General features: G+C 43.9%; 20 protein-coding genes and 3 non-coding genes across 30 annotated transcripts in view; 7 read left to right on the forward strand and 16 right to left on the reverse strand.

Annotated features, from left to right (window-relative positions):
- The first annotated feature begins 7,587 nt into the window (after positions 1-7,587).
- cart2 (cocaine- and amphetamine-regulated transcript 2) lies at positions 7,588-11,231 on the forward strand. Its single transcript, XM_070831095.1, has 3 exons — positions 7,588-7,710; positions 9,447-9,530; positions 11,099-11,231. Exons 1-3 carry the CDS (start codon positions 7,588-7,590, stop codon positions 11,204-11,206), a joined length of 315 nt encoding a protein of 104 aa, XP_070687196.1. The 3' UTR covers positions 11,207-11,231.
- An 814-nt stretch (positions 11,232-12,045) lies between these two features.
- On the reverse strand, positions 12,046-176,463 carry LOC139200906 (small ribosomal subunit protein eS17). 2 transcript variants are annotated; one of them, XM_070830080.1, is made up of 5 exons: positions 176,459-176,463; positions 17,086-17,237; positions 16,235-16,340; positions 13,543-13,608; positions 12,046-12,172 (listed from the first exon to the last, which is right to left on the reverse strand). In XM_070830080.1, the coding sequence occupies exons 1-5, from the start codon at positions 176,459-176,461 to the stop codon at positions 12,095-12,097; spliced, it is 405 nt and encodes a 134-aa protein (XP_070686181.1). In that variant the 5' UTR covers positions 176,462-176,463; the 3' UTR covers positions 12,046-12,094. The 2 variants fall into 2 exon arrangements, with proteins under 2 accessions (XP_070686181.1, XP_070686180.1); XM_070830079.1 differs by lacking the exon at positions 176,459-176,463 and adding an exon at positions 18,124-18,172.
- On the reverse strand, positions 12,254-12,380 carry LOC139202072 (small nucleolar RNA SNORA71). Its single transcript, XR_011584338.1, has one exon. It is a non-coding gene; the product is annotated as a small nucleolar RNA SNORA71 (small nucleolar RNA).
- LOC139202073 (small nucleolar RNA SNORA71) lies at positions 14,011-14,137 on the reverse strand. The gene has a single exon (XR_011584339.1). It is a non-coding gene; the product is annotated as a small nucleolar RNA SNORA71 (small nucleolar RNA).
- Positions 16,925-17,051, reverse strand: LOC139202075 (small nucleolar RNA SNORA71). The gene has a single exon (XR_011584340.1). It is a non-coding gene; the product is annotated as a small nucleolar RNA SNORA71 (small nucleolar RNA).
- Positions 20,942-26,537, reverse strand: sh3gl3b (SH3-domain GRB2-like 3b). Its single transcript, XM_070830705.1, has 10 exons — positions 26,464-26,537; positions 25,265-25,333; positions 25,075-25,147; positions 24,498-24,641; positions 23,720-23,853; positions 23,358-23,516; positions 22,726-22,829; positions 22,000-22,124; positions 21,866-21,919; positions 20,942-21,153 (listed from the first exon to the last, which is right to left on the reverse strand). The coding sequence occupies exons 1-10, from the start codon at positions 26,506-26,508 to the stop codon at positions 20,942-20,944; spliced, it is 1,119 nt and encodes a 372-aa protein (XP_070686806.1). The 5' UTR covers positions 26,509-26,537.
- Positions 26,929-30,007, forward strand: commd9 (COMM domain containing 9). Its single transcript, XM_070830078.1, is given in 7 exon segments — positions 26,929-26,958; positions 26,961-27,044; positions 27,389-27,505; positions 27,645-27,784; positions 28,310-28,344; positions 28,841-28,944; positions 29,336-30,007. Coding segments are annotated over 7 exon segments (648 nt in total). The 3' UTR covers positions 29,474-30,007.
- On the reverse strand, positions 30,021-43,271 carry LOC139200899 (L-fucose kinase). Its single transcript, XM_070830069.1, has 23 exons — positions 42,864-43,271; positions 42,340-42,491; positions 42,142-42,192; positions 40,835-40,960; positions 40,620-40,692; positions 39,688-39,785; positions 39,531-39,611; positions 39,150-39,269; positions 38,801-38,972; positions 37,841-37,947; positions 37,644-37,745; positions 37,390-37,563; positions 36,821-36,894; positions 36,327-36,682; positions 35,702-35,936; positions 35,445-35,611; positions 34,400-34,627; positions 34,181-34,324; positions 33,954-34,073; positions 33,351-33,538; positions 33,026-33,125; positions 32,002-32,225; positions 30,021-31,111 (listed from the first exon to the last, which is right to left on the reverse strand). Exons 1-23 carry the CDS (start codon positions 42,934-42,936, stop codon positions 31,040-31,042), a joined length of 3,237 nt encoding a protein of 1,078 aa, XP_070686170.1. The 5' UTR covers positions 42,937-43,271; the 3' UTR covers positions 30,021-31,039.
- On the reverse strand, positions 44,619-47,679 carry pclaf (PCNA clamp associated factor). Its single transcript, XM_070830081.1, has 4 exons — positions 47,540-47,679; positions 46,503-46,586; positions 46,237-46,417; positions 44,619-44,782 (listed from the first exon to the last, which is right to left on the reverse strand). The coding sequence occupies exons 1-4, from the start codon at positions 47,583-47,585 to the stop codon at positions 44,740-44,742; spliced, it is 354 nt and encodes a 117-aa protein (XP_070686182.1). The 5' UTR covers positions 47,586-47,679; the 3' UTR covers positions 44,619-44,739.
- On the forward strand, positions 48,399-57,308 carry nedd1 (NEDD1 gamma-tubulin ring complex targeting factor). 4 transcript variants are annotated; one of them, XM_070830074.1, is made up of 16 exons: positions 48,399-48,477; positions 50,100-50,243; positions 50,834-50,928; positions 51,418-51,534; positions 52,209-52,349; positions 52,750-52,979; positions 53,129-53,330; positions 53,518-53,623; positions 53,844-53,975; positions 54,405-54,455; positions 54,540-54,629; positions 55,008-55,174; positions 55,258-55,453; positions 56,094-56,235; positions 56,335-56,401; positions 56,832-57,308. In XM_070830074.1, exons 2-16 carry the CDS (start codon positions 50,108-50,110, stop codon positions 56,934-56,936), a joined length of 1,977 nt encoding a protein of 658 aa, XP_070686175.1. In that variant the 5' UTR covers positions 48,399-48,477; positions 50,100-50,107; the 3' UTR covers positions 56,937-57,308. The 4 variants fall into 4 exon arrangements, with proteins under 4 accessions (XP_070686175.1, XP_070686177.1, XP_070686178.1 ...); XM_070830076.1 differs by having other exon boundaries at positions 53,847-53,975; XM_070830075.1 differs by lacking the exon at positions 48,399-48,477 and having other exon boundaries at positions 50,089-50,243.
- lyrm5b (LYR motif containing 5b) lies at positions 57,874-60,109 on the forward strand. Of its 2 annotated transcripts, XM_070830742.1 has the most exons (5): positions 57,874-58,087; positions 58,208-58,270; positions 58,394-58,546; positions 58,936-58,992; positions 59,724-60,109. In XM_070830742.1, the coding sequence occupies exons 4-5, from the start codon at positions 58,948-58,950 to the stop codon at positions 59,928-59,930; spliced, it is 252 nt and encodes an 83-aa protein (XP_070686843.1). In that variant the 5' UTR covers positions 57,874-58,087; positions 58,208-58,270; positions 58,394-58,546; positions 58,936-58,947; the 3' UTR covers positions 59,931-60,109. The 2 variants fall into 2 exon arrangements, with proteins under 2 accessions (XP_070686843.1, XP_070686842.1); XM_070830741.1 differs by lacking the exon at positions 58,208-58,270.
- Positions 60,029-67,535, reverse strand: LOC139201429 (uncharacterized). The gene is made up of 11 exons (XM_070830740.1): positions 67,478-67,535; positions 66,876-67,101; positions 66,010-66,067; positions 65,450-65,924; positions 64,786-64,877; positions 64,582-64,680; positions 62,135-62,204; positions 61,557-61,648; positions 61,358-61,476; positions 61,172-61,271; positions 60,029-60,317 (listed from the first exon to the last, which is right to left on the reverse strand). Exons 2-11 carry the CDS (start codon positions 67,007-67,009, stop codon positions 60,255-60,257), a joined length of 1,302 nt encoding a protein of 433 aa, XP_070686841.1. The 5' UTR covers positions 67,010-67,101; positions 67,478-67,535; the 3' UTR covers positions 60,029-60,254.
- On the reverse strand, positions 68,714-72,384 carry sycp3 (synaptonemal complex protein 3). The gene is made up of 8 exons (XM_070831292.1): positions 72,240-72,384; positions 72,069-72,150; positions 71,938-71,972; positions 71,463-71,580; positions 70,845-70,944; positions 69,808-69,906; positions 69,325-69,429; positions 68,714-68,767 (listed from the first exon to the last, which is right to left on the reverse strand). Exons 1-8 carry the CDS (start codon positions 72,364-72,366, stop codon positions 68,714-68,716), a joined length of 720 nt encoding a protein of 239 aa, XP_070687393.1. The 5' UTR covers positions 72,367-72,384.
- Positions 73,334-80,035, reverse strand: actr6 (actin related protein 6). The gene is made up of 11 exons (XM_070830945.1): positions 79,693-80,035; positions 78,748-78,865; positions 78,578-78,646; positions 78,343-78,466; positions 77,378-77,513; positions 77,229-77,285; positions 76,961-77,059; positions 75,924-76,002; positions 75,674-75,845; positions 74,623-74,761; positions 73,334-73,697 (listed from the first exon to the last, which is right to left on the reverse strand). Exons 1-11 carry the CDS (start codon positions 79,758-79,760, stop codon positions 73,568-73,570), a joined length of 1,191 nt encoding a protein of 396 aa, XP_070687046.1. The 5' UTR covers positions 79,761-80,035; the 3' UTR covers positions 73,334-73,567.
- Positions 82,250-88,489, reverse strand: LOC139201853 (protein FAM3C-like). Its single transcript, XM_070831283.1, has 10 exons — positions 88,431-88,489; positions 87,074-87,112; positions 86,548-86,631; positions 85,473-85,547; positions 85,291-85,393; positions 84,683-84,741; positions 84,550-84,600; positions 84,373-84,457; positions 83,037-83,163; positions 82,250-82,552 (listed from the first exon to the last, which is right to left on the reverse strand). The coding sequence occupies exons 2-10, from the start codon at positions 87,099-87,101 to the stop codon at positions 82,463-82,465; spliced, it is 702 nt and encodes a 233-aa protein (XP_070687384.1). The 5' UTR covers positions 87,102-87,112; positions 88,431-88,489; the 3' UTR covers positions 82,250-82,462.
- LOC139200902 (uncharacterized) lies at positions 91,081-103,074 on the reverse strand. Of its 2 annotated transcripts, XR_011584305.1 has the most exons (14): positions 102,577-103,074; positions 102,383-102,476; positions 102,220-102,307; positions 101,133-101,478; positions 100,358-100,451; positions 99,108-99,195; positions 98,388-98,694; positions 97,681-97,774; positions 96,404-96,491; positions 95,724-96,042; positions 94,856-94,949; positions 94,621-94,708; positions 93,344-94,128; positions 91,081-92,052 (listed from the first exon to the last, which is right to left on the reverse strand). XR_011584305.1 is itself a non-coding variant. In XM_070830071.1 (13 exons), the coding sequence occupies exons 1-13, from the start codon at positions 102,749-102,751 to the stop codon at positions 93,580-93,582; spliced, it is 2,424 nt and encodes an 807-aa protein (XP_070686172.1). In that variant the 5' UTR covers positions 102,752-103,074; the 3' UTR covers positions 91,081-93,579. The 2 variants fall into 2 exon arrangements, 1 of the variants encoding a protein (XP_070686172.1); XM_070830071.1 differs by having other exon boundaries at positions 91,081-94,128.
- On the forward strand, positions 106,328-109,769 carry kcnj11l (potassium inwardly rectifying channel subfamily J member 11, like). The gene is made up of 5 exons (XM_070830938.1): positions 106,328-106,486; positions 107,474-107,713; positions 107,793-108,062; positions 108,494-108,701; positions 109,339-109,769. Exons 1-5 carry the CDS (start codon positions 106,328-106,330, stop codon positions 109,767-109,769), a joined length of 1,308 nt encoding a protein of 435 aa, XP_070687039.1.
- On the reverse strand, positions 112,609-120,077 carry cd59b (CD59 molecule (CD59 blood group) b). Of its 2 annotated transcripts, none has more exons than XM_070831039.1 (4): positions 119,916-120,077; positions 115,439-115,502; positions 113,570-113,671; positions 112,609-112,998 (listed from the first exon to the last, which is right to left on the reverse strand). In XM_070831039.1, the coding sequence occupies exons 2-4, from the start codon at positions 115,491-115,493 to the stop codon at positions 112,799-112,801; spliced, it is 357 nt and encodes a 118-aa protein (XP_070687140.1). In that variant the 5' UTR covers positions 115,494-115,502; positions 119,916-120,077; the 3' UTR covers positions 112,609-112,798. The 2 variants fall into 2 exon arrangements, with proteins under 2 accessions (XP_070687140.1, XP_070687141.1); XM_070831040.1 differs by lacking the exon at positions 119,916-120,077 and adding an exon at positions 118,859-118,927.
- Positions 124,955-133,668, reverse strand: prdm11 (PR domain containing 11). Its single transcript, XM_070830994.1, has 6 exons — positions 133,641-133,668; positions 132,500-132,759; positions 132,341-132,408; positions 129,823-130,010; positions 128,218-128,739; positions 124,955-127,400 (listed from the first exon to the last, which is right to left on the reverse strand). The coding sequence occupies exons 1-6, from the start codon at positions 133,666-133,668 to the stop codon at positions 125,239-125,241; spliced, it is 3,228 nt and encodes a 1,075-aa protein (XP_070687095.1). The 3' UTR covers positions 124,955-125,238.
- LOC139201115 (uncharacterized) lies at positions 139,026-142,657 on the forward strand. Its single transcript, XM_070830352.1, has 5 exons — positions 139,026-139,275; positions 139,829-140,008; positions 140,481-140,605; positions 140,868-141,231; positions 141,961-142,657. The coding sequence occupies exons 1-5, from the start codon at positions 139,029-139,031 to the stop codon at positions 142,329-142,331; spliced, it is 1,287 nt and encodes a 428-aa protein (XP_070686453.1). The 5' UTR covers positions 139,026-139,028; the 3' UTR covers positions 142,332-142,657.
- On the reverse strand, positions 145,040-151,988 carry LOC139201116 (NLR family CARD domain-containing protein 3-like). Its single transcript, XM_070830353.1, has 6 exons — positions 151,797-151,988; positions 148,018-149,816; positions 147,749-147,922; positions 146,424-146,597; positions 146,146-146,192; positions 145,040-145,647 (listed from the first exon to the last, which is right to left on the reverse strand). Exons 1-6 carry the CDS (start codon positions 151,986-151,988, stop codon positions 145,040-145,042), a joined length of 2,994 nt encoding a protein of 997 aa, XP_070686454.1.
- Positions 159,713-187,524, reverse strand: phf21ab (PHD finger protein 21Ab). Its single transcript, XM_070830070.1, has 19 exons — positions 187,457-187,524; positions 186,079-186,118; positions 185,286-185,337; positions 184,272-184,361; positions 181,554-181,586; positions 181,301-181,366; positions 174,453-174,605; positions 173,090-173,326; positions 171,292-171,390; positions 168,473-168,814; positions 167,084-167,224; positions 166,947-166,998; positions 166,768-166,847; positions 166,129-166,189; positions 162,875-162,981; positions 162,299-162,454; positions 161,862-161,937; positions 161,664-161,767; positions 159,713-160,522 (listed from the first exon to the last, which is right to left on the reverse strand). The coding sequence occupies exons 3-19, from the start codon at positions 185,325-185,327 to the stop codon at positions 159,713-159,715; spliced, it is 2,649 nt and encodes an 882-aa protein (XP_070686171.1). The 5' UTR covers positions 185,328-185,337; positions 186,079-186,118; positions 187,457-187,524.
- Positions 187,525-203,643: 16,119 nt separating this feature from the next.
- dgkzb (diacylglycerol kinase, zeta b) overlaps positions 203,644-214,184 on the forward strand; it is a 61,762-nt gene continuing 51,221 nt past the window's right edge. Inside the window, exon 1 of the mRNA XM_070830483.1 lies at positions 203,644-204,029. Within this exon, the coding sequence (XP_070686584.1) occupies positions 203,791-204,029 (239 nt within the window). The 5' untranslated portion in view covers positions 203,644-203,790. The remainder of the gene's footprint in view (positions 204,030-214,184) is intronic.

Below are 214,184 nucleotides of genomic sequence, written 5' to 3' on the forward strand. Positions count from 1 at the left end.
TGTTTGAGTCTCTTCGTAGTCTGGTTCTGTCTCTCTGAGGTCATTTTGTCTCTCTGAGGTCATTTTTTTGTGTCTTTCTGGACACTTTGCGTCTCTTTGACTGACTTTCCTGCAGGACATAATCAAATCACCTCTGGGGCCCTTGGACCTGTACGTGATGTTAGATGTTTGTATTAATATATATGAAGATGGAACATTATCCAACAAGTTGAGTGAGTTTCATCAGCAGGATAAAGATGAACTGCGGTTCAGTCAGGAGCTCCAATTAAAAGATACTCGGTGGTAATTAACCGTCCACACCGATGTGATAAGAGGAAGCGTTTTGCTTTCCTGTGTGTCAGCGGAGGAGGTTATTTGGCTGGATTTGAGCTTGATTGAGCTGGATTGCTGGTTCCTTGAGAGGATTACGGGGAAAACGGAGGAAACTGAAGGATGAAAGTGCAAATCTCATTTCTGTGCGCAGCTGAAAACGTTTCTGTTCAGCTCTGCCTCATTTATCGCTCATCATTTCAGTCCAGACAGCTCTCGTAGCCTTGATATCAGTAAACGTGAGTGATTCACACCACCAGATGCTAATAAAATATGCAGATCCATCCCTCTATAGACAGAGACATTAATAGAAAGAGACAGTTCTCAGTGCTGCAGCTGCTTCAATCAATGAACTAACGTGTTGTTTGGATCAGAAGTGACTGTTTTAAGCACCAAATAACACAAACACAAGCAAACTAAGAGATTTTAGCAGCAGTAGATCAGCAACTCACTTTTTCTGTGAGATAAAATTGCTGTTTTTGTCAATGGAGTCTGGTAGAGAGTGAAAGGCTTCAGTTCCTCATCAAACTGCCGTCTGAGTCGAGTTAAAGAGGTGAAAATATTCTGAATAAGCACTTGAATAGATGTTTTTGAGAATATTTCTAACACTGTTATATCCATCTCTCCTCTCCTCAAAGCCACCAGACTCCATTGACAAAAACAGTCATTTTACCTGCTGCTGTTCTGCCTCAGTCAGTTTGTTCGTGTCATAGTGTGTTTTTTTTTTAAGGGTTAATTCAGATCTGAACACCAAAGTCTCAGCAACTAGACCAGCGACTCCCATTTTCTGTGAGGTAAAATTGCTGTTTTTGTCAATGGAGTCTGGTGGCTTTGAGGTCTACTGCAGGTGGAGAAGGAGCTCAGACTTTTCCTGTTACGTGCAGCACTCGAGTTACTTTCCATCACTGCAGGACATCACTGTAGTTCATCTCAGGCGACTTTACTGCCCAAATAATCCTCCCCTGGAAACACGGCTGCTTATTTACGTAACTTATTGTTGAAAAGAAAAGTGAAGTTAACAGAAGAGGAGTCAGAGGAAGAATGGTTCAGAGCCTGACGGGGGATCAAACACCCACAGCTGATGAGAAGATGCAGAGCTGCATCCTGCTGCAGATTCTCTTCGCTCTGCACTGAATACCAACAGCTTTCATCCTCACTCTCTCAACAAAGAGTCAGCAGGATGTTTTGGGGGGGACATTTCTTTACACTGATCCCATAAAGAGACAATCAGAGACCAAATCATGCCCTGCAGCCGGGCAGAACAAGACAACTGCTTTAAAACCTCTTACTTAACTTCTCTCTTTATAGTCGATCTCCCCTCGATCGCCCTCCGGGAGCTGACATAACATGCTGCTTTAATGCTGAGGCCATTTTCCTTGTTTACTATCTATTCTGTGTCTGCACCGGCGTCACGTCAGCGCTGCGCCCTCATTCTCACACTAATGCCTCGCTGACAACAGGAGGATTTGGATGCTGCAGCTCTGACTCTGCAGGCCGGATGTTTGCCGGCAACAATCCGCTCAGTTTGGGCCATAAATAAGAAGTGTGGGGTCGTCATGAAGAAAAAGAAGCATCTGATGTCAACAAAAAATAACAACGACCAAAGCATCTGGTTTCCATTCAAAGAACTCACTCTCACAGTTTTCAAACCTGGGCCAGATTTCTACATATTTTGGTGTCTAAATGACTAAAAGGTACAAAAAGTTTTGGCCTCACAGAACACATGACTAAGGTCTGAATAAACCACAAACTAACTAACTGATGAGACCATGTGCTGTTCTCTAAAATCCCTGTTTTAGTGAATGTAGTCTGGTGTGTGTGCTGTTTGTGGTTAAACCAAAAGGATCTTCCAGGTCTCTCTCTGTAGGGATCCTTTCCATGATGCTGTCACACACTTAGAATAACACTCTGAGCCTGTCAGTGGATCAAACAAGCTCTTCTAGTGGACCTACTGTGATCAGGTGCAGTTGTCCCAAAGGATCACGTTGCAGCCATTGCAGCCCGTTTGGTGTCTGCTGGCTGAGGTGATCTACTGGACCAGTTCCAACACTTTTAGTACTGACCTGGTCACTGACAGGCTCAGATTGTGTGTGACAGCATCATGGAAAGGATCCCTACAGAGAGAGACCTGGAAGATCCTTTTGGTTTAACCACAAACAGCCGTTATATCACTCTCTGCACACACACCAGACTCCATTCATTAAAACAGGGATTTTACAGAACATGGGACTTTGTGACACTTTGAAGGCGTTATGCTCACAAACTTACTGATGCAGGCAGCACCAGACCAGCAGCTCCTGTGTTCTGTGAAGTAAAATTACTGTTTTTGTCAATGGAGTCTGGTGTGCGATATAACAGCTGTTCAACATTTTGTAGCTTTACACATACTTTGCTCCATCTCATCCAAATGAGGTCCAACATTTCGTTCTGTGGATGGATCTCACAGCCTGTTTACTCAAACCTTTAAAGCTGCAGTAAAGTTTTTTATTTTGAAAACTGAGGGACGGCCCTAATGTCTGTCTGGGTTGCAGGTTTGACCTCCTGCGTGGAAATAAAAAGGTATTTTTATCGTTCAGTCGGTCTCAACAGGAGGACGTGTTTGTTTCATCAGAGGGACTGAAGGTTTTAGGATGCAGCTCCTCTGTGTGTGTGTGTGTGTGTGTGTGTGTGTGTGTCAGCAGGGTTTAAGTTGGGTTTATATGAAGGTTGGGGACATTAATACCTTCATCCCTCCGCACTAATATGAAGTGTAAATAGAAGCACTGCAGGGGAGGAAATATATCAAGTTCTTTAAAGTTAAATATGAAAAGGAAATTGGAAAAGGCTTCGTCTGACACGTCCCCCCCCAACGCAGCTTTACACACAGTCATTCTGGCAATCTGTCTGAAATATTGAGATTGTTTTCAGCCAGGAGGGACATTTATCAAAGCAAATCACTTCATCAATAAGCAATCTGCTCATTTCTTCTGCAGATCAATGTGAAGACAAACAGGAAGACAGAGAGCGTTCACTGGTAAACTCTGCATGTCTGCTGCTTGTTTTTACGCAGGAACGGTTCCCCTGTGACTGTTGTACACAAACCACCACAAAGAGACTCAAACGACCACAAAGAGACAGAAAACGACCACAAAGAGACAGAAAATGACCACAAAGAGAAAACAAACCACCACAAAGAGACTCAAACCACCACAAAGAGACAGAAAATGACCACAAAGAGACACAAACCACCACAAAGAGACAGAAAATGACCACAAAGAGACACAAACGACCACAAAGAGACAGAAAACCACCACAAAGAGACACAAACCACCACAAAGAGACACAAACCACCACAAAGAGACAGAAAACGACCACAAAGAGACACAAACCACCACAAAGAGACTCAAACCACCACAAAGAGACACAAACCACCACAAAGAGACAGAAAACGACCACAAAGAGACACAAACCACCACAAAGAGACTCAAACCACCACAAAGAGACTCAAACCACCACAAAGAGACAGAAAATGACCACAAAGAGACACAAACCACCACAAAGAGACAGAAAATGACCACAAAGAGACACAAACGACCACAAAGAGACAGAAAACCACCACAAAGAGACACAAACGACCACAAAGAGACAGAAAACGACCACAAAGAGACTCAAACCACCACAAAGAGACACAAACCACCACAAAGAGACTCAAACCACCACAAAGAGACAGAAAACGACCAAAGAGACACAAACCACCACAAAGAGACAGAAAACGACCACAAAGAGACACAAACGACCACAAAGAGACTCAAACCACCACAAAGAGACTCAAACCACCACAAAGAGACAGAAAACGACCACAAAGAGACACAAACCACCACAAAGAGACTCAAACCACCACAAAGAGACAGAAAACGACCACAAAGAGACACAAACCACCACAAAGAGACAGAAAACGACCACAAAGAGACACAAACCACCACAAAGAGACTCAAACCACCACAAAGAGACACAAACCACCACAAAGAGACAGAAAACGACCACAAAGAGACACAAACGACCACAAAGAGACACAAACGACCACAAAGAGACACAAACCACCACAAAGAGACTCAAACCACCACAAAGAGACACAAACCACCACAAAGAGACAGAAAACGACCACAAAGAGACACAAACCACCACAAAGAGACTCAAACCACCACAAAGAGACAGAAAACGACCACAAAGAGACACAAACCACCACAAAGAGACAGAAAACGACCACAAAGAGACACAAAACGACCACAAAGAGACAGAAAACGACCACAAAGAGACACAAACCACCACAAAGAGACACAAACCACCACAAAGAGACTCAAACCACCACAAAGAGACTCAAACCACCACAAAGAGACAGAAAATGACCACAAAGAGACACAAACCACCACAAAGAGACAGAAAATGACCACAAAGAGACACAAACGACCACAAAGAGACAGAAAACCACCACAAAGAGACACAAACGACCACAAAGAGACAGAAAACGACCACAAAGAGACTCAAACCACCATAAAGAGACACAAACCACCACAAAGAGACTCAAACCACCGCAAAGAGACAGAAAACGACCAAAGAGACACAAACCACCACAAAGAGACAGAAAACGACCACAAAGAGACACAAACGACCACAAAGAGACTCAAACCACCACAAAGAGACTCAAACCACCACAAAGAGACAGAAAACGACCAAAGAGACACAAACCACCACAAAGAGACAGAAAACCACCACAAAGAGACACAAACGACCACAAAGAGACTCAAACCACCACAAAGAGACTCAAACCACCACAAAGAGACTCAAACCACCACAAAGAGACTCAAACCACCACAAAGAGACAGAAAACGACCACAAAGAGACACAAACCACCACAAAGAGACTCAAACCACCACAAAGAGACACAAACCACCACAAAGAGACAGAAAACGACCACAAAGAGACACAAACGACCACAAAGAGACACAAACGACCACAAAGAGACACAAACCACCACAAAGAGACTCAAACCACCACAAAGAGACACAAACCACCACAAAGAGACAGAAAACGACCACAAAGAGACACAAACCACCACAAAGAGACTCAAACCACCACAAAGAGACACAAAACGACCACAAAGAGACACAAAACGACCACAAAGAGACAGAAAACGACCACAAAGAGACAGTCTGGTCTGTAAAAACGGTGAAAATAGTGATAAATGTCGTCACAATGAGCCAGAACACATTCAGTTAGTTCAGATCAACCAAAGGAAAAGTTTCTACCTGGAAAACGACTCGAGCATCGTCAGCATGGTTCACCTTCATCTTCATCAGTCCGCTCAGCTGGATTCTGCAGAAACTCTTCTTTTGTGTTTGGGGTGAATCAGACGGAGGAGGACGCTGTGAGGGACCACAGTCTGACAAACTGGGTCTTATTTCAATAAGGAGGCGAAGAACAAATCCCACTTTGAAGACTCTGAACTCTGCAGGCCGGCGTGCTGTGTGAGGCTCTGTGTCGTGTCTGTACTCGATTATTTGTGTCCTTGTATTCTCATATTGTCTCTTCTGTTCTTACAGGTGTAAATTAGCCTTCCTGCTAACTCATCTCGTATTCTTATATTGATCCTTATTGACCTGCTTGGTTTCTAGCAAATAAACAAATAAATGAACAGAAACCTGCAGGTGTAAAGTGTATTTTGTACATGTGAATTATACTAAAGGGTTTTTTAAGCATATTTGTGCCAACATGGATCATTATAACACGTCTTAAAGGTGAATCTGTGTTTGTCTTAATGTCTGAAGAAGGACTGATGCACTAAATCTCCCTGGGAGCCTCATCTACTCTTACAGTTCTGGATTTATTGTGTTTCAATGCGCACAAACTTTCACAGACTTTGTTGCATCCCACATCTGGTCCATCATGGGATTAAAAGACATTTTACTAAACACACATCTTCCACCAATGCATACGCACAAAAGAAAAGTATAAAGTCTGTCGATACTCTTTGAAGTGAAATCTGAAATGACGCCTGTCAGTTTATCCAGATAAGAAGCTTCCTCCAGGTAAACGGCTGATCCAAGACGTCCAGCTGACGGACGGACAGAAATCTTATCTGCTGAGTCTCTGCGTGACGTTTGTAGGATTTAAAAGGAGAGTTTTCCAGCGGCTGTAATCTCTCTGCAGGCTGACGCCACCTCAGCCTGTTTACATGGAGGGAAGAGAAACTCTTTCAGTCTTTGTTGAGCAGATCTGTTCGCCCAGAGAGGAGGAAGACGCTGATGATGCTTCTGATGTGATCTCACACCTCCATCAGTGACTCACCCTGCAGTGATTCTGATGTTTCAACAGAACAGCTGCAGTAGACACAAACTGCACTTCACCTGTCTCTTAAACAAAACTTTACAGAAGTCAGTTTGACTTATTGAGTAATTATTGAACATGAAAATCAGCCCAGACTAATTAGCTTGTTATATGTATATATATGTGTGTGTGTGTGTGTGTGTACATACAGTATATGTATATGTGTGTGTGTATATATATACATATACATATACATACACACACACACACACACATATATATATATATATATATATATAAAGTTTTGATTTATTGTTATGGATCATCCAGTTGTTATTTTTATTTCATTTCATTTTATTTTGCATTTATTTGTATTTTAATTTAATTTAATTTTTTTATGGATCATCCAATTGCTATTTCTCTTACATGTTCAATTTACTTGTATTTTTATTTTATGTTCAATTTATTTTGATTTTATTTTATTTATCTATTTTTTTGGATCATTGATTCACCAATTGTTTATCTTATTTTTAGTATTTTGTTTTATTTTTATTTTCTTTTTGATTCATTTTAACTTTATTACTTAATTTAATTTAACTTGACGTTATTTTTATTACTTTATTTCATTCTATTTTATTTTCTCTTATTTCATTTTATTCAATTTGAACTTTATTCTATTTTATATTTTATTTCATTTTAAATTTATTTTATATTCTATTTTATTTTATTACATGTTATTTTATTCTACTTTAACTTTATTTTCTATTTTATTTTATTTTATTTTATTTCTATGGACTCTGGGCTAATCAGAGATCACGCGGACCCGGGCTGCGTCGTACCCATGACGTCACCAGGGGGGCTGGAGTGGGCGGGGCTCTCCGTCCAAAAATCCCGCGCGGGCTGCGGGCGGCGCGTGACAACCACCGGGAGGAGAGTCCCGCCGCTGCACGCGCTCTGTTCTCCGGTCTGTGCATCATGTGGGCGCGAGCTGTGCTGTGCGCGGCGCTGCTGTCCGCGTTCTGCCCGGAAGGAAGGACGACGGAAGCCGAGAGGGATCAGCGGGAGGTCCAGGACCCGCGGTACAACTCCAACAGGCTGGTGGGTGGCTGCGCTTTATCGATTCTGTTTATTATCATATCGATTATGTTTCTAAGGCATCAGGTTCATCAGCGTTAGTCTGTTTTAGTTTACTGTATTTTACTTTATTTTGATTTGATTTTTATTTTGTTTTGTTTTGATTTGATTTTGTTTTGATTCGTTTTATTTAAATTACAGTAAAGCAAGAATCCAGAAATAACAGATTATAGAAATGATAAAGATGATTATTAAAATAGTTACACTGCAAAGTGTTTTTTTTTTTTTTAATATTTCTTTTTATTGATCGTTGTTGTTCCTGCTGAGCTGCTCTGACAGGTGAGCTCCACCTGAGAGGGATCTGTTATGATATTTAAACATTTATGTCTGTGGATAGTCTAACATGGTGATCAGTCTGATCAATGAAAATAAAGAGAACAAAAAATATAACTTCAAATAAAGTAAGAAATAATATAAATAAAATAAAAATAGAAAAATAAATATGTTGATAATCATCTTTAAGCTTTTTATTATTAAAAATCACCAAATATTTCCTTCAATGTTTTACTTCAGGACGTGTATTTCTATAATATATAGATATAATCACAATTATATTATATAAAAATAATTAATATATTAGATTTATTTGTAGTATAAATGCTCACAGTACCAATTAACTCTTTAGTTTTATTTATATGATCACTTTTCACACATTTAATGGACAATAAAACTATCAAATGTTTAAAAAAATCAATAAATCAGAGTCAATAACATGAAATAAACTGTGAGTCATTTGGAAAAATGAAGCATGTCGACTGTTTGTAGAGCAGCAATGATTAGTAGATCAATCAATTCAAGGAAATGAATCAGCAACTGATAAAATAATTGATTAATACATCAAACAGTTCTTTTGGGGTTTCAGAAAAAAAGGAAATAATCAGCAGATTAATCAATAAAAATCATCGTATCCTGTAATTAGTCAGTCAATTAGTCAAACAACAGAAAATGTGAATATTTACAGTTTTTATGACTGATAATCAATCAATCAGATCAATAATGACTGATATATTACTGTGCCATTAATTTACAGTTTACTGTTTTTATCCAGACAAAACTTTATTTAAATTAGTTAAATTATTAGACCACAGAGGTTTCTTCAAAATAAAAGTCTTCAGTGACAGTAATCAATGAAACGCTGCTGCAGCTTCGTCTCCACTTATTAAATATCAAAGTGATCAATATTATTTATCAGAAACAGTAAATTAACTGTAGTCTGTGTTTTAAAATGGAGCCACAGGATATAAATACATAAATATAAAAAGAGATATCTATAAGAGCGAATATATTAAATAATATAATATAAAAATGTTGAGTGTAAATAAGAGGTGCTGTACGATCAATAGTCTGATCAGTGTGTCTGTTACAAGTAAAAGTACAAAGAGTATAAAAATGTAAATGATGCAGATTAACATAAATGATATGAATGGATTCTGATTATTGATCATTCATGTGTTCACCTCTTTAATCCACTAGTCTAAATCACTTTATGTACTTTAATCTGTAGTATTTGTTCAGTACTCGATTCTGATTGGTCCGTTACAGACCGTTGCCATGGACACAGGTCTGATAGCAGTAAAATCACTTTTGAATCAATACATTTGTTTTTAAACAGTATTTAGTGTTGTTATGACATCATCCCTCAGATAACACACCATCATTGATTATTGATTGGATCTTGTTGTAACGATCTGAATCTGCAGCTCGGCGCTCTGCACGAGGTGCTGGAGCGGCTGCAGACGAAGAGGATCAATCCCTGGGAGAAGAAATATGGACAGGTCCCCTCAGTGAGTCTCACACACACACACACACACACACACACACACACACACACTCTTTATATTCCAACAGTTTCACATTAATGTAAACAAGAATTAATATTAAACAAATTATTTAATATTTTTACTTTCCAGACAAATTTTTTAAAATTGTATATTTTTAGGACACATTAAAGTGTGAAAACAGTAAAAACAGTGAATATTTTAACTTTTGTTTAACTCTTTCATGCATGAATTATGATCACCTCAGTGTTTTTTCAACCCAAATTTTATAAAGATATATTTACATGTCCAGTAGTTGAAACACAGCCACTGATGCAGGATGAACACTTCAGTGGACATGTGATTAATCACAATTTCCTCCCAATATAAAATCAATACTCCTTAGATGTTACTTGATGTCCCCAAGTTTCTTTTTCTAGAAGGTTTGAACAGGAAAAAATGAGCACCTTGGTGTTTCTGGCTGTCTGTCGGCCATCTTGGCTTCACTCTGAGTGGATGAGATGATGCAGCAGCTTCACTGTAGCAGCTGATGTGAAACTACGCCATTAAAACTCATGCATGTACAAGAAAACAGCTTTTGAAGAGCTGCACACTGTAGTGACCTCTGTGCATGAAAGGGTTAAGTGATTAGTTACTGTTACCTTTGGTGTTTTACTTAAAGGGCCAGTTCGTAGGATTTAGTGGCCTCTAATGAGCACAGACTGTATACAGGAAGTAACAGTGACGTTTTGAAGCGGACTCAGTGGATCTTTGAGCACTGATTCATTTATTAGAATAAAAAGTTCTGAGAGACGTTCGAGTGACGGATTTAAAAACGCCTCTGAAAACACTTCCTGTGTGGACGGTCTGTGAGGAAAGCTGAAGAGTCTCAGGTGATTAAACACTGAATGATTATTATTAGATTAGATCTTAGCCAATAGATCCCACTAAATCCTACAGACTGCATCTTTAAAGATCGGAGTACTTCTCTGACAGGTACAGGTGTAATCCTTCAAAGGTTACAGATTTTTATACAGAAGATGAAAAATCTTCTTGTTTTAAACAGTTTATAATAATAATAATGTTATTTATATTATTATTATTAATAATAATAATAATAAATCATCTGCAGTAACGTCAGGTTGGCACCAGGTGGCGCCACACCAACAAAGTTCAACTGACATATCTATAATAATACATTTAGTCTAAATAAACTACATATCGTACATTTTATCAATAACATGAACTGTACTTTAAAAATTACTGTAGAAAAATTACACATTTTTAAAAACCTTATGACTCAGTGAAGCAGCAACATTTACAGCTGCACCTGTATTATATTTTATATAATATAAACTTTATTTTAACTAAACGTTAGAGGAAACATAATGCAAAATACAATAAAGAAATCATTTTAAAAAGAGGAGCATCAGTAGAAATATTGATCCTTCACACTAATAATTAAAACAATGTGGTTTCACTGAGTGTTTTTATCTGCTGTGTTTAAATAAATATAAAAATAATCTTTAATACTCACCACCATGATGATAAATCCAGTAATCAGGTGTGTAAACGTGTCACTTCCTGTTTCCCAGTGTGACCTCGGCGAGCACTGCGCCGTCAGGAAAGGATCTCGCATCGGGAAGATGTGTGACTGCCCCCGAGGAGCTTTCTGCAACTTCTTCCTGCTGAAGTGCTTATGAGCCGACCAGACAACACAGCAAGAGTCTATTTTAACATGTATATTTTCCAAATCTATAAATATAAATGTGGTGTAAAGTAGCTTTTAGAGCGGAGGAACTCCTCCGTCAACCCTTTTGTCTAGTCGTGTTGCATTAAAGGTGTTTTCTCTTCCTTTTTCCAGCGACTCCTCTTTGTCTTACTCATTTTTAAACATTCAAGGAAAACTCCAGTGTTTTTAAACCTATTTAATAAAAGTGTTTTTGTCTAAATGACAAATAGAAAAAGGTTTGGAATGGGTCCATCACATCCCCACAGACGGCAGGAAGTGAAACAGATAAATCAAAGCCACCAGACTCCATTGACAAAAACAGTAATTTTACAGTGCAGGACTACAGCCAAAGATCCTCTATACCTACAGATGTGTCACTACAGGCTGCTGTTCAGTGTTTAACATCAGTCAGACTGGAGCTACAAACAGCTGTTAGCCTGTTAGCTTCCATGCTAACTAGCTCTGTCCATCAGAAGCAGCTTCAGAGTCTCTGAAGACGTCAGTTTGCTCTTCAAACACTCAAAGCTTCTATTTATTCAGCAGCCTCCCGCCGGAGACGCTCCACAGACCAGATCTAAGGACGGACCACCTGAGACAGGTGCAGGAAGAGACTCTTTAGCGGAGCGCCGAGACGATTCGGCATCAACAGTCGGTGCTTCTGAGCCAATAACTGACAGGACCATCAACTTTTCTCCACTTTTATTCATACATGCTCCCCCTTCTTCCTCTAAATCTACATTATGTATAAAGAAAAAGATAATTTAACACCAGCTAACAGACGTACATAAATCATCAGTCCTGCACAGCAGCTTTTTTTTTGTCCCAAAGGGTTTTATTAGGAAGATAACTTTACAGACGTCTAGACTCCTCGGGGCTGCTTGAAGTTCATGCCGACGGTGGGCTGGGTGACCTGCAGGTTGGACAGATTGCCGAAGTCCTGCAGAACAGAGAGGAGGAAACAGACTGAGTACTCAGCACCAGACATCCATTTGAAAACAGCAGGTTTTAGGGGGAAAGCTGTCTGAGAGCATCAGGGTCTGAGAGGAACTGATCGGCCTCCAAACACGGGAAAGGCTCTCAGGTTGATCTTCCTGTACTATCAATGACCTGGCGACGGGGACGCCATGACCACTTTCGATACAGGACGGAGGAAAACTACACCTCAAACACACAGCTGACTGCTTTAAACGTGATTTATTCAACAGGTTTGATTCATACTAAGCACATTTAAGGAGAACTGGTATTTTTAGAGTGTGTTTTAAGTGTGTGACAGCATCATGGAAAGGATCCCTACAGAGAGAGACCTGGAAGATCCTTTTGGTTTAACCACAAACAGCACACACACCAGACTACATTCACTAAAACAGGGATTTTAGAACACAGGACACAGGAGCTGCTGCTCTGCTGCTGCCTCCATCAGTCAGTTTGTGTTTGTGTGACTTTAGTGTTTTAACATATTAACAAACAAACACTTTAAAAAAGACAAAGTAACACATTTACACACAAACTAGCTGGTCGAGGCAGAGCAGCAGCTCCTGTGCTAAAATCCCTGTTTTTGTGAATGTAGTCTGGTGTGTTTGAAGAGAGATATAACAGCTGTTAGTGGTTTTAAAAAAAAGGATGTTACAGGTTTAGTTTAATGAGCCGATTTAAAGCCGGCTGATATTAAAAGCTCTGAGCTTTAATGGTAAACAGAGGACAGATTCAGGCCCATTAAAGCGTCTCACATTTTAATTGTTACAGTGTGAACGCTGAGTCTCATGCTGCCTTCAATAACTGAACATTTCAAGGTGGGACGGACAGAATGATTAGAAACTACAGTTATTATGTGCCAATAAAAACACATTCTGCTGACTAAAGGTTCTCTGAAGTTCCCAAACTGATCACCAGTGACCGGCGCCTTTTTAAAAAGAGCCTGTGACGTCCGTCTGTTCAGAACTGATCCTCAAGAGCTTCAGGCTCCTTAAGAAGCTTCCAGGTCGTCAGCGAGTCCAATTCAACCACTTGTTTCTGTTTTCTGTTTATCTTTCACATTATTTTCAATTTAAAATAATATATTGCAGCATTTAAATATTGTGGCCGTCTGAGTTTAGACTTACTGACATTATTTATCTAAAAAGTGATTTATTATATTCAGGCAATTTGAATTTCAAGCACTTTTCAAACCTAAAAAACGTCACGTTAAAAATCAGCATTTAAGGAGTTCCAGCACCGCGACGACCAGGAGCTTTAACTACTTCACCTGCAGAGGAACTACTGACCTCATTCACCTCCATCATTAATAAACAGACATGAACAGAGACTCACCAGCAGCTTCAGCATCTCCTTGGTGTCGGGATCAACTTCAATCAGCTCCTGGTCCAGAGCGGATACCTGCACAGGTGAACAACAAGAGGGGGATTAAAACTCAAAAGGTTCTGATGGAAAAAAAAAGTACAAATAACAGCAGCAATTAAATGCACCACAATGTAGTGACGATTTTAGATTTTCAGAATATTTCCTGTTAATTGATGAACTGGTTTCAGCTCTAGTAACTAAGATTTGTGCAAATTAGGCAATAAGTACCTATTATACATCTTCCTGTTAAAATAAAATAAAAACACGGTTGCAAAGTAAAGTGAAACCTCTGATCTTCATGACAGTTACAAAACTTTCTGTGAAATAATTTTCAAACTGTTGATTCCTGTTCTTTGTGGCGCGGTGCCTTCACTGACCCATTTATCCATACATCATTAATTAAACATGGAGGCTGTCAGGGAAGCTTCTCGTACCGCCTGTCTGAGAGCATCAGGGTCTAAGAGGAACTGATGGTCCTCCAAACACGGGAAAGGCTCTCAGGTTGATCTTCCTGTACTATCAATGACCTGGCGACGGGGACGCCATGACCACTTTCGATACAGGGGACGCTGACAGCACTGAACAGGTCAGACATGCACACTGACACACGTCCTACAGAAATGTCCTCTTAGCCAATCATATAATAAAAAGGCCAAGGTGGGGACAAACGTCAGACTGATGAATATGAACATTTATCCAGCAGTAGATGGAGTTAACACAGCAGCACTAGTTTTACATGTTTAGTTGGAGAGTTCCTGGTCTGCTGCTGCCTCCATTGGTTTGGTTTCAAACTTCTGTGAGTTAAAATCACTGTTTTTATCAATGGAGTCTGGTGGCTTTGAGGACAGCACTGTATCAACAGGCTCAGAGTGTTATTCTAAGTGTGTGACAGCATCATGGAAAGGATCCCTACAGAGAGAGACCTGGAAGATCCTTTTGGTTTAACCACAAACAGCACACACACCAGACTACATTCACTAAAACAGGGATTTAACCTCGCAGAACACAGGAGCTGCTGCCTCCATCAGTTAGTCTGTTTGTGTTATTGTGTGACTTTGGTGTTTTAAAGGGTTTGTTCAGATCCAATGAAATATTTGTGTAACATATAATGACACCAGCAAACTAACCAATCAAGGCAACTGTAGACCAGCAACTCCTGTTCTACAAGGTAAAATTAATGCTTAATGCTTATTAAGTCTGGTGGCTTAGAGGAGAGTGATACAACAGCTTTTTCTGGTTTTAATATTTAGATTTTTATACATAATTAAAGTAACTGGGATGTAAGACATACTCAAAAAAAAATATATACATTTACGACATGGCCCTAATTACTGATTCTTAAACCTGAGCAGGTGCATCAGCTCTCAGCCCGGAGACATACTGGACCCATGGGGACCAGCAGGCAGCCGCTTCCTGCTTTCTAACTTCCAGGACCCTCTTACACCTGAGACAAACCAATCAGGAGCTGGCACACAGCCGCCACAACCACCATTTTCCAGCACTTAAACAGGGGACTGTTGCTACTGATGCGGCGGCGGCAGTCAGCAAAGACGGTGAACGGTGGAGATGGAAACACGTGTTAGAGCGCCGAGTTCAGAGGTGAGGAGCTCCTACTTTAAATAGAATGAAGCTCTGATGGATCTGCATCATATTTATCATTTATAAAGTGACAATATATCCAATAACAGCCGATCAATAACACTTATTTACATATTAAAGTCAAATTCAACCATTTTCAGGCTTCTCAAGCACCTTAAGTTAAATATGATCAATCAAATATATCAATCAGTCCCACTTAGTCTTATTCTACTCAGTCAGAGTCATTTATTATATTAATGCAATTAGAAATTCAAGCACATTTAAAGTTAAGAATTTCCAGCACCAATATGAACCGACACAAAACAATGGCGATTATGTGGCACATCAATCACCATAAATCACCGATGGAGAAAACTGAACCTACTGGGGGAAGTAGGCCGAGTTAGAAAACACTCGAGCAGCTTAAGCGACTATTGTCTTGTTGTAAAAACCTATTTTCCCTTGTTTTCAGCAGCTCCTGGTAGTTCAGGAGCAGCAGATTGATACGAGGCGCTGAGATGAAGCCAAATCTAAAGACGTGGGCACCAATCAGAGCAACAAATAATTAGACTGAGTCCCATTTGGCCAGCAAATGTCTTGACGTCCGCTTTAATCCAGTCGCTTCATTCCAACGTGTCATTCTGCCACAAGTTATTAATGTTTCAGGAAAAAAAAAGGCCAAAAAACGGTAAATAACCGACTACAAAACAATCCTATAGAGAAGTCAGAGAGTATTTATGCTTGAGAAGCACATTTCTACTAGCGACAGGTCTGTGATACCATCTGATGTGGTGTATCTAACGGGCTGCTCGTCACGATCACTGACCTCCAGTGTTTTAACTGTGGGGTTATTCCTCCAGATCTATAACGTCACCACAAACTAAAATAAAAACCGCACTGCATCGTCGTCTGACTCAACAATCACAACTTTCCCAGCTGCAGCTGTAAAAACACTAACGCCTCCATCAGCTCCAGCTCGGCACCAGTTTAACCCACGTCTGCGTTCACCGATGAAACCGTCCGACGACCTTTTGGACGGAGGCAGAAAAACCGTGTAGATGAGAGTGGCGGTGCGTTCACTGACCTCTGGTACGTAGTTGTCCCTCCTCTCTCGCTCCTCCTCCTGCAGCTTGATGGAGATTCCTCTGACGGGACCCCTCTGGATCCTCTTCATCAGATGTGTCACATACCTGCAGCAGCAAACAATCGGCATCAAAACACCGAAGGAGAAGAAGAAACGACTCCGAGCTCGACAACCGCAGCTGCTCGGTTACCGTCGACGTACAGACACATGACGGAGGCAGCGTGTCGTGTATCACGGAGACTTAAATAACTCTCATAATCAACTAACTGATTCAAAGAAGAGAACAAAGTGAAACACGACTTCTCAGCAGAAGGAGACGTCTTCAGTTTGCTCCTTTTGTCCAACAAACAAACCAAAAACAAATTCACGTCACTCTCATGACAAACAAACGAACAGCAAAGACACTTAAATAAGTCATTTCAACGACTTATCACTTGTTCAAACAGCTGCAGATTCATTTATTCACCGTTCAATGCAGCACGATGTTTCACAACTCGTTCTTTATTAATAACGAGACAGTTTAGACCTAAAGAACCTGCAGCGCTGAGGAGAAGAAGGTGTTGGAACAGTATAACACTAACAGAAAATGTTGAGGAGTTGAAGTTGAGGACACAACAGGGGAAATATAGAAATGTACATTCAAGCTAACAGACCTGTAAAAACTATTTTCTGCTGTAAATGTTACTGTGGTGTCTGAGAGCGCCAGGGTCTGAGAGGAACAAGACATCCTTCAAACACGGGAAAGGCTCGCAGCTTCATCTTCCTGCATTATCAATGACCTGGCCACGAGGACGCCATGATCACTTTCGATACAGGACGGCGGCCGTACAGACGCTCGGCGGTGAACTCACCCAGCGATCTTGTTGCGGAGCTTCTTGCTGGGGATGATGGCGATCTCCTCACACACCCTCTTGTTGGTGTGGAAGTCGTTCCCCAGGCGGGTGTAGTATTTCTCGATGATGACCCTGGCGGCCTTCTTCACCGTCTTGGTCCTGACTCGTCCCTGCAAGCCGAGCAGAAATCACACGTTAGCCAGTCCTGACGTATCTTACGTAGAAAGTCAGAATCAGATTTATCACCATTTTCATACAATCAACCAAGGACAAAAACTGTGACCTGACATTTAGCAAAGAAAGAGCTTTTACTTTCCTTTAGTTTAGAGTCACTTTCTTATTGTGCAGCACCAAATCTGATATATCAGAGCTTTCAATCATAGTTAAACATCATCTACAAGCCAGAAACTGTTTTAATTGAACCTGGCAAACACTAAAACCTTAAATTTAACATTTTTAACATAGAAGTCTGGTGAGGCAGAAGCTGCAGTGCCGAGTTACAGTAAAATGATCCACTGAATCTATGGTGTGAGATTAAACATAGTCTGAATGAGTGAGCTGCATCTTCTTCCTCCCACAGGATCTATATTCTTACACCTTGCACCTGTCCGACAGGTGATGCGCCTGATGTCTGCTGCTGTGCTCCCGTTAGCTGCGCTCCCTGCAGGGAAGCTAAAGCTAAAGCTAGCTCCTCCTTTAGCTTCCACTGCTAACTAACGGTGAGTGGTGAAGGTAGCGGTTCAACCACTTATCGGCCCGTAGTTTAACGTGAATTACCGCCGATTTATCCCGCTGCTGTCGGACGTTTTAACGGATAAAAATCTAAATATGTCCCTCGTCTCATTCAGCTCCGGACTCATTCACTCCGCCTCCTCCGTTAGCCGCCATTAAAACACTACAAATAAAACACTCATCCAGAGCCATCGGACATCAATACCGGGACCACCGGGGTTATTAAACACTCCGGTGTCCGCACACTGATTAACTGGGGGAAATAAGCCGTTAAACGCCAGGATTACTCCGGATGGCTCCGGCAGACATGAAGAAAATACCCACCATGATGGATCCGCCTGGTAAAAGAGGACGAGCTCACTTCCGGTGGAAGTTTAAAGCCGCAGGCGGAAGTGACGGGACAATCTGCTGCTGCTGCGACCCCTGTGGACAGGAGGACGACACTACAACAACACCACTAGTACTACAGGTACTAATACTACAGGTACTAATACTACTAGTACTACTACTACAGGTACTAATACTACTAGTACTACTACTATTACTAATACTACTAGTACTACCCCATGTAACTCATAAACCCTGAATATGAAAACAACTCATTGAAATGGGTTAAGAAATGTAAATGTTCCGGTCAATGTGGAGTCTATTAACACTGTTGCCCATAAAGTTGGAATAATTGTTCAATACCTCCAATGTTGTTAAAGCCTGAATACACAGTTTGCAGGTTAATTGTGGTTTAAGTTTCACTGTGGTCTGTTTGGAAGAGTTTGATCAATAAAGTTGAGAAGATATAAACTTTATCTATCAAGAATAAATCACACTGTCACAATCATTTCATGAGAAGAAGTAAAAAAGATTTTATTCCAGCTTTATGGGCGACAGTGTATGTAGGCCTGTGCTTATTGTCGGAGCCTTGGGGTCAATGGAACCACCACTGGGTCCACTAGAACCCCATCAAGGACTACAAGCACCACCAAAAAGACCATTAGAACCTCCTAAGGACCTTTCAGTCATCCTTATCAACTACCAGAGCCTCTTACAGAACCCTTGGAACCACCACAGGACCACTAAAACTTCCTCAGTGATCAGAAACACTGCTTCCGATCAAAGTTCACTCTTACAGCACACTGGAGCTGCATAAAGGGACCTCTAGAACCTTCTAAATGACCACACACAGGACGCCTACAACTTCCTGAAGTACCACTAGAGCCATAATGACCCATAAAACCCCCTCAGCCTAAAATCATCAAAAGAATTATCATTATCATTACGGCCCGTCCAAACACACTGACGTCCTGTCAGAGCACCGAGGGGCACAGCAGAACGCCACAGGACGAACATGTGCAATATCATCATGTGCAATAGTTGTTTTTCAAAGGTTTACTGTTTACCCTCAATTTCACTTTGTTATTTATCTGCTCTTGTTTACATTCTGGACTTATTTATTTTATTTGTTAGGCACTATTTCTCTGTTTTTCACTTCAGACACTTTGGACTTTGTATTTAACGTTTGTGTTGTTGCATCACCTTTGTACTGTACTCTGTACTCTGTACTGCAAAGCAATTTCCTTCAGGATCAATAAAGTTGATCTTGTCTTATCTTATCTTTCCTGCTGTGTGTGGCAGGTCAACGCAAAACTCTTAAAGAACCTCGTGAAGAAAAAAATAAACCTACAGTAACTTGTTTTAATATCTCAGGGCAGCAGCACAATATAATGTGAGTATTTCTTTATTGTGTATTCGTTCGTTTAACAAATAAACATTCAGCATTTCCTGGCCTGAGTCTCATGAACAGTCAGATAAAGTGCTGACGAGTTACAATACCTTTGCTTTAAATACATGCACAGCTTACAAAGTGAACAACACTAACGACTGCTGCCTTCAGCCCACAATGCACAACACAACCCATCACACTGTTGGCTTTATATGTAAATGAAACTTACTTAATAGCACTTCTTCTTATTTAAATCATGACATTGTGCATTACAGTGGACGTGCCCAGATAGTGCTCTATTCAAAACAGTCTGCAAACTATCCTACTCAGAAATGCAGAGAGTATCAGAGTGATGTGGCTGCATTTCTAAAGTCTGTTTAAGTGCTGAAGTAGAAATGTGCAGTAATGTGAAAGGCAAGAGGAGCTTTGTGCAGGAAATTAAAAGAGAACTCCGGTATTTTTAAAACTGGGACCTATTTTTACATATTTTAATGTTTAAATAACAAGTAGGCACAAACACTAAACCACTAAAAGAGCTTGTTTGATCCACTGACAGGCTCAGAGTGTTATTCTAAGTGTGTGACAGCATCATGGAAAGGATCCCTACAGAGAGAGACCTGGAAGATCCTTTTGGTTTAACCACAAACAGTACACACACCAGACTACATTCACTAAAACAGGGATTTTAGAGAACAGAACACAGGAGCTGCTGCTCTGCTGCTGCCTCCATCAGGTAGTTTGTTTGTGTTATTGTATGACTTTGGTGTTTTAAAAGATTAGTTCAGATGTGAACTTCAGATATGAACTAACCCTTTAACACACCAAAGTCATACAAAGTCCCATATTCTACAAGGTAAAATCCCTGTTTTAGTGAATGTAGTCTGGTGTGTGTGCTGTTTGTGGTTAAACCAAAAGGATCTTCCAGGTCTCTCTCTGTAGGGATCCTTTCCATGATGCTGTCACACACTTAGAATAACACTCTGAGCCTGTCAGTGGATCAAACAAGCTCTTTTAGTGGATCTACTGTGATCAGGTGCAGCCATTGCAGCCCGTTTGGTGGCTGCTGGCTGAGGTGATCTACTGGACCAGTTCCAACACAAGTTGGACTTAGGTTTAAAAATACTAAAGTTATCCTTTCAGCTAAAACTCCTAAAGGGAAACACACACTTTAGTCGTACTTACTGCCTGAGCCTCTGTTTAGCGGCTGGTATTTTAAAGTATAACATGAGCTCAGAAACTAAAGTGCTCTACAGTAGGAACTATGGCCATCCTTTCCTGGAACAGACGTGTCATCTGCTGATTCGCTTGTGAAAAAGTGCAAATAAGAAGCAGAGAACTTTGCATATCATCGACAAAACACTCCTGAAATCAGATCGGCGTGTGCGACCTGATTCGGCCTGGAGTCTGAGGGTGTTTGGTATGTTGTCATGGTAACGGCAGAGGCACCAGCACGTCCACGTAGCTGACGGGGAACAGTCCCGACTGGCTGCCCAGCGTGCCCTCGAACCAGTTGCCGTCAACCTGATTGGTGAGGATGATGACGTCGCCCTCGTTAAAGTCCAGCTCGCTCTCGCTGCTCGAGTGGAAGGAGTACATCGCCCGGCAACAGGGCTGATCCAAGACCAGCTTACTGTCAGCTGGGCGAGAGACACCGAGACAGACAGAGAGAGAGAGAGAGAGAGGAGAGAGAGAGAGAGAGAGAGAGAGAGAGAGAGAGAGAGAGAGAGACAGAGAGAGAGAGAGAGAGAAAGCATTATGAGGAAAGTAGCAAAAGTTCAGGAGGCAGCTATGTTAAAGAGTAACATATGTATTTTTAAACCAGACTCCATTGACAAAAACAGTAATTTTACATTGTAGATGCTGATCTACTGCTGTCGCAATTAGATAGTTTGTTCATGTTATTGTTAGACTTTGATGTTTTAAAGGGTTAGTTCAGATCCAACACAATACTTGTGGAACACACAACAACACAAACAAACTAACTGATGGAGGCAGCAGCAGAGCAGCAGCTTCTGTGTCCTGTGAGTTAAAATCCCTGTTTTAGTGAATGGAGTCTGGTGTGTGTGCAGAGAGCGATATAACGGCTGTTTGTGGTTAAACCAAAAGGATCTTCCAGGTCTCTCTCTGTAGGGATCCTTTCCATGATGCTGTCACACACTTAGAATAACACTCTGAGCCTGTCAGTGGATCAAACAAGCTCTTTTAGTGGACCTACTGTGATCAGGTGCAGTTAGTCTTAGTCCTTGTAGTCTTTTCTCATGTAGACATGAATAATAATGTTTTTAATGTTTCTATCTCACATTTGTGTCGCTTGTTGCAGTTTCTTTGTGGATGTCAGTATTTTCTTACCGTAACAGGAGATGGGACTGCCTGGTCTGGACGGTAACACTGTGAACTGGCCCCCTGTCACAGGAAAACACAACACACACACTCAGATCTTTTATTCCAGAGAACCAAGAATGTGAGCTAATGTTTTAAACCACCTGAGGAAGCTGCAGACGTGACGGACGGCTGGTGGTACGACACGAAGCTGCCGTTGTGTTCACTTCTGATTCGGATCTTTTTGGGCCTGAACCGTCGCTCTGGTTTGTTACTGGCAGCAGTCAGTCTGTTCCCAACACACAACATTTAAAACGTTGTTTGAGCTACATGCTAACAACAGCACCTTTAGTGTAGCCTGTTAGCATGCTAACTTTAGCTAATTAACCATCTTTAGTTTGGTCATAAACCAAAGTACTGGACACATTAACATGCTGGCCTGATGGTGGCGCTACAGGGAAAGTCAGAGGATCAATGCAGTTATTAAAGTTCATCCTCAGGGGAGCATGAACGCCTGAATAACTTTTCATCACAGTCCAATTTAAACGTTTTTTTAATTATTTCAGTTTGGACCATTAACATCCACAGATCCGCGCTGCTGACGTGGCTAACAAAATCCTTAACGAAGCATTTAGACCCTCAAATGATTTTCTTTATGTTTTTCCACAAATATAAAAGCAAAATAACAAAATTAACCCAAACTTCACTGGATTTTTATGTTTAAGACTCAAACATACAAACAAAAAAAAAAACTAATTATGTCAAATTGTACAAAGAACTCCTTAAAGAAGAATGATGTGTATTTTTTCTGGGTTTTTTTTAATGATTTGGTTTTTTTGCTCATGGTCACCAGGTGTGGAAACTCGACAGGATCGAACACGGGGGCTCACCTCGCCTGCAGGTTGCCGTGGAAACCCAGCAGGATGCGGTGGGCGTTGCGGTGAAAGTCCAGCAGCGCAGCGACCAGAGCGGCCAGACGACCGAGCTGATCGACCTGCAGCAGGAAACAGTCAGACCTGAAAACATGTTTTTCTGCTGGTGCGAAGGAGATGAACCATTTCATTCACTCATTCATTCAGTTTCACTTTGTTCATAAATACAGATCCTGTGTGTTTGGCTGCTCAATTCCAACATTTTCAAAAACATGCATTAATCAGTCCGTCAATATTTCAGTAACACAATAATAAAACGACCTAACTGATTGCAGCAGACCAGCAGCTCGTGTGAATTTGGTGTTTTAAAAGATTAGTTCAGATCCAAAACAATAATTTTGAAACACAATAACACAAATGAACTAACCCATTTAGGCACAGTTAAACCAACAACTCCTGTGTAGAATCCCTGTTTTAGTGAATGTAGTCTGGTGTGTGTGCTGTTTGTGGTTAAACCAAAAGGATCTTCCAGGTCTCTCTCTGTAGGGATCCTTTCCATGATGCTGTCACACACTTAGAATAACACTCTGAGCCTGTCAGTGGATCAAACAAGCTCTTTTAGTGGACCTACAAGTAAGTTTCAGACTCACGTCGTTCTGCAGCAGGATGAACATGCTCTGCTCTACCAGCTCTTTGGAAGTGATGAACTTGTCCCAGGCCTGTCGGACCTCCTCCGCTGGGACCTTCCCTCTTCGCCTCCTCTTGTAGTCCAAGTCCAGCCGGCGACCATTCATCTTCTTCAGCTGGTACTGAGGAACCAATCAGAACAAAGGTCAGAAACACAGACGTGGTCACTGAATATTTGGGGGGAAAAAAAATCATTAAATTCTGAGAAATTTCTGTTTCTTTATCCAATTATATTCAGCGATCAATGAGTCAGATAACAAGAATTTAACTGCCAATAAAGCACTTTAAACTTGGTGATGAGCCTCCTCCTCCTCCTCCTCCTCACCCTGATCTCCTTCAGCTCTGTGTTGTGGAGGTCCTGCAGAGGGTCGATGAAGGTGCGTTTGACGTTGACATCCAGAGCGTCCCTGGCCTGAGCAACCTGCTGCAGAGCTTCACCTACACCAGTCAGAGCACCGCCTGGATGACCAGACGACCAATCAGAGAAGCAACCAGACGACCAATCGGACCATCAACCAGAGGATCAAGGAGAGGACGAGAGTGGGATGAACAAGCAAAGAAGAAAACAGGAAAAGCTGCAAGAGATTTTTTTTTGCTTTGACCAGAAACAGCCGTTATAAGCTCTCTTAAAACAACCAGACTCCATTGAGAAAAACAGTAATTTTACCTCTTAAAACACAGGACTTTGTTTGGCTTTGGTTTTTTTAAAGGGTTAGTTTGGATCATTGTGGAAGTTGATGAGCCACCACAATATGTGTGTAACACACAATAACACAAACAAACTAACTGATTGAGGCAGCAGTAGACCAGCAGCTCCTGTGTCCTGTGAAGTAAAATTTGTGTTTTTGTAAATGGAGTCTGGTGGATTTGGAGAGACACATAACAGCATATCTCAAAGGTCTATCTCTGTAGGAATCCTTTCCACAATGTTGTCAGACACTTAAGTTTAGGTTTCCACATTTTTGCCTGAATTTCTTACTTCAGGCTGACAGATATCCAACCAAACATTACATTAAATGTTTATGGTCACGTTTTCCTCCATTTTTTCTTATCGTCACCGTGGAAACGAGGCTCGAATCAAGCGCTGGAAAGTGACTTCGTACCAAATTCAGAAGCGGCTCCGAGCTCCCGGCCGTACTGCAGCATGCAGTCTCCCAGCATGCCCTCTGTCTGCGGGTAGCCCGTGGACTTCCCCTGTCCTCGGATGCGGGACACGGTGTTGAGCATGCTCAGTTTGGCTCGGTACGCTGTGAGGTCACAAACACACACTGAGCATCACGTCGAGTTCAAGTCCCTCAGATAAAGAAGAAGTTTATTATATTAAATAAATTAAGAAGGTTTTGATTTAAATTATTCTCGTAGTTTCACACTCAGAAGTTAAGATTTTCTAAACGTCATCATTTTTCTGCTTGAATTCAATTTGTACATAAATTAAAAACAAAGTAACGTGACGCACACTGCTGCATTTTAAAGAATTGAAGATTGATCCTCTATTACATGGTGCTGATTTACATATTTCTACTATAATCAATGATTCATAGTTTAGTTGTTTCACCATGTTAGGATGAATAACTGATAACTGATTAATGATTATTTTATTTTATTATTTAGTTTCTATAATGATCTCTAATGATGTCACACAGTCGTGTTGCGTTTGTGGACGGTCGTTTTTCTCAGTACCTGGGTTTGGCTGAAGGAACTCTGTTGTTTTGGAGAGAAGGTCGACCAGCAGAGAGTGGATCACTGCAACGCTCTGAGAGACAGACAGGCAGAGGGAGACAGACACACAGGCAGGAAGAGAGAGTGAGAGACAGAGAGAGACAGACAGGCAGAGAGACAGACAGACAGACAGGCAGACAGAGAGTTTTACCTTTTCCATCTTCAGGAAGTCGTCGTCCATCTTTGTTCCCTCGGCGCCCATCAGCCTCTCGTTCAGCAGCTGCAGCAGCAAACACCAGAGAGCAGAGGGTGGCTGTCTGTTACTGTCTGTTACTGTTACTGTCTGTCTGTGTCTGTTACTGTCTGTTACTGTTACTGTCTGTCTGTGTCTGTTACTGTCTGTGACTGTTACTGTCTGTGACTGTTACTGTCTGTTACTGTCTGTGTCTGTCTGTGTCTGTCTGTTACTGTCTGTGTCTGTCTGTGACTGTTACTGTCTGTTACTGTTACTGTCTGTTACTGTCTGTGTCTGTCTGTGACTGTTACTGTCTGTTACTGTCTGTGTCTGTCTGTGACTGTTACTGTCTGTTACTGTCTGTGTCTGTCAGTGTCTGTTTGTGTCTGTTAATGTCTGTTTGTGTCTGTCTGTCAGTGTCTGTCAGTGCCAGTCAGTGTCTGTTACTGTCTGTTAGTGTTTAAACAGGATCTTACAGCATTGTTTCCATAATGCTAAACCTCAAACACACCAGACTCCATTCACAAAAACACTAATTTTACCTCACATGAGTTGCTGGTGTACTGCTGCCTCGATCGGTTAGCTTGTCTGTGTTATTGTCCAGTGCTTTGTGAGGTAAAATTACTACTTTTGTCAATGGAGTCTGGTGTCTTTGAAGAAAGAGATATAACTTAAAGGATTTTTTCTCTTTAACAAAAACAATATGGCTCCCAGCTGGGATGATCTACTGGACTAGTTCGAAAACTACCAGTAATTTAGACACAAGTATGTAAATGTAGGGCCCAGGTTTAACCAGAGGTGTTTCTAGAGGAAATAATGAATGCAGTAGTAGAAGTGGTGTCTGTTGGTGCTGCCAGCAGGAATCAGGTCTCTGTAGCAGTAATAGTAGAACTAAAGCACTAAACAACAGAGTCAGGTAAATATTAACAGGTACATTTCAGGTTTGCAGGTGTAAACGTGTTAAATAGTCATCTATCGGACCGGTATTGATCTAGTGGACTGGTAATGATGTGATGATCGATACTGATGTGCACCAGCAGGCCCTGTGTCGCAGTAAAACCTCAGACCGGACGGATCGAGCGGATTAATCCCCCAGAAATTACCCCCAGCCACCCCCTCTCCGGAACACTCAATAAAAACATCCAGTCCGGCTCGGCCCGGCTCGGCCCGGTTACCTGGCTGGCTTTGTGGAGCTGCTTCTTCATCCCGGAGACGGACATCTTCCCCGGCGGACCGGACACACACACCGGCCGGCCGGAGATCAGCGGAGGTGCCGCCGGACGCCGACAGAATCCATCCCGTCTGAGACCCTCCGTCCCCCGCAGAGACTCACTGCAGCGAGCCGCTGTCCGCTCCGCCCCACCGGAGCCACCGGGACCGGCTCCGTTTATCTCCTCCGGTACCCTGTAATCAGATTTATTATGTTTATTATGTGAAGGAATGTAGGTCTGTCACTATTAAATATATATTTATATATTCTTATTTCTTTAAATGTTTTATTATTATTTATTTGTCTGTAATTTTATACACATTCTGTATATTTTTACTCAGTATGGTTAAAATATTCTAATTTAATTGGCGTTGAATTGAATAATTGTATTAAATCACTATTGATGTTTCTTCAGTGTACTTCATTTCCCATGAGCAGTAGCGCCATCCGTCTAACTTGTCACATGACTATCATCTTACGTCACATGTCAACATGGCTGCCGCCGTCTCCAGCGAACATTTCAACAACTTGCAGCTTCTCCTGAAGGTATTTATCCACAATGTCGACACGTTTTAAGCTCTCGGCCTTTAGACAGAAACTGTGTCTGTTTCTTTTCTCAGTCTGGTCAGTTTTAAAGGTGCTAAACGCCACAAAACAGTTAAAATTAGCCTGCTAGCGTCACAAAACTGTTTGAATTAAGAGTTTAGCTCAACCCGCTGCATTAGGAGAGGATTTATGGAGCACAAATACTCAAATACTGACAATGTTAAGCAGAGTTTTTTATAGTAGCTGACTGTTGTTGTTGTTGTTGCTGACTGTTGTTGTTGTTGTTGTTGTTACTGACTGTTGTTGTTGTTGCTGACTGTTGTTGCTGACTGTTGACTCCTGAGGCTCCCTCCAAAGACGCAGTGAGGGAAGTTTGTGTTCAGAGTCACAGAGGTCCGAGTCGCCGACTGGCTGAGACCACAGCAGCTACACTCAGCATCCCTGCAGCCCAGGCTGCACAGGTAACACACACACACACACACACACTATATACACACATCTAACCTCACACAGCTGATGATGATGATGATGATGATGATGATGATGCTGATGATGATGTTGGACAGTAAACACATCTGATCTCTGTGTGTTTCCCTCCAGCTGGTCCAGTCTCTCCATGTTCTGTCCCATCACGTCCTCTTCTACAACCTCAGCTCTCCGGAGCAGATCCTCGCGCTCTTCCCCGAATCGTTCCACTCCAGTCTGAAGAACCTGATCACCAAGATCCTGCTGGAGAACAGGTCCGTGTTCAGTCGGTTGTTGCTTGTTCCTGTGTGGCTTTGGTGTTTTAAAGGGTTAGTTCCCCTTTAATGACTCCTCCAGGTGTCAGTATAATTAATAACTAATAACAAAACCATTCAGAGTAAATTATTGAAGGTCTTTTCAGCTTAAATATGTCTAGAGACCCTCAGACTCTCTTCTCCCCGAGAAGTGAAAACACACTGTTTAGATTTGATTCCCTTTGTGATGTCATAAGGGATCTATTGATCAACTCGATCACTATCACCAGCTGCTGGCAGCATGAAGGAGGCTGAAACAGCTGCAGCAGGAAAATAACGTCCTGTTTTCTGAACATTTCACCTTGTAAAGCTGCTCTAGTCAGACAGACACAGACACAGACAGGAACTTTAACATGAGCAGAATGTGATAAATGACAGGTGTGTAGATTAAAGCATCACTGACTCCTCCTCTTCCTATTGGTCGGCTGATTATGATGTCACTGCAGGATGTAATGACATCACTCGTCTCCCTCTGATGTTTTTCAGTCCAACGTGGAGATCAGAAGTTCTCAGTGACCACAGTGAGTCCAGCACACACTCAGAGAGAGAGTGTGTGTGTGTGTGTGTCTCTGTCTGTGTGTGTGTGTGGGGCTCTAAACTGTGTGTCTGTGTGAGAGTGTGTGTGTGTGTGAGAGAGTGTGTGTGTGTGTGTGTGTGTGTGTGTGTGTGTGTGTGTGTGTGTGTGTGTGTGTGTGTGTGTGTGTGTGTGTGTGTGTGTGTGTGTGTGGGGCTCTAAACTGTGTGTGTGGGGCTCTAAACTGTGTGTGTGTGTGTGTGTGTGTGTGTGTGTGTGTGTGTGTGTGTGTGTGTGTGTGTGTGTGTGTGCGTGCGTGCGTGCGTGCGTGCGTGCGTGCGTGCGTGCGTGCGTGCGTGCGGCTCTAAACTGTGTGTGGGTGCGTGTGTGTGTGTGTGTGGCTCTAAACTGTGTGTGTGTGTGTGTGTGTGGCTCTAAACTGTGTGTGTGTGTGTGTGTGTGTGTGTGTGTGTGTGTGTGTGTGTGTGTGTGTGTGTGTGTAGTCTCCCTCCCCCAGCTGAAGGAGCTGGACTGGAGAGTCGACATGGTGACCGGCTCAGACTCCGTCAGTCGTATGGCCGTCCCCACCTGCCTGGTTCAGCTCAAGGTGAGCACCAACCTGAACCATGACCTCTGGGTGCAGAGGTCACGTGACCTGTAGTACTCAGGTCACGTGACCTCCAGGGAGGAAATTGGCAAATAGACAATAAAACAGGACAAAGTCAACATAAGGAGCTCTAAAGAAATAGATAAAAAGAATAATAGACATATTTATGCACAATAACGGCGTCGTATGCTGGTTAATCTTCTCTGTAGCCAAATTAAAAAGAAAACAGTACATTTTAACAGGCACTGGAACAAATCGTTGAATTATTTGATGTCATTTGTAATAATGATAAAATCTTTCCCACCATGTGAGGGCACATTAAAAATAACAGACTGGTCATATAACCAGTCTGTCACTGGTTTATCATCCTGTGTGCTTGGCGTGTTTTCAGATGGACGATCCGTGTCTGTCGGCGGGCGGCGAGTCGGTTTCCACGGTGACGGTGGAGCTGAGCAGGGAGTCTCTGGACACCATACTGGACGGACTGGGACGCATCCGAGACCAGCTGTCTGTGGTCGCTGGGAAATAAGATAAAGACTCAAACCACCCCCCCACCCGACCCCTCCCCCTCCCCACTCCGAGACACCTGATTGGCTCGCGGGGATCATGACATCACAGCTCTGTCAGTGGACTCTTTATGTTTTTACAGGCCGACACTGAAGACATTAAACCTTCACGTTTGAGTGATTTCATGCCTCAGAATTTCAAGTTTTTTTCCTTGAAGTTGCTCTTTAACTTTTTGTTAACCATCTAATGAACTAATGAGTGAATAAATCAGATCTGCACTGATTATCTTCATCCTGAGAACTGATTTATCTTCTCAGACCGTAAAAACTCAACATATCTGGTGGTTAAAAAAGCAAACTACTTCTACTTTACATTTCTTTGTGTCGTTATTTACTTTTTCTATCAGTCAGTGATGGACGTTTGTCTTTATTCTGACATTTTGTTTATTCAATATTTAGCCAAAAGAATAATTACTGGTTAAAACACGAATGTCACAATAACTACGGTGTCGTAGATACCACGTGTTTTCTTCCATCCGCTAATAAGAAAATAAACTTTTCTGAGAACTCTTCTGTGCATCAAACGTGTTTATTCACCAAACAAACGTTTTTGTTTCTTCTGTCATTTCTTTCTTGGTGGTTTCCAGTTTCATGTCTGTTCTGCTCCTCAGTGTCAGCGACAGGACAGAGTTCATGTCAGGAGCTTCGATTACACAACGAGAATTAAAAGGGCGAGACGACAGCCGCGCTGAGAGCAGACAGGAAGTCACTTCTTCCTCTTAACGGGGAGTTTTTCTTGCTCGTGTGGGAATTCTTGAGTCCTTCATTTTGATTTCTTCACTCATTGGGTCTCTTCTAGTTAAAGAGTTTGGTCTTTTATAGAAAGTGTCTTGAGATAATGTTTGTTATGAAGTGATAAATGATCTAAAGTGGGTTTATAACGAGGTGTCCTGTTACATTTAGAGGTCATGGAAGAGTCTTAGAGCGGGAAGTGTAATGTTTGATATGTCGGATTATTTCTACTTACATCTGTGATTCATTAATTAATTAATTAATAGTGAAATAATCATTAATCATCAGCTCAGAAGAAACAAAAGTAAAAAGGTTTTCTCCAAAGACAGAAAACACAAAATCAGGGATAACTGAACCTCTTTAAACAGACAGGAAGTCCGACACTTTGAACGAAGTTAAAACAGGATGCGGTGGCGTCTCCATGGTGACCACAGAGTTTATTCCATCAGTTTATAAAGTTAATACAGTTCAATACTGTCGATCAAATACTGAACAGAATCTCACAGCTTCGTTATCAAAATACTCCATCTGTTAACTAACATCTATGGGTTCTTCACAGAAACACTGTTGTCATAATCACTGGTTATTGATCAGCATCACTGATGGAACCTTTTTCTCACCACAACATCTTGTTTGTCTCTTCGTTTACAAGACAAACCTGAAACTCAACATGTCAGCGTTTAGAGGATGTTTCTACATTTTACTTCTTCATTTCAGGATTAGAATTAAATCTGGGTTAAGGTCAGGTTGTGTGTGTGTGTGTGTGTGTGTGTGTGTGTGTGTGTGTGTGTGTGTCCTCAGGATGGTGGCAGGACCTGAATCCCGTCCATGTCCAGCTCCACTGAGTGAACACTGAAGTCTCCCAGGCCCTAAAAAAAACCAGTTATCACCACGGTAACAGGTTAATGCGAATTATCACCATAGTAACAGATCAACAGCTCCTACACCTGAATTGTACTTAATACAAAAGTGACGTCATGTTTGTCTCTAATGTGATCAGATAACGTATGGATCAGGTTTATGTCTCTCACCATATTAGACTGAGATTATGTGTGTTTTATTGTACTTTTACATAAAGGGTTATTCTGGAGTTTCTACCCATGATCCTCTGTGTCCACATCCTGGTGTGTGAGTGACTGGTAGGTAGTAAAAGTGTTGGAACTGGTCCAGTAGATCACCTCAGCCAGCAGACACCAAACGGGCTGCAATGGCTGCAACGTGATCCTTTGGGACAACTGCACCTGATCACAGTAGGTCCACTAAAAGAGCTTGTTTGATCCACTGACAGGCTCAGAGTGTTATTCTAAGTGTGTGACAGCATCATGGAAAGGATCCCTACAGAGAGAGACCTGGAAGATCCTTTTGGTTTAACCACAAACAGCACACACACCAGACTACATTCACTAAAACAGGGATTTTAGAGAACAGAGTGCCTGGTTACTGCTTCCTCGATCACGTTTGTGTTGTTGTGCGACACAATCTTTGTGTAACACACGATAACACAAACAGACTGACTGATGGAGGCAGCAGCTGATCAGCAGCTGATCAGCTCCTGTGTTCTTCAAGGTAAAATTATTGTTTTTCTCAATGGAGTCTGGTTGCTTTGAAGAGAGCGATATCACTGGACCAATTCTAACTGTTTGTACCAACTAATCATTAGAACCCAAAATCTGTTAAAGCAAAAAATAGCTCCCAGGTTTAAAACAAAATAACCCTTTAATACAGACAACAGTGAAGTAGAGATCCCTCTCACTCTTACCAGTGTGTTGTTGAGAACCTGCAGCACCGCCTGTCGCTGCAGAGGCTCCCGGGTCAGCAGGTAGAGGAAGCCCCCCCCTCCGGCCCCGGCCATGCTCTGACCCAGGACCAGCGGCCTCAGCGCCTCCATCATCACCCTCACGGAGGCCGGCTCACAGCCCGGCGTCATCACCTTCTTCTGCTGCCACGAGCGGTCCAGACACAGACCCAGTCTGGACAGAGACCCTGCAGGGGAGCACAGATCTCTCAGCACCTTTGATTTAAAACTGCATGTTCATGGTCACTGTTGGGGGTTTGGCAAAAGGCATTCTGGGAAATGCAGGATATGACCGAATCAAGTGTGAGGAGATCAAGGCTGAATGTTTCCTTTAATCTGATTGAGGTGTATTAAGCATGTTCTCTTAAATCTGAAGTGTTCAGATTCTTTACTTAAAGGTTAATCCCAATATTTCTAAACCAGGGCCCACCTTTGTGTCTAAATGACAGGTAGATGCAGAGAGTGTTGGAATTGGTCCACCGTAATGTTTTTGTTAAAGAGTAAGATCCTTTTGGTTTAACCACAAACAGCACACACACCAGACTACATTCACTAAAACAGGGATTGTACCTCGTAGAATACGGGACTTTATATGACTTTGGTGTGTTAAAGGGTTAGTTCATATCTGAAGTTTGCATCTGAATTAACCTTTTAAAACACCAAAGTCACACAATAACACAAACACACTGACTGATGGAGGCAGCAGCAGAGCAGCAGCTCCTGTGTCCTGTTCTCTAAAATCCCTGTTTTAGTGAATGTAGTCTGGTGTGTGTGCTGTTTGTGGTTAAACCAAAAGGATCTTCCAGGTCTCTCTCTGTAGGGATCCTTTCCATGATGCTGTCACACACTTAGAATAACACTCTGAGCCTGTCAGTGGATCAAACAAGCTCTTTTAGTGGACCTACTGTGATCAGGTGCAGTTGTCCCAAAGGATCACCATATGTTTGTAGTTCCTCTAGTTAAACCCCACCATGGTGAACGGACTCACCGTCCAAGCACGATCTGGCACATTCCTCTGAGTTGGCCACCAGCTGCTCGGCGTTCTGGACCATCGAGGGCAGACGGCTGTACCAGTTACGAACCACATCCTGCAGACAAAACCAGAAATGGGTCCAACGTGAAACCGCAGCATCGAGCGCTCATATAGAAACAGAACTTTGCTGTTCAGTGCCGAGGACAAATAATCTGAACATATAATGTCTTTTGACTGGAACATAGTTTTCCTATAGTTGATGAGTTTACATGAAAACTTTTATTGGTTAATGGTAAAATAAAAAAGTCAGACAGACAGGCAGGCAGACAGGCAGACAGACCTGCAGCAGGTTGCGAGCCAGGCGAGTCTTGCCGGTGTACACCAGCAGGAGATGCTGCTCCAGAGAAGCCATGAAGTCCTCTGACAGTCTGAGGCTCTCCACCTCCACCTGCAGGGGCAGACACGCTCTGGAGCGACCCACCTTGACTCCGCCCACCAGGCCTCCGACCTGATCCTGCCAGCCTCCACCTGCAGGAGGAGAAGGAGGAAGAGAAGAACAGGTTCAGTCCAATCCAATCAATCCTACTTTTCTGATACTTTTTGACTCCAAACAGAAAGAAACATAAAAAGGAGAACTCCCTGCACACACACCAGACTCCATTCACTAAAACAGGGATTTTAGCTCACAGAACACAGGAGCTGCTGCTCTGCTGCTGCCTCCATCAGGTAGTTTGTTTGTGTTATTGTGTGACTTTGGTGTTTTAAAGGGCTCCATCAGATCCAATACAATATTTCTGTGACACACAATAACACAAACAAACTGACTGAGACAGCAGTAGACCAGAAAACTGTAAGGTTAAAATGTCTGTTTTTGTCAATGGAGTCTGGTGGCTTTGAAGAAACTATGAGTGAAAATGACAACAACTCCACAGAGCAGACGTACCTGTGGTGAGAAGCTGCTCCAGGTGGAGCACAGCGTGGATGAGGGAGTCAGTGTCATAGGTTCGACCAGTACACCTGTAGACTGCAGCCAACAGCGCCCCCGCCAGGATACTGCTGGTACCTGCAGGATGAGAGCTGTTCAGCCTCTGACCATCGTGACACATGAAGCTTCTCTGGTAGATTTTTGTATTTTTCCCGCAGTATTTCTTCCTGGTGTTGGTTTCTCACCCAGCCCAGATCCGGTGGGCAGCACCGACCAGCTGTGGAGCTCCACCCCTCCCCCCCACTGCTGCATCAGCTGATCCCCCAGAGGATGCTGGGACGAGAGAGACACCAGGCCGCTGCACAGACACACGGCCTTCAGCAGGGCTCCTGTAACACCACACAGTCCTGTCACTGGTCCTGTTCATGGAAATAATAACAATGATGATGATGATAAGCTCCTACCAGGTGCCTGAGGCTGATAGTAGTCCCTCAGGTCATCCAGGTTGTCACACGCCGTCTCCATGGAAACCCCACCGTCCCGCCCTCCGGGGTGGCTGACCAGCAGGAGGCGGGGCTCTCTGATGCGACGGGCTCGGGCACCGATGGGGCGTTTCCCGTCGACCTTCACTGCGACGTTGGTCACGGAGCCGCCGTGCTCGAAGGCGATGGGCGGCGTGTCGCTCCAGCCGCCTGAAACACAGAGACGCTGCTGTTTACTGAGTTTGTAGCAGATGTAGGAAATGTTTAACTGCACATCAGCTGAAAGGCTCCGTCACATTCAAGGACCATAAAATCCACTTTAACCAAAGTAATAAAGAGGATTTACAGCTGAGGAGCTGCTGGAACAGGAAAGGGAAGAGGAAGCAGAGAATTAGAGTTCTTAAATTCTCCTCTTTTCCTCGATATTTTATAGGAAAATGTCAAATATTGAAACTAGGATGCTTGAAAGCTTGAGACTAACAGACAGGTTTTACTGCAGCGACCAGTTTACACAGAAACTGCTGCTTTTCAAATATGATCAGCAGGGTTTGGACCTTCTCGTTCAGGGGTTCTTCTTTCTAAAACATCCTGATTTAACAAAATAAAACTAGAAAAGACGAATAAGAATGAAAGGAAATGACAAACGCACATAGGGAGTCAAAACACTTGGAAGAATAAAACTAAGATAAATAGGAACAGAATGAATAAAAACATCTTTCGTATAAGAATCCTCTTTATATCACATCTGTACAAAGTTAATATGTTAAATAAATCAAATTTAAATGATGACAAAGAGAGAGACAGATATCTGATTAGAGAGGCACATTTATTATTTTATTATGTTATTAAGTAACTAATGGAACGAAGAGACAATATTTGCCTGTAAAATGTTTTGTTTAAAGTAGCATGAAATGGAAAAAAGTACAAAAGAAAGAAGAAGAAGAAGAAAAAGTACAAGAACCTCAAAACTGTACTGCAGTAAAAGTACTTGGTTACTTTCCACCTTCTTGATTGGCCGCAGACTCACCTGCCAGGTCCAGTCTGGCCGGACACTCCACTTCCTGCCACTCCTCAAGGGGCGGGACCTCACCCTGACCAATGGAGATGAACCTCTGCAGTGACATCATAGCTCGTCGTAGGAGCACCTGTCCGGCGCCCTCGTAGTGGCGCGCCGCCCGCACCAGCAGGTCCGGCCTGCAGGGGGCAGAAACAGAGTCAGACAGATCGTTCTCCCTCAGGCGGCTCCAAAATACTGACAGGAAACCAGAGAGTTCACCTGCTCACCTGCTGAGCCAATGAGCTCTCTGCGCAGCCAGGGCGCTGACTCCGCCCCTCAGGTTACCCTCCTCTAACAGGAGGTAGGCGGAGCTCCAGGCCTCGTTAGCGGCCGGCCCGCTCCTCAGACCTCCCCTGCCCCCCGCCATGCACACCAACAGGTCGGCGATACAGGAGAGACAGCGAGCGGCCACGCCCAGCTCCGCCTCTGACTCCGCCCCCTGCTCGCTGCTTCCTGCTGCGACTGAAAAGGACGAGAAACAGGAAGTTAGAAGTTTACATCATTTGGTGTCTAAGGAAAGGAAAGAGACCTGGAAGATCCTTCTGGTTTGCTGTCTGCAAACACACCAGACTCCATTGACAAAAATTGTGTAAATTAGCATCCCAATTTATATCACTATTAAAGTAAATAACAGATGCACTTTGCTAACGATGCTAGCTAGCTAAATAGCTAGCCCCACCCTCTTGTCCAAATATGGTCACCTCTGGCTCCAAAAAACCAAGATGGCGACGGCCAAAATGCCAAAATCAAGGCCTCAAGAATGAACCTTTGATCTTAAATGTAATCTCCACTGATCAATCAGATTAATCTATTAGTTTGTTAGTTCTTCGTCATGATGATGTTGTGACTCACTGCTGTCGAGTGCTTCCAGCAGCGCCCCCTGTTGGCCCCCCAGCACCGCCGCCCTGAAGCAAGGCAGCAGGCAGACGTCTGAGCGACTCCTCAGGGCCTCCGTCACCCTCCTCCTCCCCGCCAGGAACAGCAACTCCTCCCTCCACTGCAGCTCCGCCTCCTGCTGGGTGAGGGACATCACCTCCTTCAGAGAGAGCCTCCACGCCTGCCTCCACCCCCGCAGACAGCCGCCCCCCCCCAGCAGCCAGCCGACTCCCCCCTCCAGACCCACAGCGCCTCCTCTGGGGTGGAGGACCGGGAAGAGGCGAGCCTCCAGGAGGGAGCGCTGCTCCCCTCTGAACCACAAATCCTCTGGTCTGAGAGGAGGAGGAGAGGAGAAGAGGAGGAGAGGAGGAGAGGACAGGAGGGAGGAGAAGAGGAGAGGGGAGGAAGTGAGGAAATGAACCACCAGTAAAAATCACAGTAAGTTCAAAGCTCAGGTTTTTGAGTCTTACTGAATTCCTGTTCTGCTGTAGAAGAGGCTCCATCTCTGATTGAGGAAGGAGGCGCTGTCTTCATCAGAGGAGACCTGAGGAGCAGGAGGAGGAGGAGGAGCAGGAGGAGGAGCAGGAGAAGGAGGAGGAGGAGCAGGAGGAGGAGGAGGAGGAGGACAGATTCACTGTGTCGCAGTTCTCTGGTTTCTTACTTCAGGAGGAGATCATTCAGATTCTGGTGATTTTTACGTGTTAAATTACAAACATTCAATAATTTGTAACTTCTGTTTTTTTTAAATAAAGTTTGCTCAATTAAAGCGTTGGGGGAGAAAAAGCAGTTAAATCAAATAAAAGTTAAATAAATTATATAATAATATAATTAAATACTCATTAAATAACCCAAACATGAATGAAATAAGAGCATCAGAGTTCATTCTTGGCGCTGAACACAGGAGCTTAATGGGAAAATTTTAACTAAAGGTCCACTTACTTGCTTGTTCCAGAGCTTTCAGCAGCAGCTCAGTCTTCCTCATCAGGAGGAGACGGTGAGCGTTCGAGGGTTTCAGTGAAATACATTGTTTTTTTCTCACCTCCAGGTCGTCCTGAGCTCCGATCGCCGTGTAGACGTTCAGCTTCAGCTCCCCGAGCTCGATGCGATGTCCCTGGATGATGATGTCATCAGCCAGCTCCAGCTGCCTGAGACGCTGTGATGTCATCAAGTCAAGACCCGACAGCAAACAACCTGACGGGACCTCCAGAGGACCCTGGCGTGAGAGGTCAGAGGTCACATCACGAACACCTGCCCTTGAATGAATGGAGTTCGGCAGGTGTGTGACCTCCTCACCTGCAGGTGGCAGTGTTGCACCACGGCGCCGGTCGCCACGGCAACATCTCCATCCAGGACGCTGTTGATGACTCGAGCTCCTTCGTCCACGCCGCTCGCTCTCTGAGGGGAAACAGGAAGCCGGGCGGAGTTACTGAGGACCTGATTGGGGACGTTTGAACGCAGACGAAGCGTGCTGCAGGAACAGGAAGTGTCACCTGGATGTGAGACAGAGTGTTTCTGTCCGGCCAATCACAGCTCAGGCGCTCCAGGTGCTGCTTCCCGGACAGAGTCAGGTAGTCATAGCGACCGCCGGGGACGTACGCTGTCAGGACGACAGCAAAGCACAGGTGAGGGTCTCCTACAGGAAGTCTAAGACCTGGGTGCACCTGCAGGATTTATGACATCACAACTGGTCTGGAGCCAATCAGGGTCCAGTATGAGACACGAGTGTGATATGGAAAGGTGAGGGTTCAAAAAGAGACAGACAGGTGTGGACAGACAGACAGACAGGTTTAAAGAGAAAAGACAGGTGTACAGTCAGACAGGTGTGGACAGACAGACAGGTGTGTACAGACAGACAGGTTTAAAGAGAAAAGACAGGTGTACAGTCAGACAGGTGTGGACAGACAGACAGGTGTGTACAGACAGACAGACAGACAGGTTTAAAGAGAGAAAGACAGGTGTACAGTCAGACAGGTGTAGACAGGCAGACAGACGTGTACAGACAGACAGACAGGTGTGGACAGACAGACAGACAGGTGTGTACAGACAGATAGACAGACAGGTGTGTACAGACAGACAGACAGACAGGTTTAAAGAGAAAAGACAGGTGTACAGTCAGACAGGTGTGGACAAACAGACAGACGTGTACAGACAGACAGGTGTGTACAGACAGATAGACAGACAGGTGTGTACAGACAGACAGGTGTACAGACAGATAGGTGTGTACAGACAGATAGACAGACAGGTGTGTACAGACAAACAGACAGGTGTGTACAGACAGACAGGTATGTAGAGACAGACAGACAGACAGACAGACAGACAGGTATGTAGAGACAGACAGGTGTGTACAGACAGACAGGTATGTAGAGACAGACAGACAGACAGGTGTGTACAGACAGACAGACAGGTGTGTACAGACAGACAGACAGGTGTGTACAGACAGACAGACCCACCCAGCCTGAGCTCCGCCCCCCTCAGGATCCTCCACAGCTCCGCCCTGCTGCTCCTCACCGTCGCCCCCTGAGGCCCCACAGAGGAACTGCAGCCTCCTCTGACCTCAGACACAAAGTGCTGCAGAGTCTCAGCTGAACAGAGACACTTCAACACATCCAGGAAGAGAGACACCTGAGGAGGGGGAGGAGGAGGGGAGGAGGAAGAGGAGGGGAGGGGGAGGAGCAGGAGGAGGAGGGAGAGCAGGACAAAGACAAAGGAGACATTGTTATTTCAGATCAGCTGTCCAACAGGACATGACCACCATGTTTCTACATGATCAGACAGACAGACAGACAGACAGACAGGTACCTGGAGGGGCGGGGCTCCAGAGTCCAGGCCCAGGTAGGTGCAGCCGTCCAGAGGAGGAGTGACGTGAGTCTGAAGCAACTTCTCAGAGACACACCTGCTGAAAAAGACCGGGCCAGACACCTGCACTGACAGACAGACAGGTGGAGAGAGAGACAGGCAGGTAGAGACAGACAGGTGGGGAGAGACAGGCAGGTAGAGAGAGAGGCAGGTAGAGACAGATAGATTGGGAGTGAGACAGGTGGAGAGTGAACACTGTATCAGGTGAAGAAGGTGAGACTAGAATATTGATCAAATGAAAACAGAAGAACAACACTGATAGATTACAGTTCTATTATTTGTCCAGGTGGTGTTTTACTGCTCAGGTGAGACAGGTGCACCCACCAGTGGCACGTTCCCATCAGGCATCACGGCCTGCTCGATCTGCTCCCTGCTCCCCCTGTAGATGATGTCCCTGACTCGACCCTGGGGGGCAAAACAAACGCACCCTCAGCCTCAGACTGGTTCTTCATCAGAGAGCGACACCGAGCCTGAAACTCACCTGCTCGTCCGACAGGTAGACGCCGTGATTGGCTGCGTAGGAGACGTCACCTGGCAACGCCAAGACCCGAACACCAGAGAAACCCTCCCAGGACAAAACTAACACACACACACACACACACACACACACACACACACACAGTTGTGAGTACTTTCAATTAAGCTACTTAAAGGGAAACTCCAGTGTTTTTTAACCCGACATGGTGACATCCTGGTGTCTGAATGACACCTGATCACAGTAGGTCCACTAAAAGAGCTTGTTTGATCCACTGACAGGCTCAGAGTGTTATTCTAAGTGTGTGACAGCATCATGGAAAGGATCCCTACAGAGAGAGACCTGGAAGATCCTTTTGGTTTAACCACAAACACACACACACCAGACTACATTCACTAAAACAGGGATTTTACCGTGCAGAGCTGCTGCTCCATCAGTCAGTGTGTTTGTGCAACTTTGGTGTTTTAAAGGGTCATTTCAGATCCAACACAATGTTTGTAACACACAATAACACAAACACACTAACTGATGGAGGCAGCAGCTCTGCACGGTAAAATCCCTGTTTTAGTGAATGTAGTCTGGTGTGTGTGCTGTTTGTGGTTAAACCAAAAGGATCTTCCAGGTCTCTCTCTGTAGGGATCCTTTCCATGATGCTGTCACACACTTAGAATAACACTCTGAGCCTGTCAGTGGATCAAACAAGCTCTTTTAGTGGACCTACTGTGATCAGGTGCAGTTGTCCCAAAGGATCACGTTGCAGCCATTGCAGCCCGTTTGGTGTCTGCTGGCTGAGGTGATCTACTGGACCAGTTCCAACACTTTTACTACCTACCAGTCACTCAGACACCAGGATGTGGACAGAGAGGATCATGGGTAAAAACACCAGGGTCACCCTCTCAGGAACGTCCTCCTCCACTCTCACTAAGTGACGCACTAACCAAAGTCTGGAGGGATGCTGAGGATCATGTCGGTGCTGCAGACCCAAACACCGGGAGGAGAACCGGGACAAATCTGAGTCACCATGAGACAGAAACCAGTTTGTTTAATTCCACATATAATCACACCAAAATGTAACCAGACTGGTGCTATATACCATCGGTACTAAAAGAAACAGCCGTCAGTCTCACGCAGGTTAACCTGAGCCTGAACACACCTGGTTGGTGAGGAGGTCCAGCAGCAGGTCCAGGCAGCAGAGCGGAGCCTCCACCGTCTGACCGGGTCTCTCCTCCGGCAGCCAGCAGAAGGCTCTGCTGCAGGAGCTCCAGGGGAAGTCACGGCCCTGCACCACAAGAACACTGTCAGAGAACACACCAGAACACTGTCAGAGAACACACCAGAACACTGTCAGAGAACACACCAGAACACACCAGAACACTGTCAGAGAACACACCAGGACACACCAGAACACTGTCAGAGAACACACCAGAACACTGTCAGAGAACACACCAGAACACTGTCAGAGAACACACCAGAACACACCAGAACACTGTCAGAGAACACACCAGAACACACCAGAACACTGTCAGAGAACACACCAGAACACACCAGAACACACCAGAACACACCAGAACACTGTCAGAGAACACACCAGAACACTGTCAGAGAACACACCAGAACACACCAGAACACTGTCAGAGAACACACCAGGACACACCAGAACACTGTCAGAGAACACACCAGAACACTGTCAGAGAACACACCAGAACACACCAGAACACTGTCAGAGAACACACCAGAACACTGTCAGAGAACACACCAGAACACACCAGAACACTGTCAGAGAACACACCAGAACACACCAGAACACTGTCAGAGAACACACCAGAACACTGTCAGAGAACACACCAGAACACACCAGAACACTGTCAGAGAACACACCAGAACACACCAGAACACTGTCAGAGAACACACCAGAACACACCAGAACACACCAGAACACTGTCAGAGAACACACCAGAACACACCAGAACACACCAGAACACACCAGAACACTGTCAGAGAACACACCAGAACACACCAGAACACTGTCAGAGAACACACCAGAACACACCAGAACACAGTCAGAGAACACACCAGAACACACCAGAACACACCAGAACACTGTCAGAGAACACACCAGAACACACCAGAACACACCAGAACACACCAGAACACTGTCAGAGAACACACCAGAACACACCAGAACACTGTCAGAGAACACACCAGAACACACCAGAACACTGTCAGAGAACACACCAGAACACACCAGAACACAGTCAGAGAACACACCAGAACACTGTCAGAGAACACACCAGAACACACCAGAACACACCAGAACACTGTCAGAGAACACACCAGAACACACCAGAACACACCAGAACACTGTCAGAGAACACACCAGAACACACCAGAACACTGTCAGAGAACACACCAGAACACACCAGAACACACCAGAACACACAGAGAAACTGGAGGACTCACTGTGTGCAGGATGAGGATGTGAGCTTCATCCAGGACGTCAGCTGTCACCACCTAGAGACAGACAGGTAGAGAGAGAGACAGGTGGAGAGACAGACAGGTAGAGAGACAGACAGGGAGAGACAGAGACAGACAGGTAAAGTAAAATAGTCTCTCATAACAAAGACACCTGACCCTCCCAGGAGCTCCTCAGGGACTCACCGCGTGCCCCGCCCTGCTGCTCAGGTGTTCGGCAGCGACCAGCAGGGCGTTCAGTGTGGCCCCGCCGCTGCCCAGAGGCTCCTGGCGATCCCGCACTGTCAAAACCAACGCACCTGGAGAGAGAGAGCCCCGCTGCTGCCGCAGCTCCAGCTCTGGAACACACACACAGGTAGACAGGTAGACAGATAGACAGGTACACAGATAGACAGGTAGACACAGGTAGACACAGGTAGACATTATGAAACCACCTTCTTTCTTTTTTTGTTTTACATCTTTAGGTGAAATAAACATCACGATTTAAATATAATTGTTATAATAATTTAAATTTATCACCTCTAACATTTTCATTCCCTCTAAAACTGAAGTTTCAGGTAATTTTACTTAAACTTAAATTAATTTAAATATGATTATAAACGTCCTTCCTGTGCAGCAGCGCCGCTCTCAGGCCGATCAGTGTAACTGCACCGAGCGCTCAAAGATCGTCTCCAGCTGAGATGATCGTCACCAGGTGAGATGATCCTCACCTCTCTGGAAGGAGTACACGCTGTCTTTGTGCTGGCAGGTGAGCACCACCACCGTCCACCTGAAGCCCGACATCTTCTGACGGATCACAGCCGATTACAGCGTCCTGGAAAACCCTCCGCAGCTCATCGGGTTAGCTAACGCTGTTAGCCACACTCCGAGGCTAACGAGGAGAGCCACAGCAGACAGCCGGGCGGAGTTAGCAGCAGGAAAGTAAAAACTAATGGACCCTGACGCTTTAAGCTGCGGTGGACGATAAATCAGGAGCTTTTAAAGATGCTGGAAGGGCTAAAGTCTGACATGTTGACTGTTTTCTGACTGTTTCCTCGAGCCGATAGCTTAGATTTGACCGTGCGGGCTTCCGTAGGCTACAAACAGTCACGTCTGATTTTAACCTTTGGACCTCCCTGAGGGGCGGGAAGCTGATGTTGCGGTACTGCGCATGTGCAGCTGATTGAAACAGTTTGTTTTTATTTTCAGGAACTGATTTTACTCATAAATTAATTTTGTTGGTTATATTTCGGTGAAATACAGATTAATTCTCCTCAGAGTTCAAATCAGCTCCGTTTTTATTCTATACAGCTCAAAAATTAACAACAGGAGCCTGTTTGAGACCCAAGTTTATCAATAATTATATTGTATATAATAATATATCCAGTGATGTGTGACACTAAAGAGACAGTCAGGAGACGTTCATGGAAAGAAATAATGAAACTTGTGTGTTCTCAGCATCAATCATTCATTTCTGTGAAGACAACTGAATTAAATTATTTAAAGACATAAACTGAAGATCTGAACTCAGGGATGTAAATGTGGAGATGACGAAGATGACAAACCCCAAAAATACATCAAATGGTCATTTTACTGTTTCTAGAACTGTTTTCTGATGCTTTGGCAACATTATTAGTATTATTAAACCTTTAATACCTTTAATTATTAATTAATTAGAGGAGATAAATGTGGGATAAACTGTTTGCTATAGTGATTTAAACACCGTCTCTCTTTTCTTTAGAGCTTGAAAACAGGAGATAAAAATGGTGGATCCTCCGTGTGGAGACGTTTCTCCTGAACCTGAACACACACACAGCTTTTAGGAGACCAGTGATGCGTTTTCCTTTTTATTTGATAGCAGGAAGTCCTGACGTGTCAGGGAATATATTCTAGATTATTAACATGAGTATTTCATTATATGAGTTGATATGAATTCATTTAATTATATTATTATGTTTGTATGCTGAAGATGCAGGTTTTTATATTTTGAAGCACGACTTTCTGCTGTTTCTCCCCTCGTGATAGTTTTTATGATGGTTTAGATGTTTTGTTTTTTAGTCTCTTGGTGTTTAAGATGCTTGAACACACTGGATGCACTCGCCACCGTCAGCTCACTGCTGTGCAGACGTTACCTCAGCGGTACTTTAGTCGGCCCTGAACCTGAAGGTGAAAAGAACAAAGTCTAAAAACATCAGGAAACTCATCCGATGTGAAAATAATCAGAATTCATCCAAAATGACTCATTTTACACAAACGTACTGCAGTTAGAGTTCAGTCTTCATTTACTTTTATTACACTGAATTATAATAGGAATTAATTATAAGATATGACATGTAGTCTGAGGAGAACTGTGTGTGAGGACAGGGGATTTTTTTCCTCCATTTTTAAAATCATTTATAAATTCACATTTAGCCAAAAAACCTGAAATTATTTTCTGAACCCGCAACAAAAAAAAAAAAGGTTGTAAAGCAACGAGATGCTCTGGATTAAAAACAACACAAACAGTTTAATGAACTATACAAAGTGAATTCATCAGAAAAAATATATACAGATGTACATTAAAATGCCACGAAATTCATTCATCCATCATCATCATCATCATCATCTTCATTCGTCATCCTCCTCGTCCTCAGCAGGCAGCGGTCTGGACCTGCAGGCGGACAAATTACATCAGATTAAAACAAATATGAGCTCAAACTTCTTTTAAAAAGCTTATTTTCCTGATTTTAAAAGATTTCATTCATCCTGGGAAACATTGAGGCTCGACAAGTTTGACGCTGATCAATCGACTGAAAATCAAACCGAACACATGACGTCAGCTGTGGGACCAGCATGTTGTGTTAAGGGGAACTCTGGTGTTTTTAAACACATCGTGGTGTCTAAGAGACTCGTAAGTTAAAGATTACATTTTTTGTTTAATCAGATACAGCATGGATATTCAAACACACCAGACTCCATTGACAAAAGCAGCTATTTTAGCTCACAGAACACAGGAGCTGCTGGTCTACTGCTGCCTCAGTTTGTTCGTGTTATTGTGTGTTACAGCTATTGTGTTGAATCCAAACTAACCTTTTAAAGTTTTAAAATAACACAAAAACACAAACGCCCTCACGGATCGAGGCAGCAAGTCAACCAGAAACCCCAGCGTTCTGCGAGGTAAAATTACTGGTTTTGTCAATGGAGTCTGGCGTACAAACGCATAAATAGGGCCCAGGTAAAAATCGGGTTTGATTTTCAGTAACACAAAACTAACTTTACCACTAACTCAGTCATTCACCTCCTTCGTTCTCAGGTGATGCACAGTTTTGATATTCACTCACTCTACCTGCAGAGAGAGAGAGACTCCACTGGGGGCTGCTGGGAAAGTGTTTTGGGATTTGTGTGAAGCGACCGTAGATCAATAATGAAATCCAATGTTGACTAGAGCCGATAAAAAAACCTGAAGACAAACTGAATCTATTCCACGTCGGACTAAAAGACAATCTATGACTCTTTAGATTTAATAATCATTAGTTTTCAAGCAAAATTAGAAAATTTTCCTGATTTTAGCTTCTCAGATGTGAAGATTTGCAGTAAACTGAGTGTTTTTATATTTTGGATGCTGACTGGATGAAATTTTAACTATTAATCAACATTTTATAGATCAATTAATCAAGAAAACATAATGAAAACAGTAACGGTCTGTTCCATCTCTAGTTTTATTCTCCAGTTGACTCAGCTTCTTCATTTTCCTCTTGAAATTAAATATTAACAAAAAAATAAACAGCTTTTAGTGACACTGACTTGATGTCAGATGTTCACACAAACAGTACTTTAACCAAAAAAAGCTTTTTGTGTGAATAATTACTGCTGTTCTTCTTCTGTTGTTACTGAATATCTCTATAAAGCACTTTGAGCTTCATTTTTTGTACAACAGCAGCTAAATAAAAGATTTTTGTGCCATTTTCTGATGTTTCACAGGCCAAATAATTAACCAGGACAGAAACTATCTGATTAATCACCAACAATAATTAGTCTGCTTGACAATCTGTCCCCTGAAACCCTGAAGCATCTCATTTAATTCTAAATTAAAAGAGATGAAACTCATGCAGCAGGCAGACATACTTCCTGCTGGGCTTGGACATCCCGCTGCCTCCGGCCTCTTCACCATCCTCTACCTCCTGGGGCCTCTGGTTCTCCTTCTCCGGCTTCCTCGGGGGGCCACCGAAGAAGTCTCCGATGCCCTTCTGCCAGGTCGGCGTGGGACGGGGACACACTGGGTTACCGCCGGCATATTTGCCCTTTGCTGTGAAGTTAAAAACAAACGTCAGTATGAACCCCATCATATCACATACTGTGTGTGGGGACAGGTGGGGGCCGCACTGACTGACCAGGTGTGGAGCATTGGCTGCTGGAGGAGGCGGAATTGGCCGAACTGGAGCCCAGAGACTTTCGGGGAGCAGAAGCGGCAACAGCTGCAAAAACAGTCAGAAAAGTGGATGTAAAACAGCCACATGTCATAAACAGTAGTAACATGACAGCTAGTTTCACCCTGTGGGGGGGGAAGAGGGAAAATCTGAGTGATGTTTGGATATGTTACAAAAAGCAAGCAGTGAGTTAATAAACTTTTAAGACAGCATGTTTGAAATAACAGGAAGAGGCAACAGCTTGAAAGTGTGCACCAGACTCTGCATGTCTGCGCTGTTGAAATTAGTGGGCATTTAAAACGCGCCTTTACACGCAATGACACCCGATACGAGTTTTAAAAGTTACATTTTTAATAACTGGAGTGCTGAACCGCTGGTTAATTGTATGCCGAATTCACCAAAAGACACCATGAATTAAGAAAATGTTGTCCTCTGTGTCCTACCACACATGTGCCTTGGTCGATTAACAAGAACAATTAATTATGTCACTTTTTATAAAGGGGTTTGGTGAGACGTCCGCACAAAGCTGCAGTGCGGCGCCCAAAACTGGCGCCAGTTTGCGCAGAGCAAGACACCAACCTTTGGAAAAGACGAAGTAAATGGTCATGCCAGCACATGGATCAGAATACTAAGCAAGAACTAATATTTTTTATGATTATACGGCTTCAATTTGTTGACTAAATCACGTCGGCTGTTCAGGAGGAGCCAAGAACTGAGCCTCCGTGTTGGCGGGAGGCTGTTGTTGGACAGACTTGTCCTGGATTTAACCTGGATTGACATTTGTCTTTCACCCTGACAGGTCAATATGTATTTATTATCACAAAATAAAAATCGTTTATGTCAAAGAATTGCTCTGGGAAAATAATAATGTTATGCTGCGAGCTTTGTTTGGCTCATACGCTCCCGTCCCGCCAGACTGCGTTAAAAAACTGCACCACCCAATCATAAAACACCTATTTTAGGCTTAATTCGCGATAAACGTCTGCGCCGTGTTACTGTACCTTTTCTGTAGGTTCCGGGAACACTGTCGGCTTTAGTCCTCACCATATTGGTCGCGACTTATAGAGTCAAATGATGTTTCAACACCAACTACACGGTCTGAAGTGGTCGAGGTGAAGCGTCCCGCCTTGGTTTAAAAAGCACAGCGGATGGGGCGGGAGATTTCTTCTTCTGTTTCTCTGATTCTGGTAGACTAGACACAGCAGTAGCATGATTGCCGCCATCTTCCGGTGGATTGTTGTAACTACAGCTGCCAACACATTACAATAATTCCATAATACATTTATTAATAATAATAATAATAATAACAATAATAATAATGATATAATAATAATAATAATAATACAGCTTTTTACATTTCTAAGTCTTATAGATTATCAGTTTTCTTCTTGATTTTCATGTTGAGAGTTGGAGGCCGGGAGCCTCTCATTTCACATTATCTGCAGCATTATGATGTCAAATCAAAGCTTTAACGAGGAACAAAAACAACCAGACCATCATATAACATATTCCTTTTTATTAAATTAGTCTAACAAGGAGCTGAAATGTCATAAAACTAAGCAGGCCTTGATTATTTACTAATACTGTATTTGTACTTGTAGTATAATCTTTTTTATATAGTTTGTGCAGTCATAATCCTGCACTATTTTATTATTATTGAGCAGCTTAAATCACGTACAGGTGATATTGACTCAGCTGTTGGAGCTGTCCAAGATATTCCTGAATTAAAGTTAATGCTGTGGCTTAACATTTGCGCTCTTTGTGTATAATATGTAATTCATATTTAATGGTAAAGCAAATATTTATCATCAAATAAAAAAGTAAAAATCGCCATCCTTTTTGTCCCTCCTGGCTTCCGTAGTGGCGGTTTACTGGCTGCAGGCTGAACACAAAACTAAACAGTTTGAACAACTTGTCGGTTATTAATTCATCTTTAACGGTAAGAACGACACGTTTCACACAAAAGCTTTAAACATTTGAGTTTTTGCCGACAACTTATTGTTTGTTCCTTGCTTGTTTAACCCGTTTTCACGTTTGTTCGCCAACTTTTATACCCGCTAATATTGTCTTCTGTTGTAGCTAGCTAGCTTTGTTGACTGTTAGCTAGCTTTAACTAACTTTGTGTGCCGTTTGTTTGGTCACTGCTAAGCTAATTAATACCAAATCAACCTAACATCGGTTCACCAAGTGACACCGCTGGTTTGAAGTGAAACAACCACATGTTTGATAGTTGTTAATATCTTAAAAGTTTGTCCAACTTCACCAAAAGCACCCGAGAGTCAGCTGTTGACTGTTAGCTGTTAGCTAGCTGCAGCTGACCTGTCAGTTAACTCTTCTCTATTATTAGTTAACCTTTAGTTTACCTGTCGGTTATTATCTGTTTAGTCTGTGCGGACAAAACAAACCCAAAGTGACCTTTTGAAACTATCACCTGTTGCTTTCACTGCCCACTTCTGTCAGTCTGTTAGAGAGAAATAGTAGATTCAGACCAGTAAAGACCCAAAGCTGCTGCACAGGAGGCCTGTGATAAACTAATCTCATCAGCTGGATGGAGGAGACACACCTGTGGACCACAAAGTCTCAGGGAGGCCAAACCACAGCATACATCTCTAAAATATCTTAAAACTCGTGTGTTTTGTTTGGCCTAGTCATCCTTATATTTAGATCTCACTAGTCACAACAGGTCCTCTGGTCCTCTGGTCCTCTGGTCCTCTGTCCTCTGGTCCTCTGGTCCTCCAGTTGTATCAGGGTGAAAATATGAGACACCCAAGAGAGAGGTAGAGCGGCAGCAGAGAGTCTCCCACAGTCCAAAGATATGCAGGTTAGGTTAAGTGGTGATTCTAAATCACACACCCGTAGGTGTGAATGTGACGGACGGATAAGATAATGGATGGATGGACCCTTTAGAAAGAGCAGCAGAGGAGGGATCCCTCTCCCAGGACAGACAGACAGACAGACAGACAGACAGGAAATAGATGTGGCACGTACAGAACAGACCAACAAAATGACACTATGAACAAATGACAACGACAGCATTCCTGATAAACCGTATGTGAAGAATGTGGACTCAGGAGGACGTCGAACAGGCCTGATGGAGACCTGGAAGAGAACATATTGTGATCTCTGTCTCTTCCTCCGTTCCTCTGCGTGTTTGTAACGTCAGACTTCTCAAAACAGAAGTTAGAGTCGCTCCTTTGTTCTGCTTTGAAACGTCAGCTCTTTAACCCTCTGAGGATTCGGACGGATGACAAACGATTATTTTGTTGATGTGATGTGTTGATTATTTTTTTACAATGAATCATCCAATCGTTGAGTCTAGAAATGACCAGAGAACTGTGGATTAAGTCCGTCCCAACTTCCCAGAGCTCAAGGTGGAAGTTTCCTGATCGGGAAACATCAGAATAAACTCCAGCAACAGAGAAAAACAGAAAATCTTAAACTTAAACAAGCAAATATGTGTCACTTTGTTTACAGGTGAAAAGACGAGCTGATGAACAGTTTTGCGTGAATCAAACATCTGTGAAATATTACCGCACATTGAATTGGTGTGTTTGTCTGCAGGCGTTGCCATGGAGGAGGTGACCCGCCTCGTGTCGACGGGAGACTGCGTGAAGATCTGGGATGCGGTTTCCATGGCGCCGCTGGAGCAGTTTAACTCCCATAGCACCAGCCACCCTGTTGCACAGGCCTGCTGGAGCTCCAACAGTATCCTGATGATCGATGTGTTCATGTGCTTTTATCAGCTCAGTGATAAAACCATGATGCTAAAATACTGAGAATTAATCAATAGGCTGATTAGTTAGTATGTGAATCATGTGTCCACCATTATTGATAATCTGCTGATTATCTTGATTAATCATATATAACATGTTGGAAAATGCCGTTTACAGTTTTCTTAAAGCACAAAGATTTTTGTTTTGTCTGACCAAGATATTCAGTTTATTATTATTTTTATTTTTACGTAGGAAAAGAAAAACATTTGAAAAGCTGGAACTTGGGAAAGTTTAGCCTGTTAGATTAAAAAGCGCCTCAGAATAATCATTCACTTAATAAATAATAATAATAATAAGCTGCTGATTGTTTTCTTCACATGCTGAAGACGCTGGTGTTCATCCCTGACTCAAAACTGCTTAATCCAGCTGTGAATCCACATAAATTTACCCTGAATCAGTCTAAATATTGTCATTTAATCTTGTCTAACGTAAAAAAGACTTTATTAAGCCGGTGTAAACTAACGTCGGTTGACCAGGACATTTTAGAGTGAAAGATGAACCGGCCTTGACCAGTTCTCTCAGACCAGTACCTGGTCACTGCCAGCAGCAGCGGAGACAAAGTGGTGGTTTCCAGCCTCAAATCCACTCCTGTTCCAGTGGTGGAGCTGGCTGAGGGGGTGAGTGCACGGCTTCGGTTTTCTATTTTCATTGATTTATTTGTTTTTATTGCTGTGTAACGTGTTCTCAGACTGAACACACCCCAAAAGGTTGTGATATCAGAGCTTCAAAGATTTCTAAACCAGTAAATGTAAAGCAGCAGTGAGCTCAAACACCTCGATCGAACTCTAACGATCTAATTCTGACTTAATCGTCCACTTTGGACTAACCACTGAGAGACGAGTCATCTCTCAGCCAACCAATCAGAGGCGGCGAAAAAACTCACATGTCACCTCTGACTCTAAAATCAAGATTTTGAAAACGCTAAACTTCAAAACGGTGGTCCACAAACCAAGCGGTGACGTCACCGTGGCAACATCTTTCTCTCAACATACAGCCTGTGTCCGTCACACAGCAGCGTAGCTCTAAAAAGGTGACGGCGTCCACCTTTACCTGCAGTCGGCGCTCAGACCCTCACTAACAACTGCTCTTCATTATCATCCGCCCAGAAAAAGCAAACCCGTGTGTGTCTGAGTTCGTCGTCCAAGTTTCTGCTCAGCGGAGGTCTGGATCACTGCGTTCACATCTGGGACCTGAAGACCAAGAGACTTCACCGCTCCCTCAAGGTAAAGCAGGAGCAGCACACGTGGGGAAACCACAGTGAACGCTACGAAACCAAGATGTTTTCTGTTGCTCGCCGAGTTGCCGGGACTGTTGAGGATCACCTGTTATGTTGTGAATATGTTCTGGGGAGGAAGCTTGTCTGCAACTGACTCAACACGTGAAATAATACACAAAACACAGATGATAGAAGATTAGAGAGAGACAAAGCTTGTTCATAAGGAACCTGAAGTCAGAGGAAAAGCATTAAACATCTTTTCTAGCCTCCAAACAAACTAAGGGCCTGTTTGAGAAAAGACTCTTCGTAGATCATAGATAATCACAAGACGTGTCTCCACACAGTTACCTGATACATACAGCAACATGTGACCAAGACATCCAGAGGTCGAAGCACACTGAGCTCAATAAGTGATGGTTTCCACTCTGATTTACTGATTTTACATGTATATAATCCAGTGTTTCATCTACAGTCGCTCATGTTAACAAGTCTTAAATCAAATGATAAATGTTTGTTGATGTTGTCATGATGAAAATAAATAGCTGGTAACAGAAACACAGTGACATTGTGATGATAAAGGCTTTCTGTGAAAGTGCTAGAAGTTTACTGTTCGTACAGCTTTTACTGTACGAACCCCGTTTAAAGGTTAGAGGTCTCCCTCTGTGTCCCTCTGTGTCTCAGGACCATAAGGAGGAGGTCACCTGTGTGTCCTTCAACGCCAACGACAGCTACGTCGCCTCCGGGTCCACCAGCGGAGATCTGGTCCTCCACAGTCTGACCACCAACCTGTCCAGCAAGGCCTTCGGACACGGCAGCAACCAGGTGAGACTGTTGGGTAGAGAAAGATTCACTGTCACAACACTGTTTATCCTTCACATTAACGTCTCCACAGACAGAGAACTGAAACTGTTTTACCAGAGCAGATAGTCTGCAGCTTTAAGACGACTTTACTCCAACTGGTACGAGCAGGTTATGTCCAAGTCACCTGTGAAGGTCACCTGTAACCTCACAGGGCTCATCTGCATCTCATTCCAGATGTGTGAGTGTTTCTCCACATCCACGATGAACATCTGGTCGACAAGACATTAGTGTAACTTGAAGAGTTCACACCACATTAAGCCTAAACACTTTGTTCTCAGGACTTGGGGATACTTTAAGGGAAGATTTCTTCATGTAAACACCGGCTGGTGTTTTAGTAACAGAGCGTCTGTCTCCTCTCCAGCCCATCCACGACCTGCGGCTGTCCTCGCTGAAGCGCTCCCTGCTGGGCAGCGTTTCTGACAGCGGCACCGTGGTCCTGTGGGACTCCAACACCCAGAAGGAGCTCCACGTGTTCGACGGCGCCCACAAGGCCCCGGGCTCCGGCCTGGCCTTCTCCCCCGCCAGTGAGCTGCTGGTGGTCAGCGTCGGTCTGGACAAGAAGATCGTCTGCTACGACACGGCCAGCAAGATGTGAGGCTGACGTGGTTTCTTCAGTGTTTCAGACACATTCTACCTTCTTAGTATTCTGTTTTTATTAAGGTGTGTCCGTGTGTGTGTCCGTGTGTGTGTCCGTGTGTGTGTCCGTGTGTGTGTCCGTGTGTGTGTGTGTGTGTGTCCAGTTTGCTGAGGTCCATCCGTGTGGACAGTCCGCTGACCTCGGTGGACTTCACTCTGGACGGCACCGGTCTGGTGGTGGGATCCACTCAGGGGAAGATCTACCAGTACGACCTGAGGAACTCCAGCGCCCCCACCAGGGTCACCGTGGCACATAAAACCTCCGTCACCTGCCTGCGTTTCCAGAGCAACGCCAGCAGACTCAAGGTGCCAACAGATCTTCCAGGTCTCTCTCTGTAGGGATCCTTTCCATGATGCTGTCACACACTTAGAATAACACTCTGAGCCTGTCAGTGGATCAAACAAGCTCTTTTAGTGGACCTACTGTGATCAGGTGCAGTTGTCCCAAAGGATCACGTTGCAGCCGTTGCATTCTGTCTTTCTTTTACTCCAGTCCGGTAAACTGGGCTCCACCAAGATTGCCAGCACAAAGAGATCCTCAACCAAGCTGTCAAACAGCCAGACAGACCCCGCCCCCCTCAGACAGGTGACCAGTGCAGGTCGGTTCCTCCCGTTTGTCCCTGCAAACATGTCACAGTATCTTCGCTAACTCTTGAATTGCATTAGAGCAGAAACAGTTTGATTAGTCGTCAAACCAGATAATAGATTCATTATCAGTTTTTTAAGCAAAAACTGAAAACAAATGGCATTTCTCACTTCTGTGACAGACCAAACAATAAATCCTTAAAATCGAGCTTTAAGAGCAGTGTTGTTGTCCAGCAGGAGGCGCCGGTGCAGAGGTGATGTACCGGGAGGCTGAAGGCCAGCAGGGGACGGAGCAGCTTCCTGTTCTGGAGAAGTTCAGCAGCGTCGGACGAAACAGTCTGGACGTCTTCTCTCCTGCTCGGGAAGGTCAGACCTTCCACACCAGAGCTTGACTTGTTAAAGTGCGTTTTTATAAAGTGGAACCTTTAAAAGTCCTGCAGTTTGTCCAAATTAGTAATCTGAGTAAAGGTCCATAAACCTGCTCAGCTAACAGAACAAGAAGATCCTTATAACTGCAGAACTTGCCTGAATTTTGATCGATTCATTATTTTATGTTGTGTTATTTGTTGTCTGTTGTCTGAAATAGTTTAGAATCTTATCCAGAACACGTCACAGTCATAAGTCTCAGAAACTCAGATTATCGGTGAGCTGATTTCCATTTTACATCTCAGAGTGATGACGTGTTTGAGCTGCATGTATTTAGTGGAAGTACCAAAAGATGTCGGGTCCTTTTGAAGGTTAACACTCAACCACAGCGCCGCCGTCAGCTCTCCGTTCTGTCCTCGTTCTGTGCAGACTCCAGGACTCTGGGGACGACCAGCGACACGCCGTTTGGGAGAACACACGGTACGACAGGAAGTGTCTGACTGAAGTTTTGTCTGATCGATGCTGCCGGTGGCGTGGACTCACTCTGATGCTGTGTTTCCATAGTAACCAGCCTGGAGATGCTGTCCAGAGACGGGGAGGGTCAGCAGGTCGTCGGTCGGGCCAGCCTGGACGTCTTCTCCCCCGTCAGAGAAGGTCAGAACCTCCTTCACTCTGCTCGTGTCAGTCGTTAAAGTGCCTGAAAACATGGCTTCAGATCTTAAAAGGTGGACTTCACGTCAGTGTGTGGCTCTGGGAAGCACTCAAGTTGCATTGTGGGTAATGTAGGCGCAGGCTTTTGTCATGTTAGATGAATGTGTGGGATATTTCTGGTTCTGCTACATCGATTTTGATCCTTTGTTTTTAGTAGTAACATTTTCTAGAGTTTTATGGTTCTTCTGTGCAGTAAAGTGACAAACAGACCAACAGCTTTTCTTCACACAGATTTACTAAAGATGGAGCAGGAACAGAGAGAGGGCGGCCTTTACTCACTGTACTCACTTCAGACTTAAGATGGGACTTGTTGTGTTACAGACCTTCATTCAGGTGGCAGCTCACACCGGAAGACCCCCCTGGGAACCCCCCTGGCCGCCTCTGCAGGGCGATGCTACAGCCCGCTGTCCGCCTTCCAGACCCCTCCGCCAATCAGAGAGGAGGAGCCCGCTCCGGCTGCAGCGGCTGAACCATGTGACTCCAGAAAGGTGCTGACCTCTGACCTCAGTCTGTTTATGAATGAATCTCAAAGTGACCGTTAGCACAGAGTAATGAACGTGTTGATTGACAGTCCGACAAGGCCAGCAGCTCCAGTCAGGAGGGGGACGGTCAGACCACGCCCACATCATCCCAGCAGACCAATCACAGTCAGCCGGCCCCGCCCTTCTTCACGCCAGAACCCAGCCTCAGGAGAGCCAATGGTATTCAGGCTCAGCTGAGCTACGACTCACCTGTCCAACCTCCACCCACCACCACCACCTCAGCAGGTAGGTGGCAGCACTGCCATGTACCGACATCACTGTTCTCAGTGTAACCTGATAAAACAAACTTTACATGGTGGGAGTGTTTCAGAGCTCTGGTATTTTAAAACCTGGGTCCTCTCTGTCCACATCCTGGTGTCTGAGTGAGTGGTAGGTAGTAAAAGTGTTGGAACTGGTCCAGTAGATCACCTACGTGGTCCTTTGGGACAACTGCACCAGATCAACAGTTCAAACCCACCAGACTCCATTGATAAAAACAGTAGTTTAACATGGGAGTTACTGGTTTAGCACTGCCTCAACCGGTTAGTGTGTTTGTGTTAGTGTGTGTTACACAGTTGTTGTGTTGTACCAAAATTAACCCTTTAAAACACCAAAGTCACACAATAACACAAATAAACTAACTGATGGAGGCAGCAGTGGATCAGCAGCTCCTGTGTTCTGCAGTGTAAAATCACTGTTTTTGTGAATGTAGTCTGGTGTGTGTGCAGAGAGCGATATAATAGAGCGATATGGGCCCAGGTTTAAAAATACCAGAATGACCCTTTAACTGTTAGAGCATGTTACTGTCACATAGTCTTCAGGGGCTAAAGACTGAGTGAAACAGCCAAACTGCTGGATAAACAAACGGTACCGTCTGCTGCTCCAGGTCCAGCTCTGTCGGCGGCAGTCTCCTCCTCTCTCTCCCAGAACATCGCAGAGGTGGTTGGACAGGCAGGAGCTGCTCCTCTCACCTCCCTGCAGATCCACTTCATCCAGAACATGATCCATGAAACTCTGGAGGACTTCAGGTCTGCCCCTGACCTTTGACCCCTGCCTTTTTAAACAAACCCCACATGGAGGCATGTAGGAGCCTCACGGTGTCTGTGTTTTTCCTCCCCCCTCCTCAGGGACGCCTGCCACAGAGACATCGTCAACCTGCAGGTGGAGATGGTCCGACAGTTTTACATCCAGCTGGTACGAATCATCACACTCTGTCTCTCACGTCTTCCTCCGGCAGCCTGGTTACAGTCCAGTCCCCTCTCTCCATCTGTTTTTTGTCCTGTTTCTGAATCAGTAAAACTTTATTTAAAAGGGAGACAAAACGTGAGCATTAGCATTAGCTCCAGGAGAATCTGGCTGCTCTCTCCGACCTCCAGTTACAGTAAGACATGAGTTTAGAAACAGACCTGGTCACTAAACTCAAGTGATTTTACACCTTAAAGTCTCTTTCCAGATGTTTTAAGATGTTGTATAAACAGTTCACTGTCTGCAGAATGTCCTCAGATATGACGGCGTGTTCAGTCTGTAATCTTCTCTGAGTTGAGGCGTGTTGATAAACCTGTGACTCCTCTGATCACATGTAAACACACATGTAGTTATTGTGCCGTTTCCTCTGATGTTTCAGAACGAGATCCACGGCCTGATTGAGAAATACTCGGTGAACGAGTCTCTGGTGGAGGAGGTAGAGAGGCTGAGAGAGGAGAACCGCAAGCTGAAGACCAACTACTGACCTGCAGGGAGTTTATCCTCCTTCGGACGGTTTGATGTGCAGGTGAGAGACGGTTACAGGGCGCTGCCCCCCCGCCGCCCCTGAAGGGGACAAACTGTCGTCCATCGCTGCCTCTCTTCAGTCGGACTGTGTGAACAGCAGCGACACAGAAGTGAGATGAAGAGCAAACAGATGGTGTGTGTGTGATCAAACATACAAAGATCTCTTTTGGTGTTTTTATTTTTAAAAAAAAGGGTTAAACTTCGGTCATTTACACTCAGACGGACGTTTTCTTACCTTCTCAGCAGCCGGTCGCTTCACGTGTGTCTGTATCATGTTTTTATTAATGAGAAACTCTTTGTGTAAAGAATAAAACAAGAAATCAGATTGGAAATAAAACAAGACTCCTTTTTGTGTCACTGAAATCTGGATTTAAAATAAAACCTAAATATTCAGGCATCAGCTGAAGAGCTCGAACCCTTTTTCTTATTTCACATCTTGTTCTTTGATTTAACTCAGCTTAACCTCACGTCTTTCTCCTTAAACTGAAGCCTGAGGAGGTCGGCCGTCTGCTTTTCAGCCTGGACCTGATCTGTGAGATCTCTGAGGTCTTTGTTGGTGGTGTTGGACCCTCCAGGGGCTCGGCTGTGAGCGTCACCACCTCCTCGTCTAGTCTAGTTTGAACCTCGAGCTCCGCTGCTCCACCGTTCATCTTCACTCTCTCACAGTGAAGGTGAATTGGCCTAAAACACGTTTGTTAGAATCAAATATTAGACTTTAAAGCAAAATGTCCACGAAACAAAGAGTAAAAGCAGCAAGAATTCAATCCGCAGGCTGCTCGTCAGGCAGTGCGATACCCTGCACATGCGCAGACCCGCGGACCCGTTTGTTGTCAGTCTCGGTGGATCACTATCTCAGCGCGTGTTGCTCTTTGGTTGTCAGGTGGAGCTCGTTACAAAAGTTTTACCGTCAAATAAAAAAAAATCATTTTAACGTTAAATAAAAACAAGAGTTTTAAACAAACCGCGGCCTGAAACTCACGGACTCAGCAGCGTTAGAGCTTTTATCAGATTTACACTCACTAACGAGGGTTCAGCAAACTCTGCGGGAGTTTGTGCACTTTGTGCCGGAGAAAGTTCAAGCAGCTGCGGAGCGCAGAGGTCACCTGGCAGGTAAGAAGATGACTTTACTCCGTCAGCAGCGGCCTCAACGCTGCTGTTATTCTCTCAGGTCCTGCGGCTGAAGTCAGAGTTTCTGCTGCAAAGTTGTTTATTTAAAGTTATTTGCTTCAGGTGACGTTAAAGTCCGGCTAGCTGTGAGCTAACAGGCTGCTAGCTTGTCTCCTGCTAGCACAGGTGAGAGAGTTCCTCTTGTTTAAGCCCAGAGAGGCTTTAATCTGTTTGAATTAAACCAGGAGAAACTGCAGATTAAGGCTGTTTGAGTGTCTTTGCCTCCTCACTGGTTCTCCCGTGTGTCAGAGAGGCGGTGAAGTCAGGTGGAGGTCGGATCTTCCAGCGGCGTCCTCTTCCTCAGTCACCCCGGCGTCGGCAGCAGGAGGCCGGTCAGCTCTGCTCCAGAACCTCGGCTGAACCGCTGGAGGCCGACAGAGGAACCACTGTTTGACTGAAGAGGTGAGTCCAGTCTGTTCAGTGTGGTACTGATCTGCTGTCACTGCCTCCCATCATATAGAAGCTATAAGGCTTTATTTATTACCACACTGTTTCTGTTTACAGTTAATGGAGGTTAATGATGCGTTCACAGGTAAACAGCTTTAATGCTGCAGCTGGTAAAGATGGAGGGGTCTTTGGACACTTTCTGTCTCAGTCTTTACTGATACAGCTGGTTGATATTTTATACTGATATGATCTCAAAGGTCACTAAAACTAAATGTTCCTCTGAATTGTAGTTAAGTGTAAAGAACAGAAATGGAATTACTCAAGTAGAAGTTCTGTGATCTGTATAATAAATCTCCCAAAGGACCAAAATACATCTGACTGTCTTTGGTCTCTTTGTCTTCCAGCTCTGACGGACGATGGCGAATCCTCTGAGGGCTGAAGTGGTCCGACTCTATAAAAATGTGAGTCTTTTTTTTTTTTTAGTGATGCAGAAGCAGCTGGTTTGAATGTTTTTATTTCTCAGGGTAACTTATGCTTAAAGAATATCTGTACTCTACCCATGATCCTCTGTGTCCTCATCCTGGTGTCTGAGTGACTGGTAGGTAGTAAAAGTGTTGGAACTGGTCCAGTAGATCACCAGTAGATCACCTCAGCCACCAAACGGGCTGCAATGGCTGCAATGTGAACACCAAAGTCACACAGTAACATAAAATCCCTGTTTTAGTGAATGTAGTCTGGTGTGTGTCCTGTTCTCTTAAATCCCTGTTTTAGTGAATGTAGTCTGGTGTGTGTGCTGTTTGTGGTTAAACCAAAAGGATCTTCCAGGTCTCTCTCTGTAGGGATCCTTTCCATGATGCTGTCACACACTTAGAATAACACTCTGAGCCTGTCAGTGGATCAAACAAGCTCTTTTAGTGGGCCTACTGTGATCAGGTGCAGTTGTCCCAAAGGATCGCGTTTGGTGGCTGCTGGCTGAGGTGATCTACTGGACCAGTAGTGATCTACCTACCAGTCACTCAGACACCAGGATGTGGACATCAGGGGGAGAAACAGTGAAATTATTCTTTAAGCATAAGTTACCCTGAGAAATAAAAACATTGAAACCAGCTGCTTCTGTAAACATTTTCTCTGCATCTCCAAAACGTACAAATATCCACGAGCATCACTGGATCTAATGGCTCTCCTCTCACAGCTCCTCTACCTCGGACGAGATTATCCTAAAGGAGGCGACTACTTCCGGGACCGTCTGAGAGCTGCGTTCTCTAAAAACAAGTCTGTGCAGGACCCGGAGCAGATCAAGGAGATGATCGCTCGGGGGGAGTACGTGGCCCGAGAGCTGGAGGCGCTCTACTACCTGAGGAAATACAGAGCCATGAAGAAACGCTACTACGAGGAATAAACGCTTCTGCAGAGACTCTGACGGACTGAAGAACTCAGGAAAGTCACCATCTGTCCTAAAGTCTCCGTCCTGTTAAAGAAATGAGACAAATGTAACAGGAAAAATTTATTTAACAGCAGACTGGATGCCGTCCTTAAGACGAAACAACAACACAGCAGATTCATCGCTGAGGGAGAACGATTAAATAAAAGTTTAAAAAAAAAAACAAGGTGTGAAGTGATGAGTCGTCCTCCGTCAAACACGAAATGCTGAAATACTGTCAGGATGAGAGCACAAGCCCGTCGGCTCCCGGTAAAAAAACAGTAGAGAGGAGGAGGTCAGAGGTCAGAGGTGGGGGGAGGCGCCCTCGGCCAGGTTGGCTCTGCAGATGGGACAGGTGGTGTTATCCTGTCAGGACGGAGAACAGTGAGACCTGAGCTGAAGGTGTTCATCAGTTATCTTATCTAGAAAACACTAGAAACAGTCTTTAAAGGAGAACTCCAGTATTTAGAAACCTTTATTCTTACTTGGTGTCTAAACACTAGGTCCACTAAAAGAGCTTGTTTGATCCACTGACAGGCTCAGAGTGTTATTCTAAGTGTGTGACAGCATCATGGAAAGGATCCCTACAGAGAGAGACCTGGAAGATCCTTTTGGTTTAACCACAAACAGCACACACACCAGACTACATTCACTAAAACAGGGATTTTAGAGAACAGGACACAGGAGCTGTTGCTCTGCTGCTGCCTCCATCAGTCAGTGTGTTTGTGTTATTGTGTGACTTTGGTGTTTTAAAAAGTTATTTCAGATCTGAACTATAACATATTAAAACACAAAACTTACAGCAACTACACAAGGAACTCCTGTATTGTAAAATGTAAAATCCCTGTTTTAGTGAATGTAGTCTGGTGTGTGTGCTGTTTGTGGTTAAACCAAAAGGATCTTCCAGGTCTCTCTCTGTAGGGATCCTTTCCATGATGCTGTCACACACTTAGAATAACACTCTGAGCCTGTCAGTGGATCAAACAAGCTCTTTTAGTGGACCTACTGTGATCAGGTGCAGCCTGTTTGGTGGCTGCTGGCTGAGGAGATCTAATTCTAAAAACAGTGAGAAGCCAGTTAGCTTAGCTTAGCATAAACATCTTTCTGAGTACAAACTCAAAGACTAAATATTAACTGTTCCAGAGTATCTGAATCCTGTTTTCCTTTTTAAATCCCTGAAGGAAAACATAATGTGTGTGTGTGTGTGTGTGAGCTGTCACCTTTAACCATCGGTCAATACACTGGACGTGGTAGTCATGGAAACAGGGCAGCATCCTCAGCTTCTCCCCGTCAGTGTAGTCGCAGAAACAGATCTGACACCTGTGGATCGACCAGAAGAACAGATTTAACGGGTTAAATCCTCACACCGTGAGCAGTACAGGCTCCGGTCCGGCTGCTGGACTCACTGCGTGTTCCCGGCGCCGCCGGCTGACTGGAACGTTTTGGTGGGAAACCTCTGGATTTCCCTCCGGCTCAGCTTCTTGGACACGACGCTGCCTTGACGCTCCTCGAACTCCAGAAGAGCCTGAAAGACGAGTCACACGTTCAGTCCACAGGTTTGGTTAGAGGCTGAGTGAAGGGCCTCCTCTTCCTCCTCTTCCTCACCTCATAGTCGTTTCCCTGACGGTCTCCTGAAAACTCAGGCAGGACGTCCCTCCGCCTGCCCCGCCCACGTCTTCTGCGTTGGCCAATCAGATCTGCAGAAACACAGTAGATGAAGTGAACACCAGACCCACTGGTGGAGGAAGTAAAAACACTAACAAGTCCTGCTCTGAAGTAAAACTACACACTCTTATATTCTATACGTACATGGTGACATAACGTCACATAAACAAAAACACAGAGAAAGAAACGAGTAAATAAAGATAAAATGGTGGAGCAGATTTAAGCTTCATGTCGACTCTTTAAATCATTTTCTGCTTCCTGATTTCTGGTTTGAAACAATTAGATTTTCCAGAAGAAACTGTCTTCTCTGGTTATTTCAGCAGATTCAGGCTCAGTTTTCATCTTCAACATAATGTTGATGTCAGATGAAGGTTTGGTTTGTAAAATAAGTCCCAACGAGGCCAAAGTGGCTCCTTCACACTGACTGTTGGTCAAAAGGGTGAGAAGCTGCAACCAGGAAACGTTTTTACAGGAAACACAAAAACAAAGACGTGAAATGAAACGGTCGATGATCTCACCGTCCTCAAAGCCGACCAGAGGAGAGACAGCAGCCAGCAGATGAGGCATCCAGCTGTGCTCCATGTAGAACTGCAGAGAGCAGCACAGCTTCACGTTACGACGACCTGACGGATGTTTCCTCACTCAGAGACTCCAAACCAACACATCAGAAAAACATCCACTGGACAGGAAACTAACCAGGTGGACCAAACCATGACAGCTAGTCAGCTAGGCAGCTAACAGGAGGAGCAGCTAACAGGAGGAGCAGCTAACTGCAGGAGCTAAAGGGTGTAGCTAACAGGGGGAGCAGCTAACAGGAGGAGCAGCTAACAGGGGGGAGCAGCTAACTGCAGGAGCTAAAGGGTGTAGCTAACAGGGGGAGCAGCTAACAGGAGGAGCAGCTAACAGGGGGGAGCAGCTAACTGCAGGAGCTAAAGGGTGTAGCTAACAGGAGGAGCAGCTAACAGGAGGAGCAGCTAACAGGGGGGAGCAGCTAACAGGAGGAGCAGCTAACAGGAGGGGAGCAGCTAACAGGAGGAGCAGCTAACAGGAGGAGCAGTTAACAGGAGGGGAGCAGCTAACAGGAGGAGCAGCTAACAGGAGGGAGCAGCTAACGAGGGGAGCAGCTAACGAGGGGAGCAGCTAACAGGGGGGAGCAGCTAACGGGAGGAGCAGCTAACAGGAGGGGAGCAGCTAACAGGGGGAGCAGCTAAGAGGGGGGAGCAGCTAACAGGAGGGGAGCAGCTAACAGGAGGGGAGCAGCTAACAGGAGGAGCAGCTAACAGGAGGGGAGCAGCTAACAGGAGGGGAGCAGCTAACAGGAGGGGAGCAGCTAACAGGAGGAGCAGCTAACAGGGGGGAGCAGCTAACAGGAGGGGAGCAGCTAACAGGGGGGAGCAGCTAACAGGAGGAGCAGCTAACAGGAGGAGCAGCTAACAGGGGGGAGCAGCTAACAGGAGGGGAGCAGCTAACAGGAGGGGAGCAGCTAACAGGAGGGGAGCAGCTAACAGGAGGAGCAGCTAACAGGGGGGAGCAGCTAACAGGAGGGGAGCAGCTAACAGGGGGGAGAGCTAACAGGAGGAGCAGCTAACAGGAGGAGCAGCTAACAGGGGGGAGCAGCTAACGAGGGGAGCAGCTAACAGGGGGGAGCAGCTAACGGGAGGAGCAGCTAACGGGAGGAGCAGCTAACAGGAGGAGCAGCTAACAAGGGGAGCAGCTAACAGGGGGGAGCAGCTAACGAGGGGAGCAGCTAACTGCAGGAGCTAAAGGGTGTAGCTAACAGGGGGAGCAGCTAACAGGAGGAGCAGCTAACGAGGGGAGCAGCCAACAGGAGGAGCAGCTAACAGGGGGAGCAGCTAACAGGGGGAGCAGCTAACAGGGGGGAGCAGCTAACAGGAGGAGCAGCTAACAGGGGGGAGCAGCTAACAGGGGGGAGCAGCTAACAGGAGGGGAGCAGCTAACAGGAGGAGCAGCTAACAGGGGGGAGCAGCTAACAGGAGGGGAGCAGCTAACAGGGGGGAGAGCTAACAGGAGGAGCAGCTAACAGGAGGAGCAGCTAACAGGGGGGAGCAGCTAACGAGGGGAGCAGCTAACAGGGGGGAGCAGCTAACGGGAGGAGCAGCTAACGGGAGGAGCAGCTAACAGGAGGAGCAGCTAACAAGGGGAGCAGCTAACAGGGGGGAGCAGCTAACGAGGGGAGCAGCTAACTGCAGGAGCTAAAGGGTGTAGCTAACAGGGGGAGCAGCTAACAGGAGGAGCAGCTAACGAGGGGAGCAGCTAACAGGAGGAGCAGCTAACAGGGGGAGCAGCTAACAGGGGGAGCAGCTAACAGGGGGGAGCAGCTAACAGGAGGAGCAGCTAACAGGGGGGAGCAGCTAACAGGGGGGAGCAGCTAACAGGGGGGAGCAGCTAACAGGAGGAGCAGCTAACAGGGGGGAGCAGCTAACAGGGGGGAGCAGCTAACAGGAGGAGCAGCTAACAGGGGGGAGCAGCTAACAGGAGGAGCAGCTAACAGGAGGAGCAGCTAACAGGGGGGAGCAGCTAACAGGAGGAGCAGCTAACAGGGGGGAGCAGCTAATAGGGGGAGCAGCTAACAGGGGGAGCAGCTAACAGGAGGAGCAGCTAACTGCAGGAGCTAAAGGGTGTAGCTAACAGGGGGAGCAGCTAACAGGAAGAGCAGCTAACGGGGGAGCAGCTAACAGGGGGAGCAGCTAACAGGAGGAGCAGCTAACAGGGGGAGCAGCTAACAGGGGGAGCAGCTAACAGGGGGGAGCAGCTAACAGGAGGAGCAGCTAACAGGAGGAGCAGCTAACAGGGGGAGCAGCTAACAGGAGGAGCAGCACTGACATGAGGGGTGTTTGTTTCGCTGATGAGCTCAAATATTAACATCCTTTCTCCAGAATTGCTGACTGCACCTTTAATTCAGTCAGAGTGGAGGCACTGTTGGGACAAGAAGAAACCCACTCACCCTGTGGTGGCTCTGCTGATGAAGATGATGATGCTGCTGGTGAAGATGGTGGTGGTGGTGGTGGTGTCTGCCGTGAGTCTCCTCCTGGTCAAACTGGGCCTGAGCGAGACAAAAACAGCACCGTGATCGTTGTGGGGCTCTGCACAGGTGAGTCAGGTGAGTCAGGTGAGTCGTCTGTGTCGGCCAGCGGGTGAGGGATCCTACCTGCAGTCTTCGAGCCATCGCCTCGTCTTCCTCCTCCTGCGCCGAGCGAACCGCAGCCTCCTCATCGTCGCTGATGACGATCTGCTCCGGAGCTGCAGCAGAAGAAATAACTGATGATGATGAAGCAGACAAGATGTTTTCCTCATCAGGACCAGAACTGATTCATTATCAGCACAGAACAAGAATTCTTCATGATACAGTTAAATAAACAACCCAGATAAGCAGCAGACGTTGGACACATGGATCAACCAACTAGAAATAGTTCATCCATTCTGAGCGGAGCAGCTTCCTTCCTGCTGTCAGTGTTTGTGTCAGATCACTTGTTTACATCTTGTCAAACCGGCTCCGTTAAAAGTGAGCTGAATTATTTATTAGCAGCTCGTGTCTGCAGTGAACCCACAGACGAACAGACAACCGTCACTGAATCACTGCCAAACTGGAGAAAACTTAAAAACAGCAAGATTCTCAGGCAGGTTCTGCAGTTATGAGACCACTGCAGGAGGAACCCCGATGAGTCTGTCTGCTCTCCAAACTACGTTAAGTTTCCCGCCGGGGATCAATAAAGTATTTCTATCTATCTATCAGACTGGAGGTCAGGAGAGGACGTGTGGACGCTTTTCAGAAACCAAGAGGAGAAAAGTAAATCTCCACACAGCCTCCTCACCTGCTGAGGCGTCTCCCTGCTCTCCGTTCAGCCACCTCCTCTCCTCTTCGGTCAGGAAGGACAGGGAGTCCGAGGTGGTGGGGGGAGGAGAGGGGGAGGCTCGTCTCCCCCTCGGGCTGAAATAGGCGGGACTGGCTTCTACTGTGGTGCCCGCCACAGTCGACGGCACTTCCCCCTCCGATACTGGTGTGAGGTAGGAGGAGGAGGAAGATGAGGACGAAGATGAGGAGGAAGATGAGGAGGAGGAGGAGGAGGAGGAAGAGGAAGAGGAAGATGAGGAGGAGCAGGATGGAGTGGACAGCGGGGCCTCCAGCCAGCTGCCCAGAGGAAAATTCCTCAGAGTTGAAGCTGGAACGAAGTCGACGCTCTGCTCTCCCATCGCTGCAGCCAGACGCCGCCGTTTGGATTTACGGGAAAAACCTTGTTTGCCGTCGGCAGAGAGTTCTGGTCGTCCCGGAGAGCCGCTGACCGCCGCCTGCAGACAGACAAACGGCCGTCAGCCTCCACACACACAGACGTACGGCGTAAGGCTTTGACCAAAATGTGCAGCAGTGACTTACAGGACTGAAATGATCCTCTGGGATGCGAACGCGTCGCCTCCATTTGCCGAGCTGAGGGCTGAAACAAACACATTTCATCAACTGTCAGTCAAGCAGAAAGTATTTGGGATTTCTGAGTCCCAGTGTTAACAGAGGTTATGATGAAGCTACAGACTGAGAACCTATTTACAGGATAACTGATGAGCTCAGATGTTCCTTTATTGGTCCCACTGTGGGAAAGGAACTGATTATACTACATGCAAACCCTCTACAGACCCTCAGACTCTGAGGAAAGACCGTCCTCTCTCTCTTTCTTGTGCTCAATCTTTCAGTACAAGTGTGTATAAACGCTTTGTGATGTCACAGCAGAGATCTGTTGATCACATGACCAACGTTAGCATGTTGCTATGCTAGGTACAAGTACAATTTCTATCAACAGAGGCCAGTTGCTTTGAAGAGAGCAGCTGTTTCTACACTAAACTGAACATAAAGCATCAAAAAGGTTAAAACAGATCCATTGAGCCATTGAAGCCCATTTAAACCAAATACCCATCAGTCATTTAGAGTCCAGACTGTGTACATAGTAATATAATAGAATATAATAATGGTGTTCTCCTTTAGAGACACTGACAACACATCATTTCTCTGCTAACGTTCACGGAAAAACCCGAAATTCTCTGAACTGTCACTTTCACTTTGTGAGTGGATCAGATGAGCTCAGCCTGATCGATAGTTAGTATCTAGGGTGTGATCTGATGGGGCAATAAATGCTGCATACACTGTTACACTGCCTGAAAACCTGTGCTGATAAATACTTTTACATAAAAACACATCTATATCTGGACAGGTGTGGCACATGTGTGGGAGACAGGGGGCCGTCATGTCACCTGGGAGTCTCTGGGACGATGATGGACAGGTCATGGTAGAGGACATCAGCCGGCTCCAGGAGGCAGCCTCGGTTCAGACCCCCAGGACTGTCCGGGTCGGAGGAGCAGGGGCTGCCTGCTACCGGATCCTCCATGGCCTCCTTCAGCACTGTCAGACACCTGCTTCCACACTCTTTAATCACACCGGACCCGGACTCATATCACCTGGATACAGGTGATACTTCACCTGAGAGATAATCAATAAGAGGGGGGGGGGGGTTAGACACACAGACCACGCCGAATAATCAGTCAAGTCATATCTATCACAAATCTTGTGTTATTTGACCAAGACTAACAGAGGTTGTACTAATAAAACGAACCTGGAGTTAAAAGACTTAAAACATTAGAGAGACGAGCTAAAATCAGCTGTGTTATTACCAAACCTCCTTCAGGAACTCAGTAGAAACAAACTCCATAGCGTCCATTTGTTAGCTGCTAGCTTAGAGAGTTAGCAGAAGTGGCTACGGATACACGAACACGACGACACATCAGCGGAAAAATCAATTAAACTTTACTGCTACAAGCAACAACAACATTATAAAAGTGATATCTGTCCACTTTACCGAGGTGTTGTGGTCCTTTGTCGGCCTTTTTACAGGCGGTCCGCTGTGGAGATGCCGCCGGAACCACAACAGGAAGTGCCCTTCAAAACAAAAGCGGGGACTTCCGGTGTCACACCGAAAAGTACCGAAAATTCATCTAGAGGGCACCGAGTTTCATTTTTAGTTTTATTTTTATTGTGAGAGAAAATTTTAATAAAGGTGGATCAGAGAATAGGACCGAATAAAGTATATGAAACCAAACAAAATGAATTCCTCTTATAACCTGATGCCCTTATTTACTATTTCAGTTTTTAATCATGAATAAATGGTGAATATTAACCAAACTAAATTTAGCACAAACACAAAATGAACACAGCCACCAGGGTCTGGGTGAAGTTGTCTACTCAGTCTAGTTAGTCATTTAACCTTATATACTTTGTATATTCAATTTATGTAAAATAATGTTCATGCTATTTAATATAAAACCTTTTTTCTGCCCAGTTTTGGTTGTGAAATGGTTGTAAGCAGTCCTGGTCACACATACATGCTTACATACATTTAGTTCTAAATTAATTAGTTCTGTTCTCTAAAATCCCTGTTTTAGTGAATGTAGTCTGGTGTGTGTGCAGAGAGCGATATAATGGCTGTTTGTGGTTAAACCAAAAGGTCATTTCTTTGTACAGACACTATCTCTCACTGCGATGTGTGACTAGAACTACTGAAAAGGTTTTAAAATGCAGCAACCCTCCAAAACTCCCCTGTACTGGACCAACACACTTCATATTCATTATCATCATCTAACTGAATTCTTCACTCTCTGATTGGAGGCTGTAAAATCAAAGAACGTGCGACAAACTGGCCAAAACAAAAACAACCATTTATTTATTCTTTGCTCTCTCACAGTGGGTCAAAATGATTTCACAGTTTTAGATTTCAATATTATAATAATAAAATAAATATCTTGGTTTCTAATTTAACTCGTATTCTGTTTTCTCTCCCGCTGACAGACGTGGAACTGAAACGTCTCTTCGCAGGATGAACCGAAGCCTCATTCATACTTTTATTAAACAAGTAAAACAAAAACCAAAGTAGCTGAAACTGTTAAAGTAACAGAACAGAGAACACGGTAGCGCTGTAAATACCTGTAACCATGGCAACGCCACCAGATCACATCTGGAGTAACCATGGTGACAACCACCAACCAACACTGCGTCCTCTCAAGTGGGGAGCTAGTGCCGTCGCCGCGGTAACGGCGGGCTAGAACAGCATGGACTGCAGCGATTTACGGACCGTGGCCATCTCCTGCTGTTGCTGTGGAAACAAATGGCAACGTGAGCTTGGAGCCAAAGAGGATATGACATCATAAACACCTGACATCACGTCCTGTTCGACACGACACACAGAGTTTTTAACTTTAATTCATTTCTGTGTATTTTTTCACTTTTACTGTCTCATTTTGTTGTTTATCCAAACTCTCCTGATTAGTTTTAGTTATATTATTAGATTCACTCACTCTATGTGTGTTTTGCTCTATTCTATCTATGATGGAGAAATTCTGCGAGAATCCCTGAAAAAGCAGTTTGCACTCGAACATTTGTCTCCACAGGGAACGACGACTTCATGTCAGATGCATTTAAATAAAAATGTTTGAGAACTGCCCTTTATTCATTCAGCTATATTGGCCACATTAACTCAAACATTTAACAGATATGTCGACGCAGCGTTACTTTACACTTTCACACGACCAGATTCTATTTTGAACACAGACATTAGAGAGAATGCAGCTTTGAGGCTCTTCAGTAGCGGCTTCACGGTTCAGACCACGAACCTGCGTCCACTTCTTTATACAGACTGAGATCTGCACTCACTGTGTCCATGAGGATCTTCTTCTGCAGGGTGGCCATCTCCTTCCTCAGCTCCTGTTGCGCCCCCTGCAGGAAAGTGTCATGGCTCTTCTCCGTCTCCTCCATGTTCTGCTGACACACAGGTGACGGACTTAAACCAAAATGACAAACTCATTATGCATCAGGGATCTCAGACTCTTTTGCATTTCTTATCTACTTGTCCTTGTGCTCAGTCTGTGACCAAACTCCTAAAATTGTTGCTGACTTTGTCTCAGTTTTTCCATCAATTTGACAGCTAGAAGATCTCCAACCTTAGAGCCAAAGCCGAGGAGGAGAAACCGGAAACAACCCAAAGAAGAGAATTAAGAATTGGTTTGGATCACCAACTGATCTTTAAAAAAACCCACTCTGACTTGGTTTAGAGGGATTATTATCCACAGACCTCCATCTTCAGTCTGCAAGCAGAACATAACAGGAGGAATGAAAACATCCTTCACACGTCGTCACCTTCACAAACTGCTCGTACAGCTCTCTGACGGTCTTCAGCTTCTGGTTCTGCACCACTCTGGCCTGCTGCAGGACTTTCTGCTGCTGTCTGAACAGATTCTACAGAGAGCACAACCACAGTCCATAAAGTCACGGCTGTTTTCAGCACAAGTTGTATTTAATGCATCAATGTCTTATGCGGGATTTGATTGCACTCTGATCGATTGAAGCAAGATTCATATTATGTTAATATTGATACATGTGCAAACCCCTCAGGTGCTTCATATGTCCTCCTACTATACCTCACTGTAAATCTACTCAGTCACATGTGCTGTATTGAAAACATTACTTAAGTAAAAGTGTGTAACTATAATCTAAAATGTACTCAAAAGTATTAACAGTAAAAGCGTCCCCTTGGACTGCTGTACTATCTTGTATCATTAGATTACTCCTGCTTCAATGCAAAACCAGGGACTGTGCGGTAAAAGGAGACAAACCACCCTCACACACTTTAGGAGACTATAAAAGTGTAGATTTTTGCCCTGTTTAACAGTTTGTGTGAGTTTTAAGTCAGACGTTGGTATGGAAACCTTAGATAACAGCAGCATCTTTAACAACTGGAGTGCTGCTGCACTGACAGCCTATTTTTCTGGACTGAGGTTGCCTTTGATAATGGCCATCAAATAACAGCCTTGCCAACAAATGAAGGGAACTTGTCCACAAAAACGCTTCGGGGCTTTAAATTTTAAACCAATACAGGAAGTGACAAGTTAAAACATGTTTGTATCATATTCTACAGGTAGACATTAAAACTCCAGTGAAAGGTGTATAATGTTGCTGATATTATGTCAATCTGTCTGTCACAGATCATTTTTATTGTCTATTTTTGCTGTGAACTGCGTGTAACAGAAAAAATAGGTGAAACTCCGACTCTCAGGGTGAGCAGCAGCCAACTGCACGGCTCAGGTGTGGCTAATGAAGGCTGTGTGGCTGCTCTAACCTGCTGACACGGACAACAGGTGGACAATCGGACCAATAAAGAAAAGAAGTGAACGAACGTTGAACTTCTCCTCCTGCTCCTCAGCTCGCTGGGCTTCAGCCTCCCACTGCTGCAGCGCAGAGGACACCTGCTGGGAATACTGCTGAGTCATCTTCTGCCTGCAAACACACACACACACACACACACACACACACACACACACATTTCCCCCAAGGAGCTATGACGACTTATCTCCACTTATAACAATATATCATCATTTATTTGTTCTGTATTCTGTATTAATGATCCGCAAAGTACTGCAAAGTAACTAAAGCTGCCAAATAAATGTGGTGAGGTAAAAAGTATAGTTCCATCTGACTTGAAAAGAAAATATTCAAGTTAAATACCTCAAAACTGTTCTTAAGTACAGCACTTAGGTAAATGTACTTTAAGCCATCCTAATGCTGAGTTGTGAAGGCCATCTGTAAGACTTTTTATCTTAAGATAATCATGAATTTTAGTCGTGTGCTCGTTTAATTTCACACTGCTGTAACTTCTATCCTTCTGATTCATTTCCCACTTAACATATTCTGTCATTGTTATTATCAATTGCACATCTTTTTAACCTGCAGCAGTGACTCAGTTCCCTCCAGATATAAACAGTTTCAGCAGGTCACAGGGAGACGTTAAGTCAAACCTCTGGGAGTGATAGTTGTTCCACAGCTGCTCCAGCTTGTGTTGGCTTCCCTTCATGTAGTTCTTCGTCAGACACTCCAGACGTTTCTTCTTGGCCTGCATCACCTTACTGATATCAGCTGGAAGCAAATAAACACCATTCTGCCACATTAAGGAACACAGCTGGATACACTCACACGTCTTACACATACATTATATATAATATGCATGTGTTGGTGTTTATATTTTCTTAACACCATCTGAAATTTCACATTTTTGAATATTCTACATTTTATTATGTCAAGCACAGAAGCAGAGGGGACCATGTAGAGACACTGTATGTTGTGTACGAGACAAATAAAACCTTAAAGCTTCAGTGTAAAACCTTATGTTACTTTTCAGCATGTGCTATTAACATTATGGGGACTTTTTGGTCTGTAACAAACATGTTCAAGCCTCAGCCAGGATATAAAACACAAAAACATTAACCCACTTACATCCGAACTTCTCCAACATGGACTGGACCTCATTTCTGGATGGACAGAAACATATAAGTTAAATGCATCAACTACTACACATTTACTACAGCCACACTACACCGTAATAAAACAGTATTAATGTGTGATACCCCACAGCACAGGCTGGTCCCTCCTCTTCAAAGTCAGCTGCAGGTCTCTTCTTGGCCACCTTGTCCACTATCGGAGTTTCATCTTGTCAGGACAACAATAATCAGAATTCTCCTTCCATCAGCTACATCAGTGTGCTAAGCTAACGTCAGCTAAAGCTAAAGTTAGCTTACCTTCTCTAGCATCCTCCTCTGAGCCGCTCAGCTCTTTCTTCTGGTCCTCTTGAATAAAATCAAACACTTTTTTATCTGCTTTTTCCTCTGACTGTTTCTTCTTCATCTGTTTTCTCGCTGTCGCCATTCTCCCGGCCTGGTCTTTTGGCACAGATTTAGTTAGCGTCAGTTACTTTAGCTTCACAAGCTAGCAGACGGCACTATTTTGGAATATGCTAGTGGCGGCTAATGCTATCCAGCTAACTAGCTGCTAATGTTAGCTTAGAATTTTGCCGCTAATATATCTCTCTTAAATGAGTTTGACTAATGTCATTAAAAAGACAACACAACTTAATTTGAGCTAATTCTTCAAACCAAACGGACCTCGGTTGTGGCTTCTAGTTTTCGAGTGAAGACAAACTCAACTAGTTCGAAGACAAACTAAACCGAGCTTAGCTAACCAGGCTAAGCTAACAGCGTTGCGTCATCGAATGGCGGCCCGATTCCCGCCACAACCAGAACGAGGCTGACCTTTAAAGGACCATACCGGTGTTTTTATCAGCGGCCTTTAACGGCAAGCAAAGGTGCTAATAACACTGTAAAATTAATTCTATTATGTCATTTAAGTCACAGTAAGAACTAATAATCTGGAAAATGTATTTAAAGTATTAAAAGTAAAAATTCCCTGTGTTACCTTTATCCTATTATATAACCTTACACGATTATTCATGCGTTAATGTCAAAAATAAGGAGGCGTATGACAAAATTAACATTTATCTTGATATGATTCAAATGTGAAATACTGGGGGAGAAGAACTACATGCAATATGAAATAATCCACTACAGATCATTAAAAAAAAATGTTTCAACATGATATATCTCTATCTATCTATCTATAATATATATATAATATAAGCAAAAAGAAAAAGATTGTGTTGCTTTTGACCAAACTACTAAAGGTTTCTTGTAGATTTCTGCAAATGAAATTAAAGTACTTTGAATATTCTTTTAACAAAAAGGCAGGAAAAATGGTATCTGGCCAACAAATGAAACACAAACAAAGGAGAGACACAGAGGAAGCTCTTATTTAAATGTTAAATGACAGTTGAAATATTTTTAATACTTCTTAAATCATACTCATGAATTACTAACAGTCCCAACAAGGCTTCACCACCCTTTGACAGTTCAGCACATACACATTAAAAAAATATAAACACACTGAAATAAAATATAACTGCTGTAGAAAATGTTCCTCATTTTACTTCCTGTTTTTCCTGGAAGTGAATCAGAACTGAGATATAAACAGGTGGCAGGTTTTCAGAACGCCGTCCATGAGCGCTTCCTCTCAGTCAAATATCAAACTTTTCTTCACATATATAATGTCCGTTCTCTTCGTAGTCCTCTCGTGTCACCACGATCTCATCATAGTCTGGATTGTGGGCCAGAAGCTTCCCTCCTTCCCATGAATAACAGATTGGACTGCGGGACAAGACAGTAAGATACCATTAAATATATTATTCCAGAGACACAGGAGACATTATCTTGAATTCTTTCCACAGAAAAAGCAGTACAAAGTTAAGAAGTAAGCCTGCATGTCTGCAGCAGGCAACACTCTTCCTGTCAAACTGAGGCTCAAGTCAGATTTATAGTTGATACAAGAGGTTAAAGGAGAACTCCAGTATTTATAAACTTGTTCCCTATTTTATGGAAGGGATCCCTACAGAGATACACCTGCAAGATATTTATGGTTTAACCATTTACAGCCATTATACCACTCTTTTCAAAGCCACCAGACTCCATTGGCAAAAACAGTAATTTTACCTCACAGAACACAGGAGTTACTGGACTGCTGCTGCTTCAACTGGTTAGTTTGTCGTGTTATTGTGTGTTACACAGATATTTAATTGGATCCAAACTAACCCTTTAAAAAAAAAAAAAAAAAGTCACAAACAAAGTTATGGAGGCTACAGTAAACCAGCAACTCCTGTTTTCTGCAATGTAAAATTCCTGTTTTTGTGAATGAAGTCTGGTGTGTTTTCAGAGAGTGATATAACGGCTGTTTGTGGTTAAACCAAAAGGATCTTACAGGCCTACTGGACCAATTCCAACACTTTTAGTACCGACCTGTCATTTAGACACCAGCATATGGACAGATAGGACCCAGGGTTAAAAATACTGGAGTTCTTATTTAAGTAAATAAACTATAAAAGTGGTCTCGATAAAAGCCAGTGTTGCTTTGTACTGTTTTTTTCTTTTTACTTCTTGTTTTCTTCTTCTTTGTTTTCATAGCGTTTTAAAATCCGTATGAATTGGGCCCAGGTTTAAAAACACTGGAGTTACCCTTTGATTTGCCCCAAAGTGCTGAAGATCTACATCATAAAACTATACATCGAACTGAACTTACTTCGCAGGTTGCAGGACTGACACGGGGAGGTGGGCGGGGGTGAGTGACCGCAGCTCGGCCTCCAGTCGCTCTCTGTAGCCGGGAAACAAAGTGTTTCCTCCAGTCAGGACGATGTTCTGGTAGCAGTGTGGCTGCATGTCTGATGATAGAGGACAGTCAGAAGAGTGTTAGTGGCTTCTCACACTCTCACTGTAAACGGGAACTAAACGTGGACAAACGGTAAAATACAGTCGCTTTAGCTTTCAGCATCTAGTTTTACAGTTCTATGTTTTACTATACATCACACATACAGGCTGCGTACATACAGAAACACTCCGGACTCACCTGATTATTATTATTATTATAATTATTATTATTATATAATACAGCTCCTCACTCTGAGTGTACATGTTGTTATATATTATTATTAGTAGTACAGTAGTCCCTCGCTGTTTCGCGGATTTTTTTTGTGCAATTTTGCATGCTTTTTTTTTTTTACAGTGCATGAACGCACATTGTGTTCTGCGTCCTGATTGGCTAAGGGACTGTAGACCAAGGTCAACCAATCTCCTCCGTGCCGTGTCTCTGTACAGTACAGAAGGCGTTCGGCTTGCCAAATTTACATAAATGTTCAATCGCTAGCAGTGTGACTTTTAAGTGCCTTTAAGTCAAACAAGAGATAAATGTGAGAAAATGTTAATGCCTGTCTGAGAAAAGTGTCTAAACTGTATGGTGAGGAGTTTTACAGCCTTAAAATATATAGAATAATTGTAAAAAATAAAGCTGACTACTTTGCGGATTTCACCTATTGCAGGTTAGTTTTAGAACGTAACCCCGCAATAAACGAGGGACCACTGTAGTGGTATTATTTGTATCATTATTATTCAATCACTTTTGTGTTTGAAGTTTATTCTTCTTGTTTTGGAGCTGTGTGTAACAAAAAGCAATTTCCCCCTGGGGATTATTAAAGGAGTTCTGATTCTGATACACACATTATAATCTAATCATTGTGTTTCAAGACCCAGCTGTTAAACTTGGTCAGTAAAGCAGGAAATGCAGGACGTGGTCTGACCCTCCGGCAGGGACTGGATGGAGTCCACGATGGCCTCTGGGATGCCCATCTCCTGGATGCCGATGTCCGACGGGTGGAAGAGCATCTCAGGGACAGCAAAGCGCTCGTTGGCCAACCTCAAAATCTGCTCCCCCGTCTTGTACTTTCCACTGAAGACCATCTCCTCTTGTGGCTGGTGGGCAGAAAGACATCATGTCTCTCTGTCATCAGAAGAGCTCACAGTACAAAATATTGGAAAATGTTTTCTCACCTTGCAGAAGCCTTTTTTTATGGAGCTGAAATCTGGAAGAACATAATCCCTCATCACTGTGTTCTCCTCCCCCTTCATCCTGACGACACACAGAGCAACTGTCATTCAGTGTTTCACTTATTTATCAAGTCAATAATAAGCTGAGAATATTTTGTACTTTGATCATCTGGAACACAAATAACTTAAAGCATAACTGATATTTTAAATCAGGACCCTGTTTTTACTTGTTTTGTGGTAGGTAGTAAAAGTGTTGGTATTGGTCCAGATCGTCTCAGTCAGCTGCCACCAAACGGGCTGCAACTTGATACTTTGAGGCAACTGAAATCAAACTAGGTCCACTAAAAGAGCTTGTTTGATCCACTGACAGGCTCAGAGTGTTATTCTCAGTGTGTGACAGCATCATGGAAAGGATCCCTACAGAGAGAGACCTGGAAGATCCTTTTGGTTTAACCACAAACAGCACACACACCAGACTACATTCAGTAAAACAGGGATTTTAGAGAACAGGACACAGGAGCTGCTGGTCTGCTGCTGCCTCCATCAGTTAGTTTGTTTGTGTGACTTTGGTGTGTTTTAAAGGGTCAGTTTGGATCCAGCACAATATTTGTGTCACACACAATAACACAAACAAACTAACTGAGGCACCAGCAGCTCCTGAGTTCTGCTAGGTAAAATCACTGATTTTGTCAATGGAGTCTGGCGGCTTTAAAGTAATGATGATATAACGGCTGTTTGTGGTTAAACCAAAAGGATCTTCCAGGTCTCTCTCTGTAGGGATCCTTTCCATGATGCTGTCACACACTTAGAATAACACTCTGAGCCTGTCAGTGGATCAAACAAGCTCTTTTAGTGGACCTACTGTGATCAGGTGCAGTTGTCCCAAAGGATCACGTTGCAGCCATTGCAGCCCGTTTGGTGGCTGCTGGCTGAGGTGATCTACTTAAACTTTTAGTCTGGTTCCCCCTCCTTTAGTAGACAGAACGATCTAACTTGTGTGTTTTAAGCTTGGAGGCTGTCGGTGTTTTCTGTGGGCTTACTGTGCGACCTCCATGTCCTTGTAAAACTGCTGGGAGACGTAGCAGACGTCTTCTTTCACCTGGTTGATCACATGAGTTTCATCCATGACGTGTAACTGACTGGAAGGAGGAGACAGATTCTTTTGTCTTTATTTGAAAAGCAGCAGCGACCTCTGTCCAATCATTTAAAGTGGAAATAATCTTATTTCTACTATCAACCAAAAGAAAGAATCAGTGTTCGACCATCTCACACTAAAGAAGACAGCAGAGCGAGGTGAGGTGAACGTACCGATATGAGATGATCTCCTTCAGGTGATTGGTCAGTAACTTCCCTCCTACGTTGACCCTGGAGGGCAAAACAAACCGAGCAGGTGATTCACACTTTGTCATCATGACACACAGTCACACTGCTGCAGGTTGAACGATCGGCCCTCTGACCTGCGGATGCCCTCCTTCATTTTCCTGCTGCGGCAGTAAGGGGCGATGTGGGTGAAGGAGAATCCGGTGTCGACCACCACACAGCAGAGCTCAGACGGTTTGGTGTGGAAGAAGTGATGAGCGCTGAGGGAGCCCGCTGGGGAACACAGCAAAATTAAAGACCTTTAAATCCTTTGTTTCATTACATTTAAGGCCAAATCTGCATCAGGAATAACCATCAAATGTGAAAATATAGTCGCACAAACACACATGGGGTCAGTTCCAAAGTATAAGTAGTAACATATTTGTCCTTAATGATATTAATCACTACAACTGTCGTATCAATCAGTCTTTATTCATAAAGCGCTAATTCATAACAGCGTTATCTCAAGATAAGACCAAAAGGAAGTCAGACAGACAAAAGGCAAAGACTTTCAGCTCAGTTTTCAAAATAAAAGCCCCCCTGCAGACTGTCAGTGGTATATTCCAGCAGCACATCAGTATTATTCTCTAATGGGGGGGGGCACCAGGCCAGACGTCAGCCGCTCAGAGGGTTTTTAACACCATGACGACCAGAGGTTCATCTGGGATGGAGAAACACTCTGACTGTGACTTTAGCTGCTGTCTGTAGCTGCAGCACAACAAAGCAGGAAGTACATCCAAGAAACACATTTAAAGCAGCAGAAGAAGAAACGAGGCCTGTTTGATCCTGTTAGAGACACATTTAAAGCAGCAGAAGAAGAAACGCAGCCTGTTTGATCCTGTTAGAAACACATTTAAAGCAGCAGAAGAAGAAGAAACGCAGCCTGTTTGATCCTGTTAGAAGCTCCAACATCAGTTTAAGGACCAAACCAGCTAAATCTGAGCAGGAACACTGATCAGCAGGAGAAACTCTCTGAAACGCTCCACGAGGCCACATGGAGGACAGAGCCAAAGCGGACTGGAACCAGAACGAGAAGAAGAGCCGAGCATCCAGTTTGACTCACCATTTATTCTGAGAGCCGACTGGAACTGGTACTCCTCAAACAGGATCTCATTCATCGACTCCTGGATGGAGGAAAAGTTGAAGTACGGCTCGGTGATGATGACGCTGGTGTCTGCGAAATCCACCTGGACCCAGAACACACAGACCAGATTAGATTGGTACACAGAGCCATGAAGTAAAAACATTCCTTATACGTCCAGAAGGAGACAAAGACAAAAGGGAAGCAGACTTCAAACCTTAAACATCTCCTTTCCAAACAGATGGTCCCACACTTTCCTCTGGACGTCCCAGTTGACCAGATAACCCTGAAGAGAGCAAACAGCAGATGAGACAGAAACACTGACACCATTTTAAAAAAGAAAACCTTGTAAAGCTGCAGCCTCCACGTGCCGTCGTTCTCTCTCACCTTCTGGAAGGGGAGGATGTAAAAGAGACCCGACGGATCTTTGATCTCATCGAGCTGATTGGCTGTGAAGGTTTTTAATCTGGACGTCTTGGAGCGAAACTGGCAGTTTGGGATGACGCTGAGGGAAAACGAAGGAGACAACGCCTTTGAGATCTACTGGAACTACTGGGTGTTAAACTATGGCAATAAAAACACATCCGGTGGGTTTGTTTTGCTGCTTTATGCTGCTCTTAACATCTACAAGCAAATATATTTTAAATATACGTGTCAGTGACTGCAAAAGGATTCTCTGAGGAATCAGTCTATGAGGAGAAACATCATGAAGGTGTAGGTTTTACCAGCAGTGGGTTCATTGGCCTGTTAATCAATATCAGTGGCCTAAACAGTCATTTAGTCAGCTGCTGAGATAAATCACTGCCTATACAGTTGTGTTTGGAACACATGGTGCCACAGACTGTGCAGAGGGAAAACACACAGGAGGCACAACACCAGCTTCACACCAGCATCTGTGTTTACAGAGGCAGGACATCATGATGAATACAAGCTGTTTCCAATGTCAGATGAACTACCTTCCTCAAACTATTGGACATTATACTATTAGATATTATTGGTACAGGTGTATTCAGGCTAAGCCGAATTATAGTCTGAGGTCTGAAGCTTCATATTTTTTATTAACTGATGTTTTCCACGATAGTTTTCTTTGTCAAAACCAATCGAAAACATCAAAAAGGCTGTTTTTTTTAATCGAGCCTGGTGTTCCGTTTATTGTAATCTCAGAGGGCCTTAACCTTAACGTTATAAATATCCTTTATATTACAAAGGATAATTCACCGTTAGAGGGGGTCTTGTTTAAAATATATTATCATGTCCCACGGTTTATTATTATTATTATTAGCAGTAGCTTTAAAGTTAGCTAGCTTGCTAATAGAATAGTTCATTACTTACCTGACTTTCTCCTGACTGTATCCTATCTTCGCTGTATAGGCTCCGTTATCGAGAACTAACGTGGCCATTTTAGAGCCTCTACGGACCACATGAAATAGAAAAAGTAGAATTTATTCCACAAATAATGAATCCGAACACATTACCACACTTGCGGTAACACAAGACTCCGCCATTAACAGTAAATTCACTGGCTCCGCCAATCAGCGTCTTCTTCTCTCCTGTCTCCGGCAGACGTGACGCTCTGAGTCAGCCAATCAGGTCTTCACTTCTACTTTCCTTTATGTTCATTGGTGGTTGACATAGCCAATCAGATACGAAGTTCGGGGTCCTTTTTGAAAAACGTCCGGGTGGAAACACGCGTCCTGTTCTATATTTCCGCCACTGAGCTGAAAATGAGTGAATATTTAGGAACACTGTTAACTATTATTCTATTAATTTATTTATATAAATTTCATAAAAAACAAATATCTAATATATATTAATATATCATATTTTTACAAAATGTTTGATTATGATTATTAACCACCTACAAACCTGTTTTACAGGTTTCTTGTGAGTCTTAGATAGAAATGAGGACGTTGTCACATCGATTGTTTCATATCGACATGATGAAACAGCTTGTTCTAGTTTGGCTGGAATAAGAACCAACCCGTGACACAACCCATCCAGTTCTCCCCTGCCTGTTAAACTTTTGTACAGTGTTTAACACACACAGGATAATTTTTTATTGATCTTAAGGGACATTTCAGGTGTTGCAGCGACACAAAGACATAAATAAGAGCAGATAAATACAGAAAGTATTAATTCAAGGTTATAAAATAAAAATATACAAGAACAACCCCCACGTTAAACCATAAAGTCTGTAAATTATTGAAGCCGATTTCTGCCAATGTGATGAAAAAGAAAGATCCTGTGAGTCATTATAATGATAAACTGTCAAAACAATTACTTAGCATCTTTTATTTTGAGAAACTTTATCATTATTTAAAATGTTTATCACTAATCTAAGAAAGTTTCGCATTAGTGAGTTTTTTTCCTTAATTTTAAGAAAGTTTATCATCTGTAGTTGTTATTTTGAGAGTTTCTTAAAGGCTTAATGTCTCAACACTTTCTCAAAATTTGACAACGTTTCTCATTATTTTGGCTTTAAGGATCTTTTTTCATCACAATGTGCTTCCAGAGGAGGAAACATGATGTTGTGTTTCCCTCTATGAACAGGAACGTTACCAGGTCAGTTTGTTCAGCCGAAGGTCTGGACATGTTTTAATAATCCCACAGTTACAGGTGAGTGGACAACCAGGTAAATACAGCTGTTTAACTAGTTAAACGAGCATGTCGTATATTGTTACTGGTATTTGTAAAAGATGTTTGAGGACGACTCCTGTGATCAGATTACAGAACAAAGAGCACCTTCTTCTTTTCATATCATTTACAGCAACATGAGATGAAGTACTCAGATCTAATATTCAAATAAAAGTACAAAATACCAGAATATAGAAATACTCTGTAAAAGCACAAAATACTTGAAGTGTAATTATCATAAGTTTAACAACTATAATAACAATAAAATCAAGCATTAGATCCAACGTGGGGTTGACAGATAATCAATATTAAATGACAGGGTTGGTAAGTAACTGATTACATGTTCACAGCTGGAGTCACACCTGGAGTCACACCTGGAGTCACACCTGGAGTCACAGCTGGAGTCACAGCTGGAGTCACACCTGGAGTCACAGCTGGAGTCACACCTGGACTCACACCTGGAGTCACACCTGGAGTCACAGCTGGAGTCACAGCTGGAGTCACACCTGGAGTCACACCTGGAGTCACACCTGGAGTCACAGCTGGAGTCACACCTGGAGTCACAGCTGGAGTCACACCTGGACTCACACCTGGAGTCACAGCTGGAGTCACAGCTGGAGTCACACCTGGACTCACACCTGGAGTCACACCTGGAGTCACAGCTAGAGTCACACCTGGAGTCACAGCTGGAGTCACAGCTGGAGTCACACCTGGACTCACACCTGGAGTCATTTTATTTTAACTGTAAATGCTGAATACATAAAAAAAAAAAAATTTTTTTTCATTTAAAAATATGTGGAACTTTTTTGAGGCTGCATCCATTTATTTTAGTTTAAGGTGGAACTTTTTCAGTGTTTAATTTTGAAGTAATCTAAAAGTATTCAGATTAGATCCAACAGATTACGTTACTAATTACAAATATTCCCATGTAACTGACTACACTCCTGACGGACAACAGCCCCTGGCCTTGTGCCCCAGTAAAACATATCTGGGACATCACCTGTGACTGTATAAGGAGACAAAGAACAGCTGAATGCACCTTTAGTTTTAGTTTAAAGTCCTGTGGATTCAACTCTTCTTCACTGGATGTGTAAAATCCAGCAGGACATGCAGAACTCCAACACCACTAACAACAGACGACAGTGCCTGAGATCATCTGTAATGACGGTTATAAAGCAATAAAAGTAAAAGAACCCTGAACAGACGTTCACAGTAACTCAGACAGTAACAGGAAAGTCTGTCAATCAGCGTCCAGGCTGCCTGTCAGACTCTCCAGAGGAGGAAGCAGCGTCGGGAGCAGGTTCACTTCTCTGTATTTACCTCTAACGATGCAGGAACTGGCTCAGGTTACACACCAGGCCCTTCTGTCTTACAGTACAAATATCAACCGTCCCCGACCCGGTCCCGTCCCGTTTCCCCTGCTTTTGGCTTTAAAAGCTGGAATAGTCCTTTAAGGTGAAGCAGCGGGTCACTCCAGGTATTTGGGGATGCACCCCTCCAGCTCGATGAGCTCGGGCCATTTTTCATATTTATTCTTTGTGTTGTCGTTCTTCAGGTGCTGGAACGAACAAACACAGAAAACATTTCACAGACCAAAGAATTAGTTCATTTATCAAGAACATAATTGGTTCATTATTTCAGCCCCGTTACCCTTAAAGCAACAGTCAGCAGCTGGTTAGCTTAGCTTAGCATAAAGACTGGAAAGAAGGGGAAACAGCTAGCATGGCTCTGTGCAAGGGGAACAAAATCCACCTTCCAGCACTTCTAAAGCTCACTGAGTAGATTTAACCCATGATCCTCTGTGTCCTCATCCTGGTGTGTGAGTGACTGGTAGGTAGTAAAAGTGTTGGAACTGGTCCAGTAGATCACCTCAGCCAGCAGACACCAAACGGGCTGCAACTGTTCTGGTTATTAATCCTAAATATCTTTGTGTTTTCTTATTAATTTGGTTGCACTACATGACTTTCAGTGATGGACCAGGTGAAGGGTTTAACAGGTTCAGATAAATCAATATAAAAAGCAGATGAGCTGCTAGTTGTTACCTTCTCAAAGGCGCTCTTCACTTCGGCTCCTTTCCCACCAACAAACACCCAGTTATCTCTGAATTTCAGTGACTGGACAGCAGAGCTTCCCAGTTCAGCGATCAGCTTCCTCGCGTCTTCATTTAACCTGTTAACAGACACAAATGCACAGCGTGGAATCGTCCTTTAAGGCAAGCACCGAGCTCACAGAGCAGTAAAATGTTTTCCTGTCAAATCTGACGTTTTTTGGATTAAATTTCCTGCTGCAGATGTTTAAAACTGCTAATTTTAACGCCTTTACATCTTATTGGGTAGTTTAATCTACGGCAATGCATCATGGGATGTAATCACGCTACCAAAGTAGATGTAATGTAAAGTACGTTGTTTCCCTCTGACATGTAGAGGAGGACATTATAAATTTGTATAGAAGTACGAGAAGTTTCAGGACTCGTTCCTGCGGCGCTTCCTTTACATTTATAATTAGGTGGCGACCGCTAGTGGCCATTAGGAAACATCACGGGAGCAAAGGAGGAAGTCATGTGACAAACAAAAGTCCTCATAGGAGGAAGTTGGGATGTTTGGACAAATCAAACACAGGAAGTTCAGCCAGGAGACTTCGTATGACACCAAAAGTCAACAATCACTAATCGAAACGTGTATAAAAACTAACTGATTCATTTGAACCCAAACCGTTTTGGTGCCTAAACCTAACCAACCGTTTCTCAAGGTTAATAACATGGTTATTATCGTTACTGTGACGACAAAAGTCCAGTACGCCAGTCGCTGGTCCTCTGCAGTCACTTGGGCAGAGACCTAGTTTGTCGATTCGGTAAGAGGTCGCCTTGAATTTATCAATACTTTATCACTTTTGTCGCTTATTTCCGCAGGACTTGTGCCCTCTGATTGATCTGTATCGAGCTCAACACTGACTCCTGGTGGCGGAAAGTTTAAAGATTTAAAGAGGAAACAGCAACAGCAGGAAGGAGGAGTCTGACTGGTTGGTGAAATTATTGACCAAACTGTCTGTCTTGAAGTGCGAAGACCAACTTTCTGGCTCAACTTTGACCTTAGAGCACCTCCCATAACTCCCTGTTCAATAAGAGATTAATGGCAACAAGTTCAGGTGTGTTCACCTTCAAATAAAGTGGTTTAGGACATCTGGATAAACTGGTAATAAAACATCCATCCACGCTTTGACTCTTTTCTGTTAGCTAAAGACCTGCACACACATCCTCCACTGATTTCGTTACACCGCTTAGTTCCTCAACTCAAAATTTGGGTTTTGAGATTCCTGAACATTAGCTGACGGCATCAGTTTCTCTGCTGACAGTAAAAGGTAAAAAAAGGAGACATTTACTTTGTCGAAGGGTCGTCGTAGGACGCCATCAGCACAGCAGAGCCTGCGGCAATGTTCTTGAGGAGCGCGATGAGAGGCTTCACATCTGCAACACAAAAACAACGGCCATCGTTAAAATCTTTCACCAATATGTCCTGAAATCACCCGAACACAGAGGAGCACATGGTAGTTACGTACCGCCACCATACATGTTGAAGTGTTCGGTCTTTATGACTTCTCCTGTTTTACCTATTAAAGACAGAGACTTTATACTATGAAGGATGATTGATGAAGTAGAAGTGGTGCAGTGTTTTATTAGTTCAACACTCACCGTTTAGTATAACAATGTTTATTCCCGGCCCGGCGTTGTTCAGCACCGATCCAAGAACCCTGAGAAAAGTTTGATCTGCCGTCATCAACATTGAAGAAAATTGGAAAAACAACCTCAACAACTGCCGGCGGATCAGAGGACAGCAGACAGACGTAAGACGAGGTGGAACAAACTGACATGGAAGTCTTTGCTCCACTGTGGATAGACGTTCCAAATGTTATTGAACCGACTGGATCAACTTCTGTTCTGAGTCGTTTCACAGAAGTTGTGAAGCTCAAATAAATGTATCTGCTGATGTTTAGACGTCTGCTAGACAAAGTCAGTCTGTGGAGAAAAGTCTTCTTGGGCCGAACGGCGTCACACGACAGAAACCGTTAATGTGTAATTACACGGTTTGGCCACTTTGCCGAAGTAGCCTCAAAGCCCAGTGCACTTCCTGCAAAGTCATTAAAGTCATTACCATTTATTCTGACTGTTTGTCCAAACTTTCATCACAATCCAATAGTTGTTGAGAGGTTTCAAACTGATGGAACGATAAACCAAATCAGCTGACTTATAAGAGCAGGAAGAGTTTGAGGAGACGAAGAAGTCAGACAGGAAACACCTACAGCTTGTTTTGGACGCAGATCTTTGGAGCCAAGACGTTGGCGGCTCCGCTGCGGATGAAGAAGCTGAACTGATCCTTTGGACAGTCTGTCACTGTATCACAAGCTGGAGAGGAACCACAGAACATTTATTAAGCCCCCGTCAGATGAACGTCAGCAACTCATTGATTGAATCGATCACTAACCTGACAGTTTAGAGGGTGGCTTGGTGCTCTGACGGGACACGTCTGAGGCTTCGGATAAAGCACGACGCACATCAGCTGGAACAGCAAGAGTCACAGAGGAGTTAAGCATCAAAACTTCCACAGAAACCAGTAAATCAAAATTAAACTAAATTTTATTAGTAAGAAATGTCCTATTCTCTGCGTGTGCGGTTGTAAAATCCGTCTTTACGCAGATGATACTGTTTTATTCTGTGTCGTCTGTCCATCAGATGAGGAGGTCATGTGACACGAGTCCTCCTGGATCCATACGTTGCTCTGTTTTGTGCACACGGGATTTACTTCCTGTCTGTCCGCCCTGAAAAGGGATCCCTCCTCCTGAGCTTTCTTCCTTTTCTTCCCAGTTAACATTAACAATTTATTTTTTCTTTACCAAAATGGAGGTGGTAAGAACTGTGACACCATATTGGGGTCGTTGAAGTTAATGAATGAATGAATGAATAATTAAATAAATGAATAGGCCAGAGAGGGGGGTCATATTCTGAGCAGTCGAGATTTAAGAGGTAAATTTGAGAGATAAAACTCTCAAAAATTAGTAACTAGTATTAGTATTTTCTTCCTCCCAAATCAATTTGCAAAATATAATCTGATGAGGTCGTCCACTACAGGAATAATACTCTGCGAATCACAGCATCTCCTTCTCAAACCTTCCAAACTTTTCTCTCCCTAATTTGTGACTTTAATCTCTGATAATTTCTTACTGTGTAAATTTATTATTGTATAATTTTCAGAGAATATTATTGTAATATTATTGTTTATTCTCATAAATTCACCACTTTAATCTCAGAGAATATCAGTCTTTTACTCAGAATATCACCCCCACAGCCCGGCTCAATAATCTATTACTTTTTTTATGTACAATACGTTGTCATAAAGAAGAGCGGCTGTTGTAAAATCCCTTTAGGATCATTTGTCATTGTGATATTGGGATGTAAAGATAAGATGTACCTTACCCGGTCTCATTTTTCTACAAACGAAAACCACTTATGAGGAAACAGAACTCAGTGTGTGATAAAAGAGGTTTTAAATGCTCCTTTACCTTTGAATGGGTCGCTGTATTTCTGCAGGATTAAGGTGATAAAGATGGCCGCCGGCACCAACACCAGCATGCACTGCAAAACCCCTGCAGGAGACAACAAATCAGAGGGCAGACTGTGTTTACTGTGTCACCAGCTACACCAGTCAGACTCGATCCCAACAAAGTCAGAGAGACGTCCGTCCGTCCAGTTTGTTTTCTAAGTAAAGAAAGCAGCGGCTCCCAAACTGGACGAACAGTTAGAGTGTGTTCCACCTTCATCACTTTATCATCTCATCACCTTCATCACCCTATGAACATTTTTTCCTTGTAAATTTACAACTTTAATCTCAGAAATCTGACTTCTTTCTTGGAATATTCCGGCCCCGCCCCTCTGGCTCAGCGTGATCTGCTGACGTGAATGAAGGTGGAAACTTATCGGAGCATCTGAAGCAGAGAAACCAGTGACGTCATCTATAATCTGAGTGGGTCAATAATCAATAAGGAAGTGACGACAGTAATAAAACACACACACAGAGCGAAGACTTACTTCCTTTGAAGCTTGTCCGTCTTGCCATTTTTATTTTCCCTGTTAAAGAAGAGAAAACTGATGAACTGATTTATACAGGTGACGATAACTGACGATACAGGTGTTCACTTTCCTCCACAGGTGCATCAGAAGATCATTTCCATCGTTAATTAATCGGCCAGTTTTGGTCACATGTTGAAACTTGAATCATCTAAAGACTCAAACTAAATTCATTTACTCACCTTTTATTTGACTTTTTCTATTTTCTGTTGTGTTGTTTGTCATTTTGTTTCATTGTTTCAGCCGTTAGTTAAACTGATCAGACCAATTAATCACCAATATTAATCATTTTGTCTTTGAAAAACATTGTAAAACAAAACCAACTTACAGTTTTCCAGAGGGGAAAGTAACAGATTACTGATCTACTTCTATATAAATGCAGCTAATTGTCACATTTGAGGTTTTGGAAGAAGAAGAATTTTACTTAAACAAAACAAATTATTAGAATCGTCGCTAATTAAATGTGTTAATTTCTTTAGTTTTGTTTCTTTCACTCCTGGTTGCAGCTTGTTTATCATCACTTGTACGTAGTAGAAGAAGAAGAAGAAGAATAAGGAGAAGAAGAGACCGAACGCTGTCATTGGTCGGCTGTTATTGAAGTGAAGGTGTGGCAGCAGTGGCTAACGTTAGCTTAGCTTAGCTTAGCTTAGCTTAGCTTACCTAAGCTAACTCGCTGCTACATGAGTCTCTCAGTTCTCTGCCTGACAACCTTTTTATATATTTATTAAAAACACTAAAGCTGACACACAGATAATAAACTACAGACATCAGTTTAGAGACACAGTGAAAAGATTTACAGATTAAATCCCTCTGCATTTATTTGTGCATCAGATTTTATGAGAATACTGATGAACCTGATCGATTAATCAACAGATCCCACAGAGACACCATGAAGAAAAATACTCCACTTTAAGAGCATGACCTCCTTTTTAACTCAACAATTAATAATAATAATAATCTGAATGACACAAAATATTATAAAGCTCCAAATTATTGAGTTTCTTGTCACATAAGATCCAGAAAAACAAAAATCCTCAGACTGGACAGACTTTTATACGGACTCCTAAATGATCAGCTCTGAGTGGCAACAAGCAAACAGAGAAATCTGAAGTAAATAAATAATAAAAATAAAAATCTCTTGTGTTTAGATTCATGTTTCTAACTAACTTATTTAAAACCAGGGAAGAAGGTGATGATTAAAACAGAAAAAAGAGGAAGAAAACAGCTCCTGCAGCAGGAATAAGTGCAGGAACAGATCAACAAGTGGCTCAGACCTGGACTTGATCCTGTAGGGGATCTACTTCCTGTCTCCACACACCTGTGCAGGTGCACCCACACAATCTCAGCTGCTCTCTCCGGACCAAACCTGCCGCTGTGGCCCTGTGGATCCCACGGATCCTACGCAGAGCTGCTGCAGGAGAGAAAAGAGGCGGAAAGGTGGAATAACAAAGAGCACTGACCCACTCGGACGGTGAGCATGACTCCCACGGTCGGCCTCGCTGACTCGGACTCCCGGGACACAAACAGGTCGGTCCTGTTCTCCGCCTCCCTCGGCCTGACAACCAGGTTACAGCCAATCAGCTGCACCCAGGGGTGGGGGGGGGGGGGGGCAGAGTCCACCATACCTGGCCAGGTGATAAAGTTATAAAGTGAACGAGGGACTGTTTATAGATATGAAGTTACCTTCTGCTTTCATTCATCAAACACGTTCATTTATATCAGAGTACACAGTGGTGCGTTCACTGACTGGTGCACTTCATTTAGCAGTGTGAGCAGTGGTGCATTTGCACAGTGATGCGTTCACGTACTGTTATATGTGATTTACTACATTTAAGCAGTGGTGCGTTCACTTACTGCTGCATGTACTGTAGTGCATTTGAACAGTGGTGCATTCACTTATTCTTGTACATACTGTAGTGCATTTGATCCGTTACATCATGCCTCCAGGCTGATGGTGTCATCAGGTATTTTTGCTCCTGCTCTAATGCAACAGGGACGATCGTGTCTGAAACTGGTCCGACAACATCAGTGTGGGAACGCAGTGACGGCCAAATTTGAATTCCTCCCTGAGGGTGTGCCAGTTTTGGCCCTTTGTGCCATTTATAGACAGGAAAAAGGAAAAACACTTCTGTCCTCCTACTTCAGTCATTTAATCTGGAAATTATAGGAAAAAATAGAAACTTTCTACAACTGCAGAAGCCTCCAGAGAATTTCCCCGTCGTGGGACTGATCGAGGAATATCTTATTTTAGGAATATCTTATTTTAGGAATATCTCGTCTTTGTGTTTTCCATGTTTTCTTCCGTGTCACATTACTCCAGTGTTGCACTGCAGACGGGAGCTGCTCATAGATAATTAAACAGACTTTTAATTACGCTAATTTATGAAAACGTAAAAAAAAAACAACTAGTTTGACCTTTTATGACCCCAAAAAATGACCCAAAATGCACCAAATTTTGACATATTATGCAAAATACTGGACGTCCTGTGCGTTTGACATTATGGGTCCCAGAGGCTTTTCTTTAGGTCTGGATGTGACACACGTGCTCACCAAATGTCATCTTTCTAGGGCAAAGCGAAAGGAGGGGGCTTCGACTTTGAAAACTGTGAGGGGGCGCTAGCGAGTCTGTACAAACACACCCATAAAATATCACAATTTTTTTTGTTTCCAAGTATCCCATGCACCAAAACAAGTAAAGTAAATAAGGTGTAGCTCAAAGCATAACTCATTAAAGTATTAAAGCCCTGGCAACGTGTCGGGTGGTGGGGGAGTAACGGTCTGTAACCTGATTCCAGCTTTCGTTAGTTAGCTGAAACACGAGCTGCTGTTAGCACAAGCGTTAGCGTCTTTTACTGGAGTGAGCAACACAGATAAACAAAGATGATCTGCTCGAGACGAACATTCACTCCGTGTCCGTTTCTCCGGCTTCCAGTAAATGTGTGAAAACACTCCGTTCAGATTTGGCTCCCCATGTGATGTCATAAGGGGATCTGCTGGTCATGTGACCTCCTGAATCCACCGCAGATTGTTTCTGTTCCTCTGAAACGAGGCGTTCGGAGGAAAAACATTAAACCATATAAACTTATTCTAGCAGGACATCAGCTGACCAACGTGTTGATCCTTCAGGTTTTTAAGGGAGAGAGAAGTAATCTGGTATCATTCTGAGGTACTTGTACTTTACTTGAGTATTTTCTGCTACTTTCTTCTTCTGTTCCTCCTCAGATGTAAATATTTACGTCATATTTACTGCGTTAACTTCATCTGACAGCTTTATTTACTCTGCACATTCAGATAATTGATACAAATGATGAATTAACTAATAAATGAAGTATTTTTGTGGGTTAATCCACAGCTGTGTGAAAGCTCTTTAGAATGATCAACACAGGATCAATAATTATCATCACATTATTATTCTGTACAAATACTTCAAGTTATTTTAATCCTCAAAGATTGCTCACTAACTTAATGCAGCACTGTAACCAGTAATAGAGTATTTTTACTCTGCTACTACTTTGATTAGAGTACTTCTTCCCCCTGATTGATGAGATCAATATATTGGGGAAAAAACAAAACAACGTATTGATCAGTATCGGCAGCCATCGCTCCCACATCTTCAGATAAACATTCTTCTTTTCCTCCAGCGTGAACGAGTGAAGAGTTGATGCAGATAAAACACTCGGTCGTCGGCCTCGTCACCCGGCGCCCATCAGACGGTTGCCATGGTAACCAGAGGCAGCATCATCATCATCATCATCATCATCATCATCATCATCATCATCATCATCATGTTTCCGGTCCGTTTCTTGGAGGCTACAGCATGAACAAGTCAGGAGCAGGACAGTCGACCGCCAGACGGGGTTCATGTTTTAAGCTGCGTGCGTCACATTTCCTTTAAATAAATGCACCTGAACGCCTCGTTTGACTGAATGTAGGAATCTACAGAAAAATCTGATTTATTCATCTTGGTTTTATTTTGTCTCTGAGGACAAAAACATAAAGTTCTTAGTTTAAAATCCATCAGAACAGAAAATATATCAACAACCTTAAAACTGCTGCTTTTCTTTCTCTGGCACTGAAATAACCTGAAGACTTTTGGACTCAGAGGCTGAAACTGGGGGTTTTCTTGCTTGAAACTCGACTCAGACAGTTAATCGACTAAGTCGTTGCAGGTTGTTGACTAAAGAATTTTGAGCTCCAGTTATAAAACTTGAGGTGACGAGAAATAATATCACAAAGGAAAAAAAAAAAACAGTCCAAAGAGGCCACTTTTATAGTTTATTTACTTAAATAAGAACTCTGATATCTTTACCCCCGGGTCCTATCTGTCCACATCCTGGTGTCTGAGTGACTGGTAGGTGCTAAAAGTGTTGGAACTGGTCCAATAGATCACCTAAGAGTGTTATTCTAAGTGTGTGACAGCATCATGGAAAGGATCCCTACAGAGAGAGACCTGGAAGATCCTTTTGGTTTACCCACAAACAGCACACACACCAGACTACATTCACTAAAACAGGGATTTTAGCTCACAGAATAAGGGAGCTGCTGGTCTGCTGCTGCCTCTGTTGGTTAGTTTGTTTGTGTTATTGTGTTTCACAAACATTGTTTCTGATCAGTACTAAGTCTTTAGAGCACAATAACACAAACAAACTAATAGATCAATGCAGCAGTAAACCAGCAATTCCACAAGGTAAAACAGCTGTTTTTGTGAATGTAGTCTGGTGTGTCAGACTACAAGAGAGTGATATAACCATTTAATACATAAAACCTTAAACTGCTGAAACATTTTGTAACTTGTAGTTATTGAGACATCAAAACATGGAAGATTTGGGCTCTGGTTTAAAAATACAACAGTTCTCCTTTAAATATAATTTCCTTCATGTTGGCAGGAAGGACGTCTGAAGCATGAAGAAGCGTCAGCGGCGTGCCGTCCTGCTCCCGATCTGTGATTTGTATGAAAATATACAATAAACATAAAACAACGTTATTCTGTCTGCTGCAACATAAACGAGCCTTTTAATACTTTTCAGTGTTGGAAGAGTCTTTTCTGGAAAAACCTTCATGCCGTGACTTGAGCGTAATGTTACATGTGATGAACATACACGGTTTTAAATATGGATTTTAAATTAAAAAAATACAAAAAAAATAGTTTTGTAAATAAAAATAAAAGTGGGACGATTCTGTTCGGGTGAGACGCCCAAAGAAATCCCGTCTGTGGAAACACTGAACGCACGTTAGAGTATTTTAATGTGGCTTCACGTCAAACCTCCAGCGATGAGACGGCTCCAGCACGGGTCAGTCTACGTACTGAGGCGGTCTACTGGGAGCACTGGTCACCACCAGCCGTCTGAGCAGGAGGAGCTGCACAATTACCATAAAGTTAAAGTAAAACCTTTAAAAAATGGGATCATTCATGGTTTTCTTAGAGGTTAAACTGACAAAGTGATATTTCCAGGTTGTCAAACGTGAGGATGGACTGTTTTCCTTCCTACGTTACAGTAAATAGAATATTTTTGGGTTTATAAATGTTGGTTGGACCAAATGAAACAAGTCTCTTTGAGCTCCGGGTTACTGTAACAGGGTTTTCTACTGTTTGGTTTAAAAAGGTCGTTTCAAATGTACAAATATGATTTTTTAAAGCTGACAGAAACTAAACTAAACTTCTTTTGATCGAGACACCTCACATACTCCATGTTTCTTACTTTTCTTACATTTGATGCACATGTGATCGACAAGAACAGGCAGATTAATTAACTATGAAACGCTCCTGATGTTAAAGCTACGCAGAAAAATCACCTCCAACTATTTGGAAATTCAGAGGTCGGAAGAGATTACAGCAGACATCAGAGAGCACCGAGTAAAAATGTTTAAAAAACTGTAAAAATGTCGAACAACACGAACAACAATTATTTAAAAGAACACTTTAGTTCAGTGGACGACAGAGGGGAAACAACTCTCAGGGTTTAGAGGAAGAAGTATTACGAGAATAAAGTTGGAATATTGAGATTTTAATCTCATAAAAGAAGGAAGTTATTAAATAACTTCCTTCCCTCTGAAGGAGCCGCTCTTCTGATATTTCCCCTTTAAAATGACAAATTCATTCAAAACTACAACAGTTTTCCTCCATCGTGTCAAAACTTTGTTCTGAAAATCTTTTTCCCTCGACGTGGCGCCGACACATCATCAAACCTTCACTGGATTATTAAACTGATAATTGTGCAGCTCTCCTGTTACCTGGTCTACATGCCCACGTGGTGGACACCTCCAGGACCAGGACCAGGACCGGGACCGGGACCGGGACCGGGACCAGACACCCAGCGTCAGTTCTCCGTCCTTCTCTGTGGGAGACCAGCAGCCACCACGTCTCCTTCCACGGAGGAGCTCCAGGTCTGCGCCTCCTCTGAGGTCTGCGATTGTTCCAGACCTCCACGTCTCTGCGGGGACGGTCTACGTCCCCCGAGCGTGGCGGTCTACATGAGGGCGTTGAGGTGTCCGGAGTGTCCCACAGAGTTCAGCATCAGCGCTCTCTGGTCCAGCGTGGCTCTCTCCTGCTCCACCATGGCTCTGTCCCGCTCCACCGCCGCCCGCTCCCTCTCCAGCCACAGCCGCTCCGCCTGCACCGCCGCCCGCTCTCTCTCCACCGCCGCCCGATCTCTCTCCACCATCTCCCTCTCTCGCTCCAGCGCCGCCCTCTCCCGCTCCACCATCTCCCACTCCCTCTCCAGCCCCCCCAGCGGCCCGTCGCACGCCTCCGAGCTCCGCTGGTTCTGCTCGCCGCCGTCGCCGAACGCCTCCTGCCCGTAGTCCGAGGAGGAGGAGGGGGGAGCGGGGGGAGCCGGGCGGGACCGGTGTCTGGGGGCGGGGTCGGGGTGCTGGTCGTCGTCCTGAGTGACGGGGGTGAGGAGGGGGGCGCTGCTCGCCAGGCGGCCCTCCATCGCTTCGTTCATCAGGTGGAACCACGGCCAGGAGGAGGAGCCGTCCGCCACGCTCTCCATCCCCACGGGAGGATACTTCAGATCCTAGAGAGGGGGAGGAGAGGGAGGAGGGGGAGGAGGAGAGAAAGAGACAGGAGGGAAGGAGAAGAGGGGGAGGTGAGGAGGAGGGGTGGGGACAAGAATAGGAGAGAAAAAGTGTAGAGGAGACAAGGAGAGGAAAAGAGGAAGAGAGGGGGAGATGAGAGAGAGAGAAGGGAGAGAGAGGAAGAGAAGAGGATGAGGTGAGACGAGAAGGAGATAAAAACAGAGAAGAAGAGGAGCAAATCCCAAATGTGGATTAATCCGCCGCAGAAAATAGTCCCCACCCAAAGCAGCTGTTTGAGCCTTTTTAGACTCGAATCAACACGTCTGTTTTTAAAGCTCTTAAAGGTTCACGTCTTCAGGAGGAGCCGGTGCAGACAGACGGGCTGACAGACAGACGGGCCGACAGACAGACGGGCCGACAGACAGACGGGCCGACAGACAGGCGGACTAACCTCTGGGCTCCGGTCTGAGGTGTGTCTGCTAGCAGAATACCTTGTATCTCCTCTTCAGGTTGTCCCACTTCTTTGCCATCTGGTAGGTTGAGACTTTTCCCTGCAGGCCGAGCTCCTTGAGGATGGCCCTGAGCGAGAGTGAGGACAGACACCGTGAACACACACTCACACACTCACACTCTCACACTCTCACTCTCACACACTCTCTCACACTCTCACTCTCACACACTCTCTCTCTCTGTCTCTGTCACACTCTCTCACACACAGTCTCTTACTTCCAGGCAGCTTTGGCAGCGTTTCTCCTGCCGGTGAATAACGCCTCGTTAGCAGCTCGGAGTTTAATCATCCTCCTGGTGTCCTGGTCCGTCACTGTGGCAGACACACGGCAGCACAGTCAGACGTGTGTGTGTGTGTGTGTGTGTGTGTGTGTGTGTACGGACAATAAATAGCTGCTGAATGTGGATGATGAAGAAGCTTTACATCTGGACATGTGACCTATTTTTACATGTTCTGGGTTCAAAGGGACGAAGAGGTGCGAAAGGTTTTGGAATTATTAAAGAGAATAAAATACCAGAACAACACCTGGTTACACCTGCAGGCTTCTGCTACTAGTACTACTAGTACAGACTACTACTAGTACTACAGACTACTACTACTAGTACTACTACAGACTACTACTACTAGTACTACAGACTACTACTACTACTACAGACTACTACTACTAGTACTACTACAGACTACTACTACTAGTACTACAGACTACTACTACTACTACAGACTACTACTAGTAGTACTACAGACTACTACTAGTACTACAGACTACTACTACTACTACTACAGACTACTACTACTAGTACTACTACAGACTACTAGTACTATAGACTACTACTACTACAGACTACTACTACTAGTACTACAGACTACTATGAAGCTGGTAAACTAATCAACACAACAGAATCCAAAGCCGATTGATCAAACGGTGATTAAACAGGTTAGAATAAGAGACGCTGTAGATAAATGGATAACATCCTCCTCCATTATCTCAACAGCCTTTTATAGTTTAGTGTCTAATATTCTAGAAACGACAGAAACACATTAAAACTATATTCCACAGAACTGAAGCGGTGACTGAACCTGTCGTACTTTTGTAGGAGAGGTCTGACGGCGTCGAACACTCCTCTCCGCTGGCGTCGATGTACGTCACGTTCCCATCGGCCTCGGCGTTGTCCCCCCCCACCATGCTCTCCAGCTCCGACACGCTGCTCCTCTCCGCCATCGAACAGTCTCTGTCGCGGGGCGGCGACGAGCCGAAGACGCCGTCCTCCTCGCTGCTCCACACGGGCGTCACTCGGGGGGCTTTTCCCGCCAGCCGGCCCTCCAGAGCGTCGCACATCAGCTGGAACCAGGGCCAGGAGGCCGGGTTCGTCTGGCCCTCCATCCCCCGAGGAGGAAACTTCAGGTCCTGCACACACACCGGCAAATGTTCAACAAGGAACTGATCAATCACATCTATAACTGGCTGCAGATCAGTGAAGGGCTTTAGAGTCACAGCGTCACTTCACAGGAAGATAAAAATATTCATTAAAACAACATCAGAGTTGTGTGTTTGTGTAAATATTAGTATTTCTGGTAAACGGTCACATTACATGGCAGCTATTGGAAAAATGTTTGATCCTGACCTGCTCTGGTGTGAAACGTGTCCTGACATGGTGAGTTATCAATAAAGACTCACTGATTGATCAACAACTTCAGTTCATCAGTGCCAATCAAGATGCTGCACCGTGCACACAGCGTACTGTACAGGTGAGGCTGCCGCTCATCACCTTGAATTTAGTCTTCAGGTTGTCCCACTTCTTGGCCACCTGGTCAGGTGTGATCTTCCCCGTCAGACCCATCTCCTTCACAATCCCCCTGTGGACAGAACGCAGCTAGTTAGTCAGTGTGTCAGTGTGTAGTGGAGGTCTATAGTGAGTGTGTGTTAGTTAGTCAGTGTGTCAGTGTGTAGTGGAGGTCTATAGTGAGTGTGTGTTAGTTAGTCAGTGTGTCAGTGTGTAGTGGAGGTCTATAGTGTGTGTGTGTGTTAGTTAGTCAGTGTGTCAGTGTGTAGTGGAGGTCTATAGTGTGTGTGTGTGCTAGTTAGTCAGTGTGTCAGTGTGTAGTGGAGGTCTATAGTGTGTGTGTGTTAGTTAGTCAGTGTGTCAGTGTGTAGTGGAGGTCTATAGTGTGTGTGTGTTAGTTAGTCAGTGTGTCAGTGTGTAGTGGAGGTCTATAGTGTGTGTGTGTTAGTTAGTCAGTGTGTCAGTGTGTAGTGGAGGTCTATAGTGTGTGTGTGTGTTAGTTAGTCAGTGTGTCAGTGTGTAGTGGAGGTCTATAGTGTGTGTGTGCTAGTTAGTCAGTGTGTTAGTGTGTAGTGGAGGTCTATAGTGTGTGTGTGTGTGCTAGTTAGTCAGTGTGTCAGTGTGTAGTGGAGGTCTATAGTGTGTGTGTGCTAGTTAGTCAGTGTGTCAGTGTGTAGTGGAGGTCTATAGTGTGTGTGTGTGTTAGTTAGTCAGTGTGTCAGTGTGTAGTGGAGGTCTATAGTGTGTGTGTGCTAGTTAGTCAGTGTGTCAGTGTGTAGTGGAGGTCTATAGTGTGTGTGTGTTAGTTAGTCAGTGTGTTAGTGTGTAGTGGAGGTCTATAGTGTGTGTGTGTGCTAGTTAGTCAGTGTGTCAGTGTGTAGTGGAGGTCTATAGTGTGTGTGTGTGTTAGTTAGTCAGTGTGTCAGTGTGTAGTGGAGGTCTATAGTGTGTGTGTGTGCTAGTTAGTCAGTGTGTCAGTGTGTAGTGGAGGTCTATAGTGTTCCTGTTGTTCTGGATCAACATGTTCTCTGTCTTTCTTTAGTCTCCTCTGATGAACAACATGTCTGAAGTCTTTTCTCACTCATTCTGCTTCACTGACTTCTGGAACCTTCTAGCTGAGGTTGGACACATTTTAGGGACATGAAGAAGAAGAAGGTCCTCCAAGAGACGACGTCACCAGAAGAAGAAGCAGCAGCGTTCAGAGAGCAGAGAGTCAATATTTCAGTCCAGTGAACATCACTGCAGATCTTTCATACATTTACCTCCAGGCCGGCTTGGCTGTGTTCCTCCTCCCGGTAAACAGAGACTCGTTAGCAGCTCGTAACTCGATTAGTCTCCGTGTGTCTTCCTCAGTCACTGTGATGAAAGTCAGAGACGGTCCATTTATTACTAGTTATCAGGTACTTTACTTCACTTTATTACCCCACATTCATGTGGAACATCAAAGATCAAACAGTGTGAAAAGTATTAAAACTGGCTCCACAGCAAAACATTAAAATGCTGCTTAAATGTTAAGACATCAGTGATATATAATATAATCTAATAATAACAATAATAAAAGCACTGACTCTTCTGCAGCATTAATACTTTTACTTGAATTCATCATTTGAAAGGAAATAAAACAATCAGTTGATTATTTTTCATTTTTTTGAGCAAAAACAAACGTTTTGATGATTCAGGGTTTTTAAATGAAAGAATTTGATGCTTTTCTTCGTCTCAAATGACAATAAATAAAATAAATAATCTAAGTAAAGAACCGGAGCACTTCCTCCTCACTGGTACAGCTCACATCATGTTTGTGCTGTTAGAATTATTGTTATTTGTCTTAAATACGTCAAGTCAGTCAAAGAAGAAAACGCAGCAGAAGCAGAGATGTCATGTTTTATATTCCCCATATTCTTCTTCCTGGTCCTGACCCCTACATTACCCATGATGCAATGCACACACACAGTTTCCCAGCCTCTCTTACGTTTGTAGGTGAACTCGGCCATGCGGTGCAGCTCTCCCAGAGCCGTGGATCCGTTCTTGTCCTCGTTATCCACCAGCAGGTCCATCTCCGACTCCGTCAGGAACTCGGCCATCCCCCCTCGGCTCCGGCGGGCTCGTTTCTTGGGCGTCGGCGACAGCGGCTCGCAGTCCTCGTCTTCGTCCTCCACGATGGGCGTGAGGATGGGCGCCGCCCCGGCGAAGCGTCCCTCCATGGCGTCGTTCATTCGGTAGAACCACGGCCAGGAGCTGGGGTTGGTCTCCACGCCTCGGGCAGGAAACTTGAGCTCCTGGTAGAGACAGAAGACTCTACAGATCGTCCACAGAGGGACTTTATCCTCCTGCCCACTCGGCCCCCACCTCGTTACCCACGACTCACAGGGACGTCACTGCGGCCCGACACCATCGTTTCTCCACACAACATCAGGCCTCATGGAGGAAAACACTTCCTGTTCTTAGGGATGGGTCATCAGAGCCAAGACTAAAGGGGGGCTAAAGGCAAAGCGTCCTGAGGGGGTTTGTTTTAACTGGCCAATCAGAATCGAGCATTCATTCAACAAAGCCGTGTAATAATTCAATTTGATTCAGATGAATCAATTATAAGAAGTCAGTCGGGTGTTTTTTGGAGCAGACGTCACCCTAACAGAGACGTCACTGTGAGTCGTGGTCGGTTGTCTCTGGCGTCGGAGGCGGTGGGACTTACCTTGTATCTCCTCTTCAGGTTGTCCCACTTCTTTGCCAGCTGGTCCGTGGTCAGCTTCCCCTGCAGACCCAGCTCGTACAGGATGGCTCTGAAAGAAACGACACTCAGGGTGAAACCTGTGAGACTCTTCAGCATCGTCTGAGCGTGGGACTGGGGGGGCACGAAAAATGGGAATTATATCAAAAAGAGAAACGAGAAACAATTAAAAGTTTTAGTCATTTCTTTAAGCAAAGATTTGATGGTTCCAGCTTCTCAGACTATGTTGATTTTTATTGTCTTAAATTATCATAAATTAAACATCTTTCGGTTTTGGACTAAAACAAGACGTGACGACATCCTTGTTGAATTAATTAGTGAGACTATTTTTGTTTTAATATTTTTGACCCGTGCATTATCCACATGCAGTTTTCTTCTTCTCTGCCTGTGTTGATACGTTTCTTTACGTGTATGTACCACACACACCTGGATCTGCTAAACTCCTTCTTTAGGTAGTAAAAGTATTGGAACTGGTCCAGTAGATCACCTCAGCCAGCAGCCACCAAACGGGCTGCAATGGCTGCAACGTGATCCTTTGGGACAACTGCACCTGATCACAGTAGGTCCACTAAAAGAGCTTGTTTGATCCACTGACAGGCTCAGAGTGTTATTCTAAGTGTGTGACAGCATCATGGAAAGGATCCCTACAGAGAGAGACCTGGAAGATCCTTTTGGTTTAACCACAAACAGCACACACACCAGACTACATTCACTAAAACAGGGATTTTAGAGAACAGGACACAGGAGCTGCTGCTCTGCTGCTGCCTCCATCAGTCAGTGTGTTTGTGTTATTGTGTGTTCCACAAATATTGTGTTGAATCTGAACTCACCCTTTAAAACACCAAAGTCACACAATAACACAAACAAACTAACTGACTGAGGCAGCAACTCTCATCATTCTGTGAGGTAAAATTACTGTTTTATTCAATGGAGTCTGGTGGCTTTGAAGAGAGACGATCTACTGGAGCAATTCCAACACTTTTAGCACCTACCAGTCATTTAGACACCAGAATATGTACAAATAGGACCCAGGTTTAAAAATGCCAGAGTTTTCCCTTAAAACAGAGCTCTTACACACATATTAAACCAGCTCTAAAGGAAGAGTTGGGAGTCTGTACGTTGAGCTTCAGCCTTTCTCTCACTGACTGCTCTGGACCTGGTGCAGGAAGTGAAGAGAGCGTTTGAGAAGGAAATAAAAGTGAAACTTGACCCACCTCCAGGCCGGTTTGGCTGAATGTTTCCTGCCGGTGAAGAGAGCTTCGTTCGCTGCTCGAAGTTTGATCATTCTCTCCGTTTCTGGTTCAGTCACTGTGAACCAGACGGACACAGACAGTTAAGACACTTCAGGTGGATTTAGACACACTAAACCGCTTGGAAGAGGACGAATGATTCAAATGCAGAGATGACAACAGAATGTGTGGGATTTTAAAACAGAAAGCTAAAAACTCCAAGAATAAATCCATGAATTTTTCAGCACAGCAACTCGGAAACTTAATTTTAATATATCATAACCTGTCAAAAACAGCCACAAAAATTCAAAATTCCACATAAGTTTTGAAGATATTTTTATCCCTGGGTCCCTCTCCGTCCATATCCTGGTGTCTCTGCACACACACCAGACTCCATTCACAAAACCAGGAATTTTACCTCTCGGAACACAGGAGTTTCTGGTCTTGTTGCTGTGACTTTGGTGTTTTTAAAGGGTTAGTTTGGATCCAAACTAACCCTTTAAAAACACCAAAGTCACACAATAACACAAACAAACTAACTGATCGAGGCAGCAGTAGACCAGCAACTCCCATATTCTGAGAGGTAAAATTACTGTTTTTATCAACAGAGTCTGGTGTGTGTGAAGAGCTTGATTTAACGTCTGTCTGTGGTTTTATCACGTTGCAGCCGTGACAGCCTGTTTTGCCACAGCTGGCTGAGGTGATCTACTGGACCAATACCAGAAAGTTTTGTACCATTTAAACACCAAAATCTGCCTACTTTTATAGGAGCACTCAGTCATCCTCCTCCAGCCCATTGGGACTCCCTCAGCAGGAGGGGCCTCCGTGTGAACCGTCCCATCCTCCTCAGTAGTTTCTGCTGCCACCGTGTCCTCCATCTCTGTTTTAATAAGGAACTCCAGGATGTCGGTGTTCTCCTGGTTCTGGTTTTGCTGGTTTTGCTGGCTGTTGCAGCGGTGAGCGGCATTGTTGGCGGTCTCCGGGCTCAGAACCAGGTTGCTGTTGTAGAGGCGACCCTGCATGGCTTCGTCCATGATGTGGAACCAAGGCCACGACTCTACGACCCCCCCGATGTTGTCCTGGCCCTGGTAGGGCTGCTTCAGGTCCTGGAAAACACAACAACATTCATACCTGGGCCTTGTTCTTCACATGTGGCTCAACTAATCCAGACTAACAAATTGTTATATTTAATCCCGAGCTCTTGTTTTGTTTGATCCACTGACAGGCTCAGAGTGTTATTCTAAGCGTGTGACAGCATCATGGAAAGGATCCCTACAGAGAGAGACCTGGAAGATCCTTTTGGTTTAACCACAAACAGCCGTTATATCGCTCTCTGCACACACACCAGACTACATTCACAAAAACAGTGATTTTATCTTGGAAAACACACAAGTTGCTGGTCTTCTGCTGCCTTGATTGGTTAGTTAGTTAGTGCTATTTTTGGACTTTCATGTTTTAAAGGGTTAGTTTGGATCCAACACAGTACATGTTTAAACTCATAATAGCAGAAACAAATTAACCGATTGAGGCGGCCGTAGACCAGCAACTCCTGTGCTCTGTGAGGTAAAATGACTGTTTTTGTGAATGGAGTCTGGTGTGTATGAAGAGAGCAAAAAACCCGCTGCTTCAGGTTAAGCAAAAACAATCTTACCCTTTAACTAAAAGTCCAGTGACTTCTTCTAAGACTCCACTGACAAAAACAGTTATTTTAACCTGCAGAACTTGGGACCAGTTCCAAAACTTTTGTACCTACTAGTCATTTCTAACTCAAGTGAAGTTAAAAACTGGTCCTGGTAGAGCTTTATAATGTCAGTTATCCTCCAAAGTCCCCGTGCATCACACGTTACCTTGTACTTTGTCCGCAGGTTGTCCCATTTCTTGGCGATCTGGTCGGCTGTGAGCTTCCCCTCCAGCCCCAGGCCCCTCAGGATGGTGCTGCGGACACACAGCAGCAGCGTCAGCCCACAGGAAACAACAGAGTGGCTTCACAAGCCAAAGCCTGGTTCATACCTCCACGCTATCTTGGCTGAGTTTCTCTTCCCTGTGAACAGAGCCTCGTTGGACGCCCTGAACTCAATCAGCCTCTTCACGTCCTCCTCAGTCACTGGAGATGGAGGGGTCAGAGGTCAGGGGTCAGAGGTCAGAGGTCAGGGCTCTGGCAGGTTAAAAGGCTCATTAGCACACTAAATATCAGCATTACTTACTTTTATAGGAGTTTTCTGGGAACTGGGGCAGCGGGTTGAGGACTGACTCCATTGTGATCATGGAAGAGGAGAGGGTCTGTGCTCGGGGGGCAGCTGGGGAGGAAGGAAGGAGGGAAGGGAGGAAGGAAGGAGGGGAGGAAGTGTGCTGGTGCTCGGGCCTGATGCTAACTAACATCCGCTAGCGCATCCTGCGGGTCTCCCGGCGCAGCGCCTCCTACAGCAGCGTGTCTCCGTCCATCCTGTGAGGCGGCCCCGGTACAGATTCACCGCAGCTCCGGCCGTCTCCTCCGGGGCTAACTCCCCATGAACCGTTAGCACAGGCGGGCTGCTAAGCTAGCTTCGGTAGCTAACCTCAACAACAAACCGACACGGAGGCGGGCTTCCCGCCACACACCGGCCCCGGTTTCCGTTAGCTCGGGCTGATTCTGCCTCCCGGTGTCTGACGGTATTTTATGCCATCTTCACCGGAGAGAGTAAACGGGTGAACAGAGCCGTTACCGTTACCGGAGCTAGCAGCATCCCGTTCCCTCTGCTGTGAGAGGAGGGTGCGTTAGATAACCCCACCCCGGCCTGCCCTCCGTCACGTGACTGCAGCTCGCGAGGGCGGAGACGGAAATAAAAGTGAACAGTTTTTATATGTAAATAAATAAATATAGTAATTAGTGTTTTTACATTTTCTTCACTTTATAAAACGTTTGATATTTGTATGATATATATGATTAAATACTTTATCATGGTTTGTTTTTGTATTACTCTCTATATATATTAGATATAGCTTTTATATACACATTTATATGAATTTATATTTATATATATTTACATTGTGCGTAGATCTTGAATGTTTTAAAGTTAAATGTGTGTTTACTTTGTTCAGCTCTGTCTCCCTTTTTGTCTGTTTATGTCTGTATTAAATTCTTTGTTTGTTCCACTTCACAGTGTGTAATACTTCCTAATATCTCCCCCTTCTTTTTTTATATTATATTGTTTCTATTTTCATACCTCCTCTGTCTTAACTGTACATTTTTGATATAAATCTCCAGCTGTGACGTTGTAAATTTCCCCTTCGTGGGACTAATAAAAGAATATCTTATCTTATTTTGCCCTTTTGCCCTCAGCGACATTACTTGATAAATATCAACAGTACTGAATATTTATCTCTACTGAACAAAGCTCATCTGTTTCCTTCTGAGCTGTTAACATTGACAAAAACAGTAATGTAAGACTCATATTAAGAATAAGTAGATGCATTCAGTGATTTAGTAGCATAAATGTTGAAATTCTCCTTTAGTTGTACCACAAATGAGGTTTTAGAGAGAGTTTTTGAGAACTTTGTTTTGTTCTGAATGAGAGGACTCATCCTGTATCATGATAATAATAATAATAATAATAATAATAATAATAATAATAATAATAATAATAATAATAATAATAATAATAATAATAATAGTGATGATAAGATAAAATCAATACAAGATTACATCAGGGAGGGGAGTTTATTAACAATCAATACCACCTTAAACAACCCCTTAATATTTACTTACTTTCTTATACATATGAACAATTCTATTCATTTTTAATAATATTTTACAATTTATATTTTTACTTAAAATAAAAGTTTTTGTTCTTCTGTATTCTAATGTGCTTGTTTTTTAACTTTCTATTCACATCAAGTATTAATAGATATAATAACTTAGAATAATATACTCATATTTTCTTATATTGTCTTAATGTGCTTTGTATTTTATCCAGTTTTTGTTTCACTACAGTGAACAAATAATAATAAATACACTGATTTATTGATTATGTAGAGAATATTTTAAGGAACTTCTTTTTTTTGTGTTAATAATAAAACAAATGTGTAATTTAATGGACCTCAGTCACATTTATTGTGTCTTTCTCGTGAATAATCTTGTGATCCATAAACAAAATGTTTTAAAACCCTTTAAAACAAGAAAGAATCAGATTTGGTGAATAATTAACCGGATGATTTATTGATATTTGACAGGAAGGAAGCGGCTCTGCAGGGAACCTGTTCAGCATCACAGCATCATCCTGCTGCAGCTGTCAACAGCACCACTTCCGGGTTACTCAGCACCGGAACCGAGTGAAACATTTCAAAATAAGAGTCTTCAACTAACATTCTTTAAAAACTGGAGTGTCTGAATCAGGAGGAAATTATATCAAAATGTCCTGTAATGTCCCTGCAAGTCTTTGTGATTCATTCCCGCTTTTTATACTTTTGCTTTAGTCGACTGGTCACATGACAGAAAATGAATCCTCACCTGATTTGATTGTTGATCAAACATTTCACCTCCTGTAAAGTTTTTTTTTCTATGATGTTGGAAACTGACCAGTTCAGACAAAAGAAGCTGTTTGGAGGCGTCACCTTGGACTTTATCGACAAACCAGTTCATCAGTTAATTGAGAAAAAAATTATTTGATAATAAAAACAATTATCAGTCCTACTGAATATTCTGGTATTCAATTACTTTTTATTTATTTAAGCAGTAATGTGCAGCTGTTGCATTCATTTTGTTGATACAGATATTATATATATATATATATATAATATCTGTATCAACTGTATATATATTTGACATAAAATATAAATAAGTAAAAGTATACAAGTATTACATTATATATATATATATATATATATATATATATTTACAAACTGTAGAAATAAACTTTAAAATGAATGGGTACAGTGGACAGTGTTATTACACAGAGATTGTTTCTGACATATTCACGAGTCAAAACTTTTTTTTCTTGTGTTGACCATGACAAAGGATGTAGTTTAATGGTACATTTATTGGGTATTTCTCATTAATAACCTTGTAGTCCACGAATAAAATGTTTTTAAAATCCCGTAATAACAAGAATGCCACTGATTAAATGTTTCTATTTTTAATAAACCTTGAAGAGCCCTTTGCAAGAAATACCACCATGTATTTTTTAAATACTATTTTTCCAAATTTGATCTATTTATTATTATTTTAAACCTTAAAAATGGGGCGTATTGGTCTTTTATTTTGAAGGTGATGACCGGAAGCGTCTCTTCTTCTCTGCCTCACCTTGACGCAGGTCCTGGGTGGATGAAGGGTGTGATGGGTGAACGATGGAGGCCGCTTCAGGAGCTTCAGGTCGCCGTGAATAAAACCCTCGGAGGCTCCAGACTTCAGATCTGAACCGTCGCTGCTTCCTGAACAGGTGAGTCGTCATCACCTGACTGTGACATCACAGCCCAGAGTCAACAACACGGATGTGACCGTGCTGCCTGCGTGTTTACTGTGTTTACTGGGATTTAATGCTCATATTTCTGCTCCTCCGTCTGCGTGTGCAGAGTAAAATGATTTATTCGTGTTTTTTAAACATAAATCACATTTATTTGTGACATTAAATCAATAAAACAGCAGAAAATAAGCTAAAAACCAACTAAACTAAAACCAACCTGTGTTATGATGTTATGGTTTTATTATTTATACAGATTTTATCCATTTTAATCATTTATTTTATTCTATTTTGTTTTTTTAATCATCTTCTTACTGTTGATCACATTTATTTATATTGTGTATGATCAGTAGTAATAGTACTATTGGTGGTAGTACTACTATTAGTACTAGTATTAGTATCAGTAGTAGTTACTGTTGGAGCTGCTCTACATTCACAGAAGAAGAAACACACACTGACTGTGTGTGTGTGTGTGTGTGTGTGTGTGTGTGTGTGTGTCTGTGTGTGTGTGTGCAGCACCATGTTGGCCAGGAAGGGCCTCCTGCCGGACGGCTTCCTGCTGACCCGCCTGGCGGAGGACCAGAACCAATGGAACCGCAGCCGCTCCAGATCCCAGAGAGCCCGCTTCATCACCAAGACGGGATCCTGCAACGTGGCCCACAAGAACATCAGGGAACAGGTACACCACGGCGCCAAGACCGCTGTCTGAGGATTTAAAGGGACAGTTCACAGTTTTTGAGGTGTGGTTGTCTGAGCTCCTTCCCCACAGTCAGTGTGTCACCTGCAGCATATGGAGGTCGGCACCCCCCCAGTTTGGAGAAGCAGGCAGGAGTCCTAAAAAAGGCCCATCTGAAAAAATCAACATCGGTTTAAGTGTTCGATATGATTAGAATATTTCAGATGGGAAACTGAAGCTGCTCTGCAAAGCCACCAGACTCCATTGACAAAATTAGTAATTTTACCTCACAGAAAACGTGAGTCGGCTGTGTTTACTGCTTTCTCGATCAATGAAACAAACATTAGTTTGGATCTGAACTAATCCTTTAAAACAACACAGTTACACAATAACACAAGCAAACTAACAGACTGAGGCAACGGTAGACCAGCAACTCCCGTGTGTTGGAACGTAAAATTACTGTTTTTGTGAATGGAGTCTGGTGGGTTTGAAGTGACGGAAGAGAAAGAGAACGGCTTCAGTTCCCCATCAAAGCTGAAGATATCAGTTTAAGTGTATGCTATATTAAGAACTGCTTTACATCACTGTCAGACAGACCTTGCTGACATTGAACTGAAGCAAATATATTCATCTTTGCTCTCTTCAAAGCCACCAAACTCCATTGACAAAAACAGTAATTTTACCTCACAGAACACAGGAGCTGCTGGTCTACCACTGCTGCCTTGATCGATGAAATAACACCTTAATTTAGATCTAAACAAACCATTCAAAACACCAAAGTCACACAATGACACAAATAAACTAACTGATTGAAGCAGCAGTAGATTCTCAACTCCTATGTTCTTTGAGGTAAAATTACTGTTTTTGTCAATGGCGTCTGGTGAGTGTGAAGAAAAAGAGAGAGAGAGAGAGCTGTTTCTGTTCCCTGTCATAAGGGGCTCCCTCTTCCTGTTCTGTTTTACTTCCCTTTGTCCTCTTGCCGTGTTTCAGGGTCGCTTCCTGCAGGATGTTTTCACCACCATGGTGGACCTGAAGTGGCAGCACTCCCTCCTCATCTTCACCTCGGCCTTTCTCTGCTCCTGGATGCTCTTCGCTATGATCTGGTGGCTCCTGGCCTTCGCTCACGGGGACCTGGAGCCCAGAGACCCCAACGCCGGCCCGGGTCCTGTCCCCTGCGTCACCGCCATCCACTCCTTCACCTCCGCCTTCCTCTTCTCCATCGAGGTCCAGGTGAGAGCCGTCGTGCTCGTTGGCTGATCCTGGCGCAGTCGTTTGTGGTTTTGTTTGACGTCCTGTCGGTCTGCTGCAGGTGACCATCGGTTTCGGAGGCAGGATGGTGACGGAGGAGTGTCCTCTGGCGATCACCGTGTTGATCATCCAGAACATTCTGGGGCTGATCATCAACGCCGTGATGCTCGGCTGCGTGTTCATGAAGACGGCGCAGGCCAACCGCCGAGCTGAGACGCTCATCTTCTCCAGAAATGCCGTCATTGCTCCTCGAAACGGTCGGCCGACCTTCATGTTCAGAGTCGGAGACCTGAGGAAGAGTATGATCATCTCTGCCACCGTCCAACTGCAGGTGACGTCTGACGCAGCTGACTTGGAAACAATAGCTTAGAACAGGATTTAGCTTTATATCGTGCAGAGGACAGTCAGTATGGATCGACGGTAGCAGGATGCTACATTCAAAACAACAAAATAAAGATGGAAAATGGGTACAGAGAGACACACAACAACCATTAAAGGCACAAAACAACCAAAAAGAGACATAAATGATCACTGAAAGATGCTAAATGACCAAAAAAAGGTTGAAAATGACCAGAAAGAGACATAAATTACCAGAGAAAGACATAAATGACGATGAGTAATGGCCATGAAGAAACACAAAACAACAAAAAAGAACATAAATTACCCCAAAAAGACACAAAATGGCCACAAAAAGATGCTAAATTATCAAAGAAAATTACCAGCTGGTTAAAGACACTAACGTTGCTGACGTTTTCCCTGCAGGTGATCCGGCGGACGGTGACGGCGGAGGGCGAGGTGATCCCAGTGTCCCAGCTGGACATCCAGGTGGAGAACCCTCTGAGGAGTAACGGCATCTTCCTGGTTTCCCCTCTGATCATCAGCCACACCATGGAGAGAGGGAGTCCTCTGTACGAGCTCTCCGCCCCGTCGCTGGCCTCCGAGGATCTGGAGATCATCGTCATCCTGGAAGGTCAGGAACCCTTTTTTCATATCCTGGTGTCTGAATGAGTGGTAGGTACCAGACTACATTCACAAAAACAGGGATTTTAGCTCACAGGACACAGGAGCTGCTGGTCTGCTGCTGCCTCCATCAGTTAGTTTGTTTGTGTTATTGTGTGTTTCACAAACATTGTTTCTGATCAGAAGTCTTTAAAACACTAAAATCACACAATAACACAAACAAACTAATAGATCGATGCTGCAGTAAACCAGCAATTCCACAAGGTAAAATCCCTGTTTTAGTGAATGTAGTCTGGTGTGTGTGCTGTTTGTGGTTAAACCAAAAGGATCTTCCAGGTCTCTCTCTGTAGGGATCCTTTCCATGATGCTGTCACACACTTAGAATAACACTCTGAGCCTGTCAGTGGATCAAACAAGCTCTTTTAGTGGACCTACTGTGATCAGGTGCAGTTGTCCCAAAGGATCACGTTGCAGCCATTGCAGCCCGTTTGGTGGCTGCTGGCTGAGGTGATCTACTGGACCAGTTCCAACACTTTTACTACCTACCAGTCACTCAGACACCAGGATGTGGACACAGAGGACCCAGGCCAAAGAACAGCTGTTGTTTCAATTATAGCACATTTGGCTCTGACTCTCTGTTTCTGTAGGTGTGGTAGAAACAACAGGGATCACCATGCAGGCCCGGACCTCCTACACTCCTGAGGAGATCCTGTGGGGGAGGCGCTTCGTGTCCATCATGACGGAGGAGGACGGCCGATATTGCGTCGACTACTCCAAGTTCGGCAACACGGTTCCCATCAAGATGTCGTCTCTCAGCGCCAAGGAGCTGGACCAGACCAGGGGCGTCCAGGAGGGCGGCTCCGAAGCCAACCTGCAGGGCTGGGGGCTGGTCCGAGCCGGCAGGGGAGGCTTCCGCAGAGGGGGCCGGACCTGCGATAGCTCCGCCCCTCAGCCCTGGTACGCCCAATCAGAGAAGCCAGAGAGAGAGGTGGAGCAGAAAGGGCAGAAGAAGAAGGTGCAGCTGGAGGTGATCGGACGGCGGATCGAAGAGGACGGACTGGGGGAGGCGAGCGAGTGACGACCAGGAAGCTGTTCACACTAAATAATTCTAACAGTAAACTTTACGTACACAGCACTTTTCTTTACAAGCTTACACAGTGACAGCAGCTCTTCAGGGCGCCGTCCTGACTGTTTATGGCTACGTTTGGTACAGTCTGGGTGATTTCCACTAACATTCAACTACATTCCAGTAAACTCTCACATGAGCAGCATGACATGGACCCTAAATATTCCAGTAATAACGGGAACAGCAGCCCAGTCAGGATGGAAATGGCTCCTGTAACCACCGACAATGTTGTCACGACGCCCAGTCAGGAGCAGGCGTGAAGTCCAGCACGGAAAATGAGGCATCTTAGAGAGTTAGTGGCCTGTTACGGCGCCTTTCCACTAGTACCCACTCAGCTCTACTCGGCTCGGCACGGTTTGGTTGCGCTTCCATTACAGAAGCGTACCACCTCAAAGTGGGGGGGTCGTCGTAGCAAGGCGGGCCGAAACTCCATCCATCCATCCATCCATTTTCTATACTGCTTATCCGTCAGGGTCGCAGGGGGAGCTGGAGCCTATCCCAGCTGACTTCGGGCGAGAGGCGGGGTCACCCTGGACTGGTCGCCAGCCAATCACAGGGCCACATACAGACAGACAGACAGACAGACAACCTTTCACTCTTACACTCACACCTACGGGCAATTTAGAGTTACCAATTAACCTGATGTGCATGTCTTTGGATTTTGGGAGGAAGCCGGAGTACCTGGAGAGAAGGGCCGAAACTCCGGTGGCGTAGTTTGTATACGGCACAAACAAACACAACTAAGGACCTGGAGCGTTTGGTCTGCGTGGATCCCTTTACCTCGTTCACAGAAACAATAAAACGGAGGGTTTGAGTCGCTCTTGTGACTCATCAAGTGACGCCGCTCCCTGATTGGCCAATCAGTGGCCTGCAGTCTGGTGACGTCACATTCACAGCTCGACTCCCCGGGAAACCCTGGCAGAGGAGGGACTAAAATAGTATCTGGTACCAGCGCTAGTGGAAACGCAACCAAACCGAGTCGAGTCGAGTCGATTTGAGCCGAGTAGGCACTAGTGGAAACGTGCCGTTAGTTCAAGTTCAAGTTTCTTTATTGTCATCATGCAAGATAACGAAATTTTGCAGACTCCCGGCAAGGCACATACATACAATAAGGCAGAATAATTAGAACAGACAACAAACAAAATGTATGTGCAAAATAACATCAGTGACGAGGAGCTGATGGAGACGTTTAGATTCTGCAGCAGAGATCTGGTTCAGTTTGAGGAGATCTGGTTCAGTTTGAGGAGATCTGGTTCAGTTTGAGGAGAGCATCATGGGCCTGATATTAGATCTGATGCTCGCTCATGTGGAGCTTTATAAGTAAAGATTGATAGATTTATTGACGGGCTGAAGGAGTGAAGAAATGAGCCCGTTCAGGACTTTACTCAGCTGTTTCAGTTTCCTCTAAATCGTCGTGTTCGGGGTTTTCTCCTGTGTCGTAACCCTAAACCTAACCCATCGATAAGTTAACACAGGGCTTAAGTCTGGGCTCAGTCTAAGAGTTTTCTTAACAAAGACCAGGACTAGTAAAGTCCAGCTGGATCTCAAGGGTACAACGGGGAAGGGAAAAGGTGGACGCCGACAAAATAACAAAGAGACGACAAGAGGTTTTTCCAAGAATGTAATAGATCTTTTCTGTTTCGCCATTATTTTACATTAATGTCTTCATTAGAACAGCGTTCGTTTCAGGATATCAGTAAAATCTGAACACACCTCAGTGTCACTGTTACTGCCGTGCTTCTTTTACCGTTTTTATATCCCAGTCACATAAAATCCAGTGTTCATAAAGTTTATTATATTGTATTTAAGTCATATAAAGCCTGGTGTTATATGTGACAGTATTTAAACCCTGTAGTTTGTGATATTCACTGTGCTGTTGTTTTTCTTAGTTTTAGATTCATTCAGATGTAAACGTTAGTATGTATGATGTGTAATAAATCTATTTTTTGTATGTTTGCTGTCACGGCGTGTTGTGTTCAGGGAACGTTGGAGATGTTCAGACTGTTAAAACGGCAGCAGGAGAATCTGAATCATTTCCAGGAAGAGGAACAACTAAATGATAATAATAAGTCAGATATAAGTATAATAAATATCAGAGTTCTTTCCTGGTGTATCTTCCTCTAAATGGACCATAACTGACTACATGAATTGAAGAAGATAGTAAACTAGAGACTGAGAGCAGAAACTGTTCACTTAGCTGATAAATCAGTTCCTCATTGACTTCCATCCAATCAGACTTCTGTTTGGAGCCAGTGGAGTCGCCCCCTGCTGGACACTAGAGAGGACACCGACACTCTTTATAGACTGATACCGACCAATCAGAGGACACTTCTTTATAGACTGATACCGACCAATCAGAGGACGCTTCTTTATACAGACTGTGATACCAACAATATCAACAGACACGTCAATAGCCCTCGTCTATGTACCAAAGAGAAACCACTTGTCGATATTTAAGTTGTAGAAATGTTCACTTTGTTGGCCCTGCAGTAGTTAGAAGTTAAAAGTGGTTTTATCAAATAAAATTGAAAGACCGGAGCCACCAAACCTTTTGATGGCACCAATTTTCAGCAGAATAAAGAAAGATAATGAAATGCTGAACAGATCAGAGTCTGATCTGGAACATGGTTTATGTCACTCTTTGTCTCCCCATCTGAAATAAATAATTTAATCTAATGTTTGATGGTTTTATTTGTTGAGTTTTAAGTCAATAAAAAAGAGCTGAGCTGTTACCAGAAAAGAAACCAGACTGGAAATTTAATGCAAAAACAAAACGCAGTATTTTCTTTTTTTCCCGGATTTATTGTTAAATGAAATATAAAGTACAAATTGCAAAATTAGCCAATAAGGTGACAAAAGTCATTCTGTATTGACGTGAGAACCTGAAGGAACCACAGGCCCCTAAAACAAACAACACTCAGTTTAGTTCATGTTAACTTAATTCCTGAAACACTGAAGCACAGTTAACCTGCAGTTATCATTCAGATCCAACACCACCAGACGCTCAGCAGGGACCCCGCCAGGGCCAGGACGGGCGTCGCCGTGGTAACGGCGTTGCCAGAGTTGCACAGGTTGCTGCTGCAGCAGCGGTAGGTGAAGCCGGAGATCGCCGGGAACATCTGGGTGAGACGAGAGTTGTCGCAGTCTGTGTACCTGATACACTGACGGATGGTCTTCCCACCTGGAGAGAGAAACACACACACACACACACACACACACACACACACACACACACACACCGTTAGTTTGTTTGTGTTATTGTATGACTTGGTGTCGTAAAGGGTTGGTTCAGATCCAACACAATCTTTGTGTAACACACAACTTAAACAAACTGAGGCAGCAGTAGACCAGCAACTCCTGTGTCCTCTATGATTAAATTACTGATTTTGTGAATGTAGTCTGGTGTGTTAGCAGCAGTATGACGTCTGTTTGCAGGGGTGCATTGTAACCGAGGGCACTGACAAAATAATGTTGTCACATTTCACTGCACATTATACTGTGTATAACTGTGTATGTGACAAATAAAGGTCTTGAATCCTGCCATAGAGGGTCATCTGATCATAAAACACTTATTTGTGCTGTTTTGCAAACTAATAAAATCCATATAATTTGTCTTTAAAGCAGTGAAAACAGGCTGCGGTGTCCTGGGGAACAAGTCACGACCACGAGAGGTCATCTACTTGGTATTTCAGTTCACCTGTGAAATACAAATATACAGAAGGATGATTATAAAGTGCCGCCTGATAACCGACCTCTTTCACTCAGAGATATGCACGAGTCTTCATACGTGCACTCCTGCACATTCTGACAGCGTCCGGTGTAATCAGAGCACTTATAGCAGCGAAGACCAGCACCTGAGGAGGAAGAAGAGGAAACGGCTTTTATTATAACTCTATTATGTATTATCACTTTATTCAGCTGCAGGCCAAGTCAGCAATGAACACACCAGGTGTGGTGAAGCCTGAACAGGTGAACAGACAGCTGGAGAGAATGTCATGTGACTGTTTCCTGTTTTTATGATTACAACATAATACAGTAAAAATGCTTTTAATCAGTAGAGGATGAAGTACTCAGATCCTCACCCTGCTGTTGTTTTTTCTGTAATTATTGTTTATATAATTGTTTCTTTTGTGTATATAGGTTTTTCCTCTGTATATATTATATTATTGCTATTTAATTTTCTATTTCTTTAACTGTGTGCTTTTGTCTGTGCCCTTGAGCTGCTGTAACAGCAAACTTTCCCCACTGAGGGATCAATAAACAATATCTAATCTAATCTAATCAAAAAAGGATCACTACAACTATGTAAACATACTCCATTACATGTAAAAGTCTTCCATTCATAAGCTGATTTAAATAAAAGCACAAAAGTATTATCAGCTTCATGTAGATAAAGTATCATTATCTTACTTTTGATTATTTACAGCAGCAGCTAGCTAGTTGATTCAGATTAGCTTCAGCTTTGTTGTTGCTCTGGCTAACAGGAGCTAACAAGCTAAGTCTGGTAGCAGCTGTTGAGGTTGCTAGCTTAATAGAGGCTATGCTGTTTTCTTAACAAGGTCATTAATGAACACTTAGCGTGATGTCGATCTGTTAGCGGCTACATTAGTGAGTTGTAAGATGTCTGTAGGAAGCTTTTGAGTCCAAAGCCAAAGACATATAATCTCCTAATACACCACACAACATAAAATAATAATGATTAAAAATCTGCCTGCTCTTATAAACTCTCTCTTTACGCTGACGATGCTGCTTTGATAATATCCACTTTTAGCTAAAGCAGTACTTTTAAACCCCTTTTAAACACAGGCTCAGAGTGTTATTCTAAGTGTGTGACAGCATCATGGAAAGGATCCCTACAGAGAGAGACCTGGAAGATCCTTTTGGTTTAACCACAAACAGCACACACACCAGACTACATTCACTAAAACAGGGATTTTAGAGAACAGGACACAGGAGCTGCTGCTCTGCTGCTGCCTCCATCGGGTAGTTAGTTTGTGGTTTTTGTGTGACTTTGGTGTTTTAAAGGGTTAGCTCAGGTAATAACTAACCATTTAAAACATCAAAGTCACACAAAGTCCCAAGTTCTGTGAAGTAAAATCCCTGTTTTTATCAATGGAGTCTGGTGTGTTGGTGACAGTGATGCAGCAAAAACTACTGGTAGTTATTTTGGCAGTTAATTACTACATTCATAGCCAGGAAAGCAATCCTGTTAATTCTCCCACAACATTAAAATATTCCTGCTCATTTTCAAAATCTTAAGCAGAATTAAGTTTAAGAATTAAGTCAAGTCTCATTTGAATTTAAAGGTTTTTTTTACTGGTCGTCTTTAAGATCTTCCACCTTCCCTGTTTTCCACTTTCACTGGAGATAAACTTGACAGTTGAATTGTTTGCCAGACTTGGTGACTGCAGTCTTTTAACTACCTTTCTTGCAGTCAAATGAATCTATAATCTCTATCATAAACAATTTATTCAGTGTTATACATTATTCATTTAGTCATTGTGTGTGAAAACCTATTGGGCAACAAACCCGACTGTTATTCTGATGTAAATTCAAAGTTATTTTCAGGAATATGAGGTGGTTTTGGTGTTGGAGGTGTGAATGTCTCCTGGTCTACTCACCCAGATGAAGCATCCCAAAACAAACCAGCAGGAACAGTCCGAGGCAGCGCTTCATGTCGTCTCCCTGCAAGCCAGAAATGAAACCAGACAGGAGAAGGAGTTCGGCTCCGATCTGCTCCACTGTGACCCGAGGCAGACGGCAGTCCACTGAGAACGGCTCTTTGTCCCGCGGACCACAAAGACTGCCTGTCTGGCCAAACCTCCTCCTCCTCCTTCCCTCCAACAATCACTTGGCCACCGCCTCACTGGGGCTTTTATTATGGCGGTAGTACTCTGATTATGTATGCTGCTTTTCATCTATTTAAAGGTCTTTTCACACACCAGAGTCATTCCACTCCTACAGTGGCGTCCATGGTGACTTCTCAGGCATTATTGACTTTCATTCCTCTGTGATTAACATGACCCTGATTAATACGGTGGCCCTGAGGGCACACAAGCAAATCAGGAAAACATCAACGTGGGTGTCATGTTTAGAAAAACACATGCTGCACAGTGAGAAAGAACAACCAAAGCCACTAAAATGATCCAACAAAACACAACTAAATATAGAAACACAACACAACAACGGCTGCAACGTGATCCTTTGGGACAACTGCACCTGATCACAGTAGGTCCACTAAAAGAGCTTGTTTGATCCACTGACAGGCTCAGAGTGTTATTCTAAGTGTGTGACAGCATCATGGAAAGGATCCCTACAGAGAGAGACCTGGAAGATCCTTTTGGTTTAACCACAAACAGCCGTTATATCGCTCTCTGCACACACACCAGACTACATTCACTAAAACAGGGGTTTTAGAGAACAGGACACAGGAGCTGCTGGTCTGCTGCTGCCTCCATCAGTCAGTGTTTGTGTTATTGTGTGTGACACAAATATTATATTGGATCTTAACTCACCCTTTAAAACACCAAAGTTACACAATAACACAAACAAACTAATCAATCAGGCAGCAGTGGACCAGCAACTCCATAAAGTAAAATCCCTGTTTTTATGAATGTAGTCTGGTGTGTGTGCTGTTTGTGGTTAAACCAAAAGGATCTTCCAGGTCTCTCTCTGTAGGGATCCTTTCCACTGAGCAACTCCTGTGTTCTGTGAGGTAAAATGACTGTTTTTGTCAATGGAGTCTGGTGTCTTTGAATTATACTTTATTTTCTCAATCCTATGAGAAGCAAAGAAACATTCAGACTTTTAGATTAATTTGAGTTTTGGGGTTTTAACCTGAACACGGCAGGATGGTCTGTGGCAGTGCATTTACTGAAGCACTCTACATTTACCTGATAATTTATTATTCAGATTATTAAAAACAACATAATCAACTGATAAAATATGATTAGATTACCATAACACATTAATGATCAATAACTACAATCCAGTAAAACACATTATTCTGAAATGGGCCATTCTGCATAATGAGCACTTTTACTTTTGGTACTTTCAGTACATTTAGACGACCTACACTGTGGTAGATCAGAGTACTTCTTCTTCTTCTTCTTCTTCTTCAGTCTGTGCTCCTCCCTCTCATGTGGGAGACTCTGGCGTTGGTTTGGTATTTCAGTATTTAGACGTCATCACCAAAATCTAACCTTTAGATCTGGTTCAGCTTCAGCCATCTTCAAAAACCCTTATTATGTTTTATTTAGAGTGGCATAACTTTATTGATACACAATGGAGAGACAAGCGGAGAACACTGGTCCTTTAAATCTGTTTGCCATAAAATATTTTATTTAAGGAACGTTTACTGTGAATTATTAATACAGAATCAGAATCAGAACTCCTTTAATAATCCCCAGGGGAACATTGCTTTTTGTTACACACAGCTCCAAAAGAATCAGAATAAACTTCAAACACGAAAGTAATAATAATGATAATAATTACTGTCTCCTTGATAATTAATGTTTTGTGTTTTTTACAACTTTGATCGGTTCTGTAACGATTCTGTGAGTAATTCTAACTAATTGTTGCATCTTTTTCTTGTGTTTTAGGCTCCTGGGCAGCTTTATACTTTACTAAACTGGAAAAAAAAAGAGACATAAAATGCTAAGAAAGCTAAAAAAAATAACCAAGATGATCCTAGAAGTAGTTTTATAGATAGTTTTGACTTTATTCTTCAGTCTTTGGTGTACGTAAGATCTCCGACTGATGAACAGCACACTGTGCAAACGCTGGTGGGTTCTGCAGACTGTTTCCTCAGAAAACCACAGACTGTGAGTGTGATGACACAGAAAAAGCAGAGTTTTCTGTGCAGGGCTTTGGCTGGATGTGTTTGTCATGTATCAGTCCCAGGGTGTGACAGACGGGACCGTCAGCTGCTGCACACAGAGGAGCGACTGTATGTGCATCCAGCTGCTGTCTGAAGCTGCACGGAGGCCTTTTGTCCAAACATTCGTTCTTCATTTAAACTACTTCACTTTCCCCGCAGTTAACAGTGAAGAATAAATCTGATAAATACACGCCACAGGACTTAAGACAGATACTGACACTATCGCTTATTTTCTTTGTCCCCTTTGCCCTAATTCTCCTCCAGGACCCCTTTTGGAGCCATAAGGATTTAGTTTAAATGAATGTTAAATCTGGAATTTTTAAACCTGATTATTTACATATCCTGGTGTCTGAATGACTGGTAGGTACTAAAAGTGTTGGAATTGGTCCACAAACAGCCGTTAAATCAAGACAAATCAAAACACCAGACTCTGTTGAAAAAACAGTCAATTTTACATGTGTCGATGTTCTGTAGCTAAAATTGATGTTTTTGTCAATGGAGTCTGGTGGCCTTGAAAAGAGTGATATAACTGCTGTTTCTGACTGCTTCCTGTCTTTATGCCAAGATAAATGACACTAATCTCCTCCTAGCTTGTGCTCCATACGTCTCAACTAACTTCCAGCAATAAAGTGAACAAATCCATTTCCCTAAAATGTTCAAACTATTTGTAATGATTGCTTTATGGTTCACTTTAAGCTCCTTTCATATCACTCCAAACTTAAACATCATTAAGGGAGAACTAAACCATTTTTAAACCTGGGTCCTATTTGTATATATTTTGGTATCTAAATGACTGGAAGGTACAAAAAGTTTTCAGCTGGCAGTCGTGAACCAGACTCCATTGACAAAAACAGTAATTTTAGCTCACAGAACACAGGAGTTGCTCCCTTGATCGGTTACTTTTCGATGTAAAAACACTGGAGTTAAGGAAAAAAACGACTCCAACCATCATCAGGATAGTTCACACTCATTTTCTGGGTTCAGATGGACTTCGGGGGCGTTTAATTTAAAACAAAACACCAGATTTTATCAACTCTTCGTAAGCTGTCTGTGGAAACACCTGTAAAAAGGCTGTAAAAAGTACAACACTTCCCTCTGAAAGTATCGTGTTAGAGAAACTACTTTGACATCTAGTGCTAAAACAACGCTGCCTTTAACTCACAATAATCCCGTATCTTCATCATGTGCTCGGACAGTGTGAATAAAGGTGATGTCAGGCTGCGGGCAGCTGCAGACTCTGGTTAACGACAACAAAGATCATTTCATTGAGCCCCGTCAGCGCACAAAGACGACACAGTTTCACCACCAGCCAGCCTCCATTCACTTTCTGACACTTTCTGGTGGCAGCAGCAGCAGAAGACGATCATCGCTGCTGGCAGATGTAAAAGCTGGTGTTGAAAAGCAGTTTTTGGCTCCTATCAAATGAAATTATTCAGAGCATTGTGGGGTGTCAGATCTCTTCCTGGCCTGTTTTGTTTCTGCTAGCGGACACATTTCCTTCCTTTTCTACAGACTGGAGTCCAAGCGGCTGTTTAACTTGGCAGGAGACCGTTTGTTCTCTGGTGGAAGTCCTTTCGCTCTCACCACACGTCCCCACATACTAAAGAACGTATGCTTTGGTGCATAACTTGGAAAAACTCTCCATTAAACTGTAGCCGGGGTCTTTGACAGCCTCTCCGCCCCTGACCTCTGACCTCTGATCCAGCCTGAGATCCCTTCACCTCCTGCTGAGTTCCTCTACAGACACTCTGTATTAAAGGAGAAGTTCACTCAATGGATACGTCCGTTATATTATTATATTCTATTTTGTATTGACTGGGACTTGTTGAAACAGTAAGAGTCTGAGTTTTCTTTTTGGTTTGTGTCAATACACCAATTTTCTGTTGTGTAATGCAGAAGACTGTATGACAGCAAAAGGATGTATTTCATGGTGTTAACATTTTAAATAAAAATATTTAGGAGAAATAAGGAGCAGTTCAAAATTTCTGTAGATACTCTTATTTGCCTGAGAAAGTCTATGAGGTTTGGCGCACGCAGCTCAAGAGAACAATTGTGCTACAACTTCCTGGGGTCACAAGTCAGTTAAATATGAACTGCACACGCGATACACATATTTTTACACTCAGTGTGATTTACATGTCGCCAAGATGCCGAACATCGCGACTACACGTCCACAAAACCGCTTAGAAATAATAGAAAAAAGACGCTTCAGAACTTGCCTGGAAATTATCGCGTTTTTAAGATTCCTTCAGTATCAAACTAATCCAGCGACACGTGTCTTCACATCCACAGGTACACCACAGGCAGGAACTGCTAGTAGCTAATTCGGCACACTTTGAATGGAGCCAACATGTAAATAAATATGTTCTAATTCAACGCCAGCTAAATATATCCATGAGTATGCGTAACGGACTGACTTCACCACACTTCCTGTTTACACCCTCCGATGCATTATGGGAACTGTAATTACAAAAGTGCAGAGCTTGATTATAAATCAAATACAAATAAGAAAAATAATAGTAATAGGAACCTTTTGGCAGTAATAAAGCTCAGAATATCTCATCAACATGGTTCTTTCCCTGACATTCATTCATATGCACATTATCCCAAAGTACTTGTGTTATATTAATGGGGGAAACATGCAAATAGCCACCAGTCTCAATTGACAAAAACAGTAATTTTACCTCTGAGAACACTGGAGTTGTTGGTCTAGTAAAAGTGAATATGGTGTTTTAACACATTAATTCAGATCTGAAATAACCATTTAAAACACCAAAGACACACAATAACACAAACTAACTAACTGATCAAGGCCACAGTAGCTCAGCAGCTCCTGTGTTCTATTAGGTAAAATCCCTGTTTTAGTGAATGTAGTCTGGTGTGTGTGCTGTTTGTGGTTAAACCAAAAGGATCTTCCAGGTCTCTCTCTGTAGGGATCCTTTCCATGATGCTGTCACACACTTAGAATAACACTCTGAGCCTGTCAGTGGATCAAACAAGCTCTTTTAGTGGACCTACTGTGATCAGGTGCAGTTGTCCCAAAGGATCACGTTGCAGCCATTGCAGCCCGTTTGGTGGCTGCTGGCTGAGGTGATCTACTGGACCAGTTCCAACACTTTTACTACCTACCAGTCACTCAGACACCAGGATGTGGACAGAGAGGATCTTGGTTAAAAATACCAGTTATACTTTAACCTTAAATATCCCTCAGTGGTTTAAGGCACCTTTGAAATGGACTGACCTGTAAACTTCTTGTCAGTGTTTTTTAATTCCTTGTTTACTGCGTAGTTGACTTCATATTTCCAAATAAAATTAGGGATCATAAACCCCATTTTGATTGTGCCAATGCTGCAGCTAAAACAAGCTTAAATTTCTTACATCCCATAAAGTAAATAAATAATATTCACCTGACAACAAGACAACAGAACTACTTCAGATAAAATGTCTGTTAAGGTGTATTTTTTAAAGAAAAAACACAGAAATCAAGTAGCCACAAATTTCTTTTGGTTCACCAACATTCAAATCCAACTCCAGCAGTGAAAAATCTCACAGTTCAGCAAACATTAACAACTTAAAGCCGACTCCATGCAGCTCTGGAGTCCAATTACAATCAGCCAGACGTCGATATAAAGATGATCAGCCATTAAAAACACAGTATACAGTATAAGGCATAGCACAAAATATTGGCATCCTTGAGTCAAATGTTTTTGGATCGAACCTGCGGCGGTAAAATTGAAATGTGATCAAACTGACAGTCTTTCTGTTCCGATGAGCTCTGTGCTGCACACGAATCATTCAGAAAAAACACACCCGTCTTCAGTCTGACATTACATCCGACCAGAAACAACAAAAACAGCTCAGGCAGCGTCCTGCACACAAACATTAGGCTTCAAAAACAGGTTGGTTTATATCAGTAATAAGTGCATGCATACAATACAGACATGCACAGTGTGTTAACAAAAACAAAGGCAAACAGAGGTCATCTTTCAGTGATATGAAAAGAGCTTAAAGATAACCATACAGCAATTATCAAGAAATAGTTCCAACAGTTTAGGGAAATACATTTGTTCACTTTCTTGCTGGAAGATAAGACAAATGGAGCAAGAGCTAGGAGATTAGTTTAGCTTATTTTAGCATAAGACTGGAAACAGCCAGAAACAGACGTTACACCAGACTACATTCACTAAAACAGGGATTTTAGCTCACAGAGCATGGAGGTTACTGGTCTAGTTACTGTGACTTTGGTGTTTTAACACATTAGTTCAGATCTGAAATAACCCTTTAAACACCAAAATTACACAATAACACACAATTACAACTCACTGATGGAGGTAGCAGCAGACCAGCAGCTCCTGTGTTCTCGGAGCTAAAATCCCTGTTTTTGTCAATGTAGTCTGGTGTGTGTACAGAGAACCAAACCAAAACGATCTTCCAGGTCTCTCTCTGTAGGCTAGCTGATTTCTCTTGCTTCCAGTCTTTATCCTAAGCTAAGCTAAACTAATGGCCTCCCACTCTGCTGCGTTCCGGGAGGACGGGTAAAATTCCTGTTATTCCGACCTATTCTAAGATGGCCAAGTTGGCAGTCACAGCATTTAAACAACCTAAATGAGCTACTTCTACTGTGTAATTGGAGCGGTTAGTTGTCAAACTACATGTGTGTAGTTCATTACTTTAGTCATATATCCTTTATTTTAGATGCTTTTAAGATGAGCCACGGTGGCTTTTACAGCCATGTTTGCTTTGTTGTCATTCCCTGTAGGTCTTTAGATAAAGTGGAAGCGTTAAAAACTGGACACCAACAGCTTTCCGAATACTCGGAACTACGGTTGAAACAGTACGACATCAACTTGGCAATAACATACAGACATGAGATTGATATATTCACATTTACTCACCTAACTCACTGCCAGAAAGCAAACAAGCTTATTTCACAAAATGTTGAACTATTCCTTTAACTAAAGGATGTAAAGAAATTTCAACAAAACTTGTGACCGCCTTCCTGCCGAGGTCAGCACACTGTATTCCCACCTACATTTACTTCAGCCTTAAACACAGACATCTTAATAAAAATGATGATAAAACGCCTCTAAAAGTAACAGTTCAGTATCTTCATGCAGTTTTTAAAACTTATTTGAATTATTTTAAGCCTGAGCTTTGGCCAAGACAGACGTTACCCTGCTAGAAACACCCAAACAGGAACATGAAAAAGAAAATATTTCAAATACATCATTTGCAGCAGTAAACATCTAAACAAATATGGCTAAATACAGTATGGTATAGCAGGATAGCACCTTTTTCTTTCGGTTCTTGCATTCGATCGTTTATGGCACAATTGTCAGATTCAAGAGAAAAATACTCTCTTTAAAAACAGACTCAAAAGCATTTACAATATATACAGTTTATACAATATATACAGTGTGAAGCAGGGCTGTCTGCATTTCTAATGGAAATATAAAGCCTTTATACAGCCTTAAACTCCGGCTTTTTCATTTCTGCCAGGCACTACATGACTGAATATCCTATTGGGCAAACAAGCTCAAGCAGAGAGCGACTCAATAGCACAAACATTTAGTTTGACACTAATTGATTGTTCTGAATGTATGAGTGACTTTTATTCTGGCAACAAGTGCTTTATTATCATATGGAACGAGCGCAGGGCCACTCAGTGTCCCTCGGTTTGGAAATCCTCAGTGAAAGAAGCCAGTCAGGCGGCGGAGGAGGATCTCAGCGCCACATCCAGCTGAGCGTGGACGGACCATGAGACGGTGGGCACACACATGTACAAGAAGAGCTGCAACAACGTCGGCACAGCTGCGTCATAAGTAGTCGTTTCATAGCCATTTTGTATCTTTCTGTTTTCTGTTGTTTGGTTGTCACACTGCGACTCACTGTAGTCGTTTTGAATCTTTCGGTAGCCATTTTGAACACGCATTACTCCTAGTGAACATTTTGTCTCTCTTTATAGTTGTTTTGTGTCTCTTTATGGACGTTTTATGTCTCGTTGTGGTCGTTTTGTGTCTCGTTATGGTTGGTTTGTGTCCCTTTGTGATCACTTTGATCCTTGTGGACATCTTGCGCCTCTTTTAGGTTGTTTTGTGTCTCTTTGTAGTTGTTTTGTGGTCATTTTGGGTCCCTTTGAAGTTGTTTTATATCTCCTTGTAGTCATTTTATGTCTCTTCGTAGTTGTTTTGTGTCTCTTTGTGGTCATTTTATGTCTCTTCGTAGTTGTTTTATATCTCCTTGTAGTCATTTTATGTCTCTTCGTAGTTGTTTTGTGTCTCTTCGTAGTTGTTTTGTGTCTCTTTGTGGTCATTTTATGTCTCTTCGAAGTTGTTTTATATCTCCTTGTAGTCATTTTATGTCTCTTCGTAGTTGTTTTATATCTCCTTGTAGTCATTTTATGTCTCTTCGTAGTTGTTTTGTGTCTCTTTGTGGTCATTTCATGTCTCTTCGTAGTTGTTTTATATCTCCCTGTAGTCATTTTATGTCTCTTCGTAGTTGTTTTGCGTCTCTTTGTTGATTTATGCCGTTTTGTGTCTCTTTTTGTGACATTTTGCAGGTGAACTCCATTTGGCTGAATGGTTTGCCCAGTGGTGTAGAACTCTGGTTTTTGTCTGTCGTACCCTCACAGCCCTGTAGGACGGGCCAAAGTAACCCTTTATCACCCAAGTTGTGGCGAAGTTCACATTTGTTTTACATTTGAGAGACTGAAAGCAAATATCAAAACCATTTACAGGATCTTTACTTTTAGCTTTTTGTCTTTTTTCTAACTGGTCTTTCGGCAGTTTAAATCGCCTTAAAATATCACCTCAAATACCACCGCTTTGTCACCCCATTTGGTGTTTGTTACCGATACACGAGGCACTCGTCTATGGCTCACGGCAGCTGCTCCGGCCGTCCCTTCACTCAAACGGTTCTCATCTAAAGTTCGTCAAACACTGACGCCTCTGCCTCTGGCCTCGCCGCAGGTGCACCGGACCTTAATCATCACGTAACAATAATAAGACACGTGTGACGTTCTGAAAGGATCGCAGTTTGGTTAGATTTAGGAAAAGATGATAGTTTGGGTTAAAATAAGTATGTTAGTTATGTAAGTTAAGTTTCATGGGTCAACCCCAAGTCCCACGTCTGACTCATCCATCCATCCCGACCACCACCAGTCTTTTCTTGCTCATTATACTTCATTGCCCTTTGGCAACTCATGCAGACAGAAAGATGCCGTTTTGAAACTTCAGTGATATTTGTGATATTCGGTGATATTTGATAACCTGGAATTAAGAAGCGACTGTGAAAACTCTGCTAAAGATTATCATCAAATAAATTAGCAATCTTATTTGTGTGCTGATTTGTTCCTAAATATGTGGATATACATTATCAAATCATAATTTCTGTTTTCTCAAATTAGCTTCACAGTCTTTCCACGTACCCCAGTAACTGCAGAAGTACCCTCTGGGGTGCAAGTACGAGAAGCAATGCTGCCTCACTTTGTTAGTAGTAGTGTGGTGTTGTTTTGTTGTAGCACTACACCACTGCGTTAACCTGTTAGATGTCAGGGTAGAACTCAGTGTTGACGTCAACGCTGTGCAGGACGGACTTCTGATCAACAGCTGACATCCTGTTCAACACCTCTGCTGACAGAGAGTAACTGCTGCCAGACTTCTCCTCAAACCAGCTGTCCAACGCTCGCTTTCCATCAAAGTTAGTGATGGGCGGCCCGTTAACTGCCACAGTCAACAGGTCGTTCATCTGCTCCAGGGTCAGCCGGGAACGATTGTTCTTACACATCTTCTGTAGAGACCCTCGGCCTTTATCGCAGCAGGCCGTGGAGCTGGGCTGGACCCTGACAACATGCACAATGCGATTCAGCAGAGGAAAACGCTGCTTGTACCTGGAGATGTGACTGGTGACCTCTTTAAAACCGTTCATGCTGTAGTAGTCTGCTTTCAGATCCTTCCACTCCACCACCAGGCTGCCCCTGGCCTCCGTTCTGGCCTGGGAGCCCTCCTGACCCCCAGAGGGAATGGACTCCAGATGGCTGAATATTGTCTGGATTTCCTCCTCCCCATAAGTTTGGAGGTCCTCCCGGTTCTGAGGCCAGGTGGACAGGTCCAGGACCTTGCAGGCTTTGACAAACGAGCGGCTCTGCAGGTCCAGCCTCTGAGACAAGATGCCCTGGCTCCTGTTGCAGATCTTTTCTCGGATGGACTGAAACTTGGACTCTGCAACACGTAGATTTTTCAGTGCAACGCCGTTGAAACTTTCACGGAAATTTTCCTCAAACTCCTGCAGATATTCTCCGGGGCAGTCAACCAGCTGGCCAATCTCCATAATGGCCTCCTCAATCTTGGCTTCCACCTGCGACACCAGCAGGTACTCGCCCTGGAAGGTGAAGGCTAATCGTGAGAGAACAGCTATGATGTCCAGAAGGAAGTAGATGAGCTTTACTGACTGATAGTCCATGAGGAACTGGAGGAGGGTAAGGGCGATGGCTGCAGCGTCAGCCCTCTGCGTCTGGCTGCTGATCTCCTTCAGATGGGCAACTACTTCCAGGTAATCTTTGATGAGTGCATTAAGGACGTTTGGTTCTCCGATGATCCATCGAATGGCTCTAATGTCTCCGAGGAACTCTGCCTCCTCCGACAGTGTTGGAGCTGTGGATCGCAGCTCGGCCATCATGCGAGGAGAGTAGCGGTAGAAGCTGAGGAGCTGCTTGAGGTTGTTTTCCAGATCCTCCAGGCAGGACAGCTCCTTGCCACTGATGGCATCCAGCACCTCCAGATGCGGTCGATGGATCATGATAGGAAGGCAGAGGATCCAAGGAAAAGTCTTTTGCACAGCTATGTAAAGGTTGGCTCTCATTCCTGAAGAGATGTTGGTGCCGTCTACCCCCAAACCCACCACCAGCAAGTCCTGAAACCTGAGGCCTAGGACTCCGAAAGCTCGATCCATAACCTGGAGATACCCGTCCACACTGGTCATGCTCAGTCTCTGCAAGGACAAGAACTCTGTGTTTGGGGAACCCTCGTTGGTAATGAACTGGACATAAACTGCCACCATGTCTGAGAAAAGGTCGTCATTTTGGGCGTCCATTATGACGCTCAGGAAGGGAGACAGGCGCATCTTCTCAGCCAGGTCTTCTTTTAACGCCCTGCCGATGTGGTGGATGAGGATCTGACAGTCTCCTTCGTTCATGTACTGGTCCACCACTTTGAGCTCACACTTCTTCAGGAGCTCTGCCAGTGGACGGAGGTCGGAAAAGGGCCGTCCCTCCAACGCCAAGTGGTACGCTGCGTTGAACAGCAGCATCATGTTCTTGCACATCTCCTCTGTCTTTTCTGGGTGCATGCGCAGCTTGTACAGCTGCAGACACTTCTTATGGAGGTTGCTCTGGCTGTGGAGCTTGATGGTGTGGATCTTAAACTGCTTGGAGCCGATGATGAAGGCAGATGTTCGGGACGACTGGACGGTATACTGGCGGCACACGTGGCACCACATCTCGTTGAGGGTTGGCGAGTAGCGAAGGAACCAGAACTTTTTCAGCCACTCCTGCTTGAAGCGGCGAATCCGACGGCCTCCTCCAGAGGAAAGCTTCGATGGGTCTTCTGGAGAAATCACAAGATCTGCGGCAATTGACTCATCAGCCGAGTCCACGTCCTGGTCGTCTTCATCCAGAACCACCTGAGAGGGAGTTAAAGGCTCCATTCCTGAAAAGAAAAACTCAACTGCTGTAACCAGTTTAAAGTGTAAAAATCATTCAAAATCAAATAATGTAGATGCATCTGTTCACATCATGAAATGTAAAGAACCATGTCAGCGATTTTTGATGATATTAGTGGGATGGCTCTATGGACGTTAATGCTTGGTATCTTTAAACCTGGGTCCTCTGTGTCCACATCCTGGTGTGTGAGTGACTGGTAGGTAGTAAAAGTGTTGGAACTGGTCCAGTAGATCACCTCAGCCAGCAGCCACCAAACGGGCTGCAATGGCTGCAACGTGATCCTTTGGGACAACTGCACCTGATCACAGTAGGTCCACTAAAAGAGCTTGTTTGATCCACTGACAGGTTCAGAGTGTTATTCTAAGTGTGTGACAGCATCATGGAAAGGATCCCTACAGAGAGAGACCTGGAAGATCCTTTTGGTTTAACCACAAACAGCACACACACCAGACTACATTCACTAAAACAGGGATTTTAGAGAACAGGACACAGGAGCTGCTGGTCTGCTGCTGCCTCCATCAGCTAGTTTGTTTGAGTTATTGTATGACTTTGGCATTATAAAGAGTTATTTCAGATCTGAACTAACATGTTAAAACCCAAAACTTAGAGCAACTACACAAAAAACTCCCATATACTGAGAGGTAAAATCCCTGTTTTAGTGAATGTAGTCTGGTGTGAGCGATATAACGGCTGTTCGTGGTTAAACCAAAAGGATGGACCAGGAAGGACTGGACCAGTTCCAACACTTTTACTACCTACCAGTCATATAATGTTAGATCCTACCATAGTTTTTAAGAGCATACCTTGGAAATCTTCGATGGGCCCTTGCTCGGGGTGTGGTGGGGCCTGATCGTGTCGGGGCAGGGTCTGTTCAGATACCGGTGGACCGACCACGTCCCCCTTTCCCCTTCTGAGCCAGGACAGCTCCTCCTCCAGCTCGTGGATCCTCCTCTTCAGTTTGACACAGTTGGGGCAGAAGGAGGTGGAGGGCTCTGTGCTGCTCTGGTTCTCCTCCTCTTTCTCTTCCACCTTCAGGTTAGGAACGTTAAAGCTGCTCTCTGACGAAGTAACCCCCGACCCCACCGCTGCAGTTTTACACTCACTGTGGACGGACAACTGGGACCTGGACTTGCTGGAGTCCTCTAGAGAAGCCTCTAGGACGTCTTTGAAGATGAGGTCGATCTTCTTCCTCTTGGCAGGAGGCTGGCCGTCGGAGTCTTCGCCGGGTTGTTTGCTGGGGCTGGGTTTTCCCTGCAGAGTTGACTGCAGACACGGAGATTTAAAGTCCCTCTGAGTGTTGGGCAGGACTGCGGGCTTCTCTGTACCTGGAATGACAGTTCTCTCGGCTCAGTAACATATTTCTAAAAGGTGCTAAAGCAAAGTTAGTGTTATTGTTATAATAATTAGTTGAAGCTTATGTCAAAGTCTGTGACTGTGTGTATGGGCGGACATCTGAACTGGGCCAAAGACTCTTCCTGAGCTTGGACAGCAGACTGGTTAGTTTGTTTTGGGTATTGTGTGACTTTGGTGTTTTAAAGGGTTATTTCAGGTCCAACACAGTATTTGTGAATCAAACAATAACACAAACACACTAACTGATTGAAGCAGCAGTAGACCAGCAACTACCACTGTGATCTGTAAGGTAAAATCACTGTTTTTGACAATGGAGTCTGGTGTTACAGTTACTTACAGTTATACACTATGGAAAGGATCCCTACAGTGATAAATAATGACATGCTTTTTGTTTAATCAGAAACAGCTGCTATATATTGCTCTCTCTAAAGCCACCAGACTCCATTGACAAAAATAGTCATTTTTCCTCACAGAACATGGGGAGTTACTGGTCTCTGGTTTCTGTGACTCTGGTGTTTAATACATTAGTTCAGATCTGAAATAACCCTTTAAGACACTAAAGTCACACAATAACACAAATAAACTAACAAAGCACGGCAGCCGCAGACCAGCAGCTCCTGTGGCCTGTTCTCTAAAATCCCTGTTTTAGTGAATGTAGTCTGGTGTGTGTGCTGTTTGTGGTTAAACCAAAAGGATCTTCCAGGTCTCTCTCTGTAGGGATCCTTTCCATGATGCTGTCACACACTTAGAATAACACTCTGAGCCTGTCAGTGGATCAAACAAGCTCTTTTAGTGGACCTACTGTGATCAGGTGCAGTTGTCCCAAAGGATCACGTTGCAGCCATTGCAGCCCGTTTGGTGGCTGCTGGCTGAGGTGATCTACTGGACCAGTTCCAACACTTTTACTACCTACCAGTCACTCAGACACCAGGATGTGGACAGGTCTAAAAATACCAAATGTATCCTTAAAATTAGCTTTGAATTGACTCTATAGTGAGCCTCACCAACCACGAACGGTTCCCTGAACTAATAAATCAGGGACCGGTCCGGCTCACCTGTGTCCAGGTTGCGGTCGATGCTCTCCTGAGAGACGCAGTGAAGTCGCTGGATGTAGTCGTCACTGTACCAGACCCTCAGCTTCTCTCCTGCCACCAGCGCCCGACACACTCTGAAGTAGATGTTTTTACCGCGCTGAAACGCCGTCAAGTTCCTGTCACTCTCCTCCGACGAGGTCCGGACAAACCTGCAGAGACATTTGATTTCCATCATTAACCCTGAAAAATGTCATAAATCAGTGGTCAGCTGAGATGATGAAGATGTCTGGAGATTATTTTAACTGAAATCCAGGAGTAGAAAATCATTCATCACACACACACACACACACACACACACACACTATAGACCTCCACTACACACTAACACACTGACTAACTAGCACACACACACTATAGACCTCCACTACACACTGACACACTGACTAACTAGCACACACACACTATAGACCTCCACTACACACTAACACACTGACTAACTAACACACACACACTATAGACCTCCACTACACACTGACACACTGACTAACTAGCACACACACACTATAGACCTCCACTACACACTGACACACTGACTAACTAACACACACACACTATAGACCTCCACTACACACTGACACACTGACTAACTAACACACACACACTATAGACCTCCACTACACACTGACACACTGACTAACTAGCACACACACACTATAGACCTCCACTACACACTGACACACTGACTAACTAGCACACACACACTATAGACCTCCACTACACACTGACACACTGACTAACTAACACACACACACTATAGACCTCCACTACACACTGACACACTGACTAACTAACACACACACACACTATAGACCTCCACTACACACTGACTAACTAGCACACACACACTATAGACCTCCACTACACACTGACTAACTAGCACACACACACTATAGACCTCCACTACACACTAACACACTGACTAACTAACACACACACACACACTATAGACCTCCACTACACACTGACACACTGACTAACTAGCACACACACACACACTATAGACCTCCACTACACACTGACACACTGACTAACTAGCACACACACACACACTATAGACCTCCACTACACACTAACACACTGACTAACTAGCACACACACACACTATAGACCTCCACTACACACTAACACACTGACTAACTAGCACACACACACACTATAGACCTCCACTACACACTAACACACTGACTAACTAGCACACACACACACTATAGACCTCCACTACACACTAACACACTGACTAACTAGCACACACACACACACACACACACACTATAGACCTCCACTACACACTGACACACTGACTAACTAGCACACACACACTATAGACCTCCACTACACACTGACACACTGACTAACTAGCACACACACACTATAGACCTCCACTACACACTGACACACTGACTAACTAGCACACACACACTATAGACCTCCACTACACACTGACACACTGACTAACTAGCACACACACACTATAGACCTCCACTACACACTGACACACTGACTAACTAGCACACACACACTATAGACCTCCACTACACACTGACACACTGACTAACTAACACACACACACTATAGACCTCCACTACACACTGACACACTGACTAACTAACACACACACACTATAGACCTCCACTACACACTGACACACTGACTAACTAGCACACACACACTATAGACCTCCACTACACACTGACTAACTAACACACACACACTATAGACCTCCACTACACACTGACACACTGACTAACTAACACACACACACTATAGACCTCCACTACACACTAACACACTGACTAACTAGCACACACACACTATAGACCTCCACTACACACTAACACACTGACTAACTAACACACACACACACACTATAGACCTCCACTACACACTGACACACTGACTAACTAGCACACACACACACACTATAGACCTCCACTACACACTAACACACTGACTAACTAGCACACACACACACACTATAGACCTCCACTACACACTGACACACTGACTAACTAGCACACACACACTATAGACCTCCACTACACACTGACACACTGACTAACTAGCACACACACACTATAGACCTCCACTACACACTGACACACTGACTAACTAACACACACACACTATAGACCTCCACTACACACTGACACACTGACTAACTAACACACACACACACACTATAGACCTCCACTACACACTGACACACTGACTAACTAGCACACACACACTATAGACCTCCACTACACACTGACACACTGACTAACTAGCACACACACACTATAGACCTCCACTACACACTGACACACTGACTAACTAGCACACACACACTATAGACCTCCACTACACACTGACACACTGACTAACTAGCACACACACACACTATAGACCTCCACTACACACTGACACACTGACTAACTAGCACACACACACACTATAGACCTCTGGTGTTGGTGTGTACTAAGTGCAGACAGATTTTCACCTCATCCAGTTGGCTTTGGTCTCATCGCTGCCATCAATAGATTGGTACGTGTTGTTAAAATCAACAATCTGAAACAGTAAAAGAAACACCTGGTTCAGGACTGGTTCAGGACTGGTTCAGGACTGGTTGTGAACTGTTCTGGACTGGTGCCAAACTTACTATCCAGGAATAGAAGCCGGAGGACTTGTCCTTGGACACCAGCTCCCCCTCATACGGGCCGAACACCGCCCCCTTGGGGATGTTCGGATCCACACAGCGGACATCCACCTCGCCCCCCTCTGTGAAGACCTCCAGGCCTGATGGGACAGTGAGCGCCGCCCTGTTGGCCGACCCCGGGGCCACAGGTGTGTCGGGGACAAACAGCGGGGGCCCGTGGGACGGACACTCGTTCTGGAAATAGTCCTGGCACTCCTCACAGACTGGAAGACAAATGTGTGAACTAAACAACGTGTCATCATCACGTTTCAGGATTTTGTTTTTCCTCTTTCAGCGTCTTAAAGGGCAACTCTGATGTTTTTAACCAGGCTCCTCTGTGTCCACATCCTGGTGTGTGAATGACTGGTAGGTAGTAAAAGTGTTGGAACTGGTCCAGTAGATCACCTCAGCCAGCAGCCACCAAACGTGATCCTTTGGGACAACTGCACCTGATCACAGTAGGTCCACTAAAAGAGCTTGTTTGATCCACTGACAGGCTCAGAGTGTTATTCTAAGTGTGTGACAGCATCATGGAAAGGATCCCTACAGAGAGAGACCTGGGAGATCCTTTTGGTTTAACCACAAACAGCCGTTATATCGCTCTCTGCACACACACCAGACTACATTCACTAAAACAGGGATTTTACTTCAGAAAACACAGGAGCTGCTGGTCTGCGGCTGCATCCATCAGTTAGTCTGTTGTTGTTATTGTGGGACTTTGGTGTTTTAAAGGGTTACTTCAGATCCAACACAATACTTGTGTAGCACACAATAACATTAAACAAACTAACTGATGGAGGCAGCAGCAGAGCAGCAGCTCCTGTGTCCTGTTCTCTAAAATCCCTGTTTTAGTGAATGTAGTCTGGTGTGTGTGCTGTTTGTGGTTAAACCAGAAGGATCTTCCAGGTCTCTCTCTGTAGGGATCCTTTCCATGATGCTGTCACACACTTAGAATAACACTCTGAGCCAGGATATGTACAGATAGGACCCAGGTTTAAAAACACCAAAGTTCACATCAGTTCAGCTATGCTGCTAACATGGATACAAATGCTTGGCTCATTGATCGGCCATTGATGGAAGCAGCTGCAGTGAAGACATGACTCACACCAGAGGTCCAACGACTGCTCGCTCATGTTGGAACCATGTTGGTGGAAATCCAGCCCGTCGTCCACTTCACACCCTCTGCAGAACAACAACACAGGCTGTTAGTCTGTTATTGGAACAAAGCAGGAAGGAAGGACTTAAAGGGACAGTTCGGATTATTAGAGGTGTGGTTGTCTGAGCTCCTTCTCCATAGTCAATGTATCACCCAAAGTAATCAATACCAATTAAAGTGTACACTATATTTTGAAAATTTTAACGGCGTCACATTTCTGTCAGACATCTTCAGACTCCAGCCACCAGACTCCATTGACAAAAATAGTAATTTTAGCTTGCAGAGCATGGGAGTTGCTGCACTACTGTTGCCTCTATCAACACACTAACACATCAGGTCAGATCCAAACTAACTATTTAAAACACCAAAGTCACACAACAACACAGACAAATGAACCGATTGAGGCAGCGGAGGACCAGCAGCTCCTGTGTTCTGTGAGGTAAAAATCACTGTTTTTGTCAATGGAGTCTGGTGGCTTTGATTTTCCAGATACAGGCCTGAAATTATATTCTGAACACAGTTTATGCCCTTATTCCCCCTCTTTTAAAATGCTGCATTTAACCTGATCTTGTTCAGTCCTCTTTTTTTTACTGGTTTCATACATCATTATTAACTGGGTTATCGGCCATCTTAGATATTATCTCTTATGTTACATTTTATTGTTCATTTTATGTCTGTTTCATGTGAAGCTCTCAGTGCAGATCATTTGTTTGTTGTAAAGCACTTTGAGCTGCATTTCTTGTACTAAAGGAGCAACACCAATAGTTTATTACTAATATATACACACATGTAAAGATATATAGAGAACATTTGTAGATGTGTGTGTGCATGTATATGAGCTTTAAGGCTCTGGTGTTAACATCAGCCTCAGAAATCTGTCAGACTTCAGATATTTAAAGCTTTTTCCTGTTGTTGGATAATATCTGGTTATTGTAGCTCATGAGGATTTTAAATCTGCCTGTTTTCTGCAGTGAAATGTGTGTTTAAACTCTGCATGTCTGCATCCCTGCTGGATGTTCACTGCCTGCTCAGTCTCCTCCTCACGCCGCCAAACACTTCACAAACACCGCAGAACTAAAGTTGTCTTTAACTTTGAGCGTCCGGTTCACCGGATAATCTGCCAAATGAGCGCATTTCCGCGTAATTAGCGGCGGAGCTTTAATCTGCGCCACGCTTTCCCCGCTCGGTGTCGATCCGCAGACAGCTGGCAATCTGCCTGCTGTTTTCGGAAGCCATTTTCGCTGGCCACAGTGGCTACCGACACGGACCCACCTTGAGCAGAGACGCAGCGGGGACACCGAGCCCTCTCTCCCGGGTGCAGCTGGCCTCTCCGCCCGCCCTCCCTCCCCGGCCGCCGAGCACCGACCCCCGGCCGCTGGCTGCGCCGCCGACGATGCAAAGTTTCCCCGTTAATTTTTGCAACGACTCAGTCGCCTCCCCGAGCTTTGACCACCATTTTTTATCACAGGAAATGACATGGAGAACGGAAGAAAGCAAATTGCGCAAAAATTAAAGTTAACAGGCGGCGTGAGAGTGAATGTGGAGGCGAAACCTGGAGGATTCACCTGGAGACACGCAGCTGGAGGGTTGTGTCTGTTTGAGAGACGAGGAGAAGAAGAAGAAGAAGAAGAAGAAGAAACACAACACGTGCACAGGTTATCAGTCAGCTTTTATTATCACAGTCACACCAGGAGGAAGCTCAGGTGAGTCCCTGCTCTCAGGTGCTGCCTCAGAAACAATAAATAACATTTATGTGAAAGTTTATAAAACCTTTGACAGAAGAAGACAGAAGTGCACAAAATATAATTTATATATAATATAAAATGTAGGATGATTCAGTCCATGAGCTGACAGGATGTATACAGTGTAGAAATGTTTGTGTTTGACAGTAAAGGTTTGTTAAATAAAGCTGCTCTACACACTGTGTTCTAACTGTGTTATTACTGACTGTTTGTTTTATTGTATTCTCACTAATACTGTTTGCACTTTTGCTTCAATTTGACTTGTAATTTCTTTTATTTTTTTACTTGTAATTAAGTACTTTTACATGATGGAGTATAAAAATCTAAAGTATTTGAAAACTACTGCCACTGTTTCATTTGACAGCAACAATGCAATTTAACATTAGTGCCAATACAGGTTATTTATCTAGTGGTATATCTGTATGTATTAATAGATGTGTATTTTATTTTATTTTATTTTATACGCTTTCTCCCTTGTACTTCTATTTTTATATAGGACCTCTATTTTCTATATTTTATTCTATATATTTATTTTGGCTTAAAACGGGACCTGAGAACGTAATTTAATGTGTAAATGTGTGTTGGTATGACAAATAAAGTTCCTTGAATCCTTGAATATATATGGAGTATTTATATTAGGACGTATGTATTTATATTTATATTGTACTTATATCTTTTATATTTTCGGCACCATTTTCACATTTCTTTTACCTTTGAGCTGCTGTGACGCAGACAGTTTATAGCTGTATATTTATATTACCTGTTCAGCGAAACATTCAGATGTCATAAAATCACTTTACCCTTTTTATGTAATGAGATTTAATGAATGTGACATTTTGAATTACAATAAAACACACGAACAATGCTCTTTAAACACAGACACCAATAATAAGTGAACTAATTTAGTATTTAGCTCGGCGTGGGTGCAGCTCTAGTTTGCTTTTAGCATCACTTCACCTTTGTTGAGATGTTTTATCTTTATTTATGTTTGATGTTTTTGAAGTTACGTGTCTTTGAAGCATTTATTGCATCACTTCCAGCCAGCTGTACCTAATAAACTGGACAGTTACATTATTCTGAATGGGGCCTTTATGTGCAACTACTTTATTTGTACTTTAAGTCAGTTTGGTCAATTATATCTGTTAGTACTTTTGCTTTTATTTTCAGAGAGCTGTACCTAATACAGTGGACACTGAGTGAACGTCCATATAAAACAAGTACAAGTACCAGAAAGTTCAATTTGAGACTCTTAAATACCAGTTTAATTCGATTAAATTCCAATTTTGCGATCAAAATAAACATTAAATGTGAAAATATGGTCGTACAAATACACAAGCTGTCAGTTTAAAGCTATAAGTATTGACGATAACTGGTTCAGTTAAGGAGTTAATATCCTTGATGATATTAATCAGAACAACAGTTTTACAGCCAATGAAGCCGAACTGTAACAGGATAAAACAGACTCACAGAATATAACACTTTTTATCAGTGAATCAAACTGTGTTGTTGAATGCTGCTAAAATAATCATTTTAAATGTGTGAAAATCAAGTTCTTAAGCACATTAAGCTCCATTTCAATTAAAAACTGCTGAAAGTCTGCTGTGATGAATGAACTGTGAATACGTCCCCTGCACACACGCCGACCGTCACTGTCGATTAGATCGACAGATCGCTTTTTTAAATCATTAGTCCAAAGTTTAAAAGACATTTTGAGTCCTGTAATGAGAAGGTTACTAAGATGATCCCTTCAAATGTGGAAAAAAACAAGTTCTTGTCCACATTGAGCTCCATCTGCACCTAAAAGAGTGTAAATCTGAAACTCCAGCGCCGACGCCACAACGTACGTGTGCTTCACGTTCGGATCTTTGCGAACAGCGAGACGTCACAGCTTCAGGTCACGCAGGTGAAGCATGTGGCGCTACACGTTGTCTTTATGATACATGCTGTCGCTGTGTTTCTTAATGTTGTCGATCTTAAAAATGCTGCTGCCTTTGATACTCACGCGTGGCACCACATCGGATCCAAGGCCGGCGAGTAGCAGAGGAACCAGAACATTTTCAGCCAGGCCTTCTGGAGGCAAGGAGGCGGCGCTCCGGAGAGACTGGTGGATGCCGACGCTTCGCCCGAGTCCATCGCCCTGAGGAAGGACCACCTGGGAGGCCGACAGCGGCTCCATCCCTGCAAAGACCAGACATTCAAACCACAGACTGTTTATAAGAAGTGGACGAAACCACCGTGACGTCACCGCCATTTTGAAGCCTCAGGTTTGTCTGTATGGGTGTCGCCATCTTGTTTTTTTGGAGCCAGAAGTAAGTAAAGCTCTTCCTGGTGTATCTTCCTCTAAATGGACCATAATTGACTACATGAACATCCTGCTGTGCTGAAGAAGACAGTAAACTAGAGACTGAGAGCAGAAACTGTTCACTGAGCTGATAAATCATTTCCTCATTGACTTCCATCCAATCAGACTCCCGTTTGGAGCCAGTGGAGTCGCCCCCTGCTGGACACTAGAGAGGATGCAGCTTTAAGGCTCTTCACTGTTCAGACCAGGAAGCTACGAACACTTCACCTCTAAAACAAGATAATTAAAGTGTATGTTAAATATGTTTTAATCCACATTTATGGTTATAATCACATCTGTTCACCCTCTTTACGCATGACTGCACCCCCACCCATCCCACCAACACAATAATAACATGTGAGCTGCCCACCTCCCTCTCCACGTACACGGAGAAGCAGTGGATCAAACAAACTCTCATGGACCTTCAGCACGTCAGGCCTGATCAAACGAGCCCAACAGAGACTGCTGCTGAACTTCTACAGGAGCACCACTGAGCGCATCCTGACAAGCTGCATGACTGTACGGTAACGGTACAGCTGCGGAGCTCCGGATGGTGCAGACCGCCCAGCACACTGTGGGGGTGGAGCTCCCACACCTGGACGACGTCGACACCCAGCAGCATCTCCAAGGACATCGTCTGTTTGACCCACTGCCATCCAGGAAACGTTACAGGACAATAAAATCCCACACAAACAGAGCCGTGGCTCCCATCGCCCCCCAAAGTCTAAACCACTCAAAATAACATCCATACTAGCTGTCTGGTAATAATCTACACCTGAAGCACTGCAGCACGTCCCTCAGAGACCTTTATTTATATGTATGCTACACTTTGCACCACACTGCTCTGTTTGTCCCACGTCTATTCTGCTGCCTGTTGTTTTTATTTTTGCTGCAGAGATGCCTCTCAAAGTTTCATTGTACCAATAAAGGCTGTTCTACTCTATTAACACCTTTAAACTGCTGCAGCACAGCCTGCCTCCTCACCTGTGTTACCTGAAAACTTACATCCACACTCTTCCTCCTTCATGTGGACGCCTCAGGACTCTCAGGTCACGTGTCCCCGCGTTCCTTCCGCGTTTCAGAGGAACCCGCGGTGTTTGGGGACGTGACGTCACGCCGCGGTGCGTTCTGGGAGGGCGGCCATAACTGTTGGCTGCAGTTTGTAGTTGTTGTTGTTGTGAATCTTTTTTTTTTTTTAAAGTTTTTCCACGTTTCGTTTTGTTTTTATTTTATTTTACTGAGTTTCGCAGATTAATGTTGGGGAGAATCTGCTGTGTGAAAAACTGCCGCCGGAGGTCCCATGACCACCGCGGGAGGAGGATCCCGAACGGGCTGCGCTTCTACCGGTTCCCCGCCAGCAGGGGGGGCGGAGCAGGGGAGGCCTCCGAGCCGCTGAGGAGGAGGAGGAGGGCGGCCTGGGTGGCTGCCGTCGGCCGCAGCAACATCACCGTCAACCACATCCCGTCATCCATGAGGGTGTGCTCCAGACACTTCCGCTCAGGTGAGTGTAAAACACCTGGAGCAGCTGCGTCACTGCTGTCCAGTTCATTAGGATCCAGTGTCCACAGGTAAAAGTACCTGTCCTGTAAAAGGATGAATAAGTACAAGGCCTGAGCAGGAAAATATACTTATAAGTAAAAATGACTAATTGATAAATGGAAGTTTAATTCACAACAAACCGTATTTTATAAACTCTTTTTATATGTTTTAGTGTAAAGTAACTTAAAACAGGACATCTGAGAACAATTTATTACACAATTAAATAATTAATTAAGAACAGAGCTGCAACGGGTCATTTATTAGTTGCCAGATATTAAATTAATCGTCAACAATTTCATGATTTCAGTCTTTTTTTTGTAAAAAAATATTCTTATACATGAATATTTTCTGGTTTCTTTCCTCCTCTGTGTCGTTGTGGGCTTCAGGAAACACTGATCACATTTTATAGACCAAAAAATGAGTCAATTAAATTGAGAAAATTGATTGTTTGGCAGCTTAGTTGTTGGTCGTAGTCGTTTTAAACTGTGTGAGACGAAGCCTTCGTGTGTTTGCAGGTAAACCAGCGGGTGAGAAGCTGGAGTCGGATCCAGACTGGGTCCCGTCGCTGCAGCTGGGTCACAGCGACGGAAACAGACACACCGGCGAGCGCCTTCTCCTGCTGGACCGGAACCAGGGACAGGCCGCAGAGCCCGGACCTCCAGACGGACCCGGGTCTCCTCCGAGAGAACCAGAAGGTGGGACTGGTCATTGTGTTTGTGTCCCACAGACAGGGGAGGAGACCTGTGACTGGAAAATGGCTTCCAGAGGAAACCGCTGCTGCTGCCGTCCGTCACAGACCTGAAGACTGAAGTCAACAGATAATTAGACTTAATGAACATTTTACACCACCAGTCCTGATCCAGTGAAGTCAGATATGAGACGGTTTGGCCAGTTTTGAGTGTTTTTAGCTTGAAAACAGACAGTAAAAGATCAAAAGTGGTCGTTTTTCTGCTCTGAGATAACGGAGGAAGATTTAACCATGTGTGATAACTCACTAAACAGAACATCGTTACTTCAAACCACCAAATATCATCTCTGGAAATCTCTTAGAAAAGTCTGATTAGTCAGAGTTTTGGTTTCACAGCAGTGAAGCTGCTCACACGTCTGAACTTCTGCACTGATGTGGACGTTAAAATCAGCTTTTCTGTCCAATCTGTTGTGTTTCAGGTCCCGCGAGGCCGGCGGTGTTCCGCTGGAGAGACGTCAAATCTCTGCTGCGGCAGAACGACCTCCTCGGCAAGCAGCCGCAAGAAGGACCTGCTGCCGTGAAGGAGGTGGAGCTCAGCTTCAGAGTAAGACGCTAACAAAGACTCTGTGAGATCAGTGACGGTGTGGTGAGACACCAACAGCAAATCACTTCTGTTTATTGGTAACTTTATATTTCAGTTTCACTTCATTATCATCAGGGGTCTCAACCCAGAAGAACCATTTTCTCCTTTACATAAAACTCATTCTGACATTTTAATGGCAACGTGTAAACGTCTGGAGGTTTTCATGTGTTGTGTCTTTGTTTGAGTTGTTCTGATGGACTCACAGCTGGACTGATGGTTTCAGGACTTCTTCAGAGACGCTCTGCAGGCGTCTCTGGAGGCCTCCAGCAGGTCCGGGGCTCCTTCGGCCCGACCGCCCTCCACCTCGGGGGGGAGCAGAGAGGATCCGAGCCTGAAGCCTCCACCTGTGAAGGAGGAGAATCAGACCAGTGCAGAGTCCTCCTCCTCCTCCTCCTCCTCCTCCTCCTGCTGTGTGAACTGTGTCCGGCTGCAGAGGAGGATTGTGGAGCTGCAGGAGAAGCTGTTTTGTCTCTCAGGAGAACAGAAGGACATGGAGGCCTCACCTGTCTTCACAGAGGCTCCGCCCCCACCAGACCAGCACCTGCAGAGTCCTGAGACGGTCCACATAAAGGAGGAAGAGTCCGAGTGTAAGTTTGAGGAGGATGAGTGTGCAGCCTGTTTGATCCTGTTAGAAACACATTTAAAGCAGCAGCAGAAGAAGAAACGTGGCCTGTTTGATCCCGTTAGAAACACATTTAAAGCAGCAGAAGAAGAAACGAGGCCTGTTTGATCCCGTTAGAAACACATTTAAAGCAGCAGAAGAAGAAACGTGGCCTGTTTGATCCTGTTAGAAACACATTTAAAGCAGCAGCAGAAGAAGAAACGTGGCCTGTTTGATCCCGTTAGAAACACATTTAAAGCAGCAGAAGAAGAAACGAGGCCTGTTTGATCCCGTTAGAAACACATTTAAAGCAGCAGCAGAAGAAGAAACGAGGCCTGTTTGATCCCGTTAGAAACACATTTAAAGCAGCAGAAGAAGAAGAAAGGCAGCCTGTTTAATCCCGTTAGAAACACATTTAAAGCAGAAGAAGAAGAAGAAACACGGCCTGTTTGATCCTGTTAGAAGCTCCAACATCAGTTTAACGACCAGAGCAGCTAAACCTGAGCAGGAACTCTGATCAGCAGGAGAAACAGCAGCTCGGTGGGATTCAGGGCTGAAGTTTTTAAGCCTTTATGTTAAATCTGATTCTGTCTTCTCATCTTATTTTTGCCAAATGAGTTTTCCTTTTGAAAAATGTGATCACAGCAGTTCGTTTGGATCGTGACGTAGTCTGAGTTCTGCCCTGTTAAAGGTTAAAGTGTCCGTCTGTTCTCAGGGATGGAGCCTCTGTCGCCCCCTCAGGACGAGGACCCGCCAGACGAGTCGACTCCCGCCTGCAGCCGTGCGGATTCCCAGGACAAGGCGCCGCCCGAGCGCCGGCGGCTTCCTCGCTTCCGGCAGGCCTGGCTGAAAATGTTCTGGTTCCTGCGCTACTCGCCGAGCGAGGATCAGATGTGGTGCCACGTGTGTCGCCTCCACGCAGGCGAGTTCCACGCGAAGTTCACCTTCATCACAGGCTCCCGGCTGTTTAAGATGGACAGCATCAAGAAACACAGAGACTGCAAATACCACCAAGACAACGTGGAGCGCCACAGGCTGCGCATGTGGCTTCACGCTCACGTTTCACCGCCATCAAAGACCCTTTAAAACAGAGAAAAACACTCATTATCTCCTCTTAAGAAGCCAGCAGTGACTACATTCTGCAGATGAACCAGTGTGTAGGAACAAGTCTTGAAGTCTCTGCCTGGATGTTCGTTATCTGGAACATATCTTCACTGAGATACGGTGGATTTAGGTATAAAAACAGAATAACAGAACCAGTGATCGTTCTATGGCTTTAGAAATGCTTCTCACTTCTTCATTTCTGTTAATGAGTAATATATTTGTGATGTGTCCTGGTTTCTGAGACCGTCACTGTATAAGTACTTTAATCATGTTACAATGTAAGTTTGCATGATTTATCTTGTGTTTAATGTTTGTGGTTTTAAAATGAAGATAAAACCTTAAAACTAAAGAAATTTCCTTTCACCTTTTCACACAAAAATGTGCTGCAAGTGTACTTATTGGTAAAGGGAAGTTTCCTCTCAACAGCCAAATCACATTTACATTTATTCAAAATGATAAAACTCATAAATATAATATTTAATGATGAAAATAGGGTTGGTTGTGTTATTAAAGAAGTAAAAAAAACGAAACAAACATGTAAATACAACATTTAACTGTTAACGTCACACACAGAAAACGCGATAAATAAAAGTCAGGTTTGAGCCTCAGCGCTCTCCGTAGTACCTCACAGGCACGAGCACAGCATCTCGGGGGCGCGCTTCTTGTGAACATTTGGACGGGTGGGGGGGCAGAGTATAGTATAGTATAAAATATTGATAACTGAACCCGGAACAAAGCAGGTTTCTCTGAGTAAATTTGTAGTCTTATGATACTTTAAATATTGACTGGAGGCTGAAGGCGGTATGGCAGCAGAGTGGCGCAGCGGAAGCGTGCTGGGCCCATAACCCAGAGGTCGATGGATCGAAACCATCCTCTGCTAAGGTTTTAATTTAATTTTTTTATTATTAAATCTCTTTAAAGATAAAAAGTGACAACGGAAAGAAAAAAGCGGCTCTAATGTTTCCGTAAGTATTTGATGAGTATGTTTTTAGATGCCTGAACACACGTGTTAACCTTCAGATGCGTTTAAATAAGCATTTAAACTCACGCAGTGGGCGGGATTCAAGCCGAAGGTGTGGAGACTTTACTTTGTCATCACTCCCGGATTGTAACATAATAAAGTACAACAGAAAAAAACTCCTTAAATATCCATTTCATTCAAGTTCAACAGCGGACTCACTGCGCCTGCGCTGTAAAAGAAGCATTTTGATTGGTTGGAAACGGAGAGGCGGTCTCTTCTGATTGGCTGAAAATGGACAAAAGTGGAAATAAGGAAGTTGTAGTGCTGTCGGAAGGATGGTGATATTCATTTATAATCATTAAACTGAATTTCTGACAGAATTGGCTACAATATTTGTATTAATTGTATAATATAACATTAATAACATTTATTCTGACCAAAAGAAAACAAAAAGCTGTTCTGTGCCGTCAATTATTTGGTTGGTAAACCAGGGAAATGTAAATAATGCTGTTTTTTGTAGAATAATTCTGTTGTATATTATATTTCTTACTTTCTCATTTTCTCTTACTTCGTCTTTTTGTTATGCACTAAAATGCCAGAACGAATTGAGCAACACAAATGATTCTATCTGTGTATTCTGGTTTCAGGTTAGATAAACATATAGTGTCACAAGAGTAATATAATACTTTTATATATAATGTACTTTTAAACATCATCTTTTTAACTCTCCTTACTCCTAGCATGTTTTTAACTATCAATTAATTTATCCAATATTTTATTTGAATGAAATGTATCCTATCATATCATGTTCACTCTGGTTTTATTGCAAATGTCATTAATATTTGCTTAAGTTTATTTTCTCCCTTTGAGTTTTATTTTATTCACCTGCTAGAAAAGAATCTGAGGCCGAGCCGTCTGATCCTCACAGCGTCCGTGGCTTGTTGTTTGTAAAACACATTTTACAAACTTGCTTGTATGTGATTTCGTCTTCTCTCTACTGTTCTTTTTTCTTCTGGTCCTAAATTAATCTTAATCGTTGCTTTTGTCCCCCCTGAGATTTCTGTTTAACTTTGTCTGTAACACACTTTGTGAAAAAATACAAAATATAAATGTACAAAATAAGATACAGTGCAAATATGCATCTGATGCAATGTACAAGATGTCCACAGGTAAATAGTGCAAATGTACCTAACCTCTGCTCCTCTTCCTCCCTCAGTGCAGCCTTCCTGGCCCTAAACTGCTCCTTCATCCTCCTCTCTGTGAGTTTCCTGAAGTTTCTTCCTGTGCAGCTTCATTGACGGTCCCGGAATAAAGTAGCTGAAACTGTCAGAGCGGATCACTACCGGGGAATTTAAATCACTGTTAAAGAATAAGTAAAATAATACTTTTAGTCACTGTGATTGTTTTTGAAGTCTTTGCCCAACAGTTCGGCGGATGTGGTTCATATTCGTGTTCTTCCTGGAGGGTTTTTGTACGTGTAAACATGACTGAAGACTTATTGTATTCACCTTCATTTTATTGCATATTTCATTGTTTCATTAGGGCCCAAGCACCAAGCGGTGCGAGGAATGAAATGAAATGCAAGGAATTCTTCTTCATCTTCTTATTTTTCTCAGAAATAAATTGTAATTTTGAGGGCCTTAACATACACATACATACAACACATGAACACAAGTGATGATAGCAGGGAGTGTGTGTGTGTGTGTGTGTGTGTGTGATGCTGTGCAGCTTATTTCAGCACCCGTGAGAGTTTCTGGTTCTGAGACTCTTCGTCCTGCAGAGAACACAGAGACAATGAGGAGATATCAGACCAGAACCAGAACCTGAACCTGAACCCAGCATACAGAGGCTCAGTGAAGGTGGTGTTGAAGGTGTGGAGGTGGATCAGTGACTCAGAGGAGACTCTGTAGAAGGACAGAGAGCCGGCAGGCCAGTCCAAGTACACTGCTACTCTACCAGAGGAGGAGGAGGAGGAGGAGGAGGAGGAGGTGATGATTGTTGCTTTGTCATTGTGCCTGACAGAGTAACCATGACCTGAACAGATCAGACTCCAGGACTGATCATTAAATCCAAACTCACAGTCCTCAGTGTTTCCACTCCTCTTGATTCCTCTGTAACTCACAGCTACATCCACCCCTCCTCTCCACTCCACCTCCCAGTAGCAGCGACCAGTCAGACCTTCTCTGCACAGCAGCTGATTCCAGTCCTCAAACCTCTCTGGATGATCAGGATATGGCTGCCGCTCCTTCTCCTTCACCAGTGTCACCGTCCTGTTGTTGTCAGACACTTTGAGCCTTCTGTGCACTGTGTTTGTGTCCACTGAGAGTTCACAGGCCCCTGATGGAGAAGAAGACACCAAACAGCAGCAGGTTATCAGCTGATCCAACTGTTGGCTTTGACTTTAGTTTATTCAGGGTCGAGCAGCTGGAGCCTCCTTCTTCTTCTTCTACACTAAAAGAGTTCATGCAGCAACAACTTGAAGACCTACAGACACGAGAGCACACTGCGCTTCATCACTACATCACTTTTCATCCAGTTTAGATTCACCAGTGGCTGCATGAACTGGTTCTGCTCAGTCACGGCTCAGGACTCAGCTGATGCAGAAGATCTGGTGATCAATGACTGATGACAGTTTGTGGGGCTGATTACATCATATTTAAATGTCAGGACACCTTCTCTGATCCAAACATCACAGAGAACATAGAACCACAGGAACTAGTGACCATATTTAGGAACTAGAACCAGGACCAGGATCCACAGGTTCCAGGTTCCTGTGGGTCCTCAGATTGTCAGCTGCTCTGTTCTCATGAATAAATCCAATGAATCCACACTCACACTTCCTCGGACCAGGTTTCAGCCTGTGTCCTCCACCGTGGTCCGTCCTGCAGGAAGAAACAGTCAGAGGATGAAAACAGGAACATTTCTATAGAGATGGTTTGTCTCAGTATTATTACTGAACATGTTCTGCAAATTAAAAACACAACTTCCACAATAAAACCTGTGAATATATCAAATGAATCTACAGAGAAATGAAAAGTATTTGTGAAAGTCTTCCCAACATCTACAACTTTCATACAGATATTTGTTTTCCATTTCCATAACTCAGATCATACCTGAGAGTGTCCAGTCTCCATTGTGGATCGTCCCGTCCAGCAGACAGCAGCTTCACTCCTGAGGCTCCTGGATGGTTGTAGCTCAGGTCCAGCTCTCTCAGATGGGAGGGGTTGGAGCTCAGAGCTGAGGCCAGAGCAGCACAGCCTTCCTCAGTGACCAGACAGCCTGTCAGCCTGGAATCAGGAAAGAGTTGGTACAATTTCATCAAATATTGCTGTTTTGTCGACCCCTTTTGTGTTTGATAGCGACTAACAAGGCACCCTGAATTGTCTGTACGAGACACTAAAGGGCAATGTAGTGTAAATACTGAGAAAGTCTGCAAAAGAAGGGGGTCAGATTGGTTGGATGAATCGGTCAGACACCGAACTTTCAGCCAAGAGTCAGCTTCACCCAAACCATCTTTTAACCAGGTGTTCATCATTCTTGCCTCATGATGAAGGTCCAGTAGACCTGTGGCGAGGTCAGAGTCCTGTGAATCTCATACAGATGCTAAACAGAGGTCAGCATTTGATGACATCCATCCATCCATCCATCCATTTTCAGCCGCTTATCCGGGGTCGGGTCGCGGGGGCAGCAGTTTTAGCAGAGATGCCCAGACTTCCCGGGCCCCAGACACCTCCTCCAGCTCATCTGGTGGGACCCCGAGGCGTTCCCAAGCCAGCCGAGAGACGTAGTCTCTCCAGCGTGTCCTGGGTCTTCCCCGGGGCCTCCTTCTGGTGGGACATGCCCGGAAAACCTCCCCAGGGAGGCGTCCAGGAGGCATCCGAAACACATGCCCGAGCCACCTCAGCTGGCTCCTCTCGATGTGGAGGAGCAGTGGCTCTACTCCGAGCTCCTCCCGGATGGTCGAACTCCTCACCCTATCTCTAAGGGTGAGTCCGGCCACCCTGCGGAGGAAACTCATTTCGGCCGCTTGTATCCATGATCTCGTTCTTTCCGTCATGACCCAAAGTTCATGACCATAGGTGAGGGTAGGAACGTAGATCGACCGGTAAATCGAGAGCTTCGCCTTTTGGCTCAGCTCCCTCTTCACCACGACGGACCGATACAGCGACCGCATCACTGCAGACGCTGCCCCGATCCACCTGTCGATCTCACGCTCCATTCTTCCCCCTCTCGTGAACAAGACCCCGAGATACTTGAACTCCTCCACTTGAGGCAAGGACTCACCACCGACCCAGAGCTTTCCTGTTCTGTTTGTTTGGTACCATTTTTCAGAGAGTTATATGAGAAGAATGATCCCTCAGATGTGGAATCTTCTCATCAACATTAACCTGAGTGTAAACCAACGTTTTAATCAACTGTTAAAAAGCTGATCTCTGACCTGAGAGCTTCCAGTGTACAGTGTGGACTCCCCAGTCCAGCAGACAGGAGCTTCACTCCTGAATCCTTCAGGTCGTTGTCACTCAGGTCCAGCTCTGTCAGACTGGAGGACTGGGAGCTGAGGACTGAGGACAGAGCTGCACAACTTCTCTCTGACAGCTTACAGCCACTCAGCCTGAAGAAGAATCAGAAATACCAGAAGCAAAATTTAAGTTCACATCTTCAAACTTACTGGATAATATTGATTCTTGCGGTGATCCATCCACTTACAGAGCTTTGCTGGAGGCTTTGACCACTGGCAGCAGCCTCAGAAGAGCCTCCTCTGAAGCAGAGTATTTCTTCAGGTCAAACACGTCCAGATCTTCTTCTGATGACAGTAAGATGAAGACCAGAGCTGACCACTGAGCAGGAGACAGTTTATCTGTGGAGAGACTTCCTGATCTCAGGGACTGTTGGACCTCCTCCACTAGAGAACGATCATTGAGTTCATTCAGACAGTGGAACAGGTTGATGCTTCTCTCTGGAGACAGATCCTCACTGATCTTCTTCTTGATGTATCTGACAGTTTCCTGATTGGTCTCTGAGCTACTTCCTGTCTGAGTCAACAGACCTCGTAGGAGATTCTGATTGGTCTGCAGTGAAAGACCCAACAGGAAGCGGAGGAACAAGTCCAGGTGTCCATTTGGACTCTGTAAGGCCTTTTTTACAGCACTCTGGTAGAAATAAGTGGGTTTAGAGGTGTCTCTAAATAGTTTAGACCACCATCCTGCCTCTGACAGCAGACAGACTCCAGAGTTGGTGAAGGTCAGATGGACGTGAAGAGCAGCCAGAAGCTCCTGAACGCTCAGATGGACGAAGCAGAACACCTTGTCCTGGTACAGTCCGCTCTCCTCTTTAAAGATCTGTGCGAGCACTCCTGAGTTCACTGAGGCTGCTCTGATATCGATGCCACACTCTGTCAGGTCTGATTCATAGAAGATCAGGTTCCCTTTCTGCAGCTGCTCAAACGCCAGTTTTCCCAGAGACTCGATCATCCTCCTGGTCTCTGGACTCCAGTGTGAGTCTGTCCCAGCTCCTCCATCGTACTTGATGTTCTTCAGTTTGGTCTGAACCACCAGGAAGCGGATGTACATGTCAGTCAGGGTCTTGGGCAGCACTCCTCCATCTCTGGTCTTCAACATGTCCTCCAGAACCTTAGCAATGATCCAGCAGAAGACCGGGATGTGGCACATGATGTGGAGGCTTCGGGACGTCTTGATGTGGGAGATGATTCTGTCGGCCTGCTTCTCATCTCTGAACCTCTTCCTGAAGTACTCCTCCTTCTGTTCATCAGTGAACCCTCTGACCTCTGTCACCATGTCAACATGTTCAAGGGGGATCTGATTGGCTGCTGCAGGTCGTGTGGTTATCCAGAGGCGAGCAGAGGGAAGCAGATTCCCCCTGATGAGGTTTGTCAGCAGCACATCCACTGAGGTGGACTCTGTCACATCAGTCAGGGGCTCATTGTTGAGGAAGTCCAGAGGAAGTCGACACTCGTCCAGACCGTCGAAGATGAAGACGACCTGGAACTCGTCAAACCTGCAGATTCCTGCTTCTTTGGTTTCAGTGAAGAATTGATGAACAAGTTCCACCAAGCTGCACTTTTTCTCATTCAGCACATTCAGCTGTCTGAAGGTGAAAGGAAACACAAACTGTATGTCCTGGTTGGTTTTGTCTTCAGCCCAGTCCAGAGTGAACTTCTGTGTGAGGACCGTTTTCCCGATGCCGGCCACTCCCTGTGTCATCACTGTTCTGACTGGTTCCTCTCTTCCAGGTGGGGCTTTGAAGACGTCCTCACATCTGATGGTTGTTTCTGGTCCGTCTGGTTTCCTGGATGCTGTTTCAATCTGTGTGACCTCATGTTCATCATTGACCTCTGCAGCCTCTGTGATGTGGAGCTCTGTGTAGATCTGGTTCAGAGATGATTTAGATGATTTAGATGATTTAGATGATTTAGCGATGCCCTCAAACACACTCTGGAACTTCTTCTTCAGGGTAGACTTGAGTTTCCGCTGGCACTCAGCAAGAATCTCTGAATGAACAAAAATTGGTGATAAAAACCAGTGATAAGATGGCACAACAAATGTACCATCAAATAGAATTGCACTCAAAATTGTTAAATCCACATTACAAATTAGGTGAATCGGCAAAATTTACAAACTTTGAGCTGTCTTCAATGAGCAGCTCAAACAAGAACACAACTACTATTACAGGTGGTTTCTCCAAATTCAACACAATATGCCACTTAAGATGACTGCAGTCTCTAAACTATTCCTACTTCCTGACAAGTATCTAGAGCACCTTTTAACTGTTATGACCTGCTGCTGCCTGTTCCTGAGGAATCTGAGCTCGTTCCTCATGAACAACAGCCTCCAGCTCTCTAATGTTCTTGGGTTTATGTGCTACAATCACCTTTTTCAAATCCCACCAGAGATTTTATGTAGGATTCAAGTCAGGCGACTGTGACGGCCACTCTGGTGTCTTCCAAGACTTTTTCTGAAGCCTTGGTGGACTTTGAGGTTTGCTTGGGAATCATCGTCCCGTTGGAAGGTCCAGTGACACACAAGCTTCAGCTTCCTCACAGACGACATGACGTTTTCTCCTGGATTTCCTGACACTAGATTGAATCCATCTTGCCCTCCAAATGCTGCAGGTTTCCAGAGCCAGATGAAGTAAAGCAGCCGCAGAGCATCACCGAGCCACCGCCGTGCTTCGCTGCCTCGTTCTTCCTCCTCCAGACATACCGCTGATACATAGACCTGAAAAGTTCCAGTTGTGTTTCATCGCTCCACAAAACAGAATCCCATAACTTCTGTGGCTTATTTATACGGTTTTGAACATATTGGAGCTGACTTGTCTTGTGCTTTTGGGTCAGTAGTGGTGAACGAGTTTGGACATGGAGACCTTCAGTGTTCAGTATGCTTCTTACTGTAGGAACTGAAGCCTCAGTCCCTGCTGCCTCCAAGTCTTGCTGCAGGTCTTTTGCAGTCATTCAAGGGTTTTTGGCCTCCTGCCTCCTCAGAGATCTGGTGGCAGCTGTTGATAGTTTCCTCTTTCTGTCACATCAAGGTGGTGTAGCCGGCGTTGCTTTAGCTTTGAACAGCATCTCTGGGAACATTTGGTGCCTTTAGTGTCTTGTTGGTACAAGGCAATGATCATCTCTCAAGTTTTTGGACGATTCCCTTAACTTAGCCATATTTCTAACAGGTAACCAAACGTCAGTGTGAACATACCCCCCCAGCCAGTCAGGGTATTTCATGTGTTGTATCTCAAACACACCTGATGCAACTAATCAAAGGCCTCATTAGCGGCATCATTTGCAAATGAGTGCTCGTAGGAGGGATTCTATTCAGGGGGTTGGATAATTTAGAGACTGCAGTCGTCATTAAACCAGCTGTAATATTAGTTGTGTTGAACTATTTCGGTTCTTGTTTGAGCTGTTTATTGAACAATGCTGTAAGTTTGCAAATTTTGCAAATACACCTCATTTGCAAAGGGCGTTGACTAATTTTGAGTGCAACTGTACCTTGTGTGCATATTCTTTCTTCAATTAATTCTTATATGTGTGTTTTCTGTATATGGCTGCCAGACATAAACTGTATCTCAGATGAAAACAGCTGCACTGGAGCATTCAAAAAGGTTTTCCACCTGCACCATGAGGAAACCTCAGTCTCATTAATCCGGGTGACGTAGCTCGCCTCCAAGGTTTCTGCTTTTTAAAGGCTCTTAAATTATTCTTAGTCTATTCCAGGAGCTCTTCCTCCAAACAAACAACTTCCAGGGTCCCTGAAGTACCCAAACCCCTCCACCATATTGAGGTGGTGACTCTTTGAGGGTGGGGAGGAGGGTGTATCTGTTATCACCGTCATGTCTGTTATGATTGCATAATATGCAGCTTCTTACTTTGTCAAACACCTTTCTAATGACCTACCTGTTGGTTCTGAGATGGTAGATGGGAAATTCTTCACTAGTTGATTCTGATCCATCGAAACCAAAACCTTTTTGGTCACTTTGATGGTGTTTATACAGTAGGTCTTCACCATCTCATCCACTGTGTCCATCCTGTCTGCATTCTCCAGTCGACTCTTTGGGATTGCTAGGAAGCCCTCCAGGACTCCCTGCAGATACCACTTGAATTTTTTGAAGTCCTCGGCTCCCAAATCCTCCAAAGTTCCCAAGAGGACTTCCCTGGGTGTCGTCATCTTTTTGTCCTGCAACAATCACAAAGAAACTAGAAGAAACTCTTTCATTGACATTGGGGAAGCCCAACCAAAACTGAGCGGTGCTCATTCACTTTTTACAGTTTCAGGAGAGGGAGTTAGTCTATCCCAGGGGTCGGCAACCCACAGCTCCGGAGCCACATGTGGCTCTTTCATCCCTCTGCTGCGGCTCCCTGTGGCTTTGAAAACTAAACAATGACTATTTAATTAAAATGTGTTTTATTTTAGTCCATTAGTTTTTGAAATGTAATTCTAAATTTGAAGATTATGGTGATCTTGTAAAATCAATCGTCACAACCAATGTGGGACAACACCCGCCGGCACCCATCCATATTGAACACGACTGCAGTGGCAGGTGTGAGTCAGCCCGATCTTGAGATGGAACTGGCTGACATAGCCGACAAAGAGATATGGGTGTCCAAGTTTAAATGCTTGACAGCAGATCTTGAAGATGTTGCCCGTCAGAAGGCCGTTCTTGCTCAGAATCATAAATCATAAATTTAAATGATATTTAAAACCTCCCCAAACCGGACAAACTTGTGTTCGAAACATGGAGTGCTATCCCCGACATTTGTGTGAACAATATATGCAGTGTTATCTTCAGGGTTTTGTGGTTCCGGTGTCTTTTCTGTGGACCCCTGCTCTATCCTGAGTCAAGGTGGAGAGACAGTGCACACATGGTGTAGTCCTACCTGTCCACCAGGTGGACCTAACTGACCACCTGATCTACTACAGAACAGCAGCAATGTGGATCACATGCAGACCTCACTGATGACAGACGATGTGGAGGTGAAATATGTTTTTTAGCTTCTGTTTTGTTCCTGGATTTGAAGGAAAGCTCTGAGTACTTACCTTACCCACAATGCCTCAGTGTGTCCACATCACAGAGACGCGTTGACAACAAACCACCAGTTCACACTGGAAAAAGATCTTTGAAGCGAGCGGAGGCTGGATGGACGAGTCCAAAACATCCAAAACATCCAAAAGAAACCGGCACCGTCGACAACACCTTCCTTTTCTACCGTTACCGACGCCAGTTCAGACTCGGAGACTCTGGACCCAGAAGTCCAAACTCCAGAGTGTGGCCGTGATGACGTCACCACCTCGGCTCAATGTTCAGTAGGATTTGTGCTGTCAAACAGATCAGAGATTAGAAATTTAAAAACTATAAACTCGCATTAAAGTCTTAAAACTACATCCTGAACAGAACAATTGTAGTGTTTTAATTAAACTGGCCGCCATTTCTACTACTGCTGCTGCCACTCATAGTACTACTGTAGTACTACTGTTACCTGTACTACTACTACTGCTGCTGCCACTCATAGTACTACTGTAGTACTACTGTTACCTGTACTACTACTACTACTGCCACTCATAGTACTACTGTAGTACTACTGTTACCTGTACTACTACTACTGCTGCTGCCACTCATAGTACTACTGTAGTACTACTGCTGCCACTCATAGGTGCATCTGAAAATATGAGCAAATTCACAGACGAAACTTTGATGTTTAACGATGTTTTTTTTGTTGGATCGTCCTCCGATAACACCAGTAAATCAGCCTCAGCTCACAAGTCAAGAAAAACGAAGCCGAGAGACGAGACGAGGCTGCTTTTCACAATTTATTAACAAAATGATAAAATAAATAAATACAAATTGATCAAATGCTCCTAATATCAACTCCTCCCCATGTTCCCTACAGTATTTCCTAAACACTGCATACAAAGAATTCATCACAGAAGAGGCTCAATACAGAGAGGTAAGAATCCCACCAGACCAGTCACAATGTCAGGCCAACAGAAGACACATCTGGAACAGAAGTCAAAAAAATAAACACATTCCTTTCCAAAATCATTATGAAAAAATACAAACAATTATACAAATATTCAGATTGTGTAATTACCAATTTACACATTATTCAGCACACCAGGTGAACTTTTTCTTTATTCATATCGCTACAATGCATCTCACCAAATGGAAGATAAAAAAAGACTTCTTTTATTTTTTCTTCTATTTATTTATTTATTTGTTTGTGTTTTTTTTTCCGTTGTTTTTTTTTTTTTTTTTGCACTCAACACACCCCCGATGGAATAATTAGCCGTGGATTAGATGAGGTAAGAAGCTTCAGGTGAACAGTTGGGTCCGGACAGGATGACGGAGGGTGAGCGGTAACGACGGGTTGATGTCATGTATCGACAGAATACTAGAAGGCCACAATCATGACTTGATCGTATTTTTTTTTGTTTGTTTTTTGAAAGTAAAAACTGAAAAAAAAAAAAAGAGAGACTCGAGTCAGAGGGAACTACTTTACAGGATGCTTCCGCCACACACAGGGAATGATTTTTTTTTTTTTTAAATGCATATAAGACTTCCTCAAATACAGGTGGGGCAGCTCTCAGCCGCCGACAACATGGTCCTCCTCCAGCTTGGTGAATGCACACGCAGAATTTAACGTCCGAATGATAAAATGATAAATGATATGCATCGACGACGTGAAAAGGCTCCCGAACAGAAATGCACATTTTGCAGTTTTTCTTTGGATAAATTCACTTTTAGAGCTTTTAGAACTAAATTAGAAATCGAGGACTTTTTCTCTCCAGAAGCATTAAAATGTTAAGACTTGATCGAGGTTCCCCCAACACACACACACACACACACACACACACACACACACACGGCCCTGCTGAGATCCCAACATTCAGCATGGTGCATTAGCCGAGTTCAAATCAAAAAATCTAAAAACTAAAAGGAGCCCAAAACCTTCTCAGCTCCGTCCGTAAAATGTCATGAAGAAACGTTAGCGCTCTACACTGCGATGGCTACACAACTGTTCAACACCTAAACTGCACACGTTTGGCATTTGGGATGCCAGAATGATCGAAGAAAAAAGAAGAAGAAAAAGAAAAAGGTGACTTGAGCTTCACGTAAAAACTTAAAAAACAAAAACAAATGCATATTAAAAAGGTTTGACAAATCTTGTATAAAAATTTGCATAAGAAGGCATGCGCTCCACCGGACTGAGTGGACAGATGTTGCTAATTGGGTCTAAATCTGCCCAGATCACGGTGCAGTTTGTCAGTTTGTTCTTTCCAGATGCACACAGGCTACGGCTCACATGACCTGATTTAGCAAACTCATCCCTCCTCTGAAAAAACACAAGAAGAAGAACCACAGCACAGACGGAACGATGAACGAGTCAAAAGGAGAACGACAGCAGCTCCTGACCGAGCGCCGCTAAGGAACTCACATCCGTTAACGATTCGTTTTTACTGTTTTTACACTCTGATAATAATACTGGTCAAACCAAAAGTGCATCACAAAAACAACTGAGTGAGATCTCATCTTCAACAATCCCTCTTTGGACCGCTTCGCCGACCACGACGAGCACCGGATCTTCACCTTAACGACCTCTGAGCTTCGCCAGCGTCTGCAGTATTTTTTTTCTTCTTAATGTAAAAGTTAAATCACGTAAGAAGGAAAATAAAACATTTAAGGCAACTCCTATAATAAACAACAACGAAACACTATCTGGTCGATCTAAACGGCATAATATGAAATGTAGTTTCAACTTGCATTGACTACTGGCAGCCTGAGGTGACGGGACCGGGTTTGTGCTCCGGGGTTTCAGGGAGCTCGGCGGGTTGGACAGACCAGAGGAGGGCGGGTCGGCCGGGTCGGGTCGGGAGGATTATCTGGAGGGTTAGTAAGGTTCTACAAGTCACAGTGCAAGTCAAGAGACAAATATTATCTGCTGTTTGAAGAAAGGCACTCGAGGTACCTACTGTACAGAGGGAAAGGTCCAGTTTGTCTGGAACACAAGTTCGGGCTCGTTCAAAGAAAAACTGATTGAAGTGAAGAGACCGGATGACTGCTCTATATCCTCTAGCTCTACCTCCATGAGTGAACACAGGCTAACACGTCGACAGAGGAACATCCACCCGAGTACGCCGACAGAGAACAAAACACACAACGAATGATGGACTTCATAAGGAACTGGGGACGTATTAGTTGCCATTTTCTGTTAGATCTGCAGTCTTTTCCTTCCACGGTCGCATAAACTCTTCAGTAGAGACAAGTTACATTTATCAGACAACACTGTGGCCAAACATGTGGAAATGTCACAGCAGAGAAGTTTTGTTTTTTTTCCTCTCTGATTACTTTTTCTGGGGTCTTCTGAATGAAGGCTTTTTTTTTGTTTTGTTTTAGTTTTTTACAGCTGATGTCAAACAAATCAGGAGTTGTGTCAGATATGCAGATTCAGTTACAAGTCGAGTCCACATGATATGAAAGAGAGACGCCTGTAACAGCTTGTTTTATAGTCGCCAAACAACATATTCACCCCTTCGATCGTTCACGGTGCCGTTTCAGGACACCACTGTCGAAATCTATCAGTAACAATTCTTTCTTTTTTTTTTTGGTGTCATTTAAGAGTTTCATCCGACCAGACTGTCTACAGCCACGCTAGCAGCTCAGCCTACATGCTAACATTAGCATGCTAACACGCCCACACGGACGATGCCAACATGCTGATGTTTAGCAGGAAGGTGTGAGGAGCTGCTCAGGTGTGAATATGTTTTTGGACAACTAAGATTTAGGCAAAAAAACAAAAAAAAAAACAACAACAACCCAAAAACGCTCCAATATTGCAAAAAAGAAAAGACAGAAAGAACAAAAAACATTCCAACAACAACCAGAGGCACCGTTAATGAACAGACAAGAGTTCGTTAATGCCCCGTACCCAACGAGAAGCCAGAAGTCATGATCAGTTCACCAGACAAAGACAGACCCGAACTGACAGCCACCAAGCCGACGAATAACAGCATCACATTTCAGCCCAGACATGCTCCAGAAAGAAAAGAGATGCACTAGTCTACCTGGGGGGGGGGACCAGGAGGGGTTCCTCCCCAAAATATGAACCAGACTTGAGCCTTAATGTCAGACAGAGGTTTGTGTTTCCTCCTAGAAAAATATTGGCAATGTGGGGATAAGTCACATCACAACAAAGAGATGCATACTCTGTTTAATTCCATATTAACATACAAAAAGCTCTTCAGCACTTCTTTGTAATGCAGCAAGCTTGTGCTTTAATCTCAGGATTTGTGGTATTGTCCTTTGAGATCCATCTGAAGGAGCAGGTTCATACAACAAATCCCTCCGTTTCAAGGAAAAAAAAGTTCCTTTAATGTTATTGTTTTAATAAGCTCTCCTGTCTCAATCTGGGGGACTTCCAGTTTCTGAAATGGTAGCATCTATATCTTACAAACGCCAATGATTTGATCTTTCAATACAGTAAAGAGGACTTGTCCCTGCTGAATTTGGATTCAACATCATTTTGGCAGTTCAGGATTCAACAGAAATGTACATAATGCAAAGATCACCACTTCAAAAAGAGGATTTCCTTTCTGTGTTGATAATGCCAGTCCAGCAGGTTCAGGAACAGAAAGCACTTATTCTGAAGACTAGGAAGACCTGAATATCTTTTCCTATAAAAAAGAAACACAGCCCAGATATAGTTTGTGTGTGTTGACATTGCAATATTGCAATTTCACATTTAGTGCTCACAGTTGACACACTTGACTCACGAATGAAAACTCAATCACTACACTTGACCAACACCACTGAAAACATCTGTTAGGCTACCGCGCCTGTTCGACCTCGTCCTCTGTACCTGCTGAACGCGACGCTCGGCGTCTTTTCTGCCTGAGCTCAGGGATAAAAGGTGGGGAAAGAGATGAAAGGGAGGGGAGGGGAACCAAATGGGATTGTTGGCGAGTTGGAGTTGGGGGGCGGTTGGTTGGTTGGTTGGTTGACTGGGGGGGGGGCTTTAGTTACCTGGGTTAAGGTTGGGTTGTTGGCGGACTGCAGAGGGTAAGTTTGGGTTTTAGTCACCAGGGGAACGCTGATGTTTTTTTGTTGAATGAACACAGTTTACGCCGTCGCTGGTTTGGACGTTGGCTTAAAGGCAGCAGAGGGGGATTTGAGGCGGGGGGGTGATGAGCGAGGACGAGCTGCACCTTGTTAGCAAAAAGACCAAAATACTTCCCCTCCATGTTGAGAGCTTCAGACGAGCGAAATGCTTGTTGGATCGTCGAACAGCACCTGTGATGGCTGCCATCACAACTTCCCCATCTGATAATTCCTGTGTTGTTCCATTTGTGTTTGAAAGTTCGATCACTGGTCGACTGGGTGAAAGGAGATGTTTGGTTTTTTGATGACGGGAGATAGTTTACATAACTCACTGGTGGGGAAGTCAGGAATGCTGGTTTAAAGGTGCCAGATGCTTCAAATTAAGTGCTTGTCGACCCCCCCGGACCTTTCTGGCGTTGCAGCTGAGGTGGGAGTGCGTCCTGTGCAACGCCATGACTTTCTTTGAGTAACGACCGTCCAAAAGTGGGCTCCGTTATTCCAATTACTCTCAAGTTCGTCGCTCCCCTTTATGACGCCGCCTCTCCGTCCAGTTTGGGCATTTGGATTGGTGAACATCTTCCTCTGCAGGGCGTCTGCAGCCGACTATCTTAACTCTTAACAATCGCACTCACTTCACCCAGCGAATGTCCAGGTGTCTGGACGTGTTTTTGAGCTCCTTGAAAATGTTCACACAACCCTTTGGACAAACTTGTTGGGGGAGGCGGGTGAGGCGAGGTTGCCATGGGAGTATTACGGTCATTTTGGCAAGAAGTCGTCAGTTCACAATTGTAAATTAGGTTGTTGGGCTTTAAACGGATGCTGCATTGGATTGTAGGTGGAATAATGAAGGCAAATCTGAGTTCCCCAAATTCTCTGTTTTGGTTTTAGTCACCAGAGGGAGGCTACTGGTGCTGGCTGACTGAAGATGGTTTGAGCTGTAGGTTGGAGGGGAAGTTTGGGAAGTCGGTTTAAAGGTGTGAGTATGTTTCAAACAAAGCCTGAACCATCCTCCCCTCACAGCTGCCCAGTGTTGGAACAGGGGTGGGGGCTAACAATCATGACAGTGTCAACTAGATTGTTTGAAGCGCACCGAACTTTTTTGGGGGGATTAATTAGATCGCTGGTGGACTGAAGGATGATGAGAAAAGTCATATGTTTAGGTGACTGAGGAGTTGTGGGTTAATTAATGGGGAGGTTGGTTGAGGAGGAGGAGGAGTAGAGGTTAGAGGGGTTAGATGACTGGGAAAGGTTAGAGGTGGTTAAGGTCCAAAGGGAGAGGAGATCGGGGGGGCGGGGTTGCAGAAATTAAAGGTCGTTCACATTAAGTTCATTGGGACGAGGGGAAGAACAGGTTCTCTTTTCAGTACTCTATCACAACACTGCTTTTTAGACCAGTAACCCCTGACAGATTCCATGTTCTCGGGTTTCTCCGTACCCATGTGAACCCATCTCCCCACCCCACAAGAGAACACAGGGGCCACTATAACAGGCACACACTGGTGTGATGATGAATTAAATCTCCCTTTGAGCATTCCCACCACTGACGTCTATCACTAATTGGCATGATGACACTGGTGCGTAAGCCGTCCTGAACTCCAGCTCTGTGGGAGGAACGGCCAACGTCTTCCCAGAGTCATGTGACTTGGGCTGTATATCTACCATTGACACAGTCTGACAATACAATGCAAACAAACAACATTTATACAGATTGGCAACTTCAGGGCACCGTACGGTGCAAGCAAAAGTCTTTTTTTTTTAATATATATGTTTCAATTCCCGCAACTGAAGAGACATAGCATTACTTTTTATTGTCCAAACTGCTGACGAGAGCTGGCAAAGAATGCTGGGAGGGTTCTGAGGTTTTGCTGTTGTTGTTGTTGCTGCCGTCACTGTCAGTGATCTCCTCCTGTTTCTTCTCCACCACTGTCTCTGGAGGGTTGACGGCAGCCATCTTGTTCTCAGAGTTGGTGGTGGTGGCGTTGGTGGAGCCGCCTCCTGCGGGGCTGTGGTCGGGGCAGGCCGGCTCGGCCGTACCATTGGTGGTGGCAACAGTCGCAACCGCCGAGGAAGCTGGAATGTCAACCACCGGAGCTGCCTCAGTCTCCGGCTTGGCCGCATCCTCTGCCTGGAGACCAATCCCTGTGTCAGCCCCTCCCCCCGCCCCTGACCCCGCACTGACGCCGGACCCTTCCTTACCCCCCGCCCCTACACTGGGGCTGTTATCTGCCGTTAGGACCGCGCTGTCTTCCAGGACAGCCTGGCCGTCGGCGTCTCCTTCTGCTGCTCCTGCTGCTGCTGCTCCTGTTGTCTGGTTGTTCCCTGCGGTTTCGTGCTCCTCTTGTTTGTCGTTTCCATCGGCGTTACTGGTGGCTGAGGAACTCCCAGCCTTCACCTTCTCTACCGAGTTGGCTTCTGGTGCAGCTTCAGAGCCGACTGCACCTTCGGCACCGTCCTGGACTCTGGCACTGACGTCCTTGCCCTCTGTCTCTGTCAGAGCCTGGTTGAAATTGAAGGCTTGGATGAGGCGAATCAGGTGTTTGACCTTTTCCAGGGAGAGCTGCATCTCTTTCTGACGAGCCAGGATGGTGTTTTTGGTCTCCATGCATTTCTGATGGAGGAAGAACAACAACAGGGTGAGACTTGACACCAGGAACCAGATGTTATTGGTATGTACATGATCTGTATCTTCACTGCCACAGACCCAGAAAGACTGTGGCCCCAGTCAACAAGACTGGACTCAGGTCCTGAGTCTGTTCAGTCTGATGGAGACATGAACGTGATCAGATTCTGAAGTGAACACTGGGTCAGTTTAACAGGACTAAGATCTTCTGGACACTGAGACTCTGACGTGGACTTTAGAGACACCTGAGGAGGACCTGAGCTCTGAGGAGGACCTGAGCTCTGAGGAGGACCTGCCACTGGCTCGCAGACACTCATCTGGTCTGTGGAGCGTCTCCGGCGGGAGGCTGCTGAAGTGCAGCAACAGCCACCGACGATAAACAGAAGCTTTGAGTGTCTGAAGAGCAGCCGGACACAAAGTGACGTCCTCAGAGACTCTGAAGCTGCTTCTGATGGACAGAGCTAGTTAGCATGGAAGCTAACAGGCTAACAGCTGTTTGTCTGACTGATACTTAACACCGAACAGGTCGTCAGGAGTCAGCTGGTGTTCAGATAGATTACTGATTATTGATAGTCTGCTTCCCTCCATCCACACCACCTTCACCTCCAGGAGGCCACGCCCACTCAGGAAGTGGACACCATGTCAGACCTCTGGTCTGCAGCCTGCAGTGAGCCATCTGTAGCTACAGAGGATCTTTGTTCACACCCAGTCCGATCACGCAGTCTAAAGAACGATAAATTGCTCAGAGTGGCTCAAATAACATGTGAGACTAAGAACATTAATTTACTTGTAGACTTTGTTAACTTGTATATTCAGCTTTCTTTTATAATCATCAGTTTTTAGTGGCAGTTTGGTTAAGTTTAGGCACCAAAACTACTTGGCCAGGTTTAGGAAAAGATCATGTTTTGGGTTTAAATGATAAATCAGAAACAAATCAAACAGGCAGATACATTAAACACTAAATATCTTGTGTAATTAGCCACATTAGCTATTTACAAAGAGTGCAAACAGCATCTGCTCTAATAAATGTATGTTTTAATCTGAAAGGATTAAGTGAATCGTGTTTCTCACTCAGCCTGATCTAAGCTGTAACCTGCTCTGGGCTGTTTGATTGTGTTTTTCTTGTTACCGTTATGGAGTTGCTGAGCTGCTTGACTCTCTGCTCGAGCTGCTCTCGCTCCAGTTTCAGCTCAGAGCTCCATTTCATCAGCTTCTGTTTCTCCTCTTCTTTAGCTGCAGCACAGAGCAACAAAACAAGCCGGTTAGTCTCACCGGTGAACCGCCCACATCCATCCCGAGAGGAGAGGAGACAACAATCGAACGTCACCTTCTTTGTAAGCGATGTAGGAATGAACTATAGCCAGCGTGCCCGGCCAGGGAATGGCTTCTTCTTTCTTCAGGATCTGGGGAGTGAAGCTCAGAGTTGTCACAGCGGCAGAGACTCAGAAAAGATTTGAGGAAGGCAAATTTAGCCGCCACCCTGTGGTGAGGCCGGGAGGGGGCAAGCAATGGAGTGGATGGGTGTGAGATGCCAATTTTCACCGACACAATGAATGGGACAGAAGCACAAAAAAACAATACTGCATCATGTATATGCTTACAAAGGATTGAACAGTCCTAAAGTTCAGGACAGTGTGGCAGAAGGCCGCTCAGCAGAAGCAGATTTTTACAGTCAAGTACACCTACTGGCCCTGATCGGCCCCTCTCGGGACTGCGGTACCCCCTTCCCCCTGACTCAGGATCAGTCACGGCTGCTGCGGTTACCTGATCTTGACATTTTGGACAGATCCACATGCCTTTAGGAATGGTTTTCAGGGGTGGATCCAGGCAGTCCAGGTGATAAACACGAGAACACGTGTCGCACATGAGCAACTGGCCACTGCGTCTGCACACAGTGCAGAAATCCTCATGGATGTCTCCCTGTGAGGAAGAATTGGACCAATCAGTTTCCCTGCCCAACCGAGCCCCACCAACCATCTGTGGAGAGGCAGGGGGAGGCACCGTGATCGGGTTTGGTTTACAGTTGGCCTTGTTTTAGTGTCTAATGGACATGGTGAGTTAATTTACTGAGGCCACAGAAAAGTTACTTGACATCTGGGAGTTAGAGTGTGTTTGAGTAAGTAGATATTAATGGGCTACAGGACACTGTTCACTTTGTAAGGCTGAATCAAAGTAAAAAAATCAACTGATGACTGATGATTATCACATGGAGACAAACTAATGGACGTGTTTGTGGAGGTCTTGGGGTGTGAATGATCGACAGAGCTACTGGGCCAATAGGACTGTGTGTGACGGGGTTTCCAACCCTCTGAACTGTCCGTCTCCCCCATCATTACTTACATCCCCAGAGCTGGGGCTGGGCAGGGGGAGGGGGTGGACGGGGCTGGAGGGGGAAGTCGGGGTGAGGCTGCCCAGCTCCGGGACGCTGCTGTATTTGGGTGGGCGACCTGGGTGAAATGAGACAGACAACAAAGACGGAAAACAAAGAAAAAAGAAAGATGGAGAGGGGGGAAGAAAACAAAAACAAACAGTCTGTATGACATACCTTGGAAAGGGAGTCTTCGTTGGCTAGCATGAGACAGGGGAGCGGTAAGGGAGGAAGAGGAGGAAGAGGAGGAGTCAGAAGCACAGACAGCAGTGTTAGTGCAGGAGACTGGCTCCCAGCGAGCTGAAGCCGAGCACCAGTAACACCTACGCAGTCGGCTGTGAAGCATCTGTGTCAGACGTTAACACACCTGCAGGCTGTATTCACCCTCATCATTGGTTTTTCTCATATCTTGTTCATTAAGTTAAAATCCAGTGATTTATGACTCATCAGAGCCAACATGGCGTTTAAAGGAGACTTCCTGTATTTTTAACAGCAGGGTCCTCTCTGTCCACATCCTGGTATCTGAGTGACTGGTAGGTAGTAAAAGTGTTGGAACTGGTCCAGTAGATCACCTCAGCCAGCAGCCACCAAACGGGCTGCAATGGCTGCAACGTGATCCTTTGGGACAACTGCACCTGATCACAGTAGGTCCACTAAAAGAGCTTGTTTGATCCACTGACAGGCTCAGAGTGTTATTCTAAGTGTGTGACAGCATCATGGAAAGGATCCCTACAGAGAGAGACCTGGAAGATCCTTTTGGTTTAACCACAAACAGCACACACACCAGACTACATTCACTAAAACAGGGATTTTACCTGAAACCTGAAGAAAATTACTAAAGTTACTAAAAAAATTGGTTTGGAAATCAACAAATTTCATCATCTTAAATAAGACTTAAATAGGACTCAACACTTGCCCCAATAATCTCTTTGACTATTGAGAAGGACCCTACACAACCACACTTTAAATAAGAAGTAGAAAAGTCAGCCAGTCTAACGGATTTTAACCTCCTAAACAAGACCCACCTAAAAAGTTTAAGTGTGCACTACACTTATATTATAATATTTCCACTACTTTACATTGCGGTCGGACACCCCTTTATGACGGGGAACTGAAGCCTTTCTGTCTTTTCCATCGCTCACTTCAAAGCCACCAGACTCCATTAACAAAAAGAGTGATTCTACCTGGTAGAATATGAGAGTTTGCTGTTGTACCGCAGCCTTGTGCAACAAACTAACACGTTACTCTGATCCAACCTGAACATTAAAAACACCAAAGTTGCACAATAACACCAAAAAACAAACTGATCGAGGCAGCGGTAGACCAGCAACTCCTGCGTTCTGTGGGGTAAAATTACTGTTTTTGTCAATGGAGTCTGGTGGCTTTGGAGAAGGAGATATAAGGGTTTCAGTTCCATGTCGAAAAGGGCTCTGATGCAACGTAATGAGGTGTAAACACTCTAAATATAGCGTACACTTAAACTGATGTTGGCACTTTGGCACTTCAAATAATCCAAACACATGATCCCAGTGTGGCTACAGCCCTCTGACGACAACCATCTACTCCGAATTTAATGATGTGATAAGATCTGACACATGATTTTGTTTTTAGTCTTTTCTCCTGAAAAATGTTGAGTCAAATGTAGATTTTATAGAGAATATATTAGAGTTAGTCATTAAACAGAGAGTAACGTGGTCAGTGGAAGTTTCTTGGGATTCAATTTTAGTATTTTTAGGTGTGCAGTAAAAAGAAAAAAGAAAAAGCCAATCCACGTTAGTCATGTTATTCCCTGGAGTCGTGTTCAAGTTCGCACAAGTTACTCTGAATCTGAGCACTTAGAAACAGTACTGAAGTAAAAAAAAAAAAAAGATAAGAGGAAATTAGTGACTTTCTAAATTCCTACAATTCCCAGAATGCCTTTCAACAATTCAATTCAAACATCATCATCACCACCGAGGAGTCCCAGAGGTCACCGACGTATCGTACAGATCAGCGCCGGCTGCAGCTATGGATTATTTTCATTACAGATTGTTAAAGATATCAAATTATTAATAACCGATAACTGATGAGCTGACTAACTTTGCTGAGTTTGTGCTGTTTGGTGGTTTAATAAAATGTAGTAGTAAGAACTAGGAAGTGTCATTAAAGGGACAGTTCGGAGTATTAGAGGTGTGTTCGTCTGAGCTCCTCCACAGTCAGTGTGTCCCCTACAGTAGATGGAGGTCGGCACACCTCCAGTTTGGAGAAGCAGGCACAGATAACAGATTTTAGCATCCTAAATAAAGAGCCATTTTAAAAAATCTAAATCTTTTTAAATGTAAACTATACTTATTTACTATACTATATTTTCACTGCTTTACCACCAGACTCCATTGACAAAAACGGTAATTTAGCCTCACAGAACACAGGAGCTGCTGGTCTACCGCTGCCTTAATCAGTTAGTTTGTTTGTGTTATTGTGTGAATTTGGCGTTTTAATGGATAGTTCAGATCCGAACTAATGTGTTAGTTAATTGATTGAGGCAGCGGTAGCGGTGGTGAACTCTTGTGCTCTGCAATGTAAAATTGCCGTTTTTGTCAATGGGGTCTGGCGGCTTTGTAGAAAGAAAGACCGGCTTCAGTTCCCCATCAGAAATGGCTGTCTGAGGCAAGGAAAAATACTTTAAATACTCTAAATATAGCACACACTTAAACTAATGTTGATTTCTTTCTTAGGTGGCCTTTTTTTCCTGCCCCCCCACCATCCACAGCAGTACACTGATTAGCATCTGTGCCTGTTTCTCCAAACTGGGGGAGCGCCGACCTCCATCTACCGTAGGTGACACACTGATTGTGGAGAAGGAGCTCAGACAAACACACTTCTAATACTCCGAACTCTCCCTTTGAATGGAAATGCTCCATAAATTGTACAGTACTTGAGTAAATACACTTTCACGGCTGCTCGTGAGTTTCTGATGAGGCTCGTGTGACGTTAAACCCGACTGAAGCGACAGGAAGCAGGAAGCAGGAGAAGGAGGGAAGACTTGTTTTACAGCATGTCATTAGTACTGAGTAAGATGTTAGTCTCTATTCTGCTACTGGATCTACTGGTCTGCATGTATAACAGCACTGTACGGCATCTTAGCAGCTCCACATGGTTCTATTCTCACGCATCTTTGCCTTCATTACTGCTTCTACTCGTCTCTACTTTGCTTCTACTCGCATGCGGATCAGTATTTCATACGGACCTCTCTTCCTGGTCCCCTGGTGCAGAGGGCTGTTCAGGTAACTCACGGCGCTCTTTTTCCTCTGCAACGAAAAGACAAGACGGTGAAATATTAAAGGAGGTGTAATATATAAACACATTTAAAGCAGCAGAAGAAGAAACGCGGCCTGTTTGATCCCGTTAGAAGCTCCAACATCAGTTTAACGACCAAACAGCCTGGAAAAACGCTCCTGAAAGAGTCCCAGTTGGTCTTCGGGGTTCAGGCCTCGTCATTCTTTGCTGATGAGGCGCGATCTTCTTTATGACCGTCTGCCCGACAGGATTTGATTTGATCCCATTTGTGATTTCATTCAGATTTCTGTTTTCTGATCGTCTCTCCTCTTAAGTCTTTTTCTCTTTTTCTTTGCTCGCCTGTTCTACTTTAATTGTACATATTTGTCCTAACTGGTCATCATCTAATCTGCCTTCTGTATCCCACACAGACGTCCTTAACAGTCAATAACCATTAACATAACATCGAGGGCAACATGTTTGGTGTGTTAAAATCACCACACGTGTTAGAATGAGCTATAATATGTGCTGTGTTTATATTGAGCTGTAATTATTGATCAGAATCGTGGCAGATCAGCTTCATCCCCACCGACAAATGTGGTGTTCGTACCTCCGGCTCGAACACGGCGCCGCTGTACACTGGGTTGGCCGTCGTTCTCCTCTTCCTCTCCTGCCTTTTGCTCTGGATTTCTGCAATCAGAGCGTCAAAGTCGTGAGACAGAAACCTTCGGCAGCGTCGGGACGTAGACGAAGGTGAAGACGAAGGTGAAGACGAAGGGCATCACTTACCTTCCAGGTGGTCGTGTGTTACGAGGCCCAGAGACACCATGAAGGCCAGTTTCTAGAAGAGAGAAACAGTTTTAGGGATTTTTTTTAAAACCAGAAACTCGGGAGTCCGTCAGCGGTCGGGCCTCTTCAGTACTCACCTCAGGGTTCTCCTCCTTCTTGGCTCTGGGAGGAGGTGGTGGAGGAGGAGGAGGAGGAGGAGGAGACAGCGGAGGAGTGGAGGAGGAGGGGAGGCTGACGACGACCTTCTGCTCTGCTCCACCTCCTGGTTTAACAGTCTGCTGAGAGGAAGAGGAGACAAAGAGGAAGAGGAGACAAAGTGGAAGAGGAGACACAGGGGAGAGGAAGAGGAGACAAAGAGGAAGAGGAGACAAAGAGGGAGAGGAAGAGGAGACACAGAGGGAGAGGAAGAGGAGACACAGGGGAGAGGAAGAGGAGAGGAAGAGGAGACACAGAGGAGAGGAAGAGGAGACACGGGAGAGGAAGAGGAGACACAGGGGAGAGGAAGAGGAGAGGAAGAGGAGACACAGAGGAGAGGAAGAGGAGACAAAGAGGAAGAGGAGACACAGGGGAGAGGAAGAGGAGACAAAGAGGAAGAGGAGACACAGGGGAGAGGAAGAGGAGAGGAAGAGGAGACACAGGGGAGAGGAAGAGGAGACAAAGAGGAAGAGGAGACACAGGGGAGAGGAAGAGGAGACAAAGAGGAAGAGGAGACACAGGGGAGAGGAAGAGGAGACAAAGAGGAAGAGGAGACACAGAGGGAGAGGAAGAGGAGACACAGGGGAGAGGAAGAGGAGAGGAAGAGGAGACACAGAGGAGAGGAAGAGGAGACACAGGGGAGAGGAAGAGGAGACACAGAGGGAGAGGAAGAGGAGACACAGGGGAGAGAAGGAGGAGACACAGGGGAGAGGAGGAGGAGACACAGAGGAGAGGAAGAGGAGACACAGAGGGAGAGGAGACACAGAGGAGAGGAAGAGGAGACACAGGGGAGAGGAGGAGGAGACACAGAGGGAGAGGAAGAGGAGACACAGAGGGAGAGGAAGAGGAGACAAAGAGGAAGAGGAAGAGGAGACAAAGAGGAAGAGGAGACACAGAGGAAGAGGAAGAGGAGACAAAGAGGAAGAGGAAGAGGAGACAAAGAGGAAGAGGAGACACAGAGGAAGAGGAGACAAAGAGGAAGAGGAGACACAGAGGAAGAGGAAGAGGAGACAAAGAGGAAGAGGAAGAGGAGACAAAGAGGAAGAGGAAGAGGAGACAAAGAGGAAGAGGAGACACAGAGGAAGAGGAAGAGGAGACACAGAGGAAGAGGAAGAGGAGACACAGAGGAGAGGAAGAGGAGACACAGAGGAAGAGGAGACAGAGGAGAGGAAGAGGAGACACAGGGGAGAGGAAGAGGAGACACAGAGGAAGAGGAAGAGGAGACACAGAGGAAGAGGAGACACTTGTTACTGTGAACCTGAGCTGACTCTCTTAACCAGGCCAGTCGCTCCTTCATCAGCCTGAACATGTGGACTGGTAGGAGCTCTTACCTTGGGCTCAGCGGTCAGGCTGCTGATCTGGATCGGCTGGGCAGAACTCTGGGTGAGGACGGGGGCGATGCCGGGCGCCTGGGCGGGGCCGGCGAGGCGGGCGGGGGCGGCGGAGACCGGCGTGGTGATGACGATGCCGGTCAGCGGGGTGGAGCCGGTCTTGCCGCCGGACTGTCCGTTGACGATGCGGACCTGGTGGATGGGAGCCGCCGAGGGCAGCGAGGACGTCAGCTTGGTGGCCAACATGACGGGCCTCTGGAGCAGCTGGGGGGCCGCCATCATGGGCGGGGGAGGGGCCGGGGCGATCGGGACGTTGGTGGGCGTGGCCGGTTTTGGCCTGACCTGGTGACAACATACAGCCAATCAGAAAACAGCACTGACATGACCGGTAACCGCCGGGTAACACCACTGTGGAGCTCTGTCCCAGGATACTACTGATACTAGTACTACTACCACTGATACTAGTACTACTACTACTGATACTAGTACTACTACCACTGATACTAGTACTAATACTACTGATACTACTACTAATACTACTGCTCCTAGTACTGCTTCTGATATTACTAGTACTACTACAACTGATACTAGTACTAATACTACTGCTCCTAGTACTGCTTCTGATACTACTAGTACTACCACTGATACTAGTACTGATACTAATACTACTAGTACTACTACTGCTGATACTAGTACTACTACTACTGCTACTAGTACTGCTTCTGATACTACTAGTACTACTGCTTCTATCTAAACACAATATATGTAACTAGTACTACTATTCATGCTTATGATTTCAAAGTGTATAAAATATACTGATAATATATTTTTAAAGTTTTTGTGAGGCATTGTTTACTGTGACATGCTTCCCTGACTGTCAATCACAGTTATTAATCCCACTAATACTAAACTATAAATGCAGATTGGACCGTCATACCGGTAAAATATAAAATTCCCAGATTTGTCCATAACTTTCTATGACTAAAAAGTAAAATTTCCACAACCTACAAATGTAAAATAACATTTAAAAATTGTTTTACCTAATTTTTTTACATTGTTAATAAATGTTATGATATTCCCACACTTTCCCCAATAATGTATTTAATCCCTAGACTTTTCTAAATCCCATGACTTTCCAGAAATACACCCTGGAGCTATGAACTACGATCTGTTCAATATTTTACTTAAACATATTGAACTATTTAATGTACAAATCACCAACTGCTCATCTGCCTCTTTCATTTTTAAAACCAGCTTTAGTGCACGTTTGTATTAGATTTGTTCCTCTTATTCTATGTTGTAAATATTATTCAGCGATGCCTCCTCTTTTGTGGCCCCTCAAACTTGTGGTGTACCCCAAGGCTCCACCCTCGGCCCTCTGCTTTTCACTGTCAACATGCTGCCACTGGGACATATAATGCATAAATATAAAATTCTGTACCCCTCGTATGCAGATGACACACAAATGTATATACTTAAAACTTAAAACCAGTGGAGTAGGCAACTCTAATAATCTTTATCATGTCTGTCAGCTGAAAGTCCCTCCCTAACATCCAAAAACACCTCGTCCACTAAAGTTAAAACATTTACAAAAGTTATTCAAGCTGCGTTTTCCATCGTGTCTTTGTTTTTATTATTACCATTACTGTTTTGTATCTCTACTGTCACATATTTTATTCTTCATCTTGTCTGATTTGCTACGCCTCATGTCCTGAACAGTTTTTAACCTTGTGAAGCATCTGGTTTTCAAAAAGTGTTGTATAGACGAAGTATATTAACTTAATTATATTTATGTTTTTTGATTATGCATCAACATACCAAAGGCAAAATCCTTCTAATGTGAAAACCTAGTTACCAACTTAAACCAGCCTGGTTTACAGTAACATCCACCTCACATATTAGAATGAAATGCAACACAAGCTGAAGTTGGAGACACTAATTTCTCTACTACTCTCACTATCACTACTATTTAACCACAGACTGAATATAAGAAGTGGACGTAACCACCGTGAATCGTTAAATTTGTGGACGATTATTCTGAAGCCTCGAGTTTGGCTTCACAGGCGTCACCATCTTGGTTTTTTTTGGAGCCAGAAGTGACGTTAATTCCACAGAGACCTCAATGGGACCATAATTTACTACATGAACATCCTGCTGTGCTGAAGAAGACAGTAAACTAGAGACTGAGAGCAGAAACATGTTCACTGAGCTGATAAATCATTGACTTCCATCCAATCAGACTTCTGCTTGGAGCCAGTGGAGAGAATGCAGCTTTAAGGCTTCACTGTTGAGACCAGGAAGCTACGTCCACTTCTACAAACAGTCTGTAATAGTAATAGTGACGGTGTTGTTACGGTGCTGCCGTAGAAGCAGACAGAGCTCTCAGTGGCATTAATCAGCACAGATCAACATCAGCAACAGGTGTCCACTTAAAGGGTTAAAACACATCAACAGCCAGAAACACAAAATACCAAGAAGCTGCAGGAAAACAAGCTCTCACCACAAAAGGTAAACACACACACACACACACTCGTACACACACACACACACACACACACACACACATTCACAGGCAGGAAAACCTCTAATACAACCCGTCACAGGTCAGTTGGAAAATCAAAAAAAAGCACAACGAGAGGAGAGGAGATGAGTAGAGGCAGCACAGAGCAAACAATGTTTTAGTGCCACGGAGCAAGGCATGAGTGTTTGCTTTGGTGCACTGCTGCCCTCTGCTGGAGAACGAGCCAGTCACCTCATGTGGGCCACACACACTGGTCTGAGGGGGTTAGGGGTTGGAGGCGGGTCTTACAGGGACGCACCTGTGGCTGAAAGGTGGGTCGAGGCGTCAGTCTAGGAGGAGGGACAAACTGAGGTACTTTGATTGGCTGGGCGGTGGCGGTGGTGGTGGTGGCCTGCACCTGAGACAAAACCACAGCAGATGTGGATCCGAGCTGCTCATGTTACACCGTGATGTTACACCGACATGTCCGCTGATGTTCGGAAGCACTCTGGTTTCCATTTGTTGCCCTGAGTGGTTTTTGACCGACCGTGTGGGGAGCAAACTCTCCGAATCCGTCTGACGACGATTTAGCTTTTTAAAAATAAAATATATCTACATTCAAACGCAGATTTGTTTTTATAGAGATCAGCCGAAAATCCTGCTCACAGAAGAGGAAGTCTTGACCCGGACATCCGCTGGCTACACCAGAATCACCGAAACATTGGTGAGGCTAAATCATTTTCAGATGAGAGCCGATGGGTTTCAGGATTGGCTGATATTTAACCAGCCTGAAAACCAGCGCACATAAAAAAAACCAGGCGTGTGCTCGTGATACAAGCAGCATCGGTGAGCGGTTACCGTCCTCGAAAGGGAACCACGAGGACGTGATGAGCTACAGCTGCTCAACACTCGTTCAATCGGTTATTCTGAGCCTGAACACCAAAGTTCGACGTGTCTGCTGCTGCTTCACCACCAGATCTGTGCAGGTTCGCTCCTCAGGTGCGTCTCACTGATGTAACTGTAACCTGAAGCACTTATTTAGGCCTCAAGTCTGTTGTTTTGACAATACGCACGTTTGGCGCCCAATAAAAAGGCCCTGAATTACTATATTTATTTAAAATTGTGCAATCTAGGCTTTGTATTCGACGCCGCAGTAGCAACAAACTGCTTCTTCTGTTCTGTTTACGCTGTCGCACACACTGTAATAGTTACTAAATGTAACTCCAGTTCTGTGATAAGCTGCGTGGCTAGCCCTCCAACTGGCTTCTCTTACAGTTTGAGCTGTAGTGGATTAAACTGTGTATTTGACAGCAGGCTTCATGGAAAACAGATCTAGAACAAACACGTCGCAGGAAAACCAGAAGACCAGAGCGGACGGCAGCACGGAACCAGTACAGACAGTCGCTTCAGCGTCGCGCCGACGTGTCTGCTGATGTTTGACCGACGTGTCTGCTGATGTTTGACCGACGTGTCTGCTGATGTTTGACCGACGTGTCTGCTGATGTTTGACCGACGTGTCTGCTGATGTTTGACCGACGTGTCTGCTGATATTTGACCGACGTGTCTGCTGATATTTGACCGACGTGTCTGCTGATATTTGACCGACGTGTCTGCTGATGTTTGACCGACGTGTCTGCTGATATTTGACCGACGTGTCTGCTGATATTTGACCGACGTGTCTGCTGCACTTGCTGTGCTTCTGTCTGCTGTTATTGGACGCTGAGGCAGTGAGGACGGTGTTACATGACATTCGCTTTAGCTCCTCATCTCCTGTTTTACATGAACATGTGGCTATGTGAGTTAAACTGGACCCACGTGGCTGTTTAACTGGTCTGGTAGCAGTTTGGCTGCTAAGAGGCCACCACTCACACCCCAGCCTGCTCGAATAGTCATCATGTGATGAGAGAAACATCCTTCACTTTAAAACAGGGACACTTTTCGACTCTCTAAAACCCCCTGAAGTTAGTCTACAAACCCACATCTGTTAAAATGCTCGTCTACATTCGGTAGCTCTCCTCAGCTCTACAGATGACAACACAAACCGTACGATAAGTCAGATTAGAGGAAGACGATGGTGGTGATGATGGTGCACAGCGGCGGGGACAGGAGGGTCTTACCACCATGGCGTTCTTGGACACCAGTCGCACGGGCTCCGAGCTCTGACTGGTCAGCTTGCTGGCCACCTGCAGGTTGATGGGGGCGTTCTGCAAGTCGGGTTTGGTGATAGCTGTGGTTACCATAGCAACAGTGGCCGGGCGTTGTGGCAGGACCGAGCCGGGCAGGGCGGGGGTGGCGGCAGCTTTCAGCACCAGAGGTAGAGTCTTCGTGGTGAGGACCGGTGTAACTGTCAGGGTCTGATGGGGGAGAATGTAACCCGTGAGGCGGAGCAGAGGGAGATTAAAGGAGAACTACGGTGTTTCTAACCCTGGGTCCTCTCTGTCCACATCCTGGTGTCTGAGTGACTGGTAGGTAGTAAAAGTGTTGGAACTGGTCCAGTAGATCACCTCAGCCAGCAGACACCACACCTGATCACTAAAGTGGGCCTACTGTAACCACAAACAGCCGTTATATCGCTCTCTGCACACACACCAGACTACATTCACTAAAACAGGGATTTTACACAGGAGTTGCTGGTCTACCATTGTCACAATCAATTAGTTTGTTCATGTTATTATGTGACTTTGGTGCTTTAAAGGTTGAGTTCAGATCCAACACCGTACTTGTGCAACACACAATAACACAAACAAACTAGCAGATTGAGGCGGCAGTAGACCAACAACACCTTTGTTCTGTAAGGTAAAATCACTGTTTTTATCAATGGAGTCTGGTGTGCTTGAACAGAGCGACATATAACGGCTGTTTGTGGTTAAACCAAGAGACCAATTGTGCCTAATATATTATTGTATTTCTACTTACTTTCAAATATTTTTGTTGATGGTGAAGTTGAAAAAAGGGAATGAGCTGATACTTCTAGTGCATTTACATATTTTATACTATATAATTCATTACATTTATATAAATATTAGCGAGTCAAGGTTAAAAAGCTGTTGGTAGTTAGTGGGTGTTCATGTTTAGAAACAGATCATCTCTAAATGATCTACATAGGAACCAGTTTGTGAGGTGCAACCAGTTTTAAATGATGAACAGATGGTTCTAAAACATTTTGTGCTGCTGTACTTCTTCCTTTCTGCTATTCTCGTCACGTTCACTGTGTGAGTTAAGTACATTTTCTGGCTTCGTCTTCTGGCTTCCGGTACTTTTCTCTGCCGTGTGCAGCTTCATATTTAAAAATACATTCTTTTCTCATAAACAATTAACTGCACAAAAACGGCCGAAGCCTCTTCTGTGAATGTGAATCATAAAGCTATAAATCATTTAATTGAGTTCACTGCAGTGTGATATTAGATCTTCTCGGTCCTGATAGTGTGTGTGTGTGTGTGTGTGTGTGTGTGTGTGTGTGTGTGTGTGTGTGTGTCCTACCTGCTGCAGTCCTCCAGGTATCTGCTGGCTCTGCAGCAGGTTGGCCGGCTTGATGTCGCCGCCTACTGGAGGAGTTTGGACGTGCAGCTGCAGCTTCGCCTCCGGCTCCTGCTTCACCAGCAGCTCCTTCCTCAGCTGCTCCACCACCTTTTTCTGCAGGAGACGAGGAGGAGGAGGAGAGAAGAGGAGAGGAGGTGTTTACAACAGCAGCAGGATTTCAGCTGAATAACCTGCTTTGAATCACTTTGTATTAATCGCAAAACTTGTGTCATCTTTCTCGGCCATTTTGGAAGCAGGTGGAGAGAAAAGAGAGGAGGAATTTTTCTGGGACCTCATCTACAGTCCGGTGTAGTTCTCCATCTCTTAAAGGGTCATTCTGGTAGCATCTGACACCATAATGGAAAGGATCTCTATAGAGATAGACATTTGTTTGACCAGAAACAGCCCATATAATCGTTATCCTCAAGGCCACCAGACTCCATTGACAAAAACAGTAATTTTACCCTGCAGAGTGCGGGAGTTCACTGTGCTCCCACTGCCTCGATCAATCAACTAATACATTAGTTTGGATCTGAACTAAACATTAAAACACCAAAGTCACACAATAACACAAGTAAACTAACTGACTGAGGCAGAACTAGACCAACAAGTAATGTATTCTGCGAGGTAAAATTACCGTTTTTGTCAATGGAGTCTGGTGGTAAAGCAGTGAAAATATTCCAAGTATAGCGTACACTAACACAGATGTTAACTTTTCTTTGTGGGCCTTTTTTTAGGAGGCTAAAATCAGTTTTCCTGCTGTACACTGATTAGTATCTGCGCCTATTTCTCCAAACTGGGGGTGTGCCGACCTCCATCTACTGTTGGTGACACACTGACGGTGGAGAAGGAGCTCAGACAAGCAACTGTCCCTTTAGGAAAAATCTATTCCAGACTAAGAAAGTCTGGGAATTGAATAGATTATTGGGGCAAGTTGTGGAAAATCTGTCTTATTTAAAAAATAAACAGTTGTATATTTACCAAAATGACTGTTTCTGTGAATGGAGTCTGGTGTGTTTGACGAGAGCGATATCACATCTGGTTGTGGTTAAACTTTATGTTCCAACCAGTCATTTAGACAATATGTAAATATAGAGCCCAGGTTTAAAAATACCAGAATGACCCTTTAACATAACTCATGACTTTCAAACATGGCGGAGGGTCACATCATCCCATCCTCAGCCTCATCCTCTTTAACAGCTGATGTTATCCACTGTTTAAACTACTTATCCTGTCCCAGCATGCATCCTGCACCCACGTTTGAATAAAACACAGAATATCATCAGCCGGAAACGTTTCCTGTGAAAACACAAGTAGTCCTGCAAGTCCTCGACTCAGACTAATGGTTGAATTTTCAGTCAGAATGTGTGATATGGAAGAATAAACACTAAAAAATAGATGGAAGCAGAGCAGAGTCTTTGTACTGCTGCAGAAAGTCCAGTCTCTGATGTTACTGCATGAGTAAGTTCCCACACAGAGCAGCACTGACAAGCCTTTATTTTGAAGGCTCGCATGATGAGAACTGTTGCAGCAGCCAATTTAAATTAATATTAAGTTAGAGGGAAAATAGTGTTTTATAATCTGGGTCCTCTGTGTCCACATCCTGGTGTCTGAGTGACTGGTAGGTAGTAAAAGTGTTGGAACTGGTCCAGTAGATCACCTCAGCCAGCAGCCTCCAAACGGGCTGCAATGGCTGCAACGTGATCCTTTGGGACAACTGCACCTGATCACAGTAGGTCCACTAAAAGAGCTTGTTTGATCCACTGACAGGCTCAGAGTGTTATTCTAAGTGTGTGACAGCATCATGGAAAGGATCCCTACAGAGAGAGACCTGGAAGATCCTTTTGGTTTAACCACAAACAGCACACACACCAGACTACATTCACTAAAACAGGGATTTTAGAGAACAGGACACACTGATCACTGGTGTACTTCACTTTGTGTTATTGCGCCACCGTAACAACTATCATGTTGGATCTGACCTAACTCTAAAAAACACCAAACACACCAACCGACTGAGGCAGCGGTAGATCAACAAGTCCTGTGTTCTGTGAGTTAAAATCATTGTTTTTGTCAATGGAATCTGGTAACTCTGATTAAACTAAAACGATTTTAGAGTTCAGTGTTAGGTAATCTCCTTTAAGGAGGGAGCAGGACTGATCACCTGACTACACATCAGGAGGAGATACTCTTTAGAGAAGGTCAATAATCAATACTTGTTGCTCTTGTAACACTCTGCCCGGCTACCATCACTTCTCTGATCTGATTGGCTGCAACTGCAACTCATTATCAGACCAGAGAGAACGACAGAAGAAGAAAGCAGGGCGGCAGTACACATTGTGATATAGACTACAGAAGACACACACACACACACACACACACACACACACACACGAAGCTGGTGCTGACGTATGAATTCAGGACGAAAAAGATAAAGCATATCTGTTGCCTAGCAACACTTGACACTTAAGCTGCAACTTAGCGCAGTGACACACAACCATAAAAAGGCCTGCAGAGGGAAACCAGACGGACCGGTTCCCCTTTCGGAGAGCAGCTTGACCTGCAGCCTGCCCGTAATAATGTGCACAACTCATCCTGCTGCTCAGAGACGTTTCACCACGCAGGATTTGGCTGCCTGCGCTTACCGGCTCCTGGTTTTAAAGGATCAGTTCACCCAAATTGCAAAAAAAAAACCCCACAGTTTTCTAGGTAACCGCTGGTGGCGTCTAACCAAGCAGGAGTTTTCTTTGCCGAGGTTTTGAGATAAAGTCGCCACCCTGATCCACAGAATAATCCACAGACACTCAGGTCTGTGGATTATTATTAGCAGGAAACTGTCATTTTTCCAACACTGTGAGCACCACAAGCAACATCTATTCACCTGCATTGTTCTGCAGGTGTTTTAACTGAAGCCCAAAGCATCAACACAGCGGCATACCACCACACTCAGGAGGGGAAATGTGCGTATTTAGTGAAATGGTAAACCAACACTTTAATAAAAACATAATTCCCCTCCTACAGATGAGACAGATTTTGCATGTGATGAGGCAGTAGCCCCAGGGCAGGGGGGGGGGCGTTCACAGTGTGAAACAGTGCCCCGCAAGACAAATTATTACTACTTGTCTTATTCTATCGGGGGATAATCATGCCCCAGTGCAGTGCTGATCTCTGTAGGACTTTAACACTACATTTGTTCACATTTTGGCAAATTGGCTCCATCAAACGTGTCTGAATTAGCCGTTAGCAGCTCCTGTTTGCAGCGCACACGTGTGTGTTCAGACGGCTGTCACTGCATCACTGCCACACTGAAGAGAACCAAGAAACGTGGAGATTCTCAAGCAGGTTCTGCAGGTATGAGTAGCAGCTTTGTTCTGTGACTTCTAGGTGGATTTCTGGACATTTATTCACAATGGGGAGACACATCAGAACATCCTTGGGAGGTGTAAGTCACACTGAATCTAAAAATATGTTTATCATGTCTGTGTGTTCACATTTGACTGAGCTATGACTTTGAGAAAGTGCAATTTCAGCTAACGTCCTGGACGCACCTGTGCCTTTCACCTCTCTAGTACACTTTTTAATTGGGAAACTGTTCACATTTTATAGCAACAGAGTAACAGCAGCTGGTATTCGGGGGCTGCAGGGTTACCAGTGGGAGAACAACTATGGTCAGACAACAGGTTTTCAGAAGCAGATAAACTCCTCAGCTGGAACTTTTGCAGTTCAGCCGTCTGCAGGTTGAAACTCATCCACAGAGACGCTCCTCCAGGCTCTCATTTACCTTTACAAAACACCAAGTTTCAGCAAGTCCTCCACAATGAATTTCACCTGCTTCACCTTTGCAGTTTGTGGACCAACAAGCTGCTGCAATTCAACTGCAGGACAAAAAAAAAAAAAAAAAAATGAACCACCTGGATGAGCTCAGTCTGCAGCAAAACGTTCAGCAGGATCCCACCAATGGCATCGCTCCAGCCAGGAAAGCTGACAGTCACTCCACTAAAAGAGGTTTTTCAATGGCTTAGATTCTGGGTGGATAGTGAAGGCCCAGGACATGTAAATCTGCAACTTGTTTTAAAGGATTTCTTCATTTTGTTTTTAATCATGGACCCTATTTCCACATATCCTTGTGTCTAAATGGTACAAAAAGTGTTGGAATTGGTCCAGTAGATCACCAAACAGGCTGCACCTGATCACAGTAGATCCACTAAAAGAGCTTGTTTGATCCACTGACAGGCTCAGAGTGTTATTCTAAGTGTGTGACAGCATCATGGAAAGGATCCCTACAGAGAGAGACCTGGAAGATCCTTTTGGTTTAACCACAAACAGCACACACACCAGACTACATTCACTAAAACAGGGATTTTAGAGAACAGGACACAGGAGCTGCTGCTCTGCTGCTGCCTCTATTGGTTAGTTTGTTTGTGTTACACAAAGAGTGTATTGGATCCAAATGAACCCTTTAAGTCACACCATAACACAAACAAACTAATTGATTGAGACAACAGTAGACCAGGAACTCCCATGTTAGAACAAGGTAAAATCCCTGTTTTAGTGAATGTAGTCTGGTGTGTGTGCTGTTTGTGGTTAAACCAAAAGGATCTTCCAGGTCTCTCTCTGTAGGGATCCTTTCCATGATGCTGTCACACACTTAGAATAACACTCTGAGTCTCTCAGTGGATCAAACAAGCACTTTAAGTCAAGAGCTAAAGGAGCAATACAACACTTTTTGTATTTACCAGTCATGTAGACAGCAGAATATGGAAAAAAAAATAGGGCAAAGGTTCAAGAATACCAAAGTCATCCTTTAAAGAATTGTTTCCAAAAATACTGAACTATTCCTTTAAGTGTTTTTGCCTTAAATCTGATGCAAACCCTCCATAATTCTGCCATATATTCATATAATTCACTGATGTGTGTTTGTTAGCGGAGGGAAGAGCAGAGCTGCAGCTAGCAGGCAGTGAATAGAGTAGAGGGACTGTTTCTCATTTTTCCTCAGTAATTCTCAATGATAAAAGCATTCATCCATTAACGTCACTCTCCTGCCTGCATTTCATTTGCATGCTAACATCAGCAGACTCGACCTGACAGCCGGAGCGCTGAGTGAGTGTAATTTGCCGTTGAGACAGCGTTGTGGTGATTGTCTGAAGACACCTTGAATTGTTGTGTACACAGTCTGTGAGCACAAATACAAACCAAGCTTTCTGTTTTTACTGATAATCTGCTTATTGTGTCCTCAGCATATTTCAAAAGCACATTCAGAGACACCCACCAGCGTCTGTACACCTTCCAGAGCCCACTAGTGTTCCTACAAGCAGCTTTAAAAGACACTAATTCTTATTGTACAACTAGTGGTCCTAATCCTACACTTATCTCTGCAAGTAGAGCAAGTACAAAACAGACATGAAAACAAACACCAGTCAAATATGTAGCGAAGAGATAAAAATAGGAGGCTGGTTGAGAGCGGTTAAAAATAAAGACACAAGACAGAAACACAACAGCAATGGCAAGAACAAAGGATTAAGAAAGATGAAAAGAGGCTCCAGACGAAAGGTAAAAGACAGCGGTTAGTAGTGACATCTCTGCCTGGACCCAACACAAACCAGCTGGTTAGCTGGTTAAGCATCATTAGTCAGTGGCACAGGCTCCCTGGTGTCCTAACAAGGTGAGCAGGTGATGACTGTTGGCCTTTTAGGATCAGATGGGTTTCTGAACGGACCCAACATGTCCAGGACAGGAGGCCCCCCCCGGTGACATTTCTTGTTGGAAATTTCTTGAAGTCAATCAGATGACCACAAAGAGACGCAAAACAACCACAGAGAGACACAAAACAACCACAGAGAGACACAAAACAACCACAGAGAGACACAAAACAACCACAGAGAGACACAAAACAACCACAGAGAGACACAAAACAACCACAAAGAGACACAAGACTAACAAAAAGAGACACAAGACAACCACAGAGACACAAAACAGCCACAAAGAGACACAAAACAGCCACAAAGAGACACAAAACAGCCACAAAGAGACACAAAACAACCACAGAGAGACACAAAACAACCACAAAGAGACACAAAACAACCACAGAGAGACACAAAACAGCCACAAAGAGACACAAAACAACCACAGAGAGACACAAAACAGCCACAAAGAGACACAAAACAACCACAGAGAGACACAAAACAGCCACAAAGAGACACAAAACAACCACAAAGAGACACAAGACTAACAAAAAGAGACACAAAACAACCACAGAGACACAAAACAGCCACAAAGAGACACAAAACAACCACAGAGAGACACAAAACAGCCACAAAGAGACACAAAACAACCACAAAGAGACACAAGACAAACAAAAAGAGACACAAAACAACCACAAAGAGACATTAAATGACCACAGAGACATTAAATGACCACAGAGACACAAAACAGTCACAAAGAGACACAAAACAGCCACAGAGACACTAAACAACCACAAAGAGACATTAAATGACCACAGAGACAAAAAGACTACCAAGATGCAGCATGACCTCACAGAAGCTTAACACGACCACAAAGACACACAAAATATCCAGACAGAGACAAAAATCAACCACAGACCTGCACATGACAGAAAAAACTACAGAAAGACGAGAAGAGATGTGACGTCTGATGATCTGAACCATCGATGTTTGGAGGCCTTGGATTCTCTCACATGAGTTTCAGAATAAAACGGCCAGATCCTCGTTTTACCGTCTTTAACTTCTTGCTTCCATTAACAGAAACCAAACCAGCTCTCTCTGAGTGTGTGTGTGTGTGTAATAACGTACCTGTTTCTCGCTGAGCGCTGTGATCTTTGCTTGAAGTTCGTGGAGCTGCTTCTTCAGATCTGCGTTCTGAAGCAGAACAAAAAAAAAAAAAAAACAGCAGTGAGTTCGTCAGAATAAACTCCCATCAGACTCCAGCTGCTGTGAACTGACTGCAGAGCTGTTCGGTCATCAATGCATCTGTGATTTAACCTGTGTGTGTGTGTGTGTGTGTGTGTGTGTGTGGGGGGGGGGGGGGGGGGGGGGGGGGGGTTACCTGAGGGTCCTGCTTCATCTGGGCAACCAGTTTCTGCAGAGGAAGAGAGGAGACGGTCAGAGACACTGATCACAGTGACGCCTGCTGGCCACACGGAGGAACTACGGCCAGCAGACATAAAGAAACACCAGAGTACAAGTACTTTAACTTTGTTATCTACCTGAATGTGTCAGTGTCGTCAAAATCAACTGACTGAATTAATTAGAAATGTTCAGTGCTTATAATTAAGATCTTTCTGTGCATCTGCTATTGTTTTCTGTTTTTAAAGACATTCATTTGCATTTCTTTTGTGAGAAGGTGAAGGAGATAATAGAAGTCAGAACGGGAAAAGAAAAACTAAAGCAGCTGTGCGTTGGTTATTTTCCGTCTCAAACTTTGCTGCTTCAGTTTCCGAAGCCTGTGGGCGGATTTCTGTCATGAGTGATACGATTTAAGAACATGAAGCTGGAAAAAAAAAAAGATTTAAATCAAAATGTGGTGAAGTTTGAAGGCGCCAAACGTCCGTCTGTGTCTGTGCAGAGACACCTGAAGCACAGACAGAGCTGCACAGACCGTTGCCATGGACGCAGCTTTGATAGCGAGAACAATAAAAGCATTTTTAAAAAAACATCAATACAACTCTTTTCTTTAGTCCGAAGCCGTGTGATTAACGGGACGACGTGCAGCAAAACAAAATGGATTTACTAGAATTCTCCTTCTATTTACGTGTGTTTCTAACTTTCCTCATATTTAAACGTGTTTCTTCTGTCACAGTGTTCTTCTTGTTTCATGAAAAGCCCTGTTGTTGAAGTGTGCTCTACAAATAAACCTGCTCTGCCTTACATTAATCCATTCCCACAGTTTTTTAAATCCACTGACGGCCCTGCGTTCAGTGTGATGTCCTTTTCCAGGTGTACACAGGTGACACACACACCTCTGTGTTCAAGATCAAGGAGCGTCAGAGGAAACCTGCTCATACTGGGGCTCCACCTTCAATCCAGTTAGTATGAATTTAATAGAATTTGTCTTTTTGGATCCACAAGTTGACTTTTCCATTAGAATTATCTCAGTTCAGAGCTATTGGAGCCATAGTCACGCTCTTCATTAGGTTTGATGCATGTCGCTCCTGTATGAACTCGGTGTGGGATGTCCCGGGATACATGGGGGAGGATTTGAATGTCAAATGTTATTCTGCCAGCACGCCGTTCCTCAGGTGTGAGGGAGGTCTGTGCCGGGTCTACTTCAGGAGCCAAGATGGCGCCGGTTCAGGACAGATGGACGATTGAAGAGACGTGGAAACAGCGCTGGAGGCCCCGTTCATGCTCAGTGGAGCATTAAGGCAAACAAAAGCTCAACTTCCCGGGTATAAAAGCACCCAGATCTCCTGAGATAGAGCCTGGCTCACTGGTGTCTCACTTCCTGTTAGCCCTCCGCTAACTTCCTGTTAGCCCCTGCTAACTTCCTGTTAGCCCCTGCTAACTTCCTGTTAGCCTCCCTGCTAAGTTGAATGGGGTGAAAATGATGTAATCTTCTGATGGAAACGAGTCATTTCACAGGTTGTGATGCTCAAAATAAAAATCTACCCTCTAACTTCCAGGCTAAAAAACAACGAGACGCCATCGCTGTAATTACACAGTTTGGCCTCAGAGCCCGGAGACGTTCCCGACGTGTTTATTTTTGCCACTCACTTTTTTAAAGTCATGTTTTCTGAAGGTATCATCATCTTTAATCTCCTGAGATGTTTGAATCGTGGCTCAGCCAGGTGGAGCTCTTTGTGACCTTGTCTTGAGCTGCTTAAACGTTTATATTTCAGTATCTAGAGGCTTAGATACACTCAGAGGAGTCCGTCTCCTTCACAGCCCCAACAGGAAGTGACAGAGATGCTCACTTCCTGTTAGATCAGGTGCTGATTTGATGACATCAGACCAAACTCCTGACTGTTGTTTTAAACGGCGCTCTGTGTGACAGACCTGTTTATTCTCTAACAGGTGAGGACTGCACAGCACACCTGGCTACGGCAGCTCAGCTGGTCCAAAAAGGCCAAACGATCCCTGAAGTCGGGTCGGATCCATGTGGGATCATGTTCCCGCCACAAACCAACCGGACCAGAGTTTGTTTATAACAAGTCGGACACCAGCTAGTCATCAAGGTCCAAACCAACCCACCTGTTCTAACCAGACTAACCCACCTGTTCTAACCAGACTAACCCACCTGTTCTATAACCAGACTAACCCACCTGTTCTAACCAGACTAACTCACCTGTTCTAACCAGACTAACCCACCTGTTCTAACCAGACTAACCCACCTGTTCTATAACCACACTAACCCACCTGTTCTAACCAGACTAACCCACCTGTTCTATAACCAGACTAACCCACCTGCTCTATAACCAGACTAACCCACCTGTTCTAACCAGACTAACTCACCTGTTCTATAACCAGACTAACTCACCTGTTCTATAACCAGACTAACTCACCTGTTCTAACCAGACTAACCCACCTGTTCTAACCAAACTAACTCACCTGTTCTAACCAGACTAACCCACCTGTTCTAACCAGACTAACCCACCTGCTCTATAACCAGACTAACCCACCTGTTCTAACCAGACTAACTCACCTGTTCTATAACCAGACTAACTTACCTGTTCTATAACCAGACTAACTCACCTGTTCTAACCAGACTAACTCACCTGTTCTATAACCACTCTGACCCACTAACCCTGCTGGACACACAGCGTACCTGATGGATCTGGATCTCCACCTTCAGGGCCTCCTGTAACGTCTGTAATTCCATCATGGATCCAGTCAGTCTGCCAGCTGATCGATCAGCCTGCACGCACACACACACACACACACACACACACACACACACACACACACACACACACACACACACACACACACACACACACACACACACACACACACACACACACACACACACACACACAGGTAAAGAAGAAAAGTCTAAACATCCAGTTCAACAGACATCAGCAGCATCAGGGCTGGGCTCCCAGCTGTTGCCATAGCAACGTCGTGGACAGCTCATATCAGGACTTCCTGCCTGCGCGGCGACGACTTTCCCGCCGAGGTCACACAAGGTCACAGGAAGTCAGCGAGCGGCGGCGTTAAAAAACACGACGTCATGTGTGCAGTTTTCCCGAACGGGTGGGTTCGGCCCATCGGTTCTGTTTCCATAGCGACCATCGTGGTTACCCGACATCGCCGACAGGCAGGCGTACGAGGCGGCGGGAGAGTTACTGACTTCAGACAGGTAACTTTTAAACTCTGCTCAACATTTGAACTCTGTTTTGGATTTCTGATAAATAAAACTCATTTCTACTGTTTTTAACATGTTTATCACTTAATCAGGTTTTTTTCTGGTGATTACTGATCTTGAATAATCATCTTGACTGCAAGCAAAACAGTCAAAGTTACCTGAATAAACGTGAACTTTTTATTTTAACATTAAGAATATTGATTTAATCCCGATGACAACGACGGCTCCCTTCTGTCTCATCATCCGTGTTCACTTCACGTTATTAACTTTAACGTCAAACACATCAAATCTAGAACGTTTACGATGTAAAAGTGGTTCCTGTGCTGATTAACGACGCCGTCTTATAGTTCTGACATCAATCAATCGTCGATACTCGACCTGATCAGCAGTCGGACCTACTGAGCACTAAACAGAGCGTACAGAAGATGTATTATTGTACTTAATATTTAATCACTAGATAATATTGATAGTTACCTTAACACCGTCTCCAGTGGGAAAACCATCCAACTGAAGCATTAAAGTGCCGCTGGAAACAAAACAGACCACGAAAAACAAGTTCAATGTTGTTAAGATGATTCATTAGGATTAAACTGCAAAGAATAACAATACTTTTTACAGTTTATGTGCAGTTATCAAACATGAAACACATTAATATCAATGTGTCTGAAGAAAGTTTACATTTAGAAACAATTTTAAAATACTTTTTAAAAGTGACATTAAAGGGAGCGAACTAGTTTTAACTTCTTACATTATTCTATTAACAGTAATAAGATTAATCACTGACTTTATTTATGAAATTCTAGTTTAACTTAAATTAAAACACAGTTATATGTAAGTTTTACTACTAAATTAAATAAGTTCCATGTGTCTTGAACAGGAATGTGTCAGTAAAGTAAAATGTTTACGTCCTTATTGTTCTATTACTGATTATTTTACAGTGTAAATGTGTATTTTACTACATATAAAACTCAAACACATTACATGTTGTTTGTGTTTAAAGTACCAAGAAGTAACTTAACTTCATTATAATTATTTCTATTAGAATTATTTCTACACTAAAAGAGGAGCAGGTCAGTTTAACTTATTTATTTTCATTTTATCTATGAAAGTTGTTTCACTTAAAAAAAGTCTAAATGTAACTTTGAATGTAAAATTCTCCTCTTCTAAAGCAGCTTAAATGGAACTTTATTTTCAACTTAAACTAAATCCTGTGATTATTTTTCCACGTTGTCGTTATAATTTGACTGAATCAGGTGAAAGGACTCACCACCTGGCTGTGGGACCGGACTCCACCCCTCTGTGCTGCCCTGTAAGACACAGCAAACACACACCGTTAAAGTACACCACACCTTTTCTTCTGCAGAGGATGTTTGTATCCGCTAAGCTTCTCTTTAATGCTTACTGGGTAACTTAAGTATTTTTAAACGTGGGCCCTATTGGAACATTTTGTGTACTAGCCAGCAAAAATGGGCTACAATGGCTGCACCTGGTCGCAGTATGTCCACTAGAAGAGCTTGTTTTAGCCACTGACAGGCTCAGAGTGTTATTCTAAGTGTGTGACAGCATCATGGAAAGGATCCCTACAGAGAGAGACCTGGAAGATCCTCTTGGTTTAACCACAAACAGCCGTTATATCGCTCTCTGCACACACACCAGACTACATTCACTAAAACAGGGATTTTAGCTCAGAGGACACAGGACACTGCTGGTCTACTTAGTTTGTTTGTAGTATTGTGTGTTACACAAATATTGTGCTGGATCCAAACTAACTCTTTAAAACACCAAAGTCACTCAATAATACAAAAAGTAACTGATGGAGGCAGACCAGCAGCTCCTGTGTTCTGTGAGGTAAAATTCTTGTTTTTGTCAATGGAGTCTGGTGACTTTGAAGAGAGCGATTAAATGGCTGTTTGTGGTTAAACCAAAAAACAATACTTACATTTACATAAATGTTGATTAAATATGTAACTGGCACATTGAAATAGCAGCTTTAGTACTAAATGTGACCACATTATTGATTGAAAAGTAAGTTATTGATGTGACAGAATGAAAGTTTAACTGGAAAAATGAGGCTCTTCAAACCGACACAGAACAGAAACAGACTCACTGTGTTTAACTAGCTGGAACCACAAACAGTGTGTGAGCACCAGCTGTAATACAGTCATGTAAATATGAACTCATTTGGTGTAAACACATCAGCTGTCTCATCCTGTATCTACAGGAGGGAGTTACTGAATAAGTACATTTACTCTACAACTGTACTTCCACTTTGTGAAACTTCAGACTTTTACTCCACTTACATATAAATGTTGTACTCCAATATCAGTACTTTCATAGTTTATTTAAAAGTGCAATACAGTCATAAAACATGGCCGCTAAGTGTAGTTAAAACTACATGAAGTAATGATCCTTTCCACCAAAGTCTCCCATCAAAGCGACGTCCTTTACTCTTCTGATACAAGAGTGGATTTAGTGTTTCCTGTAGTTCTACGTCTTTACAGGTGCAGACGTATTCAGAATCAGCAGTAAAAATAGAGAAGTATCATCAACTTTATGTACTCAGGCAAGTAAAAGTACACAACAGCTTCATGTGGTTAAAGCATCAGCAGTAAGAGAAGAGAAGAACACGAGTGCTGTCAGCTCACCAAACACAAATCTGTTGGCAGTTTGTGGACTTTTCTCCAATAAGTGATGACTTGATTGATCGCTGATTGTGAAATATTGGATTGTTCCTGTGGTGAAACAAGGTGAGAGGTTCTGAGGAGGAAACCTTTTACCGAGGAGCTCACAGGACAAACAGGCTGGAATTCTGATTCCAGTCCCACAATTCTAGAACTTAATCTCAGAATTCTAGAACTTAAACTCAGAATTCTAGAACTTAAACTCACAATTCTAGAACTTAATCTCAGAATTCTAGAATTTAAACTCAGAATTCTAGAATTTAAACTCACAATTCTAGAATTCTGAGATTGAACTCAAGAATTCTGCGTTTAAATCCTAGAACTGTGAGAACAGATCCCTTTTGCACATGTGGCCCTGAAGCCTGTTCAGTAGGAACCACTGCTGGAAGCTTTAAGAAGTGTTTTCAAAGTTCATTCCATGTTTTGTTTTTATGTGAAATCTTTGTCTGAAGAGTAAAATACGGCCGTCTAATGGACGTAGTGTGGAAGCTGCCATGAGATGTAGTGGAGCAGAAGTTTGAAGTAGCAGCAGATGAAATACTGCAGTACAAGTACCTCAGAGAGGAACTTAAACACAGGACTTGGGTAAAAGTAGTAAAGACAGAGAAACCAAATCAAAGTGCAGCCGTGTGTGAACGGATGCAGGTTATATCATGAGTCTGACCTCTATGACTAACTCCATGTGTCAGCACGGGGGGGGGGGAGTACTCCCATACTTTACTCAAGTAGTAGTACTCATGCCACAGTGTACAAATACTCTGTTACAAGTCAAAGTCCTGCGAGTACACGAGTACAAACCAATCAAACTGATACTGACACTAACAGAAACTAAACTAAAACTTTTGAAACAATAAAAACTAAACTGAGACTAACTGACACTAAGCTGAGCTGAAGACAAACATGAAATAGAAACGAGCGGAAAAGACAGAACTATAATAATAATAATGTGTTGGTGTGTGAACGGTGACACATGCAGGTTATATCATGAGTCTGACCTCCGTGACTAACTCCATGTGTCAGTGATGAGGACGACCATCTACGCTCCCTCTCTCACTTTACTACTTCTAATTCACATTTCTGTTCAAATAGACCCGGCCTGTCTGGAGCCACGTAGCGTGGACCTGTGGACAAGTTCAACGTACTTGTACTTTACTTGAGTATCCCCATTTTAGGCTACTTTACATTTCCACTTTGTCACATCTCAGGGTTTTTTTTACTCGACTACATTTATCTGACAGCTTTAGTTACTTTACAGACGAAGATACTCAAACAAAAGAAAACATCAGTAAAGATTTAACCTTCTGGCTCCTGACGTGTCACAAACAGCAGCAGCTCCAACAAACAATCAAATATTGTCATTTTAAAGCTTGTTCTCATATTTTATTTTGTAAGAACACAACACTGCTTCATTTATTTAAAGTCTAGTTTTGATCTGAAAATGTTTTTCACAGCCTCTTCTAGTGTTCACCTCGACACACGGCTGCAGTTTGATGTGGTTTCTCCGTCTGTCCTGAATCCAAGTTAAAGTTTGAGGTACTTGTTCTTCACTCCTCCACGTCTCAGAGGGACATCTTGTCCATTTTACTGCTCTAACGTTCATCTAACAGCTTCTTTATTACATCAAAATATGTGGTGAGCTGCAGTACTTCTACTGCTCATGTACCCAGGAGTACCCAGGAGTACCCAGGAGTACCCAGGAGTACCCAGGAGTACACAGGAGTACACCGAGCATCTCCAGCATCAGAACGCTCTCATCAGTCATCAACACAGACTAATACACATTCTACAGTAGATCACATACTTAAAGTACAGAGTGCTGATAGTACTCGTGTACTTTAACTTCAGTGGCAGTTTGAATGCAGGACTTTGACTTGTAACAGAGTATTTGTACACTGTGGCATGAGTACTACTACTTGAGTAAAGTATGGGAGTACTCCCCCCCCCCCGTGCTGACACATGGAGTTAGTCATAGAGGTCAGACTCATGATATAACCTGCATCCGTTCACACACGGCTGCACTTTGATTTGGTTTCTCTGTCTTTACTACTTTTACCCAAGTCCTGTGTTTAAGTTCCTCTCTGAGGTACTTGTACTGCAGTATTTCATCTGCTGCTACTTCAAACTTCTGCTCCACTACATCTCATGGCAGCTTCCACACTACGACCATTAGACGGCCGTATTTTACTCTTCAGACAAAGATTTCACATAAAAACAAAACACGGAATGAACTTTGAAAACACTTCTTAAAGCTTCCAGCAGTGGTTCCTACTGAACAGGCTTCAGGGCCACATGTGCAAAAGGGATCTGTTCTCACAGTTCTAGGATTTAAACGCAGAATTCTAGAGTTCAATCTCAGAATTCTAGAATTCTGAGTTTAAGTTCTAGAATTGTGAGTTTAAGTTCTAGAATTCTGAGTTTAAGTTCTAGAATTCTGAGTTTAAGTTCTAGAATTGTGGGACTAGAATCAGAATTCCAGCCCGTTGGCCCTGTGAGCTCCTCACTAACATGTCTGAGATGAAGAGACGTTCCCTCCTCAGAACTTCTCGCCTTGTTTCACCACCAGAACTGTTCAAACCATCCAACGTTTCCCCAGAAACCAGAGGAGGTCCGGACACTGTGTCTAAGTAGCTCAGGCTCCTACAGAAACACTCTCAGTCTAATAAAGTCATTTATTAGCCTTCATCAGTCTCAGGGACCAGAGCTTGAACACTGAGCACATTCTGCTGCTGCTGGACTTCAGCTCTGTGCTCCATGCAGGACTTCTGCTTCTAATGGAGCATCTCTCCATCCCTCCATCCCTCCATCCCTCCATCGGTGCATTTACTTGAGTAAAGGGACCGGGGCTCGTCCCAGCCCGGGGCCCAGCAGCGTGGAGCCGCCGCCGGTTAATTGGGAGTAATTGCTCCCTGGGTGGGACACCAAGTTGTCTGGATAAACTTCCATCAGCATCACACGCCGTTTGTAGCAGAGGCCCCGCAAAAAAAGGAACAAATGCAGCTAAAATGGAGGGTTTCAAGTCAAGATGAGAGCCGCTAAGTGCTTCAGCTGTGGCAGTTGAGATCCTGAAAAGTGTTTTTTTGTTTCGGCGGTGAAATAAATGTTTTATAACCTTCTTATTAACCCACTATGGCCGTCTGGGCTGTCCAACCTCTCCGTGTACATTCCGCCTCGTTATAATAACCCCACGTCCCCGCACGGCTCGGCCGAACCGGCGTGTTTCGGGGAGGATCGTCGGGCTCAACCGTGTTTCTCGGTGCTGGTAAAAGCATCCAAAGCGACCCGCACACATCCGACATTGCTCCGTAATGTTACGGAGAGAACAAGTGGATAACGTTAGCTGTAGCGGCTAATGCTAGCCATCCTGTTAGCCGCACTAGCTAACGCTACCAGGCAGCCACGCTCATAACTTAACATCAAAGGTAAATAATAACGTCGTAGGCGGCGGTGAGAGGGGAAAACAGAGCGGAAATAAAAGAAATTCGCACAGGAATAGTGCTGAAAAAGGGACGCCATCTTTTAAGAATTATGACACGGCGAGCAGGCGTCGGTGGGTCTAAGTTATATCGGCCCCTTGTCCTCCAGAATATCAACTCCTAGAATAAGAAACACACCAGCTAAAACACACAGAAACACAAGAGGAGCTGAGCTGCATCCAGACAAACACACCTCAGCTCACACACCTGCCCGCGGAGAACCCGCAAACACACGGATACACACCGACGGCGGCACACAGGTGAAGTTTGACAACAGAGAAAATTAAAGTTATGAAATTAAAAAAGCCCAATGTGCACTTACTCAGCAGCAGTCCTCCTCTAGATTAATTAAATATATATCTATAAGAAGCCGATCCACGATGGAATAACAGCATAGAAACAGTCCGGCTGCCTCCTGCCCGCGGAGCTTTATTTAGTTGCTGTATTTTATATTTAGTTTTAGTAAATTTTGTGTAAAAAGAGAGAAACTGAAGCTACAAAACAAGAAGAACTCTTCTTCAATCTCATTCAGCTCAGCCTCAGCACAGCACAGATCCCTGCGCGCCGGAGCTGGAGGAAGGGGGACAAAAACTACTTAGACGTCCAACTGACGCCCGTTTGTGCGCGACAAAGCGTTTGATGTTCACACGTGTTGTTGTTAAAGTTCGTTAAATCGAGCCGATCAGCGGCGCGAGCGGCGGAGAAAATGTGTTCGGGAAGCGGACTACTTTTTGTGTCGGTGCGGCGAATTTATTTCACTTTGCCTAAGGAACGGCGGTGCTGCGACTCCCATTGCCTAGGGAAAAAACCCGGATGTAAACTCAGTGAAACTCTATGGAGAGAAAGTCCACACACACACACACACACACACACACACACACACACACACACACAGTTTGTTGTGTTAGTGGCTGCCTGTGTTTCTTCTTCTCTGGTGGTTCCCCCTCACGGATCCAGCGCCGGGCCGTCCGCCCTCAGCCTGCCGCCGCTCAGGCTCCATGTTCGGCTGCACTGTTGCACTTTGTGGTGGAGGTTATGGAGGAGGAGGAGGAGGAAGAGGAGGAGGAGGAAGAGGAGCACAGGTGGCCTTTACCTCACAGCCTCGGTGGCTTCTGGGTGTCTGTTTTACTAATAAAGAAACCAGTGGAGGAATGTAACTACTAACTAACTAACTAATCAACCAACTAACTAACTAACTAATTATAAACTCATAAGAACCAACAGTTCCAAACAGACAAAAATAAAACTCTCACACTTCTTACTGTACAGGTAGTATTTGTACTGCTGTGGAAAGTAACTAAGTACATTTACTCAAGTGCAAATTTAAGGTATTTGTACTTTACTTGAGTATTTCTACTTCCTGTTACTTTCTACTGCACCAAACCTCATAGGAAATATTGTACATTTTACCGCACAGCATTTAGCAGACAGATTAACATTTAACATATAATGAAATTATTATTATTAGTAGTAGTAGTAGTAGTGATAGTAGTAGTAGTAGTAGTAGTAGTGATAGTAGTAGTAGTAGTGATAGTAGTAGTAGTAGTAGTAGTAGTAGTAGTAGTAGTAGTAGCAGTGATAGTAGTAGTGATAGTAGCAGCAAGTATAAAAGTACATTGAAATCATCAAAAGTAAAAGTACTCATTATGCAGAATGGCCCGTTTTGACATGTGTGATATTATAAGATTATGATTATTGATTATTAATGTGTTCACCACAGTAACGATGGTGTTTTTAATTTCTCTTCATATATATCTTCTGTTACTTTACACTCTGTGCTGCATCATCTGTGATCATCTGACTGTGTGAAGTCAGTAACGCTGTCAGATGAATGTGGTGCAGTAAAAAGTACTATATTTACTATGAGGTTTGGTGGAGTAGAAGTAGAGGGTAGCAGAAAATAGAAATACTCAAGTAAAGTACAGTATTATGTAAATGTATTTAGTTACTTTAGTAGCAAAGTAAATGTACTCAAGTACTACACTTAAGTACTAATTAGAGGTACTTGTACTTTACTTGTATTAGTATTACTATTTTCGTCTTCTTCCACTCCACCAAACCTCATAGGAAATATTGTACTTTTTACTGCACCGCTTTTATCTGATTAATGTTAAACACAAACAAACATCTGATCAGTTCATCAGTTCCATTCAGCTGTGACAGCGAACCAGCACCCTGAAGCTGAAGCAGCTAAATGGAATTCAGCCATCATTCATGTGACCGTCTCCACCTGTGCTCCACCTTTGCTCCACCTGTGCTCCACCTGTGCTCCACCTGTGCTCCACCTGTGCTCCCCCTGTGCTCCACCTGTGCTCCACCTGTGCTCCCCCTGTGCTCCACCTTTGCTCCACCTGTGCTCCCCCTGTGTGTCCTCAGAGAGAACGTCCTCAGTGAAGCGGCTGGTGGACTCTGTGACCTCTGACCCCCCCCAGACCCACCGAGTACTGACAGACTGGAAGTACTTCAACTTGTACTTCAGGATACTGCAGTACTTTTTCTGCTGATACTACATACTACAGCTTTAGAATACTGCAGTACTTTTACTGCTGATACTACATACTACAGCTTTAGAATACTGCAGTACTTTTACTGCTCATACTGCATACTACAGGCAGCTTTAGAATACTGCAGTACTTTTACTGCTGATACTGCATACTACAGGCAGCTTTAGAATACTGCAGTACTTTTACTGCTGATACTGCATACTACAGGCAGCTTTAGAATACTGCAGTACTTTTACTGCTGATACTGCATACTACAGACAGCTTTAGAATACTGCAGTACTTTTACTGCCGATACTGCATACTACAGACATCTTTAAAATACTGCAGTACTTATACTGCCGATACAGCATACTACAGACATCTTTAGAATACTGCAGTACTTTTACTGCCGATACCGCATACTACAGACATCTTTAGAATACTGCAGTACTTTTACTGCCGATACCGCATACTACAGACATCTTTAGAATACTGCAGTACTTTTACTGCCGATACCGCATACTACAGACATCTTTAGAATACTGCAGTACTTTTACTGCCGATACCGCATACTACAGACATCTTTAGAATACTGCAGTACTTTTACTGCTGAAATAATGAGAATTTACTGAATGAATGAAAAAGATATTAGAAATAAAAGAAGAAAATGAAGTGAGACTTGATGCACTCGTAACACACCCACATATATATACTGTATATAATATATATATATATATACACACATATACTGTATATAATATATATATATACACACACACATACATATGGAGAGTAAAGTAAGTAAATGTTAAATATACCAAAAAGTAAAGATTAATTAATTAAAAAAATAAAGAAAATATTGAATAATTAAAACAATTTTCAATTTTTTTGCTACAAAACTTAAAAAATCTACATTTGTGTATATAAAATGTACCTATAATCAAAATGTTATTAATAATGTGTCTGTTGGTGTCTGTTTGTGTCTGTTGGTGTCTGTTTGTGTCTGTTGGTGTCTGTTGGTGTCTGTTGGTGGACACAGTGAGTGGAGGGAGCCACTAGAGGGCGCTGCAGCCCAGACGATGACGTCCATCACTGCCTGTTTATGTCACCACAGTTCACAGAGTCTCTGGTATCTTCACTGCTGTGAGTCAGTGGACCAAATCTTTATTACATTTCCTACTAAATTAAAGTAATATTCTTGCAGCGTGTTCATGCAGATGCTCCTTATGTTGATCTTCAATATATTTATAGTCACAATAGACAATAAACGACTGCAGAGGAAACACAAGAGCTGCTGAGAGCTTGTTTCTGACTCATTACATTAGAATAAAACACCTATAGGAGTTATTGAACCCTTATTTGTTTACAGGGATGCTGTTATAACCTCTAATGTGTATCTGGAATGTGTTTACTATGTGTTCAGGTGGTCCTTTGGCTCTTCTTTGTTTCTTTCCTGCCAGTGGCTGCCCTACTTTTGTAAATGTTGAGTTTGAAATGACTGGTAGGTAGTAAAAGTGTTGGAACTGGTCCAGTAGATCACCTCAGCCAGCAGACACCAAACGGGCTGCAATGCCTGCAACGTGATCCTTTGGGACAACTGCACCTGATCACAGTAGGTCCACTAAAAGAGCTTGTTTGATCCACTGACAGGCTCAGAGTGTTATTCTAAGTGTGTGACAGCATCATGGAAAGGATCCCTACAGAGAGAGACCTGGAAGATCCTTTTGGTTTAACCACAAACAGCCGTCATATCGCTCTCTGCACACACACCAGACTACATTCACTAAAACAGGGTTTTTAGAGAACAGGACACAGGAGCTGCTGCTCTGCTGCTGCCTCCATCAGGTAGTTAGTTTGTGTTATTGTGTGTTACACAAATACTGTGTTGGACCTGAAGTAACCCTCTAAAACACACAATGACATGTACAAACTGACTGACTGAGACAGCAGTAGACCGGCAATTCCCATGTTTTGGGAGGTAAAATTACTGTTTTTTTGAATGGAGTCTGGTGACTTCATAGAATCTTATAGGTTTATCTTATCTATTGGCTGAGATGATCTATTGGACCAACTCAAAGGCCTGGGTTTAAAAATACACCAAACTCCTTTTTTATTTAGCTGTGGATTACTGCAGCATATTTACAGTGCAGATCAGCTTGACCAACTAAGGTCAACTGAGGCTAATGGCTACTAATTACTAATACTAATTAATTACCAAACACAACACAACATTTCAGGTTCTGTGAGATAAAATTAGTGTTTTCGTCAGTGGAGTCTGGTGTCGTTGAAGAGAGCGATATAACGGCTGTTTGTGGTTAAACAAAACAGATCTTACTCTAAAAATGTAGAAAAATAGGTTCAAATACACCAGAATTACCCTTAAAATTTAACTTCCTACTGGAGAGTTCTGGTCCAATCAGCTCGCTGCATCCTGTGCGTGGTGAGTCGTGTGATCTCGGCCCTTTAACCCAATCAGAGGGCAGTGAATCCATCATCTGTTGGGTAATAATAACTTCCTGGCCCTCATTAGGGGCGGGTAACCACATTAATGCCCCGGCGCTCTCCTCGGCGCTCTGTGTTGATTCGTTTTCCTGTTGCGTCTGCTCTCCTTTGAAGAGGAGCTCTGGCCTTGTTACTCTCCCGAGCTTCTTCTCAGATGAAAGATCAGATCTGAACTCAAACACATTAAACCGATAAGAGAGGCTGTCAGCTGACACCAGACTGGACCTGCTGGACCTGAAGCAAAGCGGGAAATCTTCAAAGGAAAAGGAAAATAGATGCCAGATCTTATTTAAGGGCTCTTTCAGCGGCTCAATTGTTTATTTCTTGTTATTAAACCTTTTCATTAGCCTGTTAGCAGTGTGGCTAACACCTGCCAGTCCTCCATCTTGGTTCAAACTGAAATATCTCAACAATCTTTGGGTGGATTGTGATGAAATGTGATTCAGATGTTCCCCTCAGGATGAAGTGTTGTAACTTTATTGATCCTCTGACTTTGATGCTCCCAACACTTTGGTTTATGACCGAATACCTACAGAATTAAAGACAGTCACATCACGCTTCAGCTAGACTTTGTGTTATCGGCTAATTAGCTCATGTGAGCATGTTAGTGCGCTAAATTAAGATGGTGAACAACATGGGGATTGGGACCAATATGTTATTCTAAGTGTGTGACAGCATCATGGAAAGGATCCCTACAGAGAGAGACCTGGAAGATCCTTTTGGTTTAACCACAAACAGCACACACACCAGACTACATTCAGAAAAACAGGGATTTAAGAGAACAGAACACAGGAGCTGCTGGTCTACTGCTGCCTTGATTGGTTAGTTTGTTTGTGTTATTATGTGTTACACAAATATTATTTTGGATCCAAACTGACCATTTCAAACACCAAAGTCACATGACAACACAAACAAACAAACCAATAGAGATTGCAGCAGACTTGCAACTACTGTGTTCTGCGATGTAAAATCCCTGTTTTAGTGAATGTAGTCTGGTGTGTGTGCTGTTTGTGGTTAAACCAAAAGGATCTTCCAGGTCTCTCTCTGTAGGGATCCTTTCCATGATGCTGTCACACACTTAGAATAACACTCTGAGCCTGTCAGTGGATCAAACAAGCTCTTTTAGTGGACCTACTGTGATCAGGTGCAGTTGTCCCAAAGGATCACGTTTGGTGGCTGCTGGCTGAGGTGATCTACTGGACCAGTTAAAACACTTTTACTAGCTACCAGTCACTCAGACACCAGGAGATGAACACACAGGACCCATGTTTAAAATGTGACTCTATGGGTGTTTGACACTTGGGGAAGATGAGTCTCACAGCAACACTATCAGCATGTTGTACTGTTTGACTCAAAAAGATGACCTTAATTATCATTTAATGAAAATCAGGTAAAAGAAAACACTGTACATGATGTACATTTACAAATGACTGAATCAGTAAAAATCCCAAATTAGTATTTAATCTGAATATTTATCAGATGGTATCAAACTAAAGTGAGCACTGACACCACAGTGTGCTGTGGATCAGCCCACAGTACTCCAGAGTACTCAGTATGTGAGATTCAGTCAAATATTGGCCTCTCGTGACATAATCGCAGCTCCGCTCTTACTTCTCCAAGCCTCGGTGGAAGTGAGTCACGACCGTGCTCGTATGAACCAAAGCAGATTCCTGACGGTGTTTCATAAGGCTCTTTATGTAAGGGAGGAGGGCAGCAGTGGTTCGGGGGTGGAAGTGAAGCTGCGGTACCTGCCCACTCCCACTGCAGCTCCACCCCACGTCTGCCGGGTCCAAACATCCAAAACGCCTCTCCTCCATCGCTCAGCTCCAGGTCGAACACTCTCCCAAAGAACATCTACAAGCACACTCACACTGTTTTACATGCTGACTCTCCTCCAGTGGTGGAATATAACCAGGTACATCTACCTGTCTGTATTTTTACACCTGTTCTTACATATCTTGAGTTTGAAATTACATTAAAAAGCTGCTAGATCACAGTAGGTCCACTAAAAGAGCTTGTTTGATCCACTGACAGGCTCAGAGTGTTATTCTAAGTGTGTGACAGCATCATGGAAAGGATCCCTACAGAGAGAGACCTGGAAGATCCTTTTGGTTTAACCACAAACAGCCGTTATATCGCTCTCTGCACACACACCAGACTACATTCACTAAAACAGGGATTTTAGAGAACAGAGCACAGGAGGTACTGGTCCACTGCTGCCTCTATTGGTTAGTTAATTTGTCTTATTGTGTGTTGCACAAATATTGTGTTGGGTCTGTACTAACCCTTTTAAACACCAGAGTCACATAATAACACAAACAAGCTTACTGAACAAGGCAGCAGTGGACTATCAACAACTGTGTAAAATTACTATTTTTGTCAATGGAGTCTGGTGTGTTTGAAGACAGCGATCTAACAGCTGTATGTTGTCAAGCAAAAAGGATCCTACAGTTCTATCTCTGTAGGGATCCTTTTTGTAATGTTCCCCTCTTATTGATCACCTGACAACCCTTCAGATTCACCTGGCGACCCCTTGGAGGGGCCCCACCCGTCGTTTGGGAACCACTGGACTAAACTACCTAAGATAAGATAACTTGAAGTATAAATTCTATGAAAAATATAAAATATTTTTCCTGCAAATTCAGTAACTGCACTGAGACACAAGCAGGTAGGTGCACAGTATGAGACGACTAAATAGGACATGTAACCTGCGATGTTGTAGGTGGGTGATGGTGACAGACACAACATTACATTATGTAAGCTAACAGTACGTATATATTATATAAAGACATCAGAGAGAAGAGGCTCCGGCTGCTGCTTCCAGGTGGAACAGAGGTAAAAAATCTCCTTGATTTGATTAAGTTTTGTTCAACTGAATCTTAGTTTTTATCTAATAATTTAGTTTAGGAGCTCTGAGGGAGCCGTGGTCATTAAGGGGATTGAGTATTATAGTATAGTATACACCTCAGAGGGAAATATTACTGAAATGATAAATAAATGAGATTCTTGAGAGCAAAGTTCTTAAATTTCTTCCTAATTTTTTCAATGACCTTCATCTCTCTTAAACATGCTACTTACAGTGAAAAGTTAAAACTCTAACTTCATTCATTTAAACACATTTAGTCAATTTAGACAATTAATCTAATATACATTTAAAACAAAAAAAAACGCTGGCAGTTTTTCATTCATTTGATATTGATATTTCGTGTGTGCAGGTTTTCACCAGGTCTCTTATGGACTGGATGCAGATGCAGCAGTGCATTATGTGCCTGTGTTACTGGGAAAAGTAATGAGATTACAGTAACCTGCAGGCCAATTATTACAGCAGAGAGGCTGAAAACAACCAGGCTGATGTGATTAAGCGGACTGAGACCAGGCTGTGTCCACGTTTGATGTCATATATCCGTGATTTATTGATTTATTCATCCACATTTAACCCCTCACTGTGGGCCAAAGACGCTGACACAAGACAACCGAGCACGTTTTCCCCTCCACATGCAGAATTTATGTTTCAACACTTTGGGTGCAAAATGTTTTAAGATTGCCACCAGCACCCAAGAGTCTGACAGCATGATGGAAAGGATCCCTACAGAGAGAGACCTGGAAGATCCTTTTGGTTTAACCACAAACAGCACACACACCAGACTACATTCACTAAAACAGGGATTTTAGAGAACAGGACACAGGAGCTGCTGCTCTGCTGCTGCCTCCATCAGTCAGTTTGTGTGGGTTATACATATATTGTGTTGGATCTTCACTAACCCTTCAAATCACCACAGTCACACAGTAATACAAACTAACTAGCCAATCAAGGCAGTAGTTGAACAGCAACTCCTGTTAAAAATTACTGCTTTTGTGAATGGAGTCTGGTGGCTCTCAAGAAAGAGATATAACGGCTGTTTGTGGTTAAACCAAAAGGTTCTTACAGGTCTATTATGGTCACTATGGAAAGGATCCAGACTACGTTCACTAAAACAGGGATAGGTGTGTTACACAAGTATTGTGTTGGACCCAAATGAATCCTTTAAGATGCCAGTGTCTCTAGTTTGTGAATAAAGCTGATTGATTTTCCCTGAAATGTTTCTGAGGGTTTTAAGGTGGGAAACTGGCACTGCAGATCTCATCAACATCATTCACAGTGTAGTTTTAGTACTTCTATGTGATATTTTTCTCCACTTCCTCCTTTTTTCTACCGAGTCTTCACTAGATGGAGCTCAAAGCTCTCAGCGGCGTCTCAGGTGGAAACATCTGTCGCCCCTGTAACAACCTTCTGTCTGTCGGAGGAGTTATTCTGTGAAGAAAAAAAACCTTTTCCACTTTCCATCAACCTGCTTCAAACGGTCTCCCCTTCGGTTAGAGATGAGCCTACATTTCCCAGCATGCTTTTCAGCACACTGAGTATTATAAAGATGGTGATTCTGCTCATTTTGAAACTGATTTGGTGTCTCCAGCTTTAAAAAAACCTAAGAAATGTTTTTTAAAATCACATTTTTTACTGAAACAACTGACCCCAGGGTGTGTTTGATGATGATGATGATGATGATGATGATGATGATGATGATGATGAGCAAAGTGTGACAACAAAGCCCAAATGTTTACTGGAGACGAGTCCTCTCTGGAGAAATAAAGGTTAAAATGATTTCAGGCTGAGCCTCCGCAGTGTTAGATAACACGAGCTGCAGGACCGAAGGAAACCTGAGAGTGTGACATCAGCGGCCCAGCAGCCAATCAGAGACGAGCCCAAACCCAGAGCCCAGAGTAGGAGAGACGGGGCTTTGATGTCACACATGTGACAACAGCCGCTCCTTCATCAGCGGGAAGCTTGAACTTATTTTAACAGCAAGTCATTAACCATCAAAAACACTCCGACACACTGTGTGCGGTCGGTTGTCCAACTGATCAAAAAATTTGGCCTGCAACATGTTCCCGCCCCTTTCTGGGGAAGACAGACGCCACTCGCCTTCATCCTGCAGCATCCAGCTGATCAATGAGGACCCTCAGTGACCCCCCAGAGGTGAGAGGGTCCGTCAGTGACCCCCCCAGAGGTCAGAGCTCTGCTAACACTATGCTAGCTAGCATTAGCACTGTGCTCTGACAGCTCACCTAGCTAACGTTAGCTTATAGCTTATCAGTTATCTTACGTTAGCCCGGTCAGTGCAGCCTGAGCTCCAACCAGGAAGTGTTAAACCCAGAGCCACTAGAACCTGTTCTTCATCAGGATCTGAACTTTAGACAGTTATTAGCTACAGAGGATGAGCGCTAACATGCTAACTGCTAGCTACAGAGGATGAGCGCTAACATGCTAACTGCTAGCTACAGAGGATGAGCGCTAACATGCTAACTGCTGCTGTCCTGTCCTGCATGTGCTGCTAACATCAGGCTACAGCTGCTAATGTTAAATTCATGCAGGTTAAATTAGGCTGTACTCCCTAGATTAAGCTAAGCTAACACAGGGTCAACAAACACAGGTGATTCACTTCACACCGTGAAAAATAAGCAGCCAACACACAAGCATGTAGCATTAGCATGTAGCATCATGTAGCTTGGAGCCATAAAACCCTTCTATTAGGACCAAATCAGAGATCAGTGATGTGGGATCTAATCCTGGTCATAATTAGCTATGAATTGTTTAGTTATGGCCAAAGATGTGTTTTGTGAGGTCACGCTAACCTTTGACCTTTGACCATCAAAATCTAATTTGTTCATCCTCGAGTTCAAGTTGACGTTTGAGGCAAATCTGAAGAAAGTCCCTGAAAATGTCACATAATAACACAAACAAACCAGCTGACCAGGGCAGCAGTGGACCAGCAGCTACTGTGTAAAATGACTGTTTTTGTTAATGGAGTTTGGTGGCTGTAACGGCTGCTCCTAGTTAAACCAAAACGACTCGCCTTGATCAGTGAGTTTGTTTGTGTTATTATGTGACTCTGGTGTTTTAAAGGATTACTTCAGATCCAACACAATATTTGTGGAACACACAATAACACAAACACACTGACTGATGGAGGCAGCAGCAGAGCAGCAGCTTCCTGTGTCCTGTTCTCTAAAATCCCTGTTTTAGTGAATGTAGTCTGGTGTGTGTGCTGTTTGTGGTTAAACCAAAAGGATCTTCCAGGTCTCTCTCTGTAGGGATCCTTTCCATGATGCTGTCACACACTGAGAATAACACTCTGAGCCTGTCAGTGGATCAAACAAGCTCTTTTAGTGGACCTACTGTGATCAGGTGCAGCTGAGTTTCGGATCACAATAAAGTAGCCTGTTCTACTGGTGATCTACTGGTGATCTACTGGACCTATTCCAAACATTTTTGTACCTACCAGTCAATTTGAACACAAACATTTTAAAATGGGGCCCTATTCTCTAACAGGATGTCTGAATAATAAAATAAAACAACCACACTAAAGAGAATCAGTGTCAGATGTGCCTGCGTGGATCTTTTTAAGAGAAACAACTCAATCTCAGCACCCGTCCTCTTGGCCGCTGCACCTCTGTTTTAATTGGCTGTCAAAAATAACCCGGGCTCATCCTTCAGTTCCACCTCGGAGCGGGAGCCCAGGGGAGGAAGCCGCCACGTGCACGTGGTGAAGGGCTCTGCGTGGGCCTGGATGCGGCCGTGCGACCTCTGCTTTACTGCAGAGCAAACGCTCTCTCTCTCTCTCTGTGTGTGCTGGTGTGGGCTGGTTCACCATCTTTATGTAAAACCTATGTGGGAGGGGAGCACATTGCAGAGTTGGGCTTCAGAAATGTGATCCAAGTGAGAGGCAGGCTCCAGTTCCCACAGTGAGGAGCGCTCTCGTGTTCACAATATGTGCATTTCCCTCTTTTTAACACCTGCTGCATCTTCTGGCAGTCCTGATTACAAAAAGGAGGCGAAGAGGAAGAGAGAACTGAGGCCCTGCTCGCTTCTTGTAAAGTCTGCTCCGTCCACAGCTCTGGAGAGGAGAGAATTAGTTCATTTCCTCCTCTTTTTTTAGCAGCTGCACAGCCTCACAAGCTCCAGCAGGTGGCAAAGCGCTCACCTCTCCCTCTCGGCCAATCAGAGCAGGGAGAGTCACAGGGGTGGGCGGGGCCGTGAGGGGAAAAAAGAGAGGGAGAGCTGAAGGGCTGAGATAAAAGTAAAGAGGACAGAGTGAGCAGAGCGGCAGAGACTCACGACTCCGAGCGGAGACGGCAAGACGAGTGGAAGTGGAGAAGCAACAGGTCGGCGGAGAGGAGGAGGAGGAGGAGGAGAAGAGGAAGGAGGAGAAGAAGAAGAAGAAGAAGAGCTGCTTCTACAGACTCTTCTTTGTGTTTTCTGTCAGGGGCTCAAACTTCCTGGATTTGCTGGTGAGCGTGTGCTGTGGGCAGAAAGAGGAGGTCTGTCCGGAGAGCTTCTTCCTCAGGAGAAGGAAGGAAGTGAGGAAGGAAGCCAGTTTAGAGCAAAGCACCCCCACTCCACCTCCTCCTCTTCCTCCCTCCTTCTCCTCCCCACCTTGGGCTGTAACAGAGAAGAGTTGACTTTTGTTGTGAGCGCTGCTGCTGCTGCTGCTGCTGCTTCCTGGTGTGAACTGAAGCTTGAACACACGGAAGATCTGAAGCTGCACTTCCTGTCTCGGCTGTTTTGAGGCTGAAAGTTGAGTTGAGTGGAAGTGAAGCAGCTGCAGAGGAGGGGAGGAAGAGGAGGAGGAGGAGGAGGAGGGGAGGAGGGGAGGGGAGGGGAGGAGGGCGGCTGGCTGTCAGAATGGCTGATCGCGGTTCAGGCTGCGCTGCGAGCTCTACGCTGACCCCAGACCAGCTGAGTTTGTGAGAGAAGCAGCAGAGAAGGCGGAGAGGGACGGCGCTCTCACCCCCGGGGCGGGCCATGGATCAGCAGCAGCAGCCCGAGGAGGAGCGGCCCGGCCAGCTCAACACCCCCCTGCAGGATGGAGGAGAGGGGCCCTTCACCTCCACCTCTGTGGCTTCCTCCTCTTCCTCCTCCACCTCCACGTCCACCTCCACGTCCTCCTCGGCCTCCCACGCCGAGCTGCCCTCCGCGGCCCCCGCCCCCCGCTGCCACCACACCGGCAGGACCTTCACCGGCCTGAGGATCTTCTGCAGGAGGTGAGTTTCTTCTTCGTCTCCTCGTCCGCTGTTCACACTCCACAAAACTTTAGACTCTCTAATCAGTTAGTGGAGAACAAGAACGAGCTCAGATCCACTTCAGAGAGCTCCCCCCACCACGCAGAGGCCCCCGTCTGCAGGTATCTAACGCTCGGTGTGGCCTCTTGGTGCACCGGATGTGTTTTTTGGCACCTTTTCTGACTGCAGTTCGTCCCGGTAAAGCTCTCTTCAGCACCTCCTGAGTGGGCGCCTCTTCTGTTGCACAGGAAGTGATGCGTTATGCGGCACATTTCCAGCTTCGGCTCTGAAATGTAAAGATGTCTGATGTCTGACTCGTTTGATTTGGAGCAGAAATCCTTATTTTATGTGAATTATCTGTCGTTAGTCTTCCAGAGCAGACGACTTGTGTTTAGGTAGAAATGCTCTGTGGGTTTATGGGACGAACGTCCACGTGACCCACATCCCTAATTTAGTAAACTCTTCCTCTTCCCTCTCTCCTAAATCCAAGTTATTATTTTCTATCACTATTAAACAGAAACTACGAACCTTTCGTCTCATAAACATCTTTAGTGATTTCTTTATGTTGGGTGAAAAACTTGAGTTATGCTTCATGAATGGAACTTTTTTTTTTTAGTTGCAGATCTTCTCTGCTGAGCTTTTGGGGAAGAAGACAGAATATTTAGTTTAAGAGCGAGCTGTAAAATAACCTGTGGGTTTGTAGTTTCAATGCTTTAAACACTGCCGCTGTAATCCTGTAAACACGTGAGGGACGAGCACATTATGTGAGGAACATAGAAATAATCAATCAATCAATGAATCGATCAGTCTGGCCCATCTCTGAGACGTGGCTCCTTCGTGTTACGAACAGGATGTTGAGTCGAGCAATCCATCAATCCATCTGGCGATCGTTTTCCTCGATTAATCGATTGGTTTGGTGACGTCCTCGTTTTGTCCACAACTCAAAGATGTTCTGTCAACAAGGAGGAAAAGAAACAGGAAATATTAAATATATATATTATATATTAATATAAAAAAAAGACTCAAAATGATAAATTCATCATCAGAATAGTTGGTAATAATACAATTAATACAAGTTCACACAGTTCACTGACTGATCATTGCAGCTCTACAGGGTCGAGTTTCTTTTGGCTTCAGCTGAACGTCTGGACGATGGCCGACCGTTTAGGAAACATGTTTTGTGGCTGTTTGTTGTTGTCTTTCTGTGTAAAACACGTTTATTCCCCGTCCTTCTGTTCAGTTTGTGGTTCGGATCAATGATTTGTTTGTCAGCTGATAAAAGTTGGTATTTAAATGTGGGACACCACATGTAAATTTAAATGGAAGGACACGAGATAAAACCAAAATTCATTCATTCTCTTGTTGCAGCAGCAGAGAGACGCAGAAAAAAAGAATAAAACTGGAGCTGAAACGATTATAAACTGAATGAATGAATTTTGGGGTTTTAGGACAAAACAAAACGTTTGATGACGTTATTTTGGATTCTGACGGGTTTTGTCTGGCAGTCGCAGCCCTGCCACCAAACTCTATTCATAATTTTGCCATTTTTACGCTTGAACCCTCCTAAGCATTGATCGTTGATCTTTTTAAATGGCTGCTTTTCTTTGTCTTTATTTGTTTTAGTGAACTGAACTTTGAATCTTCAGCCTTTTTAAGTGTTCAGGTCGGCTTCTAGGATATTGTGATGTGCATTTTCCACTGTTTTCTCATGTATTTTTAAAAGCAATGAATTAAGACAGAAATCTGAGGATTAATCGATAAAACAGATGATAGTTAGTCCAAACTCCCTTTATATTTTAGCTCTTTTTTGCAGTTTAAACGTTGAGCTCAGACGGATGTTGTCAGCATTAGTTTGACCTTAACGTTAAGAGTCAGCAAGAAAACAGAGAAAGGTGTGAAACGTACCGGACTAAATGGAAAAAAAAAGCCAGTTTCATGATGGCGTTTCATCACGAGTGGTCGTGTGTCATATTTAAAAGAATATTTGGGGTTTTTTGGAGGGTTGGTGTGATAAAACAAACGTGATGAATCCTCTGGTTCGAGGATGTTTCTGTGGGTGTTTTAATCTCTTTTAGACTGATCCTTTACATCAAGTCTTCTGCTGATACTGAGGGATGAACAAGTCCAACCAACAGCTCATAATCATAGTAATAAGACGTGTTTTATATTTTATATCTATTTCAGCAGCGTGTTGATTTCAAGGTCCAACTCTGTAGGGTTTAGACGGCTAAACCGCAAAAACAGCAAAAATATGAATGGAGTTTGGCAGTAAGGCTGCGACGTATTATTTTCAGTAGCTGTCGTCAGCATTTAGGTTAAAACATCAGAGATGAGTGAGAAATGTTGCCAGTTGTCTTCTTTTGTCCGACCAAACATTCACGTCACTGTAACCTAAAACCATAAAAAGCACCAAATTCTCACATTTTTACAAACACGAACTGAAGAAAAGATGAAACTAGTTTGGCAGAGAAACTCTTCTGATGTGTGACTGATTATTTAGGTCACGTTTTAAAGCAAATACGAACACTTGTTGGTTTGTTCTGTGGAGCAGAGCGGTCTCTGTGACGCCTGGTTTCATGATTGGCCACAGGGCGCCGGGCTGCATCATTACATCTCATTGATCTGATTTAAAACCTCGGCTGCTCGCTCTCGTTGGTCGGCTGGGTTTTCCTGCAGGAGGAAAGTCTAATGGCAGATAAAGATAAAAAACAGAGGCAGCTGATGTTTAATTTGACGTAATGCTGATGTGGACGTGGAGGAACATTAGTGTCACTTCATGCCACACGGTCGGCGTGTTGAAGTGTGTGAATTGAAGTACATTTCTTCATGAGGGGATCGAAGGATGGTTGGTAGATTTTTATCTTGATGGTTCTTTTGGATTCTTGTGTTTCTTCATCGTGCTGGTTCAGAAGTTTTCATACTGAAGCTCCAGACATGCTGATTCAGAGTCCATTCATGCTGTTAAACTTGACCATTTTAAACTTTGGCCCCGTAAAAGTGTTGGAACTGGTCCAGTAGATCACCTCAGCCAGCAGCCACCAAACGGGCTGCAATGGCTGCAACGTGATCCTTTGGGACAACTGCACCTGATCACAGTAGGTCCACTAAAAGAGCTTGTTTGATCCACTGACAGGCTCAGAGTGTTATTCTAAGTGTGTGACAGCATCATGGAAAGGATCCCTACAGAGAGAGACCTGGAAGATCCTTTTGGTTTAACCACAAACAGCACACACACCAGACTACATTCACTAAAACAGGGATTTTACCTGACAGAATACAGGAGCTTCTGATCTACTGCTGCCTTGATTGGTTAGTTTGTTTGTGTTATTATGTGTTACACAAATATTATTTTGGATCCAAACTGACCATTTCAAACACCAAAGTCACACGATAACACAAACAAACCAACAGAGATTGCGGCAGACTTGCAACTACTGTGTAAAATTCCTTTTTTTTTAAATGGAGTCTGGTGTCTTTGATGTCAAAACATCAATATAAACAGCATTTTTCTCTTGTCCAGAATATAGTAAGTAGATTAGTAGAGTACATTTGAAATGGCTTTTTTAGCATTATGTGGTCAGACACACTCACTCACACTCTGTAGCTACTTATAAACAACACACAGGTTTTACATGATGGACGAGTCTGAGCTCATGTTTCCAGCAGGAGGTCAAACTGAGCTGCAGCCGGACTTCCTGTTTGGTTTCTGAGTAATTCATCACTGGGAGTGTGTGAGTGTTTGTGTGTGTGTGTGTGTGAGTGTGTGGGTGTGGGTGTGTGTGTGAGTGTGAGTGTGTGAGTGTGTGAGTGTTTGTGTGTGTGTGTGTGTGAGTGTGTGGGTGTGGGTGTGTGTGTGAGTGTGAGTGTGTGAGTGTGTGAGTGTTTGTGTGTGTGTGTGTGTGTGAGTGTGTGAGTGTGTGTGTGTGTGTGAGTGTGTGAGTGTGTGTGTGTGTGAGTGTGTGAGTGTGTGGGTGTGTGTGTGAGTGTTTGTGTGAGTGTGTGAGTGTGTGAGTGTTTGTGTGTGTGTGTGTGAGTGTGTGAGTGTGTGTGTGTGTGTGAGTGTTTGTGTGTGTGTGTGTGTGAGTGTGTGTGTGTGAGAGTGTGTGTGTGTGAGTGTGTGTGTGTGTGTGTATTCTACTACAGTTTTAGCTACCTAAACGGAGTATTTTCCACTTGACGCTTCTCTCTGCTTCTGTACCACTACTGTATTTCTTACTGCACCACATTTATATTTATAACAGCTGAAGTTACTTCACTGAAAAAGACTTGTTATAATTGAATTGTTATAGATTTTACTGCTCAACAGTATATAAAGTATTCAATATAAGCTCCACACCAACTGATATAATACAGGCTTCCTTTTGTTTAAAACTATTGAACTCTGTGTTTCTACTCTGCTGTTGTTTTTAAATGTGCTTTATAAATAAAGTTGGACTGGATTGTACTACAGTATAAAACAGTACAGTCACAGTCTGTGTAAAGAAGCGTCCTCTGATTGGTCGGTATCAGTCTGTGTAAAGAAGCGTCCTCTGATTGGTCGGTATCAGTCTGTAAAGAAGCGTCCTCTGATTGGTCGGTATCAGTCTATAAAGAAGCGTCCTCTGATTGGTCGGTATCAGTCTATAAAGAAGCGTCCTCTGATTGGTCGGTATCAGTCTATAAAGAAGCGTCCTCTGATTGGTCGGTATCAGTCTATAAAGAAGCGTCCTCTGATTGGTCGGTATCAGTCTGTAAAGAAGCGTCCTCTGATTGGTCGGTATCAGTCTATAAAGAAGCGTCCTCTGATTGGTCGGTATCAGTCTATAAAGAAGCGTCCTCTGATTGGTCGGTATCAGTCTGTATAAAGAAGCGTCCTCTGATTGGTCGGTATCAGTCTGTAAAGAAGCGTCCTCTGATTGGTCGGTATCAGTCTGTAAAGAAGCGTCCTCTGATTGGTCGGTATCAGTCTGTAAAGAAGCGTCCTCTGATTGGTCGGTATCAGTCTATAAAGAAGCGTCCTCTGATTGGTCGGTATCAGTCTATAAAGAAGCGTCCTCTGATTGGTCGGTATCAGTCTGTAAAGAAGCGTCCTCTGATTGGTCGGTATCAGTCTGTATAAAGAAGCGTCCTCTGATTGGTCGGTATCAGTCTGTAAAGAAGCGTCCTCTGATTGGTCGGTATCAGTCTGTGTAAAGAAGCGTCCTCTGATTGGTCGGTATCAGTCTGTATAAAGAAGCGTCCTCTGATTGGTCGGTATCAGTCTGTATAAAGAAGCGTCCTCTGATTGGTCGGTATCAGTCTGTGTAAAGAAGCGTCCTCTGATTGGTCGGTATCAGTCTGTATAAAGAAGCGTCCTCTGATTGGTCGGTATCAGTCTATAAAGAAGCGTCCTCTGATTGGTCGGTATCAGTCTGTATAAAGAAGCGTCCTCTGATTGGTCGGTATCAGTCTATAAAGAAGCGTCCTCTGATTGGTCGGTATCAGTCTGTGTAAAGAAGGGCCTCTGATTGGTCGATATCAGTCACTAGATACACCAGGAAGGGCGGGGGGCTTTAGGGCGGGGCTACCTGCTCACCGACCAATCAGAGGAGCTCCAATAAACCAAGATGGCGACGCCCATAAACCTAAACTTGAGGCTTCAAAATGGCGGCCACGTCCTCTTGTAATGTAGTATTTTTACATTGTGGTTCTGGTATTTTTAGGAACTTGTGGTGGGATATTGTAGTGCTGATACTTTTACTGGAGTATTTTTACATTGTACTACTGGTATTTACAGATGCTTCTACTGCAGTACTTCCTGTGATACCCTGTGGTATTTGCAGTAATTGTACTGCAGTACTTTCTGTGGTACCCTGTGGTATTTGCAGTACTTGTACTGCAGTACTTCCTGTGGTATTTGCAGTACTTGTACTGCAGTACTTCCTGTGGTACCCTGTGGTATTTGCAGTACTTGTACTGCAGTACTTCCTGTGGTATTTGCAGTAATTGTACTGCAGTACTTCCTATGGTACCCTGTGGTATTTGCAGTACTTGTACTGCAGTACTTCCTGTGGTATTTGCAGTTCTGTGGGCGGCTCCTCCTGAAGTTGCTCCGTGGGGATAAAAAGGTAAAGGAGCAGATTGAGGGTCGGTCAGGTGGTTGGTTTCATCTCCACGGCGACTAATTATAGCTGCTATTAACGGGCCGGCAGAGCAATTAATTAAAAACGGACACTTTTAGAGCCTGATGGGAACGGTTCACTCCAGAGGAGCAGATTCAATCAGGAGGAGGAGGAGGAGGAGGAGGAGGAGGAGGAGGAGGAAGGACTCAGCTCCTCCTCTGTCTCTTCTTTATTTTTATTTTATTTTCACTACTACTAAAACAGAAAAAGAGCGTACTGTTGCTTTAAACACGTCCATAAACCACAGCGCCACCATCAGGTCAAAATGTCCGCAGCTAAATAATGAAAATAATAATTAGATTTATTTACACAAAGATAAAAACATCATGAAAAGATCTTTTACTGTTGTACAAATGTGACGTACTAGTACTTCCTGCTTTTACTCAGCTACATCTAAGAAGTAAATATTCTACTTTTACTGCATATTTCTGATTTAGCTACTTTACAAATACTATTTTTTACTCACAAAACATAAAATATTAAAGTAAAATACTCCATAAAACATAACGAGTTTATAAAATATGATGTTTTGTTATAAATTAAAGTCCCCGTTAGCTGATTAATCATTTAATTAGCAGCTACTCATTCTTCCTGTAACAAACAACAACAGTTGAATCGTCTGAATGTGTTTTTGGGTGAAATGATTTTATGGTAGACGATCAAGGCAGAAACTGTGTTCTGCAAGCTAAAATGACTAAAAATGCTAAAACATTTTTCAATGGAGTCTGGTTCTGTTTGTGCCCAAACAGTCATTTACACACCAAAATGTGTAGAAATCAAAAATGTAAAGATGGAGTTCTCCTTTAATGATGTTGAAGTTTGGACTGCTGGTTCAGGTTTAGCTATTCTGGTGTCTGAAAAGTGTTGGAACTGGTCCAGTAGATCACCTCAGCCAGCAGCCACCAAACGGGCTGCAATGGCTGCAACGTGATCCTTTGGGACAACTGCACCTGATCACAGTAGGTCCACTAAAAGAGCTTGTTTGATCCACTGACAGGCTCAGAGTGTTATTCTAAGTGTGTGACAGCATCATGGAAAGGATCCCTACAGAGAGAGACCTGGAAGATCCTTTTGGTTTAACCACAAACAGCACACACACCAGACTACATTCACTAAAACAGGGATTTTAGAGAACAGAACACAGCAGCTTCTGATCTACTGCTGCCTTGATTGGTTAGTGTGTTTGTGTTATTGTGTGTTACACAAATATTGTGTTGAATCTGAATTAACCTTTTAAAACACCAAACTCACACAATAACACAAACAAACTGGCAGATGGAGGCAGCAGTGGACAGGCACCTCCTCTATTCTGTGAGGTAAAATTACTGTTTTTATCAATGGAGTCTGGTGTCTTTTGAAGAGAGTGATGTAACGGCGGTTTCTGGTTGAAACTTTTTGTACATACCAGTCACTTCAAACCCAAAATTTGATTCACCCTTTTAAAGCTGCCATTAAAAGCAGTGGCAGAGTGTGCTCCTACTGTTGTAAGATGATCTGACTGATTGGACGGATGAGGATCAGGAGGAGGAGAGGACCTGCTGCCTCCCTCTCTAACCTGATTACAGCCGGCAGAGGCTTCAGTCTCTGGAGTCTGTCAGTCACGACTTCACTGACGCCGAACGTATCGAAGCGTCCCTGAAATACTGAGGTCACACCGACACTTTTTAATTATTTGGACGTTTGGCCGGTTAGCAGCGCCGCTCAGTGGGTGCTTATAGATTCTACATCATGTGCAGGATAGCTTCTCTATTTTAGTTTATTCCACTAATCTTACTTTACTGCTACTCTATTTGTTGTAATTTTTGAACAGTTTCTGGTACAAGAATTTCCTTCGGATGAATGAATTAAGTAAAAAAGCAGGATTTTACTGGTGTAGTTGGTCAAGGTTTATTCAGTTTACCATATGTTTTCTATGTAAGATCATAATAACATGAGCGTTGTGCAGTTAAAAGTAAGATATTTCCCTCTGACTTGTAGGACGAGCGCCTCAGATGTGTTCAGACAAACATGTTAAAGTCAGACGTGCTGCAGAGAACCAGTCTGGCCTCATACAGGCTCAGTCATGTCTCTGTTTCGCCAACCAGATAAGAAAAAAAAGAGAAATATTAACATCTTAAACTCAGTGACGGCAGCCCAGTGAAACTGTCACTAATGAGCAGCAAGAAAAAGAAGATAAAAACAACCGAAAAGGATCAAAGACAGTAAAAACTAAAGGAGCATCTGCGTTTTCATGAGTCTGAAAAATCTAATGTGTTCGTGGACAAGAAACCAGAGTTGTGTGGTGTTTTTATTCCTGAAGACATTTTCCTTAAATAAGAGGAGATCCTAATTTAACTTCCACAGTTAGAATCAGAAACAGAAACTTTTATATCTCACACACAATATCTACATCAGGATCACCAAGGACCCCCAAGGACCTCTTGAGTCGCCCCCCGCAGGCCTGTTCTAAAAACAGCACAACTCACCAGTGAACTGCGTCTAAAACTTAATTTTTTTCTGTTGCTATTCTTTTTTTAATCACACTTGCATTTATATAGATTTGAAAATGACAATATCTTAAAAATAAAAGAATTAGTTTAGATAGTTTTAGGTGAACTCTGACCTCTTCGAGTTCAAAGTTCAAAGGTCAGTGTTGTGCGCATGACAAAACCTTGGCGCTCGTGCAGAGTAAGCTAGCGAAGATGAAGGAGCTGAATGCGGTTTCTAACCCAAAAAACATGGCAGAAAAAAGAAAGAAAGCTCATTATTTTCACAGTGAATGGGAGGAAGAGTTCTTTGTTACTACTGTGAAAGAGAACTGCGTGTGTCTCATTTGTGGGGCGACGACAAAGCGGCTCAATGTGGAGAGACGCTTCACTACGGGTCACAGAGCTAACTAGCATGCTAACTGCCATGCTAACTAGCATGCTAACTGCCCACCGGGAAGAGCCGAAGGCAGCTTTGGGTAAGCAGCAGCAGCAGTTTAGAGCGACACATTCTCTGATAAAGAGGAAGAAGGAGGCATTTCAGACGGAGAAGTTATCAAAGAAGCAACGATGCTAACTGCTATCGGTGATTGTCACTGAAACAGAGCTGCCGCGTCGGAGAACAGCATGTGGACCAAACCACTGTGAGGAATAGGGGGGGTCATAATTTTTCAACAATTAAGAAACGCATTGTTTTACGTTTATTATTAGCACCGCGTGTGTTGTGCTTTTTATTGAACATAACTATATTATTCAAAATTATTTATATGTGTTTCCAATGATTTTTGGGGGGGACAACTTAATGGAAAGGGGGGGGGGGCACGTCCCCTGTGTCCAACTGGGGGCTAATAGAAATTAAATGTGTAATATTGATTTTATCTGTTTCCCACCTTGTTAAGTCATTGTTGATAATTACTGTGAGAAATCACTAATGTGATCAGTGTTATTTCAGAGGAGTGAGACAAACTGGTAGCCCTTCGTTTGACTCAGTGCCATGAAGTAGCTCTCAGTTTCTAAAAGGTTGGTGACCCCTGTTCTACATATTTTGGGTTTGAAAGGACTCGTAGGTTCAAAAAGTTTTGGAGATAGAACTATATGTCCTTTTGGTTTAACCACAAACAGCCGTTAAATCGCTCTCTTCAAAGTCACCAGACTCCCTTGACAAAAATAGTAATTTTACTTCCATAAAACAGGAGTTGCTGGCCTCAACATTTCAGTTTGTTTGTGTTATTGTGCGACTTTGTGTTATTTTGTGTTGCACAAATATTGTGTTGGATCTGAAATAGTACCAAACAAACTGATGGAGGCAGCAGCAGACCAGCAGCTCCTGTTTCCTGTGAGCTAAAATCAGTGTTTTAGTGAATGTAGTCTGGTGTGTGTGCAGAGAGCGATATAACGGCTGTTTGTGGTTAAACCAAAAGGATCTTCCAGGTCTCTCTCTGTAGGGATCCTTTCCATGATGCTGTCACACACTTAGAATAACACTCTGAGCCTGTCAGTGGATCAAACAAGCTCTTTTAGTGGACCTACTG

The sequence above is a fragment of the Pempheris klunzingeri genome, chromosome 5, assembly GCF_042242105.1.
Source record: "Pempheris klunzingeri isolate RE-2024b chromosome 5, fPemKlu1.hap1, whole genome shotgun sequence".
Lineage (NCBI taxonomy): Eukaryota > Metazoa > Chordata > Actinopteri > Acropomatiformes > Pempheridae > Pempheris > Pempheris klunzingeri.

Excerpts from the sequence above, each read along its gene's own strand:
- cart2 (XM_070831095.1), top strand. The coding sequence starts at position 7,588 with ATGTGGGCGCGAGCTGTGCTGTGCGCGGCGCTGCTGTCCGCGTTCTGC. Across the intron at positions 7,711-9,446 it reads GGTACAACTCCAACAGGCTG|CTCGGCGCTCTGCACGAGGT; the intron begins GTGGGTGGCTGC and ends CTGAATCTGCAG. Across the intron at positions 9,531-11,098 it reads AATATGGACAGGTCCCCTCA|TGTGACCTCGGCGAGCACTG; the intron begins GTGAGTCTCACA and ends CCTGTTTCCCAG.
- sh3gl3b (XM_070830705.1), bottom strand. The coding sequence starts at position 26,508 with ATGTCCGTCTCCGGGATGAAGAAGCAGCTCCACAAAGCCAGCCAG. Across the intron at positions 23,854-24,497 it reads CGGAGCCGCTTCTGAATTTG|GCGGTGCTCTGACTGGTGTA; the intron begins GTACGAAGTCAC and ends CTGGTCATCCAG. Across the intron at positions 22,830-23,357 it reads TCATCCTGCTGCAGAACGAC|GTCGATCAGCTCGGTCGTCT; the intron begins GTGAGTCTGAAA and ends TTCCTGCTGCAG.
- LOC139200899 (XM_070830069.1), bottom strand. The coding sequence starts at position 42,936 with ATGTCGGGCTTCAGGTGGACGGTGGTGGTGCTCACCTGCCAGCACAAA. Across the intron at positions 42,193-42,339 it reads GCAGCAGGGCGGGGCACGCG|GTGGTGACAGCTGACGTCCT; the intron begins GTGAGTCCCTGA and ends GTCTGTCTCTAG. Across the intron at positions 34,325-34,399 it reads CTATCAGCCTCAGGCACCTG|GAGCCCTGCTGAAGGCCGTG; the intron begins GTAGGAGCTTAT and ends GTGGTGTTACAG.
- pclaf (XM_070830081.1), bottom strand. The coding sequence starts at position 47,585 with ATGGTGAGGACTAAAGCCGACAGTGTTCCCGGAACCTACAGAAAAG. Across the intron at positions 46,587-47,539 it reads TCCCGGAACCTACAGAAAAG|CTGTTGCCGCTTCTGCTCCC; the intron begins GTACAGTAACAC and ends CTGTTTTTGCAG. Across the intron at positions 46,418-46,502 it reads CAGCCAATGCTCCACACCTG|CAAAGGGCAAATATGCCGGC; the intron begins GTCAGTCAGTGC and ends TTAACTTCACAG.
- nedd1 (XM_070830074.1), top strand. The coding sequence starts at position 50,108 with ATGGAGGAGGTGACCCGCCTCGTGTCGACGGGAGACTGCGTGAAGATC. Across the intron at positions 50,244-50,833 it reads GGCCTGCTGGAGCTCCAACA|ACCAGTACCTGGTCACTGCC; the intron begins GTATCCTGATGA and ends CAGTTCTCTCAG. Across the intron at positions 51,535-52,208 it reads GACTTCACCGCTCCCTCAAG|GACCATAAGGAGGAGGTCAC; the intron begins GTAAAGCAGGAG and ends TCTGTGTCTCAG.
- lyrm5b (XM_070830742.1), top strand. The coding sequence starts at position 58,948 with ATGGCGAATCCTCTGAGGGCTGAAGTGGTCCGACTCTATAAAAAT. Across the intron at positions 58,993-59,723 it reads TGGTCCGACTCTATAAAAAT|CTCCTCTACCTCGGACGAGA; the intron begins GTGAGTCTTTTT and ends CTCCTCTCACAG.
- LOC139201429 (XM_070830740.1), bottom strand. The coding sequence starts at position 67,009 with ATGGAGGATCCGGTAGCAGGCAGCCCCTGCTCCTCCGACCCGGACAGT. Across the intron at positions 65,925-66,009 it reads CAGAGGATCATTTCAGTCCT|GCGGCGGTCAGCGGCTCTCC; the intron begins GTAAGTCACTGC and ends GTCTGTCTGCAG. Across the intron at positions 60,318-61,171 it reads GTATTGACCGATGGTTAAAG|GATAACACCACCTGTCCCAT; the intron begins GTGACAGCTCAC and ends CCGTCCTGACAG.
- sycp3 (XM_070831292.1), bottom strand. The coding sequence starts at position 72,366 with ATGGCGACAGCGAGAAAACAGATGAAGAAGAAACAGTCAGAGGAAAAA. Across the intron at positions 72,151-72,239 it reads AGAGGAGGATGCTAGAGAAG|ATGAAACTCCGATAGTGGAC; the intron begins GTAAGCTAACTT and ends TGTCCTGACAAG. Across the intron at positions 69,430-69,807 it reads TGTACGAGCAGTTTGTGAAG|AACATGGAGGAGACGGAGAA; the intron begins GTGACGACGTGT and ends GTGTGTCAGCAG.
- actr6 (XM_070830945.1), bottom strand. The coding sequence starts at position 79,760 with ATGGCCACGTTAGTTCTCGATAACGGAGCCTATACAGCGAAGATAGGA. Across the intron at positions 77,514-78,342 it reads GTCGGCTCTCAGAATAAATG|CGGGCTCCCTCAGCGCTCAT; the intron begins GTGAGTCAAACT and ends TGTGTTCCCCAG. Across the intron at positions 77,060-77,228 it reads AAGGAGATCATCTCATATCG|TCAGTTACACGTCATGGATG; the intron begins GTACGTTCACCT and ends TCCTCCTTCCAG.
- LOC139201853 (XM_070831283.1), bottom strand. The coding sequence starts at position 87,101 with ATGGCAAGACGGACAAGCTTCAAAGGAA. Across the intron at positions 85,548-86,547 it reads ATACAGCGACCCATTCAAAG|CTGATGTGCGTCGTGCTTTA; the intron begins GTAAAGGAGCAT and ends TTGCTGTTCCAG. Across the intron at positions 82,553-83,036 it reads TGAAGAGCGCCTTTGAGAAG|CACCTGAAGAACGACAACAC; the intron begins GTAACAACTAGC and ends TGTTCGTTCCAG.
- LOC139200902 (XM_070830071.1), bottom strand. The coding sequence starts at position 102,751 with ATGTTAGTTAGCATCAGGCCCGAGCACCAGCACACTTCCTCCCCTCCT. Across the intron at positions 102,477-102,576 it reads CCCAGAAAACTCCTATAAAA|TGACTGAGGAGGACGTGAAG; the intron begins GTAAGTAATGCT and ends CTCCATCTCCAG. Across the intron at positions 101,479-102,219 it reads ACCTGCGGACAAAGTACAAG|GACCTGAAGCAGCCCTACCA; the intron begins GTAACGTGTGAT and ends TGTGTTTTCCAG.
- kcnj11l (XM_070830938.1), top strand. The coding sequence starts at position 106,328 with ATGTTGGCCAGGAAGGGCCTCCTGCCGGACGGCTTCCTGCTGACCCGC. Across the intron at positions 106,487-107,473 it reads ACAAGAACATCAGGGAACAG|GGTCGCTTCCTGCAGGATGT; the intron begins GTACACCACGGC and ends GCCGTGTTTCAG. Across the intron at positions 108,063-108,493 it reads CTGCCACCGTCCAACTGCAG|GTGATCCGGCGGACGGTGAC; the intron begins GTGACGTCTGAC and ends TTTTCCCTGCAG.
- cd59b (XM_070831039.1), bottom strand. The coding sequence starts at position 115,493 with ATGAAGCGCTGCCTCGGACTGTTCCTGCTGGTTTGTTTTGGGATGCTT. Across the intron at positions 113,672-115,438 it reads TTTTGGGATGCTTCATCTGG|GTGCTGGTCTTCGCTGCTAT; the intron begins GTGAGTAGACCA and ends CTTCCTCCTCAG. Across the intron at positions 112,999-113,569 it reads CATATCTCTGAGTGAAAGAG|GTGGGAAGACCATCCGTCAG; the intron begins GTCGGTTATCAG and ends TTCTCTCTCCAG.
- prdm11 (XM_070830994.1), bottom strand. The coding sequence starts at position 133,668 with ATGAGCGAGCAGTCGTTGGACCTCTGGT. Across the intron at positions 132,409-132,499 it reads CCGGCTTCTATTCCTGGATA|ATTGTTGATTTTAACAACAC; the intron begins GTAAGTTTGGCA and ends TTACTGTTTCAG. Across the intron at positions 127,401-128,217 it reads GCCCATCGAAGATTTCCAAG|GAATGGAGCCTTTAACTCCC; the intron begins GTATGCTCTTAA and ends TTTTCTTTTCAG.
- LOC139201115 (XM_070830352.1), top strand. The coding sequence starts at position 139,029 with ATGTTGGGGAGAATCTGCTGTGTGAAAAACTGCCGCCGGAGGTCCCAT. Across the intron at positions 140,606-140,867 it reads AGGTGGAGCTCAGCTTCAGA|GACTTCTTCAGAGACGCTCT; the intron begins GTAAGACGCTAA and ends TGATGGTTTCAG. Across the intron at positions 141,232-141,960 it reads AAAGGAGGAAGAGTCCGAGT|GGATGGAGCCTCTGTCGCCC; the intron begins GTAAGTTTGAGG and ends GTCTGTTCTCAG.
- LOC139201116 (XM_070830353.1), bottom strand. The coding sequence starts at position 151,988 with ATGACGACACCCAGGGAAGTCCTCTTGGGAACTTTGGAGGATTTGGGA. Across the intron at positions 149,817-151,796 it reads ACTGTATAAACACCATCAAA|ATTCTTGCTGAGTGCCAGCG; the intron begins GTGACCAAAAAG and ends GTTCATTCAGAG. Across the intron at positions 146,598-147,748 it reads TGTACACTGGAAGCTCTCAG|GCTGACAGGCTGTCTGGTCA; the intron begins GTCAGAGATCAG and ends TCCTGATTCCAG.
- LOC139200906 (XM_070830080.1), bottom strand. Across the intron at positions 16,341-17,085 it reads CTCCGCAACAAGATCGCTGG|GTATGTGACACATCTGATGA; the intron begins GTGAGTTCACCG and ends TTGCTGCTGCAG. Across the intron at positions 12,173-13,542 it reads AGGAGATGCTGAAGCTGCTG|GACTTCGGCAATCTGTCCAA; the intron begins GTGAGTCTCTGT and ends TCTGTTCTGCAG.
- phf21ab (XM_070830070.1), bottom strand. The coding sequence starts at position 185,327 with ATGCTTCAGTTGGATGGTTTTCCCACTGGAGACGGTGTTAAG. Across the intron at positions 173,327-174,452 it reads TACCTGGAGGACTGCAGCAG|ACCCTGACAGTTACACCGGT; the intron begins GTAGGACACACA and ends CTCCCCCATCAG. Across the intron at positions 160,523-161,663 it reads AGCTCAGCAACTCCATAACG|AAATGCATGGAGACCAAAAA; the intron begins GTAACAAGAAAA and ends TTCCTCCATCAG.